The sequence below is a fragment of the Marmota monax genome, unplaced genomic scaffold (assembly GCF_021218885.2).
Source record: "Marmota monax isolate L192 unplaced genomic scaffold, Marmota_monax_Labrador192_F-V1.1 WCK01_AAM20220418_F8-fsc00060, whole genome shotgun sequence".
NCBI classification, from domain to species: Eukaryota; Metazoa; Chordata; class Mammalia; order Rodentia; family Sciuridae; genus Marmota; species Marmota monax.
Window position 1 is genome coordinate 165,102 of NW_026692826.1, and position 288,358 is coordinate 453,459.

Below are 288,358 nucleotides of genomic sequence, written 5' to 3' on the forward strand. Positions count from 1 at the left end.
AGCCCCGTGTCCAGTCTTTGGCCACTGAATACAGTCTTTCTTGCTCCCCAAAACTCATCCCTCAGACATTGTTTATTTCAGGGAATAAGTTTCTGGCCCTAGGGTGAGTAATGAGTAGAAAAGCCGGTATTTTAACTCAGGATGACTGCGAGACCTTGCCCTGGATCCCAAGACCAGATAAAGTACACATTAATGGGCTTTGTCTCACATCCAAATGATATCCTTTATTTGTCTGTCCTTAAATGAAAACATTTTATAGGATATATTATCAATTATGAAGGTGATGAATTGCTGCATTACTTTTCAAAGGGCTGTTGCAGCAAGCTGTCATGTATAAAATTTCTTCAAAAAGCACAAAGGTCACAGTTACAGTTTGTCTTGTGGCAGTCCTAACAAGGACTTTTCTTTCGGCGGTGATGCAGTTAGCTATCAGGTCTCCTCACGTGTTGTTTGCATAATTAATTTGAGACAAATATCTAGTTCCAAGGAAGTTCATGTTGTACAGGATTTGAGTTTTTTCTTATGATTTCAACCCTAATGGTTGACTTTGAGAGCTATTAATTGATGTTGATTGACAGGGAGCAAACTGCTGTGGACTAGTTATTTCTCAACCCCTTCAAACTCTTTCAGAAAGAACACTGCATTAGATAGAGGAAATATTATTAAAAAATCATCTTAATTAAAACTACGTAAGAAAGGAGAAGGTACACATGTTAAGAGGAAGTCATGAGCCTTAAGCATCTAAACATTGACTTGGACTCTCCTTATTCTTTCCTGGGATGGCTTTGTGGATGCCTCCTTTCCATTCTTCAGGGGTAACTCTGGATTCACGTTCTTGGGTAAGTTCTGTTGCCATCTTACCTACCACAGCATTCTCCTTTTCCATTATTCCCTAGCAAAACCATATTTCTTCTATTACAAAAAAAATATGATTATTCTTTTATTTTCTTTCCAAGTCACACTGAAAGAAGGCTCAAGGAGATATGTTTGAGCACTGTACTCACAGGCCTTTAAGAGTGCCTGGCATCGAGGTGGTCTTTTTCGAAAATTTAATCAGATTTTGTTTTTACTGCATATTAGTATAGATAATTTTTAAAACAGCCATGGGATACACTAAGTGCTTTGTCTGAAAGAAAAATTTCCTATGATTTCAGAAAATGGCAATTCAAAAATTAATTCTAGCCATCAATCATTATTGCTTGTGAAATTTCGTGTCTGAATACATCTTACATAATTTTCAAGCAAGATGGATTTTTTAGTATATTTATATATTCCCTCTGCATTCTTCTTGTTTTTAATATGCTCTGTTAAGCCTGAAAGATAGGCAAAAGAATAAAAAAAGCAGATTCACTTTTGTGAGCAATGAAGCTTATACCAATTCAGGGGTAGGTAACTCTAAATAAAGAAAACAGAAAATCATAAACTCAGAGTCAGTCACAATACAAATATCTATTTAGACTTGTGAAGTCCTATAACAACAGGTTAAAAGTGAACGCTATCAAATATTATAAACATCCAAAAAGAATATGTGTACTTAACAATGTAAGTTATTAATAACTCTGATATATTTTATACATCCCCCTCTAATATTTGACTCAATATTTTTGAATTTCTCCTCATTTGACAACAATTTTCTAACAGTTTTATAGAAAGAAGAAAATAGTAATTCAGTATTTTATCTAGCAGTGTATAAAAAATTTATTAGTATTTATAATTTCTTAACAGCTCGTTATTAAGGTTCAAGAATATGTAACACTTTTTTCATATTTGAGAAAAATTGCTAAGAGTATTTTTCATATGTGAGATGAAGGATTTGAGGGCACTTTGAGTGTCCTTCTGACTTACCTGATCTCAAACACTCAGTGACAAATGTCAGAAGCCAATTTGTCACTGAGGCTCTGGTTCTAGCACTGAGAAATTTCTGTTTTTCTTGTGCATATCGGTATTTATTGTCAAGAAATTTAAGTATTTTCCTGCCATGTTTATATGATTCACTCCACTTCATTAATTGGATTCTGAAACAATACAAAAGCCTATTAATTACTTGTATTCAAAATTTATCTCTTCCTTTACATGAGTTACTGCTTTGGTGTGATCTGAAATCATTTTTCATTACCATTAGCATCTGAGTGTCAGATTATTTCAATTTATTATTATTTTGTGTTGTGCTCCATTAATTTATCTACATTTTCAGTCAGGTCTTTCCTCAATAAATTTAATATTCATGTGAGCTTTCAATCCAGGAGTTGGCAGTTTCTTACTTATTTTATTGAAACTCCCCCAATTTATTTTTCCAAAATTGTTGGTTTCCCAGCCTATATTTCTTCTCATAAAACCTAGGTGCACGCCATTAAATCCCAAATAAGGAATAAGGCTAAGGAAAATCATAGTGGGAAAAAATGAGCATCTTTACTAATGTTTATTAAAGTGCAATTTTTGAAAATCCAACAAGTGTTTATGACCACGTGAACACAGCAATAGGTACCTCTAAGGACACTGAAAGTGAGGAGCTTCATTCGGCTTCACTAGTTTTGTGTCATGTGTCTTCTCTGTGAGTATATTTGATGGACAGGTGTACACTGTCAATGCTTTTCTCCAAGGAAGATAAGAAACACTCAAAATTTTAAATCTATAATTATTTTATAAATAAACCAGAGAGAAACTTCTATGTAACTCTTTGAAAGTAATTTTGTTTTCTTAAAATATGCATTAAAATCAACGTATTAAAAATGGACATGACTTCATGAACAATAAAGCCCAATGTGAGAAAAACTAAAACGTTTTATAGTAGACAATGAATGCCTTGAAGAAACCAGTTTCATTTGTTCCTCATTTTAGCACCCAGCATGCAGATGGAACTCTATAGATATTTGTGATTAAACACATGAATTGAAGGATTGAAGAAAAAAAATTGAAATAAGACTCTAGAAATCTAATATTTAATGGAAAGATATAATCAGATGACATGTACAAAAGGAAAAATATTCTCCCAATTAAGAAAAATTGAAATGGGAAATAAAATGTCTACACAGCAATGATTAACTTCAATTTAAATATCACTTTCAGATTCCAGAAGGACAATGATATAAAAGTGGTGCAGTTTCCAATCAAGAGATCCCATGCTGAGGCAGGGTGATTAGACTGAGCTTTACAGCTCATGTCATGTCAGAAGACTAATGGGTGACCAGAGCAGAGATGAAATGTTGCAATGTCATGGGTCAACTGAGGAATCTCAATGGGAAATGGCTCTATGTTTTCCCAATTTCTGTATTTCCCTCTCACCTACAGTAACCCTGTCCCCTTCAGGGTGACTTTGCCAGACTGCATAACTTTTCTGCCAAGTATATCATTGTCATTCTACCGTTCTTGTATTTAAGACATAGTCATGTTCATGTTAAAACTAGTGTCATAACTAGATCAAAAGCTTTTTCCTCTCCAAGGTGCAGACAAAAGCCACGTGCTCTCATCTGATCTCACCTGTGGTAGGGAAGGTTTTGGATCTCAGATTTCATCTCTCCCTTTCTCTTCTAGCCTCTAGTACTGAGAAAAAAAAAAGACAGGAAAAGAAAAGACGAATGGATAATTATCTTATGTGTGGGACAGGAAAATAGCTTCATTATGTTGTTATCAATACTTTTCTGGTTAATGCAATGATGGAAAGCAAGGTGGGGCCTATTAACCACGTAGGTACTTTGAGGAAAGTTACCACATGAAGTGGGAGAGTGATTCTATTATTAGCAAGATAGATTTGCCCAGCTGATCATCCATTAAGATTTGTCCCATTACACTTCAAGCCAATTAGCATGGTAGATGTTTACCTCCATCGTCAGCTTTTCAGTTGCAAGAAGAACATTATCTCTCACCAGAGATGGAGATTTACAAGGCATATTTAGAAAGCATCAGTACCACAAGGTATATTTAAAGTGTTAATGAGGATAACTGATTATGGACTTTCCATTGGGGGACACAGAGAGATATGTAAAGATTTTAGGGTGAGTTGATGCTAAAAAATCTTTTGGATTTCAATACTCACCAAAAGATTTTGCAGATCCTGATATTATGAATGGTGGTCTACAATCTTACTACTCATTATGCTGCTCAGGGCTAGCATCACCTGGATCACCTGGGTGATTTTATTAAATGTGGAATCTCAGCTGAATTTAAACAAGTTCTTTTGGTGATTCCAATGCACATTGTCTAAGAAACCCTTGTCTAGCTAGAATAGTGATTTTCAGATCTAATTGCATATGAAAATTCCTTGGGATGCTTTTAAAGCATTTCAAATTCCATTGCAGCACAAGTGAGAAACTCTTGGGACAGGGATGAGGCACTGATATACTTAAAAGCCTGAATATGACTGTGATAGTTAACAATCACTAAGGAGTCATCAAGCAACAAAAAGGCTATCTACATAGAACATCCTCATGGATTTTGAAGTTACCAAGTTAACACCGTCTACTCAGTTCCAGCCAGTTATTTTCATGTGGGAAGACAGGTTGTCAGGTCAATTTTTCAAAAGAAGCAATAAATCCAGATTTCATCAGAGATACCTAGATATTTACATCTTAGTTAAAATTTAAAAAAAAACTCAGCAGGAATTTTAATCAAAATAGGCTGGATTCAGACCTTAGGTTTGCAGTTTGGAAATAATGGTGTTAAGCCCTCAAGCCTTGTGCACTCAAAAATATCCAATTTTGTTAACCCATCCAAGCCACCTCTTTTTTCCAGCTATTGAGTCACATTAATGTTTTCAGAATTATTTAAAAAGCAGCAATGAGTAAAATTTCTGCGGCTCTCACAGGGATCGAAACAGTCACATTGGCCTTATCATCTTCTTACCTGTAAGCAGAGCCTCATGGGAAACTGCCTACAGGGAATCAGGGGTCATTAGGGAAATGCCACAGAAACAGTTAAATTAGAGCAATCCAGAGAAAAATCTTGTGCTTATATCTCCATTAAATGGTAAACTATTCTCTGTGGTACAAAAACATTTAAAAGTATTTATGCTATAACTTCCTACCCCGAGTGTGTGCTAGTCACAGCCATGATTCTCTACATTTGTTTCTTTTTTCCGTATTCCCTGGATAAACTCTCCCTTGACGTGAGACTCACGGATTTTGATTTACTTTAAATTAATTAAATTAATGCTAAGCACTATAAATGTTATAATCACAGTGTCTGTTTCAATCCTTTATTCTGTATCAAAATCCTCTTTCTTAAAATGGTTTCTGTTTTCAATATTATGTAAAAATCTTAACCATTTGGAATTTTAGCTGAAAGTTGACCTCTGAATAGCCACAACAGTGACAATGAGAAGAGGTCCCTGAAGTCCCCTCTATTACCCACACCCAGGGCCCCGCCAGGCTTTCCCAGTTCAGGTCCTGACTGGCCCTGGGGGAGCCTCCCTCCCTTCCATCCCCACATGCACACACCCCACCGTGCTCCAATACCCAGCCCTTCCCAGACTCGGAAGATATCCTAGGTATTTCAGTAGTGCTGCCCAAAGTCTGCAGACTGGGTCCAGACCCCATGGAAGCCAACTGTTGGACACTGGTTAGAATAAAATGACATACGTTTGGGGCTTCCACTCAGATGAAAGCTGAAGGTGGCAATGAGCTGATCAGAGGATCTGGGACCATTGTTCTAGGAACCTCACTCAATGGCCAGTGTCCTGATCCAATAACCCAACACTCCCCAGGCAACCCCGCTCCCACCAACCCAATCTGCTTCATAGCTCCTAACATAGAACATTTTATTCTAGTACACAAAAGCAAGAGAAAAAAGTTGATCTTCCCTTATTTTGCAATAGACCCTGAAGGGCTACAGATCAAAATCATGCGCCTAAAAACCTGGATACTCTTTTCTTGAGAACACAGAGGGCTTTGCCTTCAAAAACTATTTATAAACAAGGATAAACAATTCACTTACCTTTGTGGATGGAGGAGTCACCGACCTTTGGAGAAGGCCAATTCTTTCAAATATGAAAGAAAAGAAGAGAAAGAAAGAGTCCTTTCTATATGGAATAAGTTTGAATATTCTTGTACAAGTACATATTTTATATGTTAAACAAATAATGTTAAATAGAGTTAAATATATTGCTATTTAACTAGAGTTAAATAGAAAACAAATCTTCCTTTCCAGTGTTAAACAGGCCAAGGGAGACATGATTCTAAAAAGGGGAATAACAGAAAGGAATAATCAACAACATCAAATTCCACAAAAATGTCAAAAAAGGGGGGGATTAAAATTATATTAAAAGTTCCAGATTAGAAGGTAAAGGGATTTTCCTGAAGTTATAGTGACTAAAGCCATTTTGCTTTGGCTAGAGGATTAGGTGAGAATCCGGTTACAGGAATTTTAGATTGCACCTCAAGAAGCAGGACACTGTAAGGAAAGAAGATTTCCTCTAACAGTGGGATGGAGAGACAATTGGCACTTGAAGTTGACTTAATTTTCCTAAGTTTATAGTGACAGAGTCAATAGGGGAAGATAAATTAAGGATAGCAAAAAAATAAAAATAAAAATATAGAGAATAAATATTGATAAGCAAGAAGTGAACTGGATCCAGAAAAATAGCGAAGGAATTAACCTAAAATAGGAGATGGGTTAGCTCCTTCTCTGATAATAGGTGAAAGGTGAGTCTGGGCAGGAATCATCTGCCGGAGGGCTGTGTGTCTAGGAGAGGACCCCTGTGCTCTCATCTCTAGGCCACTGCCATCTCTACCTGCAGTGTGACAGCTGGGTCACACCAATAGGCTTAATTTTACCTCATCTCTTTTCACTCTTTTCTCCATGTATGTTTAGAAGGATGTTACTCTTCTGCCTGACTGCGTCACCACTTGAACAAAGCCCCATAAATAGGTGAAGCTAGAACACACATATTGTCCCCTCTTATCAGCCTGCATTCTACACATACACAACCCCTCACTCCCAAATTCTCTAACCCATATGCTTCTGCCTCTCTGTCTGTCTAAGTGAGCCAAAGTAGCCTGGCTTGTGGCTCCTGGGCATAGTCCAGGGTTTTTTAGGGCTCTGGACTTCGTGCTCTCTCAATTTGGAGGGCTCTTTCCTAAAATGTGCTGCACCTTTTCTTCTTTTCTCCTTCAATGCCACAACTCAGTAGGACATTTTCAAACTATTTTCTTTAAAAATTCCTCAGTGTCACTCTTGACATTTCCTATGTACATTCCCTGAATCGCATTTTCAATGTAGACAAGCTACTTGAATCTTTTAACATGCTATATTTTTTATGTGACTCAAGTCATTGGTTTGGTCGACACCCAGTGCACATTGTTTAAACACGTCATGATAGGTAATAGAGGGTTGGAGTCTGCTAGGGAGAAATTAAGAAATTAATTATTGTTGAAATGGTGATACTCATTTTAGGCTGGAAATGGGCATATTAGGTTAGAAATACGCATATTTGTATGATTTCTCCCACCAAGTTCAACACTTAGGAGTTGACAAGAAAGGACACGTTCAAAAAAGGTTGACATGTGTAAATCAACACTGCCTAGCAAACATACAATGTAGACCACAAATGCTAGCCACACAGGCAATTGTAAGCATTTTAGTAATAATATGAAAATAACTAGAAAGGAAAAGGAGAGATTAACTTTAAAAGGATATTCTACTTAACTCATTTATCCAAAATAGTTTCATTTCAATAAGCAATCAATATGAAATGGTAGTGTTAGTGAGAATTTATATTTCCTCATACTAGCAATAGAACTCTGGTGTATATTTCATACATACAGCATATTTCAATTCATATTGGTTGCATTTTGTGTGCTCAGCAGACCATGTGGCTAGTGGCTAGTATCTCAGACAGTATAGCTCTAGATAAATATAGAGTTTGAAATGGTTGGCTTTCAAATAAAAAAATATGATCTGGAGGAAATTGAGTGTGATAATAAGACAATTGCTGAAATGATATAACATGAAGCCAGTTGCATCAGAGGGGGAAAGGACAGGGACGTGCACCGTGAATGAAGTTCTAAGCTGTATCAATGGACACATCCAGTGAGATTAAGGGAGACAACATTTTGATGAATAGAAAGTTGTGAAAGCATGAGATGGTGATGAAAGTCATTATAGGCGAACACTCTATTAAGTAGCGACAACAGTCTTGGAAAATGACAGCCTTTGAGTGAACCATAAGACTGTTGCCAGAGCCCTCAGAGAAGGTGAGGCACTCTTTGAGCAAGAGGTGACAGCAGTAGAGTCCAGAGGGTGCTGGAGGAATCCTTGCAACCCCAAATAGAAGGCTTTAGCACCAGGATGAAAAAAATCCCTTAACACTGTTAATGTGGGTTCTAGCGATTATTAAGGAAATTCACTAATATGATGGAGCGAGTGAGCAGCAAGAGGATAAGAAATGGGAAACCACAGAAAGCAGGCAACTGGGGCAGCCAGGACATGTCCCTGTCTCCCATTCTGGGAGAATAAGACTTGCCTGTCAGGATCTAGTTAAATCAGAATACATGACTCTTTCATTGTGCATCAATACAGAGGTACCAAAAATGTACCCTAATCTCCTGACATCAAGGTGAAGGGAATCCTGGCTAACAGCTCTCAGGAGGCCAATATGATCGGCTGGAGGCTGAGAAGCTCCATCAAGGCAACTGCTTCTGATATTCACCTTTCATAGTTGACTTCAGAAGCTTCTTTTATAGGCACAGAGGAGGTCAAGGAGGCTCTAGCTGAGTTCTGAGTCAGCTGAGAGTTTCGAAAATAATCTTGATTTTTAAAAAATTCTAAAACAAGAAGGGACAGAGACAGTATTTGTGGAAAACATTTTATTTTTACTAATACAGACTGAACTAGTTGCACAGTCTTAAATATTTCAATGAAATTGGCCATTGTGCAGTACTGATGCCACAAACATTTAGGGAATTTTGGCTATTGGCCAGGCATGCTAGAATGTTTGAAAATAGAGATGGGAAAGATTTTTAAAACTTTCTAATACATTCAAATTAAAGCAGGAGTTTGATAATTAACTGGGGATTTGTTACAGGTGCTCCTGACTTGCAGATGGAACAGCATCTCAGCCAATAGACAGCCATCCCCCAAGTAACTGACACTACGTATACTGAGTCTGAGAGCAAAAAAAAAAAAAAAAAACAAGACAAATCAATACAGCCAAACTGCCTGGTGTTCTCTGAACTCTCCCCTTTCTCACGTACATCCACCCTCAAAATCCAAGAGTTTCCGTTCCTCTCTATGAGATAGTAATCTACAATCTAAAAGAAATAGTTTTCTAAATTGGTTACACATAAGAATCAGGGAACTTTTGAAAAAACCCTTTGCCCAGGTCACACTCCAGATCAATAAAGCCAGAATCTCCGGGTAGTATCCAGACATCAGTATTTTTTATAACTCTCTTGTTCTAACATGCATACAAAGTTGACTATCACTGCCTCCAAGCACTCAGGAAAATGAAACATAGTCTTAATTCCAAGTATGACTTCTTGTCACTCCAGCATGATCTCCATCAAAAGCTTGAATTCATGGCTCCTCCCAGGCCATCCACAATAAATTTGTAGACATTCTGCATGCAAACAAGTAAGAAAGAGAATCTTACATGTTTGAGACTGGGAAGGACCAGAGATGCTCCTGTTTTTTTCTGATTTAGACAGGTGGTAGAGGATGTAGTCTTCATTTAGAAAGGAATTCAGGGAGGGAATTAAATTTAGGAGCAATAGAGAAAGTTGGCATGCATTTTTAGATTTCTGTCCTCTACATCTGACTGCAGCTAATTGCATATCATCTATAATAAGTTTGTTTTAAGTAAAGGTCTTTGAAGTTTTCACATGAGTGAGGCCACATATTTTAAGCAACCTAGCATTTTAAATTAGTTGAAATTAATTATATTATTTTTGAAATGAAAGCAGAGTACACATGATGTTATAAATAAAAAAATATTTATGACACAGACTGTTTTTCAAAGAGGACTGTTGCAATAGGTATAGGAAACACAGCAGCAGAGATTTGCATTGAGAGGAGTGAGACGGGTCTCAACTCTAACAAGGACAAAAGAGAATTGAAAATCAAGGCACAGGATGAAGGTCAGTGAATGGAAAATTATAAAAAGCATCAAGAATAAGAGGTTAAAGTTTGTATGAGGAGCCCCTCAAAGCTCTAGAGTCAATTCAGGAATATTCAGAAGTGAAATTTTTAGATTATGAGAGCTTTAATGTAATTAGTAGATTTATCCATTTCGTGGGTTAAAAATTTGAATGGATTAACTGAGTGGTAACTATAGGCAAGTGGTGTATGGCTGGAAGAATTGGATCACTGGGGGCATGCCCTCAGGTATTGAGTCTTGACCTCTGGGGCTCCTACTCTATTTTTCTCTTTCTTTCTCTCCAATCCCCACCCCTTATCTACTGCCATGTTCTGCTATAATGTTCTCCCTTACCTTAGGCCCAGAGCCATGGACCCAACTGACCATGGGCTTGAACCTGTGAAGCTATGAACCCCAATAAACTTCTCCTCCTCTTAGTTTTTCTTACCAAGTATTTTGGACATAGAGATGAAAAGCTGACCAAAATAATAGATTAACTGACTTACTGGGATTATTGTTGATGCAGAGCAGGGTGATATGTTACTGATAGTTACCAGATACTATGAGTGGGGGATTTTCAATAAATTAAGCAGGGAAATTGCTCCAATAGGATTCTACAAGCTTAGAGAAGAAAACCCAGGTCAGTTCTAGTCAAGTGGAAAATTCAGAGGACCCTCACAGAAGCTTTGTTCAAAGGAGGGAATCTTTGACCATGCCAAAAGAAAAAGACCAACTCTAATGAGGGCCAATATTTCTAAATGATGATATTCAGATTAAGAGAATTTAAAGATCTCTTCATTTTGGAAAGATTAACTTTAGATCATAGAATGGTCAAATCATTTTTTTAAACAATCTGAAAATTTGTTCCCAAGCATACCTGTATGGGAACTTCAAAAAGAAAAAAAAAAGCAAAATAAAAGTAATTATTTTTTTGTAATTGAAGAGGTTCAAATGAGTACAGTCTTTCAATCACAGTTTTGCTGGTGTTCAATAACATAGAACACTTTTCTTAAATTTCCACACACTATAATTTTATGTACTTTTCTTTATAATTCTCTTGGATGTCTTAGAATTTCCCCCATTTTACATGCCCTTTATGCAGTTCTTACCAGTAAAGTTGTAAAATAAAGGCACCCTTAAGCTTTTCTCCCACCCAGAGCATAAATATAGTGCTATGAGTTTGGTTTTAACAAACAGTGCACGTGTCATAACTTATAATTATTCTTTGTCTTTGGTTAGACATTAAAATATGAGAAATGGCACACTTAGAACTCGTTCGCCTTTGATACCAGGCATACAGCATTCTCCAGAAAGACAAATGACTGGATTACATTTTGGTTATTAAAGTGAGGTTTATTATGCTGTTCAACAAAAGTGCATTTAATAGCACTTTCATTATATTCAAATCATATCCAGAGTTACACACTTAAAAAGTAAATGAAGTGTAGTCCTATAGAGAATTACTCCTGTGTGAATTCAGGCAAAGTAAGAATAGTATATTATTCTTAATAGAAAATCCCAAATACATATTTAAGCTATAAATACATGTAAAGATGAATGATCTGTTTTCCAAGGGTATTTTACTGTGAAGTTAAAGATAGTTAAGGCAAAAAAGTCATAAGAACTTTAAAATTTTCTTATGGAAAATGAGTGACATGCTGTTCAGTTTTTATAGCTTGACTTGTCTGTCCTGGATGGTTGTTCCATTTGTTCCACAGAACACCTGATTTTTGTGGTCTTGACATTCATGAATAACTGAAGATGTTTCTCCTTCTACCTTTGGGAGCAATGGAGTCCTTCCACTATCAAGAATGGTAAGAAGTCTATTTTTTCTTCTTCTACTTCCCCTTAGTCTTTGGGCTTAGCGGAAGTACTCCACCTAATGTTACTCTAACAAGCCTGGTGATGAGGTAAGGTAAAGAATAGAAGATAATGAGAAAGAAACCTTATGATATGTGTTTTACCATCTCTATAATGTAAGCTATGTCATGTATACAAAAAAATAATGATTTTGAAAGGTAAGATTAGTGTTGTATACTTAAATATAGGAATGTAAAAAAAATTAACCTAAAATTGACTGATAACATACTTTATCAACTTAAAAATAATTAAATGACTAACAGTAAATTTCATTTTATTACTTAGTACTCACTGAAAGACCATGTTTCTCTGTAGTATTCTATTGATTCATTATAGTTTTGTTTACAACAGCAGTACATCTGTATGTGATTTTAAATTGGTAAGTTATTTAAGAATAACTTTTATTTAAGAATAACCTTTTTTTTTCTAACTGCAGAGATTTATAATCAGAAAGAAATTAGATAAAGCAAAACAGAAATTAAGCTGTTGATCAGAAAACAAAAAACATTTGATAACATGACCTAATACTGTTGTGTGTATCAGCAAATGGCCTCCACCATTGGCCATTTATAACTGGAGTTCGTAAGAGTACTTTCTGTGTTTTCAGAAGCTGAGTTGCTTGAGAAATCTCATTGCATTCCTTTATTTTGCAAGACTATATTAAAGTCTTGAGCTCTGTTTACATAGTGGTAATCACACTTATTCAGAGCAAAATAGTGTATCTACTTGAGAAAATTCAGTATTTAAAAAAACCTTTGGAAGGAAGTTATAGTTAAAGCTTGTCACCCCCTCAAAAAAATAAAAAATACATTATGTAACACAATTTCAGGTTTATGTTTTATTTTTAAACAATTTGAAGTATTCAGTTTAGTACATATATAAATATTATATTTGAGTCATGAATTTCAAGTTATTATAATATAGAGCTATTTAAAAATAATCTACCTTAAAATTTTTAATATTATATTACCCTTAATTTATTCTTGCAGGTTTTTATATAAAATTTGGGTATATATAATTTGTACAGATATAAACAGTTATAGTCTCAAATTAACAATTCTTTTAGGCTAATGAAAAAATAATGGATTAATCTCTGCTTCATTAACAATAAATTTTAGTTTTATTGTGAAAAATATCACAATAGTTTTGAGAAATCAATTTTTTTGATTAGTTATTAATATTTAGTTTTGAGATTAGTTATCTATTTCTAAGGAGACTGATACTAGCAACTTTGAAGAATTCTTCAGGTTTAAAAATTTTTAAACATGAATATTTCATCACTATTGACGTTGTTATAAATTTATAAATTTTGTTTTCGGGTTGCTTAGAAACTACAAAGGTTAACCTTTTGAGTCTAGTAATAATGACTTTATTAAGTATACCCTGAGAATTACCTTTATAGAAAAACCATACTAAGATGCAGTCACTGAATCTCTTTTAGTTGTATGACACTAAAATTTCATTCTCTATCAAATAAAGTTATATAAAATGTCTATTGCATATTTAGCAGTTGCTAAAAGGAAACACATTAATATATGTGAACAATATTTCACCCAAAGATCTTGCAAAATTTTAAAAGGTATACTATTTAAAAGATGTTGCACCATGTTTACATAAAGTGAATACAATTACCAAAGTGGTTTGCGTGCAACTGTATGTACATTTGGGTCTTAAAAGCATATAAATGCTTCTGGTTGTCTCTTTATCCAAAGAAGCTCTTTACATTTCTAATTCTCCTAGTGCCTTTTTTGTTCTAGTGCAACAAATGTGGCATTTTAAAAAGCACACCAACACATCTACTCCACCAGGGATGAGTATATCATTTGTCCAATGCAGGCATATTTCCCAGTGACAAGAAAAAAGTTAATGCTCTTTAAAAATTGCCTTAAACTTATAGGAAAGAACTAGTTGGCTTGGAAAATCGAGTTGAGTAAGATTTTGGTTATCACATTATATTGATCTATGCTTGGGCTCATGTGTGTATTTGAGTTTGTGTGAATGTGTGTCCATGTATGTTAAAGCCTCTGTGTTTATGCTTGTGTTTCTATGTGTTTTTGTATTTTGTGTGTGTTTGGTATGCTATTCAGGTACATGTATACATCTGTGTATATGTGTTTTTTGTATATTTACTTCTGTGCTTTTGTGTGCACATATGTGTTCCTGTGTTTCTGAGTTTATATATTATATGTGTATGTTTCTGTGTTTGTTTCTGTGTGTGTTTGTGTGCTTGTGTGCAAATTTTTAGTGTGTATTTCCATGTTTGTTTATGTGTGTACATTTGTATGCTTCTGTGTGTGCATGTGTAAGGGTATGTTTTGGGGTATGTGTTTTAACGTTGTGTAATGGTTTAGGTGTATATATATTTGTGTTTCCATCTGTTTGTGTTTTAATTTGTGTTTTTGTGTAGGGATGTCTGTGTGTTTGGATTTTTGTAGTTGTGTATAGATTGGTGGGTGTTAGTGTTTAGGTGTATATACGTGTTCTTGTGTTTCTGTAGGTTTGAAAGAGTACATGTGTTTGTGTGTACAGGTGTATATGAATGTGTGTGCATGTACAAGTGTGTATTTGTGTGAACATTTATGTGTCAGTATGTGTATTTTTGTGTTTATGTACATATATGTTTGTGTGTATGAGTGTGTTTTTTGTGTCTGTGTGTACACCATTGTTTGCATGTGTGTGTATGTGTATATGCATGTAATTCTGTGTTTATGTGTTCAAGAGTGTGTATGTCTATTTTCTGTGTATCTGTTTGTGTGTGTTTGCATTTGAATATGGGCACATTTGTTTGTTTGTATGAGTGTGTTTGTGTGTTTCTGTGTATGTGGGTGTTTTCCTCTGTATATGCATCTTTATATTTCTGTCTTTGAATACACACATGTGTTTATAGGTTTCTGTGCATGCATGTGCACTTGTGGGTTAGTGTATCTCTACATATGCATCCGTGTGTGAAGTGTTTGTGTAAATATGTGTACATGTGTGTGCTTGAATTTATATGTGCACACATGGGTATTTTGTGTGTTCATATGTGTGTTGGGGTTCCTGTATTACTGTGCATGTGTATTCATATACACACTCATACACACAAACATATATACAAAAACACAAAAATACACATACTGACACATAAATATTCACAAAAATACACACTTGTACATGCACACACATTCAACTGCCCTTGTTTAGCTCCTTACTCTTACTGCTGCCTGAAGCAAACTTCTTGCCATTAAGTAGTTTTCCGCCCTTCCACCCTGCACCATAAGTTGTTCAGGGGCTGCTCCACCCATCCTAAAGTTTCTCCTGTTTGCAAAAACAATAAGGAAAATTCAAAGGTGCTCTAAGTCTTTCTTCCAGCATCTGTCAATGTACCAACAGTCATTTGTTAATAGAACACATGAGAACTATGAATGGGGAATGGATACATGGACAGATTATTAGTTAGACATTTGTTGCTGGGATTGTTATATATTTGTTATTCTGAAAGGACATTAATGTTCTGCAACCAAAAATAACTCTATTCACCTGTCATAATGGATGCTAATTGGTGCCAGAAATGAAATGTGGTTTTCAAGTTATAACTGGTAAACATTCTCAGTGGGTCCCTGCCCACCCCAGTATTTCCCCAGTTCCTAAGTTCCTTAAATCCTCTCTTAGCAAAGAAAGAGTATTCCCACCAGCATCAGCACTCTTATTACTACCACCAAGGCTTCCAGTGATTCAGAGGTTGTCACATTTCTTACATTTCCATTTAACTGCTAATTTTTGTAAGTGCAAAAGATGGAAGTATTGTAAACTGGTGGATTTTCTATGCTTAATTAACTGGTGACTCCAAGTGAAGCAAATGCTCTCGAAGTGGTCTGTTTTTACTAGCAAATAAAATATCCCTTGACATCTGATGTGCAGCCAGTGATCTGATGAATTTTATTTTTGTCTTCTTTCTTAGAAAATCAAAAATATTAGAAGTTTTCTAAGATCTACACATAGCCAGTCTAGCAGCTCACCACCAAAGTGCTACTATCTCAGTTCACCTCAGTCTGTGACTGATCAATTTAGCCAAAGGGACTTCATTTATTTTCTTCATTAAAATGATTTCAAGTCAAATCATTTTGTATATGAAATCTCATTATAAGATATATAAAATAGAAAATATCAGGGACATAGATAGAATATATTAAAAAACATCAGAAACATAAAGGATAGGTTTGAATTCCATGACAATATAGGACCCACTTATAATGTCCTCCGAAGAAGCAATTTATTAAAGTATGGGACATATCTGGGTATTTTTTTCACATCTTAAGGAAAGAATTCTACCTACCGCTTTCAAAGTTATCCATCTTTTGTTGAACTTTTTTAGGATTATTGGGAGAGAAATAGATCCTAAAATAAATATTCTTTTGCATTTATTTTGTAGTGCAAAGCACTGTTTCAAATATACCCTAAACAAGGGTTGGAAGCATCTCCCAGCTCATTCAAATAAGAATTAACAGCTCTATTATCCCCACCCAACCCTCGCCTATCAGCAATCCCTCACTGTTGGTTACTCTGTGTCTCGGTGGAAAAGATATTATGTGGAACTTTAGTTTGTTGCCTTTATCTCAGCCAGAATGCTTGCACTCAGAGTTTAGAGCAAAGCCATAGCTTCCTTGCCAAGAACTTTTCTAATTTTGAGGACATTGCTTGCTTTTCTCTTGGGGCTCCAAAACAATTAAACGCCAATGCTTGGAACTCCAGGTATCTTTCCTCCAAATCTGCTCAACATCAATTGCTTGTCATTTGACCCAGTTAGTTACAGATTTGGGTGTGCATGGCAAGCCTGTATGGTCTTTGAAAATGATCTCTACAGCATAAATTACAAGTAATTCCTAAAGCTAAACAAGATAGAACTCCCTACTTGTTTCCTTCTGCCTCTAAGAGATTTCCCTGGGACCTGTGTACTAGAAAACATGTGAACCTAGTTTATAGATGGCTTCATCTCATGGAATGCACCAGTTTCAGTACAACAGTAGTGAGAGATGATCAGTCTTGTGTAGTCCATCTACTTATTTACTGTGCCTAGAAAGAGAGATGGCCTGAGCAAGGAATGGACAATGTTGAACGATTTGGGTTGTAAAGTCAGGGACTTGTAATGCAATTAGGTTACTGGTAACAAGCAACTTTAGGAAACAGTGTGTTAACATACTCACAAACATGATATTGTAGGTATCTTGTCTGAGTGCTCTTTCAAAGTCCCCATTCATGGAGGAAGTGCTTGATACTGAGTCAAATTTATTATCTGACTTAGGGTAACCAACTTCCTCCTCAGTTTTTCGAGTTGTTTTATTTTTACATCACTTTTATTTTCCACCATATGGTAAATATATGTTCAAACCTGAAACCTGACAGAGATGCTGTTTGGGTCAGCTTTTTCATTGTTATAACCAAGAGAACTGAAAAGAAACATTCTAGAGGAGGAAAAGTTTTTTTTGGTACTCACGGTTTCAGAGGTCTAAGTCCAGAGACGGCTGACTGTGTTGCTCTGGGTCCAAGGTAAGGCAGAACATCATGATGGAAGAGTGTGGATGAGGAAAGCATGTGAGGGCATGGCAATCCAGGAAGGAGAGAGAGAGAGAGAAAGAGAGAGAGAGAGAGAGAAAGAGAGAGAGAGAGAGAGAGAGAGAGAGAGAGAGAGAGAGAGAGAGACGAGGGCACACTCCTCTCAACAAGAGCAAAACATTATCCTCAAAACACACCCCTATGACCTGCCTCCTCCAGCCACACATGACCTGCCTACAGTTACCTATTAACCTATTTGAGTGGATCAATGCACTGATTATGTTAAGGCTCTCATAACACAATCATTTCACCTCTAGACTTGCTTGCTTTGTCTCACACATGAACGTTTGGGGGACCCCTCCTATGTAATCCATAACAGATGGACTGTAGTTTTAGCTTCTCAAGGAAATGTGGTTTATTTTACTCACTTTGGTCACTGACCCACAATTTTCTCAAGAAAGAATTCTTTTCCCAGGTAGACGAATGTGCTGGATTTGTCTTCATTGGATATAGAGTCCTCCCAAGGTTCCGTGTTTGGGGAAAGATTTCAGTTCTAACTTCCTGCCCTGCAACCTGGAATGCTTGTCTTTTTTCTTCTCTCTGGAATGTGTTTTAAAGCCCAGTTATCACTTTCACTTGTCCTGCCCCTTCCCACCCACGGAGGACCACCTGCCTGCTCCTCCGCTGGAGAAACTACCATGGTGCCTACTCATTTCTGTTACCTGGTGAAATTTCCTTGCCTCTGGCAAGCATAACTCTACATAGAACTATATTTTGTGACCTTTGTATAATATTAAGTTGGCATTCTGAAGGAAATCCCCAGAATAGTTTGTTAAACTGGTAGGCTGTGAGATGACTCTGTTTAATATAGCAAAACTTGTTAATGTTCATCTATATTTTAGGAGAATGATTAAGGTTTCCCTAATATATATATATAATATATATATATAATATATATATATATGGCTTCATAGTGATTATGTATCTAGAGTTAAAGTACAATACATGCTGCCAGAGAAATTTTAATACAAAATTTAATGTGATTGAATGATAGAAGTAAAATAAATAAAATTGTAAATCTAAACATATTGGCAACTAATAAAGCAACGTTGTTGATGTTATGATTATTCCCAAGCAAAACAAGACATGATTACTCTAGTCATAACATATTCTCTTAAAAATAAAAATGCCGATTCAAATGCTTGTGTGGAATTTGAGACATATCAATCTGAACATCTACTCTACAAAACCATAGTTACTCCAACATATGATTATTATAAATTACTTTGTGTAATTTACAGAAATAGAATTGCATCTATGTAGAACATAAATAATGGGTGTGTAAAATCTGTAGTACTCCAGTGAAGAAGTTAGATGTAAACAAACGCATATTAGAAAGACTTAAATGAACATCACTTCGAATTTATTTTCTTCAAAAATGTTTCCTAGAGCTGTCTTGAAAACAACATCTTTACACATTTACCATGATCACTTTTTTAAGGAAGCACTAATAGTAAAGGGCAAATAAAGTGCCTTATCTCTTCTAACGAAATATGAAGTTAGCTGAAGGACTGCATTGCTTGAGCTGCAGCATGTATTATAGAACACAGAGCTAATTGCTCCAGTGATTCAGCCCTCCAAGCACTGCAGATGTTATGCAAATGCTTTAGTGCTCATTTTCAGAAAGCAAACAATTGCGGTAAATTTTGCAAGAGTATTTTCTTTCTTTTCTTTTTCCTTTTCTTTCTTTCTTTTCTTTTTTTTTTTTTTTTTTGAATTAGCTATAAACTTTCTAAAATTGTTGCTAGCTACAATGGCAGTACTCAGATATACTGAATATTTTTTTAACAAAAATCTATGATATTACAAAGGCTAATGGATTTTTTTCTAGTTGCAACGTTTCATTGCATTAAAAAATAACATGGAGGTAAACAGAAAAATTAGTATTAAGTTAGCTCCATAATTTGATGAAACATTAGTGCTATCCAGAGACAATTCATCAGGTGTTCTGCAGTAGCTATTAAGTGAAGATAGGTTGCTTTCTTCACATGAAGTTTGTCCTTAGTAAGCATTTAAAACGTTTTATAGTTCTGCGCTTATTTTGTATCAGAAACAAATATGAATTATGAAAATATACTATTAATAATAATTAGCAGTAATGATATTATTAATTTGTAATCATTTTTAAATGATTTGTCACTAATTTGTATTCAGTCACTAATGTTTAATCATTTTAAACAAATTATCATCCCTGTAGCTTATACATATGAATCTTAATAATTAATAAGAACTCTTTCTATAGGAAGGTAGGATATAGATATTTCTTGAGTATGTGGCTTTGTGAAACGATGCGTATTTTTTTCTGTTGCTGCAGGTAACAAATTACCACAAATGTAGAGGACTATAATCACACCAATGTGTTAGTTTACACTCAGGCAGGTCAAGGGTCCTAAAATCAAAATGTCATAAGAATATGTTCCATCAGTTTCCTTGTTTGCCAGCTTCTAAAGATGCTCCTTCCAGGTTCAAAGCCAGCAGTGTGGCAGGCTCTAGTTTCTCCTGCACCCTCTCCTCTCCTCCCTCCTATCATTTGCTTCCACTTTCACACCTTCTTTTCTGACCCCTGGGTTTTACCCACTCATAAAACTCATAAAATCTGGGTCAATCTCACCCACTGCAAGAGCCTTAATTTACTGAAATTTGCAATGTCCCTTTTTGCCATGACTTGTTATTAACCCCCGAAGGATGGAGAATTATTTGAAATAATGGTCTTTGAAGATGAAGTTAAAGGTCGCAGGATGAGATTAATGTACTTCAGGGTGGACCCTAAATCTAATGAGCAACGTTCATAAGAGACAAAAAGTGTTAGACACTGACGCACAGAGAGCGCTGGGGATGGATTCTCCATTAGAGACTTCTTCCCAGTCCTTCAGTATATATATTTTTAGTTATAAATCTAAATGGCATGAAGGATCATTCACTAACACTTATGTCATTATTTGTTCTCTTCTTTGTTTTCCAAAATTTAATAATTGCATCCACATGAACCTAAATATTATTTGATAGTAAAAGTTTCCAAATGACCCTATAATGTTATATTTTCTTATTCAAAATTACACCTTACCAGTGGATCTATAATAACTATAAATTCCTGTTAAATTTCCCAATGAAACATTTCTATTCTAAAGATAATAAATTATAGTGAATAAAATAGATTTGAATGAATTTGCCATCAATAGCAAGCATATTTTTTTAAAAGTGTTGAATTTTAATAACTTCAAATCAACAAATTTAAAAAATAAAACCATATCCTACTTGAGAAATGCTAAAACACAATTTAACCAGTTTATCCATTAGGTAGCCACAGGTGTTTCCAATTTAATCAGCTATCTTTTCACAGCACAAATTACATCGTCTGTGGTGGCTTAAGTAATAACTGGAAGCTGGCCACACCTGTAGTTATTCATGTTCCCATGCATCTCAAGCATCAAACATGAAGACAAAGAAAAGTCTTCTTTCTTGCTGTTTGATATCAGATAATGCAGTTAGTTCAAACAGACAAATATTTTAGCACACATATGTAAAAAATTCAGGGAAAGAATTATGCATCTAATGTAGGCATCTATATTTTCTTGCTTCCTTCAATTACTTTTCAGAAAAGACACAGATTATATAACGTTTTCTTTAGGTTTCATTTTTGGTTACCTGTTTGAAGAACATATGGATCATTATGACTAATCGAACTCAATCACATTGCAATTGGCTCAGCATTGCTCAGTAATGGTCCTATGTTTCCATCAAGCATTAATATGGAATAAGCAAGGACACATTACAACTACCCTGGAAATACGATGCAAGTAGGATATGGATTTTTTTTAATTGTTGATTTGAAATTATTCAAATTCAACACATTTTTAAAAAATCACAAATAATATGTGATTTTTTTTTTCAAGAAGGATTCCCCTTCAAGAGTTTGAAGAGCAAAATTATAGAAGAATAAACACATAGAATCTGTAGCATTACTTTGTAAATTCCTATCATAGGCAACTTTTAAGTTGTTAATTATTATTTTCTCTATAATTTAGGACAGAAATTCGCTGGAAATACAGAGTGTCTTCTTGTACTTTATACTACCAATGAACAGTGCAATACGTCCCTTTAAAATCACATGAATCAAATACAGTACAGTGAAAATTGCTAGAACTTTCTAACCACCTGTGAGTGTCTTCACAAGTTCATAAAATAGTGAACTTCTAGGTACCCAGAAAATAAAGTAATACCTAATAATTGATGTTAAATATGTACCTGAATCTGCATTGTTATTCTAATACATGAAGACATAATTTTCCTTGATTGAAATAAAGTGTTTCTAATTACATACCAATTTCTTAAAAACACATTTAGAAGTATGCGTCTTTTAAGCTAATGAGAGTAATCACTAAGAATGCTTATCCATATTAACTAATGTAATCATTACTAAGTTCAAAGTAGGTATGAATAATATGCCAATTTTCTTTTCTGAAACACAGAGTAGGAAATGTGCATTTATACAAAATTTTGTGTCTTATAGGCTTGTTGTTTTTTCAGGCATTTTCTTTTGGTTATTATAAATTCAGAAAATTGATTTTACAAAAGAGGTCTGGATGTGAGAACTTCATAAGGAAGAGGAAGGGGGAAGTAAAAAAGACAGAAAGTGAGGAAAGGGAAAGCTGGAGTGATTAACAAGAAACATTAAGAAGGAAATAAAAACTTCTAAACTTGTAGTGAGTAGAGACCATTATAGCTTGTTGCTGTATATACCATTATACTAAGAAATAAAACATTCTCACCCACTTCACCTTCCATTCTTTTTTTTAAGGGGGGAGGGTACCAGGAATTGAACTCAGGGGCACAGGACCACTGAACCACATTCCCATCTTTATTTTGTATTTTATTTAGACACAGGGTCTCACTTAGTTGCTTAGTGCTTCATTTTTGCTCAGGCTGGCTTTGAACTCATGATCCTCTGGCCTCAGCCTCCAGAGCTCCTGGAATTACAGGAGTACACCACTGCACCTCACTCAGCCATCCCATTTCTGTAACCCAGAATTTTCTAAGTGCTGTCTGGGACCAGTAGCAACTGCATGACCTGGTTCATGTTAGAACTGCAGAGTCTTAGGACATACAAAGAACTCAAAAAATTGAACACCAACCCCTCCCCCCTCAAAACCCCAGTTATATATGGGCAAAAGAACTAAACAGGCACTTCACAGAAGAAATGAAAATGGCCAAAAAATATATGAACAAAATGTTCAACAACTCTAGCAATTAGAGAAATGCACATTAAAACTACACTGAAATTCCAACTTAACTCCAGTCAGAATGGTAATTATCAAGAATAGAAGTAACTATAACAGTTGGTGAGGATGTGGGGGAAAATGTTCACTTACACATGGCTGGTGGGACTGCAATTAGTGCAATACTATGGAAAGCAGTACGGAGATTCCTCAGGAAACTTGGAGTGGAACCACCATTTGACCCAGCTACCCGACTCCTAGGTTTTTACCCAAAGGAATTTGAAACAGCATACTATAGTATCACAGCCACATCAATGTTGACGGCAGTTCAACTCACAATAGCTAAACTAGGAGCTAAACTAGATGTCTTTCAACAGATGAATGGATTAAGAAAATACAGTATATATATATATATATATATATATTATATATTATTATATATATACTATATATATTATACATATACTATATATATACTGTATTTTCTTAATCCATTCATCTGTTGAAAGACATCTAGTTTATAACTCAATTATAAAGAAGAATAAAATTATGGCATTTGCCAGTAAATGGATGGAAATGGAGACTATCATGCTAAGTGAAATAAATCAATCCCACAAAACCGAAGTTTGAATATTCTCTCTGACATGCAGATGCTGACACACAATGGGGTGAGGGTAGAATAGAAGTTCATTGGATTAGGCAAAGGAGAATGAAGAGAAGAGGGGATGGGTATAGGAAAGATAGTAGAATAAATTGGATAGAACTTCCCTATGTTGGTACATGAATACAGGATCAGTGAAAGTTCCCCATCTCGTACAACCACAAGAATGGGATTCCAATTGGAATGAGTTATGCTCCAGGTGTGCAAGATATGTCAAAGTACACACTACTGTCATTAATATCTAATATCTAAAAATAAAAAGAAATAAAAAATCACGGACACCAATTCAGAGGCTTTACCTCACTGAGCTGCTGAACCATTATTGCTTGCTGATTTATAAACCACTATACTAAGAAATTGCATTTCAATTTGATTCTTTAGAAAGAACCAGTTCTCACCCACTGCACCCTCCATTCTTAATTCCATTTCTCTAATCCAGGATTCCTAAGGATTCCTAAGGGAACTCCATACTACTTTCCTTAGTGTTTGCACCAATTTTCAATCCCACCAGCTAGTCATCATTCACTTCCAGACTTAACCTTCCTCAGCAAAATAAATCCCCATTTGTTTAACCAAAAAAAAAAAAAGAAAGAAAGAAAAGGAGGAGGAGAGGGAGGAGGAGGAGGAGGAGGAGGAAGAGAAGGAGGAGGAGGAGGAGGAGGAGGAGGAGGAGGAGGAGGAGGAGAGGAAAAGAAAAAACCTCCGGGTCTCCAGATTCCCACCTCAGGCCACCTGAATGAGTAGCTCTAGCTAAGCAGTGAGTGACAGAGTAACCCCCCACTTTGGTTGTTGTTTTAATTTATTGATTTATTTTTTCTTAGCATGTCTTTCAGAAGACAACAATGCACACTAAAAGCACTACTCATATCCAAACGATCTTTATGTCTTCATCAATCTCTTTGTGTTTATCTGTTTCCATCCAAGGAATTCAAGCTCCATACAAAGTTAAACAGGGCTGTGGAATGTAATGTGTTTTTCTTTCTTTCTCCCGCCCTAGCTAGACAAAGCCCATATATTAAGGAACACATGGCAAACTGAGGTTCATTCATATATTTGACATTCAGCACATTTTTTAAAAAGGATAGTGAGTAAACTTTATAAATAAAAAATATTCCATTTCATACATTCTATACTTCCAAAGATGAGAATCCAGGAACCTATCTGCAATCTGTATCCCCTTCATTACAGCTCTGCCCAAAGTGCCAGTGGAATTATGTTCCTTAATACTAGATTTAGTGAATTCAATCAACATTGTTGAGGTGTTCCTGCTGCCTTCAAAATTAAGTGTAAGTAGTTTGGCACATTTCTAATCCCCTGGCTTATCTACCTTCTCCATCTTCTCCAACCTTACCTCTGCTCTGTGCTTTCCAACTCAATACTCCCTCACACATCTGCACTGTGTGCCCATAATCACATTCTTGCTTTCTCTGCAACCAAAACATCGTTATATTCTCATATGAGCCAAAAAAAAAATGCTATTCATTTTAAGTTCAATTTCAATATCTCGTTTTCCCTAATAAAATGCCATTATTTAAGTCCCTATATTTTTTATTCTCTGTCTTACTTGGTCTTCTTTTTCCTATTTGATAATCTGCTCCTTATCAATGTCTTCCAACTTAACTCCAGAGATAATTTTTGCCACACTCTTTTTCCTTTATGTTTTAGACATGAGCCCTTTCACTTAGATTTCTGCCATTCGTACATCAATGTAAAATTGTTTTAATTATTCAAAATTGCTTTACCTTCTTTATTAGCTGTCTATGATTGTCATAACAGAGTATAAAAATATAGGTGACCTAAACCTAGAAATCTGGTTCTGGATGCTGAAAAGCCAACAGCAAGTGATGGAAGAATTTGCTCCTTCTCAGAGTCCTGAGGGTATGTCTGCTCTGCAGTCCTCTCCATGGTGTCTAGACATCGACCTGCTTCCTGATTATCCACATGGTCTTTCTCTGTATGTGTCTGCTCCTGAATTTCCTTTCTTTATAGGGATGCTGCTCATATTGGATTAGGGCTCATCCTAATGAATTCATTTAATGAACTCTTGAAAGATTTCTTTTCTAAATAAGCTAATATTTTGAGATACTGGGGGGTAGGAATCTTGAAAAGGACAAATTTTAGCCAATATAATTTTTCTTAAATCAAGTAGAATGGGATAATTCATAAGGAATATGAAATGGAAAATAAACTAATTATTCGGCTAGTGTAAGGGTAAAAAGTTTCACTGGTTAATTCAAGATCATAATATTTAACTTACAAGGTTGAAAATCTTATGTAGTATTTCTTTAAAATCATTTCCCTCTCTCCCAGTTTTCCTATTGGCATAGTTTAAAGCCATAGAAAACATACAGAATAACATCAAGTTTACACATTTATTGTTAAATAAAATGCCTTCTTAAGAGCCACAGTAGACCTTTAGCAAATTATTTCTGAGCTGTTGCACTGTAAGCATTGAGAAAAATTCAATCAATTTCTGCTATATTCAATTGTAAAGAACGAAAATACCATTCCTGAATAGGCGCACTCAAAAAGAATTCCATCATATTTAATGGTGTTATTGTTTGGTATTATTTTCTACAGAGAATTGGTTTGGATAGAATAATCCAATTGTGAAGATTTTTCAATGATATTTATCATCAGTTATCAAATGACCAGCAGTATGCCATGTGGTTTATAAAGCACTTAAAAAATACCTAATTCTTTTAAATAATTGTCTTCCCTCTGAATAGAACACAAAATAACAGTGTTCTTTAACTACCAAAACTGAATCACTTTAACAGATTTATGTAGAACATTTCTAGTAAATGTAAGATGAAAATAAAATAGCAGTTTGCTTTTGTCATTGAGAAATAAGACAAATGCTTAAACTTGGTATCCATTTATGGCTTTCCACATTCCATAATACCAAGAATCCTTCTAGTCAAGCTTTTTAAAAATCATTAAAAAAAATTATTCAAAAATTTTTTTAGAATCAGAATTTTAGCTATATGGAGACTTTAGCAAGTATAGCCTAAGCAACACATTTATTTTATTAATGAAATAAACAAGTATTATAGCTGTTTAACTACCAGTTGAATATCAAGTTGGTGCTATGAGAAATACAAAGGTGAATTTTAATAATAATTTAAATAATAACTTTCAGGAGTTCATAATCTATTCAAAATAAAGGATATAATTAGGTGAAAAAAATAAATAGGACAGATCTACAACTCAGCACCATGGTGCATGCCTTTAATTCCAGCAGTTTAAGAGGCTGAGGCAGGAGCCTTGTGAGCTCAAAGCCATCCACAGCAACTTAGTGAAATCCTCCCTCAAAATAAAACTTAACAAGGGCTGGGTATGTGGATCATCAGTTAAGTGCCCCTGGGTTCTATCCCTGGAAGAAGAAGAAGAAAGAAGAAGAAGAAAAAAGAAGAAGAAGAAGAAGAAGGAGGAGGAGGAGGAGGAGGAGGAGGAGGAGGAGGAGGAGGAGGAGGAGGAGAAGGAGAGGGGGAGGGGGAGGGGGAGAAGAAGAAGAGGAGGAGGAGGAGGAGGAAGGGCAGCATAAACAACGTGAGGAGAGAGCCTACAGATTGGGAGAAAATTTTTACCACATGCACCTTTGATAAAGCATTAATGTCTAAGATATATAAAGAACTCAAAAAACTTGACACCAAAAAAACCGAATAACCCAATCAATAAATGTACTAAGGAACTGAACAGACCCTTCACAGAAGAAGAAATACCATTGATCAATAAGTATGTGAAAAAGTATTCAACATCTCTAGAAGTTAGAGAAATGCAAATCAGAACTATGCTTAATATTTCATCTCACTCCTGTCAGAATGACAATCATCAAGAATACAGGCAACAATAAATGTTGGCAAGGATGCGGTAAAAAAAAAAAAAAAAAGGTACACTCATACATTGCTGGTGGGACTGCAAATTGGTGGAACCACTATAGAAAGCAGTATGGAGATTCCTCAGAAAACTGGGAATGGAACCACCATTTGACCTAGCTATCCCACTCCTTGGTTTACACCCAAAGAACTTAAAATCAGCATACTACAGTAACACAGCTACATCAATGTTCATAGCAGCTCAATTCACAATAGCTAAACTATGGGAACAACCTAGGTGTCCCTCAGTAGATGAATGGATAAAGAACATATGGTATGTATACTCGATGGAATATTACTCAGCTTTAACAAAAAGTGAAATAATGGTATTCCATTGGAGTTGGAGAAATCATGTTAAGTGAATTAAGCCAATCCCACAAAACCAAAGACTGAATGCTTTCTCTAATATCCAGATGCTAATTCACAATAAAGCAGGGGGCACAAGGAAAGAAGAGCATTACCTTAGATTAGGTAGAGGGAAGTGATGGGAGGGTAGTGGAGGGGATGTGGCAATAGTAAACATAGTAGAATGAAACAGATATTATTACTATATGTATATATGTGACTACATGACCAATATGTTTCTGCAACATGTACACTCAGAAAAATGAAATTATATCCCATCTATGTATATCAAAGTACATAAATGCATTCTACTGTCATGTATAACTAATTAAAACAAATAAAAAATATTAAAAAGAACAGATATAATCATGGCAAAATGAGTAAGTACCATAAACAAAGCATTTTAAGTAATATACGTTCTATGTACAGAAACATGAGTGGCAGATGTGGCAAAATTCTTCCACAACGATCTTGCATTTGATTTTTGAGAAGTTAGGACATAGAGATTCTTATGTGAAGGAATATTTTATGGAGGTCTTGGTTACTAAAAAAATAAGAACTGAAAAAAACATCAGAGATTTTATAATGTGATCCATTCTTACATTTTAAAATTACCAGACTCCATGGCTTCCCAGAAGGGGAAAAACGAGTGTATTGAAAGTACCAGGTTTGGAAGAAAACATGCAGGTTATCGAGTCACTCCCCATCCTGTTGCTGGAAGCTTTTTCAGGGCTGAACTGAGAGTGGACCATTTGACTTCTGAGTGCTTTTGTTTTGTTTTTCTGACGTGTTATGGATTTAAAATAGTTGCTTGAATTTTGGGAGGATTCAGATTTTCTTCTTCCAAAATGTTTTTTTGTCTTGATTTCAAAAATTGCTTAGAAACCCTTAAAATTAAATGGGTAGGAGCTTATCACAACTTTAACTCTCCCTGCCAAGTTGCCATAACTTTTGAAACTTGCCCCAAACCAATGAATTGGCATGTTCATGCGAGTGTAAACTATGCAAAGGTGTGAGTCCAAGTGAGCGAGTCTGCGTTCACCACAGCCATGTCGAGGCTTCGCTCATAACAAGATTGCGTTTTGTATTTGTGATTGTTCATTAAAATCATACAAAGCCTAGAGCCCTGAGAAAAAAATAGGTGATCCCACGAAGTTCCCCAAAAGTCTTTACTTGGTAAAGAGACACATCAGTCACATATATATATATATATTTGTCAAAAACCATCCACTTAGTTACAGGCCCATTTTATGTCAGTTTTATAGGGCACGTTGGTCTTATCAGAATGTTTGAGCAATGTGTAATATTTTTGAAATACTAGATAAACACCTTTATAGATGATTGAAAATCCATAGTCTGCATGGATAAAATTGAGAATCTTGTTGATTTAGCAGAAGGCATTGGAGAAAAATAAATGATAGAGCAAAGAGATGCTTTGGAGGACTGATTTCCAAAGCATACTCAAGATGGTTTGGGAGATTTAAGAATCATTCATGACGATATAATTTGAAGATAGTAGGTGATGTCATTTGCTTAAAAAGTGAGGCTGCACCCTGCTGTCCTGGAAACAGAGTCTGGCTGCAGTTTCTGGAGTAACAGAAGCTTAATGCTTCTGGCATAGAAAGGACTGCAAAGAAAATGTTCTAATGTGACACAAAACAGTGCTTTTTGGAAATAAATCACATTTCTTTCTGGTCATATATCTCTATAGATATAGATATAGATATAGATATAGATAAACTTAAGTGTCTCAAGATAGAAAGATAGACTCACCCTGTTCTGGAGTGCAAATTAAAAAGGAAACACAAGGTACATATAATCTCCAATGTCTTTAAAAAATTGGGGAGTACACTGCCTATTATCTAGTATGATACATCCCAACTGGTAAATGAAACTATTTAACTTTGGGGAAATTTACAAGAAGAAATTTTTACAAATAGCAAGCACTCTTCTATAATAGACAACACTTCAAAAATTTATTTACTTTTTAATTTCGTGATTTATTGAGAAGTTATTGATTTATGGAGATGATATAGAAGTGGACTTTTCCTTTCCCTTTCTCTCATGGTATCATTGCAACTATTTCTGTCAAATTGCCTTTACAATCCTCACAGCACATCCTAAGCAATATCTGATTGAGTGCTGATGAAGATGTTACTGACTCAAGGAAGGGTTGACAAAAGTGTTTGGATCCAGGAGGCAGTCAGGCTTGAAAGAAAAAAATATCACAACTGAGATCAGAGAAAGGGGAAAGTGGCTTGCAATTTCTTTTTACTCTTTTTTTTCCCCTTTGGCTGATTTCCAAGGTGTTAAGGAATTGTCTGATCACCTCAGTCTCACATAATTAAACAGACCTTAGATCTCCCGGACAGATTCGGTGCTGATGCAGATCTAAACCTACGGTATTCATTCAGATGCTCATGGTTGTTCAGAGGCAAAGCAATGGTCAGTAGCCATGAATACAGCATGACAAAATTTTAGTTGAAATTAGTGAACATAATTAGTGAACATAATTTTGACAAGAGCATATGCTCTTAATTTTAAGAAAATGCTATTAATATTTCAGCCTTCTAGTACCAACTTGGTTTTTTGTTTGTTTCCTTCTTCTTTTTCCCAGGTCATGTACATCTCTGGACCATTTTTGTGTGTGTGTGTGTGTACCAGAGATTGAACCCAGGGCCACTCCAACACTGAGACATGTCCCCAATCATATTTTGTGTTTTATTTAGAGACAGGGTCTCACTAAATTGCTTACAACCACGCTTTTTGATGAGGCTGGCTTTGAAATCATGACCCTCCTGCCTCAGTCTCATGTGTTGCTGGGATTAGAGGCCTGTGTCACCACACCTGATTCTCTGGGCTATTTATCTGTTTGTTTGTTTATTTATTTACTTGTTTCTATGTTTATTTATTTACTTGTTTGTTTGTTTATTTAAATTGGTTCTTTTAGTTATAAATGACAGCAGAATCTGTTTTAATCTATCTATAAAAGCAAAGTTCATGAAGAAATTCAGGGGTTTTGTACAGAGTTGATAAGTATCATTTCACTACTCACAGAATTAATAGCATATCTGAAAAATCATTGAATAATGAATTTTCAGGTACTGATTAGATAATGATAAATAAGGAGTACTTGAACTATCATTTGATCAGAAAGAAAATGACAGATGTAGAAAGCAATGTTACTCATTCTTTCTCACATATTGCAATAAAGCATTATTAAATTTGCTTTAGTCAAATAAATAAAGTCCATTAGGACTAGGAAATCTAGTCCTTCTTGACCAATATCTCTGTCTCAGTCAACAAACAGAAGTTAAATTGCTGGTCAACAACCTTAAATGAAGGTGAGGGATGAATTGTGTTTCTATGGACTTGAATTAGGCAGAAGTTTGTCCTTATCTGATTTACAGGACCTGATATTTTCTCTTTTAATTATAAAACTAGCAAGGCCATATTTATTAATGGTTTTGGAAAGAAAAAAAATGTTTTTTTTTTCTTTTTAAGTCAAGAAAGACTAACAGAAAAAAACATGTCTGACAGAAAAAAACAGAATTGTTATAAAAAATAAGATTCTATTGAGATTAGTATTATTAAATGACTATCATGTGCTGACACTGCTTTCATTTAAGTGCACAAAAAAAATGAATAGACCTCTTCTGCTGAGATTCAGCTGGGCTTTTATTTGATCGTCTTGTTGCCTGTAATAAACTAGGACTTATTCAAATGAGGGAGCCAACTCTTCTCTTTTTAAAGCTGAATTAGGCAGCATTTTAACAGTGGGTGAAATCACAGGGATTTCTGATAGGCTGCACTGCCTCCATCGGTGGAGAAAAACTGATGCCAACTGAGGACATAGATGAGGATGAGCTGGCGGACTTTGGCAAATTAGAAGTGGTTTTTCTTTTTTTAAAAGAATCAGGATTAGCATTTGTATTATAAAAATATTCCTATTTGAAATTAGCTCAAATTTCACATGAATGCTGATTTTTTCAAATTTCATAATAATTTTGCTGAGAATATAATGCAGAAGTGTTCTCTTCACGCAGAGAAAAATTCAGGTTTTGGCTTTTTAGGATTCACCTTGAGGAATTAAATAAGAGAAAGAGAGGGAGAGAGAGAGTATACTGAACAGTTAATAGTTACATTGTCTTTGACTCCAAGGAATCAAATACACACACACACACACACACACATACATATGTGTACATAAATATAATTATTTTATATATGTGTATTATATATATGAAACAGTGAAACAGCACTGATGCATCCATTGTGACAGGGCTAATTCTGGCAAGAATTTATATATATATATATATATATATATATATATATATATATATATATATATTATATATATAATATATATATAAATTATATATAAAACTTGTCAGTGAAGACTTAACTTTATTTCCTCTCATAAACTACAGCTAATGTTTGTTCAAGAAAGCTTGGGGAGGAGAAGTAGATATAGAAAAACGTGTCTTATTAATTCACACTTATAAATGCAAGTTGATATAGAGAGATTTATAAAAAGAAAACAAATATTGATCTATTTTACTTTGTAAAATACTAATTTAAATAATAATAGTATTTGTAGATTTCTGATTAAGATAATTATATATATATATTTATATTTACTTCATTATTCTTTTTGACTTCAATAAAAACAATAAAAATAACTGAATATAGAAAATAATTCTTCAATACATAAGAATACAATAATATCACCATAACTCTGAACATACGTTATGATATGAAACTTCTATATACCATAACATCTGGAACAAAAGGAACAAAGAACATTGAGAAACAGTACAGATCACTCCCAAACCTACAGAAAATAGACATCATTCCAAAAACAAATGTACCAGCATGAAAGGAAAGTTCAACTAGACATTCATGGAAGAAGTAAACTATGAAACTCTAAAGAGGTCCTGAGGGTTTCTTTCCTTCTGCAGAAATTCACTTAGACTTTGAAAACTTCAATGCATTAATGCTGAAGGTAGGATTATTGTATAAATTAAGTAGGTGAGTAATTTCATAGTACTATATGCACAACTTCTAGTTATGGTAGGAAATACCAGATTCAAAACAGCATTTTTTTAAATAACTGAAGTTATAGTTGACTAATAAATTGTATATATTTACAGTGTGCAAGATAATTATTGATATAAAATCACGGATTGCATACAGTTATTTTGGTCAATTATATACTGCATATGCAATTGTGGTATAAACTAAAAACTTCTTTTCACCAAGTGATGTTGTGGCCCCTATTATATTATAGTGTAACACATAGCTCAGAAACTGATGGTGTTGCTGGTGTATATAAACTTGCTGTGCTGCCATTAGGGGCTGGGATTATAGCTCAGTGGTAGAGCACTTGCTTCTCATGTGTGAGGCACTGGGTTTGATCCTCAGCACCACATAAGATGAATAAATAAAATAAAGTATTGTTTCCATTTACAAGTAAAAAAAATTAAAGTATAGTACATATGATATGTATACAACATAATGCTTGATATAATAAGCAACTATGTTGCTGATTTACATACTTACTGTACTATAGTTTTTAATCATTGTTTTAGATTGACATCTTTTTATAAAAGTGTTTACTGTGAAATGGCCTCACTACACTAGCAGCAGCCTCATACATCTCATGTTCACAATGTTTCTTGGTTGTGTCAAGAGTCCCCGTGAACCTCTTTGTTTGTGTATGTATATACTACAAAGTTTGCATAATGACAAATCACTTAATAATATATTTCTAAGAATGTATTCCTATCTTTACTTCATGCAATTGTGTGTGTGTGTTTGTATGTATGTGAGGATATGTATGTATGTGTGTATATATATATATATATATATATATATATATATATACACACAAGAAAATATATACAGATATAGACATCAATATATACACATATAAATATGTGTGTGTGTGTATATATATATATATATATATATATATATATATATATATATAATCAGATGATTATCACAATCAAGCTAATGAGCATGCCTATCACTACACCTAACTTATTTTTCCGTGTGTACGCATGCTTATAATATACACTGAAAAGTCTATGGACTTCTCATTGCTACCATGTTCATGGGCCTTTGAACTGGCAAAGAGATAGCCAATAACAAAGATGTTTGATTTCAACTCAGCCATTCTTTACAAATCTTGTGTTGTGTGTGATCCATGTCATATATTTTCTGATGGCTTTATTTCCAATTCCAATAGTTCCATCCATATGACTTTTATACAGTCCTCTTTATCTCCAGTTTTATAATCTTTCTCATTCTAAATGATTAATCAACCAGATAATTTTTTCTTACATAAATTAATATTTACTCTACTATCTATTCTCTTTCACAAATAATGTGATAGAATATGATGAACTCCACCCAGAGTTTTTTCAACCAGGATTTTTTTTTTTTCTAATTCTAACTGGAGTTCAGTAACTGTCTACCTTCATCTTGCAATGCACTAAGCCAAGGCTAGTGTTTTACATTGGGTTTTCCTCTTCACTGCCAGGTGGGTGACCTCAAGCTGTGGTTCCAGCAGTGACTAGAGGGACAGGGACTGGTATAATAATGATGGAGGGCATGAAGAATAGAGCTACTCAGTTGTGCTATTTACTGCACTGACTAGTCCTGCTCCTGCTTATCTAAAACTTTCTCTTCTATATTTTTAGGGTTGTTGTTAGCCTTCCAACCCCATTAACATAGTGGGTCTCAGAAATTATAGCTCAGGCGATCAGCTTTAGAAGTGTGATTATCTGATGCCTCGTCATCACAGAACCCATTTAGACTAGATTTAGTATTATGCCATGTGCTGCTGTTTTTAGAATGATATATATTTATTTCTTGTAGATGATATAACCTTGCTCCAGAGATTTTAAAATCTGCAGGATTATTCTCCTACTAAATAGTAAAAATAAATGACATGTAGATTCTTTTCCCACAGTAGCACCACAATGTCTGCCAGGTTGATGGTCCTGTGGCCTGGACATTTTTAAGCATTCTCTCCTTTCCTACGGGCCCATTCAAAATGGGAAGGCTGTTGTGTAATTATTATTGCTTGAAGCAGATTTCAAACTATATGCACAGAACCTGGTGCCTTCTGGACCCAAAAAGTCCTACCAAGCATTTGTTTTATTCTTAGCATTAGAAATTGCAAGTTGAATTCATCAGACCACTGGGCTCCTAAAAACTTCCCTGGAGTGTTAGGTCCTTAAATTTCTGTAGCATTTTTCTCAAATTTCTTGGGGTGCAAGTATAGTCCCCACCATATGCTCATTGATTTGAATGACATGATATAACTTTTATGGTGAACTGATATTTTTAAAAATATCCAGAGCCCAAAGAGTAGCAAGTTTACGTACCACTGAGGAAAGACTGCAATTGGGGATCTTTGACTGTTACTCATAAATGCAAACTGCTTTCATCCTTATGTCTGAGGGAAAGGAAAGAATTAATTCATCAGATCAAAAGCTGACATATGCTAGAGGCTGTGATGTATCGAAGATACCACATTTGGCACAGCAAGTACAATTGGGGCTACTTTTGCTTAGATTTGTGACAGTTGCTACTATCTGCTTTATCCATATGTTTTATGTAGAGGCCAAGTTTGAAAATTAAGGGGCATGACTAGGACTACCAGAACTGAGTTTTGAATTTATTGAGTGTCCTTTAATTTCTGATATTCTTGTGATGCAGTATTGTTTTTAATTTACTGCTTTGATCAGGGATACTTACCCCTGACCTTTTCCACTGCAATAGCTGAGAATAACCTATCCTCAACTGTGAAAGAATAAATTTCTGTTGTTTTAAGCCATTGAGCTTGTGGTGATTTTATGGCGATCCTAAGAGTCTAGTATAATATGTTTTTATTAATTTTGGGTAAGTGCCTAGGAGTGAAATGAATAGATATGGTTAGGTATAATTTTAAGCATTTAAGAAACTTCCAAACTAATTTTACAAAGTTGTACTATGTTCTATTTTCCTTAGCCTTGTGGAGAGATGAAGTTGGTCCTTGGCCTTTCCATAATAGGCTTTCCATTATACAACCTCACCTTCTGTCCCATGAGACTCAGGAATCTCATTCTAGTCCTGTGCATTTCCTCCCAGCTCCTGCAGGAAGATTACCCAAACCGGAAGCTTCTTTTGGCGCATATTATTTCCTTTTATTTTGTAGGTCCAGCCCATCTCCAATGTGACTTTATTGAAATTTAATCCTTTTTTTAATTTTCATTTCCAGGAGTGGATCTGATTGGATCCTGTGGGCAATGCACCACCTTGTCAAGGTACCTGCTCCTTGGCTTCTCCCATGATCTCTGGCACAGTGGAGGCCATATTGTTTACATTATTAGTGCATTATAATTATACATAATAATGGGTATCTTTCTTACTACTTATTTGCCCAGACACACAAATAACAATATAATCTGATCAGTTTCATTCCCCAGTGCCTATCTTTTCCTTCTTCTCCCTCCACTTGGTACTGTCCTACACTCTATGAGTCTCCCTCCTACATACATGAAGTATCTCTCCTTTGTCTTTTTCCTTTTCTCTAACTTTCCACATATCACAGCCACTTCTGAAGTCCCAGGGAAATCAGGGAAATTTATGAATGGAAGTTTCTCAATGACATCTGCCTAGATATTTTCTTCACAAAATTTAAGGTCCAACTTTCTCCCTACCCCAGAGACTTGCAGGAGATGATGACTCAGCCATTTCTGAAGCGCTCTCTCTCTCTCTCTCTCTCTCTCTCTCTGTATGTGTGTGTGTGTGTGTGTATACCGGGGATTAAACCCAGGGTCAGTCTGCCACTAAGCAACAAATTCAGCCCTTTTTATTTTATTTTATTTTGAGAGAGAGTTACCCATCCTGGCCTTGAGTTTGCCATCCTTTTGCCTCAGCCTCCAGATTAGCTGTGATTACAGGCATGCACCATGGGGCCCAGAGAAGCTCTTCTACTCTTTTGATGAATTCAGAAACTGGACTCCTCCTTGGTTTACTTTGAGGCTGTAGATTACATTTTCTTACATGCTATAGTGGAGGCCTCTAGCTCTCACAGTTTGTTCTGAATTCATGATTAATCACCCTCATTGTAACAGTCACTCTTTCAATGAATAGCAGAGATCCAGTTCTACATTCTTGGTCATTTTTCTTCAGACCTTTAAAGTTTCATTGGTATTGAATCTTCTAGAACACCTTCTTTCATCAGAATTCCATTCCAGTACATCCCTGGTGAACATTTTAGCAATCACACCAATATAAAATGTAATAGATGCAATAGAGTCTTCATTTCTACCTTGCAGTCGTGATAGTGTCTGCATTGCAGCTGCCTAGCTAGTGATTCATCCTTTGCATCCCATTTTAGAAGTTGTTTGCTAAGCCTGTTCCTGGTACCAACTGTCCTAGATTGGAATGCCCTTGAAGATACAATTTAAGACACGAAACTATACACAGAACATTTACTGAAAATAATAATAATAATAATAACTCTTATAAGATGTATTATAAGAATAGGTGCAGGGCCAGGCAAAGTAAGCCGACTCACTGAGCACATGCACTTCACATTCACTCAGGTCTTCTCTGACGTGCAAAGCTTGGCAGCTTGTACAGATCTGTCCCCAAATGGCCCTTTGCATCCTTGAATCAAGCGGTCATTGAATATAGTAACAGTCATTGAATATAGTAACAGCTACCCCCTCCCTTCCCAGGAAGGAAACAAAATCTTTGTGAGTTCCTCTTCAGTGGAGGGCAAGTTCCATTGAGGAACAAGGCTGTGAGTTGTCACCAATGGTGGGTGCATGAATCCTGAGGAGGGACCTGGATGTTAAACTAAAAATGATAACTTTTTAAACCTATTTTGATTTTGTGTTTATAAATAGCTTCTTACCCTGAAACAAGTTCCTAGAGAAATTGATGACTTATTTGCTTTATCTAGAAGTACCTCTCATCTGGCTGTCTACCTACCAATATGTCAATGCATCCCACTTCTTCCTTAGGATGTATCCTACTATAGAAACACGGTTCAATTAATGCTTTAAAATATACATGAAGTATTGTTTCTCTTTGTGGTCAGGTAATCAACTTAATTTGAAGCCACTTTTGCCACCTAGCCAGATTTATCCTCTTTGGGTGGTAATTTTTGTTTCCATTAACTTTTGGTGTGTTGAAAATATTTATTGGTTGAAAACAGAAGCACATATTTTCCCCCATGATTCTCTGTGTCTTCTGAGTCTTTCCGTAATTTAGGCAGGGGCTGGGTGATTTAGGACATCCTTACTTACCTCTGTCAAATGTGGCAGATGCTTTGGTCTAGGTACAGCTCAACTCTGTTTCATGTCATCTGTCATATGGATTACTTCAAACAACTGTCTCAGGGTTCCAATAAACAATAGAGGGGAAGGCCTAATGTGCCAGCATTCTTACATATTTTCTGAGGTTTGCTAAGGCTCCATTTGCCATATCAAGTCACATGGCCTTATTTAAAATTAAATAATTTCAACTTCTTCATGGAAGGATCTGTAAAATTACATTTTATACCAAATTGAGAAAAATTAAGGACTGTTTTTATAAGTGAACACTTTAGTACAATAAAATGAAATAAGATACAGGAAAACTATGAGCACCCACTTTTTACTATTTGATTCACCAATACAACATTATTCTGTCAAATTGCTATCAATAGGTTATAGGTATTTTTGAGTTCTATATTATCATATACCAATAAAAATTGTCCATGGAACAGCACCATTACTGCTGCAGAGTAGGCACAGTAGGAATTTTTGTTACTACATCCTTTTGGTATAATATAACATGTTCTCCCCACATGACCCCTGATGGAAAGATCAAACCAGGTTTTCTCTGTCTCAAGTATGATATTTTGTAAAAACAAATTAACAGATGAGTTTTTTCTTTCATCATGACACACAAAATAATTGGTCATTATTTTTGTGACATAGTAGCCATCGATGCTTTCTCTCTAGAGCTCTCAATTTATATAGTTGTATAATGGCTCTATCTACCTCAAAAACTCCTTATAATTTATTAGAAATAAGACTTGGTATATTGCTTCTTAGTTACCCAGTGTTTTATTTTCCACAATAATGGCCCAATACGTGTTTGATTCATTTTTTTATTTGTAAGTTTTCAAAATAAATGAATTGATAATCCACAGTTGATCAATTAGCTTATTTGTATGTTATGATGAAATAGTGGATTCAAATATATTAAAATGATCTATTCAGTAGCATTTAATTCTTATTGAAAACATATGTTCCATTTTTGGTCAGAAGGAGTTTTCTCAAATTTGTTTTTGAATGATTATGATGTGAATTTAGCCATCTAGTATGACAAGATGTTCAAATCTAACCTTATTCTCTTCTTGACCCATATTTGAATTTAGCCTTTAGTTCAGGAAGTTTAAATTCTTTGATGGTAAATGGTATTTCAAGACCAAAGCCTAAACAATACCAGTGCTTAATTCCTTAATTCTCTCTGAAAACTTAATTCTTTCTTCCTTCTATAACTAAAATACTCACAGCTTTTAAAATATGGAGAATTTTATGGACCATTATTCTGCATTTTATGATGTTCCCATGTGTTGTAATCATGTGCAGTTAGTTGGTTTCTCCTGTTCATGGGTCGGATCCACGAAGTGAAATTCAAAGTAAAATTAGGCCAACAGTGGATGCATCTGCACTGAAGATGTACAGATATTTTTCATGTCATTGTTTCCTAAACTATAGAACATAACAACAATTCTCACAGAATTTATATTGTATTTTGTATTATAAACAATATAGAGATGGTTAAAATTATATGAGAGGATATGTGTTACATGCAAATACTATGACATTTTGTATAAGAGAAATAATCACCTGTGAATATTGGTGTCCATGGAAGAAATGGAGCCAATTTTCCATGAGTATTAAGGGCTGACTGTATCTTTCCAGGAAGACATAGTTATAGGTTTAATAATCTGACATGAAAACCATAGATTCTTCTAGAGATTGACAAAGTTTTACTTGAAACGTGTTTTTTCATAATTTCATTGTAAATATTTTTTTTCTTCAGAATAAGAAATGATTCGGTTTCATTAATATTTTTCACAAGAATTTCTTTTTATATCTTCATTGTTTTGCCATGCAATTCTGCTGTATTAACCAAACTTATGTCTTAATTATCCTGAAAATAATATTTAATGGACCATATACAACAAATGTAGCCTATTTATAGAAATGTTTACTTTTATTTTTTTTATTTAGATTTTATAATTTATATATGTATATAAAATAATTTATGTGTATTCTTTTCTCATCCTTTTTCATAATTTCAATTTTTTCTTTCATTTTATCATTGATTTGTTTTATGTCATAGCTCAGCATTTTACAGGCCTTGCCAAAGAAGATGAAAACAATACTTTCTATCAATAATAGCACTGTTTTCTCAGTTATATAATGATTCTCTCTCTTTCATGCGTAGGTTCTAGAAAAACATCCAAAAGCTATTCTCACTTGGGAAGAAGCCATTTCAACAGGGTGTAAGCAATGTAATAATATGACTAGATTTTTTTTTTCAGAATCAGCTATGCAGAAAGAATTATGAGGTTGTACCTGCACACTCAGATGCCTGCAAACTCATTATTACAGTAGTCTAGCTGAAAATTGAGAAAGTCCCAGAAATAGAAGTGAAGTAAACCAGATTAAATTGTGTTTTAGAGATGATTTCCTGGCTAATTGGGTTCTTGGGAAGAAAGGAGTCAAAGGTGGCTCTGAGGTTAGCGTTTGTTTCAATAATGGTGGCATCTCAAAATAAGATCAGAGAAAGAACAGGCTTTGGGGATTAGATAAATTCAATGTGGGACATATTTGGACTGTGATGCTTATGAGAAACCCAAGGTGAGAAGTAGAGTTGAGAATCGTTGTAAATTATATCCATCAAGCAATTGAAATTATTCAGGAGAACAAGGAGAGGAAAAAGATAAATAAGGACAGAAAATCCAGGAACATTAATATTGAAATTATAGACAGCAAAAAAAAAAAGTCCAAAAACTAGGTTGCAAAAGATGAGATCTTTTATTTTATTAAATATTTAAGATAGGCCAAGTAATTTGAAAGCTGACATGAGACTATAATCCACAGCTCAGGAGTATTTGATTTTGTAGTCAAACAAAATGGAGTTGAAAATTTAAGCTTACCTGTCCAAGATCACACAGCCAATAAATTGGGAAATATAATTTTTGCCAAGTTTATTTGATTCCTTAATCTTGAACATTGCATTTATGAGATAAAAAATCTACATGAACAAAAATAAGGTAAAGGAGTTACAAATAGTTATTGATTTGGGGGGTTGAGAAAATTTTCCAAATTTGAAAGCATTAGAAGGAAACTAAATTGAGAAAAACATTTTTTTTTCAGAAAAATTGATAGCATCCATGTATAAGAATAACCAAAGGAGTCTTAAAGAAAATGTAACATTTAATTTAAATATTTATACTAGTATATTTTAGTTTCCAATATATTAAGCTTCTACTACTTTTTTTTTAAAAAAAAACACCTAAGATGATTCAGATACACCAAATCTCACAAGAACACTGAAAGCTTTAATATATATAATAACCTGAAAAGAAGTACAAGACCTCTGGGGCTGAGTTGAGAATTACAATTGGCAGCTGACATGAGCTATGCCAATTGGAGCAGATGGTGTATATATGCTTTGGTTCTGTGCCACCACCTCCCCCTGGTGAAAGACCAGAATCCGTGCCAAGAGAAAAGTTGGAAGCTGCCCTCCTACTGCACAGATATGAGATTTTTTAGGGGCTCATAGTCTGGCTTCTTTTCTGTTGTTACTCTGCTGTTAAGAATCTCTCATAATAGATAATGTAAGATTCTAAAAGATGGAATGATGATGGTACACTGTGTGCTGCAAGATGTTGCCCAAACATGTTAGATTTTGTAGACAAGGTCATCCAGAGGAATATCACTAGTCACATCTGCTGAAGATTATGGTTTCTTCAAAATTCTCTTAGCATGGTGTCACAAGAAGATGACATTTTTTTTTTTTTTTTTTTTTTTTACTTTTTGAGACCACCATACCTGAGTCAAGTAGCATTTCTTAATCTAAATATGCCCAAGGCCAGGAAATGGGTCTAGGAACTCTAGGATCAACTTCACATACACAAATTAAGAAGGTGAAGTTGGCATGCTTCTTTCTTCTCCACTAAACAGGCTGGTGTTTGGATTTTGTGTTTAGAAAGCAAACATATATTGTAAAGTGGCTTGTATTGAAATGGTTCTTCATATTCCATTGACTTGAACCATAACAAACTCTGCCAAAGTGCTGCCTGAATATGAAAAAAATAAGGCTTTACTCCAGCAAAATCTTATTTTGAATGCTGAGACACAAACTCTATGACAATGAGGAAACACTGGGCACTATATAACACCTTTTTTTTCCCCAGAAACAACAAATGTGCTAGACAACTCTTCATTCCAAAATAAATAAACAATTAAATATAGTCTTAGTGCGAAAATAGTGATTTTCTAAAAGAAATTCTACGTCAGAGGAAATGTGATTTATCTGAAATCATGTGTAATTCAAGTTTAGCAACAAAATAGATCTTAATAATGAAAAGTTGAGAGCAATCTAAATGCTCATTTAAAATTATGAAGCATTTATGATTGTTGTACTCAAAATTATTTAATAAATTTGAATAAGTAAAATATAAATTCCAGTAACTTTTTTTTTGTAAAGAAATATTTGGATATAAAAGGCAGTAATCAAATACTTCTAAGCAAACTTTCGAAATTTAGGGCTTGGAATGTAGTTCAGGGAAAGCGCACCTGAGTAGGATGTAAAAGCCCAAAAAGATATAAAATATAATACATACATGAGAATATAGCTATAATTTTACTCTCTTATTTTAAATGACTTTGTTAAATTGTAAATTTTATTTATAATTTAAATTCAACTATTTTATTTAACTTCATATTACCGTGGTTTATTTTAATCTGATTATTAAATTTTATTATTACATTTTACTTCTTAAACTCAGTATGTAAGAACCAGCATTTGTGAGAAAAATGCTCATGAACACACTGTTGATGTTTTTATTATGAGATTATTCCTATTAAAGTTTTTTTAAAAAAATAAATGGATATGTACTCATAAATGTGCATACCTATATGTTTGCCAATTGGAGAAAAGCCTGCATATGCTATAAATTCTGCATTTTTGAAGATTGAACTTTGGTTTAGAATTTGTGTTAATTAATGGTGTGTGTGCTGAGTGGAGACATGAGGAGTGGGAACAATGCTCCCAGCTTTGAAGTCTGAAAAGTCAGAAGTGGGAGTCCCATCTGCTCTGGCGAAGATTGTTTTTTACCCATCAGTTAAATGTTTGTAAGCATTGTAAAAACTTCTCAAAAGATGTCTGTGCTACTTAAAGTGAATGTCATTCACAAAACCAAATATAAATATTCACAAATGGAATGTGTGGGTACACAACATGCTGAAATTTTTTGTGAACAAGATCTCGATCAAAGTGGAGCATTATTGAAAAAAATAACAAAATTCAAAATGACAAAAAAAGTTCAATTGTCTGTTATATAATACACTGCAAGGGGGTCACCAATATGAGTAATATCTTTTTTTTTAATTGATGCAGGATATTTTTTGTAAGAAAACAAAGCTAAGAACTCCTGAGAATCAGAGATATAGGTAATTTTTTCATTGCCTACTAATTGGAAGCCAAGATCCTTTTTTAAAAATGTGGAATTAAGTGGCAGGTTTATTTATAGCTGAAATTAAATTAATAATTTTATTCATTCAACTCAACGTTATTTTATTTTAGAATAAAAATTAACTTTATTCACTTTGAGTATGTTAATCCTATACAAATCATCTAAAGAACATCCTATTTCTCAATTAAATGACTGAAAATCTAGTGGTTTGGAAATTTATAGAGTAGCTATGAGCACAGTACCTTAAGTTGTTACACTTTTTTGCTTAAATATTTTACTCTTACCTAAAGCTTGTCTAAATTGGTGAATAATTTGAATGATATTGTGCTGTGAATATTATCTACAAATTTGAGTTTAAATTTCTTCCAAGTATTTATATTTTTCCAAAGTATTTCATTATAACCTTATTTTATTCTGTATATACTCACAATGAACATATATATATTATAATAAATGAATATAATTATTTTATTGTTAAAATATATTTGGTTATTTATTTGATTTACATTATTAATTAGTTCAGTTAGCAAGCACACTTATTTTGATAAAATCTTTTTAGAATAAGAGAATAATTAATGGCTTATGGTCATATCATTTTACAAATCATGTAGCTTCCAAGTGGAGATAAGCTTTCAAAGTATTTGAGGGGGTATCTGGAGGAATGGTATATTTCAGACTGAACAGAGACAGAGACTTAGTTGAATGAGTCCACAGTGTCCGTATTAACACAGAGGAATCTGGGACTTGGAGTATGTTTACAATAACATACTATTTGGGAGGAAACTTAGACAACAGTTAATTCACACCCTTTGTCTGACTTTTCAATCTTTTATATTCACTGAATTAACTCCTATTTTAGATATCATTGTAGAATTAGCTCTAAGCCAACTAAACCCACAAAGATAGAATTTTTAATATGTAAATTTCAGATACTGATGAAGACATGTTCAGAATATTTTTAAGAAGTTTTCTAATTAATTTCAAATATATATACATACACACACACACACATACCATTCCTGTTGTCATTTTAGAGGATTTTAATAATTACTAATTATTATTTTATAAAATAAATGAATATATATTTTTGGAAATAACTGGACTGTATATTACATTTTCTGCAGTTACTATGTATGACTTTAAATATAAGATAATACTGATATAATAATATTTTAAAATGAATGTCTATATTAATTATTAAAGTATGACACTCCTTAGGATGAGCATAAGTTGGTTTCAAATTAGAATAGCGTTTTGGAATTGGTTTACTATAAAATGATGAGTTTTTATACACTATTGCTATAATAAGGGTTATTACAATGTAATAAAAAAATCTAAATATTAAAAGCTCCAACTAAAGGTTCTCGGTTTACTTCACAGGAAATCTCTCTCTTTGATTCATTTAATAGAGCATCCACAGAATTCAACTTTTCCACACATACAAAAGAAGAAATACTTTAAAGGAAAATAATGATTTAAAGGGTTGAAGAGCTTTATGAATGGATGCTAAGAAAGAGAAGTTAACTTCAAAAATAGATAAAATAGCATGTGAAAGAACATGATATTGCAATCAATTGTATTATTGGCTTGCTTAATTCCAAGGAATAGAACAAAGTTACTACTTGTTTTAGAGTTTTTCATATACTCCCAAACTGGCTAAATAAAGACAAGAAAGTCAATAATTCACTAACTTGGCACTACTTCATTACAAAATATAGGAAACTTAATAATTTAATAAATTGCATGGTAATCTACCACTTTGTACACAGCCATTGTGTCAAACCTAATTAATTATGAAACAAAATGCTGGCCCAAAGTAGTGGGATTAGAGGAATCTGTTTTAAATATATGTACTATTTGAAACAGTAGTTATTATTTTTTTAAAGAGAGTTTAAAAAGCTTAGATAGCAAATTCCAACCACACCTTATCTAATATCTATCATGTAGTAGAAATTAGATGTGTGTGGGAGGGTATGTGTGGGTGTATGAACACTGCAGTATTGGGGATTGGATGAAGGCTCATTGCACCACTGAGTTATACCCCCAAACCTTTTGATTTTTTTTTTTTTTTGGGGGGGGGGTCTTGCTAAGTTGCCCAGGCTGGCCTTGAACTTGCCATCCTCCTGCCTCAGCTGCCTAAGGAGCTGGGATCACAGACATGTACCAGAACATACATCTTGTTGAACCTCAATAATCTTGAATACAATTCTAAACAGTCAAACAGATATTAATTTCTATGAAGGTTTTTTTTTTAATGGTTATTCCCAACAGCTTTGTGGTTTCTGCAACCAGTATTAGTGTCTCCTTTCTTTGACCAGCACTTGGCAATTGAAAAGAAAGAGAGAGGGAGGGAGAGAGAGAGAGAGAGAGAGAGAGAGAGAGAGAGAGAGAGAGAGAGAGAGAGAGAGAGAGAGAGAGGATTTAATCATTAGAAACACAGGCAGAATGGAGCAAGTGGTAGGGGTCTGAATATGAAAGTTTCCTTCCATAATATTTATTAATGGTCTTACTAATAATATTAATACTGTTAAAAATGCTGAAGATTTTAAAGATTATATTTGCATGTACAAAAAGTTCAAGGTTTATTTTTTTAATTTTAGAAGGCTAACAATGTTTTTACAGTTAACTTCATTGTGAGGATATGTATCTCCCAAACAATAAAACATGTGAAAGTCTAATATAATTAGATGCCTAATATTGTTGCCACTAAACTGTAGTATTAACTAGTAATAGCACAACTTGGTTGTTCAAGCAAAATCTTTTTATGCACCTGTAACCAACTTTAAATAATTAATACTAATTAACCAATAAAGATCAACAGAAGATAGCCCCTACCCCCCAAAAAACTCACCAAATTAGTTACATGGTCTTTTATCAGAAGGCTTTCCATGAGTGGTTACATGTTTATTAGCAAATTTAAAGAAATAACTATAAGATTGGAAATAAGGTACTTGTGGGGGAAGATGCTAACTGATAAAGATGATGCCTGAGAGCAAACTGCTGTTCATGTTTATAAAACTCATGGAAACCACCATTGCCTTGGTCTCAAAACCACTTAAAGCTGCTTTTGGTGTTTAAAACCAAAAACAAAAGGTTTATATATTTTTAAAAATGATACGAGAGGCTGGGGTTGTGGCTCAGGGGTGGAAAGCTTGCCTAGCACAAGTGAGGCACTGGATTCACTCCTCATCACCACATAAAAATAAACAAAATAAAAGTATTGTGTCCATCTACAATTAAAAAAAAATTAAATGTTGACTCAACTTTTTAGTGTATAAATACAGTTTAATATGATTATAGTACAGAAATAATGCTTGAGTATTATTATATTATGAACTATATTTCAAAAGACTCATAATAGAAAGATGATCTTAGCATAGACATGATGTCAACTTCCCTTTTAGACAACAATTATAATTTGAATTTTATTATTAATTTGAATCTAGAGAGACCAGTCATAAAACACTTCAGCATTTGAAAACTCAGTTATAGAGTTGTCATTGTGACCTAGTACAACTCTTCTTATTTCAACATTGCATGTATTTAACAATCTGTGAAAATAAATTCAAACTTTTTTTGTAGGCTGAGCACAGTGGTGTACTCCTGAATCCCAGCAACTTGAGAGGCTGAGGAAGGAGAATCACAGGAACTTAGTGAGGCCATAAACAATTTATTGGGACCCTGTCTCAAAATAAATAATAAAAAAATATCTGAGGATGTGGTTCAGAGGTTAAGTACCCCTGGGTTAAATCCACAGTGCCCCCGAAAATGTTTTTTAAATAGAAAACTATTATTTGCTGATATTTCAATTTTTATTATGTCTGACAATGGAATTCACTCTCTGTATATAATAAAGGGATGTTGGAAATAGACATGAGATTATATTTAATAGCCAATAAGCTGTGAAATGCAAACTTCATGATCAGTTCAGGTTTATAACTTGATTTTATGAAAAATGACAAAAGCTTTACAGATTTAGTTCACAGTAAACTCCTTGTTATGGTTTGGAAGTGAGGTATCCCCTAAAGGGATACCTTTCATTGTGAGTCAATGAAAGAAGGTTTGGAGGAGAAATGAGAGGCTTATGAAAGCCTCAACCCAATCAGTGAATTCATCTCCCACTGAGATTAACAGAGTAGTTACTGAAGGCAGGAGATTGTGGCTGGAGGAGGTTAGGCATTGGGAAAATGGCTTTGGGGTATATATTTGTATCTGGCAAGTGCAGTCTCTTTATCTCTGCTGCTGATCATCACGTGAACTGCTTCCCTCTACATACTTTTCTGCCATGTTGTTCTTCCTCATCTCAAGCCCCAAGGAATGGAGCCAGCTGTCTATGGACTGAGACCTCTAGAACCATGAGCCCTCTAATAAATTAGTCCTTCTCTACATTTGATCTGGTTGAGTCCTTCAGTCACAGCAGTGAAAAAAACTGACTAAAACACTCCTGAATGCCTGACTTTCCTCAATTTCTAAAGCATTTTAATAAAAACTAGATTATGGGAAATCACAGGACACCACACTCCCAATAGAAGTAAGAAAAAATATTCTTTAAATGCCTTCGCAACTTAGAAGACAAGTACAAAAAAAGTGTAAATATATGTGATTAGGTACAAATGTATAAAGATAAAATTTGTCACAGCAAAGACATAAGTTTGGAACTGTAAAAGTGTGTGAACTTTGTATGCCATTGATGTTATCAATTTGAATTAGGTTGTTAAAAATTTAATGTGTTAAATGTAATTCCCATGGTAACCAAAAATAAGAATTTTCAAAATGTACATAGAAGTGAGAAGAAAATAAAAATAATTTACAAATAACATTAATAAATACAAAAGAAGACAATAACAGGGAACGTGAAGAATAAAAGAAACCCTTACAAGTCAAACAAAAACAAACAATATCATAGTAAATTCTTTGTTATCAACCATTGCTTTAAGTAGAAATGGGTTAAATTCTCTGTTACAGTTTGGATGTGAGGTGTCCCCTAAAAGCTCACATGTGAGACAATGCAAGAAGGTTCAAAGAAGAAATCATTGGGTTTTGAGAACTTAAACCAATCAGTGAATCAGTCACCTCCTGGGATTAATTGATTGGTAACTGAAGGTAGGTGGGGTGTGGCTAAAGGAGGAGAATCATTGGGGGCCTGCCTTTGGGGTATATATCTTGAATCTGGTGAGTGGAGTCTCTCTCTCAGCTTCTGATCATCATGTAACCTGCTTCTCTGCCACACTCTTCTAACATGACATCCTGCTTCACCTTGAGCATCAAAGAATAGAAATTTCTGAAATTATGAGCCCTTAAATAAACTTTTCTTTCCCCCAGATTGTGCCGGTCAGATATTTTAGTCACAGCAGTGAAAAAGCTGACAAAAACGCTCTCTGGTTAAAAAAAAAAAAAAAAAAAACAGATTAATACACTGGATAAAAAGAAAGAAAACATGATCCCCTACATGCTGTCCATAACAGACTCATTACACTTCCAAAGATGATAGTGGATTGGTAGAAAAAGAATAGGAAAAAACGTCATATACAGATAGTAACCAAAGATGGGTTAATATAGTTTTATTAATATCAGACAAAATATACTTTAAGGGAAAAGGGTTCCAACAGTTAAGAAGAACCGTATATATTGATAAAAGTTTCAATTCTTCAAACATAAAACTCTCCCAAAATGAAACTCAGAGCGTGGAGAAAGAGGAAATAGATGACTCCAAGGTCCCTATGAATCAGCAGACCTAACAGACACATGGAAAACACTCCAGTGGGCAACTGCAGCATGCATATCATGTCTAAGTGCAAAGGCGACATTCTCTAGAGCATATCCATGTCAAGCCACCAAACAAGCTGCAATAAATTAAAAATGCTGAAAGCAAACAATTTCTCTTTTTTAACCACAATTCGATGAAACTAAATATCAATAACAGAGAAAATAGAAAATTCATAGTTCATAGAAATTAAACAACATGTTTATAAAGTTGGTGGGTCAAAGATGAAATGATGAGAAGAATTAAATATTTACATATTTAAAGACAAATAAATATGAAAATGAAAACATAGCATATCTTATATAGGTTTATACAAAATTAAGATCACACACACACACACATTACCACTAATGAACAATTGCAGAAAAGTCACAGGATAGAAAATCAACCCTCAAAAACTGAGTGCATATTTTTAGGCTGAAAATTACCAAATCTAAAAGGAAATTCACCATAGCATTCAAAATAGTAAAATATTTAATATATCTAAGCCAGGAGGTGAAAGACTTGTATATTGAAAACTATACAAAAATATTGATATTAAAGACCTTTTATTTAGAAAAGGAAATCCATCCTTTGTTAATCAATAGGAAGACTCAATATTATTAAGATGTCAATAATATCTAAAGTAATTTATAGATGCAATGCAAAATCTGTCACTACTGAAGTCTCATTTAATCTATGGGAGATGAATTCCAAGATTCACAGTGGATACACAACAACAGATATTACTGAAAACCATGTATTCATTTTTTTTCTCTCTCTCTCATATATATATATATATATATATATATATATATATATATATATATACACACACACACACATATATAGTATAAAATAGGCATAGTAAGATATTAACAATAATAACTAATGATGAAATAGGACAATTGTTGTGGTTTAGATGTGCTGTCCATCAAAAGCTCATGTGTAAGACAAGGCAAGAAGGTTCAGGCAGCGCAGTGAAGTGTGCCTGTAATCTCAGCCGATCCTGAGTCCAAAGCCAGCCTCAGTAAGGTGAGATGCTAAGCAGCTCATTGAGACCTTCTCTCTAAATAAAATACAAATTAGGCTGGGGATGTGGCTCAGTGGTACAGTGCTCCTGAGTTTAATCCCGGTACCAAAAAAAAAAAAAAAGAAGGTTTAAAGTAGAAATGATTGGGTTGTAAGAGTCTTTAACCAATCAGTGGATTAATCTCCTGATGGGGATTAGCTGAGTGGTAACTGAAGTGGTAGGTGTGGCTAGAGCGGTGGTATTGGGCTTGACTTGGGGTATATATTTGTATCTAGCCAGTGGAGTCTCCCCTTCTCTCTGCTTTCTGATTACCACTGGGTTGTTTCTCTTTGCTATATTCTTCCACCATGATGTTCTACCTCACCTTGCTCCCTGAGGAATGGAGCCTGCTGTCTATGGATTGAGACTCCTGAAACCATAAGCCTCCAAATAAACTTTTCCTCCTATACAATTGTTTTGATTGTGTCCTATAGTCACAGCAGCAAAGAAACCTGACTAAAACAATAATTATAGCCACACATTGTAATAAAATTTAGGTTGATATGCCTCTGTTTTAAAATATGTCTTATTATTCTCAATTCACCCTTCTTGTTAATATGAAATAATACTTAAAGCATAGGTTTTGTGGCTGCTGATTTGCTAACATCACTAATCTTGTGCTTTGGTAGTCTTATTTAAAAAAAAAGGTGGCTTGAACACAAGCACTGATAGACTATTGTAGTTAATCTCATAACCAGGAAAACTGCTAAAAGGCTAATGGGTGAGGCATGTGCAGAGAGTTACTGGGGCAGGATGACTCCTTTGTCTGACAGAGTAGATCGGCACGGATGTGATCATCCTGCTCACTGTGGTGCACAATTTAAAGCTTATGATTATTAATTTCTGTAATTTTTTATTAAATATTTTCTGACTATGATTTACTGTGGGTAACAAAAACCACAGAAAATGAAAATATGGATTAAAGAACTACTATCTTCCACAATCTTTTTTTTTGTATAAAATGAAGAGCTGATATTCAAGTTCATATGGCATTTTAAGGGAAATTAAATAGCAAAAACAATATTGAAAAAGAAAGAACAAATTTATAGAACTCACGTTTTATAATTTTAAAAGTTATTGCAAGCTCTAGCTATCAAAAAAAAAAAAAAATATATATATATATATATATATATATATTACTTTGGCATAGGATAGACATAATCCAATGGGATAGATTTGAGAGTAAAAAAATAAGACTTTTTAGTTATGCCAATTTATTATCTACAAAGTACTTCTGTTCATTTAATAAGGAAAAAATATACTCTTTAAAAATAGGATGGCATAATTAATTTCTACATAAAAGATAATAAGTTGAATAGCTATATAATACCAAGTATGAAACTAACTCAAAATGAATCACTAAATACAATATAAGAAATAAAGCCATAACTCTTAGGAGAAAACACAGGGGTAAATCTTCATGACTTTGAATTTGACAATGAAATCTTAGCTATGACACCAAATACATGACAGAAAGGAAAGGAAATAGATACATTTAACTTCATTGAAATGAAAAGCATTTAATCAAAGCACATTATCAAGAAACTAAAAAGAAAAGCTACAAAATCAGAGAAAATATTTCCTTATCATTTATTCAAAAAAGATTTATATCCAGAATATAAATAGAACTCCAAAAACTCAACTACAAAAGAAACAATTACACAAAGTTTTTAATAGTACAGATTTGTGTCTGAAGAGCATACACCCAAATAGCCAATAAGCACATGCAAAGATACTCAGTATTATCAGTTATGATGGATGCCAATCAAAAGCATAAGAGGCACTTCACACCAATACCAGGATTGCTCTAATACCAACAGCAACTGCAGCAAAGGGGAAAGACATATATCAGCCATGATTTAGAAAAGTTGAAACTCATGGACATTGTTGGTAGGAATGAAAAATGGAGCAAATGCTATTGAGAAGAGTTTGATAGCTCCTCAAAAAACTAAAGAGAATTACCAATGACCTAGCAATCCCAGTCTTAGGCGTACTACCAAAAAATTAGATACAGAAACTCAATTACTTGTACAATAATGTTTTTTTTTTTTTTTGGCAGGAGTATTCACAAGAGCCAAATTGTGGAAACCACCAAAGTCCCCAAAATCAAATAAGCAGCTGAAAAAAATTGCAAATACATATAAAGTGTAGTATTCATTCTTAAAAATGAATGAAAATCTGATAATGGCTACACTATGGACAAACCTTGAAAACATCATGCTAAGAGAAATAATCCAGAGACACAAAGAAAAATATTATAAAATTCCATTTATATGAAAAAATTAGGTGAATTCATACAGCAAGAAAGTAAATTAGAGGTTACCCAGTGCCGAGGAGAGAGAAATCACTGGATAAAGTTCACAGAGACTGTGTGTGTGTTGTTTAAACAGAGTTTTGGAAATACCGGTGATGTTTGCTTAATATTGTCAATGCTAGAATGCGATGGCATCTTCTGCTTAAAATGACAAATTTTGTTATGTACAAAATATTTTAAAAACTTCTCTGTCCACCAAAATATGAAATAAGCAAACAAAAAGAATAGAAACAGCGGACATGCAATCCCCAAATTAGGTGCAACATTAGAAATCTTTGATTTATAGAAATGTCCCTATAACACTTGTTCAACAAATTCTTTCATGTAATGTAATATTCCAAATGAAACAGAAGCAATATTCTCTTCCATTAAATTCTGTGGGTTTTAGTTGTAACTTTTTTAAAAAATATTTTTTCTTTAGTTGTAGATGAACACAATGACTTTATTCTATTTATTTATTTTTATGTGGTTCTGACGATTGAATCCAGTGCCTCACACGTATGAGGCAGGCACTGAGCTATAGCCCCAGCCCATAGTTGTAACTTTTAAAAGCATTAATAGAACAAAGTTATAAGTGATTAAAATAATTTACATTGAACAGTGAACTCTTGGGACAGGAACCGTTTTGTATTTTTAGAAGTAGCTGAGGACATAAGTACTTTATGTAAAACAATATTATTGAGGCAAAATATTTGGTAATATGTGTCATTGCTTCACATATTTTCAAATCTAATGCCACATTGATTAAAGAATGGCATTCTCATGCTTGATTCAGCATTCAGCTTAATATATTTCACTTTGGTTGAAGAACAGAAAAAAATACATCCTCACAGATGCATATTCAGAAGGGATGGTCTAGCAGACCCCTGGAAACCTCTCAGAGACCCCAAGAGACTTTAAGTCACACTCATGAAACATGGATTTGTCGGTAAACCTAACTACCAAAAAGACATGATTTATATAATGCAGACTGGAGCTGTTTTCCAGAAATAAATGAAAGACACATTTCTTTTCTCTTTCTTTCTTTTTGTAAAAAATCAGATATACCTATTTGGAGACAGGTTCTTCTTTTGTGCTTTCCCACAAAACTGTGGCTTGTCTCTGCTGTGACCATATCACACTGGCTTTACACGGCTCTTGTTTCTGAGGACCCTGTCACAAGTCAGGAGCAGGATGAACCACTCTTGAAAGGCTGCTGGATAGTTAGTTGGATGACGGGTGAGGTCAATGTTTAAAATACCATTTAAAAAGGATTCTACATCTCATATGTGAGACTTGGACATAACAGAAGCACCGTAGTTGTCATAGGACTTGAAAATGAGAGGTGGGAAAGCCACATCCCTTCATGCTGGCCCTGAGCCCCTGGAGGAGAGAGATTACCTTTTCCCAGTTATTTTATTATATATACATTTGTGAACTCTGGGGACAGGAACCATTTTGAATTTTTAGAAACAGCTGAGGACATAAGTACTTTATGTAAAACAATATTATTGAGGCAAAATATTTGGTAATATGTGATAATATGCCAGTTGTATGTTGGGTATAGGCAAAGACAAAGACTACCCATGTTTTCAGGAAAGAGAAGCAAAGGTTAATTTAATAGACCACATTCAAAGGGTAGCACAGGGTGATTACTTGTGGCTTTGTTAACTTTGTCATTGTATTAATTTATCTCCTTCCTCTTCTCCTCACAGTTCTTCCTTCTTACCTTCCATTTATGCCTCCACTTCTTTTTGATGTTTGGTTGACTGTGGATCTTCCTGCCTGGTGAGCACTTAGTGGTATCCCCGAAGGTGCCGATACTCTTGTTGTTTTGCCTGCCCACTAGCTCAGTGCAGATGGCAGAATGATTGCTAGAAACCATAACCTCAATGTACAACACAAAACACAGGGACAGCTTTTGCCCTTGTGTTACCAGTGGCAAACCCAACTAGGGAATGAATTCTGTCAGGGACCGGTGGCTTTTGAAGAAGCAGCCTCTGGGTGGGGTGAAAGTGCACACTTTGCAGTAACACAGAACCAACCGAGAAGCATTAATGAAGGTTCATTCAAAGTGTTTCCCAAGTTCATTGTTGAAAACAAAGTTGAAGACTCCAGTATAATTCTAAGTAAGTTCCGAGTTTTCATACTAGTATCTCTCTTTTATAATTTTAATAATCGCATATGTCTTTATATGCATTTAAGGGAATCTCCTTAGCATCTCTCTCTCTCTCTCTCTCTCAATCTTTCACACACACACACACACACACACGCACACACACACACAGAGTCTAGGTCTGAACACAATCATTAATTTGTACAAAAGAAAGCAAAATACCACATTATCCTCATTTATAATAAAATTTCCTCTCTAACAGAGCTCATCGGCTGTGCATTTTTGTATTTCTGAGTATGTATGTTATAATTTTGCTTCAGTGTGGCAATTTTAAAAAATGATAGTTTATCTCATTTTTCTCCTTAGTTCTATTGCTCTGTGATTGTTGTAGTTACATTCATCAAACACCACATTCATATGCAGCAACGTAATTGTAGTCGTTTAGGGTCCATAATCACTTACAGAGAATGAGTGGGAATTAGCCCTTCTTGGAGTGTTTAAAGAGGGAAGAGCGAGCTTTAGTGTTTAAAAACAGATGAGCCATTTTCTACCTTCAAGTTTCTTGCAGAATTTGTGCCTAGTCTGATTTTCTTTAGATTGGGAAAATCGCTTGTATGTATGAAGAATTTAAATAAGCACATTATACAGATGTTAGAGAATATGCAATTATTTCGCAATGTTTAGGGGACCCAGTGGCTGAAATTTCAGTGTGTAAATTCCATCCCTTTGGACATCTATGGGTGATGTGAAAATGTTGACTTTATGGAATCATCTCACAGGAGACTGCTGCCCCCTGGGCCTTTGTTGCAAGAGTGGAGATAACAACAGAAAGGGACACTGCCGGGAACACACCAACATTAAATTGAAATTAACGCAGCTAGTGATGTTTGTAGATTTTTTTATTGTGTGTTTTCCTCTTTGTCAGAGAGGCAAAATTCTCACTGTCTTTACATGTGGAGAGAATGGTGCAGGGTTGTTGGCGTAACCAATTTAGAAAACAGAAAAGAACTCAATGTTGAGTGATACTTTTACTTTTCAATTTTCCTTCTGTTTTGTTTATTGCCAAGAAATGTCCTTCCCATTTGTTTATCGTCAGTTCTAAGATGAAGCATTTTAGAAGAAAGTCCCTTAATTTCCGTTTTATGGTATAGAGATTTGTCCATAACGATATACAGTAAGGACGCGATACATTCAGCTTTGCTGCGTACAATCTCATTTTGTTTAAGTGTGTTATAAAAGCTCTGGGTAATAGCTGAAATTTTCATACCACAATAAAATGTGAGATAGTCAATGTTTCTACTATTCGATTGTGACCAAATGGATAAGGCAACACTTAACATTAACATTCCTCTGCCACATTTGTGACCACTGATTAATCTTAGCTGATGACTCAATAACAATTCTGTGGATAAAGTTGATGAAACTTTAAAATATGAACAAAATACCCCATTCACATATGTCATGGAAATAGCAGGGGTATGAAGGTATGGAATAGGTAAACCAGAGAATAGATAGGCCTTGGAGAAATAACAATACTAGACAACAATGGTGATAATAATAACTATTAATCATAATAGTACAAATCCAATTCACTGGACTGTATGCCAAGTCCTCTAAGAGATAAGTCCAATCCCTATGGTTTAGCAATAAAGAACTTATTTCATATAGCAGAGATGGAAGCAGTCTAGTGGGGAGATGCAGGTTGCCCAAGGTTAACCAGAAGAGGAGTGACTGAGAGAGGGGGGTTCCAAGATGCACTATTACGACAATAAATTGAAGGTGAGGAAACGTGGTTTACACTTGTTTAAAGTTCACAGAGGGTTTTGGCTCCTGGGTTAATTCCTCTGTGATGCTAGGAGATACGGATTCCTGCTTGCCCTGGAGTATGGACACATGAATGGATACATAGCAAGAGTCATGTGCCTAATAAAGCACAGGAGTAAGGTGGAAAAGGAGCTCTGGGCTCTATCAAGTCACACCAGCTGGCTCGAGGACTGATTGAAAGTAAAGAATACAGATATATAGGAAAGATATACATCCTGGAGGCCAATTCAGATGAGGATTTATGGCTTTTTATATTTATCCTTGTTTTACTGGTTACTAAAAGAATGTGCCTGGTGGGGAATCATGGAAGAAAAACGACTTGAGGAAATAAAGATGGCTTACAAAGGCCTCCTGTGCCTGCAGAGATCTGGAGGAGCTGAATCTCCCAGCAGGGAAGGAAGGCAGTGACTTATGAGACCAGCTCTGGGCCTGACGGCAGCTGGCATGGGTTTGAGGCCAGGCTTTGACTTTAACAAGCCCAAAGGTCTCAGAGTCACCTCACCCATTGGGAGCTTATTTTCCCCACTAGTAAAGAGAGAGGACTGGATTCTATGATGTCCACCGAACTCACCAACTCTAAAAAGTTATGGCCATAGAGGCTGATTATACTGCAAGCCTAATTAGGAAGCCAACATTGATAAAGGAACAACAAAGGACTCTCCAAGGAAGGAAGAAGTCCCAGGCCACCCAACTGCTTTCTTAGCATCTGCACCTAATGCTCAACATCAAAACGGGCAGCAGTGGGCGCCTGCTGTGTTTCCCCTACCTGTCTTCCTTGAATTATTAACTCAGGCGGAAATATCAAGAGATCAAAGAAAAAAAAAGTAGGAAACAAAGATTCTTTTTGATTTTCTAACCCCCCTAGAAGAGGGTTATCTGCTGGACTCGTTGGCACTAAACTACAGATTTGAAGAAATAAACTGTAAAGGGCATGTTTGCATGGGATCAGGTTGATTCCAGAGGCCTAGAGCTCTCCCTGCTTGTCGGTGCCCTCCCTCCAGACCTCCACTCTCCACTCCAGTCCTGATCAGCTCCTTCTCTGCTCTTGCCTGTGACAGCACAGAGAGGCCACTCAGCCTTGGAAACTACCCACTTTGTTTCTTCTGAATGCCTCAGAGCACCAGGGATAGGTTTTCTAGGCCCCCAAAAGATAATGCCACTGCTTTTCCAAAATGCATCCAACTCAAGGAATTTTAGGTGTTTTGGACATTGGTTAAGGAAGTTTGCTGCCCCACTTCCCCACGAGCATTTATATATGGAGACACATCTTGTTGTACTATATATTTCTTCCTTTTTAATCTCTTACTTATGTTCCTGTTGGGACATGCCATTAACAATTTTTGTTATTTTGAGTATATAGGTGGGTTTAAAAATTCCATTTTAGGATGCAAAATGACCACAACACAATACTTATTTTGAAAGAAATCATTGGATCAGATAGAGGTCTTTCTCAATGGTTAAAAAATTAGTCCCAATATTAATTACTTGCTTCCTTTCCTATTGGATAAGTGACAATGTTTCCCTTAACTTCATTGTTTCTTTAATATTCATGATTAACCAATCCTAAATGTCCAGTATTAGACCACCATCAATATTTTATTTATTCCCATAAGGTTTAGAAGCACATGGGAAATAAATAAATAAAAATATAGAACTAGCGTTGCTACCTTTGCAACTCTTATGACCATCTGCTTGGCTAGTATACACACACACACACACACACACACACACACACACTCACACACACACACAGTATGGAGATTCTTTGGAAAACTGGGATTGGAACCACCATTTGACCCAGCTGTCCCTCTCCTCGATCTATACCCAAATGACTTATAAACAGCATATTACACAGTCACATCAATATTTATAGCAGCACAATTCACAATAGCTAAGCTGAGGAACCAATCTAGATGGCCTTCAGTAGAGGAATGGATAAAAAAAAATGTGGCATATATACACAGTGGAATATTACCCAGCAATAAAAGAGAATAAAATCATGGCATTTGCGGGTAATTGGATGGAGTTGTAGAAGATAATGCTAAGTGAAATTAGCCAATGCCAAGAAAACAAACGCTGAATGTTTTCTCTGATATAAGGAGGCTGACTCATAGTGGGGTAGGGAGGGGGAGCATGGGAGGAATAGACAAACTTTAGATAGGGCAGAGGGGTGGGAGGGGAAGAGAAGGGACATGAGGTTAGTAATGATATTGGAATGTAATGGACATCATTATCCAAAGTACATGTATGAAGACATAAATTGGTGTGAACATACTTTATATACAGAGATATGAAAAATTGTGCTCTATATGTGTAATAAGAATTGTAATGCATTCCGCTGTCATGTATTTAAAAAATAAAATCAATTTAAAAAATAAAATAAAAAAGGTGCAATGGCAGTCAAAAAAAAATTTTTTTTGTAGTTGTTGATAGACCTTTATTTTATTTATTTATATGTGGTACTAAGAATCAAACCCAGTGCCTCACACATGCCAGGCAAGTGCGCTAGTCCTGAGTCATAGCCACAGCCCGAGGTTGTGCTTATTAACGGCAGGGTAGGAAGAGACAACCAAATGTAAAGCATAGAGGCATGGATTTGTATTAGAAATGATCAATATGCTGTAGAGCTGCAAAAAGAGAAGCAATTCTTATGAGGGTGATCAGAATATGTTTTATGAAAGAAATAACATCGGAACAGAGGCTTAAAGGTCAAAGAGGGCTTTGATATAGTAGGAGAAGAAACAGTATAAGCAAAGTTAATTGGTATAAAAATCGTTCTGTGTTCAGGGAATAATAAGCCATGGATATGAGCATAAGATGCTCCCCCAGATGGAAGGGAAAGGCTGCATGTGGCCACACCTTGGGCTGTCTTGCAAGGCCACCTACGACATTCTGATGTGCTCCTTAGACAACAAGGGGGGGCTGCAGGCTTTGAGATATTGACTTGATTCACAGTAGTTTAAGAAAATGTCTGTCTGCAGTATGTAGAATAAACAATGAGTGCCAACAAAAAGAAGAGTGTTCAAGCAGGGAGACTAACTAGGAGTTCCTTCAGAGTCCAGCCAGCTGATGACCACACAAGACTGAAGGCTCTCCAGCTGGCAGGTGGAAAGGAGGCAGACAGGGAGGAGAGGAAAGGGAGTTTGTGTCAGTCCTCAGTAAGAAGTGCAGAATGTGGGGACAGGAAAGGCAACTCCAGGGTTCCTCACATGGGTGACATAGTGACTGAAGGGGGGAGCTTCACACCCACAGACTAGGCATTGAGGGAGAGGACAATGAATGCGCCTGGTATCCCAGCAGTATCTTTTCTCTCACTAAAGGTAATACCAACACTAAATGCAGATCAACTGCTAAAAACCAGTACTAACTTGTGAATATCAGCTATCTCCCTGGTGTAACAGAGGCTGGCTTATTAACACAGCCATTCCAAACATAAAAGAGGTCCCATCAGGTTTCTCTTTTAAAAAGTAATTGCAGCACAAAGGCATCAATATGGTAGGCAAGCTTCATCAGCAGACACAAAGAGTAAGTTCTCAAATGAACAGTACAATTTTTCAAAAATGTATTGTGTGCATCCCCTGCCAATAACACACAGCTGTTTATACTACTTAATTTGACTTAGGATGTGACTTGATAGGATGTTCTGCAGAGGAGCCAGTTGAAACTTGAGCAGGCATTTATATGCACGCACATTCCCCAAAACAATTCTAAGAAGTCACTTGCTCTTGTAGACTCTGAGGATACCAATCTTTCATAAGGTCTTTCAGCAAATGCTAATACTTTCTCCTTTCTCTCTCTCTTTTTTTAATTTTTTTTGGCAGGGGGGTATTTATTTGTTTTTGCTGTTATTTCACAAAAGCATATCACAGGCTCTTCACTCAGAAACAAAAGCTGTTTCTATGTGACAGCCTAATTCGAATGCACTATGAAAATACATTGCGATAATCCATAGGCTTTTATATAAACCATGATCCACTATCTCTCATTCTCACAACTACTGGGAGATGTTTCTGCTGGGGATTCTTGCACTACTATGCATGTATGAGTGTGGAAGAGGTGTCAGTAGAGAAAGAAAGATTTCATAACTGGACAGAGCCCCTTATGTCTCTGGAGGAACTGATTAGAAATCCAGTGAATTGAAGGAAACAGCTCATGATAAGACAGAGCTTGGGGGGGGGGGCTGATTAACATATCTAGAGAAGTAAAGTAATAATAAGAAAGAGATATCAGTAAGATATGGAAACACCCTCCTAAATAATAAGCCATTTGGCAAGATATGCAAGAGCCTATTTTAGCCTGACACCTTTGCACTTTTAAATCACATCACTAACAATCCTCATTGTGATTTCAGGCTCACCAAGTAGAAGGCTGATTATAGTGTGTCTTCCCATGTGGCATGCCAGCAGATGGAATGCCTAGTTGCCTCTCCAATTAGAGTGCTTGTTATAAATTGACATACTGGGGTAGATCATTCTTTTTGAGCTGGGTTAAGGTGAGACCACTCCTTTTTCCTGTATGTTGAAAAATCAGCTTTCTAAGCATCATACATTTAGAGCCAACCCTTGAGCCATGATGAATTTGAGGGTGCCGCCCTATGAAGTTGATTGAGAGATGAATAGAATGTCTTTCCTTCAGCCTTCCAACAATTCATTGATTGCAGCTTGTATGTATTGCATTGTAGCAATTGCCAGTATTGGCAGAGTGGATGTCAGGATGAGATAAAATACAAGGCAGCATGGTGACCCTGTACTGTCCTACTGCCAAAGTGAGTGGAAAATCCAGAGTTCAATGCCAGATCATATTTATGAGTGAAATGTTGCACTGATCTTTTCTGGGGACAGGAGATGTAAACAAGGATTGTCCCAATGACAGCCAAGGCAGACAGTCACCCTCCTTAAACTCAGGTTGCTGGACCAGTATTGAGGAATAACTAGGTATTTCCCTCATGATTCTTTTGTGAACTAATGTGAGTCCCTAGTTCTGCAAGACAGTTTCTCCTCTGTTAGGTGGGTACAGACTCTTCTCAGAACTGCATGGCACAGCTCTCTGGGGCTCCTATACTTGAGATGCTGTAGCACACACTCTGCTCTGTCGGATGAAATCCAGGCCTGGTGGTCCCAGCTGTGCTCGACTTTGCTAGTATTTGCTGTGCCTTATCTAAGGAAATATTTATTGTTTCTTGTACTATTTGATTTTTCATGTATTCATTGGCTTTTTATGGGTATTCTTTTTTTAAAGTCACTTTACCCTTGTCTAACTTCTTGCTAACTTGTGTGGTCATATGAAGAAGACACTCTTGATTAACCATCATCTGAGCAGAGTAGAGATATCAGAATTTTGAGCTCTATAAAGGGCTTACACACTAGTAAAGAAAAAAATATGTAACACCATAATATTTTTTCTGTGTGTGTGTGTTATCAGGGTCATTGCTTCCTAGAGGGTTATTCCTCTATGTATTCCCTTTCTCTCCTGATTATACTTTGTTGAAGTTTATTTGAAAACAGTCAGTCTGAAGTCCCCATGGTATGCCAACTGAGATGTCTGAGTGTAGAATTCATTTGCTGAAAACAGTTCCTCTGAGCAAACTTTACAGAAGGAGGCAGGTGCAATAAATCTTGTAAAATTAAATGTTTTATTTCAAATTTCTTAAAACTAAAGCATAACAAGTGTGTGAATAAACATAGAAAAACAATTCTAAACTCAATAGCAAATTCTTTAGCTTAAAACAATCTCCATGTTTGAGGTTGTTGTCAGTTATAATGCTGATGGTTGTATAAAGATATTGTTAAGATCTATTCCAAAGAGAGACTCTCAAGTATAAGTGATTCCAACAAGGATAGATCCATGTGGACCATAGCAATTATATCCAAGAAATGAAACATTACACACATGCCATCTTGACTTGATATGGAGATACTACATTTTCTCCATAAACTAAAATTTAAAAAGATGGGCGTCGTCCAATCTCTAGGATAATCCTAAACCTACATAGTTTCATGAGATTTAGGGCATGATGGTCAAGTAGTAACAAATAAGAAAGGGAAGAACTTTTAAAAATAAAACAAATTGAGGAGGAAACAAAGACATTTGTTTTGTAGTGTGATTACCATTTGGCACATGATGCTTTTAATATAACACATTTGGGAAACTTAGACAAGCCTAGAAGACATTGAGATGAAGGACACAAGAAATGATTAACCTTCAAATGGATGATTGAAAGAATCCAATGTTCATGCACATGGGATTCTTTCTCAGTGAAACCAAATGGAAAATGTAACCAATTTCTCATAGAATGAAAATCTAGCAACATATCCATAGGACCACATTCATTTAAATGTCTTCAGACTAATAATGAAGTATTAAGCACTTCAAAGGAAATTTTCATAAGGGAGAATATTTTTGTGTATATAAAGATATTAATTGCAGATTGTGACAGCAAAATATTTGGATACTAATATTTAATTGGCAACTCAAATTTATTGAGTGCTTTCAAAACAGTAGGGATTCTTTTAAAAATTAAACATACCTTATCCTATGTAATATTCTTGTTGTACTGACCATGTAGATATTGTGATAATTTCAATATACAGATAAGAAGAGGCTCAGGAACTCAAAGTCATGAGTCAGTAGTACAACCAGAATTCTAACTCAAGAAATCTTTTTTCAGAATCCTCACCTTTTAAAATAAGGCTAAATATAACATATAAAATGAGAAGAACTGCCACATAATTATGGTGTATCAGCCTTAATGTACATCATTAAACAATATTCATGAGTATTGGAAAGATGCAAAAATGTTTCATGTGTTTAAATTTAAATTTTTATGTATGTGAAACATTTTTATTAGATTATAATAATATTTACACCTACTCTATACTTTTGTTGTTTAGAGATTTTAAATTTCTGTAAAAGAGAATTAATACATATAAAAGTGAAAATTATTGATGGATTAAGATAGACACACTATCATTATAGAGACAACCCCAAAGACAACGGATCAAAAAGATAAAATGTTATTTGTCTCCCTGATAATATTTTGGAGATGAAATGAGTAGTCCCTGAGCACGAAACTATTCAGTGGCTGAGGCTGACAGAGTCTCTGCCATATGTAGCAGGTAGCATCTAAGATTGCTGTGGACCTGAGCTTTTCAGACACTGGGAAGGGGGTAGAACAGAGGGTGGAGGTGTGGAATTTCTCATAGCCACGTGAGTAGAGGTTGCACAGATCCCTGCACTCACATTCCATTAGGAGACACAGATTCTTCTCTTGTTCAACTGAAAGGAGACTGAAAAATGTCATTTGCAAAAAAGAGAAATATCTGTATTGATGGATAAATGCCAGTCTTGGCCACCTTACACGTTATGGATATTTTTCCTTCCATATCGTTATTACTATTTCAATTTATTCAGTAAAGTCCAATGAAAATTCAGTTAGAATTGAAAATTATTTCCAAATAATTTCCCATTTCTTTCCTTGGAAGTTCAATGAAAGTTTAAAATTCTTTAAGGACGAAAGGGTTAGATATGACATACAGTAAGAATCATACAAAAGATGTTGGTATAACTGATTTTGTGAGAAATAATAGTGACAGAGGGTAGATCTCGATTGGTGGCTGTGCCAGATGTTTCACTAAGAGGAATAAACCTCCCATAATACACTTAATTTCACAATAGTGTACCATAGGGGAGAATATCTTCCTGACCCATCTGGTGAGCAGCTTCTGCCCTGAAGCATGAAGATTTATAGCTGGAGCAATCCGTTCCAGCTAGTGTACTGTAACTGCAGATGCTAGTCTTCCTCATACGAATGTTGAATTATCTTTAGGATCATTTTCTCTCCTTCACATCCTGTTGCTTAGAGTTACATGGGTTAAAACTCTTTTTAATCCTGGAATGTTATTCTAAAAACTACTTGTGGATATTTAATGCATTTTGTTTTATTAGCTACAGGTCAATTTATTTTGACAATCTGTTCCCTTTTTACTTTATATTCCACTCCCGCCCCCAGTAGTCTGAAAGTGCATTGAAAAACTGATTTTTTTTTCTCAATATTTATCACTGGCTGCATTTTCCCTATGTCAAATAGCTTTGTCTATTTTCCGTGACGATTTTAGACATGAACTAACTTCCTTGCTACTAGTTTCACTACAGGTTTCATTGTGCTGCCATACGCCTTCTTAACTCTATCTTAACAGATCAATACCCTGAATTTATATCTGGTTTGGAGCTCTTAGCAATAGTATCAGTAGGGTAATTAACTTCCTAAACAGAGATACCATGTTTCACTATTAATTGTGTATATATCTTGAAGAGCTACTTCTACTTGTATCTAACACACATCCAAAGGACCTGTGGATAAATTCCAAGGTATCTGTAAATTCCAGAATTTAGGGACATGATTTCAAAGCATAAAATAATTTTAAGATATATAAAACAGCAAATTAAAGAACATTTTAATTGTCAGTCATTGAAAGGGCTATGAATTGGAGAAAAAAAAAACATCTAAAGGAGGAATGGAAGAAAGATCTCAATTTTAAATACTATGGAGATTTTAGATCATCATCCTTTCAGAAAGAGCAGAGCCAATTCCTATGTAAATGACCATGCACTTCAGTTAAAGGTCTGCTTTCACTCAGTAAAACAAAGGCCAGTGGTTCCCATTGCCAGAGCAGTTTTCCCCTTGTATTTTTCAAGGTGACAAACTTGATAAAAACATGTGCTAAGTGTTTAATGACAGTGGGGAAATGTGCAGTATCTTTCATATATCTGCACGTGTTGCTATTACATACCCATGATCACTTCTATCATTACTCAAACATAATTCATGTATTGACTGAATATATATAGTATGGAAGACTCTCTATGCAGCTGTATCAACATGGACAAGAGATGCTATAACCTGCAGTTCCACTGGGGATAAAAAGACAAAGATTCTGAAGCAAAAGCTCTGTATATAAACATCTCATTGCTGACCATAAATGGAAGATTTGGAATTGTACAGGTTTCATGGAATAATTATCCTGGACTTTAAATAAATATTGGGTACTGAAAAATGCAACATCAATGCTATAAATCCACGAAATATAATGTCATCAAAGAAGAAAATGGATCTCATGTATTCATTGATAATATTTTCTAAATATTCTTATCTCAAGTAATAGAATATGGACATTGTATTTTATTGATTTTAAAAGTAAATGGGAGATCTTTTTTAAAATATTATTATTAGTTATTGATGACCTTTAAAACTTTTATTGATTTATTTGTATGTGGTGCTGAGAATCGAACCCAGTGCTTCACACATGCTAGGTAAGCACTCTACCCCTGAGCCACAATCCCTGCCCCAAATATGAGACCTTTGAATTGAAGCACATACATTTAATTTTTTTTTGTCTAATCATTTCAAAAACCCTGAATCAAAACAATAGTGTTATGTTAATCAACTTATGCTCCTCTTCATTTAATTGGTTTCTCTCACTATTTAGACGTATTCTCTTTTACTGTTTTTTTCTAGTATAAATCTAGCTTATTAGTTTTAAACTGATCGATGCTTAAATCAGAAAACAATCTATCAAGCTTTGCCTAACCCTCACTTAGCTTAAACTCACCTCTTGCTTTCCTGATGGTTTTCCTCTATAAATGTCTTCAGCTGACCCTTCCCTGTGTGCCACATCTGGAGTTATGTGTCTCAGCGCCCCTGAGAATTCCTCAGGTGCTATGACGACACACACACACAGCCTATAGGGCATTTGATAATTAGGTGTAACTTAATAAAGACCCAATCACTATTTTTCCCATTGTCTTTCATATAACCATCTTGTAGTCCCTTATGCCATTATGGTCTGCTTTTCAAAATGACCATGTCTTAATATCAAGTGTATCCAATCTAATCCTACGGTTTATTGTAGGTAACCCCAATCACTCTGCTCTAAGCTTTTTCCTTCCTTCCCAGTGAATGGAAGTTATACTTATGCCCTGCTGGTGGCTTGAATCACCTCAATTTGTTCTGGCAATCAGAGGCAGCTGCTTCATGTGAAAAGTGTGAGGACCACTGAACATCACATTACGATTGACCTCAAGCTGAATGTAAAAGGCTCAGCCCTTTCTGCCAGGCCGGCAGAGCATGTGCAAACAGATTTGCTGAAGTGTAAAACGGTCCAATGATTTAAAGCAAGGCTTGGTCTCTTCTCCCTCCCTCTCTCTCTCTTTCTTCTTTTAAAAATGAAAGGGGATAGTGGACAGGCTTGTATAATCTTAGCAGCATCTGTTGCCTTTCACAAGGGTCTTGGCTAAGGACAATACCTTTTCAAAAGGGGCAAAATAAATGATCTCAAGTGAGGGAAGCATGGTCCTGGAGCCCAGCACACAGTGGAGTTCTTTTGTGTGTTCTCTCAGGATGGGTGAAAAGAAAGTGTTTTCTTTAAAGAAATTGCCAGAAAAAGATGTTTTCCCAATTAATGACTAATGAACTCAATAATTGTAGAAGAGTTACATTTCACTCCTCCTTGCTATTATTCTTAATAGGTAGATCTTAGACTCGGTTAATCAGAAGTGTGAAGGAATTTAAGCTTCACTTTCATTATTCAGTTATTCAGTTATACTATAGCCAGAAATGTTAAAAGCAATTGTTAGTTTCTTTTGTTTAGATTCTTTTATTTTTTTTTCTTCACATTATTTTCCTTCTTTCCATCCTTTATTATTTCTTTCTTTTTTTTTTTTTTGTAAAATGAACATTTCACATTGATTAATTTTTCCATGAATTTTTGTCTGTTTCTCTTACCCTACTTATATGTAAGATGAGATACAAAATACTTAGATACTTATATAGGACTAATTACTTTTTTTTTCAAGAAGTGTTTTGTGAGCAGTTTTGTTCCCTCCAACCATGACATTATTTGCATGAATGACAGATGATGCATCTTTGTGTGTGTGTGCCTGTGCATGTGCCTGCATTTCATGTTGGCGTTTGGAGACAAACAAAACAGACAAACAAAAGTCCACTGCAATATCCATATTTCTATTGGCGTTTTACTTTTATGTAGTTTCATAATTCTTCATGTAATATAGAAATAAATGTAGAGAGGGATGGGGTTGTGTGGCTCAGTAGTAGAGCACTTGCCTCACATGCATGAGGCACTGGGTTCGATTCTCAGCACTACATATAAATAAATGTTCCATCAACAAATAATTTTTTTTTAAAATTTATATTTAAAGATGTGTAGAGAGAAAATCTGAGGGTATACGTTTATATATCAGGAGCCTGACAGGTTTGTATAGATTTTTAATACTCATGGCCCTCATCCTGTTATAAAAAAGACATATAAAAGCTCTGAAAATATTTTAAGTTTATACAATTTTCTTAAAAAAGCATAAATGGATCTACCCACATTGTATATTAACACATGTTCAAGAATTAGTTTCGATTCCCTTTACATTTATTAAAGTGCATAAAATGAATTTTATTCCAAAATTCAAATCACAATGCCTTAAAGTATAAAAATATTTCTTTTACTTTAACTGCATTATTACATCTCCAGTGCTAATTAAATATATGCAATTAAAAATATAAAATTTCAATATTATATATATATTCATTCCTGTGGTTCTCATTAGTGATTTTCAAGCTTTCAAGTATTTAAACTAGAAGTAGCAATATCAAACCATCTCAGTTATAAGAAGTGGAGAAATACAACAAGATCTTGTATGGTAAACATGGAAGAATATTCTGAGCCTAATTGAAAAAGAATTGTATTCTTTAAAGAAATAAATCCTTCCAAACTGGTATTGATTAGCCTCTAGATCATCCTATTAGGACTTGGGAGGCTAGAATTAAGAGTTTCACAACTAGTTTTTGTAAAATGAGGCGATTCTTGTTTTTGTTTTTCTTGCTTCTAATAAATTTATGAAATGTCGAGACACTTTGCAAATCCATAGAAATGCCAATCCTGGAAGACTTTGATGGCAAAAGTAAAATGGGTAAATGATCTCATTTTAAACTCACCTATAATAAAGTAGATGTGTCCCCCTGAATGGGATTAAGAGCTCCAGGTATGGAGAGATGCACAAGGGCCAGTGCTAGGGCTCTAGTCACTTCAGATATATGGTGCAGACACCACTGTGCACAAGAATGATGAGATTAATTATTTCTGATAGTTAAGTAAAAATAAACAAATCTTTAGTCTTTGGAATCTGCCTACTTGAATGTCTTACCTTCAATATTACAGATTCTAAACTCACATGACTACAGTAACCTGATAGGTAAATTAAAAAGGAAGGTGACTGCAGTGAGCAGGAGCTTATCTGGCCCATCTCCAGGGAATAAACAATCTGCAAGTTTAGTCTTTGTGTACACTAGGAAAATGAAGCCTCTGTGTGGTCCCATATTCACCACACTTTACAGATGTTACAAAGAGAAACTTGTCTGCATCATCTTTAATAATAAATAATGGAAGCCACTTAAAACATTAAAAAAATAAAAGCAAACAATCAAGTGCCTCAAGACACCTTGTGGGCTAAATTTATCTGCAGGTTGGGAATAACCAAAGAAGGTATTGGCACCTCTTGATTAAATCAGACTAAAACCCACACAGACCTTATTTGCCATATTCCTTTTAGTATTCACTCAAGCCAAAGATCTAAGCACATAAAATCAGTTAATGAGCTGGCTTTGAGCAATTACAAAAGATATAATTTAATGCTCCTAATCTATCGGGAAATAACAAGGTGTTGAAGGGAACCAAAATTTTTCTAGCGATAATACAGCAATTTTTCAGTGCTATGTTTTAATAAACACAGTTTTATTAAGTATTTAACTTCTGGATAGAAACTAGATATTTCATACTAGAAATGAACTGAATTGTGAATCAATATGGATTCTAGTACCAGCTGACGTTCTTGTTCTTGTTGTGTATTCTTTAGATTTTATAGTACTCCAATGTTTATAATGTTTACTCCATAGAAGATGATTCATACAATTCTTATTTCCCCAATAGTATAAATTATGATCTATTTTGGTATTTCAATAAAAATTTTAGGTGTGATGGAAAGCCATGTTTACAGAATTATTTATAAAAATATGTTCAATTGTTACATTTATGAATTCATTATAGAACAAGCTATAAGGTATATCAAATTAAAGATCAGAAAGACCTTAATCAGATTCATATTCTAATTCCTAGAGAAGTTAGGAAATGTAAACAAAAGTCTTTCTGTATTTGAAATGCAAAATAATTATATCTGAATATCTAGATCTGTTGGAATCCTGCTTTGAATTTTGCAGTGTGGACACACCTGGCTTTTATAGCTGGGTTTTGGTTCTTACTTGCATACATGAAGTTTGTCATGAGATTAAGAACCAATCCCTTTACCTTTTTCTGAACCTCAGTTTTATCACTGATAAAATGAGGGAACACGCTTAAGTATCTTCAAAGATGTCTTATTTAGGTCAATTCATGCATAAGGCATTGAGCCCAATTATCCTCAGTGACTGTGGCTTCCTGCAAATTTAGTTTCTTAATGAAGCTCATTAACCCTTTTAGACCATTATTTGTACTCACAATTAGGTTTTGAAAGAAATCTTTACACTACACATTATAACTTGTTTCTGACATTGTTAAATGTCCAAACCGAATAAACATGGCATGAGGATTATTCATTTCTACCAAAACTTATTCTCACACAAATACATTAAGAAATATTATGCTTTATTTTGTTAATGAGGCCTATTTGTTTATGATGTCCCTTATACAGCATCAGTCTGAATTGTGTTCATTTTTATTTAGCCTTTTATAAGGAGGAGACCTCCACACACACACACACACACACACACACACACACACACGACTATAGGATTCGAATGATTGTTTTCTGGATGGGAATGGCATGAAGGAGATATGCTTGTTACATTCCTTTACAATCTTTCATATTTCAATGTGGAAACTGGAGACACTTATACTTCACAAGGATAATGACTGCTTCAGAATTCACCTTTGTGCATGAAGTAGTTCAAGTTCATAAAAAGAGGACTGCTCTTCTTCACCATAAGTATCTTCCAGGACAGTGAGAGTTCAATATTTTATTAAGCTTGCTTATCTTTCTAAAAAATTCACCTTCGAAGAAACTTGCTCATTTCATCTAAGCTTTCTTCCAAAGGTACACAGTTTCCTCTCACATTTTCTCCTTCTGGAATTTCTGTTTGAATATGAGTTTAGCCCCAAAGTTGCATACACCAGGGAGCTGTACTCTTGGCTCCATGCATCTGCTGGAAGTAGGGTCATTCCTACATGCACATTTTATGTGTGTTAGGAGACCACTAAATATAGTTGAGTGGCACTGGCTATAAAACCTGCAGAACCCAGGGCCAGCCAGCTCTCTAGATCTACATGCAGGGAGCAATCAGGTTAGTGCTGCTGAGAGCAATGCAGTGGGGGTGGGGGAAGGGGAAAGTATGTCCCAAATACAAACTGAAGTGGAGTAAGTGAGCACAAGCTTAGGGAGCCCTCTTTCTGTTTAGGTGAGTAGAGAATTATATGAGAATCTCCCTTTGCTTTTAAATTTTTATTAAATAGTTATTTCTTCTTGGAAATTAAAGTTATCCAAATATTTTCCTGATTTTCTGCTGCCTCCTCCTATCTACATCCTATTCATGTCCCAAGGTGCACAATAAATGTCCTGTTGGTTGATGCTTTTAGGACTCTCCAATAGTAAATCCTGAACCTCCCTGCCTGCTATTCTCTTACTGATTGTAACTTGATTGCTCTCTTTTACATAGTTACAGATGCACAAATACTTCCCTGAGGTCTTAACCTTGCTTTCCTTTGAAGCTCCTTCAATGTGTGGCATTAAACCTGCCATAGAGCACGCACTCAATATGTTTGGAGATAAGTTGCATTATTGTAAAATTCCACTTTTTTTTTCCAAAAGATTCTATGACTTATCACAAAATGATAGATAGAGCAATGTGTAGCAGAAATTTGCATTATTGCTTTTCTCTTTGAAGGTTTTAGAAGGCTTTTATAGAACAACTATAATTCAATAGACAGCATCAGCCTAGCTGTATTATTTCTGACAATTTTGATTTGAGTTGCTTTTTAAAAAGTAACTTGTGTTCCAACTATTCTGGATTCAGAGATACAATTGCACATCAGTAGTATCATATGCTATTTAAATAAGTAAGTGTTCTCTTGCTTTGGCATTTAATACCAAATCCAAATCAAATGTTTATCTGTTTGAGTTTGTTCTTCAGAAAGAAAATGTTAAGGAATTTGATGTGTCGCAGAAGAAAATTAAATTTCTATTTTAAAATGTTAACCAATGACCCTCAACATCTGAGAATATTCAAGCCCAGGGAAGAGCCCTGAATGTATGGAGGAGATTGGAATATTAGGAGCAGCCTCATTTGCTGGGCAGAGCTAAAATGGATTCTTTACCTCTGATTCCCATCCCTACCCTGTACTATTTCATTTCTTTGGTATTTTTATAAGTGGTTCAGGGAAGAATATGTTACTTGCAAACTCAGAGCTGAAACAGCATCTTTGACAACACAGACCAAAAACCTCTGAGAGATCTTCCCTGAGGGTTTTCACTTACCTTTCTTCATGAGTGTGTCCAGTTCTCTTAAGCACTGGGACTCCTTAAAAGGCCTGTTGGTCCCTTATTTATGATACAAGGCATGAACTGGCCTCATAGAGCTGAGGCAGCCACATCTGTCCTTTCTCGCCAGTTCTTGCCATCATGCCAGGAGGATTTCAGACATGTTGCCAGTGTAACAATGTGAGGATATTAGAAGAGATAGAAAAGGGGGAAAGGGCACTCAAAGGAGAGAGTCTCAGGAGAAGGATGGCACACCCTCCTGCCTACCAGTTTTGTTGGGGGTCCCAGGGATGTTCCCAAAGGGTCCTGGCAAAGTCAACCACTTGACCTCTGACTGACAGCAGGAGGATACCAGACTTTCAAGTCTGCACTATGTATAACAAGTCCTGGTCACTTCGACCCATGCTGGCTGATTCTAACTGGATCCTGTTCTTAGAGATTTTATAGTTAGGATGGATTATCCTTACTTCCCTGAGTTCCAGGACCTTATCTATATAAGGGTCAGAAAAGCAACCCCCCTCCTTGAGGATAACTTATGTTCTTTATAAGGGCTTTTCAGGTCTGCATCTCTTCTGCAGGTAATGTAACATATCCTATTGACGAAAGCCAGGCAGAGTTGCAGGTAATCACTTTTTAAAAATGAAAATATGTGGGGGTTAGTACAGTGAGCCCAGTTTAGAGAATTATCCCGTTAACCCCATGTTCTGACCACTCATATGTGGGCATTACCTATTACTTACCCAGAGGAACTTTTAAGGAAAATATTTTTTAAATTTTATTAAGTATCCTGCATCTTAAAAATACTTACATTTGTTTAATCTGTTCCTTTATTTTGTGTATATTTTTCTTTAAGTGTTATCCTCTCCAAGTAATTATTCATTTTTGTACAAAGTTTGGATTTTTAGATAATAAAAGAGGAGTCCTTAATTACATCTAAGAAGCAAAGCTGTGTTAGTTTAGATGTTGGATTCTTCTAATTAAGAATTCTAGGTAGGACCATGGTGACCAGTGAAATCCTATTGAAAGTAGATTCCATGATGCTACATTGGTAACTCTCATCAAGAAATCTTTGAACCTGATTATTTTTTCTAATTATACACAAGGGATTTTCATATACTGTCAATGCCACAAATAGAGTCAAAGCCAAGAATTTTTTAACCCTGATTTCTGAAATATTCTTAACATTTCCCTCACCAAGCCAGACTTAATGGAGCATCTAGGGAGTTCTTATTCTAATGGAAACATGATCGTTTTCTTGATAAAACTCCCCATAGGAGCATTACACATGTGCCTTCAAGACCTTTTATCATGTGTTCCCTATTTGTGCTCCCACACTTGACATTGTGTAGGTGAGGCAATGACAGGTGTGTGGAGATGTACCAGAGACTTCTGTGTTTTCAAGATAGATTAGGAGGTTCCAGAAGAACTTCATGGTATCCATACCTTCTTTTTTCAAGATCATATAGCAAGGGGGCAGGAAAGATTTATCAAGTTAATGAATAGCTGTGTTCAGTGAGAATCTCAATCTTTTTGAGAGTTTTTTTTTTTTTTTTCTGCCACATCTAAGTTTTCCTGCCTATGGCCCCCAGAAGTTTGTTGAATACTAATCTCTTTTCTGTTCATAGCTATCAAATACTTGATTGGTATCTTTGGTATTAAAGGAAGATTGGGATATAGTGAATATGATTTTAATCTAATAAATAATCCCATCAGAAACTTCTAACTTGCATCAATCTTCTTTGGAAGATAAATTATCTATGGAAATGTTTTCTACACTCAGAAAAGCATGAGAGAATAGTATCTACAAGCTTATAGATGGCAGATGGCACAGAAAAAATAGTCTTCAACTGACCACCATATATATATATATATATATATATATATATATATATATATATATATATATATATTAAAATTAATTTTATAAGGAAACATGGATTTTATAAATATCCATTTGCAATAATGGTTTACATTTACATTTTTTTATTGGATTCCCAAACAATGTGAAGCATCTTTGAAATTTTCTGTTAACTGTAATACTTTTTTTTTTGTTTTTCTCATAAAATCAGTTTTTTCGAATCAACTAAAATCATGGGGAAAGCAGAACAGAGATAACCTAATAAAGCTCATCTTCATCCTCACCTGACCACACCTTAAACCTATGGAGCTCTTCCTTTATTTGTTGTTGTTAATGTGTGGCTTCCTGCTAAGAATAAAATATGAATGTCTCCCAGGTGCTAGAAGGCCCTGCAAGATCGGGCTTATGGCAATCACCACAGTAGTGTGCATTTCTGTTTTTCTCACTTTGTGTGCTACTTATGCTTTCCACACATAGCTTACCCTTTCCTTTTGCAAACCTGTACCTTGCTCACTCTTCATCAACCATTGTTCCTTCAGATCTGCACAAAGTTTACTCATCCTCATTAATGCTATTTCAGTGAAAGTGCCATCCTCTCATATAGGGACAATTCTTGGCCAACCCATAGAAAGGGTGTCTCTCAGGAACTGCCTGTATTATTCCCTGTCCCTACCATGACCCTATAAGTTGCATCTTTTTGCCAAGAGAAACCCAGAACTTCCTCAATCTTGGACAATTGGATGACAGCTGGTCAGTGTGAGAACCAGAATCAGCATTTTGTTTAATGAGCTTTCCTCATGCCTTTTAGAAACTGTAGAAAGTATTGTTTAAGGAAACTGTTTAAAACAGAGGAATGGAGATGCATGGTTCAGGATGAAATTCTGAATTGGAGTTGAACTGTTACATAGAATCATTAAATTAAAGAAAGGAAAACTTGAGGAAAGGCACCACTGAAATACCTTTTAATGGTATCCAAATATTTTCCTTAAAATAAGCTTGTAAACAAAGATGGTATGAGATTATCATCACATTATTATCTTCTCCAGCGGGAGTGGCCCAGTCAATGAGCAGTTTACAAATACCCTGCCCCGAGGGTAATGCTGGCTGGAATGCCAGCTTTCGCTTCTTTATTCAAAAACATTTACTATGGGCCAAACACGTTGTGTCTTGGTCATCCTGAATACTTTATGCTCCTGAGATTTTTAGTACAGAACAATCATAAAAACAGTTCTCATTCCAGAGACCAGCCCATCAGGCAAAAACAGAAAAATGTATTTAATTTTTTTTTTTTTAAATGACATGCTATGATCTAGTGTGGCTGAGGATTTTCACACAAATACCTCAAAGAACTCAGGAATAAAGCCAAAATTTAATACTTGGGTATCTGGAGAAAGATAGTGCCCCTGGCAGAGAAGTACATACTTGGAAAAACCAAGCCATTGTTGGCTGTAAGCATCCTGATACTGGGTGATCCCTGAGAGTTGGATGGGAGAAGACCATGCAGGCAGGCCAGAATCAAGGGAAGTTTGGAGTTGGAAATGTAAATTTTTAAATGAAGCATTAATGTTAAGTAAGTAGATTAGGATGATAGCTGGAATTTACATGGAGTTTAAAATGTCTGGTGTTGGAATTATTAGCATGGAATTCAATACTGAGTAGGTGGGCGTAGGGTAGAGAATGCAATTAAATGACCAGGAGAAGCTGGATTGGGTGAAGAGCAAATGTGTTTGAGTGCACAAGAAATCTGAGATGCTGACGCAAACAAGCCTGTGTCCTTATAACCAGTATCCAAGGAATCACCATTAAGGGAAGAGGAGGGCAAGTTCCACTGCCAGTAAGCGAAAAAATGAAAACGAACATACTTGGAAATGATCTATTCACCTTTCCAGCCCCTGTGACAGAACACCTAGTCGTGGGGTTAAACCAAGTGCCAGAGCAGAGGAAAACAAAGCCTGGTCTACTCAACTAGCCGCGGCGCATTGTAAATAAAATATCAGACACTCTTCTTTCTTTCCCGGCTTCACGCGGGTCCTCTGTCCCACCCTGGGTGTAAATCATACATCTTGCAAGTTTAGCATTAGAGAGCCCAGCAGGGAAGGACATTTTCCGCAAGTAAAGAAAGTAGAACTAGGGCAGTCCGAAGAGATTGAAAGGGCAAAACTATCAAGCAAGAAAACTGTAAGTTCTGATTAGTTTTATGACTTTGCCTTCATGCCTCGGGAGCTCAATTGATCAAGGGCTTCCACGACAGGCAAAGCGGAGTGGGAGGGATGAAGCTTGAAAAAAATTCTCAAAACTCTCTCCAGCTTCGTGTTTTCAGATGCAAATAATTCGCGGAGAGATGGATGGGCTTCAGCCCCTCCTACTTTCATCCCTCTTCTTGATTTTCCTGCGAAGGAATCCATCTGTACGGATCTGTCGGGAGGGAGGTGGAGGAGGGTGCCCGTGTGTGCGCGCGTGTGTGTGTGAGTGTGTGTGTGCGCGCGCGTGCCGGCTGAGCGGCTGGCTTCCTCTTCGCCTTCTTTGCCAACAGCCCTCACTGGGTCTCCAGGAGGTACTGAAGTCTCAGTGGCTCCCCGAGCCGGCCTCGGACTGTTCTGACAGCCGGCGCCCGACTGGATCAGCATCACCCTCTTGCGCTCCCCTCCCGGCCCGGGTCCCGCGCGCTCTCTCCTCTCCCGCGCTGCCCTCTCGCCCTCTCCAGGGACGCGCGCTCCCGTGTCGGCTCCGGACCTGGAGTCTGAGCCGCCTGGGCTAACAACCCGCGGGGCCGCTCGCAACCGGCTGAGGCAGACGCACCCGGGAACCCGAGGCCCGGGCAGGGTCCCCGCGCCCTGCGGAGTGGCCTGTGATTGGAGGAAGAGCCTGTGCCGGTGCGGCCCGTGCAGGTGCCAAACGGGTGGCTCCGGTCTGCCCCGCGCGCCGAGCTGCGCGCACTGGGTCCCGAAGCGCCCGCGGGCGCCGGGCCACCAAGCGCGTGTCCTTTCGGATGCAAACGCCCAGGTTCTTGGCGCCTGACGCCGCCGGGAGGTCAGAGAGGCCCCAGGTGAGTGTGCTTGCTGTCAGGGGCTGGGAGAGGAGCCTCTGGGCATATATGCGCCTTTGCTGTGAGCGTTTAGAAGCGGGACTAATCAGTGAGCAGAAAGCCGGCGGGGGCATCCATATGGAGTTTTCCCTGGCGTTCCCAAGTTACTGCGTGTTGCCGTGAGACGCTGTTCTGCAAGGCAGGACAGGCGTGTGGACAGAGCTGGGGGCGCTCGGCCTTGAAAGCGGTGTTGACAGACACCAGGTGCGACGCGAGAAGTAGTTCAGGGTAATAGCAAATCCCGTCATTCTCCGGACGCAGAGGCAAACGCAGGCAGTCTGGACCGCTGTCCTCAAAGAGGAACCCAAACGGGCCTCTCCCTTGACCTCGGACTGATGGGGGCACAACTCCGCGCTGCTTATGCCGCCAGATTCTGCAGAGGTCTGAGGCTGGAAGGGGGTGTGTGCCTTTGATTTCAGGAGTCCTTTGAACCATCTGCGCTAGACACCTTCTGCTTTTTGTGAAGGTGGAACTCACCTAAGGTTGCTTTGCTTTTTCCTGTAATTAGTATTCTGCTGATATGGTGCATCTGCAGGTTTTGCCTTGGCTTCGCATCCGGCTTCCCTTATGCCTGGCTGTGCGTTAGGTGTGAGCTGGGAAAAGGGTGCCCTGCTTCTCTGAATGCATGGTGGATTTCTTCGTGGGTGCACACGGTTCAGGGCTAGTTGTTGGTATTCAACCTTCCAGTGTGGATTAATGCAAAAGGACCTTTGTTCTGTATTTCTTCATGCCTTAGATCGTTAACCCCTACGGATTTCTTAGATGTCATAGTTCAGGTGAGTAAAGACGAGTAATGAGTTCACCCAGTACTGGGAGAATGAGGAACTGTTGAGAAACCATCAAGGATTGAGTGTCTCAAGATTTTGGAGATATGCATTCTGAAACATGGATATTCTTAAAAGCTGTTTTATTTTCCAAGAAATATTTTGTCTTTATTAGTTCATTTATTAAGGGTAGTATCTATAAGGAAGATTCTGCCTTTCATTATTTCTGTAACCAGACAGGTGTCCAGATCATTTTCATACAGAAGTAGATGAACACAACTTTATATTAAAGGAAAAAAGAAAAAGAAAATGTATCATCAATATATGGCCCCTGCTAAGTGACACTATGCATTATATGCATTTTAAAACATATTAACAGATAAACAGCAGTATATATCTATACCTATATCAAGAGTTTAGGATCAGTGGCAACCTTTTTTTTTTTAAAGGAAAGTTTTCATAGATATACTGCCAGCAGTATCAAAATAATTTTAAGCATATCTTTGTAAATACAGGTTGTTAAGGGGTAAAAAAGAGTTAAGGAAAAAAATAGTTGCTTTCAGTAACTCATCAAAATCATTTCTTTCTGAAAGAACTAGTTTGACTTGTGTTGACCAAAGCTCTTGTTTCTCTATGTAAAGGAGAAATTCACTAAGATTCATTTTCTTTATTTCTAGTTCTATTTGGAAAAGTCTGAATTAAACTGGGAAGGCATGAAGGCAGGTAGTCAAGCTGGCAACTTTATAGAAGTCTTGCTTATATGTTACTATTTAATATGGACTGGTTGCTGGAGGCAATTAGGTGGCATTCACTGTTAATAGTTTTATCTGGTAGAGCTAGCTGAAAGTCTGCCTGTGGAAAGAAAAATAAAGAAAACAATCAGTAGTACAGCCCATCACCCTGCTAAAAGCCATTAAGGTTTGCAGCTTTAATAAAAAGGCATTGTGCATTTACAATGTGAGATATTATTGTAATTAAGGACTGCAATGGGTCATTAGAATTGTGTTAACAATCAGTTGACAGACTCACAACTCTTCTTAAGTCTACTTTTATTGATTTAATAGCACAGAGCGTTTCCCTTTCTTATAAAAAGGTTCTTGTAAAGCATCTATGTTACTGCAATTTACCCTTGAATTGACTCTAGATTTCAGTATCCAATGAGGATCAGAGGGTTGGGAGCATGCTGACTTGGCCACTGTTCAGCCTTCCTTGGTTAAAAAATCAAACCACTGTCTCTTCTTAGGCATGATTTCTTTGCCAGTCTCCCCATTATTCAGCATTTTAGGCTTTTAATGTCAAATCTGCTATAAACTTCTCAGAATGCATTCAGATATAAAGAAGTGAATACATCTTTGTGTTGAGTTAAAGACTTTATCAAACCTTTTGGAAATTCTTTATAAAGTACTAAGCCCATATATTGTTAAGTGTTGTGAATATTTATTGCTGAATGATTTCTATCTTCCTGAATTTTGCAATGTTCTATACTTCTTGCTTTAACAGCTTATATCACATCATAGTTCTCTTATCAGAAAAAAAAATGTTTTTACTTGATTTGAAGGCTTCAAAGGCTTAGCTTAATTTGGGAGTTTCAGAAACTTCTAAATGACTAGCTTGCACTAGTTAATCGCAGAGGGACTGTGGTGAAAGCTTTTCTTTGTTGGATGAAGGAATCAGATCTCTCTTCATGGGATGATAAAGGGGAGTTAAGGACAAGGAAAGAAGACATGTGACCAGATAGTCCTGTGTGTGACCATCTCCCAGCCTCTGACAAGCAAAGCAGATTTAGCTATAACCAGCAATACACGAGTGCCTCCTCTGGGAATTTGCTGGTTCTGCAGAAAGATACCCCTGCAAACACTTCCCCTCATCATTCTGCAAACCTCCTCTCTGATAAAATTACCAGTGCAAATGAATATGCAGACATCTGTCCATACATTCATTTCAGATAGTAGTATAGATTTTCATTCTGATAGAATTTATTTTCTGCTATTTTGCATAGTGTTTATTGAAACATGATGCCTTTTATTGACTCACATAAATCACACCTGACACAAGGTAAATATAAGGGCAAATTAAAATTTAAAATGGATACAGCTAAGATTTCTTGAAAGAAGAGCAAAGTATACAGAAAAAGCCCTTTAAATACAATTTTGCCATTTTGCTGTTATATGAATAATTTAGTATTGCTCTTTGTCACTTTGTTTACTTCACAATTTACATTTAATGGTAAAACAATGTTCCCTTCCTCTTTTGTTTTTTCTCTACTCTCTTCACTCATGGCAGAGGTTGTTTGTGCTTGGTTGATATTGATCTGTGATCCAGGTAGAGAAGTTTTCTTTCCATGTTTGTAACCAGATGCACACAACAGGCTATGTGGTTCATTTCCAGGGCCCCTGCCTGCATGTTTAGGCCAGTTAACTATGGGAGGTTGTGGTCTGTGGTTGTAATGTTATCTGGCCCAGGGAGCTAATATTTTGATCACAGTTTCTTTACATGAGAAGTCACGCATCACAAAGAGTCCCAAGTCTCACTAATTAAAATGTAAAAAATTAAACATTTTAAGTACAAAGGAGAGGGCTTTTCATCAGCATTAAAATTATTAAATGTTTGCCCAGCATGTGTTAGGCCTTGGGTTCTATCCTCAGTGCCACAAAAAGAACAAAAACAATAAAAACAACTGAAGTGATGAAATCTTTAAATGTTATGCAGATGCCATAGACTAAATAGTAGTATATTGCTATGCTAGAAACTGAAGGTGGCAAAATTAAATCTAGAACAATTATAATGACAATATTAGGTAGAGGCAATCATCTCAAAAGTTAGGATTTATAGTACCAACCCAAATAGCACAAATGGTATGATAGTTACTATTTTGTTGAACAAAATGGCCCTAGAAATCCACTGTATATTCTCAGATATTTTCTTTAGTTGACCTATTTCTGAAACATTCACTGGGATATTATTTAATTTTCAGTGGAAATAGTTAACTTCTTGGGGTCATATGTAGTTGCAAGTTATTTTTTTAATTGACAGTGTAAATCAGAACGGAGTAGGCAATTTTAAATTTGGATACTGCTCATTCTCCAATTTTTGTAATAAAAGGAAAAATAAGTCCCCAGATAGTAGATCTTTCCACTCTTTATTTCTACTCTGAACCCCTTGTCCTCTTGAGTGGAATCATGATGAGCTCCTACTTTGAAAATTAAAACTCATGGTCTTCTAAAAATTCAAATATCACATCTACTTTTCTTGGTTTGGGGAAAAGATGATACAATCTAAACCTCACACATTGAAAAGAGATCCATTACCAGAATAAGTAACTTTTAACACTTCACTTATTGCATCCAACTATTGATCAACTGCATCAGTAACTCACTGTGTGACCTTGGACAAATCATTAGAATTCTGCAGATTTCTTTTTTTTTTTTCTTTTAAAGAAGGAAGGGAACAGATTTGGTTTTTAATAAAGTCTTTCTCCACTTAAATTTTTTATTCATCTTTTGTTTCACTTCAGAAATGTTCAAACATAGCAGCAGAAGTGAGCAGTTCTTTGTGTGTTTTCTCTAACATGAACATTTATGGGAACCAAACTATTTCCTTCTTTAGAGTTCTCTTTACCTATTTCATAGACAATATCTTTAATAGCTTGGCTTGTAATGTCATAGTTGGAAATAAAGTGTGGGTACAGTTCTTAAAAGTCTCCTTGTTCTGGTCCAGTCTTCTCCAGAATTGAAATATGACATATCCTGTCATGCATAGAAGGAGATTAGAATATATCATTTTGGTGTTTCCAAAATTTTAAGTAGTTCTACTTAAAGAGTATGTGAAAGCAAGATCAATTGAGGGACATCAATTCTTCAAAGCACCCTACTCTGCTTTTTCGAGAGATTATTCACAGTGAGGACCTCAGTGGTCACAGGTTGCTGCTGCCCAGGGGAAACAAAGGCAAAAGAAGTTCTTTAAAGAAGACATTAGATGAACTAGGAGACAATCTCTTTGCTGAATTTAGGTAGAGGCACTGAATACCCAAGGAATATTGAAAAAGGTAAAGACTTTTCTTAGACCATACCAAGAACTAGTGAGAAGGTTGCTCTCAGGTAATGACAACGTTTTGCAAAGTGCCCTCTAAACTCTGCTGAGGAATAGGTCACTTCCATCTTTACCCAAATGTGTTGTTCACCCTTCACACAGATTTGTTAATACCATGCTGCTTGTTGAAATGTTGTTCAACCTTAACGCAGTCTTGGAAATGACAGTTTCTTCCCAATAGGCCAACAATGAGATTTTTTCCCCCATTTTGTGGTTATTTTTATGACCATGGTTTCTTGTACTATTGTATCTCATAACTGAGCCAACAAAATATCTCTGAGAGTATCAGTTAGGTTCTGCAAGTGTTCAGCAGTCAGCTACTATGGATTTTTCTGATTCTCATGGCTTCTTCTATTAAATACACTGACAGCCCGCAAATGTCATTCCTGTAATTGTTTTCCTACAAAATGCAGATTGTTAAATTTGTTTTTGGACATTCCAACTAATCGTGAACTGTAAGCACTTTTAAAAGGAAGATATAACTTCTTTAAATCAATATTACCAATGGAAAATAAGCTATGTGTTAGTGTGGTATACTCTAAGTGTATCTTAAGCAGTTTTATATCTACATCTGATGCAATATTCAGGCAGCTTCTTGTCTAGAATTTAGAGAAACTTTGAGGGTATAAGGTTTTCAATTGTGATAAGGCATTACATATTTAGAGTGAATTGAAATAAAAATATCCCAACTATTAGTGTCACAAAATCAAAAATAGTAATATACCCCCCTTTTAACATAATTAGTAGTTATATATTACAACGCAGATTATGTCTATATAGCATATACCACTGTGTGCCTTTTTAAAAAGCAATCTAGCATATGAAAATTAATTGTCAATTAGGCATGTTTTAAAAACTACTCCTTTAGCTATGTGTTAATATGTAGTGGCTGAATGTGATACATTTATACTATTGTCATTTTTTATCATGCTGACTTTAATTTAGATAGAACAGGTTCTGGAAGATTTGCACTTCAGCTGACTAACAGTTGATATGCTGATGCATAAAAATTTCTTTTTGTAACTAAGAAACTTTCAGTCATTCCTTTTAAATTTAAAAAAGCACTCAATTAAGAGAATGATGATGACTTGATATGATTTTTAAAAGAGGTTTCATAGACATGTTTAGGGAACTAGAAAATTCAGAAAAACTCTCTAAAACTGATTTTATTTTGATAATAATATTACCTATTAAGGTTAAATGAATAATAAATAATCTAAAATTACTCTTTGCTACTTTGTTGAACAAAAATGATTGAAACAAAGTGGTAGTATGATAAGTGATTTTATCTCAGATAAATGATGTTGATTTAGCAAATAATGCCTAATTCTTACTACTTTCTGGTTTCCTTTTTACTTCAATTCACTTAAAATCTCCTGTTTAAGGTTCTGTTTTGTATGCTGCTAGATTAAGGTGTGTTTTGCTGTTCACAGGATTACTTGCACTGATTTTCATTTAATTTTAATTTGGAAAAAATCTGGAAGATATTATAAATTTAAAAAGTACAAGTCTTAGCCTTATAATGTCACAGCAAAAAAAAAAATCATTTTAAATCTTCCTTTGATCATTTTTTATGTTAGGTTAGTCTTTAGTCCAGTAGCCCTCCCCAGTACTCTTGCAAACATCTTTGGTTGACCCCTATTCAGTTCTCTGTTCAGATATAACCAATTCTTCTTCTCTGTCTTCCCAGGGTTCTAATGCTCACCATTTGTAACTGTCCAGAGGTTGACAGAGATCAGGGGGAGTTACCTCAGCTGTATACCAACACATACTTTTGCAAATTTTTTCTGAATTAGCCATGGTGAGGAGGTTAGCATCCATGTCTCCTGCAGGTCATTCCGCTAAGCCTTCCAACAGTGATGGCAAACACAACACAGCACAGCACAGGGGTCTCTGCCATTTCTGATGTGTCTCCTATTATTAACTCCTCTATGTGAAGCTCAGGCACAGAAGAAAGAGAGGAGATGAGCTCCTGTTGAAGTCCAAGGCCAGATGCAGGGCTTTGTCTTTACAATATGGATTTGTGAGGGAATATTTAACCCATTGTGCAATACTGCTGATTGTGACTGGCTCTGTGGCCACATTTCATTTACAAGTAAAACAATGTTTTTATGGTCTCTTATGTATGTTGGCATCTGTAAAGGGATAGGAAACCTGTTTGGAGAGGTTATGCCACACATGAGGAAAATTCAAGTTCAAGTTTTAGCTACTTCTGGTTAACAACCACACACAAAGAATGTGAAGGTTTTAATAATTCTTCAGGGCTTTCCTTATATGATAACCCAACTCAGGGAAGGATGAGTTGGGTTTACCTGTTCTACTGGCCTTTACCTTGAGAATCAGAGGTTATTTAAAAGGAATCAGGGGTTTGAGGAAGAGTGAAGAAAGAGGACAGCTCTCCTGAGGCCAGACAATTGTTACCATACTGAGTGGGGTGTACATTCCAGGCAGAGTTGGTAACTACCACAAATATTGGTGAACATGTTATCAGACGCACTCACTGCATATCACAATTGTATAGACACGTTTTCTAGTTCCCCAAAGCAAAGGGTATCACAGAGGCATTTATCTGCCTCATGACAGAAGTGTTTTTTTTTTTTGTTTGTTTGTTTTTTGGTTTGTTTGTTTTTTAATCATGTACACAGAGTTATTTAAAATTCCCTGATTCAATCTTGTAGACCTTGAAGCAAAATGAAGAAACTTTGGCTCATAAACCTGGCAAATACTTCCTTCAAATGCTACAGAGAAGTTCAATAGGACTATTTTCAAATTATTTGTGAGTCATAATCGTGGTAGAGTTTCAAAGGAATTAATACATTGATTTATGATGTGGCTAATTTTCCATTTAAGTGTAGTAGATCATAATGAATACCAATATGTTTCAAATATTTCCTAAATGTCAATTAAGAGCCTACCTTTTTTCTAGGTGCTATAGATACAAAGGTAGAGTTGGTGCATCTGTTCATGGAGGTTTATGTTCATCCTAGTTGAAGGATTTAAATGGCATAATACAGGATTCTCAGTTATCTCCCCTTCAAAATTATCATCTCAAAAGATGTCACCCATGGCACATTCTGCAACTCCTTTCATTTTATACATCCTAATTAATTTGACGTATCTACAGTCCTGTTATATGGAAGAGAAATAATCTTCATGAGGCAAGAAAAGTAAATTAAACATCTCTTAATAAAGAGTATGCTACATTTCACAGGCAGGCCAAACTCCTCTTTTACATTCCTATCGCATTCTTGAACTTCTCCACCCTTAATTATTAGCAATATGCACTTCATCACAGCTTTAAGAGAGCCAACAAAGTCCGTTTTATATAATTGTAAAAATCCCAGAAGTATGACATGGAAAAAATCCAGAATTCATAAGATGATTTATTACAGCTCTGTAGTTTTGTAAATGTGGAAAATGAAATCCCAGAGGGTTCCAAGGTCATGGTTAGCTAGTGATCGAGGTTATAGGATAAAGACCCCTATGGTCTTATCCCCTGCCCCAGGTTTTTCTTTGGTTTCCCATCAGTAGATGCGATAAGGGAACTCAAACAAACTTTTCCAATTCAGATACTTTGTGTACCAAAAATAAATTACACAGGACATGCCTCTAAGGAAGAGTCATACTGTTTTTAAAAATATCTTGGTGCCCCTCTGTGTATCCATGTGGGTCTTTAAATTCATAAGCATTATAATTCTCTGGCATCAAATAGATCTATCTTTCAAGAATGTTTTCATTTACACTAAGAATTTTCTAAAATATTTTATTGATAACATTAGCACAAAGCCCAACTTCACTTAACAAACCAACTTTAATTTTATCCTAACCAGATAGAAGTTCAGAAATATGATGAGAGTAATAATCTCAAGAACTCTGTTCAACTGCCTTGGGATGTGCCAAGCCCTGTGGGTGTTCCAGGCATTCTTGTTTAATCCTGTGAGGTAGACGTCATCATTTTATTTCCAAGGGGACAGGCTTGAGGTTTCATCCTGGAATTTCACTTCTTGGAACTTTTCTTATCCAAGATTGTAGCACAGTTGAGACATTACAGACTCAGAAATTAAATCTCCACCTGGTGCAAATAAAAAGTCTGTATCAATACATGATTATACAACCTTCCCCAATTTTGAATTCCAAAAGCTTATTTGCTGTTTAGTTGTTTTATTAGATACATGTACACAATGAGAAATGGTACGAAGTCTATTGATCCATACAGTAGCCTAGGTCATATAGTTTGGCATATTGCATTTTTACAAATCTTAAGAACCAAAGCATTTATGTCATTATTTTTAACCGAAATGAAAGTGGTAAAACTGGAACTATATGTGGCTGTCATTTTTTTTGAGCTCATCCCAGTCCTCTAATCACAATTCTGAACAACCCGTCCTCATCCCCAAGAGCCTGGCTTGCCACATGGTGAATGAGCTACATAAACTTACCCTACCCATGCTGACAGCCACACCACCTCATGGCATGAGACACTCCTCAGGACTCCTTTCCCATCACTGGACTAATCCATATGCTAGTGTACAGGTTCCTAGCTTAATTGCCTGCTTGTCTTCTGTAATAGGCCCAGCCTATTTCTCAGACTTCCTCATTATTAGCTTCCAACTTAATTAAGGGCCTGTGAAGCACCCTTAAGGCATGACCCCAAGTTACTTGTTCTTTATAATTCTAATTCTAGAACAACCAGCACTTTTAGAATCATTTCTATAAAGAACAACTTCTTTTTATTCTCTCTTAAAATTTTTTTACCTGATGCATAATAACTGTACATATTCATGAAGTACAGCCAGATATTTGCATGCATGTATACATTGTGTAATGATGGAATTACCATGATTAACATATTATCACCTTAAACTTTTATCATTCCTTTGTATTTAGAATATTCAAAACCTTCTCTTCCAGCTATTTTGCAGTATACAATAAATTATTAAGTAGAGTCATTCTACTGTGGTTGGGTGCCAGAATATAATCTTCCCTGACTGCATTTTGTACCTATTATTCAATCCTCTCTGTCCGCTTCTCCCCTTCACTTTACATACCTGTAAATATATGTGTTCATTTTCATGGAGTGCAAAGCCAGTGCAGTCTGTTTCTTCCACTGTGTGGACTATTTAACATATTTAATAAATGTGTATATATATATTTTTTTTCTTTCACATTTCTTCTATATGCAGGATTTTATTAATCAGACTACCAGAATTATTTGTTCACTGAGTAACAGTGAAGTTACAAGGAAGTGAGGTTGAGATGTGGAAAACTTACAATGTTAGGGTAGACTGTTTTCTGCTGTAAGAGGAAGATACCTTTTGGCTTCATATTCTTTTTTTTTTTTTAAATGGGGAAGAAGGGCTACTGGGGATTGAACCCAATGGCGGTTTACCATTGAGCTACATCTCCAACCCTTTTGATTGTTTTAAGACAGTGTCTCACTAATCTGATGAGAGCCTTGCTAAGTTACTGAGGCTGGCCTCGAATTTGCAATCCTCTTGCCTCAGCCTTCCTATTTTATGGGATTGTAGGCATGTGCCACTGCACCCTGTTGGCTTCATTTTCTTAAGACTGTATTTTCTCTCTCAAACCATGCATGCCTATGTGTGTGCGCATGCACACACACACACATACACACACACACACACGTGATATTCCTTTGCTTTAATCACCTCACTGTGGACTTATTTTTAGAAAGTAAAATGAGTTCACAAACCAAGGTGTAACATAATGATTTAATTTGTGTAATGACGGAATTATCATGATTAACATAGTACCAACTTAAACTTTTATCATTCCTTTGTATTTAGAATATTCAAAACCCTCTCTTCCAGTTATTTTGCAGTATACAATAAATAAATAAAGTGTGTTGTATTTTGAGGGAATGTATGGAAGTTTATAAGTGATTTTGTGTCCCTTACATAATCAGAATTCTGTGACTGTAATTCATACACATCAGAATAAACAGACTTTTCCAGGCCCACTGTGGAACCTTCTGGGTGCAAGGCAGTGATGGATGGGTCTCACAGTACAGTTGGGTTTTCTAAAACATCCATTGATGAATATGATGAGATCCATAAATGATCATGGAGAAGGCCCTACTGTGCACATAGCATGCTGCCCAATGTTCAATAAATATGTGTATAATTGCAAATGATTACAGCCAGGCCGCCTCACTTCATATGCTCTGCAGCATACATGACAATGGGTCTGAGGGTGGAAAATGGAAACTGCTGAGTTTTTCAGCTGATCACAATCAAATCAGAACACATCAAAACAGCTGGTGTTCTGTGACTCAGAATCAATCAACCAGTTTCGAATCACCTCATCTTCCTTTATTTCTCTTTACAGTTTCACTGAGAGGTTTAAACCAGCATATGTCCTTCCCATTTGGTTAGATCCCTGCTCTGAGCCTCTTTGCTTTCACATTCTAATACTGAAACTGACTGCAGTATTAGAAAAAAAGAAGAAGAAGAAAAGGCTAATATTAAAATGATTTCTAAAATGCTGCTGCTACTACATTTGTGTAAATTAAACCATATGCTCAAGCAAAATGCCCTAGAATAAACATGAAATTTTAAGGTCGTGTTTTGGAATGAAGATAATTCTGCATCAGCAATATTTATGTGACAGATATGGCAAGAGTTATAATAATTTTCTAAGCATCCAGTTAATATTTTAATATTCTACACATGATAATATCATGGGACTTCAATATTGAGTTAGTGAATGAAAGTTCAATGTTGTGTGTTTCTTGGTTCTGACACAGACTCTTCTTTTTGTTCCGATAGGTACCTATTACACCATTCCTTGGCAAAGACTTTTCAGCAGTGGTGACCTCTTCCAATCCAACACTCTACAAATTATTATCTCTGGACTCCCAGCTGACACCCTGCCGGAGGCAAGAGCTCCTAAGCCAACTGGAACTGTGCCTCTTCTCTTGTCAAGGTTTTTTTCTTACACAGGAAAAAGAAAGAAAAAAAAAAAGATGAAGTTGGGTAAAGTGGAGTTCTGCCATTTCCTGCAACTCATAGCTCTTTTCCTGTGTTTTTCTGGGATGAGTCAAGCAGAACTCTCAAGGTCAAGATCCAAACCCTACTTCCAATCAGGGCGCTCCAGGACCAAGCGCAGCTGGGTGTGGAATCAGTTCTTTGTGCTGGAAGAGTATATGGGTTCGGACCCTCTCTATGTAGGAAAGGTAGGGTATCTAACTTTCAAAATTGTAAATGATTATTGTCAATGTCTATGGTTTGAGTGATAACTGCTAGTTTTTTGATTTGGGAAAGGTCAACACAAATCATTACTTCTATGAGACAGTTTATGAAGTTTTGTTATTAGCAACTATGAGGTGTAATCAGGGTGATCAAGTTCAGTGAAGCCATAATTTAAGGATTGATGCTCTGTTCCTAAATACAGATGAGGAGTGCCAGAGGCCTGATTTACCATGATGCTAAACTCATTGCCAATGTCAGAACAAGAACGTTCAGTATTCAATGAAGAGCACTGTGTTCTTTTGCCAAGTGATTTTCTAGCTGCTTCTTTTGGGATACTGTGTAAATATTGCTCATACTTGCATTAATGCTTCTATCGAATTCCTGGTACCTGCAGTTCAGAAACTGAAAAGTACAATTATCAAACCTGGTTACTCCAAATTATGTGCAACTCAAGGCCATTTTCATTAACAATCTTGTTTTCATGGTTCTAGGATTTTTTTCCCCACAGCTTCCTTCCATCTTAATTTTAGGTAGGAGACTTTTCTTTGGGGACCTACTGAACTGGAAAGCACTTCAAGAGAGCATGACCTTTCCCTAATCATCCTCAGATCATAGTTTCCAGTCTTTTTAAGTTTGTCAAGATTTCTGAATTTGATGTTTAGCACTGATGAAAGGCTTCTAAGTAGGGCATATCAGCAAGAAATCTATACCTCTATGTTTCTACTCTTCACTTTGTCAGTTATGATTCTGTTCCTCATAAAAGGAAGCACAGATGATGGATGAACTTTTCTATAAATCAATTTCTCAACTTTAAAAGATTGAGGAGGAATCTTGGTTATTTATTTTGTGGGTTATTTTCCATTTGTGTATACCTTAAGAAAGGGTTAAAATATTTTTATTGATGGCCATTCACAAAATTAAAGGTATTCCTTATCTTATGCGCGCTCACACACACACACACACACACCCCAAAATTTTTCTTGCAATGCCTTTGTATTACCAATACTGACTGGTACACATTGTAAGCAGAAGGATTTAAATAGATTAATGGTTTCTAGGTTTATGGATTACGATTATTTAGGATCAGCAGTAACGTTTTCCTATGCTATGAAAGCATGTGTAAATGCACTTAACTTTTTTTTGTATCCATTCTCCTTTATCAATGGCACTGTCATCTATATTGTATATGTGCTAAGTTTCCTCACTCTATTATCTTTTAACTCGTTTTATAATTTAAAATGAGAGATAAGTTATAATGCCATGTGACTGACAAAGAACCCAAATCTGAATGTCATTCACTTTAATGGAATTTAACCAATTCATCAAGCTTTCGTCAATGGATAGATCTGAAATATTTAGCTAATTTATAAAGTGTCAGTAGCTATTAGGTGAATGAAGCCATGTTTGGTGACAATGTAAAAATTTTAAAACAGCAAAAGTATGTCCATTAATTTGGTTTAAATGGAGTTGGGCTAGGCCAACATTTAAAAATCAACACAATTTTTAAAATTTTAAAGTGTCTTTTTAAATTTTGCATTTATGCATAATAATTCAGAGTGTTTATATCCAAATAATATCTAGAAGCCAATTTTATAAACATCCTGGTTTAAGTTCCAAATGTACATGAAGTTATGGAACAATTCATTTGTTATTTTTTAAAAAGAAATTGTATGATTCTTTAGTTAGGTAATCAGAGAAGATGCCTTAATAGATTTTTTTTTTGTTGTTTGTTTGAGAGAGGAGAGAGAGAGAGAGAGAGAGAGAGAGAGAGAGAGAGAGAATGAGAGAATTTTTTTAATATTTATTTTTTCAGTTTTTGGTGCACACAACGTCTTTATTTTATTTTATGTGGTGCTGAGGATCGAACCCAGCACCCCACGCATGCCAGGCGAGCGTGTTACCGCTTGAGACACATCCCCAGACCAACCTTAACAGATTTTATCTGACAGAAAATTAAGATTGTGTTTATGCTTTCTATGGGGAGTTCAGTACCGCCATTCACAGTGAAATGTTTAGGATGGAAATGGGCAAATTAAAAACAACTTTCTTCATTGACTAAAATGCAGAAAAAGGGAAACAGAATAATTGGGGATGGAGAGAGGTTTTATAGACCAGTGAGACGAATACAGGGCCTTACAGTGACAGTTTCTATTTTCTTATAAAATGGTAACATAGAACTTGAGTACTTTAGAAGCATTAATGCAAGTATGAGCAATACTTACACAGTATCCCAAAAGAAGCAGATAAGAAAATAAAGGAATTCTTTTTAGGTTGGTGGTCTGAATCATCAGAGGGACAGCTCTGATCACTTGTTTATATAAAATGGGTATGTTTCTGTTGTTTGTTTGGCTGAGGGAGGTGATGGCTATGACCACAAGTGTTTATAGGACAGAAAACTAAGTATTGTAGATCAAGATGTGGAGCAGGAGCCAGGCAGAGCATCATGAAAACTAAATAAGAAATCTAAGTGGTACTTTCCACCGATGTACATTTAACCTAAGCTAATTAGATGGCCGCCCATTTGGTCATCGAGACAAGATCTATTTAGTTGCTTTGGATGATGTTAGTACTAACTTTAATAAGACATATCAACTATATGTCTTATAGTTCAATTTGATGACATTACATATATGTACAATGTATATTGAATCGATAAAGTGTTATTGCTGGCTCTGCCACTTCCTACTATTGTATAACTTTACCTAAGTTGCCTAATGTTACTGAATTTTAATTTCCTCAGTTCTAAAATGGGAATGTTCATATCTACTATTCAATTGTTACTTAATAACTGAAGTAAAATATTTGAAATATGCATCCAATTAATCTAGATATTATTTTTCTACTTTACTAAATATTGATTATAAATTAACAGTTATGGATAATTCAGTCTGTCATGTGTCAGTTGTTAAATGTGTGATCCCTTCAGTGAATGCAGGCATGATTTGAGGTATTAAGACTTATTCCAGCTAATTAGAAGAATGGTCTGTTTTGGTTGTGCTAAGGAATGTAGTAATCAAGTGTTTATATATTTATTTATGTATTTGTAGATCTTCAAATTTGGAGACAATATTAATAGCTGTGGCAAACAAGATCAGTTAAATGACTGTACAGTTAATAAAGCTGGGTCATTAAGGTATTGAGGTCAATGAGATCACAATATGTATTTTGAGTTTATTATTTTATCTAATGTGCTGGGTTTGCATGACACGTGATAACCCAAGCCCAAAGCAGAACAATCCATTGAATGGGGCCAGAAATACAAAGTGAGAACCAGCCTTGGCAGAGACTTATGGACTGAGTTAGACTCTATGATGTGACCTTTCCTTTAGCCTTCCACCCTTTCTTTCGCTATAGACTGGTAAACTGTTGACCCTAAATGTACAGACTAAAGGAAAGAGTTTTACATGTTCCCTTGATTGAGTTCTGTTTGAATGATTAGTAGAGCCCCATTTGATCAATTCTTAATGACTGTCTTGCTTGTTCTCCTGTCTTTACGTGGGGATAGGGAACCAAGGTGCCTCTTATCTGGCTGGGAGTGTGTCCATTGTCTCTGATCTGCTATTTGCAGTACAAGAGGCCACAGTTTCCACCCACGTCATTGCATGACTGTGCCCTTTCCCATCCCGGTCTTTCCCTCATTGGCATTTCTCACTTAACGTCTCCTAACCATCTGACACAACTGTCTATCTCCAAAACCACCCAGCCTCTGTTCCAGGTATGGAGTAGTTTTTTGTCTTTGTTCACCATAATGGGCTGCCAGCCCATGGCTGCGCCCGAGGCCATTACTTTCACTGAGATGTGTGCTCTGTGCGTCTTCAGCAGTCTGCTTGCCTCGCCATTAATATCATTCTTGCTTTTTTTTTGCTATTTCCCTTTCTTTTCTACTCATTCAAGGAGAATTTATATCTATTACTACAGCAGAAATCAAATACATAGAAATGCAATGTTCAGGGTTTACTTTCTTTTAAATCGAAGCTTGCCTGAAAACGTTGGTGAGCGTTTTCAATGCATTTCATTACAAGCCAGCAGTATCTCTCACCAAGAGGTTCTCTATCTCCTGATATCTGAAGCTGTGTTCAGTGTTCCGGAAAAGAAATCTTCATCATGAAAATAGGCTGTGTTAAAAAAATTGAATTACAGATTAGAATCCTTAGCTGGAAAATGTTATATTAGATGCACAAAAAGAAAATAATAAATCTCAAGTATTAATTACTTAGGGAAAAACAAATTTGTCATAATAAAATCTACATTTTATTCATTCTGGTGGAAAACAAACAAACAAAATGAAACAAGTGTCCTGCAAATATGTGTATTGCCTACAGTCAGATCAGATCTGAAGAGGAGACAAAGCCAGGCTGTGTGTGCATGTGTGTTTAAGGAAAGTCTAGAAAATCCACACCCATAATATCTTTATAATTTGAGTTAATTTGCCAAGATCCTTGTTCTTACCTTCTTGTTAGCTTGCTGATAGAAGTGTGGAACTCCTGGTGGCTTCAAAAGGAATTTGGACATGGATCAGCTCTGTGGGATGCAAATAAGTTCAGCTTTTTAGACATACTTTCTGGCAGTTATTTTTAGCTCTTAGAATAGTCCAGTGTAACTGTAAGGTATTAAATGCATTTTCTCCAGCAAATAATTCAAGATTTTTGTTTTGTTTCCGTTTTTTCCATATAGAAGATAGAATATGTCATATACTACCTCTAAAATGAAAGAACCCACACTTATTTCAAGTTTAATATAGCTAAATACATTCTGTGTTATCTTAAATTACAAATAAAAATTATAATTCCCAAAGACTTGATCAGGCTGAGCCACATAGCGAAGTTGGAGGAAGTGGGGAACTTGGAGTTACATGCCTAATTGTAGCCAAGCTAGATAGTTTAGATTAGGCTCTAAATTTCCAGTTGCATTTGTCTTGATAAAAGCCACTTAAAAACTACCCTTTTTCATGTCGATGCTAATATATATGCTCCAAAAATAGAGAATAAATTCCAGTATGTACCAACTATATTTCTACATTATATTGATGTTAAATGTTTAGCAATAAAACCAAGACATAAACTGTACTGATGACTTAGGATTTGCCCTAGGAAGTGAAGTAGAATTGCTTTGACAAGTTTTATGTGCAGGGCCCAATGATACAGAGCCTGAGAACCTGGTGCAGTCCCTGTGACTCCCCAAGGAAAATGACAGAATTAGATACAGCTGGACAGTTGCCCAGTCTTTGCTGGCTTAAGCACATGTAGGCAAGAAATATATTGAGAGAGAATTTTTGTCTTCATCACTTTGCATGATTTATATTATTTATGCATCTTAGGATCATTACCAGGGAGAAATACTAGTTTGCATAAATATGCTTAACATTTCATCAAAAAAAAAAAAATCTTGGCATGCTGTTAAACCTGCCTTTGTGTTTTCTTTCTTCTACTTTCCCTCATTCCTTTCTTCTTCAAATAATTGTGAAATACCTACTTTATGGGTATTTTGTGCTAGACGGAAAAGTTAGAAATAAAGATACTTTTTATAGAATTTGTAGTCCAGTTGATAAGTCAAGCAGGCAACCAGAGGGCAAAGAGGAGCAGTAAATTTTGATGCTAAACTACAGCTGTGAGGTGGGTAAAAACAGAGGGATCCACTCATGGGTCTGTGAGCAAATGTGAGCCTGAGGGTATCTTCCTCTGTGATTCCTTTTTATCTCTTATATACAGTCTTTGAATAAAAGCAAAGGAAAAGTGGGGAGGGAGAGGAAGAGAGGGGAAGGGAGGGAGATTATCTTCTTAGAAAAGTAGGGCAGAGTCTTCTAGAACTTCTCTCAGGAAAGCTTCATATTGCAGGGTGGTCAGTTAACAGAAACCCTTCGATTACAGTTATAGTTTTCTCATTATTTTGAGCAGAGCTCTGGGAGGGTGAGTCTTGATTTTCTTATCTGTCAAATGAAGATCCAATAGGTAAAACTCTAAAACATTTCATTTTAGTGATTTCAGACTTACAAAAAGGAAAGTACTATTCCTAAATTTATGTTCCCCAAATGTTGACAATCATATGTGACAATGGCAATAATTGAAACTAGAAAATTGACATTAGTATAATGCTATTTACTTCTCAGTAGGTTGTATTCAAATTTTCCAGTTGTCCCAGTACTATACTTTTCCTGCTGGGAGCCAGACCAACATCACAGCTTTTCATTGTCTTTTCTCCTTAGTCTTTTCGAAATTAGAAGAGTTCTTTTGTCATTTCCTGTAGTTCTTGGTGAGTAATTTGTTAGAATATCTCACAGTATGGGTCTGTCTTATGTCTCCTTAATGAACACATTTTACCTGTATTCCTGGTAAGAATATTGCAGAAGTGCTGCTCTTCCCTTCTCACCCTGCGGTTTGGAGAGGTACTGGATGTTGACAGTACTCACTTGTAACAATGTTGACTTGGATCACTTGGATAAGGTGATGTCTGCTAACTTTCTCCACTGAAAAAAGCATAATCTAAAGGTTTTGAAATATTGAAAAGGGTATAAAATCACCCAAGTTGTCCTTACAGATGGGAATAAACACTACCATTTAACCTGATGGAAGTACAGGATGGTTCAAAACTGTCTCTTGTCCAGGTTTAGGATGGGAAATGGGTTAATCTGAAACATGGGCCAAATTTAAATCTGTAATGTTGTTAGGAATGTCCATGACTTTCTGTATAAATTGATACTGTTTCTCTAAAGCACATCAATGTAGGATTTCTCAGGGAAATTGATTTGGTTTTTGATTTTTTCTGAACTATACAGTAATATTCTTTACAGTCCAGGATTCCAAGAACATTTTCTACTGATCTAGAGTTTAAAAGAAGAGCTTTCCTCCAATTATTTATAACATATAAAAACTATAATGCATTGCAATGTTGGGTCCCAAATACGTAACCATTATAATTATAAATAAAGCATTATTAAATAATAGGTATTTTATTTATTTAATTTATTTTTTTACTTTATTTATTTTATTAAATAATAGGCATTTAGGATTCTATAAATTAGAGGAAGTAACAGAAGAAAATACAACCTAATGTCTCAAACTTAGTATATTCACAGAGTTGAATCTGAACAGCAAATACAATTACATTTCATGTTGAAAAGATTTAGTAATGACAGTTTCTTCTAATGATTCTTCTTCAGAGTCTATGATATTTCTGTTTCATTGTCAATATTAAATAGATCTTCAGAAAGCTTTATGAGTTAGGGGAAAAAAGGTGTTTTTATTAGAGATGAAGTAATAGATACTTTTTAAATAAAATAAATAGGTAATAGATACATGTGGAATTAAATGAGTAGGAACGATCATTAAAACTATCATTGAGAAGAGCTAGTGAGCCCATCAGGATGTTTATACCAAATAATTCCCTTATCTTCAAATACTATAATTTTCTAACAATTCAAATTAAAATTAACTCTAATTTGTCTAAAAACCAACCATATTTTGAAGAAAGCTGAAAGAATTTCGGTGCTACATTGGTTTCTTCAGCCTGTTGTGACAAAATGGCATAAATCACAGTGATTCATTTCTTCCATTTCTGGATGCTGGGGAGGCCAAGGGCAGGTGCCAGAAGGGTCAGACTCTGGGGAGAGCTCTTTGCCTGGCTTGCAGGCAGCCCCCTTTCTCCACGTATCCTCACATGGCATGGGAGAGGTCTCTTCCTCTTCCAAAAAGGCTGCCAGAGCTATGGGATTAGGGCCTCGATGTTAGGACCTCCTTCAAGCTTGATCACCTCCTGGAGTCCCTGTTCACAGATTGAGTGACTTTAGCAGTTTGGCCTTCAGCATGTGAATAGTGAGGAAAGTCACAAGTTTGTCCAAGTTATACAAACTTATTTCATTTCACAAAAAAATAGAGAAATGAAGAGAAAGTCCCATTTGACAATAGTTAATTTATTTGGCCCTCTGTATCTGTGGGTTGGGCATCTGCAGAGTTAACCAACCACAAATCAAAGCTATTAACTACATCTGTACTGAACAAATACAGACCTTTTTGACACCATTATTCCCTAAGCAATATAGTCTAACCCTGTCTTATATAACATTTCCATGTTATTAGGTATTATAAGTAATATAGAGATGATTTAAAGTATTTGGAGGTTTGTTTATATGTAAAAACCTTGTCACTTTTTATAAGGAATTTGAGGATCCACTGATTTTGGTGTCTATAGGATTCGTATGATCAAATTTCCCTTGAATACAATTTAACCAGAATACTATTATTTTACATATTACAGGGATAACTACCTATTCCATAGTTCAGTTGTAGTAAATAGATGTTCACACCACATTTTCAAAATAGATGTTGGAAAACGTCTTCACTGGGGGGTTTGAAAATTTTATTCAAGTTTGCTTCACCCAGTTGTAGGTGTCAGGCCAAGAGCCAGAGAATTATCTTCTGCCCTGTCACCACATGAAGGAAAGGGAGAGCCAAGCATATGGAGGATTAAAACACACAAGTGCTGAGGCCATTTATGTTGCCAGTTAGGTTGGAATCCTTGCCTTCTGTGAGATAAATGCACAAGGGTAATTTCTCAAGATGGGGCTGCATTATGGGAATGGTAATTATAGCACCAAAACCGAAATGATGAGAATCATTGCAGCAAGTTGTGTGTGTAAACAGTGCACAATTATCTGATAAGAATGCTTCCCTTAGAATGTTTACTTATCTCCTTAGTTAAAATGCTGACATGTTTTAAGGTATTTAGCTGAAAACACACAAACAAAATTTGGCCAACACATACATAATGTTCAACAGATGTGAGTTTGAAAGATTTGTGATGATCACTAGTGAAATTAGTCAAACCATGCTTAAATTAGATTTTTTCTGATTTGTGAGTCATTTAAGGGTCCACATTGGAGCCGAATATGTATGGAAAGGGAAAGATTACACATTCTGCACTTGGTTCTTTGGAATGAAGAAGAAATAAGATAAAAACTGGCATTTTCTTTCCCATAACATATCTAAGAAACTCTGTTCTGTATCTCACATCTACTCTATTACCAACATAGTTTACATAATTTTGTCGACTGAATCATAACAGAGCTGATTTTAGGTATTTAACTCCTATATCTTACTTGTTCAGGAGAAGCAGATACTGGTGAGCTCTAGTCTTTGGGATTCAATTTATGGAATTCACTTTCATATACCTAAGAAAGTGAAGCCCATAAAAATTTGCAATTTGTATCAGTCAATTAAAAATGATTATTAAAGAAATGAGAATTATCACATTGCTACAGCAGGCAGCATGAGCTTATTTGTACAGAGTGAGTCTTGCAAAGAGTCTTTAAAGAAATAGAGAGCCATGTCTTCAATAAAAAGTAAGACTCCATTGCAGGCCACATGTACAATGCGGGGGAAGTAGTTTTATGAGGTTGGTATCGGAAGGATGGAATACAGTTTCAGCTTGACAATGAAATTAAAAACAAACTTTATTAGAGAGGAGAAGTGATCTCTCTCATCATGATAACTCCGGAAAACAGACTTTTACCTGTGGCAGAGCAGCTCTGTTCAATGACTGTGGTACAACAGTTGTGGGATGTAATGACCTGAAACAAGACTGTTTTCCCCATTGATTAGATCATCTGTGTGAAACCTGAGCACAATTTATGATGAAAAATAGTCACGAGTGAGTCGGATTGTAGGCCAGGGTCAGAGGAGGGAGTGCATTCCATTCTGTTTCAGATCGAATGTAAATGTCCCTGTGGATAGTTATGATGAAAACAAATATTTGAATGATTACTGTGTTGTTGTTGTTGTTGTTGTTGTGTGTGTGTGTGTGTGTATGTGTGTCTACATATATATAAATTATATATTATATATTTTCTGAGTGCTGCTTTCTTCACACTCTCTTTGGATTTTGATTGAAGTTGAACTTTGGTTTCCTTGTAAACTCTGAGCACATTAATAGCATCAGTACTTCTAAGAAGAAGGAGTAACTTTTAAGGAGTCAAGCATCTTAACTTCTTCAAAGACTTCAATCACTGTTCAGTTCCTTTTCATATTATTTTTCCAAGCAATGTGCTGTCTTAGAATTTAGCAGAAGACACAATGCCTATCATATTATTTTTTTTCATAAAATGCTCATAAATAACATAATGATTTTATAAAAATTATAGAAGTACCTCTAATATTGAATCTGCGTGTTATACTATTATCAAGTTGAAGATAATGTAATCTCATTATTTTATTTTTATATTAGAACCTCTTTGGCTTTAAATCTAATTTGCTCTAGTTTCTTGAAATCAATAATATTTTGCACAATATTCTGGGTGGGTGATAAGGCAGCCTCAGGTCCAGGTCTTAGTAGGGCATGACACATAACTCACAGTTACATGATCTAGGTTTCCATGTTGATTCCACCACTTACAAATGATGGGATTTCAATAAATAGCTAACTTTCCAATTTTATCCACCTATAAAATAGGAACAACAACATAAGCTCACAAGGTTGGTGTAAACACAAAGGAAAGAATGAATGAGCATGAAAACCTAAAATGAAGTGTAAAGGGGTGGGAATGTATTTCTGAAAGGCAGGGGGCCCCATGTGGACAGGAGTGATGTTCACTCAAGTGCCTGTGTGGACTCTGGTGGGGACTAAATGCACCAGGAGCTCACAGAGCTTTGAGCACCACGAATGGTCTTGTGAGGGCATATGAAGCTTTAGGATAACTCCCTCCCATTTTGAGGAATTTGAGTTATACATATTTGTAAAAATGCTGGAAGGCAGCAATTTTGCACCCCTACAATTTTAAATGATTTCTTGTAAAGTGGAAGCAATTCATGATCTCAAGCATTTTATATAGGATATGATTTCCAGAACTGTCCACATATGCTTGTTTCTCAATGTCCTAAAATATGACAATCAGGATTAAATTTCCACAATTGTAATCTATAGAAGTTAAAAAATAAAAGTAAAAATCAAGTATTTTTTTTGTTTCTCTTGATATTTGATGTAAATTCAATATTCCTATTCATACCACAAGACATGATTGCATAACTAAAATTATTATCATGTCTAAAGAAAAACAACACAACCAATGAAAAATTAGGGTGTGAGGCTAATTATACAGAATCATAAGTAAAAGGAAGCTATAGTGAAATTAAGTATTAATTATGAAAGTCAAAATCAATTTCTCCAAAAATTATTTTCTCCAGAAAAATATTAAACATAGAGTCTACAATGTCTTCTTTCATAGCACACTTTGAAAACTCCTCTGTACTAGTTACTGTTTGCATTTGTTGACTTTCTCCTCAGGTCTTTGAGCCTTCTCCCTTTTGTTTTGCAAGTTAAAAAATGTATGAATAAAAAAAAAAAAAACATTGAAAATGGTAAAAATAAAGGTCCATATAAAAGATTTAAAAAACAATATCTTTTTTTTCATGAATGGTCTGCTCTCCCCTCCAGGCAGAGAGGGCCCATTGTACTACTGACACCTTGGACCTCTGTAGGGCCAGGAAGGACATTTCCCATGTTACTGCATCTCACCTGAGCCTGATGGGTCAGGACTGTCACTAGGGTTCCAGAAGCTGTTCCATGTCTCCAGTCATGTTGGGTCTGTAGGTCCAGGACAGTCCAGTCTAATTGAAAGATGTAAGTTCAAGAGCCAGAGAGGTCTTGACTAAAGGGTGACACCACCCAGACAATGCAGGGAAACAAAATTTAGCTTCCTGATAATTCCTGTGATGTTTCTGGCCATGTTTAAAAGTCATCCCTATGAAAGCAGAGGGAAATAAAAGGAAAAGAGATGGGGAAAAGATTAGTGGGTTCTGTTGTACTTCATGGGAAAGTCAATGTATTAATCACCCACTTCCCTCAAAGCAAAAGATAGCGAGAAGACTTCAGCTGGCTGGTTGATAAATATCAAAGTTACAACGAAATAGAGGTTGGCCCTAAGGAAGTAAGAGCTTTAGAAAAGTAAAATGAAAGCTTTGTTTTGTTTTATCATAGGGAATTGGAAACAATGTGGCAATTTCCATGTCACTTGACAGACTTTGGATGGTTACCTAATTCAGAGGCTATAGATAGCAATGAGTTAATAGGTTATGCAGTGAATTAAGAAGAATTTTAGCTTCATTGTTAACTTCCAAGTCAGGGAGACCATTGTGAATCTCAGCATGATCACTTACTTCGAAATGACTTAAGTTTTAGTTTAATCTCTGTAAAATGGGTTGAAAAACAAGTCTTATACAACAGAGTTCTTATTAGGATAAATATGATAGTATGTGTAAAGCCTCTCATGTTTGATTGATAGAAAGCATATATTAAAAATTTACTGTTATCATTAATAATAGTGGTCTATGTTTTTGCACTGTCTTCATGGCCAGTTTCCATAACTGAACTGATTTAGGTGTTTTCTTTTTAAAGCATATTTTAAAAACAACCTAAAGTCTAAGGAGAACCCAAGCAAGATTCATCACATTAGCACACTTCCTGAGCACAGACAAGTTCTTTACCTTACCTTTCCTTGTTCACTCATCTATCACAAAGGGGCAAAATACCACATCTCTCTCATCCACAAAGTTAGAGTCAAACCAGAATCAGATAATATTTGCTGAAGTGCTTTGCAGTGTATAAGTGTTAAATAGGTTGTTATTCATGGGAAGATCAGATAATAGTTATATTTGTAAAATATTAGGCTAGAAAGAGATTTTGGCATATATAATTCTTTTTGTAATTATTGATGAAGAATACTTGTACAATATACTTTGGTAATTATTGATGAGTAACATGTATGTATATATATCACAACTGATATATATTTGCATGTACATCAGAAACATTTCCAGGATTTACCTGCCATGTATCAGCTTATATATTCAGATTTATCAGATTTAAAATCACCCAGGACAGTTTTTCAAACCACAACATTTGAAGAAAGGACCACACACACACATACAAATAAAACAAACAAACAAAAAACAACATACAGGACTGTTCCATTTTCACATTTTCAGATACTTTTCAAATCTGAAAAGATAGTGAAATATTTGAGAGTTCCCCAGGAGGCAACAGATGCCTGTGCCATTAGGAATCCACTGAAGAAATGTGATGCTGAATGAAACTAGATAAATAGGCTTTCTTTATAATCTCTCAGTTTCTCAGGTAATTTTCTTTTTTTCTTTTTTTTTAAGACTATGCCTTAGGTCATAACTTATTTAGTGTGAAGTTTGACTCAAATGTATTGGTATGGTTGGCTGATCCTGTACTTCATTAAATTCTGAACTCAGAACTGAGTTTGACCTATTCATATTTGAGTTTTACAAATGATAGGTAGCATTTAAACCTCTTCAGCTTAAGTATTCAAAATCAATACTGATAGCATTTTAGAATAATGAAATTCAGACTTTTTGAGGGGAAGAAGGTACAACATATCTTGATAAAATTTAAGTATTTGAAAAAGTAGGACTTGTTTTCCATGTTTTCAAAAAGTTAAATAGAAACCAAATATTTTAAAACTTCAGTAGCCACATCAACATATTGAAGGAGAGGCCTGGGGTCTTCAAAAGGGGAAATATTGTCAGGTTTCTAAGAGTTGCCATTGCAAAGGCCAGTTTGGGTGAGCAGGTTTTCTACAATATAATCAGCAACAAACAGGGAGAATGAAAATCAGAAGTAATTTTTCTCATTTTCTCAAAATTTAAGTAAAATGAAAGACATGACACTGAAATTAATTATCTGGATATGGAGTGGGTGAGGACTCCTTGAAATGCAATTCTACAGGATTAAAAATGAAGGTAATTCTGAGTATTTGTTGTTTTATATATATAACAACATATATATATATATATATATATATATATATATCACAACATATGTATATATATATAACACAACGTATATATATATATATATAAAATATATATATTAACATATATATTCCCACATTACTATATATATATATACATATATATATATGTTGTAGATGGATTCTATACCTTTATTTTATTTTTATGTGGGGCTGAGGATCAAACTCAGTGCCTTGCACATGCAAGACAAGTATTCTACCACTGTGCTACAAGCCCAGGCCCTTTGTTTATGTAGAAAAATAATCATGTTAACGGATTGTATCCATATGGAAACCTCATGAGTTTAGAGCAAGTTCTTTATATTTTTTTTTTATGAAAATCTTCAAGGTTGTTTGAAGAAAGGAATGTTGGTCCCACTCAAAGTTTAGTAAACTTGTTATATGATCTCTGTAGTAGGGCCATCCTACAAGAACCAAGCAGAGTTCTTTGTCTTTGCAGCCATTATTGCCATCCAAATGATGCATTGTGTTTTAGCATCTAAATAGAAACATTGGGTTGAATGGAGAAAATGTGTATTCCCACATTACAAGACATTCACCACCCACTCACGTGATTCCCTTTTCCCGTACACTCTGCTGTCTCCAGAGTGAGAATGCTAGTGAGTGTGTGGTTCTCTCCTGCATCACTAGTATTTACCAAAGTGTAACTAAAGCATATATTACAATATAGTCATTGCAACTGTCACCTTGGCTGGCCTTTGTGACAAAGTCTACTTAGAGAAGCTGCATTCTGGCCTCACACTTGTCTCAGCCCTGATTATTCCTTACTGAGTGGCATAATGAGCCAGTGAGTAACGCTAATGTGTATTTTTCAAGAACTAAATGGGTTTTGCTTTGTTTTACTTTATTCTAATCTACAACAAAATGACAATTGTACCTAAGTGTCTTTTTCATAATTTTTCATCAAGAACTAGGACCACAATATTTCTCAAAAGCATATGACCCTGAGTTGACAGAATTATATGAAATGATGGGCTAACTTACAAAACCAAAACATGAAAAACTGCAAAGATGAAACTGAATTTATTATTTCCTCAGGGATAAACACAATTGTTTTTTTTTTTTTTCCATCAAAACTGGTATGAGTCTGAGAATGAGAACCTGAAGTTTTATACCCTAGGAAGCCCATTCTTAAGAAGCTCTCTCTTTCAGGGAGGCACAAGCACAGGACTGACACTGAGTTATGAAGTTTCTCCTCATATTCTGCCCCCTAAACTGCCTTATTTGCCCCACTCTCACCCTGGCTTTTTGGCAGAGGAGCGGTAAGAGGATTTTCCTCCCCAGCCCCTGACTCAGATTCCCTTTAAATTTTATATTTTAAAGAGCACAAATATAGGGGCTGTAGCTCAGCGGCAGAGTGCTTGCCTAGCATGTGTGAGGTGATGGATTCGATCCTCAGCAACACATAAAAATAAACAGATAAAATAAAGGTATACTGGCCATCTACAACTAAAAAAAATTAAAAAGAGCACAAATATAATGTGACCACATAACACAGATGCATTATATACAAATATGTGAAAATGTATAAAACTCTTTTTATTATGAACATTTTATGTACTTAAATGTGGCTTTTTAGTGCGAACTGGGGGCCATTTTACCTGAGGAAAGAAATGATGTTGTGCTTATAAGTCAACATTTTAGACAATTTTAAAAGATGATGTTATCAGAAAGCAAGAAACAAAACAGAATATATCCAATTCAAACTCATTTTCAATTGCCCTTCCACACTTCCTTTTTCTTTCATCTATCTTTTTTTTTTTTTTTTCCTGGCTGTTCTTTCATCACACCTAAGTAGTTGTCTAATAAATAGTGCAAATGGGTTTGCTGTCTTTTACCCTGTGGGTTGATTTTTTACTTTTAGCAGAGGGGAACAGGGGTAACACTAGTGTTAAATTTGATCTGAATTTTCTGTTGGGTGAGGGAGTGGTAATGTGGTGTTGACTCCCATTGTATATGGAATTATTCTGTGAAGACACTGTGCACCCTGAAGTGGGTCACATTAAATCTGAAATTCCAGGAAAGTACAGGGTTAGATTCCCATGAGCCTCCAGTCCAAAGGTTTCAGTGAACTCACCAACCCTTAGCCTCTTCTATTCTCATTGCTGCTTAAGGACGGCTGATTTAGTATAGATTGCTCCTTTGTCAATATTGAAGTCACAAAGCTGATTTAGCACTGTGTTTTCTCCCCAAGGTGTATCACAGCCTTTTTGTGCTGAAGTGCAATCGACAGAATTTTGGGGTACACCTGGGGGCCATTTAACACAGCAAAACCAAGAACAAAAAGCAAATAAAAAGAAAAATGTGTCACTGAGACTTCAAAAAGGATAATTGTTTATGGTGAGAGAGCTGAAAGAAGAGCCTTGCTCACCTTACCTGGGAATGTGTGAAGCAGGATGCTCATTTCCTACTCCGTGGAAGTTCTCAAATGGCCATGGACAAATGCATTTTATTGAACAGGTGATTCCTCAAATAGAGAATCCAAGAGTAATGAAGATTAACTGTATCTGTCTAGCAAACAGAGTAGTGGTGAGTCACATTTGGACCATGAGCACTTTAACATCCAGGTATTAGGAAATCAATCCCCCAAATTAAAAATAAAAGATAAAACAAACAAGATAAAAGAAAACTCAAATTGATGAAAATGAATTATCAGGAAGATAGTTTTGAGCCAATTATATTGATAGCTGAAAATTCTGCAGAATTCTAAAATATCACTGATAATCCAGCACATTTACTAAAAACAAATCAAGGTTTTCAACTCATTGCAGGTACAATATGAAGCACAGTTGCGTGGGAACCATGTTTCTTGTAGAAATTGAGTTAGGTTTTGTCATTGGTCATTATGTCCTAAGTTAAGCTGATGAATACCAAATTCAGTCAGGTACTTGCAGTAACAAATCCCCAAGTGCCACCAATCTTTTCTGTGGAAAAGTCAGTGATGTAAGAATGTCTTTAGAAATTGTGAGGACCTTGATGGGACTGGAGAAGCACTTTGAGGAGCACTGAGTTTGCAGTGTTCACAAGTGCCTGATGCCATATATTGACAGTCTGGCTTTGCTGATGGACACCCTGACTAGGGCCAGTTAAGGATCAGCCATCATAGTTGAAACCAATGATGAATAGGGACTCCAAGGATGCAAAGAATTTGACATTTAGTGGGAGACACTGGTGAAAACAAATAAAAATCAAGGGAGTAATAAATACTTGTATATCGTGTAATTAACAGTTCGCAAAAGCCTGGTAAGCTCACTTCAAATGGTATTTTTAAAAAGTCTAGAGGGAGGTGCAGACCTGAAGAGAGTTGGCACAGGGAAATGGGAATTCTAGGCAGAGGAAATGGAGACTCTAAGGCAGGAATTGCCTATTATGTTTGAGGAAATCAAAGATCAATGAGTCTGGTTTGAAGTGAGGAGTGGTCCAGAGTTGGGAGGCAAAGATCAATAAGCGGGTGAATTTTATGACCCATTATAATTCCCATTAATGAAGTGCCATTCAAATATGCTAAAGTGCTATCAAAATATGCTATAAGAAAATGAAGTATATAAATACATTTATGTGTGTGCTGTAGAGATGTTACCAATAGCCTCATCAATTCCATTCCACAGTATTATTTTATGAGTTTGTTGGTAAAAGTGATTAGGCAATTGATTTCAGGAATTATTGTCCTAAATCTTAACGGTTAGTCTTTATATCTTCAAAATTCTGTCATTATTCTTGTTTTTAATCAGAATGCTTAGAACTTAATGTATTGTACAACATCAACAACATGTGTAAAGAAGTCCGGTGTAGCATCTTTTGACTTCTTATTACTAAATTCTGTCTGTATTTGCTTTTCTAATGTGCCCTCGCTGTACTGTCTTGTTTTGAATAATATCCTTATAAGCCATCATTACTCCCCTCTGGAAAAAAGTGCTCAGTAGATAGGGGAAAATTGTGCAACAACTGCAAGTTTGATCAGTGGTTTTGGATTGATCATCAGTTAACTAGATCTTGGTTAATTTATTGTAACAGCCCACTTGGAAAGCAATACATTTAATTAAGATTTGGTTGAATCCAGTATGTGGCTTCCAATGTAATTTTTATGAAACTGATTGTTAGAGAACCATGCTGTATATGAAGCAAGCATATGTAACGTGGCATGTAAAATATGCATTTTATGATTAACTTCTCACATAAATAAATATAGTCTTCTATAAAAGAAAGAATGAAACCTAGGTCATCTCCTTAGATTATACTGATAATATGATGGAGAAGATAATGTTTTGTGTAAAAGTATGTCTTTTTTAAATGGAAGCATGGAATTAATTGGGCCATAGTTGAGGCAAAATGTTTTCATTCAACAATCATATTCTCTAACTCAGATCATTCATTGGTAGAGGTATATTAGGGATGAATTCTCAGCCAGCCATATAAAACAACTTTATGCAAGATAGCAGACAATTCAAAATTCTTGGGGAGAAAAAGAACCGAAATGACAAAGTCAATGGAAAAAACTATCTAATGATGTTTAGGAACCAACATTAGATACTTTTTTTCCAAACTATTATGTGTTATTTTTCTAGTGGCATTAAAATTTTATACCTCATTGAATACATTGTGTTGGAAGTACATATTAACTATATTTTGGTTGTTAGAGTCTGTAAACAAGTCAGGATGGCGCCTAGCAAATGTTAGAGTCTATAAACAAGTCTGGAGGGCGCCTGGCATTTTGACAGAGGGAGTGATTTATGAAGTAACGCCAGCAAGCCATTAAGTGTAGAAATTCCTTATTGGTTGACTGCTGTATCTATTTTATGTTAATTAAGATAAGCTGTGTGGAATATATAAATACCTCTGTTGTCCTACAATAAATGGCTCCCATTCCTGCTGTATCAATCTACACAAGTTCCTTGTCACCCCCCAGTTATTTTGCCCAGCCAGCTGGGCTGAGGCATCTGGTTTTGATGTTGTTTAAGAAAAAAGTGTGAACATTTTGTAAAATACTTTCATTTAGAAGGAGTTTCTTTCTATACAAGAGAATAAAACAAAATTACTACAAAATTAAACTTTTCAATACAGGAAATAAAGTTTGTAATCATAAGTATAGTGACACAATTTTTAAGAAATATGTTATCCTAATAGATTAAATCTTAAATTATATTAAGTATATTATATTAAGTATATTATAAACACCTGTAGTGTTCACTGCACCATTGTGTTTCTTGTATGTTGATTGGTATGTAGAGTCCCTGCCATGGCCCTGAGATGTCACTTGAGTAGGAGTCATGGTGGCAGTTCAGCAGAGTTAAAGCTGTCCATTAGTGTAGGTATAACACAAATTGGTAATGTGCAGTTTCCACTGTAACATTTAACACATATTCAGCTACTGTTTCTACAGTGAATTGCCTGATTTTTTTTAATGGAAAATAAGGAAATACTTTAAGCCAGTCTGTATGACATATGAAATCAGAAGCATACCTAACATATAAAGTGATAATCAGAGACAGAGATGCGTTTGTGAGGCCTCTGACTGATGTAAAATGTGTGGTTTCTATAGCTTTGAATATATGAAAATTCTTTTGAATATTTTATAAAATCATGATTATACTGCTTAAGCCTACCACCTCCCCCTTAGTTTCTGGGTCTTAGAAATGACCCATTAAAGTATGAGGCTCTACACCATAAACTGCATTAGCTTCAGAATAAATCCATCTCTGCCTAGAAAGTAATAAATCTACCCTGAAAATGTTTAATTGAATATATTAATATAATGTCCGTGATGGGATTGGGTTCTTGTTCAAATGATCTTGTAAAATGAGAGTTTTAAGGGTGATAACTCTCTGGGTCAGATGATTTCTTTGGTTTCATGACCATCGATGAAAACTCATTATTTCTGACAAAGATTGTCACATTTTTATGGTGTTTGAACCAAAACAAATTAAGGGTCATAATAATTAGCAACATTTACTGACACATGCAGGCTGAAAGTCAGGCATAAAGCACTTGCAAAATATAAAAATTGTGTATTTTAAAAATTTTAGTAGAGATTTTACATATGTATAAAGAGCTTTTTTCTGGTAAAATATTTTATCTAATGTCTTAAATTTATTTAATTATACAACATGCATTTAGAAATTCATAGGTGTAAGAAGGATTATTAAACTGTGATGGAAGCAGGTTATCAGCTGCTTTAAATTGTTGCTTCTATTGCTCCTATAGCTGCTGCTGGGGGCCATACAGGCGACTAGGGCATCAGTTCAATGGAGAAAACAGGAAGAAGGAGGTTTGTGTGGAAGGAAGGGGAAAGGAGGAGAGAAGGGGAATGGAGGAAAGAAGGAAAGCCTAACTGTCAGGTTATGTGTAATGTTCGTGATGGTAGCTGAAGCAGGCTGGGTAGTGTGAGCAGGTATGTTTTGGGTAACATTTGCAGCTTAGAGGTTGTGGGGACCATCTGCTGCTTTATTTCAACTAATAAACAAAGCTCCAGTCAGTGGTTACTCTAGCTTTCTGAAGACACCATGTCAAGAACCAGATAGACCTTTTGGCCACTGCCCAGACAATCCAGAGCATAGCATCCTGAATGCTACTTCTCTGTGTCCTCGATGGGCAGAAAGGGGAGTGGAGATGTCCCTATGTTCACAAGTGGAAGCCCCCATATATTTTTAGCCAGTTAGTGAGAGTCCAAGTTCTCACTAATGATATGTGCTGAATAGTTCTTCCCTATTCTATTGTTTAGATTTGACCTGTACCTAACTCAGTTTGCCTGGTTGAATCAAACATAGGATAAAGGAAGTACAAGAAAGACACCAATTAGTATCTGTAGTGGTATGAAAGTATGGTATTATGATGCCATAATTTATGATGACATATCATGAATTCTATGCAAAGAGATGTTCTTGTTCTTCCAAAACAATGAGAAAACAAAAATAATCCTCACATTGCCTGATAGTGGGTTTTATAAATGTGCAGTATGTGATTAAGAAAAGAGCATCAAGCCGGGTTTGGGGACACGAGGGGATACTTTAAAGAAAAGATAATATTTCAGTGATCCTTGAAGGATGAACAAGTGTCCCCTCAACACATAGGACAGGAGGTAGGAGTATTCTTATGCCAGAAAGAAGCTCATGTAAAGCCATGGAGACATAGAAATATAATTTGTTTAGTGGTCTGTAAGGATTCAGGTAACAAAGAATATACAAAAGAGGATCAGAAGGAGCCATGAGGCAAGGGCCTGCCTGTCATGAGAGTTCAGGGTGCTTGCCAGGTTTCTCGTGCCTTCTGTTATTGAAGGGGTATGACTAGGTGCTGAAACCCAATTCTCCATGAAATACGGTAATGGGATGAGGATAAAAGGATAAGAAGAATTAAAATTATTTGAAAAATGGAGTAGTTGTGAGATGTTTAACAATTAAATGTGGATGTGAGTATGTTGGGAGAGCTTGTGGAGGGGGAAGGAGGTTGTCTCTTGTTACTTGTTGTGATCACAGGCTCAGCCAAGGTAGCCTCCACACAGCCAATGATAAAGCCAATGTTTGTGGCTCTGGGTAGGAGACATTGTTTGACTGGCAATTTGATCCTGTTGAATTTGAAGTGTCCTGAGGGATATCCATACAGAGATGTGCATCCATGGACTATTCAAACCTCTAAATATGGGAGGAGGTGGGAAAACAAGTAATCGAACCTGGCTGGTGGTGAGCATGTAATATTTGACGCCTCTCCATGGAGAACTGGCATCTTAGGTGTGGGAGTGAAAAATAAGAGCAAATTACCTACCATATACTGGTTTGTATGTTCTCTCTCTCTTCTTTCTTCTCTTTTCCTGTCCACTCAAGCAGTCAGAAATGCCATTTTAGAAACTTGCATTAAATAGTCTTAGGAGTGTGTAGGAAACTTGTTGCTATGGGCTGTTTCTGAAAGGGCATCAGTGAGTTGAACAGGCACCAATGAGGTATGGAGTATGGACTGTCAGTCACTGTGCATGTAATAGTATATTATTTAGACATACAGACATAAGAAATTCCAATTATTTGACTAAAGGACTTTCATTTATGGTCTCATGAAATGACTTTTCTATACATTTTTAATATTTTAAAAAGGATTTAATCTGAATACTATGAATGACACTTGTACATATTTGAAACATGAAACGTTTAAGTGTGCATGCCTGGGTGTTTGTATATGTGTCTGTATATATGTACATATGCATATTTGTATATATATTTCAATATTATGAATCTAAAGAGCTACATCTTTTCATGTATTTCTATGTTCAAATTAGTAAAATAGTTTGATCTGGAAGCATTCCTTTTTATATGATGTTCTTCAACTAACAGAACCAACATTATGAAAATCACCTCTTATTTACTATTATGTGGTTTGCAAGCCATGTTCTCTTAGAGTCTCTTAATCTTTGAAGTTGAAGGGACCTTATTCTCATGAGTTTGCTCTACATATGAAAAAGTAAGCTGAGAGAAAGCTTAGCTAACTACCAGGAGCACCCCACCTTAGCCCCTGAGCACCCTGGCTCCAGACCACGTTCTCCACTCCCTGGGCCACTCTCTGTTCAGTCTGGTGACAAACATCCTGTGCCTCTCACTGCTTGAATCACCCCGGTAACATGGCAGTGCAGTAGGGCTATGTCAAGAACTGCTTTCTGTTCTTCACAGATGTGGAAAATGTCTTAAAGAATTCTTAACAGCCATGTTACATGATAAGATGTATATAGTAGTTTGATGTTTGTTCTGGAATCTGCTCAATAAATCACATCTCTAGTTTCCTAATGTATTTGTAATATGACGGAATGATTAGAGAATCATCGCAACTAGTTCAGTTCCCTTCCACCCTTGTGGTTATATTCTCCAATCCTCCTAGTCCTTCATCTATTTCTCTTCGAGTTTTTGTTTTAAAATGTTGCTCTGCCTTTTAATCACATGACATTTGACTGAATAAGTTTATCCTTCCAAGCACGCTAATTTGTTTATACTCCATTTAGATATTAAACTTTAAAAACTATTCCACCTGCATCACAACTCACTCCCTGGATTTCCATAAGAAAATCCGATCACATCAAGCATTTTGCAATATTTTAAAAAGCATTATTAAATATAAGGACAGCATCCGAGAATGCAATATACTGTTTCCCTTAGCAAAAGCCTATTTTGTCCTTGGCCATTCCACCTCTGATATGCTACCTTGAAGATTTAAAGGTTGCTTTTCCTTTACCTTTATTCTAGAGCACCCGTTTCATGTCTGTCTTGTCTGTCTCTCTCTCTCTCTCTCACTGGTATGGGCTCATTGGCTGTAATGTGCACCATATTATTATATACTACAGTGAAAGAAAGAACACAGCCCTTTACTTGTGCTGAAGGATTTTTTTAACAATTTTTTAACTTTATTATTTATTTATTTTTATGATTTGTATGTGATGCTGAGGATCGAACCCAAGGCCTTGCGCATGCGAGGTGAGCACTCTACCGCTGAACCACAACCCCAGCCCCTGCTGAAGGATTTAACAATCATCTTCTATGAGCTGAGTATTCGTTTGACATGTGTGGGTGTCTCACTCTCCATTCCACAAACATTTCTTCTACAGAAATAGGCCTATAAAGAATACCAAGGAATACACTTACTTACATTTCATTAAAAACAGAAATATTTCTCATTGCACAAAAAGACTGTAAACTACACTGTTGCAACCCAGGCTATAAGTAGCCAAGGTTTTTTGTTTCTGTTCACGGTGATAATGATAAATGGCGTACAACTCATCACATTATACTTATCACCAAAGTAGTTAAGACTCAGTGTGATTGCAATGGAGATAAGATTTTGTAAAGAAAATAAGAAGAACATAATCTGAAAAGATGTTCTGAAGAAAACACATGCAGTCATGGTGCTAAACAAAATGCTAGTATTTATTGAAACAATTGTCATGTTTCTTTGAGCAACGTGTAATATTTATTGCTCTGTATATTCTTTACACTTTTATTTCTTCTTCATTTTTATTTTAGATAAATATGAAGCATGAATAATTACAGTAAGGAATCTGTTAGATGTGATTGTAGGGAAGCCCTGGGCATTGTGTTGTCACTTTGCCATACCTGTTGAATTCTTGGGGCAAAAGTGGGAATGTGGAAGAGTAGGGAAGTACTAGGGACAGAAATAGGAGATAAGAACCAAAAAAAAAAAAAAATAGCACATTCTATCAGTTATGCATTGCATCTTTTACCACACTTTACCCTAAGTAAGCAGAATAGCTGTTTGAATGACATTTCAAATTATAATACACAGGACTCTGTTCTTTCTTTCACTGCCATATATAATAATATGGTGCACATTACAGCCAATGAGCTCATACCATTGGGTGCATGAAATACCAAGCTGCTCTTTAGTATGGAATATAGTAAGGAACAGTCCATGATTTAGAGCTTGAGAGGGATAGAATTATTGTGGTTGTGAAAGAGAAGTGTATGAAAAGCTTGTGACACTGTGTGTTACAGATGTTCCTGATGGAACACCCGTTAAAGACCTCCAAGTTTCTTGTGAAGCACACATTGCTATGCTGCCAATCTATGTCTGAAATAAATAAACGATGATTCAGGTCAGTGATAGGTGAAGGGGAGACAGAGAGGCATGGAGTTGGTGGACAGTGAAACATTGAGAATTGGCAAATGATTGCGTGGAGGTCAAAGAAGCATCAGACGCAAAATCCTACAAATGTAGTAGCTCAGTTCATGCTTTGCTTTACTAACTGTTGAGTATTTTCATATGTAGGAGCAAGAATGCAAGATATTCCAGGTTATCTCTTAGGAGACATGGTGGGAGAAGGAATGGGAGTACCCAGGTTAATATGGTGAAAAATACAGCCTTGTTGGCAAGACCTAAATTGAGGTCTTAGAAGTTATTAAGAGATTGGGGAAAAACCCAATTCCTCTTAAATCCTATTTTTTCCATGTACAATATAAGGACAGTCATGCCTACCTTAGAAGTTGATTAAAAGAATAAGAAGCCTCTTCATCACAGTGCCTGACATGTATTTATAGTCAATAATTATTAGATGTTACTATTAACCAGTCACATAAAAGTGATATGAACATTAGATAAGCATTGTCAATATACAGAAAAAGAACTATGAAGTTAAAGAAAGCAATAGAGGAACTCCATTTTTTAAGCAGTAGGGGTCATATTTCAATTCAGACTTGATCAAGTAGGCAGGGAAATTTTCTGTGATAATTTCATACAGTATTATCCAGGGTTAAACAGCTATAATGATTATTACATTGCAGCAGTCTGTCTGGGCACAAAATAACCGAGCCACCACAAAGCCTTGTAGATTGAAACAGCAACTCTTTATTCCCAAACTCTCACCCGCACTCTACACGCACGTTCTGGGAAAAAAAATACACTCCCTCCACCGGGCTCTGGTACCAATTCTCTCAGAACCCCAGAACCCTGGGAGAACTCAACTGGGAACTCAAGGAGCAGGCGCCTGAGGCAGCAGGATACGCCCTATTCCCAGCAGGATCCACCCTAAACCTGGAGCCACCCTAATCCCTGAGCAGGGTCACCTTTCAACCAAAAATGCCATGCGTCATTCCTACTTGGCTATGGCTCTCAGCATTACATTGTATATGTGACATATTATAACACATGCCCATTCAGTAACAGTTTTTTATAATCATAAGCAATGTAAAAAATAGGTGAATCAGTTGACACCTTTTTTGTACACAGCAAATGATGTTTTACTTAATGGAAGCAACACTTATAACAGCAGTGGAAGCACCTGCCCTTACTCATGCCCTCCAGGAAAATTTCTCTGTATTAATAGCCCTCTATGGCAGGACTCTACCAGGAAACCATTATCATCCCTACACTACCAAAAAGGAGTTTGGGGTAGTTCAAGTTGAAATAGAATAGTATATCTAAACCACCTATCCATAAAGCGATAGGATGAAGTAGAGAGAAAATGTATGTTATTGTAAATTTCAGAGAAAGAATATGGGTTTTCTTAGTGTGTACTTTTGTAAGTGGTCCTAATTAGATTTCCGTGTAAGATATGAGCTAAATTATAAGTAAGTACCTTTCATAATATGGCCTTTTCAGTAGGTGTACTTGTCCTGACTCTTGTGTGTTTAGGTAACATATTATATTGACATGCCCTTTAAAGATATTTTGTTCTTGACCTAGATTTTTAAATCAGAAGCTAATTTCTTCTGTTGAATTATGTTAACCAAATTGCCAACACAGATCCTCATTTCCAAAGGCCCAGAAATAAATGCCTTTCTTTCCCAAGTCCTTATGAAGCTGACATTTTGAAATCAAGAAAGGAATCTTACAACATGCATCTTTAGGATTTCCTGAGGATAGAATATTCTGAACATTTTCTAAGACACTCATGATTTTCCCAAGCTGTCATGACTATGCAAATCCTGTACTATAATTTTAGAAGTTATTTTATACTAAATCAATACCATAAACTGGAACTTAGCACCCCACCCACGGCCTGTGTCCTATGCAGTTCCTATAACTCACAGTATGTGTGAGGATCTGAGCATGTGTTTATCAACTGAGTGGATAATACCATTCACCTGTGTTTGTGGGTGACAGCCTCAGGCTGTACATCACTGGATAGCATGGGGCATAAGACCCTAGTTGTTTGATTCTCATGGTGTGTCACATTATATAATATAGACATGATGCTTTCATGATTATTCTGTCTCCTAAGTGACTGTGATTATGTTTGTTTTACTCACCTTGAATCCCAGTATTGTGGATTAAAGGAAAGCAGATTAGAACTCGAATGTTTGGTACTCATTTGGAAAGAAGGGGTAAGGGCCTTACAATTAAATAAATATGTCTATGAAGAAAATAATAAAATCTATTACATTTTCAGACTCTGACAGAATTTTATCAGTTGAAAAGTTAAATGCAATTTTGCAAAACTTAATCTTAATCAACAACAATGTTTTTCATTCTCCCTCAACTTGTTCCTCTGTACTGTGATGTAGCCACTTCTCTAGTGGGTACTAGTGGACTTCTGTTAATGTCCAGAAGTATGTATGCAAAGGCAGGAAACCCATAGCCAGTTTCTCCCAGGAAACCCAATGGTATCGTCCCATGTCTATTATAACAATTTTATTTTTACAATATCCATGCTTGCATTGACTTAATTGTTGACTTTGTTCCATGGTGGTTGTTGCCTAACCATTCCACCCCACTATCTTTCTCCTTTTTTCTTCCTGTTGCTTTAGTACATTTATTACATTGGTTTATAGAAAATTCTATCCTTAGGGAATGAAAGACCGCTATCAAAATTGTTAATGTGCAAAAAAGCAGGAAATTGAGGTCAGTGTAGTTGCAGAAATTTGGGGCTAAAAGGGTTCAGGAAAGACTGTTGCCATTTATTCTTATAATTTGTTTAGAGGAAAAGTGCCTCTCAGGTCTTCCTAGGTCACCTTGGATGACCTAGGAAATATGGTCTTACTACACCTGCCATCTTTTAGATGAGACCCCCACCAAGGGTCCCTGGCATGTGAACCAGGTTTACATTTCATTTAGGAAGCTTTGATGTTCATTGAAATTATGCCAGAGATTTTCTGAAATATGCTTTTAAAATTTGCACCTTCTCAGCACATTGTTGCCAGAAGTCAGAAGACCGAGTTAATAAACCTACTTCTCTGTTTTTCAAAATGATCTTAGCAGTACAGTGGAGGAACATTTTCTGAGATACCCTGTGTTTTTGTTTTCTTCTTTTAGGCCAGAAGTTCTTATCTTGAGTATATCATGGTTTGACCCAGGGAACTTTTACATATTAAAAATATTCAGAATACATTATTTCCAAAGGCCCAGAAATAATATGAGCATCATGCCCCGTGACATAAAATGCTCAGCCTGGGGGTGCAGACCTGAGGGGTAATTCATGAAGGTGGATCCCTGGGTTCACTGAGCTAAGGCAATTTTGCTTTTTCCTATTTCTGAATGATAAGCACCACAGAGAATCCTCCCCCACTCTTGGGATTGGTTCCTTTACAGGGTGAAGTTTCTCTATAAGAAAACATTTGGGAACATGTGTAAAATTGCAATATATCAGGTGTCTACTGAAAGGAATATCAGCAGTCTGCCTGGGGTAGTGACTGTTATGAGTTTTGCCACCCTGCGGTGCCTATGTTAGCTGCTGCTGCTCTGATCCACACACCTCTAACCAAATTATATAAATGTTGCTCTCAGTCACCATCCTCTGAAAGAGAGAGTTTGGTGTGGGTGTGCCCAGAGAGACTCTGAACTAATCAGTCACTCAGTGTGTGCACATTGCTGGGCAATTTCCACAGGAAACTGACTCCAAGGCAAGGAATTGCCTTTGGGAATTTATTGGGATGCATTCTGGAACAAGCACTTGTGAGGGAGAAGAGGAGGAGGTAAGCATGGGCAGGTGAGGAAGTCCAGCAGGCAGCAGAGGGCATGGCTGATCTTCTGTGGAGCTGTAGAGTTGAGAAGGCTCTTCAGGCCCTTTGCCCACATGTTGGCATCAATTAGGTCAGATTGGACCAGTTTATCCTTATGGTAGAATTGAAAGTTCCTTGAGAGAATTCTTTCTTTAGATTACACAAGTGTTTAAGTTTTCTTCCCAAAATGCAGATTCCAAAATTATGTTTCCATTGCACTATTACCATTTCTATTTTCTAACGCACAAGAAAATGTGATGTAAAAGACAGGAAATATACGGCAAGCACATTGTTCCACTGCTCTCTGCAAGATGTGAGTGTCTGTCTTCTCCACAGGGTCAGGTAGGAGACCTCTGTGAAGGTCTTACAGATGCCCTCTGCAGACTATCTTCTGCTTCCTGTGTCAAGCGTCTTCTAGTTTATTTCTGATGCTATGACAGGAAAAGAGTATTAGAGGATTATTGCCTAGAAGCATTCAAATTAATTTTCAGATAAGGTTTATGTAGTGGCCCAATGCTGCTCATTGATTTTTGAGAAAGGGTCAAATTTTCTGTTGTTGGTAGATTTTTATTTTTTTTTTCATGTTTACATTTTTTTTGAGAATACAGAGGACACTTCATTGTGACCTTCTAATAATGTAAAATGCAATGAAAATGAATTGCTAAGATAAAAAAAATCAATCCCTGTGATTTTCATTATTGGTTTGGGGTTTAGCAGACCTTGAGTTCTTTGAAATTGCTTAACAGGTGCTAAGCTACTCCCTTCAATTTCTGATCATTTCCACTTGGGCAAATGATGCTGTCCTCAGACAGCACTTTCAGTGGTGCTGCGTAGCCTTTCAATGAAGGTTTTCTGCTCCACCTGCCCATTTTCAAAGATAAAATTAACAGTTATTCCCTTGGGCGGGGGCGGGGAGGTGACTTAGATGTTCCAGGGACTTGATTTGGGTGCATTTCTTGGAATTTATCACTAAGGTCAGGTGCTGCCCAGGAGCTCTGAAGTAGCAAGGTAGAGTTTCCCAATCACATGGTGTGAGCAGGAGGCCTAGGCTCTATTTTGTCCTTTGGGATTTGACTCCAGGCAGACTTTTGAGGCCAGGTGGACATGCTGCATATGGCTTGTAGACAGGAGGCAGAGATCGGGTGAGATCAGTGCTATAGAGTTTCCTTCAGGGAGGTAAATGCTTTTCTGAGTTTCTGTCTCTTGGTCTGAATGTTCCGCCCTGAGCAAGCCTGCCAGGGGCACAGATGTGCAACCTTTTCAGACAAAAGCAAGATCGTTTTCTGTAAGGAATCCAGATAAATCTATTGTACCACTATGTGTAAGCTTATAAATATGGATAGAAGGTTTCATTTCACAAAGGTACTTCCAAAGGCATTATTTCATTTTATTCTCACTTCAGTATCCAAGCTCAAGTGTACATTTACAGATATGGATCTATAACAGGTGAATAAATTGGGCTTTGAGGATGATCAAGACAGCACAGGAAGGAGCAGAGTGTAGTGTCAAGTTATACCTGCCGCTCCTTGGTAAGTGACCTTGAAGTTGTACTGTTCTGCTACATGAATGACTGCTACCCTAGTCTGAATACCTACCACAACTGAATTACTATGAACTTTTTTCTGAGAATGAGAACAATTTGAATAGTTCTTCCTTTTTATTTATTGTTGGTTTTGAAAAAAAGAAGGGGGAAATGAAATTTTCTTGACAATTTTTTATTACCAATGCATTTCCTCAATCATACTTCTGTTCATTTTTATGCTGTATAATAATTAATATCTAAGCTTCTGAAACCATACATCTTCATCAAAGATGCTTCACAAGTAAATGGTGTTCCATTATCCTGGACCACAATGATGATTATAAATTAGGAACACTTCAGCCGGAAACAAATGCTTCCTACACTTGTTTTCATCTGCATTATTTCCTCAGCAGCTTGATAATTACAAGGCATCCAGTGGCATGTGGAAAATATTTATTAAAGGCATAATGAGAAAAGAAAACTGGTATGTAATGTGTATATTTGAGCAATTTCATTTCTGCCAATTACTCCTTATATCCACCTTCTTTGCTTGTGATGATAATCTTGTAAAAGTTTGAAAAAAGTAAGTTAAACAGGTTTTAACATGTGGAATACACTTTTAAACTTTAAGGATCAATAACCTGTAATCAGTGAAAGTATGGCAGAACTTTCAATTTAGATGCCTTGGCTGATATGTTTAATATAAACCTTTCTCAGACTGATCAAGTTATTGCTCAGTGGACTAATTTTTGTTCTGATATTATTACTCAATTTTTGTCCACAAATACACCAGAAGCGCAAAGCTTTATTTATATAGTGTGTATTTTTCTTATTCCAATGCTCACTTAAAGAAAAAATGAATGCAAAACTAATTATTGCCACCCTTGTCATCCATAGGTCATAGAGGAGAATGACAGAGCCTACACTCTAATGTAGTTTTATTTTTAGAGTCAAAAATTTTTTAAGTGTGATCCTTTTCCAATACTTTCATCTTACCACCAGGATTGTTCTTTGTGACATGAAAATTGAGAATGTTTTCAAAAGGCAAAAAATATTTTAAAAATTTTAAAATTTCAATATTATAATAATTTATTTTTTATGAATTACATTCTGTCATACTATCTTAAGTAGTAATCACAATTGTTTAGTGGAAGTCCAACGGTAAATGTATTTACCTCTTTCTTTGAAGAGAAGGAGACTAAGAGTAAAGACTCAAATAATTGCTGGAAACCTTGGTGCACACGTGGAATCCCAGTAACTTAGGAGCCTAAAGCAGGAGGATGGCAGTTTTGAGGCTAGATTTTGCAAGTTCCAAGTGAGTCTGGGCAAGTTAGCAAGACGCTGTATTAATTTATTCAATTGATGGTTTACCTCAGTCTGGTAGACTGAGGAAGATTTCCCATTTTCAGATTTTCTTTAGCAAATGGACTAAAAAGTGCTACGCCAGGTCATTTATATCAGCCTATATTTGATTAAAGAGATATAAGAAAATAATGAGAGCAGCAGTGTAGTGCTGTATTTTTTGGTGTTGGTTTTAAAATCAAAAATTCCAAAATAAACGTTGGGTAAAATGAAGGGCATGGAGAGTCTGGCATCCAAGGACATGCATGTATCTTTCAATGTCTTTGTATGTAGGGTGTGTGTGTGTGTGTGTGTGTGTGTGTGTGTGTGTGTGGGTTGTATAAGAGCTGGAAAAACAGAGGAATGAGAACACAAGTCTTTCTCCATGAGGGCTCTGCCTCCTGGGGAATGTAGCCTTGTCAATGTGAAACACAGCACGCAAGTGTGACTATGAGAATACAGCACCAGGTCTCTGAGCTCCATCTAGGCAGTTTAGAGGATTAAGGGGAACCATTTAGAGATATAGGATGTTTTGATTTTATTTATTTATTTATTTATTTATTTTTGCTTTGTTTTACCTAGCAGTATTAAAACACTAAGTGTTAGAAATTGAAATAAATCAACAATTACCATCTTACAAAGTGGATTATAGACTTACCAGATTTAATACCAGCACACTGTTTATGGAGAAGGTGGAATGTGATGATAAAAAGGATAATTCTTAAGGAGTTTATAAATTATGGAAGGAATTTGCTATGAAAACAACTAAAGTTAAGACTTGCTATACGAAGCATAATTAAATGAATTCTGTCACAGAAATTCAAACGAGGTGCTATAAAAAGATTGGATTGTAAAGCTTCAGTGAGAAGGAACTTGTATTTGGCTGAATTGGATATCAGCGAGTGGGCCAGACAACGAGGGGTATGTGTTGGAAAGGATGCACATGGTTGATATGCTCAGGCCGTGGGGACTAGTCCAAGAGGCTTGGAGCAAAGAATGCACTGGGAGATGTGGTGGACAAGCCGGGCTAGAGAGATGGTGTCCAGGAGGTTGGGTTCCATGCTTAGAAACCCATTGACCACAGGAGCAGTTAAGCATATTTGATGAGTATGCTCAAAATCCAAAAGAATGAAGATCAAGAGATCAAATGGTCCAGTTACTTTGTAATAACCCCCAAACAACTAGTTTCTCAGCAAATATTTGCTTCCCACAAGTTCTAAAATGATCCTAAACACTGCAACAGATGCTCCCTGAAATGGGCAGACCCAAGGGGCAGGACCCCTGTGCAGCCCCCCTGTCAGGCCCATGTTCTGGTCCACCCCCAAAAGTCCTCTTGAGCCAACCTCAGGAGCAACTGTGAGTTGCTGTCATACCTCAGTATCATGTTTTGTTACTCATCAATGAAGATACTATTGATATTTTTAAAAAGCATATTCGATGAAGGACATTATAGAATATCGTTATATTTAAGGAAAATATTTTCTTACAAGTGTTATGACAGCCTAGACAATGTGAGTCATTAAGAGTAGAGGATAATTGATAACTTTTCTAATAGGCCAATTGTCAGTTTTCAAAGTATTGAACTAGGACCTTAGCTCAGAGAGAATGAATAAAGGACCAAATATAGTGGAGAAAACGGGGAGGAGTTCTCTGTCAAGTAGGAGGAGATGTAACCTTTGTGGATTATTAGGAAAGACATTTGAAGCCACATATAAAGGTTCCTCTGCATTCCTTCCTGTATAGATTGTGAGAGTCCAACCCGGTTTGATATTCCTGCATTTCACTGTTCACAGTGCTTACAGTGACATGTCAGAGTCACACACCAGTTGTGTCTCCACCTCCGCTTGTCTGCTGCCTTATCATGAGGTCGACTCAACTGAGTGGTTCTGTGGTCCTCAATTGTTGATTCATTTTGGAAAAAAAATGTTACTATATTATAAAAATATTTATTTTGGAGTCACAACAAATATTTTTCAGAGAATTTAGGAAAGCTGAGTTTTGTCTGATGATTAATGAGTAGAGGAGTGGAGTTTTTTGTTTTTTTTGTTTGCTTGTTTGTTTGGTTTTTGGTTTTTGGTTATTTTGTAGACTAAGTTCAGGATAACATTTACAAAACTATCTGCATGTGAAAAACGTATAATATTGTGGGTCTCACTCTGCTCCAAATAGAGTCCAAATATTTGTTTGGGGTTGTGCTTTTCATTAGTTTATTCATTCATTTACGTATTATGGGACTATAGATTTTTGTTTTCCTGTTCATAAGTTTTTACCTTGTGGAGTTACACGTTTCAGTTTTGTTTGTAATAGCTGATATTGACAAAGATGTGTAAGGTGTGTGGTGTTTGTGTGTGTGTGTATGTATGTGTGTGCCTCTATGGGAACACCTGAGTTAGCTTAAAAATCTCATTGCTATTTCTGAGTTACTACACTTTTCTTCTTTGGTAAGCATTCTTCTTCATCAAGGGGAGAGAGCAGCTTTTCACTAGCAACATGGATTGATTCCACCTATTAAGAGTAGTCGGATGGTCATAGTCCCACAGATGAACTGTCTGAGTATATCCGGTAACCATGCATCCATTTTAACATTCCAAAGTTGGTCATCACTTGTAACCACAGATGCTTGCATTCACCTTGCAAGGACAGAATTTAGACTCCAAGCAATTTTCTGCTTGTGAATTTTGGCAGTGATTACTAGCCTAGTGATTGAACCAGCTGGGAAAAAATTGTCAGTGATGGGGAAAAGGTAAAGTTGAGGGCACCTGGAAAAGGATTTGTGGTGTGTGTGTGTGTGTGTGTGTGTGTGTGTGTGTGTGTGTTAGAGCAGGGTAAGTAATAGAAAAGTTATGTGATCCTTGAATGAGAGGTGAAATAAGCAGTATGAAGCTTCTACTTCTTCTGTGTCAGTAGTGGAGATCAACCAATACCACCATCATCCAAAAATGCCACCTGAGAGTCTGGGGTGAAGCTCATATACAGTATTAAGGTGTGCTTTATATTTAAAATAATTTCTGGGGGGTGTCCCATACCTGGAAAACCACAGGGGCATTATATCACCCTGCTATGAAGACAGCAATCGTTTGACAGGAATTATTTAATGAATCCTAAAGACTGGTTCTATGAGTGGGATTCCTGAACGTGATATAGAGATGTAGAGAAACTTTGATTGAAGATGTATTACTAATATTCCTACAGTCATCTGGATGTCCCCTGAGGTTTCACACTGCCATTATCAATAGCCACTGGAGAGTCACCAGCGATGCAGGAGCCGAGATGGGGGCAGTGTTAGGAGAATGGTGTTGAGACTGAGTTGTGGAACACGTTCATATCAACTTAAAAATAATTTGTCTGTCTTCCACACTTGTCTGAGGACTCACTTATGCTGCTGTGGGTTGTTGCATTTACTGTTGTTTACCTAGTGCAAGAAAGGACTCCTCTGGTAAGTCAAAAAGTGTGTTGATGGAAACCAGTATGAGAGTGATCAGGTGAGCTGGCTGCAGGATCCCTGTCCTTAAGTTCCTCTTTGCAGAGAGTCTTGATGTCCTTGCCACGCAGGGCAACAGTCTACCTCTCAGACAGAAGTTCATTGTAGCGAGTGGTGACTTGGACCTTGTATGAGCCTGCCCATTTTCATAATCCCGGTGCTGGGAGAAAGCTGGCTAGATGAGCCCAGGCAATGTCCTTAGCTTTTCCAAATCTATAAGTAGCATCGTGTGGGTAGTTTTGAATATTAAATGAAATGCTGTGCTGTCCACAGCAGCTCTTGGGCTGGCTGTGGGATATGTTGCTGAGAGATCGAAGACAGTACCCCGAGATGGCATGGGGAACACAGAGTTTATTGACACCTAACAGGCTACCAGCTACGGCCACCTGTAACCACCAGCTACATGGGTAGTGCTCTGACTCCTGTCACTACTACGGAGGGAGGACCTTTACAGTCTAATGTATGTATGAATTGATGACATGGTTAATTTTGTTTATTTGACCAGCATTCCAAGGAGCAATTGCCTTTAGGATAACTTTAGAAAAAAACACTTCTCACAGATGATATCTGCTTCCAGATTCCCAGTGCACATTCCTTAGTATCCCTTAGATAATACTAATAGGACATTCCATCCTGGGTCCACATTCACTGTCCTCTTGACTTGATTAGAGTTTTGGGAATGGAATAGGGCATGTCAGGGACATGGTATTTGTTCTATGAGCTTTTTTACTGCTATGACTAAAAGACCTGGCCAGAATAATTGTAGAAGAGGAAAAGCTTATTTGAGGGCTTATAGTTTCAGAGTTTTCAGTCCATAGACAGCTCGCTGCATTTCTCAGGGCTCAAGATGAGGCAGAACATCATGGCAGAAGAGTGTAGAGAAGGGAAGGAGCTCACATGATGATCAGAAAGCACAGAGAGACTCCACTTGCCAGATACAAAATATATACCCCAAGGGCACATCCTTAAGGACCTACCTCCTTCAGCCACATCCTACCCAGTGACTACTCAGTTAATCCCACAGGGGATTAATTCACTGATTGAGTTAAGGCTCTCATAGCCCAATCATTTTTCCTCTAAACCTTCTTACATTGTCTCATGCATGAGCTTTGGGGGGACATCTATCTCACATCCAAACCATAACAGAATTTGATGTCCCTCTCTTTTCCATGTTATACTATACAAAGAATAGTAAGGATCATGTTATACTATACAAAGAATAGTAAGAACAGAGACTGACACCTAGTTAAGTTCTCATGACCCAATCTATAACAATTCTCATGTTTCTTTCTTCTTAAATTGGAGAAAGACACATATATAATAGTAATCCTGAGAAAGACTTAAGGAAGTTAATTCACAGCACTTCAAGAATATGCCTACCCTCTATGTCAGGCAGATACTTTGCACGGCAATTCACCAGATGACTTCACCCTGAGAAGTTATAACTCTTGACAGAAACTTATTATTTTATTATTTAGTTCTGACTCAAAATCACAGAAACCAAGGGATAAATCGGGTATTTAAGTATCCTGAAGCAGAGTATAAATACAACAGTTACTGTGGAGTGGGAAAGTCACAGAGATCCATGGTGCCAAAATCTGTGTCTTGCATGGATACCAGGGAAGAAAATGTGCCCACACTTGCCTAAGTGGTTTTCCATATTTTATATTTTTAGAACCTCATCTTTTGAAAAATGCAAATGTAGTCTGTAGGGCACTGAAAAGCCTTGTTATTTGGTAAATCGGGTTTTTACATTCATATTAACAAAAGTCCTGGATGATGGCAGTTAGGAGATGAAAGATTGTTGAAATGACAGATTGAGTAGTGTGTTTCTCAGGTTATGGAGTTCAGGAAAATGTGTAATTATTTCTGAGTTTCCTAAGGTTCCTCTGTTGAACATAATGTTCCGACATACAGCAGGGACAGTTTCAGATAGAAAATGCAAATCAGTAGGTGCTGCCCCTGCTGCCAAGGCCGGGGTTAATCATGCAAATCTAATGCAGTTCTTGGTATTTCAAGAAAGGTTTTAGTTGAAGTCCCATGCACGTATTGATTTAAAATTCCTACTTTAGAGAGCAGTGTAATTTTTTTTTAAGCTTCAAATTCTAAAATACAGAACAGGATTTGGAGACAGATTTAGTAACTGGACATCCATCCACGTTGGTTAATCATGGAAAGGGGTGTGTGTGGGTGTGGGGTTAGGAAGGGAGACAGGAACCCATAAAGAATGTGGGGTTTTCTAAAAAGCATATTAAATGATGCATTAGAATTGAATTGACCAATGTTCTCTAGAAAAATCTCTTTGCTTGGAATAGGGATCAACCAGTTATACATGTTTACTGAATGTCTGCTGTGTTCAAAGAAGATGGCTAAAACTGGCAAGGACAGATCAAATAAAAAATAACACTACAACAAGTTCTGTGGGAATGCTATAAAATACCTTTGGAAATGAGACTGTTTACAGGAAGAAATGAAATTGTCTTGCTCTCAAGTGCAAGATGACACATTCTAATAGCCTTTCTGCTGTGCACAATAAGCGTTCAGCTTATCTTTCCAAGAACAATAAAATTTCATGTACAGCTGCCTGACATAAGAATTATTTTTACATATCTCCATATCGCTGACTCTCTTGTAAGTTAATCTCATCTCACATGAATTTTTCACCAGCTTCACTCTGATGTTGATAAAGGAGATGGTTCCATCAAATACATCTTGTCAGGCGAAGGGGCAAGTTCCATTTTCATTATTGATGAGAACACTGGGGACATTCATGCTACCAAGAGACTGGATCGCGAGGAGCAGGCCTACTACACTCTCCGAGCTCAAGCGCTGGACAGGCTCACCAACAAACCCGTGGAGCCCGAATCAGAGTTTGTCATCAAAATCCAGGATATCAATGATAATGAACCCAAGTTTTTGGATGGGCCTTACACAGCAGGAGTTCCCGAAATGTCTCCTGTAGGTAAGTGAAGACTATATTGTTTTGCTGTGTGGTGTTAGGAAGTTTGTCTTTAAAACTAAGTTGTTATTAGGTGCAGAGAAAAAAGCACATTAGTGTATGTAGGACAATCATCAGTTGCAATGAAGGGAAAAATTGAGTCATGCTAGTAACCAGAAATTCATCATTCTATACATTATTTTATTTGTATGGAATATTAGGAAGTACTGTTTATACTTTTGAATTTTACATATTTCATTTTACATAGCCATCTCTGTGTCTTTAAGAAATATTTAGGGATTATAGTTCCTTTTTCATTTAATGTTAATTTATTTTAAAAATGCAATTACAATTATGCTTAAGAAGTTAAAAGCAAAATCCTTGCCGACACAGCACCATAACACTTGTATGGTGATAGGACAGGGTTCACTGACCAGACTGTGACTCCCTCAGGGGCTGCCCAGGCTCACACTTGGATCAGCTGTCTGTGGTGCCTGTGTGTGGTGCCTGTGGTTGGACCCTCATATACCGTCGTGTGATACCACTAACTCTTCTTAGTTTCTCCAAGTGAAAATTGAATAGTGAGTATATAATAATGATAAAATGATCTTCAGCTAGAGATACATAGAAGAACAATGAAGGCTGTGGCAAAGGCCTTTTGGAAGTTCTTCCTTACTGGAAAAATAGCAAGTAAAGTGCTTCCAGCATGTACTCTATAGCAAATAGTATAAATTCTGGTTTAAATTTCCATTATTCAGCTACTTGTGGAATTGGTTTCAGCAAGGTGTCATTTAAGTGTGGACAATCTTACAAATAAAAAAGAAATGAAAGTGGACTAAAGGCCAGTAGAGTTGTATCTGTCCTCTTGTTTTGGGTATTTAAGGAGGATGTTTATTTAATATGTTACAGGAGCTTGTAACACATTTTAGCCAATGTGATCTGTTTCCTTCTTTAAAGAGGTCATTTCATTCACTCACATATTCAGAGGACACATCAACTATACAGTGGGGATAGAGATTGCAAAGATGTTCTGTGTTTTCTCTGAGTGTCCTGATTTAGTGACTCTAAATTTCTATTCTTGTCAGAAAGGGAAGATTTTTTGAGGTACCCCAGCTCCAGCTACTAGAGGAATGAGAAAGAAGAATCGTCCTAAGAAATTCTGAACCACAGAGGCAGAATCTCACCATAGCTAGCACATGTAGAAGCATTTCAGTGCCCAAACCACACTTTAAAGTGATTCCTGCCCACTGTTTCTTTACAGCAGCAGCAGCAGCAGGAGTGGCAGTAGGATTCCAGGGGTTTTGGAGTAAAGAGAACCACATTTTCTCAGATTAGTAATGTCTAGGAAGACAGAAAAGTTTGAGAGTTTGAGGGATATGACTCAGCTTAGCAGTTCTAATTCTTTGGGGGCATTTTTGGTGTTAGTGGCTTACTGAGATTTTCTTCTCCTTATAGAACATAGCTGTGCACATTTCGGGTATGTGAACTTCTGTTCTAGAAGCTGCCTTCTGGTTTTGATTATGATGGCCTATTTTAATATCAAATGGCATGCTTATTACACACAGAGACAAGTTATTTTATTTACTTGATTGAGTAAAAGAAGCTCCACCCTTTGTAGAAGATTATTTTCAAACATCTTTAGAATTCACTTGAAAACCAATTTAAATTACTGGATTAATATGAAAATTCAAACACAGAATAATGGATACCAACATTAAATATGTTTTATAAATGTATAATAAGTCATAGTTTAATGCAGTTTCTAATTTTCACTAAGCATTTATAACAGCCACTAAGTGGTATGGTTTGTACAATACAAACTTTTAGAGCTTAATCAGAAATATATTAATTAGATATTAACTAATTATATATTTTTTAAAAAAACACTAATAAGCCCCTAGCACAGTTCAGTCTTTTCCAGAAGAGCTTATATAAACATGGAAAGTATATTTGTTTGCAAATATTTGTGAATGTGTATGTTTGCTGTGTTTATTAAATATAATCTATCATGTATTATGTATCAAATTAATTAAAATTTCAGAAATAAATGTATTATTAGTCTAAGCACAGTTTACTGAAGTTCAGGTTTTCATTATTTTGTTTAAAATTGTTTGTTGAATTTTTAAAAATGCTGCCATACACATAACCAAATAGATTCTACACAATTTGAAACAAAATAGATAAGGTAAATTATAATATGAAAAAATGGAGTGTATTTATAAAAATGAGCATTAATGACTTTTATAAAGCATTTTAAAAGACAACTGTGAGAAACACATTTAAAGAAGATGATACATTTAAATTATGTATTTTAGAAATTATCAGCAACAAAACCCTTAAAGAATACATAAAGGAACTTTTCCTTCTCTGTCATGTATAGATTATATAACAATCTATACATAAAGATATAAACTAAGTAAGTGTGTGTCTCTCTAAAATTTTGAAAGTTGCTTTCCAAGTGGAAAAAAAGGAACAGTTCAGAATAAATGCTCTTCATATTACATTAGTTACAGCATGAAAAAATGAAGAAACTTGACATGCAATATGGAAAAACAACTCGTAATGCCACTTTCAAGTTACCATGCATTTCCTTCTTTGGAAGAGTTCTGGTAATTTTTAAGTTGAATGTTTTGTTTTAAAATCTCTTAGTAAAAACAATTTAAAATAAAATAATCATCAAAGAGATAAGGTAGCCATATAATATCCAATTAAATCTATCAAACATTCTTTGTGTAATTAATGAAAGTGTGGTTTCTGCTGACTCTACCCACTTACATCGTTAAGGTATCCACAAAGATTCCAGCATCTTTCAACATCTCAGACTGCCTTTTGGACAGTAATTGGAACTAGTAGAGTTTGTTCTGGATGGAAACTTGCTACCTGCCCTTAATGGATAAGATGCGTACAATTACAGCCCCATTTGTTCTTGCTATCCCATGGTAACATGCATCCTCAATGGTATTTTCATGCCAGACTATTTTCATATCCCTTCATGATTTCAAAGTTTTTATTAGAATTTATTATCTCTCTAGGTTTATATTAATTTAAAAAATCAATGTTTCACATGACTTGAAAGAGGATGAATTAAAAATTACAAATAAATCTCTACACCATTTGACCCAGCAATCCCTCTCCTGGGTCTATACCCAAAAGACTTAAAAACAGCATACTACAGGGACACAGCCACATCATTGTTTATAGCAGCACAATTCACAATAGCTAAACTGTGGAGCCAACTTAGATGCCCTTCAATAGATGAATGGGATTTAAAAAATGTGGTATATATACACAATGGAATATACTTAGCAATAAAAGACAATAAAATCATGGCATTTGCAGGTCAGTGGATGGGGTTAGAGAAGATAATGCTAAGTGAAGTTAGCCAATCCCCAAAAAACAAATGCTGAATGTTTTCTTTGGTATAAAGAGGCTGGTTCATAGTGGGTTAGGGACAGGGAGCATGGGAGGAATAGACGAACTCTAGATAGGGCAGAGAGGTGGGAGGGGAAGGGGACAGGAATTATAAATGATGGTGGAATGTGAGGATCATTATTATCCAAAGTACCAGTATGAAGACACAAATTGGTGTTAATATACAGTGTATACAACCAGAGATATGAGAAATTGTGCTCTATAGGTATAATAAGAAGTGTAATGCATTCTGCTGTCAAAAATAAATAAAAATTTTTTAAAAAAGAAAAAAAATACAAATAAACTTAATGTAGAATCTGCAATATTTTGTGAGTTTTTCTGTGTTGCTGCATATGACAGTTTTTAATTTGAAGGTTTCTGGATTATCACTTAGGGACTTCAGTGGTACAAGTGACAGCAACCGATGCTGACGACCCTACATATGGGAACAGTGCCCGAGTGGTCTACAGTATTCTGCAAGGGCAGCCGTACTTTTCCGTTGAGCCCAAGACAGGTAAAAAGTGAAACTTAGCAGTATTTTTGGTTATCATTTATATCATGGCTTAGAATTAATATAAGCTATTTTTATTCAATAGAGTTGATTATAGACACTATATTATGTTTTTCTAAATATATTGACTTTGATTTAAAAAGTAGAATATTATTCATAAAGGAGTTACAGCCTTTTCAAGAATAGTTTGTGACATTTATCTGAATTCCCTGAAAAATAAAACAAATGCTATATATTCAAAAGTATTTCAACTGCTATCTGCTGTCTTTAAGAAAATTTTGATTATTTAAATTTAAGTGTATTCTTGTTTGTTTCCTTTGGTTAATTCACATTGGGTTATTATATGTAGTAAAATTAAAAACTTAAGCAGAAAGATCTCTGCCCAGCAATTGAACAGATAGTAAGTAAGTTCAGTTTCTCATTCTAGAGGCTGTTTTTCTCCGGGAAATTAGTTGAAACAATTAGTTGATCTGATAAATCAAATGAAATTAATTTTTCTTTTTAGCTTTAGAGAAACTTTTTTGATGAGGTGCAAAATTGCATGACTAGAACATTTATGTGACTGGTTTATTATGTTTTGCTTTAAGCTGAAATAGTTTTTTTATTAAATAAGACTATAACAAGAGGGGTTGTTATCTCAGTTATGAAATTATTATTTAGTGTGTTAGGATATCTGATTCTATGGGTAGATAGCTGTCCATATTGTTGGTGTGTGCCATTAATTATTTTTCTAACCATGAAAATGTGGAAATTCTCTACTTTCAGAAAAAAAATTGTAGTTGTGGATGGGCAGAATGACTTTATTTTATCTGTTTATTTTTATGTGGTGCTGAGGATGGAACCCAGTGCCTCACGCATGTTAGGCAAGCACTCTACCACTGAGCTACAGCCCCATCCCTAGGAATTCACTCTTATAAACAATTCTGCCTTTACAATGGAGTAGAATTCTTTACATATCTAAATTTATGGTAATAAATATTAATAGTACCTATGATCCTAAATGAATATTTTAATGGAACTGATCCTGACTTGCATATTTACAAAAATAGCTATATCAATTCATTCTCAAATCTCTACATGGGGAAATAATTTAAACATCTTTTGGAAACAACATGAACAGAGAGGTAAATTTATTTCTGGCCTATTCATTGGAGCTTTTATAAAGACTACAATGCATATTTTATACCAGTATAATGGCATAGTTTGGGAACCGCCCGGAAAATCTAAGAGGGGAGAAACATTTATAGTTAAGCAAGTATTCTAGGAAAAGTAATGAAAGTACTGAATTCATGATAGGAATTCGGTGAATGTAGAAAGTGTGCTGATGTTTGACTCAATGATGGATCTTAGAAACCTCAATTTGAACACCTACCCCTTCCCTTATATATCTGCTTTTTTTCCAATCTAGAAAGACATTGACAAGTTTCTGACAATTTTCTCACAAATTATACACTCTTTCATTATGTAACCTTCCCCAAAATAGCATGTACTAATCCCAAGGGTTAAATATTTTCCTGCTACTAATGAATGGCTTGGGATTTTTAGTTCTGCTGCCAGATGACAGAATTTTCCGGTAGTCCTATGAGATAAATACCTCACCAATTAATCAACAGAACAATATTATATGCCATGATATCAGTCCTTAAATAAGTAAACTCAATTTTAATTTCAGAATCTAAAGAAATCCCATTTACAGAAGAAGAAGAAAGTCTATTTTTAATGTAGCAACCATGGTAATCATTGGGATTTCTCTTTTTACGGTCATTAATACAAAGATATTGTGAGCATTTTTGCCCTCTCGGCTAATTCATGCTACACAGAAGGCACTTTTAGGGGGGAAAAAAAGTTGAATCTTTTTTATGACAAAAATGGAAATTTTTCAGTCCTTTAGGGCATGGAGAGCTGTAAATCAAATTTTAGTTAGCCTTCCGTATGGGGTGTCAATCTGCTTCTTATCTATGTGAGAAATAACATTATTTTCCACTTCTCAAAACCTAAGGGTTTTGGAAAAGAAAGTTAATTTTTGACAGGAAAAATGTTGAATATATGCTAAATAAAGATTGTCAAAAATAGGCCCAGGCAATACCTTCCCATAAGTTTGTTTAACTGTTAAGAAGAAAGTAGCAAGTACTTAAGACCTCAGTGCATTATTCCACCTGAAGCTGTGCTCACTGGCCCTGTGACTAGGAGTCAATTGTATTTTTCACTTTATTTTTTTCCTTCGCAAAACCAGAATTTGAGTAGCTGCAAAATTATTAACAGTGTTGACAATTTACTTTTATAAGCCAATAAAATGGTACCAGAAACAAGATACTGCATACTACAAAGATCACGATTCTTATCCCTGTCTGCATGATGTTCACAAAGTGATTAGGAGACAGGACTGTTGCAAGGTCCATTTATTCTGCGACCTGTGAAACAATAGATCCCACATGTGGTTCTGTTTGATCATGTGGCGGGACTGGTGAAATAATCTTCAGCCAACAATGAAAAGCAGACACCTTGCTTTAAAAATTTTAAGGATTGAAATGTCATCAGCAGAACTTTAAACCAAGCTTGGGGTGAGACTGACAGATCAGGCCCTAGAGTCATGAATCCAGCTCTGGAAGAAGGATGGAGTGTTGAACATCACTTATTTTTTAGAAGTTCTTTCTTAAACATGTGATTGGGGACTGTGTGGTTCCCCAGTTATCCCTTGCATATCACTTGCTTTATCATAGTTTTATGTGAGTATAAAATCATCACCAAAAATCACCCCCCTTTCCAAATATGCCATTTACTCACATCCCATGCTGTGGGGTATCTTGATATGGATGGGCCTCAGCTTGTATCAAAGTTTGCCGAAGTTACCCCTCATGATTGTGAGAGAAAGCCCTCCTCGGTGACCCGTCATTTGGTTCTAGTTCTGCAATTCTGTTGACGGTTCTCTTGTCTTTTTATGACTTTGTTCTATGCTATACTAACTTATGTGCAAAACAGATAATACAAAGGGTAATACAAAAATTTAGAAAGAAATCAAAACTTTTTAGGAAGAGATTCATCATCAATCAAGTTTCAGATGATATATAATCAACACAGGTGAACATACACATTTACAAATATTTGCAAATAAATGTACTTTTCACATTTATATTTGTTCTTCTGGCAAAGATTAAACTGTCCTAGGGGCTTATTAGTGTTTTTTAAAACATATGATTAGTTAATATCTAATTTAAATATTTCTGAATATTATGCACTGAAAGTTTGTATTGTACAAACCATACTATATCATAGCTGGGGTTGTGTATTACACTTCATATTTGATGAAGTCTAGGGATAACTATCAGTCATAGAAGTAGCATACTTATTTTACTGCCTAATTTAGTAAATTCATTTATAATTAGTGCTCTACTATTTACAATTTTTCATCGAAGGAGTATTTTTAAAAACAGAAAGCAGATCTTAAACATCTAGATTCATTCTACTTTCTAAGTTCCTGTGAAAATTAATTTTCAAGATTCTTGAATGTTTATTTTTTTTTCAAAAGTTGACATTGCTTTGTCCAGGATCTATTTTATCATGCCTCAGTTTATACATTTGTAAGAAAAAATGTTGCTTGACCCCAGTCCATATTCATTTTTGTAAATCTACATATATGTAACAAGTTATTCTGAAGGTATTATTATGAGCATACATGTATTTATATATCTATATATAGATAACATACACACACACACACACACACACATATATATATATATATATATATATATGTAGGTATATTTATTTTTCCAATGCAAATGAAGTGTAAAAGATCTACCAAACAAGAATATTTGTCCTTCACATTCTCTAGATATCCTTTCTACTCTAAGGTTTTAGCTTTTATAATTTTTAAACATTCAGTGCTTATCAATAGGTCATATCACAGAATGAGTTGTTGGGTTTACTATGCTTAATGAAGTGTTCAAACAGGTGCTTTCCTCATGAAAGAAAGTGGCATATAGGACTCTGAATGGATTTTTTTTAAATGACTGTTGTTACCCAATCAGAATGTGCTTCTCACCTATAATATAACAACTGATCGTTTTGTATTAAGATTTGTAGATGTGTCCTTAATAGCAAATTGTTGTATTGCAGTACTTTCCTGGATATGTGCTATGTTTGTTAATATCATGTAACATAACACTTATTGACATAACATAAGGCCAAAGAAGCTAATGCTTGTAATAACCATCACTGGGCTATTTTAAAACCTCAATAATGAATGCTGAAAGAAATTGCTTATAGTTAATAGATATACCTTCACCTTAATACCAGTTACATCTATTATCATTCACAGGTGCTCAGTCACACAAAAACTATCATCTTAAAAGTAGTTACCAAGAAAACTGACATGATATCCAATAATTTCTGTTAAAAGCAAACAGTCAAACAGCAAGTGATGTGGATTTTTCACAATCTTTTTTTTTTTTTCCTTTGGTACCGGGAATTGAACTCAGGGTCACTCAACCACTGAGTCATATCCCAGCCTGATTTTGTATTTTATATAGAGACAGGGTCTCATGAGTTGCTTAGTACCTCAGAGGTTGGCTTTGAACTCTGGGTACTCCTGTCTCCGACTCCCTAGCCAATGGAATTACAGGCGTGCACCACCACTCCTGGCAGTTTTTCACAATTTGATGTTTGTGCATGGCCTCTTGTCCGTCTTGGTGGTGCTCTTGCAGGGGTTGACTCTTCACTTCTGACCAAGGCTGCACCAAATGGCTTCAGTTCATTCCTAGTGCTGACCTCTTGACATTCAACACCTACAGGACAGAAGCATGAGGAAGCTGATGCCTCTGTTAATGCTACAGTTCTAGAACTCTTGGCATAAGTATAGAGAATGAAGGTTATATTGAAGAGAGTGGGGAACACAGATGGTTTTGGGAGTTGTGAGTGCAGATAGCCTAGGTTCTAGTTATCATAAGGAAGTCTTCCTTGGTTAATTAGATCCCTGAGAAAGCTGAGTTTTCAATCCTAAGATTCTCTTTGGAATATTAATTCACTCAGGGTGGTATCCAAAAATGATGAGTTAGCTCTAGTGAGGAAATTCCAATGGTTGAATCCCTACAGTTTGAGAACCCCTAGTCTTTGTTTGCTAGGCTCATTAGAAATCTGAGGCTAATGTCCTTGCCTGTGTAGGCAGCATCTGGGCTCTGATGAGTGTTTCTCTAAACTGTGGCAGATTGCAGAAGTGGCTCTTGTCTATGTCTCACTGTACACACACTGAAAATTTCAGAAGATGCCATGGTAACAGAATAGGCCTTGAAAACCCATGAATGACTTATAGAACATTAGAGAACAATCAGAAATTTTCCTAGACTAAGAGAAAAAAAAATCCAGACAATTGTCAAACACTGTAAGTCTGTTTATGTTTTATATGCATGAACCTGGATCACAAGTAAGTGGAAATTTCCAAATTACTGAGTCAGATGATAAATCTATAGAAAACTATTATTCAGAAAGCCTAAAATCGGAGCCAGTCTCTCCAGAAGAGCTAATGGATAGTTTTTTTTCTCATTAAAAAGAGCTTAAATTTACTGAAAATATCATTATGTGATTATTTATGTGATTTTTAATGTAATATTTATTAATGACACATTACAATATTTTTAACTTTTTTGACAATCTCACAGATTATAGACATCCAGTTAGTCAAAACTCACCTTTACCAGTTCAGAGACATTGTAATAATAATTTGCTCTGTGTATATGTATGTCTGTGTGTGTGTGTGTGTGTGTATTCATGTAATATATTACAAATGAAAATGAAATCTAATGTATAATTGTTTTCTGAATGTAGAAAGCTTGCACTTAATAGTAAAAGCCAGCAAAATTCATGTAACTAGAAATATAGAATTATTAAATGCCTTTATTTAAATTTGTTTTTCCCCATTATTTTATTATTGTTCAAACTATGTTTAGTAGTCAAGGCATTTGGAAATTGCCTTTGCCACATGAATTAATCTGAAAATTTTAAGGTGATTTTAGCTTTTGAAAATGTTATTTTTAGGGTCTCTTATAAAGGGAAAATTAAAGGTGTGAAAAATAAGAAAATAACTTGGACTACCAGACTTCTATCCTAATGATGCTTTTTTTCTTTTAAAAAAATAGTGCCACCAAGCAAAACTACAAGAGGCTGAGTCTGTAGTGTTTGCTTTGCTAGTTAGTTGAGATGCATAGATTTCTCTTCATCCTAAGAAATTTTCAAAATAACAATTCACTGGCACATAATAGTATTGAAAGGAAAAATTGGGCATGTAGAGAAATTTAAAAAAAAACAAAACACTAAAATGTTTAGTAGTACATGTTCAAAAAGAATTCATCTTAGTATTTTTTTTTCACAAAGATGTGATAAGTACATTTATTGGTCAAGTGATGAAGATAATCAGTGTTTAATAGAAAACATTGTCTACACAAAGAACATGATTAACAGCATTAATTAATTAATTAATTAAAAGAAGATAAAAGGTAAAAATAGAGCTATGTAAGTTCTAGAATTACAGAATTTCTAGGTAAAGACTGTGTGTGTGTTTGGAGACATTGAGGTCAACAGTTGTTTACCATAGAGTTAGAAATATTGAAGAAGGAACAGGAAATATTCCTAGGATTATTAGGATACAGATAAGAATATTTATGAACTAAAAACTTATCCCTGAGACTTAGAGAATATATATCTATGTTGTTTTCATTTTAATTGTGATATTTCGAAGGTTAATTGTAAGTAGTGTATAGAGTGTCACAAGATTCAAAGGAGGTAGCTAAAGTCATTGCTGTGTTTGCAGCAACAGACCCAAAGTATACTTGTGTATTAGAGTAAGTAACTGTTCAAAAACTTCAACTTGCTCAAATAAGTGTAACTTAAATGCTTAAAATATCAACGTGTTGCTGGTGTGTGTGCGTGTGTTTGAGAGTGCTCAGACCTAAATAAGATATGGTTGCTTAAGATAAAAACGTTATTTAACTTGGAATCTTGGTAATTGATAATGAATTTTTTGTAAATTACTCTAAGTTTTCACAAGGGATGAAAGAGGATAAGTTCACTGCTATGTACTTGAATAGATAACTTCTCATTATTCTACATAGGGACCCATTTTGTATATTTTAATTGTTATTTTCTTAACTATTTTCATGAAAATTAGATAATTCTCTGCATCTGATATTGAAAAGACTGCACTGCATCATTTTTTCTTTTTTATATTGTATATATTTGAAATATTTCTTTGGTATTTAGTGTATATTAAAATGGTTAAAGTAAACAGAATGGAAAAGGAACAGCCGAAGAATGACTAGCTCCTTGTGTCATTGCTCGTTGTTAGTATACGTGTGGTACAATTCATCATGCATTTTACTGGGATTTGAAATCTTACAGGAGTCATCAAGACTGCCCTTCCAAACATGGATAGAGAGGCTAAAGACCAGTATTTGCTTGTCATTCAGGCAAAGGATATGGTTGGTCAAAATGGTGGACTGTCAGGAACTACATCAGTCACTGTGACCCTGACTGATGTGAACGATAATCCACCTCGCTTTCCTCGAAGTAAGCCACTGTTTTTTAACTAAATTTCCTTGTAAGTTGCTCTCGCTCTCTCGCACTCTGTCTTTTTCTCTATCTCTTTATTGCATTCTCCTCACATTTTATTTTACCAGGAACACAATTTTAACCCAGTTAGATGGAAAATAATTTTAACCCAGTAAGAGTCCAGAAGACAAATCATGTCTTTGTATCAATGCTATCATAAATACAAGTTTTCTTTCACTCACATTTGAAATACCAGACAAATGTTGTGTCTTAGTCTTTTTTTCTAAAACTATTCTTTTGAAACATTTTGTAAGTTATAGGATTGTTGCCAATTGGTAATATACTTCATCAATTCTACACATAAAAATACTGCTTTATTTCTAAGATCAAGAAAAGGCAATAAGAAATTTTATTTTTTCATTTCTTAGTTTTAAGCAGTTCATGCATACTAAACACTCCTTTGGCGGTTCTACCATAAACATTCAGTGTTTCAGAATAAATCAGTCAAAAGGAATAGAACCACATGCTCTCAATTCAGCTTCTTTGACCAATGCAGCTTTTGACTTATCCAGTAGAAAATGGGGAGGGGGGGGAGAATATTCTCCAGGTAGAAGTGTTGTGTATGTGAAAAGCATTTCATCTTCACTCTTTTTAGTTTCCTATTTTTATTGTTCACATGTGGGATTTCTTTAGAATGATAAAGAAAAAAAAGATATACAGGCTACAACATCTATGCAGTATCTCTAAAATGCAGAAGTAGATTCCCAACCAACAGTGGAAGCAAATAATATTAAACAAGGAAGCTTTAGGAGCAACTATGAAAACCAGTTTTTTTTTTTTCTTTAAATAACACTTCTTTAGCTATTACAATTTCAGTGTTCATATTTTAATGTTTATATTATTGTGCAAGAAACATTGTAATACCTCCTGGTAATTTAAAAAGTGATCCCAAATTTATATATTTTTTAAATGAGCCTGTCTTTAATTGTGGTCTTGACAGCTTATCATGGGGGAGAAGGAAGGAGTTTTAGAAAATGAAAGTGATAATGTGGTTATCTTGGGCTCAAAATAAAATTAACTGCTATTCTTTCCTTTAAACCTGGGATGAGGAGCATTGATACTTGGACTTTTAGTAGCATTAGTTGTCATGCTTTGCCAAGAGCAAGCACAGGGTCTCCAGCTTATTAGATGCTCTGCTACTTATTAAAGTCAGGAAAGCCCAGGATATGCCAGTGAGATTTTCATTTTTGCTGGGATCTTTTCTACAGTTTAATTACTATTCTAACCTTGAAATTCTTGAATTTTACTAAGGACATTGCTAGATGTGTGAAATAAGTCACTCTCAAAAATCATAAGCATATATTGCAGTTACTTAAAAAAAAATGATAACTGTCACTATCTTTTGAAAACTCCAAACAAGTCTCAGCCAGAAACAGAATGTAGTCTCTTCATGTGGACACGTCTTCCTTCCTAAAGTCCTCTCCAAGGGAATTTGTTCTCTTCTCTTCATTTAAGTACAAATGCACAACGATGTAACAACCCCAAGGGGATGGAACAAGGGGCCGGAGGCAAGAGAAGTCAATGCCTACAGAGAAATGGTGAAGAAACATCTGGTTCTGAGCAGTTTCCTTTCTTCCTCTATTATTTATTTAGTTAGTTAGTTAGTTGTAGGATGTTTAAAAGAATTTATTTTAAACACTAAAAACTTTTTAAGTTATTCTTTCTTTTTTAAACTTCTTATAACTGTATGAATAATATTGCTTTTTCTCTTGTACTATTAATCCCCAAATCAGTTGCACATAAAACCCACAAAAATAATTCTTATCCTCAGTAAATTTATAAGCTACAAGAAAATGATCACTCTTTTACACATTTTCTTGTCCAGTTTTCTAAAAAAAAAAAATTCAGGAAAAGATATTAAATAAATTCCAGTCTTCAGGTGGTAGAAATAATGAGGCTTGTATTTGCCTATTAGGAACCCAAGCTAAATAAATAAAATTTATTTTTTATTTATTAATGTTTATATTAGTTATGATAATTATACTCAATTACTTAAATTTAACAGTTATGCATGAATCATGTTCTAATTATTTGAAATTTATTTTTATTAACAATAACATATTTCTCCTGCCTTTCCTTAGACCATCTGTGTCTGTTCTCACATGGTTGTCTTGATCGACTCATGACTATAAGTTTTTGAGGCTATATGAAAACTCATTTATTTCATATTGTCTTAACATATATATTGAAAAGCAAAAACAAATTAAGTAAAGTTTATGCAAAAAAATAGGTGTTATTATTATTTTGGTCAGCTTTGTGTTAGGTTTTATTCATTTCTTGTTTTGACTTTCACAGGATCTTATCAATACAATGTCCCAGAATCATTGCCTGTAGCCTCAGTTGTGGCCAGAATCAAAGCTGCTGATGCAGACATAGGCGCTAATGCAGAAATGGAGTACAAAATTGTGGATGGTGATGGACTGGGGATTTTCAAGATATCTGTTGACAAAGATACACAGGAAGGCATCATTACAATACAGAAGGTAATGTTTTCTTTATTTTTATTTTCTATGAGGGAAATGTCACACAGACAACTGAGAGGTCATGTCTGACTTCCTGCAAGGATGCAGTAGACAAACTGTATAGCCATGTGGAAGTAATGCCATTTTCATTTATCCTAAGAAAAGTTATGCACTTACTTACAGATGGCAGAATCTTCAGGAAACTTGAATGGCATTTGTAATAATGCCTGTCAATTCTGTTGTCTGGGTAAAACCATAGTACTTTGTATAGCACTGCTGACAATTAATCACAATGACAAATGTGCTGTATGTTTCTTTGACTATTCCACTAAAAATCCCCAACCTTAACATGAAGCCTTTTATGTAAACTAGATAAAGGCTATTTTCTGTACACGTGAAAATATTATAGAAAAAAATGGAAGTAGACAACAAAATAATAAAGACTTGCTATATTCGCAATTATTCCTTTTTAAAATTTACAGCAATTATTCCTTTTAAAATTTTAGAATAATTGCTATATTCCTTTTTTAAAGATACAGTAATTTTATCTAATTATCTATCTATCTATTTATTTATTTGGTACAGGAATTGAACCCAGGGTGCTTAACCACTGAGCCACATTCCCAGCCCTTTTTCACATTTTTTATTTTGAGACAGGGTCTTGCTAAGTTTCTTAGGGGCTTGCTAAGTTGCTGAGGCTGTCTTTGAACTTGTAAACCTCCTACTTCAGCCTCCCAAGTCATTTGGATTTACACACATGCATAGTGTTCTTGGAAAATTTATAATAATTTAAAAATTTACATAACTTGAGCAATTTGTATTAGAAGAGCATGGTTAGCTCTGGAACCTCTTATAATCCTTTAAATAAAGACAAGGGAAACAAAAACATGAACTCTTTAGCTCATCTTCAATACATGTGCACAATCTTTGACAAATATTCAATTAAGAAAAAAAGGCCAAAAGATATTATGTGAGAATATGGGCTTTTTATATTAAATATTAGAAAAAAATTTAAAAACATAAAATCAGATCTTTTCCCAAACTGAGATGTTTTGCCAGCCTGACAATCCAGGTGCATAACTCTGTAATTAACAATCTTCAATAACTATCACATCAGTAAAGAAAGTTAAATTTTAGTTTTGTAGTAAGACATATGTTTGATTTTAGGCCAATGGGCAAAATATTTCTGCAATTATTTCCAGTGGACAGCTGCTGTTTTAGCTCAGCTGGTAACAATCTTTGTACAAGTTTTAATAAGTAGAACAGGCCAACTGTTGGTAAAAAACAAATGTTTTGTTTTGTTGTCTAAAATAAAAGGAATGCAATCAGGTACACTGTTGCTCAAAGATTTCAAAGATGCATGTGAAATCAATCTGCTCATGTTTAAGGATTTTTAGTACATATTGTAATTATTTTTATTGCATGCACACATATTTTATATATTTTGATGACGATGTTATGAATCATTGAAAAGTATATATTTGGTATGAGATATTCAGTAATAGAAAAATAAAAATATATTCTCATTCCTTATTATAATTTAATTTAGAAAACTGTTAAAAAGCAAACCAGAAAAAAGAAGATAAAAAATCATTAAATCTTAAAGCATAAAATCCGTGAAAAATTATAAGATGAAATTTGATTCTAACTTATAATAACATCAAATAACACAAGTAATTATTATTATAAGTGATGATTAATATCAGGCAGATATATGAATTATTTAAATGCCTTATCATATGTAATTTTTATCATCTCAGAGAGGTATTGGGAGTACAGTAAAAATATGGACTTGTAAAATATCTGACATAAAATAAATTGTTACATGACTTATGATATTAAGGTATTTTTGCACTTCACCAAAGTGATATGATGTTGTTAACATATTAAGTCAATGGGAAATGTTTATATAAATCACGTAAAAAGAGCAGATTCAAAATTTTACAAACTTATGTTTCAATTTTTTAAAAATGTTATTCCTTCAGAATAAAGGATCATAAGATAAACATTAAAATGTTAATACTATGATTTCTGGAACTTAGCTTTATTATTTCTCAATAACATATAATATGCATTACCTTTTGTTATGATGAAAATTTATTAAGTATATAAAATGTTTCCAAATGGCCAAACCTAAATATATAACATTAGTAGTTTATCTACTTTGACTATCATTGAGCATAGAACTTCTTTGCAAATGCACAAATTAGGGGTAGAGATGTTGATCAGTGTCTTCACCTTGGTGTATACTGGGAATTCTCTTGAGTATTGAAAAGGACATCTTCCTGTGTCTCAAAAGCACTCCACATTCTATAAACATTTATGTTAATAAAATTCTTATACTTGATACTAGAGATTCCCCACTCATATATACCAATCAAATGGTGCTTTACAAAATAATACTGAATAATTGTTTATTGAAGACACATTGCCATTATTTGTTTTAATAATTTATTTTTCTGAATACAATAATAAGATTCTTCATAATTAAAAATAACTTGTTTTCTCCAGTGTTTCCTAACAGATGAATTACATCTAATTGTTCTTTGTTTGCTTATATAATGTCAATGATTTTTTGGAATAATTAAATACACCAGTGTATAGAATCTTAAGTAGCTATGAATGCCTAACATGTGTGAGACCCTAGGACTTGTCCCCAGCACAAAGAAAAGAAAAGAAGATAAGGAAGAAAGGAAGAAAGGAAGGAGGAAAGAAAAAAGGAAGGATGGAAGGAAGAAAGAAAGAAAATTTTCATAATTTTACTATTGTAGCATATATAGCCAAAAAATATTAATTCTTAATAAAAAAGAACAGTAACTTAGACTAAGAAATTATCAGTGATTAATTTCTGTCAAATACAGTTCCTCAAACTTGTTTTAATTTTGCTCTGGTGAAAGATTGATCTGGTTTCTGTTTTATCTTAAGACTAGAGATACATTTACTATATTGGGGCAAAACCTTTAGATTCTGAAAGTAAAGCCATCTGCTGCTACGGATAGCATGAGCCTGAGACTTGCAGCCTGCCAGGTTTGATGATCATCATCTTCTGAGTGCAGAGTGCAGCATATTGAGCCAGGTGCCGGAATCTTTACTGTTAGAAATGGGGGAAACCTACCACCAGCATGACAGAGACCCGCACGGTCCATTGGAAGTGCAGATTATTTCTGCATGGGAACGAATGGGAACAGAATCTCAGGGATGTTATTTTTTGCATGCTAAAACTCTTTGGTCTTAGCATTGTTAACTTTACACATTCCTTCTTCCCTTCACATTTTTATGTGTTTTTGAGTAAATAACAGTATTGGGGCTATTGCTTGGCATACATCAGCCTGACTCACTCTGACTCAAAACTCATTTATAAAAAATTATAATTTTTCATTTTCTGCTAATGTCTGTGTCTTGTAATACCTAAACTAAACTATCTAACTCATAACTCTCACCTATACTGAAATACACATTAGAAGTTCCTATATAAGAGAGGTTTAAAATAGTAGAAATCACAAATATACTTTTGCTATGGTTAGCAATTTTTTACTTGGAAAAAAATCATTCATGCTAAATTTATGTACTATGTCTAGCACTGTACTTAGTCCACAATAATCCAGGTTCATCCTGTTTATAAACCTGAAGCAAGATTCATATTCCAACTCCTTACCTGGACTTCGCAGATCCACTTGACTCCTAGGAAAATTCAGAATGGTATTTACCAGGTGTATATCCCACTGTTCTCCCATTACATTCAAATACCTAGAGTGGTGAACACTAAACTATTTAGATTCCTGGAAGTAATAGTGATGTTTTTCGATCTCTTCAGACATTTGCTTTTCCCATACACGTGTGCCCCTTCCATGATGGGAATTGCTCTAATAACGTGATGTTAATATCCCAGTTCTACAGATACCATGGTTTATTTTTTTTATAGATTTAGCTGTGACTGCAGGGATTTGGGTCAATGTCCAGGGCTTTGTAGAAGTATCCAAGAGAGCTCAGGCTCCAGGTGCCAGTCAACGGGTCAGTCCCACTGAGGCTCTAGGAATATGGAGATGTCCTGGAGATGGGGTTGACAAGGGGATGTCATCAGCAGGGTTCCTCAGCATTGCTCCCAGAGGTAGTCACAGTGCAGATTCACCATATGAGTTAGCATGCAGCATACTGAGAACCAGAACCAGGACATTGTAACTGGAGAAAATGTGAAAGGAAACGTGGACTCCAGGTGAGGCAGGGCAAGCTACCAGGCTCCTCATGCCTCTGTCTCAAGGCTGCTGCTAGCAAACAGGGAGGGGCAGGCACCATTCTCTGCAAGACGGCTGCTAATAAAGATGATAAGGAACTTTAGGAGTAGCGTCCATATATTACATGATGAGTAGAAGATTACTGCATTTGCTAATTTCTCTTCACCTTTATTCTTGGAACTGTTTGTGATAACCCTAATTCATTTCAAATATTTCACTTCATTTCAAAGGACTGTATTATAATAAGCATCAATGTTTCTGTAAAATGTCACTTGCCTGGTCCCAGACAAATAGCATACTCCTTCTTTCTCCTCCTGCCTTGTTCTCTCTTGCATTTCTCTCACATTGAAAACCTAAGTCATTTTTGTTTCTGTTTTTGCCCTTCCTGATCCATAGCATCTGATACTCATATGTTTTCTTTCTCTCTGACATTATCCTAAGCTTGGTTATCATTGCTCCACTTCTAAATAACTTCCACAGATCCTTAGCTCACGACCTGCTTCCAGCTTCTCAAGCCGTAAATCCCTCCTTTGATGGGGGTGGGGGTGGAGGGGTTGTTCAAAACTCAACATTATTTATTTTTATGATTTCATCTAGTTGTAAAAGAATCTACTTACACTGTAGAAATAAAAGTGATACAACCAAGAGGCAGGAAGATAGTTATTATAGAAAATGAGATCATACTTTCAAGATTCTAGGATAATTTATTAAAATGTGTTCAAATTAAAGAGAGTTTTCATTAATAACAGCAATAAAGTAAGTTAAAATCAATTTCTTCACTGTACTCACTTTATGACACCAGGAGCTGTGTAAAGAACACCCCTCCCTGTTTCACATCCCTAAACCCTGGATCCTAAAGAAAGGTGGCCTGCATCTGTAACCAAGGCGAGCTTCCCCCTTCAACACAGGGCACGGACCCAATGGCGTATCTATTCTCTGCTTAAAATGTTGTCATTAAGCTTTCTTTGGAGTGATCTTTTTAGAATTAGAGAAGTCTGTCCTTGAGATCTTCTGTCTGAAGTAACAACTCTTTGTGGCTCTAAAACGTCAGGATTTTAATTTTCAATTCTTTTCATCAAGATTTTGATAAACTTTGGATCTACAATACACCCTAGATAAACATTTCAGAGACTCCCACAGGTACCTGAGTGTGCAAAACAGGGCAGGAGTTACCTGAGTCCAGTACTTTCCCCGTACCATGAAATAGTGGAATCATCTGTGAAATTTGGAATGGATTTTTGAATTGAAGTTACAAGAGCGTCTTGTCTAAAACTAAGAAATTCTGAAATTAGACAAATACCATTACTTTCCCTCATTTCCAGAATATGTTTACGTTGTTGCCGACATGAGCAGTAGGATAGTGTGGGCGGCCCACCAGGATGAACCCTTTCTGTGTAGGTCTTCCAGTCCCTTCGGGATGTAGGCAGACGTTTATGACTAGGCTGAGAAGATGTTGACAAGATTTTTGTAAAAGACTCTCATTTGTTTGTTCGGATGGTTCTGACAGTGTAAGGATTACTTCACATTTATATTAGAGAGTTTCAATGTCCATTTGGATACAGTAAATTTTAATGGGATTGTGTTTTTACCTGTGGTACAAGCTTGATAACCACTTGGACTTATTTTTCTACATAGTATAATAAAAATCTTTAGTCCAAATTTTTCATTAGCAATATATCACCATAGGTATAATGAAATCATTCTAGTTTGAGCAAATTATTATCATATTTTGAAACATTTATGCATACTACCTTTAAATATAGGATGAACTCAGGAGTAGGGAAGAGCCACAGAGAAGCAATATTTATTTATTTTTTTAAAGATGTTCAAACAAACAAACAAACAAAAATAGATTGTGAATGATTACCTTTAAATATGCTTTACTATGTTTTCTGGAAAAGCTTTCCTATGATCAAATGTGCAGAAATCACAAAGATAAATATTTGTACACATAGTCCTATAGATAAGTTTTTCATAATCTAATCACCACACTATTCATTAAGAATAAATGACTATGTAGTATAAATGTGAAAAATGATAATTAAACTGCAGTATTCAACACTATTGTTATAACTTGGCAATTTATGAATGTGTCTATGATAAAATTTACAACCAGTAACATAGGGATTCAAAATTCACAAAGTGTAAACATAAGTATTATCCCTCCTGAGTGAAAACTATGTTTTCCATTCCACCTAGAATTCTTTCATTTTACGTTTCTGTGTCATAATTTACAACTTAGGAACTTTAGTCTTTCATGTTTTTCCTTTGAGATGCAGCAATTCTTCCTTTAATGTACTTCAGTTTTCAATATAAAACCTCAGTTGGGATTAAATATGGAATTATTCTCCTACAAAATGCATTACTATAGAGCTAGGGTACAGTAAAAAATGAGCATTTTCAAAATGTATTTCCAGTGAAGGATAACCACTAACCAGTCTTTAGCTCATGATAGCCTGGTTTGAGCCTTGTATAGTGACACTATCAAGATAACATGCTTAAGTTTCCTTTAGACAATTCTTCTCTGCTGTCTTTGTAATCTCTTCACATCCATACCCTAAAGAGGAATGAATGGAGTCAAAATAAGGAAACACTCTTATTGACATATTGATAATGCTAGCGACTCCCACTGCTGTGGGTGAAGAAAAGTCTTGAATTGCAATGTCCCTTCACCCTCAGCTGAGCTGCAGGGATCTCTAATACTTGGGGTTGACTCGCCCGTATTGAAATTTGTCTTTTTCATGCTACTTGCAATAATAAGGGGCTGCTTTTCAAAGTCAGGTGTATGTTTCACTATTTTCAAAACTGCTTCTGATGTGTGGTGGAGGAAAATCAAACCACTGACATTTCCAGTGTACTTTTCTTCCCCTCATTAAATTTTTTCTTTCAAAGCTTTTATTCAATTAATTCAGCTGCTGAAGATGCATATTTCTCAAAGCGGATCAAAATATTTCTCCCTTCTGACAGCGGAAAAAGCATAAATTTCGGATTATTTAAAGGCTGAAATATAAGATTAGTACACTTATTTTAATTTGGTGGACTGCTGAATTTTTGACTGTGTTTTCCATCTTTTGCAGATCACTTTTACTATATAGATGTAGGTACAACCCCCACATCCACATCATCATTATGCACGTATGCTCATGTGCGCAGGCTTATAATCTGCTTATTACAATGTAAACTTAACTATGCTAGAATATTCAAGTTTAGAGATACAATTCAGCTTTTGTAAAAAAAATAAAAGAATGAACATTCTTTGAAGTAAGTTGACATTAATCTAAATTTCAACACTTGATAGACATGATCAAAAGACACAAAGACTTTGCTCACTTAGAAGTATTTTCTACTTTCTTCGATTTTGACAGTTATCATAGCAATGTTCTCACAGTATGCGTGTGTAAAAGACGTTTCCAGTGAGCCCATTATGAAATTTATTTGACTTAATGCAAGCCACAGATAACATAAAATTGTCCTTACTTCTGTCTCTTGCCATGGCATATTGATTCCTAGATCAGTTTCGGTGGGTTAGAATCCCAAGAAAGAGATATTTAAGAAACAGATCTGAAAGGATTAGTGACAATGTAAGCAAGGTCAAAGGGAGAATTTAATGGCAAAACCAATGTTCGAGTTTAAGTAACTAGACCAATGTTTTTTCCCTTAAATATGAAAATCATCAGCATGGCTCGCAACATGCTACCTTTGACATACCTTCCATATGTAGGAGGTCATGAAGAAATGTGAGAAGCTCAAGGATGAGTCCAAAGTACAACTCATGGCTAGGAGTCACTTGCACATGCAAGGCATCAACACTGCAGGAACAACCTAGAATATCAGCAGAACAAATGCATACACTGAGGAAAAGAAGGCTATAGAGATTTCTTGGTCAAAGTTAAAAATTTAAGTTGCAGAGCAGAAAAAGCCTCAAAGAAGGCAATTTTGTTTTTCATTCTTCCAGGATTAAAGTTTTTTTAAGAGAAGTTAAATATAACTGATCAACAAAGCTAACAAATAATAAAGCTGAGAAATAACTTTTAAGGAAAAACATTTAGAAGAATTCAGTGATTCAAGCTCTTGGTAAATTCAAAGCCATGTGCAGATCCGACCTCTCCTCTACTGTTTAACTTGGCCATTTCAAGAATATTTAGTGCATTGCCTTTGGGTATATTATCATCCATGCCAAATGCAGAAGTTACCAATACTCCATATCAATTATGTACTGCTCCTTAATAAATTATGCCGAAAACCAGTGTGTTAACGTGACAACCTGTCTTTAGTTCATGATTTTGTGAGTCAACAATTTGCCTGGCTCAGTAGAGTGATTTTTCTGTTGGTCTTGGGTGGGCTCCCCAACTACTGGTCAGCTTGTTGGCTCTGCCTCTGTATAGGTGGTGGTCTACCTGGCAGAGCATCAAGGGGTGCTGGACATTTTTCTCTCATCAGACAGTGGCTAACCTGGGCTTGTTCCATGAATGGCAAGAACAGAAGGCACATGGTGTCTTGAACCTGATATCCAAAATCCATACATCATTATTTCTGCCACTTTACCTCATTCAAAGCTAGAAAAGGGACATCCCAGATTCAAAGAGGGTACTAGATGCAAAAGAAGAAGCTACAAACTATATGGACACAGGAATACTAGTTAAAGAAAATAAATGGGTTTCATTGTGGCATCTTCATGCATATGTATGACATATTTGATCAAATTAATTCCCCCTTACCTCCCATTGTCTTCTCTGCCCTCCTCCCCTGATCCTCTGCCTCTATACTAGAAGTTTCATTTCAGAAAAAACAAAACAAAACAAAACAAAACATTTTGAGTCTCAGCTATGCTCCAGAGAGATGAAATGACATTCATGTTACACTTACATGGAATGGCAAAGGGAAGGCTGCATTTCAGGCCTGCAAATTTCCACAATTGTCCCTCCTCCTCTGTCATCCTAACTTAAAGGGTAATTGGTTAGATCAAGATCAATTAGTATCTGCCACTGTTGATGAAAATTCCCAGGAAAGCATATGGTAAGCTTTAGGTCATAATCTGAATTCAGCTTCCCTGAAGTGAGCCCTTGTGTGTAAGTCACTGGGCACAGTCAATAGGGCATGCTGGGAAATTCAGACCTCAGCTTAATAAGGAAGTGCCAATCAGGTTTTCAATTGGGGGTGGAAATATATGGTGATTTTCAAGGCTTGCTTTCTATTTTGTGTTACAAAATCAAAACAGACTAGCTAAATTCACTTTAGGAGTTTAAGGTAAATAAAATACTGACCTCCCTAGAACACACAGGGAACCTGCGAATATTTCACTTCACAGGCAAAAGGAAATCTTTAGGTGTGACTAAGTTAAGGATCTCCAGATACGGATATTATTCTGGATCATGTGATTTGCCTCAATATTTAATCACAAAGGTCCTCATAAGGGATGCAGGATGGATCTGAGTCAGAAAAAGAAGGCATGGTACCAGAACCAGGGGCTGAAGTGCTGAACTTTAAGATGCGGGTAGGGGCCATGAGTCAAAAATCCTTGCTGCCTCTGGATGTTGGAGGATTCTCCCCGATTATAGAGGAAAACAGCCCTGCCAGTGCTTTCATCTTCAATTTCCACTCTCCAAAACTTTAAAACGACATATTTATCATTGTTGAGCCACTAAGTTTGTGGCAATTTGTCATCATAGCCATAAGAACTTGGTACAGAAGACAAACTGGGACATTTCCGTCGGGGTGGAAGCTTATCCAGACAACAGGACATAAAAGAGATTGAAAGATGTCCATTTCACTAAATATGGGAAAGAATCTGGACAGGCTGAGCCCACCATTCACTATTTTAAAATAGTGTATTATGACAGGAGACACCTTGGTGATCACAGCCCAGCGTTTCCCTCTTGGGCTCACCGTTCGCAAGAGCTGGCTTGTTTCTACCTCGGGTCTACAGCGCTGTTTCCACCTTGTTCCTCTGTTGTCCTCCTGTATACCCTTCTGCTCGACGGACCTTAGATGACCTGCTTCACACTCCCCATTTGTTCTGATTACTCTTACTGATCTGGGGAAACACACCTGCTGAAGCTCACTGCCAAGGTTACTGGCTGCCTGACTATGAGTAGGAAATTCAAACTCCCCCTGACTCTGTTGCCAGATCTGTCCAAAAGATCTGTCCAAACCCGTATCAATATATAGGATTTTATAACTTGTCATGAGTCAGTGAGTCGTGAGTAGTTAATGGGCTAATACTGTAAAAACCCCTACAACAAAGTCTACAAATGGTAAGAACTATGAAAATATGTGTGATTAATAAAAAATATATTTAGCAGTTTGGATGCAACCTCTTTGAAATAAGTCCAAATAAAAATATGAAACATGCTTAGCATTTAAGTTGGTATATATAGACTTGGGAAAAAAATACATTGGCAAATGGGATATCATGTTTTGATATCAACTTGAATGCTTTTAAAAATATTTGGGGCTCAAATATCTAGGTTAAAATGCTAATTCGAATACTCACGGAATATTTGTGATGGATACTAGCTCTAGGTAATGAAAAGAATAATTACTAGTATTTATACACTTGTTTTATTTGTAAAACCTTGAGATAATTTAATGCTTTGGAATAAAAAGAAAAAAAAAACTTTGCAGTTGTTCAAAATGCTTTTGTACCAATTTGCTAATAGCACCAGGCACTCTTTAAGTACTAGCAGTAGTTTGTTTGCAAAATGTGTGTGTTTGTTTATATATTGTCCTGATAATCAGTTGTGTTAAAATATAGTTTTTAAAAATGTTAAAATAATGATTTTCTTACAAATGTAAAATAGACATGGAGACACCAGTAACATATTTTGCTCAGTATAAATTTTCTTATATTTTATTTTAATTTTTTTTCTAGATAATTATTTTGGCCTCAGACTTTTTGGTTGTTGTATTGAGCAATCTGTGTATCTATTTATATTCAAGACAATTTTCACCTACTATAGATATGTGAGAATAATAATTTTGGGGTCCTGTCTTAAGAATCTGTCCAATGAGATTGGGACAGATATGAAAGTATCAGTCCCCCCTGAAATGGACAACACAGAGCTGGCCAGACCTCCAAAATAGTGTTGTAGGATTTCTTCTTTAGATACTATCTTTCCCGTCTCTATAAAAACAATTCTCATATTCATCTGGATGTAAGTCTTATGATATACAAAAATTGCAGGACAAACCCTCTAGTTATTAAAATCACTTCAAGATGTCAAAGCATAGCACAAACTGGATAAAATTACACAGACAAGGAAGACTTCATTCAAGGCTATGGCAATGGAGAGACAGACAGACTCAGTCCAAATTCAACTCTGCAAGACAAAGAACTGGAGTTTTGAAGAGTTGGAATTGGAAAGGAGGATCAAAGGACATTTGTGTTTTGGGCTTCACCCAAATTGAAAGAAAATTTTGCATCTTTACACAAGAAGTAATTTTATAAGATAACAGGAACCCTGTTTTTAGGCACCCACCCTTCCATGGAAACGGGGTACCAGGGCTCTGCTTTCCTTGATGATTATATTTGAAGGTGATTGCTTCTGGGTCCCTGAAAGCTACGCTCCTGGGTTATGAAAATGGCAAGTCAATTCTTTTAAAATTTACAGAGAAAGAATTTAGAGTGACAGGTTTTCTTAAGTAAATTCTCTATAAAAAGGGGGGTCAGAAGAAGCCTGTTTAAACTTACCAAACTAGGGGAACATAAGGCATTCTCTGTCATAGAGGGAAGGAAGAACACAAGAGCAGTAGTGCAGTTGTGCATAATAAAGAGGGTGTGCTTTGCTTTTGGAATGTCCTTGGGGATAAATGTGGAGCTGTTATCTTAGTATGTAAATGTACAGAATTATCCTTGCTGAGATATCTTATCCAAGGTTGTAGATCACTTTTAGGATCCTGAAGAGTCAATATATTTAGACCAAAATTATCATAAAATGAGTTATAATACAAGGTCATTTTTTTCTATAGGTATGGTCTCATTTATGACCATTTACCTAGGAAAAAAACAATATTTATATTTATAATCATTTTATCTAGAAGTAAGGAGGATATTGAAAGCTACAGAATGTGCTTAATCTAAAAGATGGCTGAAATCTCCAGTGGGGAAAATAATACTTCTAAAGATGATAGACATTGAGTCTTTGTACGAATTTGGCAACAAACTTAAGGCATGTAGATACGTGCATGCACACTAACCAGCCCTGATGGTACCAATCTAGGGGTTAGAGAGAACAAAATGAAAAATTTCCATGGGGTTTAATTTGGGCCAATTCCTAAAATATCAACAGCAGCATCGCCCAAAGGTTCCAGATCTAAAAGGAGGTCATATAGTTTAATGGGAGTTTATTTGGCTATAGACCAGAAGCCAAGCTATATGAAAAAAGAAAATGCATTACAATGATTTTATTCAACAATTTCAAGTTTATGTAGGATTGCAAAAGCTAAAAATGGCAAGGGGAACTTTGGGGACTCCGCAATTTCTGGGAGGGTTTTTTTTTCCCCCCACCAATTAATATTATAAACTGACTTTGCTAAACATAGATCTGGGTTATTAGAAAGGAAATAAAGATGAAAAACATAGAGTATTTTATTTTTAAAAAACTTTTTTGTTTTCTAGCTTTTAAAATTTTTTCTATTGCTGTGGTTTCACAGGATACTGCATAGGAAAAGGGGGAACCTTCTTCATCTGAGAATTTGTCTTTATTTTCTATTTACCCAAATTCAGCAGAAATTATAATAATAATAATTATAACACCATAATAAATATGTAACAGCAGATATGTATGCAGTGATCACTCTATCTGCCACTGTGCTAGCTGTTATACATTTCTAAACAATTTGCAGACCTCTGAGGCTAGTGAGCTAGTCAAGTACATAGACATGATGAGGTATAGTCTGAGGCCCTAATTGCTCTCGGAGATTCAAGAATGCCTGCTTGATGGAGCAGGAAGGAAATGGGTGCTGCATGTACATGGCCATGAGTTCATTTAGTCCCTAAACATGGACTTTTTGAGGTTCCTCTAGAACTGTTGGCTGTCTTATTTTCATATCAATTGAAATCACCATATTAGTCCATTCAAACTGCTATAACAAAAACACCATAGACTAGACATTTAAAGAATAGAACTGATTCTCATAGCTCTGGAAGCTGGGAAGTCCAAAATCAAGTTAGAATGAGGGTCTTGTGAGATCTTCCTGGTTCATAGGTGGCTGTCTACTTTATTTTTTTATTTTAATTTTTTAATTTGTTCTTTTTAGTTATACATGACAGTAGGAAGTACTTTGGCATACTATACATATATGGAGTATAATTCCACATTCTTCTAGTTATACAAGATGTGGAATTACATGGATCCTGTGTTCATATATGCATACAGGAAATTAATGTCTGATTCATTCTTGTATCTTTCCTATTTCCATTTCCCCTCCCTACCCTTCATTCCTCTTTGTCTTATCCAAAGTACTGCTATTCTTACCTAGCCTCATTCCCTTATTGTGAGTTAGCATTCACATATCAGAGAGAATATTTGGCCTTTGGTTTTTGGGGATTGACTTATTTCACTTAGCATGGTATTCTCCAGTTCCATCATTGACAGGCAAATACCATAATTTCATTCTTCTTTATGGCTGAGTAATATCCCATTGTGAATATGCATCACATATTCTTTATCCATTCATCTGCTGAAGAGCACCTACGCTAATTCTATAGTTTAGCTATTGTGAATTGAGCTGCTATAAACATTGATTATGCTGAGTCACTGTACTATACAGATTTTAAGTCCTTTGGGTATAAACCAAGCAATGGAATAACTGGGTCAAATGGTGATTCTATTCTAAGTTTTCTGAGGAGTCTCCACACTGCTTTCCAGAATGGTTGCATCAATTCATAGTCCCACCAGCAATGTGTAAGTCTTCCTTTTTCCTCACATCCTTGCTAACATTTATTGTTACTTGTATTCTAGATGGCCATCACCTTCTTAACCACATCCTTCCATGGTAGAAAGAGTCAGAATTCTCTGTGGTCTAACTTATTAGGATAATGTTACCTTTTGTGAGCTCTCCATCCTCAAAACCTAATCACATCTCTACCATCCCCTTAGGGGCTAATGTTTCAGCATAAGAATTTGGGAGAGACATAAATATTAAACAATCCCAAAGTACTAATTTGCATTTCTGAAATTCATGTTAAACAGTTGTGCAAAGTGACTTGTTCATAGGTAGCTCTTATTACAGTGTTCTGCTATTACTGAGATAAGTACATGATGGACATATTCATAAAGAAGGTGATATTCTCTAAAAGAGTCCACTAAGAGGAATGGGAAAGTTATATGAGAAAGAGGGAACAATGTGTATAATATGCAGAAACAGACAACGTGCACTTTTTATAGTGAATAGATCATTCCAATTACATCATAAAGCATAGAAGGAAGAGGTGGCCAATCAAGGAGGCCTTGAATGGCAGCCTCACTCAGGTGGTCTCCTTCAACCAGGGGTTGGCAGAATTATGCCTGCCTGCTTCTGTTTGAACCATTAGCTAAGGGTGGTTTTCTATTTTTAAATAACTGAAAAAAAAAAAAATCTAAGGATGAATGTCTTGGGACTATGTGAAAGTCATGGAGAATTTAGGTGTCAGGGTTTATACGTGAAGTATCACTGTCAACCACTGGACTCATTCCTTTGCGTGTGACTGACAGCATATGGCCTGCACGGCCCAATGTGTATAATCCGGCCCTCTACAGAAAATGTTGCAGACCCTAGCCTTAGATATAATCTTATTTTAATACTAAATTTCATCATCTTTGGCGACTACAAGTTCAGAGAATGCAATTTTTTAGTTTGGGTTAACAATATGGCGGACATACTGCTTCTTATCTTCATGTCTCTGACATTGATTTCCTGACAGATGAGAAAGGGACACCCATAGGTCCCACAGTAACTCTGTGTGGCTTCACTGTCTGGACCTTTGGGACTCATGTTTGATTTCCAGGATTATTAATCCTAGTTATTGTTTGCTCTTGTGGACTGCAAAGCAATGAACTTTGGTTGAGTTTCCAAATACATATGTAGTCTCCAACTCCATGTAGTTTGAAGCATTAAAGAGATCTGTTGAGACCTCACCTTTCTTTCCCCTTCCTCTTTCTCCTCAAGTGTCTTTTCTTCTTGATGTTGATGTTGTTTTTGCATAAGCCTGATAATTAAATCTGATAGTTGTAGAATGTATTACTCACATGGAAATCAATAATGATAAATATACACAAATTAAAATTTTATTACTAAAAATATTTTCTTCAATTTGTTTAACAATCCTATCCATCACAGTACTCCCCTTTCTGAAAACTCCATCTCTGTTTTATTCTGATATGCTTTGAAAATACTTTTATGTAGCAATTCCTTTTGTCTGCAATCTTGATTCATAGCCTTTCATATGAATTCTTTTATTGCTCTATTTTCATAATAGCTTTTAGGCAACCAATCATTGTGCAAAACATTGTGTTTCTACATGAGCTTGTGGCATCCAGATGTCTATGCCTCATATTGCTGCCTTTCAGACAGGTTTAAAAAAAAATAGTTGCTATAAAATAATTGCATTCTCTTCTGTAGTAAATTTTAAATTATTCTTTCATAAATGAGACAAACTTTTGCTTAAGTATAGAAAGACTTGTTGTCCTTTTTTAAACTGCTGAAAACCTGAAAGAATGTCTTCAAGGTTGTTCTGCATTTCATATTGATTTAAGAGATGGCAAATGGGATTTTTTAGAGACTTCTTATTATATATATATACACATAATGTTTGAATATGAAATTTTTCTTCAATTAGTCATTTTATAAGGAATAATAAAAGAACAAACTGAGGTTGTTATACAAACTACCAACAAGAATGTTTAGATTTCTCAGTAAATTCTTCCAAGTGAGAATGCTTTACTTTAGCGCTGTGGATGTAGCTCAGTGGTAGCACAAGGCCCTGGGTTCAATCCCTAGTACTAGGAGTGCTTTGCTTTCTCCACAGTAATTTCCAAAATAAATGTAGAATTTATGTATAGGCCCCAGAAAATTTCACTGACCGGGTTCAGTTTATCAAAAGAAGATTTGCCTCAGAATTATCTGATGAATGTTATAATGCATACTTGTGACTCATCCTAGTTCTGGAATAAAACCCTCTTGGAAGGGGCTAGGCATGTTAGGAATAAAAGTCCTCTGGATAGAACCAGGTTCAGACAATAAACAAACAAACAAAGGGTGTTTCATGAAGATCATGGCATTTGCTTTATGACCCTACCATGTGCCCTAGCATTTCTACATGAAACCTCAGATGAGACTTTAAACATTTTTATTTTTGTCTTTGTTTTCATTCTGGAGAAAGTCTATAAATTTTTTTTTTTGGGGGGGGGTTCAAGAATTAAAATACATTTGATTTTGTTTCATCTCCCATCTCCCACTTGACTATTAGGTTCTCTGGGCAAAAGGTATAGTTCAATTTTAATGCTTTTGTGGGCTGAATGCTGCATTCTGTTCTCACCCCCCCCCCGACCCCCTGGCAATTCAACAAGAATTTATTGAGCCTTCTCTGTTCACCAAAGCATATCAGGTGCTTGGGGTAATAGGGATGAACAAAACCAGCCAGGTTGACAATCTAGTGAAAAGAGATAAATACACATTTCAGCCCGTGCTCTCTGGTCTGTATATTGTAAACATTTTGTGTATCGATTTATGTGTTTTCCCCTTATATTAATGAGAGATGAGTCATGGAATCTCTTTATATAATATTTGTGATATCATTTGTATGCCCATGTATAATGTGTATTGATACATAAATGCATCACTATAAGTAAAAGAAGTATATAGTTTATATACTATAGTATCTCTTATATACATAATATAATTTATATATCCCATTTTTATTTCGTTAGGTACATTTTAAAATATATTTTGCTTGAGATCATATGTTTCAGGGCTAAGTTGGAATATGCATGCCCACCTATGTGCCCACACATGGTGGGTAAATTTGGATTACGAATCTCAGCATTGCACATTGGCTCATTTTTTTCAATGATTTCTGTCCAGTGACTATAATTAAATATCATTTAACTGTATTTCTTTCAATTTCTTTATTATTATTAATTATTTTTGTTTTACCTCATCAAATATATTTTGGAACAGTCTTTCAGTGGTGAGATTGAGAATGTCATAAAACGATGCTGTTTTCTGGGTTCTTTGGAGAAAGACAAGGTTATTGTCACGTATTATATATAGAATTATTATTTTAGTCACAGATGATGCTTCACTTACTAGTCCTTGCCGTCCTTTTAAGCTCCTAATGTTCTGTCCCGTTCACCATCTTTAGGAAACATTTTAGCATGCTAATCCTCTTATAAATTTAAATACAGAGTGAAGATTCTGGAATGTAACTGTCAATCATCTAAAAAAAAATAAAACGAGAGTGTTTGTTAATCGAGAAATAATGAAGGTAGACATGACAGGTGATTCCTGGAGAAGAATCAAATCAGCAGTGTTTGCAACCTGGTCAGGCTCACTAAATCCCACCTGCTGCAGAGGCTGCTTACTTGGTCCAGCCTAGCTCAGGATCCTAATATAGTCACCCTGAGTCACTGACCTTATGAACAATGAGAAATTGAAAGGAAAGCTGTTTTTTTCTTCCTTTTTAACACGTACCTTGAGTTGTACCGATGAATTACACGGTCGAAGAACATATTTGTATTGATGTCATATTGGAAAATAGTTTAGAATCTGGTGGGCTATCTTACAAATAACGTTCTGAAGTTGTGAATCTGTCCCTGAGACGCACGGCAGCAGAGTGATTAAGTTAGCTCAAAAGCACTTACCATTGTCTGGGAGCCAGGAGAGCACAAGGACTGATTGGCATTATGACTTATTATTTGTGAATGCTGATGGTGCATATTCATGGCAGAGTCCTTTGGATGCTTATTGACATTCATAAATGAAAAGGCTCTGCTTTGCTGACTCTCTAATTGGTAATTTAATTTCTCTAATACCTTTCTTTACAGGAACTGGATTTTGAAGCCAAAACAAGTTACACACTACGAATAGAAGCTGCAAATAAAGATGCCGACCCCCGGTTTCTAAGCTTGGGGCCATTCAGTGACACAACCACCGTGAAGATAATTGTAGAAGACGTGGATGAGCCTCCCGTGTTTTCTTCGCCCTTGTACCCCATGGAGGTCTCAGAAGCTACCCAAGTTGGCAATATCATTGGCACTGTAGCCGCTCATGACCCAGATTCTTCCAACAGCCCTGTGAGGTAAAAGCTCATGTTCTACCATTTTCCATCAATGTCCCTGTATTCATGACACATGTTCTCATGTTATGATTCTTTTTTCTTCACAGTAAATAAAAACTAAGTATTTAAATGTAGGGATCTGTTCTGATCCTGGTTCAGTTCCATAGCAGCAGAACTGAACCAGGATCAGAACAATCCAATATTTTACCAATTCAAAATGTCACCTGACTACCCAGGGCCATTGTTCAGCAGCAGTATTTTTAGGCACCCATTGTTACCCACAAACCATAGCCAGTGTTTTTACTCAATTATCCTGAACCTCTTTCAAAACAAACTGTGTGTGGCTGTGACAAGCATGTCCTAGTTGTAAGGTGGATATGAAAAGATACAGGGGAAACTATTTAAATTAGGGACTGAGTTTTGAACAAGTCTTTTTCATATTGGTCTATTTGAATATTATTTTATTGTTTATATTTATAAAATAAGATGATACCCTTTCTATGCATAAAGACTATTTTAAATACCCTTCCAATTCTCTTTTATATAGAATAGGCACATGGTTACAATCCAATAATCTCTTCAGGCATTTCAAAATATCTTAACATTCCTTTTTGCCTTTTTTAAGTACGGGTAAATTTACAATCTAAGTCTGTCTGTGTGTTTGTGTGTGTGCATGTATGTGATAAGTGATTATTATTTTGGGGGGTGGTGAATATTATAAATAACACAGGAAAAAGGAGACAGATACTTTGTTAATTACCTTGGGTTTGTAAGACACTTAACTTTTAAATATGAAAATGTAATTTTTCAAGACAAAAACTAAATTTAGATTTCATTGGTATTCAACAATGGTTAGTGCTTTAGAGCTAAATCTGGACATTACTAAAAGTCAGCATGATATATATAATTTATATCATTCTCATCTCCCTTGTGAGATCATTTTATGTATGTCACAGATTAGTTTGCTCCTTTTCTTCTCTTTCCTTCACATTAATAGAGCCAAGTACAGAATGCAGTCAGAGTGTCCCTATCTGTACTGTAAATTGGAGGCAAAGGGATGCCAGTGCTCTTTCATGTGGTGATTTTTAACCACATCTAAGAATGTAGTCTGTCCCTGATACAACTGTGAGTCACAAATGCACCACACAGAGTAATCCCCATAACAGTTCAGCTTTCATTGTCAGCCCATACACCAAGGCATGCTGATTTGGACAAGCTTGAATTTAGGTTCCTTATACCACTCCTTGTCTTGGGATTGCACTTAAGTGTCTGGACCTGTAAACCCTCAACAACAGCAACATTACAGGTACTGGTCAGCTCCAGAGGATTGTGTGACTTCTGCTCAAATTACTTAACATAATGGAGAGAAAGACAGATATGCTTTTTTAAAGTTTTTTGAGAGTCTGATAAAAGAGGCACACTAATGTATGGATTGATTACACTGATATTTCTCATCTTGTTTCTTGATTTTTCTTTACTCACTCACTTGTGTAGGAGCTCCCTGTCGTATCTCTTCCAAGAAATTCTTCTTTTATTATATTTTGTTTGGGAAAAATTCATAGTAATATTGCACATTAAATTGAGGAAAATAAGGAAGAATAGGCCCAACTGTATAGTTACTTATGTTTGAGATGAAGTGAGCTCCAGGACTGTTCTTTGTAGCACAGAAAAAGCCAGACTGTTGGTTTTGGAGGCCAAGATCTTCATGCCTTTTATCAGTGAAAGAGTATCTGATTGGCCCTATCTTTTATCTTGTTTTTATTGAATTTTTTTTAAGTAATAAAAGTGACATGAAATTTCAGGTTAGTACTAGCTTACAGCATTATCTCCCAGATAGAGTGATAGACTTTTTTCTCATATGAATTAGAATTGGGGGTGTAGGGGGGGTTTAGTAGGGGGTTGTATATTTCCTTGTTTTTTTGTGGAATTAATTTCTAAACATATATGTTTAATACCAATATACTTGAAGTACTTGTTTATTTTACCCTACTTCCCATAAGGTCAGCATAGCAGGCATTCATAGCTAATATTTCTTGTTTCGGATTTGTATCTCAAGTATTTCTCCTCCCTTATCCCATTATGAACACTTTAAGAAGCCCATCCCATCATTTTATAGTTTATGAAGATATGCTTAACACTTGTGCAGTCTCTGAAAACTGGTTATCTACACTGGTATTTTTTGAGTGGCCAAGAAATATCATTTAGTTTCCCCAGTTTCTCTATAAGCCAGCAAAAAGGCAAAGTAACTTTGATGTGTGCTTAATCCCGGGTTTTTGAGATAATCAAATAATAAAGAGGAAGTTAATGATGCTTCTAAATTGTGAATCATGACAAACATTAGCAAGTATTATAATTTTACATCACTAGTATTATACTGTGTTTTCATGCCATTTTACTTTAAGGTCAGTAAAGTCGATGAAAGGAGACATATTTCATATGGAACTGTGTTGGGCATTTATATTGAAGATTGTTTGTATTCACATATATTCCAGTATGCAGACAATATTGCATAGTTTGATGGGTGTAATCATGTACAGCACAATCTTCTGAGGTGCAAGAAAAGCTATTTACAGATTGAGATGGAACATGAGTCTTAGCAATTGTGCACTCTGTGCTCCCTACACCTGCAGAATTAGTGTAGTACTTTGACAAATGGAAAGCAATGTTTGTTTTACTGTAATTAATTAAAATTAACCTAATAGTGTTTGAAGTATAAAACAGTCTAGGTTGTTGGATGATTAGTTTTGAAATTATTGGCATTCTTTGTAGAATAACACAGATTCAGCTTATGTCACTTAAGTCTGGAATATGTACTGTTTCATGAGGCAAAAGACTTGAATTGCAGGTAGAAACATATTTACTTGCCTCCATCAAGGCAAAATTGAGATACTCTTCATAAATGATCCCTGCTTGCACAGAATTTAAAAATCTATTTGCTTTACTAGGAATCAGCCAAAAGCTTTATGTGACTCTTCCATCTGCACCTCTTGTTTCTGAGAAAGAACCCTACGCCAGTTATACCATAACCTTGTCACACTTTACCACTGTCACCTTGTCATTTTGACTGTTCGCAAGTACAATAGTCATAGGTGGAAAGATTAAATAAACCTGGAGCCTGCTGTTGGCCAGAACATAACACTACTGAAAAATATGATACCTTCATTTTTATAAATATAGCTTTTTCTCCATTTACATAGCTTTTCTAGACCCCTATTTCATGTACACTTTGCTTTCCCTTTTTCCCAAATGGCAACTAAAACTAAGTCAAATCCAAAGGTGAAAATTATATGAAATTTGAAATTACTTTATTAAAAGCAAAAGTAGATATTTAAGTTGTGACTCTGCACCATGTACTGCCAGGAGAATAAGAAATTTGCTCCATTTGTGCAAAATGTATCAAAAAGCATTCCACTGTCTTTTAAAACTAATTAGAGCAAATTTTTAAAAATTTATATATATATATATATATATATATATATGTATATATATATATATATATATATATATATATATATGTGTGTGTGTATATACATGTGTGTGTGTGTGTGTGTATATATATATCCTATATACTGAAAAAAAAAGTTGATATTTGAGGGCAAGCATGTTTCTGGCTTAGTTTTTAAGTAGTTGTCTACCAGTTCAGGTAAATTTTGGCCCTGAATACTAAAATTAAGCTATACCTATCCAGCTTGCAGACAGATTGTGGTCTGTTTATTCTGATCTTTTTGAATGATAGAAACTTTACTCCTATTTCTCATCTAACATGGTAGGAACTCTAAGAGCAGCCTGGAGACCAGAGGACTCTAGACTCATTCTTTATGTCTACACTGGCCAACTGATCAATGGCTTGGCATATATTCATTAATAACAGCTGTGTAAGTCACTTGGGAAAAGCTGATAGGAAAAAAATAAATAAATTAAACATTCCCTCCAACCTCTACGAACTTACAATCTGGATGAAGTAACAAGATCCCACAAAAGTTGAACAATCTTAGGAGGAAAAAAAATACCAGTGCTATAGCATAGCAAATTGTGAGATGAATCCTGATTACCTGGTTTGTGTTCACTGGACACAAACCTTGGTTTGAAGGAGCAATATCATGAGCAAGGCATTATGGGATGGCAGGGTTTGGACAAGCTTAGAGGAAAGTATGTTTATGTTTTATTTAGCTATATCCTAAGAGCCCAGTGCTCAATTATGAAACCAGCAGAATAATTTCAATAGGCTACAGAGAAAACCCAGAGAACCGATGATAAAAATACCCAAGAATTTGAAATTCATATTACAAATCAAACCAGATGCAAAAAAGGGCAAGTGAAAAGTAACAGTCATCATTTCAGCATTTCTAACAATTTAAATATCCAAAACATAGTTAGGTAATATTTACCAATAGGTGCCTACTGTCTGTCCTCAGATAAAGTCATAAAATTGCACCAGAAAAGACAACATGAAGTACGGATAGTATGAACACATTTGGGGCATTGAATAATTCAGTGTGTATTTTTTAAGTAGCCTGTATGAATGCACATGTTCATTATTCTAAATAATTTATGAATATTTAGCTTTCTATAAGATATACAGAGAGTTAGTAATATATAGAAAATAGGGTTAACAAAAAATAGCTAGTTTAAAAAATAGCAGAAATCAATTCTGTGAAATAATATAAGTTGTGCTCTACTTCAAAATGTTCCTCATTTTAACACAATTACCACTCACTACAAATGTAAAATGAGAGTATATGTTCAGGCATAGTGAAAACAAAAAAAAATGTGCTTTTGTTAGATGAGTGCACTTATTATGCAGAGATAATTTTCAAAATGTGTTAAGTAGGAAATGTTTAATTTATTTGGGCCATTTTTCTTTTTTTTCATTATTTTGTTCAGAATCAAAATAGTGCTCTCAGCAAAGACTTTGGAGTAAACTTTTGGGAAGACTCCACATGAATGAATTTATTGAAAATTGGGTGTTTCCTGATTAGTCCTATAAGGTATTTTCAGTTCTAAAATACCTCTTGAAACATCAGGTTAGTAAAAGGACAGAGAAATCCATAATTGTTTTCATGTAAATCAAGAATTATATATGAGGTTGAAAGAAGGGTGCTCCTACTTATTTATTTTCTATTGTTCTGTTAGCATTGTTTAATTGCAATCAACAAAAATTGTTCATGATGAACTTTAAAAAAATTGGAATATATTGAAATAATGGGGTAAAAATCATAAAATCAAAGGACAAGGTCCATGTTTGGAGAATTGAGTAGAAAGGTTGCTCTATAAATATAAGTAGCAAGAATGAGCAGCATCTGGGTGCAAGGTGCAATAACTGGAGGAATTACCCTAATCTTTTTTCTGGTGGCCCTGTGTTTGAGAGTCACAATTCTTGAATAAGGGCTTTTTGGCCTATCAGGATATATGTGCCCAACTTTAACACAGAATCTTCTGGGTACCTTGATTGTTCTATCAAGACTGTATGAGATTGAGGTTTATATCCTCAAGGGAAAATTGGGTTGCTGTGGTCAAATGAAGGGGCGAGAATGCCAACAGGATATCTGCTATTATTATGTACAGACATTCAGTTTATTTTGAAGTAATTTGCTTCTCATTAAATCACTTTAAGGCAAACATTATTATTTTTTCACTACAAATAAACATGCTTGTGGTCACAGTTAACAAACATGGTTCCAGTACTTTAGTGAGACCTATACGAAACCTGGACAGAACTTATTGTATTACACCCAAATGCATGCCCACACACACCAGCCTCAAAATAGATTAAGGTTTTCATTTAAATGAATCAGCTGTTTCTCATGTTCATAATTGGCCACACTTATTATATTTTTCTTTCCCATTTTTGGTGTACGGAGGAGGCATTTGTGCTAACATAGCCCACTCACCAAATTAATAGCTGGTGATTAGAGTGTTACTTGTGAATATAAAGAAGACCATTTTAATTGATTTGATGACTTATCAAATAGCTTCAACAATAGTAGAAGGCATTTACCTAAAATTCATTTTGTAACAGATGTGCGGAACACTTAAGGTACACGGAGTTATAAGGTACTTTCCTGGCCCTTCTGATATTTAGCTGTAGAAGAGACCTTGTATGAAAACTCATAAACTACACAATTTTAAATCTGGAAATATGAAATGATTGCCACCCTTCCTCATTTTACAGATGAAGAATCCCAAACTACAAATAGTGAATAAAAATCTCCAAAAGGTAGAATAGTTTCCTGGTATGGGTGAAGATACTGACCTTGAATTCCAGGAGGTGTAGCTTAGAAGTATTTGGTAAAGCCCATGGATCTCTCATTCTGCAGGGTTCCTGAAAAAAACATGGCTTCCAGTGTCATAGGAAGGCTGTTCTATAATGCTAGTGGCTGGTCATCAAGCAATAATACTGTGAAAATAATTGGGAGGAAGGAAACCCAGTACAGGATGTCAACATGAGGAAAGGCACAGGCCTTGGGATATGCACATTTTCATTCATGGATCATCACAATTTCGGTTCATTAGTAATTTAGATAGCAGAACAGAGTGGAGAAAGAAATGATTGTAGGTGGGAGGGATTAAAGGCTCATTTCCTGGGAATGGATACTGGAAACATGGCCCAGATAGACATGTCTCTGAATCTTAGCTCTGCCAGCTACCCCTGGAGAGACACCAGAGTCCCATACTGAAGTACGACAATAAGAGTACCAGCTTGTGTTAGTTAGAAACTGTGTTTGGTAAGGAGCGATGAAGCTTAATACTAATGGCATACTGAGAAGTCTGGAGCTATGCTCTCCAGGACTGAAAATTGGCCAGAAAATGTCAATAGGGGCCTTGGCTTCTTTTATCAAACACTTTTTGTTTTGTTTTATTGTTTACCTTGGACTTACCAGATGGCTTCCAGATCTCATGCCACTATATTTATGTCTGAGATGAGAGAAATGGGAATGGACAAAATTCAAATACCATGAAAACTATTAACTGTCTTCCATTCTTATCTTTCATTGAGGTTCTACCCAACAACTTATTTTACATTTTATTTTATAAAATCTTAGGGAGAAGACACCACATCTACAAGGGAGGTTAGTAATGTAGCTTTTTGGCTAGTCACATGACTGACTCCAACAGAGGTGTGTTCTTTTAACAAGAGTTAAGGAAGATAAGGTATTAGGCATACACATAGATCTCTCTCCACTCATGACTATATATATATATATATATATATATATATATATATATATATATATATATATATAAACAAGGAAAATGGTGAACTATGTTCTACATACTCAATACATGCAGCAAATGTGAACTCTTAGAAGGTAGACTAGTTTAGGGGAAAGACTGATGAATCTGCTTTGACATATATTGAGCATGCACATGATAAGGTGCGGGCTTATAGAGCAGTTTACAAAGTTTTAGGAACAGATTTGAGGGTAGTTATCGAGATACAGAGCTGCCTAATAATGAGTTGATAGGACAGCTTAACTGCTGTTGCTGCAAAATTAGGACAGTGTTCTCTCTAATTGGCCATTCCAATGCACACTAAAGGGGGCTGAGTATTTCAGGATGTTAATCTGTAGAAGCTAGAGGCATCATTGTGAGTCCACACACCATTATAACACCAGAATTTGCATTGAAGTTAGGTTTCTGACTAGGAAAGCACCTGTCTTCCCACATCCAGCTCAGCCTCCAATTAACTAGGCAACAGCATTTCTCAGTGTCCAGGCCAGTGGTTGCAGAATTGCAAATGGTGTGCTCCTACAAATTTTTTGAGGGCCTGTCTTCTGGTTTGGTTCAGCCTGTTCTTCCAGATTCTACGGCAAAGATAAATTTCTTGTTCTGAAAAGGGCCCATGATTTTTCTTAACAAAGGGATTGTTTTCTCAGGCATCTTCCTATGTTAGATATAATGCCTCATCCCTCAGTTGTAATTTTTTACATCTATAGATGGATTGGTAGAAATACCTAGCCCTGTTGTTGCCTAAGGAGCACCAGGACTGTTCTGGAGTCTTTCCAAAGTCTCCCATCTCTTCTCAAGTCAGTACCTCATTCTTTCCCTCACACCTGCCCTTATTCCTTCCATTATACTTTACCACAGCAACTCCATGGAAGCCTCCAAAATAGGTATCACTTAGTTACTATTTTAAAAAATTACTTGTTTGTGCAGTGATTTCTTGAAATAGTGTCATTGCAGGTGCTTTAAAAAAATGACTAAATATATGAATGAATGAAAGGAAGACATAAAAATTATAATGTCACAAATTGCCAAATATATACACATACATGTAAATCACACACACACACACACAAACACACACACACACACAGCTAACTGTTTTATTCAGTGAGCTGTAAATGAGGATTAGAGCTATTAACAGCTAATATAATTTATAACTAGAAGTTTCAGGGTTTATAATTCGAAAATGATAATGATAAACATTTGGATGATAGAAACTTTGGTTTCCCATACTTTTAAAAATATATAGAGGTCTGGGTTATTTCTATATCCCTAAATGAATAGTGATTTTTCTGTGAGTTGAATAGTGATTTGAGTCTTTTAAGATATTAAATGAATTTTCAACTTAAATGTCTGCTATTCTAATGTGGGAATTTTGGAGATGATGGATAATTGAGGCTTTATTAATGGCTTTGGTCCTATGAAGAATCACAGGAACTCATTTAAATACGCATATGTCAAATTCAAAGTCTTCTGCCTTTAAGAATAAAAAAGCTCACTTTTATTTATTTATTTACTTATTTTTGCCATGCACAGTGGCACATACCTGTAATCCCATCAGCTTTAGCTTGAAAGGTTCAGGCAGGAGGATTGCAAGTTCAAAGCCAGCCTCAGCAATAGTGAGGTGCTAAGCAACTCAGTGAGACCCTGTCTCCAAACAAAATACAAAATAGGGCTGGGGATATGTCTCAGTGGTCAAATGCCCTTCAGTTCAATCCCAAGTACCAAAAAAAAAAAAAGGTCTTATTTTTTTCATGAAGATACAAGTACTAGTGATCAATGTCATAATTTAACAGAATCCACAACTGAAAATTTTAGTATTGGCTCAATCAATGCATAATTTCATGGGTATGAAGTTAGACTCCTCTTATCAAACATCAATATCAATCCTACTGTTATTGCTGGACAAAATGTATATGAAAGCATATATTTATACATGTGTATATTGGTTGCACATTTATCTATATGTAGTACATGTTGTGTATTTGTGTGTGTGTGTGTGTGTGTGTATATATATATATATATATATATATATATATATATATATATATTTGTACACACACAAATAATCCTACTCTAGGTATTATCAGGGATGAAATGATTAGATTATGAGACTTGTAACATAATCACTGGATTGATAATGTGAGTGGACTACATCGGTGGTAACTGTAGGCAGATGAATTGTGGCTAGAGGGAGGGGTCACTGCTTGCATGCCTTAAGAATTATATGTCTTGCCCCCTTCTCTCATTCTTCTTGCCTACCACCATGAGCTGATTAGCTTTCCTCCACCTGAACCCTTATGCCATGATGTTCCACCTCACCTGGGCTCAGAGTCATGGAAGTGGCCAAATCATGGACAAAAATAAACTTTTGCCCCTCTAAGCTCTTCTTGCAGGGTATTGTAGTTATAGCAACAGAAAGCTGACTAACAAAAATGATATTATTACACACCCTGAAAACATAAAAAGAGGATATGAGAACACTATGAGCAACTTCACTCCCATAAATCTTAACAATGTAGAGAAAATATGACAGTTCAGTTTAAATCAACCGATTTATCAAATAGGGTAAATTTTCAAAATCCACCCAACTTGAAATAGCATTTGTATTTAAACACTTTCTTAAAAAAAAATCCAACCCAGCTGGTTTCACTGTCAAATTCTACTAAGCATTTAATGAATAATTAATATCTAGTCTACACAATGTTTTCTACAAAATAGAAGAGGAGAGGCATCCCAATTTTTTCATGAGTCCAGCATTATGTTCAATAATCATATGATCATATCATTTGATGCCAAAAATATTTAGTGAAATTCAAAAATCATTTCTGGTTAAAAACAATGTTAGTAGTCATGCAGGGTTGCACACGCCTGTAATCCCAGCAGCTCAGGAGGCTGAGGCAGAAGGATTGTGAGTTTAAAGCCAGCCTCAGCAAAAGCCAGGCACTAAGTAACTCAGTGAGACCCTGTCTCAAAATAAAATACAAAATAGGGCTGGGGATGTGGCTCAGTGGTCAAGTGCCCTTGAGTTTAATCCCCATTAACCCCCTCATTTCCCCCCAAAATATGTTAATTACTAGGAATATAATACAGTCTTTATCACAATAAATACCATCTAAAATAAATTATGCCTAATATTAGAATCAATTCTTAACAAAGCAATATTTCCCCCACAATTAAAACAAGAATGCCCACTCAGCCTTATAGTCATCATATGGGAAGTGCTTTCCTGCACAATAAGGCAAGAACACGAATTAAATGTCATAACAACTGAAGGAAGAAGTAAAACTACCTTTATTCACAAAGATATCATCGTTTTCTACAAAAAACAATCCGAAGAAAAATTTTAAAAATCTCCTGATACAGGAAGGGATTTACTGACATTACAGGATGCAAAGTTGACATGAAAAATTAATTATATTTGATATATTCAAATTGTACTATTAGAAATGAATGACATAAAGATACCTAGAATTTACAACTGCAAAAATAAAATACACAGGTACAAATTTAACATAACCTATTTAGGATCTGTATCATGAAAAACAGACAAAGGAAAGCCTAGCAGACAGACACATGCTCTTCATGGTTTGGAAGACTCAATACAAGAAAATTGTCAGTTATTCCAAAATTAATTCATAGAATAAAGTAAATGTTGATCAAAATTCCAGAAGTTATTGATATAACTGTAGACAAACTGAACCTAAAGTTCACAGAAAATTCAAAGAATCTGGAATATTCAGATAATTCTAGAAATCAAGCATAATGGCAGGAAAATCAGTGTATCAGATTTCAAGATTCATTCTAGCTCCAATAACCAAAAAACTGTGGTATCTGCAAATTGAGGTGGTGCACATATCAATCAACGGGACAAAATAGATACTCTAGAAAGTAACGCACATAAATATGATCAGTTGGATTTTTGACAAATGTGCAGAGAAATTTAGGGGAAGATGATGGAGTTTTGAGGATATGACATGACAACTGGATAAGCGTATGTGCATATGGCCTAACTTTACATCTTACACAAAATTTAACTCACAATGGGTTGTATTTCTAATGTAAAATGAAAAATAATTAAAGTATTGAAAGAAAAAAATATATTCATTACACAGGGGTAGACATAAAGCTCTTAAACATGGCAACCAGAGCACCATCCTTGGAAGGAAGAGGAATAAGAAAAGGGAAAAGGGGAATGACAAGGAAAAGGGATATACACATAATACCTGTCATAATGTGTGTAATATGCATATTATATGATCATACATATAGATATATATGTAATATATAATAAATATCAATACACATTATATAAATAAATTAATATTTATGAATTTATCAGGATTAAAGTATTTCAAAGAAAATGAAAAGCAATTTATTGGGGAAAGTATATCACATTGCTAGCAAAGGTCTTGTATTAATTAAGTATGCATACAGAGCTCTCAAAACTTTGTACAATAGAAAAAAATAACCCAGTTAATAATGGGCAACCTATTTGAACATATATTTCCCAAAAGAGGGCCTGCATATGGCAGATAATCACAAGAAAATGTGGTCAGGGTAATTTATCATTAAGGAAATGTAAATTAGAAAGCACCATGTGGTGAGATGAATAACTAGTACTCTCATCTGTTTCTGATGGGAATGCAGATTGGAGAGGTATGTTTGAAAACATTTTGGCAGTTACCTATCAACATAGGACCCAGTGATCCTATGCCCTAGGGAAAAGATAATGTGTTGAAACAAAACTTGCACATGAATGTTTACAGTAGCTGTGTTTGCACATTGATACCAACCCAAATATATTTCAGTATATGAATGGGTAAACATGCTGGCATGCATTCATTTGATGGACTACTGCCCAACATTAAAAATGCATGGACATTTTAATTAAATAAATAACACAAACCATGGGCACAGCGTTCGTGAACCTCAGTCTTTACACTGAGTTAGAGAAGTCAGTCCTAAAAGATTGCTTTCTATGATTGCATTATACAATATTCTCAAAAGCATGAGATTATAGTGATGGGTGTTCTCCATGGACTACCAATGGGATGGTATGTACCTACAAAGAGACAGCACAAGGGAGCCTTGAGGTGATGGACACCACACTGTGGTGGTGATGCATGATAAGTGGTGCCTGCATGATCTATGCATGTGGTAAAATTCTCAGAACTGTACACCCCTCCCAAATTTTTTTCTTGTTACTTTAATATTAATGATAAAGTCATAATGTAGCTTGTGCTATTCGTTTTCCAAATTGTTTGAAGTGATGTAGGAATCTATAACTCCAGGTATCCTAGCTTCAAAAAAGCATGAATCAGTAATGAACATTGGAAAGATTCCTCAGTGCATGTGTCGTCCATGCCATTCACATTGCATCCAGGTGAATGAAACACTATGGAGATGAATCTTCCAGGCCTAGTCAGGCATTGGAGGGCTGCAGCCCCGCCAGCATTTGACTGCAACCTCCTGAGAAACCAAGAGCTAAAAGTGGCCCTACCAACACACTCCCAAATTCCTGACTCAACAAAAAAGAAAAAAACAAAAGATGTTAAATAGTCTTTCCTGTTTCAATCCAGCAATTTTGACTGCAGGAAGTACATATACATACATGGGAGCGATAGTAATCAGGACCAGGGATATATGACCTAGTGAGAAAGAAGTGAGGGATTGAAGGAAATGTGCTGGTATTAAAAATATGTCGTCTTCATCAGGATGCCGGAGGCAGGGTGCTGGAGTGGCAGGAGCAGGAATAGGGAGTCACATGCTTGAGTTTCGGCTTCAGTAGTACTGCATGGTAAAAGCTCTCGAGCTATGGGTGTGCTCTTAAGAATCTATGCCTGAATTGTGGTAGAGGAACATGTCATAGGAGTCAAGGAGACCCAGACAATGACAGCTCAGGGTGTAGTTGAATCAGTTGTTAATCATCATGCCTACACTATGTGTGTTTTTCTGTTTTGTTTTTTTTTCCTTAGTTTGTTTATTTAATTAATTGTCTTGAAATGAGAACTTTTGTCTTTCCCAACTAGAAAGACTGTTGGGGGACTGTGAAAATGATTATTATATTTTTAAAATTTTTTATTTGTTTTAATTAGTTGTACATGACAGTAGAATGCATTTATGCATTTGATATACATAGATGAGATATAATTTCTCATTTTTCTGAGTGTACATGTTGCAAATCGTATTGATCATACATACATACAGCAATATGTCTGTTCATTCTACTATCCTTCCTATCCCTACATCACCTCCCATCCCCTCCCTTCACTTCCCTCTACCTAATCTAAGGTAACACTACTATTCTCTAGTGCTCCCTGCCTTATTGTGAATTAGCATCCAGATATTAGAGAAAACATTTGGCCTTTGTTTTTTTTTTTTGGAATTGGCTTATTTCACTTAGCATGATGTTCTCTAACTCCATCCATTTATGGGCAAATGCCATAATTTCATTCTTCTTTAAAGCTGAGTAATATTCCATTGAATGAATACATATATATATATATATATATATATATATATATATATATATCACGTTTTATTTATCCATTCATCTATTGAAGGACACGTAGGTTGGTTCCATAGTCTAGCTATTGTGAACTGAGCTGCTATAAATATTGATGTGGCTGTGTCACTGCAGTATGCTGATTTTAAGTCCTTTGGATATAAACCAAGGAGTGGGATAGCTGAGTCAAATGGTGGTTCCATTCCAAGTTTTCTGAGGGTTCTCCCTACTGCTTTCCATAGTGGTTGTACCAATTTGCAGTCCCACTGGCAATGTATGAGTGTGCCTTTTCCTCCACATCCTCACCAACGTTTATCGTTGCCTGTATTTTTGATAATTGTCATTCTGAAAGGCGTGAGATGAAAGCTTACTGGTGTTTTGACTTGCATTTCTCTAATTGCTGGAGATGGTGAACACTTTTTCATATACTTGTTGATTGATTATATTTCTTCTTCTGTGAAGTGTCTGTTCATTTCCTTAGCCCATTTATTGATAGGGTTATTTGGTTTTTTTGGTTTTAAATTGTTTGAGTTCTTTATATATCTTAGAGATTAATGCATTATTGGAGGTGCACATGGTAAAAATTTTCTCCCAGTCAGTAGGCTCTTTTCTCACATTACTGATTGCTTCCTTTGCTGAGAAGAAGCTTTTTAATTTGAATTCATCACATTTCTTGATTTTACTTCTTGCGCATTAGGAGTCTTGTTAAGGAAGTCAGATCCTAGGTCGACATGGTAAAGATTTGGGCCTACTTTTACTTCTATTAGGCCCAGGGTCTTTGTTCTAGTGCCTAAGTCTTTGATCCATTTGGAGGTGATTTTTGTGCAGGGTGAGAGAGAGAGGTTTAATTTCATTTTGCTACATATAGATTTCTAGTTTTGCCAGCATCATTTGTTGAACAGGCTACGTTTTCTCCAGTGAATGTTTTTGGCACCTTTGTCTAGTATGACATAACCATATTTATGTGGGTTTGTCTCTGTGTCCTCTATTCTGTACTGTTGGTCTACAAGTCTATTTTGATGCCAATACCATGGTGTTTTTCTTACTATACCTCTGTAGTTTAAGATCTGCTATTGTGATGCCTTCTCCTTCACTTTTCTTGCTACAGATTGCTTTGGCTATTCTGGGTTTCTTCTTTTTAAAAAATATATTTTATGATTGCTTTTTCTATTTCTATGAAGAATGTCTTAAATATCTTAATAGGAATTGCACTAAATCTGTAAAACACTTTTGGTAGTATGGCTATTTTGAAAATATTAATTCCGCTTATCCAGGAACATGGGAGATCTTTCCATCTTCTGAGGTTTTCTTCAATTTCTTTCTTTAGTGTTCTGTAGTTTTCATTGCAGAGGTCTTCCACCTCTTTTATTAGATTGATTCCCAGATATTATATTTATATTTTTTGAGGCTCTTGTGAATGGGGTAGTTTCCCTAATTTCTCTTTCAGTGGATTCATCACTGCTGTATAGGAATGCATTTAACTTATAGGTGTTGATTTTATATCCTACTACTTTGCTGAATTTGTTTATTGATTCTAGAAGTTTTCTGGTGGAATTTTTTGGATCCTCTAGATATAGAATCATGTCATCAGCAAATTGAGATAGTTTGAGTTCTTCTTTATCTATTTGTATCCCTTTAATTTCTTTCTTCTAATTGCTCTGGCTAGATTATCAAGAATGATGTTGAATAGAGACAACCATTATTTTTTAGGGAAAAAGTAACATGGGATAAGAATACAAGTGAAACAGTAGGTTTTCACTAATATTTAGGTTGCAGATGCAATTTTAGGGGTTCTACTTGGAAATGCCTTTGGCACCCTGATCAAGACGATGAGATATAAAATGGTGAGAGATAAAATAAATAATGATCAGGTTGTTGTTATAAAAAAAAAGAAGTTAATAAATATATGCAAATGGCGAGTTGTCTATATATGTTGTATTCCAGAGGGACCTAGAGCCATGGCCAGTGCCACTATCTCTTTTCAATATTTTTCAAGAGCATAATAATAGAAATAATGAATTCGAAGTTATAACCATATACCCAAAGCCACTGTAAAAATAATTATATTGTGGTATGTATTTTTTTTCATTTTTTGTATTTATTCTTTTTAGATATACATGACAGTAGAGTGTATTTTGACATATTATACATACTTGGAGTATGAATTATTCTAATTAGGATCCCAATCTTGTGATTGTACATGAAGTTGTGGTGTGTGGTTTAAACTCTTTGCTAGAAAAGCAAAAATATTACAGACACACAAGACATGAGCCAAGGGCTATGTGAGAGAATTTTTAAAGACGACATAGATTTATGTTACTAACATGAAGTAACATGATCATGGAGTCAGCAGGATTTAGTGATTAGTTATGAAATTAATGAAATAATTTTAGCAAAGCATCATCAAACATAAATGTTATTTAATTACTTATTTGCTTTTAATTTCCAATTAGGTATTCAATTGACAGAAACACAGATTTGGAGAGATACTTTAATATTGATGCCAACAGTGGAGTTATTACTACTGCCAAATCTTTGGATCGAGAGACAAATGCAATTCATAACATCACAGTTCTTGCAATGGAGAGCCGTAAGTTGTTACGTCTAAAATTAACTGAGGATAGAGGAGAATGAGGGTGGAGGACAGGTTGCTGAAGACTACATCACAAACTTGAATCATCATAGTTATTTAATCAAGTTGACCAAAAATGAAAAAATTCAAAACTTTCAAGCTGTAAAACATTTGTGTTCACTAGAGATATTTGCTAATACTTACAAATATGTAAAATATTAATGACATATATTTTCTAATATTTAAAAATTTAGTGAAAAGACAGCACTATAAGATAATGGGCCTGAATGAACTTTAAAAGTCCTCTTGCTTTGGGGTCACAGTTCATACATTTCATTCATGCTGGTAGGGAATTGGAGAAGTAACTTACCATAATTAGTAAATTGATCTGTACACCAAGAAACCTACTTTTGAATATTTTGACAACCAATTGTAGTTCCTGATCAGAAAAAAAATGTAAAAACTATATCCATATTATATATATTAGCTAATGCATATGCACATTTTGTACTGTGTATGTAATATAAATTTATAGTCAATTAAAGATAATCTCTAGGTTCAAATAAAATCAAATTTCATGGTTTGCTGTTCATTCTTCTTTCAATATTTTCCTTTTTGGTGACTACACACACACACACACAAGCACATATATACACGCCATATAAATATACACTGTGTACATACATAGATTACCACATACATATATGCACACACCCATTTGCATGTATTCATATATGCATATATGCCTGAAGGTGTGTATATATATATATACACATAAATTAACACATACATATTTGGATCAGATTATCTGTGGCTCCCTTTAAAGAATGTAGAATTAGAAGTATAAATTTCATTTAAGTCGTATGCTTCAGAGATGCAAATATTTTTGCCTTATTTTTAATGTTAAGTGTTTTTGCTAGTTTTCTGTGGACATTCCCTGAGAAAATTAGCAGAATAGCAGCTTTTCTTTCAGAGTAAATGGTGACACATTTTTCTCATTTATTAGAGAATCCATCCCAGGTAGGAAGAGGCTACGTGGCCATCACTATACTAGACATTAATGACAACGCCCCCGAATTCGCCATGGACTACGAAACCACCGTCTGTGAAAATGCCCAGCCAGGGCAGGTAAGAGGCTTGAAGACCTTGCTTCTTGTTTGTGGTTTCTTTAGGAACACCCAGCAGCAGTGCCTTTGAAATCTCCCAGCTTTAAGATAACATATCATCCGCATGTTTCAGCAAAACTAATGCTTTGATGTGCAGCATAAACTAATATGAAAGGAACATTCAAATTCTGGTTTAATTGGGTGACCACAGTTCCTCAGGAAGAAAAGGTAAACTTTATAAAAGCCCCGCTCAATGGTTATGGGTTTCAGCTCCTTTAAGGAGAAATATAGCATATTAAGCTGGATTGGGCTGTTCCCCACATTATACGGCAGAGTTTAAGAACCTTGAAGTTCTGAGAATGGAGTGCAGTTCAGTCACAGTCAATGTTCTGTGTTCACATCGTTGTGATGTTTACTGGGATGTCTAATCAATTGGTGCGGCTCATTGCTGAGGTTTAGGAAAAGAAGTTCAAACACACACTTTGAAAAGGCTGTGGTCTGTTTTTCAGGGCCCTTTATAGATTGGGTTCACACAGGTATATCTGCTGGTTCCCCCAGCTCATTCGGGAAGATGACATTTATTATGATCTGTAACACTGCTCTGTCCTGCCTCAACAAATGTAGCAGAGCACACCAGTGTGCTTCCCTGCCTTCCGTTTTCTATTTCTAGGTTATCCAGAAGATCAGTGCAGTTGACAAAGATGAGCCATCCAATGGACACCAGTTTTACTTCAGCTTAACAACGGATGCCACAAATAACCACAACTTTTCGTTGAAGGATAACAAAGGTAAGGTGTTATTGTCGCTAGCAGAGGTAGTGGCAGACTCACTAAGCAAGTGATTTTTTCTCCTGCAGGAATGCAGCTCATGGATTCTTTTTTTTTTTTTTTAACAGCAAGGACATTAATTAAAGGGCAATGAGCTCCTCGAGTAATTTTTATCTATAGATCTGCTGCCACAAGGGAGAAGCTGCTATTTAAATCATTTTAGTCCTAAAGCCAAAGGGGAAAAGTGAAATCTATTTTTCTTTCTTTTCTTGTAGACATGTGCTTCCTTATTTGTATACCATGCTTTTATCCAAATGATCTGATATACTGAGGGCCAGCTAACTGCCTTAACAAGGACTATGCAGCATAGATACAAATTGAGTCAGGGGAAAATAACCAGACCTTGCACATTTCCACCTAGATCAACTTTGGTTTAATGCTTTCTTCAATAACATCTGTTATTCTTTTGTTTTTACATAAATATAAAGATGTTCCATGAAGATAATAATAATATGTTCATCATGCTAGTCACATAAAGCATAAAAAAATTAAAGAACTTACCATGACAAATCATGCTTCCTTGCTTCAGAGGTAACCACTCTTAGCCATTTCATAAGTGTTATTTTTAAAATATTTTACAAAACCTGACTTCGCTTAATAATATATTTTGACAACTATAGGAACTTTTAAAGGAAGCATGTGATTATGCTTATCTGGTATCTAATTACAGATTTATATCTTGGGTTTCTGAGGGAAAAAATAAGAAGCAGGTTTTCTAGTCAAGTACAGGCTTAACTGGAAGGACTTGCTTTCAAAAGATGGATATTATGAGAACTTTTGCTGCAAGCCACAACCTTTTCTGCAGAAAATCCAAACTTAGCCTCAAAAATTCAATCTGAAAATAATAATTTTCCAGATACCAATCTCAATTTCATGAGAACACTCCATTTCCCTTTAGTCATAAATGAAAGAGCATTCTCTGTCTGTAATCCCAAACTCTCTGACTTAATCATCATTGGAAAGCCTCATTCTCGGGTTTGGAGGCTTCCAGTACAAAGGCAGATGGGGAAAAACACGGCCTTCACAAGGAGAATGTGAACACATCCCCCACGTGTCACCATCCAATGCCACCACGATTCTGTGGAGCTCAAGCACAAACATAACTGGATTTATGGGACATCATGCCACACAGTTGAAAGTGTCCCTACATTAACTACATCAAGCCCAGAATCCCCCAGCCTGTATCACAAAGAAAGACATCCAAGTGGAGAGAAAATCAGCCCTTACGTTCTTTTCCATCTTGGGGAGCATGCTGACCATAGGGTTCTCTTTTCCCATGGTAGAAATTTCAGCTTGTGCTTCTTAATCAATTGTGTATGTGTGTGCATGTGTGCGTCTGCATGTGTGCATGTGTGCTTTTGATGTGTCAGATTACAAATCGACAACTTTATAAAACTTTTCTGTATCAAATGCTAAACACAAATACTATCTGAGTCAAATTTATAATAAGACCTGTGTATTAATATATTAAGTGTATAAGGACATGTACAATATAAATCCCTCAACTTTTCAGGGAGTACCATATCAAATTTTTTCTTGTTTGTTTGTTTGTTTGTTTCCTAATACTGGAGATTTAACACCCAGAGACAAGCTATACCCACAGCACTTTTAATTTTTGTTTCTATTTTGAGACATATTCATTTAAAAAAAATATGGTCTCAAAATTATGGCCATATCTTTTAAAATAATAGATTTGTTTATATAAAAAACCACCAGAGGGAATATGATAATCAAATACTTTTATTTCTTTATCATCTATAATTGTAGTAAATATCTTTTATGAAATGTAAGGTGAGCCTATTGTTTTGTGCTGTTTGAGATAGAAAGGACATCAGTTTGCTGTTTCACTTGAGTATTATTAATGTGTGTGTGTGTGTGTGTGTGTGTGTTTGCACCTACTCATGCAGTACTAAGGGTTCATCCCAGGCACTTTACCACTGAGTTGCAACCCTAAGTCCTTTTTATTTATTTATATGTGTGTGCATTTTTGATTCAGGGTCTTGCTAAGTTATACAGGCTAGCCTCAAGCTTGCAATCCTCCTTTATTAGCCTCTTAAGTAGCTGGGATTAGAGATGACTGCCACTTTACCTAACCCAACTATTGCTAATTGGTTTCTGTTAGCATTGGATAAGCATATATTTAACTTTTTGGAAGAATATATATATAGACACTCAGATAAACACATAACACTGTATATGTACATCCTTTTACATGTTTCTCTATATATTCTTTATATACATAGTCTATATACTTTCATACATATGTGAATATATATTTATGTGTGTGTGTATATATGTGTATATATACACACACACACACACACACACACACATATACACACTGGATAAAACTATGGTCCTGATTTCCCTTCTTTTGCTTTAAATTTTTATTAGTTACTATAAATTCTGAGAACCCCATAAATTCTATAATTAGTTAATTAAGACAATTTATCTGGAGAAATTGCTAACAAATTAAAAAATCCATTTCTGATATAGAAATCACAGCATGTCATATAAACATATTGATGACTTTTTAAATATTTATAATTACTATAATGTTTAGATGAAATAGAATACCGAATATAAATTAAACAAAAATGACTTAAGTTATCACTGACAACATATTTTATTACATGCAGTTTAAGGAGGTAGACGTATCTATGAATATTTTAAAAAGAAAACAGTACAATAATTTCCCTACTGAATACCCACACATAGTCCTGTGCTATGTGCTGACACTTCAGTTGGTGGTGGGCCATATCCATGATGGCTATGTGACAGTGGTCCCATCATATAATATCTCCTAGTGATGTTGCAGCTTTCTCAGTTTGGGTGAGCATGCCATGATGCTCCCCTAAGGATAAAATGACCTGATGTATTTCCCAGAATACATTCTGTGTTAAGCAAATAACTATTCTATATTGAATTTTAATAAAGCCACAGTAGCTTATTTTACTTTTTTCTATATTGAGCTTGGAACTTGTGAAGAAAGGATGGATTGGAAATTTCAGTCATGCCTCATGGTGCTGCTGCAAAAAATACTTAACCTGTTAGGTTTCCACCTTCACTCTAAAAATACATGGTTTGAGATGTTGCACAATTGTAGGTAGACTTTTATTGTGTAGAATAGCAGATTATGTGTGGGATAACATAAATGTCTTAAAGGTGTTATACTGGAAGGATGTCTCTCTATCCAAACGAATTCAGAGAGTTTTTGAGCAATGGTCTGAAATCAGGAGCTTGCTCTACTTGAGGACTGACACAGACAGAGGGACCCAAGGTTAGGCAAGAAGGAGTCCACCGGGAGCCTCTGTCTCACCTGCAACCTGACCACTATCTGACCTTCTTTACCCTAGACAACACGGCCTCCATACTCACCAGAAGGAACGGCTTCCGGAGACAAGAGCAGTCGGTGTACTACCTGCCCATCTTCATCGTGGACAGTGGGTCCCCGTCTCTCAGCAGCACCAACACGCTCACCATCCGCGTCTGTGACTGCGACGCCGACGGCGTAGCCCAGACCTGCAACGCCGAGGCCTACGTCCTGCCTGCTGGTCTCAGCACGGGAGCCCTGGTGGCCATCCTGGCCTGCGTCCTGACCTTGCTGGGTGGGTACTCTGCGCGGTGCCTGCTCCACAACAGCAGTGACACGGCGCCAGGGCTTTGCTCTGCTGCTTTCTGTCCCTTCAGAGTGTCCGCTTAAGCACATATTCAAACACTTTACCAGATGGGGTTTCACTCACTCAATGAAACTCCCTAGCTGGCCGCACTGGACACCATGTATTTAAAGCATAATGCAAGGAAAAAAATCAATTGCATTTTCAAAACAACAGTGGAGATCTATGCCTCATGCTTGAAATGGATACTTTTCAAGATTTTTATTTTAAATTCACCTTATCCCACTTACATGCTTTAAAATATTCACAGAAGAAACACGCTAGACCAAAAGGAACATTTCTGTATTGTTTTTATAATATGCTTATTTTAGAAATTATGTCCTTATAGGCAACTTTTTAAAAGATATTTCAAGAGGCTTTCTTAAATTGTTTGTAAATTTTAAAAAGATTGATATTTCAGCAATTCAAATATTATAAGAATTATTAGAATATTTAATTGTACTTTTTCATGAATATTTTATTATTGGGTTTAATTAGATTTATAACTCACATTAAAATTTCAGTTGCATAAAAGATTGTGCAGCATCCTTTTAAAAATTGGGAGACTTCCAACATGGCCATTGTATAATGGGTTCATTCCAACACAGCTCTTCTTTACAACATCACTTCCTACAACAAAGACAACAAACATTTAATATTGCACCCGAAATTGTGCTTTGTATTTTCTTGAGGTTTAATACAATTACTGAATCCATTTATAGCATGTTTTTTTCAAAAGCGTCATTTATAATGGAAGTCAGCATTGTGTAATGCCAAAAAAAAAAAACTATATTTGTGGAGTTAGGCAAAACCAGTTTCTATTTTTTCCTCCATCATATGGGATTTCTCCATGTTAGTTCGCTGTAGCAAGGTTCCTATTCAAAAAGCAGGACATAATAGAACTAGTCTCACAAGGTTGTTGTGGAAACTAAATGAGATGATTCATATAAAGAATAGAATGTCTACAGCACAGTGAATATTCAATCTATTTTAAGTATTATTGATGAAGCAAACATCCTCACTCTATTAACCGAACTAAGACCTAGTTACTAATACATTGCAAACAGTCTCATAAAAATGGCAGTTATTATCTTTAATAAACTTCAGCTAAACAAATAAATCTGGAAGAAAATAATTAAGCTAGTTTTTTTTTTTTTCACAAAGTTTCACACAGGTGGCAAAAACTTTCAGAAATTCATTAGAAATGGCAAGTAATTCCCAGTTAAAGTTGATTATAGAATATAAGTCACTGAAGTAAATTTGAAAACAACAGCAAAATAAGAAGCCATTGCAAACTATTTTTATTGCTCTACTGGGTTCTAAAATGTAATAATAAAGATGTAAATTGCATATTTACTTATAGTAGCTGAATAAATGCATAAAATATTTTTTAAATCCCTGTCATAGTTAAAATGACAATGTCTTTAGCTTGAAGTACAGTCAGGAAAAAAAAAAAAGAGCATAGTACATGGTGCATGGAGTGCTGTTTAAACTGAACCAGTTTGTTAGAAACATCATACGATACACTGCACTTAAAAGGAATAAGATAAAGCTGCACGTGCCCCCCAAATTAATTTTCACCAGTAGAGAATTGACTTTTGATTTTTTTCCTTTTAGTTATAAATGGATACAATACCTTTATTTTATTTGTTTACTTTTATGTAGTGCCAAGGATCAAACCCAGTGCCTCATGCATGCTAACCCAGTGCTCTGCTACTGAGCCACAACCCCAGCCCAACTTTTGATTTTTTAAAAGGCTGTCTCTCTGATGAAGCTTGCTGCACTTTCAGTAAAGATTTTCACACAAGACTTTGTGGTTTCTTGCAATTGAGGTTGCTTGAAAATTCTAGTTAGCTGAGAATCATCGAGCTATTACTAAAAATATCTAAAATAGAATTTTATTATATTTTAGTCCTAGATATATTGTATATGTGTTAGTGTCTATAGGCATACACATAGGATTGGGAGATTTCTTCAAAATGTAGGCAAGTGTGACTCAGCTTTCTGTTAAATTTGAGCATATTACTTAAGTGTTAGGCAATTAGAAACCCCACTTCTACTTTTAAGGATCAAACTTTAAACTTTGGCTTTTTTTTTCATTTCTACAAGTCTATGAAATGTAAGTTAAAGCAGAGCCTTATTGTGCTGAAAAGCAGTTTTGAAATAGGGGCTTCCATTTCTGTAGTAATGCAGTACAATGAGCAGTCTCTTCAAATGCCAGCTCAGAATCATAATCACTTTATACTCATAACTTGGTGGGAACAAATAATCATGGCTTGTGCACTCTTTTGGCTCTGTCTTCACTATTATGGTCTGGATTTTGATATAACAGGCTCTGAAGCCAGTGAAATTGTGTATCCTCAGGGGGGTATAGATAGAGTACACAGCCTGGCAGCCACTTGATTTCTAGGGTACAAATGGCTCATTCTTTACAACACTTCAAAAGGTGGTGTGAATCTTATTTCTAGACACTAGGTATCAGGATTGGTAACTCAATTTTCTGAACAAATGTTCCAAGAAAAAAATGAAGGGGAGGAATTGGGAATGGTGAGAAATAATTAGATCATCAAGTTCAGTTAAGGATGAAAGTATAAAAGCCATTTTTGGAGACTTTAAAAAACACGCTTTACTACATGTCAGGTTTGGATTCAGTTATGTGACAAATTAACGTGACTGTAGCCTGACACAGGGTGATATACTGAATGTTAGCACTAGAAAGAATCCTTGAAATTGATTCCAGCCCAAACTTCTGCATTTTACATAGGGGGCAATTGAGGGATAATGAGGAAGAGAATTTGCAAGATTTCATATAACAAGGTCAGGGCTATGATGGGATAAGATGCTAGGTCTCCTTATTCTCAATCACTGCTTTTGGATTAAACCACCAAGGAGATAAACCCTGAAAATACAAAAATTGTTACTCAAATATAGACTTTTCTTTCTTGAGATTTGAAATGCATGTTATTTGAAGTTAGACTTGTCAGTCTTCATGTCCATCTCTATTTTTCTAACTTTGTGGCTGAATTTTTCTCTGACTTCCCTTCCTTCCTTCCTTCCTTCCTTCCTTCCTTCCTTCCTTCCTTCCTTTCTTATTTATTTATTTATTTATTTGTTGGGCAGTAGGTTTATTTAAGCTTCAGCAGTCCCAGGACTCTAACACAGAAAACTCTCTGGAACTTGGGTCTGGAAATTCTTTGAGATTTATACTCAGTGTGTGATTATAACAGTTACTTTTTGTCCACATACTGAGGTTGGACAGAGTTTACACCAAGAAAATAAAGATAGTATCTTTCTTTACAGCAAGCTTTCTAATTAGGTATATATGACAGCAGAATGCATATAAATTAATTGTACACAAACGGAGCACAACTTCTCATTTCTCTGGTTGTGCACAGTGTAGAGTTACACCATATGCACAGTTATATATGTATCTAGGGTAATGATGTCCATCTCATTCCGCCATCTTTCCTGCCCCAATACTCCATTACTCTGACCTCTCTCTAATTTATTTGCTCTTCAGTTCTCCAAATGAAAGAGATGATTAAAAAAAATAGAATGTGGGTTTCCTTTGTCTATAGTGAGTACAACTTGAATGTGGGACAAAATCACCAGATTCAAATTTCATGATGAAGTCATCAAATGTTCTTAATGCAAAAAATTATCATCAATATCTGACAAGATGCTCTGATATTCTAAAGCTTGAGTAAAAAGCATGTCACATGAGTAACAACAATACCAATTTATTTATGCATTTTTATCATAGTTAAATTTTTATTTGTTGACATATACAATTATTTTTCCTCTAGGCTAAAAGTGCTTTAAAGAAAAATTTTCTATGAATGACTGACAAATAAAATTATTAACTTGGTAACTTTTTAAGAAATTAAGAGAAAGAATTTCAACTGCTTCAGATTAAAACAGGTTTCAGTGTTAAATATCACACATCTATTTGGAGAATATTACAGCTAGTTTCTTACTTTGCACAAAGAAGCCTCTTTGTGCCACTGAATTTACTAAATGAAGTTTGGGATTTTTCCCTATTTGGAGCTTAAGTTCCAGGTAATTGAAGTCTTGGAGCATTTCTTGAAGCTCTTTGCTCATCAGACGCTTTGGGATTAGTTAAACCAGCCTGGCTTCATAAACTCAGGCTTAATGAGGAGTTTGTAAAAATCACAGTTCGCTGGATGGAGTTCAAGCTCTTCCAGTGTGTCTTCTGTGGATATCTTTACATTTAGCTTTCAAGCCTCTTGTCAGTTTTCTTCCCTCACCCACTGAATGCTAAACTATATTTGGCCTCTTGTTATTGCTTTTGTTTGTGATTTTGTTCAACAGTGAAGTATTTTCCTAATTTTGTCAGTGGTCAACATTACTAATATAAAATTATATTACTGAGAAAAACAGTGGCAGCTCTATGCAAAATATTGATCTACATCATAATCTATAATGAGAGAATATAATGCACATGGTAATTCTTGAGATAATAATGGGCACCGAATGTGTTCCTCATTCCAACAAACGTGAGAGAGAATGAATGAAAAATGAAAGACATTTCATAAGCTTAATGCTGTGAGCTGGGCATTAACCTAAGTACTTTATAAGCAGTATCTAATTTAATTCTCATAAAATGTTACTAGGCAATGATTATTATTATACACAGTTTTTCAATGGGAAATGTATAGCTTAGAGGAAATGTATACAAAGTTACAGGGTCAATGAGTGTCAGAGTCAGAACCCAAAACCAGGCAAGACTACCTTCTAAATGTTCTTGATTAGGGACTTTTTTTGTATGTTTTCATATATGAAAGATCTGTGTATCTCTGGAAGATACTTAGAGGTCTCCAGGTATCACAAGCCTGGACACTGCCAAATTAGAGGCAATAATATCTTTGATATGTTTCACATAGGGATCACTGGTTAATTCTGGGTACCTAATTTATAGTATCTTCCAATGACTTCTGGCCTTGAGAAAACACTCTTAGAAATGTCCATGTAAAAACTGAGGTTATATTTTAACACAACCTAAATGCAACATGCATCACCTTGTGCATAAAATAGTCCTCATCCTTAGAACATTTTTATCTCTCTTAACTTAAGCTCAAATGAACTCATTCTCTCACATTTAAAGAAGAAAAATTTTGTGATACTTGTTTATGGGAAATAAAATATTATTTCAGTTTAATTAATCGTTACCCTGTCTTGAGACACAGGCAGAATGGACTCCTTTACACAGATCTTTTTGCAATGGCTCTACCTATGTATGGGCTTGTTCTTTGGGGTAGCTGAAAATAGAAATCTCAATAGAAATATCAAATCCTGAATAATCTCCCTACATTCCTGCTGCTTTTCCCTAGTTGGTACCTATTTTTGTGTTTTTCTGAGTGGACTCTGTCTGCATTCCCTCTTCTCTCTGCCCCATCTCCGTAGTTAATCAGTCCTCGGTTTTACTTTGTTAGTTTTTGAGTCAGTTCATTTCTTTCCTCTGATGATGCACCTGATTTTGTCTAGGTTCCATCTTTTCCCTCCTGAATTATAGTGACCTCCCCACCCTCGGCCAGATGCAGTCCATCAGAACTGAAGACAAAGCTTCCTAAAAGCAAATGTGACTGTGACACATCCCAGCTTTAAGAGAATACTTCCATGACTCCTCATCATCTAAGTGCTGAAATCACAGACCCTTGAAAAGCAAACTGCTCCCTCTCAGCTCAAACTTATTTCTCTCCACTCCCAGTGTACTTTAGACAAACTGAATGTACATCGCGTTTTCTCAAACTCACTCTGCTTTCTTCCATGCCCCAGTCTGCTGTGCTCCTTCTGTTTCTCCTGCCTGTCTCCAGCATCCATACAGAATCCATAGTGGGTTTTTTTTTTTTCTTTGTATTCCAACTCACTTTCTTGGCTTCTGAGTTCAGGTTGGGTGCCTCTCTGGAGAGCCCCATTGCACTGGGGTTTGGCCATCTTTGAGAATCCACCAGAGCCAAGCGGCATCCATCAAGCCATGATTTAACTGCTTTATTGGCTTGTCACCTCTTCTGTCCTCTCCACTGGGCTCCTGCTTTTGAAGGCAAGGGTTGAGCATTATTTTATCATTACACATGGCATTTCATAAATTGCAGATCTGACATATGCAAGGTATTCCACACATGCTTGCTGGATAAACCATAAGTGATTTGAAGGTACTCAGTAATGGGAAAGAACATTTGATTTCATTTTCATCACTATTCATAGGGACATTTCCAATGGATCTGGATTTTCTTTTTTTCCTAATATTCTACATATTTATGAAATTTTCCCGAGATTCAGTCTATCTCTTTAACATTTTTGGAAAATAGCTATTTTATAGGTTAAGTGTATTTAAATTATATTTTCAGCTAATAGCCAGGGGAATATATGTATGCTTGAGAAAAAAAATCAGAAACTTATAACTAAAAATAGTGGAAATATTTCAGTGGAGATATCAAGGATTCTTTCTTATTAGTTTAAAATTCTATAGTTGATATTTAATTTGCCTCAATCACTCATTTATACTATTCTAGTTACACATTTTTATTTATTCTTTGTGAATGGAAGTGGTAGTATGGGTTCAAAAGTGCAAGTTAAAATGTTGGCCACTTGTTCTTGAGATTCTGCATGAATCTCTGATTCTACAGTGTATAGATGGACTACTCCTCCTTCAGAACTTGCTTTAGATGTCACTTCTGATGATATATTTTCCTTATAATAACCAGTGCCATATCATTTCACTTTTTGGGGGATGTGGGTGGAAGTACCAGAGATTGAACTCAGGGACACTTGACCACTGAGCCACATCCTCAGCCATATTTTGTATTTTATTTACAGACAGAGTCTCATTGAGTTGCTTAGCACCCCATGTTTGTTGAGGCTGGCTTTGAATTCTAGGTCCTCCTGCCTCAGCCTCCTGAGCTACTGGGATTATAGGCATGCACCATCACACCTGGCTCATTTCACTTTTTAAAACAAACTGGTTTATTTCTTTGCCTGAAACACTTCCAAATCACCAAGTATGCTCAAATACAACCCCACTGTTTCTCATGGTCCACAAAGCAGGGCATGATCTACTACCTGCTTGCTACTCTGAGCATCAGACTCTCTGGTCATTTTACTTGCTCAGTAAGAAGAGCTGCACAGCCTTTATTTCCATTATTTTCAAACAAAACATCCTTTTCCTGAAACTTTCTTCCTGCATCCCTTCATCCATAAGCCCCTGCATCACTGTGTTCTGCAGAGTAATGTCCTCACCACCATGATTAAATTAGGCAATCTTCACACTCACAGTTCTCTGTCCTAACACCTGTTTCTTTTGTGGTACTTATCACAGTTTGTAAATATATGTGTTTACAAATTAAAATGCACCTTGGGAGTAGTGATTCCCACCCGGCTTCCCCTTTCTCTCAACAGTATATTCTCCAAGCAGAAGCATAGGGCACTTAGGAGGCAAAATAGCTTTTAATGAGCCCATGGGTATCACTTATCATAATTGTTATTTTACAGCCTCTGATTTACATGTTAAGACCCTCAAGAGAAGACCCAGTATCTCTATTATTCATTATTCTACTACCTAGTAGATAGAACAGAGTAATATCTGATTAAGTAGGGTCATTGCAGTTATATGTAAGTTGATAGTACAGTCTGTGTTTATTTCTGTGCACCCATTTACAAGGCCCACATGAACAGAAACTATATTGTACAAGTTCGCATTATATGAATAATTATTTACTTAATAAAAAAATAGTACTTACCATATGTTTAAACACTATAAATACAACACACAATCAATGGAATATCAGGAATTGAAAGCACTTAAGTGGTAGGCAAGGGCAGTGGCTTAGAGAAGGGATTCCAGTCATATTTCATGGGCCACAATATGTAAGCACTGGAGACTGGAGTATGAAATGAGCACGTGTTGAAAATAAGGAGGAAATGAAGAAGTTAAGGATGAATTGGAAATTTCTGTTTTGTTATTCCCTTGTTTGATAAAAGAATACAAGATATGAAGCAAATTAGAGGTAGATTAATGAGTTTCAACCTAGAAGCTTTGAAAAATGTGAGAGCAATTTGGGCAGAAAATTTCATTAATTAAAGAAGTGATAGTAACAAATAATAAACAAAATACTAATCACAATATTTTAAAATTTATTACATTTTGTAAGTTCCTATATATTCACTATAAATAAAAATTGTGAGTAGTTGATTTTAAATATGGCTATCCAGAAAGATGGGAGTGAGACATCAGAGACATGAGCACTGGTAGGATCTTAGGTTTCATTGGGCTCATAGAGGAAGAAAGCAAGTATAGAATTTGAGGATATTCCTCCAATTCAACTGTGGTTGAGGAGGAGAGAATAAAATCTCTCTTTGTTTTTCTTTTATACAGTGTGTAAGGAGCCCTCTTATATTCTATTGAATGAGTCCAAGTTGGGTGACACCCTTTGGACTTGGTAAAATCAGAAATGCAGGGATCACCAGAATCTCCAGGAAAAAGCAAGGAAAACCCAAATTGTTCTGGCTTAAGAGCAATCAGGATAGAAGAAAGTAGGGCTATGGAAGAAGCTAACATTGAAACTAATAAAAATGAATACAACTGAGTATAGAGGAAATACAATTATTGGTTTGAATATCTCGGGAAAATTGTCACCAGTCGATGGTCTCTGTTTTCGTTGAGGATGCAGAGTACAAGTGGGGAGAATAGAGAAGATTTGAATTGATCAAGAAGAGAGTGGCAGTGTGTCCTTTCTTCCTCATGGTGGTTTCTGATCTGCTGCCAATAAAATTCACTTCATAAAGAGGTTAATCAAATTATTAAAATTTAATTAATGCCCAATGACAACAGTATGACAGATTTTTAGTAAGTTGTATATAAATTAACAGAATCAAAGGAGAATGGAGAATTAAAAAGGAATAGAGGCTAGGCACGGTGGCACACGCCTGTAATTCCAGCAGCCTGGGAGGTGGAGGCAGGAGGGTCTTAAGTTCAAAGCCAGTCTCAGCAATTTAGCAAGGCACTAAGCAACTCAGTGAGACCCTGTCTCTAATAAAATACAAAATAGGACTTGGGATGTGGCTCAGTGGTGGAGTGCCCCTGAGTTCAATTCCTGGTACCCAAAAAAGAAAAAGAATAGAAAGTTATTGAAAGGCTAAACTCTCCTTGCACATTGATGTGGATGATTTTTTACAATAAATTATTGAACTTGTTCACAAACTATGCAGATTTTTCATTTAAATTAGGTTAATTTTTCAAGTATATGTTTTAGGTGAAGTAATAACTACAGTGATAATAGTCATTTTCCTGAATTTTTAAAATTTTCAATTGGCAACAAAAATTTAGAGAATACCTTAGGACCATAAGCAATTAATATTTTTCCAGTATTTCTGAATCATTTTGTTTAGATTAGCCATCTAAATTAAATTTATTGTGAGTCATCAATATGAACAACATGTCTAATTTTAAATTTTCAAATAAGTTCTTTAGTAAAAGTAAAAGGAAACAGTTGAAATAAATGCTGTCAATATATATTTTTAAAAATTTATTTATTTACTTTAATTAGGTATGTATGACAGCAGAATGCATTTTGATTCATTGTACACAATTGCAGCACAACTTTACATTTCTATTAGCATCACACCATATGTGCAGTCATACATGTACCTAGGGTAATGATGTCCATCTCATTCCACCATCATCCCCCACCCCCATGCACTCTCCCAACCCTCCCTCCCTTTTGCCCAATCAAAATTCCTCCATTTGTCCCATGCCTCCCTGCTCCCTATTATGGATCAACATCCACTTATCAGAGAGAACATTCAGACTTTGGTGGTTTTTTTTTTTTTTTTTTTTAATATAGTGTCTCCCAACTACTGTCACTTAACATAAATCCATGAAAATTATCAATATTTTACTTTGTAAAAAACTCAAGTCTTCAACCAGCATGTATATTTTATACCTAGCAAACATCTCACATCAGAACAGTCACACCTCAAGTGCTAACTAGCCACATGTTATTGGTGACTACCATGTCCACCAGTGATCATTTAGACAACTCTTTTATGGCTAATAAGAAAGTATGATTGTTACTGAGACCAAAGGGAAAAAAGTACATATAGTTCCAGTGCCATTCCTTCCATGAGACTTTTTCTGAGCATCCTGGACAGAAATAACCACTTTCTTATACATGTCATCCTAGTATATTTTATATTGCCATATAAATTAAAGTATTATTTTTTAAGATTACTATTTATTTATTTATTTATTTATTTATTTATTTATTTATTTATACCAGGGATTGAACTCAGGGGTACTTAACCTCAGACTTTTTTTTTTTTAATTTTATATTTTGAGTCAGGGTTATTTAAGGTCTTGCTATGCTGCTGAGGCTGTCTTTGAACTTGGGATCCTCCTTCCTCAGCCTCTTGAGATGCTGTTATTATAGGCATGCATTACCACACCTGGGTTAAAATATATTTTTTAGCACATAAAATATTCAACTTAATGTCAGGAGCCTTCTGTATATCTGTAAAAACAGTGCCTTGTTTGTATTTTATTTATTTATTTATTCATTTACTATAAGATCATATTTTCTTGTTTTCAAATAATTATCACAGTTCTAAAGTTTATTCCTATTATTTGATTACTGTTTAACCAATTGAACTGTAAAGGTCACTAGGAGATGTATTACATCTGATTTTGCATGCAACATTATGTCATTATTTTTAGTGATTATTATAAATGGTTTAATACAGTTCATTTAAATGGAAGTATCAATTCATGAACATCCAACACAATATGTTTCACATGGCTAGATTTAAGCTAGACTTAAATCTTTTCTTCTGTCTCCACTCAGAAATGTGGTCCATAACATAAAAAAAAAAAAGATTACTGATAAAACTCTTAACATGCATAATCTTGTGCTTACATAGGCAGAAAATATTCTTCTTAATACAGGGATTATCTCCATAGTCCCTGAAAAGCAGTTAATACTTGTTCTTTACAAAAGTTAAATTTTATTTTTGTATGTGCTCAAGTAGTTAGAAATTAATATTCTCCAAAGTCATTGACATGTTTAATTATCTAACCTTCCAAAACAGTTCACATTTGTTCTTAGCTTCCAGTAAGGTGGGGAATAAGGAAAATGTTGAAAGTATTAACATTTTGGGGCATCCTGCACAATGGCTGATGCCCCCATGGCTGATCTTGGGCTTCTCTCCAGCTACAGTCTTGAGTAGCAGTGGGCAAGTTTATTAGTATAGCACAAGACGTGAATAAGCGATGCATACATATGATGACAAGAGTCACTGTAACGATATTAAAGGACAGAGAATTTTGGAATTTCTGCCTATTTGGATGTGGATCTACATTTGAAGAGCGTCCCTGGTCACAGGACTCTTACCCTCTCTGTGCCCTCCCTCGGGCTTAGGCTCAGCCACTCTTTCACCCTTTAGCTACCACATTCACCCACAGTTTTGCTGTCTGGTGGTGCAGCAGGGTTCTTGTTCTCACCTGCCTCCCCTCTCCACTCAGCTCTGCTCCTGCTTACACCCCCTCTCGCTTCCCTACTTCACTCTGGTTTCTCACTAGAAATTCTCACAGAGTCTTACTTTCTTTCGATTGTAATTACATTTATTCTGAGGGGACCATGTGAAAAGTTTCAGAAACTAAAGTGGCATATAAATCTCAAACAATAATTTTGCTCATGCATTGGTGTTAACACTTACTGACCTGTTTTTCTTTGAGTGACAATTTCCATTTGTGCTCTGGTTGTGGTCGTTGGGGGCTTTGTCTGTCAGTTATCATCTATGAAATTACTAACACTTTCTATAGTGTTATAGGAATTACAGACCAACATGACTACAGACAGGTTGTTTCCTGTGTCTAAGAAAACAAGCAAGTGGGAAAATACCCCAGGGAATTGTAGCAAGGACAAATGGCATGTCCTGCATGCCTACCTTCCTTTCCCACCTCACCAGCTTTTCTGTCTCCCACTGGCCTTTAGTACACATGCCAACCCACAGGATTGTTACATCTCCTACTTTGCCTATTATCTAAGCTTGTTCTTTGTTTTTCCTTCAATGAAAACACAGTATTTCCACCTGCCATTTTCCTGGACGTTTAAATTAATGCTCTTGACAGTCCAGATGATGAGAATGAGAACTGTCGTGTTGCACACTTGGAAAGTATCTGGAACTCTGCTTCCTCTGCTAATATTATTTCAAAGTCTTCTTCTCTCCCTCATCCACCCCATGAAAATTGAAGTCAGCCAGGACAGATAGCTAAGATCAGTTAGTCTTAGTTACTTGCCCCATCTGACACGTGCAAAGCTCTGCTTTTACCGGAGGCCTGCTTGACACCAAGGCCAAAGCTCCTTGTGCTCCAGGATTCTGGCACAGACCTTGAAAACCACAGGGCCCTGGAGTGGTAAAAATGCTAATTCTCAGTAGACAAAAAGGGCCAATGCACACAGTAGGAATGTAGGTGAGAGCCAGACATCTTTTGGGAACAGTAAGATAATCAAGCAGTAGCTTTTGAACTGTATATCTACCCTTTTGTGAAGCCGGCTGAGAGGCTTCAAATGTGGTAAATAGAGCCCAGAAGAGAACAAACACACATGTGTCATAAGAGGCGGGCCATAAAAGCTCGGAAATGCTTTTCAATTGCTGAATTGTATGCTGCTGTCTACAAAGTGAAAAATTTATGAACAGTAGTCCAAGGTCAAATGAGAAAGGAAAGGAAAGTGGTACCTGAAAAAATAGTAGTTGTTTAGAAGTATTTCCAAAGAACTCCAATAAAAACTTCATCAGTCACATTGCTGTTGATGGAAAAGCAAGTAGCAAATAAACACTTAGGAAAATACGTGATTTTAGTTGATGTGAATGAGTTCATTTTACTGAAAATTTAGAAAGTACTTAGCTTTTTCACTTGTGCATGTAGACTGTGCTAGAGGATGAGGTGGGGGCTAAAGTGTGCTTCCTACCTGGTTACAGTATATAGCTTTACCGGATTGCATGCATGTCTTTCTTGGTTTTATATTTTTATTTTCAAATGCATTTTTAATGCTAAAGTGTAAATTTTATAAATTACTTTAAGCACAAATGTTCCAAGCCCCCTTTTTATTAGTTTTTATATTTAGAACTTTTGGGAATTGAACCCAGAGCCTTGCACATGCGAGAGGCAAGTTCTATGCCATTGAGCCACACCCCCAGATCTTCAAGCCCCTTTTAAAAATGTGCTCCAAATAATTATCTACTTAGTACAAATTTTGGGCTTTCTAGACCTTGCAAATAATACTTAGACTGATACAACAAAAATTGTTATAAAATATTTTATTTTTAGATAATTAAATATAATTCAATACTTTTTTTAAGTAATTTTTGAATTCAAAAGTTCAAGAACATGTTTTTCTACCTAATTCTAAGTTAATTCAAAGAGGCATGAAACCTAACATATTCTTAGTTCAGGAAGCATTTAATCAATTGTAGCCAGAGAATGCTTCACATGATTATTTTATGCCCATGAAAAATATGGTCCATATTCAGTTTATTTAAGGTAAAAGAAAAAATCTAGTGGAGTTACTTTCTTTGCTTTCCAGCACAACCACATGCTTCATGATTTAATATAATATGAATTTTTACACAAGAACAAAACTGTTCAACATTGAAGGGACAATTTATTTCCTAAACCTGTATTTGGCTGATGCTGAAAATCTACAACCTCTATTCTGTCTCTAGATATAATGCACAAAGTAAGTCCAACTTCAGAATTTCATACATGAAAGTGGAATTCAATTTATTATAGGGAAGCTTTTAATCTTTGTATATGGCCTGACATGCTGGATTTTATTTAATAGCTGAATTTCATAGACAAGGACTAGGCATGTCTTCAAAGAACCTGACCAAATACTATAATCCATTTCCTCCTGAAATTACAGTTGTTAAATTAGACACAAAACATTTATGAATGTCACTGTGCCTTTCCAGCAATTAACAAGTTCAAAAAAAAATCCCTTCATGCTGCATGGCTTTGAAATTATTGTATTTATCCTGAGCTGGCCCTTCAATTTGTTCTATCAAACACTTTAGAGGCCGGAGCAAGACATCAATCCTGAACAGGTGTGCAAAAGGGCTTCTTGATGTCTGAAAGTGTTCTATTTTAAAGCCATTTTAGCAATTTTAGCACATCAGCCACTGTGAATTCCCAGGTAAGTAAGAGGCCAATTCATTTCCCCGTGAAGGCAAGCAATCTGAGTCACCATCATGGGCCAGATGTCACCTTGATGAGGGACAGTCGTGCAGTTGGCTGAAATTCTCACTTTGCTGTCTCCTTCTTGCAGTGCTGATCCTTCTTATTATAACCATGAGAAGGCGGAAAAAAGAGCCCCTGATTTTTGACGAAGAGAGAGATATTAGAGAAAACATCGTCAGGTACGATGACGAGGGTGGAGGAGAGGAAGACACAGAGGCTTTTGACATGGCTGCACTGAGGAACCTCAACGTCATCCGTGACACCAAGACCCGTAGGGATGTAACTCCAGAAATTCAGTTCTTGAGTCGACCGACTTTTAAGAGCATCCCAGATAACGTTATTTTTCGGGAATTTATTTGGGAGAGACTGAAAGAAGCTGATGTTGACCCGGGGGCTCCCCCCTATGACTCTCTGCAGACATATGCCTTTGAAGGGAATGGCTCAGTCGCTGAGTCACTCAGCTCTTTGGATTCCATCAGCTCAAACTCTGATCAGAATTATGACTACCTAAGTGACTGGGGACCTCGCTTTAAACGCCTCGCGGACATGTATGGAACTGGCCAAGAGAGTTTGTACTCATAGCCTTGGAACCTTTACTTGAAATGTACTGAAGAAAAAGAGCAAAACCACTACATACAGAAAGCAAGAACTCCACTAGCTGGAGAAAAATGGTTGTAAATATTTCTCCATTTTTAACTGCTTAGGTTTCCGCCTTGGTGAAGCATATCTTCCTTAGACTTATCCAAGGGACTGCACTGACCACAGACTCTGAGCATTTGAAGGTTTTCTTTTTTTTTTTTTTTTTTTGATAAAAAGAAATGCTCAGTGGTTTGTGAAATAGATAGCAACTCTCATATACCTGCAGAGGCACCTAACCTCTATGAGTAAGTGGTGGCCCGTGTTGTCAGTGAACCAGCAATGTCCTGCGTGTACCTTCATGGTACTGCCAGTGAGAGGAGTAGAACATGATGTGCCATTGAGAAATCCTGGAACTCCTTGTGTATCAAAACCTGGGACAAATTTAATTCACAGCGATGCTTTCTAGCTTGCTATAAGATAGAATTCAAGAGAATTTTATTGCTGTTGGTAGCAAAAAAATATTTTATTTAGCAATATACAAATTCTCAGAATATCCTTATCAAATGAAAACCCTCAAATAATAGCCACTAAAATTTGATATAAGGCAACATAAACCATGGTTGAGTCAATAAATTGTGAAGTGTTTCAGATAAGAATAAGGTAGATAATTCTTCAAGTTTGCAATAGTTTCGAGATGCTTATGTAGGTATGATTTTAAAAAAAGTTGCTGTCTATTCGTTGATTTTTATTATCTCTTCTGATTTGTACAGGAGAATACCTTTTGTTTTTTTATTTGATACATGGTGTTATGTTTATTTTGGAGCACCAATCTCCACTAAATTCAGGTTCATCTTTAATGCCTCGTAGTATTAAACTCATCAGAACATACTGGTTTTTCTCCAGTCTGAGCTACAAGAGATGAAGCATAGAAATGGAGAATTAATAGTATAGCAATTGAGCCCTGTTCCAGTTCACATCTCAAAGAGGAGCACAGCAAAAGGACATACAAATTTTTCTTCTGAGCCATTAGAATGTACAAAACAAAACACATATTGTATTTTAGACTTCAGAGAGAATGAAGATTTTCTTTGATGCAAGATTTATTTTCCAAGGTCATGAGTTCTATATGCTCCAAAGACTTTCAAGAATCAGTTTCTCAACCTGTGTTGCTGTAACATTTTGAGTAAAAGACTGAATTTTTAAATATATTTTAAACAATATAGTGTTATCAATTTCAAGTCCATCTTTAAATTATGATGCAAATGTGTCCCTTAAGAACTAAATGATATATCATTTCTCTGGTGGTTTAGATGTGCCAAAGTGAAGAGGGCAATTGCAAGTAACCACATGTGTTTAAGTTTGAGATAAATGTCTCAAAATAAGAAGAATTTTTTAACCAAAATAATATTTCTACTTATTTTTCCTAGATTAATACTAGTTTAATGTGCATATAACCAAGTGAAAATGGATTTATTTTTTTCTTACATTCTCATTTGAAAAATAATCCATTGTCCACTTCCTAATAAATCTACAGGGAGTGAACACTGTGTAAGAAATTGTGTTCTAAAAGTGCTTCTTTCTGAAAAGCAGACACTGGAACCCTGAATATTACTATGTTGATTACACGAAAAGAAACTATCTAGGATTCTGTAAACTTGCAGTCCACATTTAGAAATGACGTATGTGAAAGTGGCCTTCAGCTTCATAAAAATAAATTATTCAATAAATTTGATTATATGTAAACAGTCCTTTAATTTGAGTAAAGGTTTTTAGATACTGTTTATTCACTAGATAGATAAGCTTCTTGCTGTATTAATATGCATATATATAAAACAGATCCATAACAGAGTTAAAGACACTGCTAATAACCTTTATTTACATGTGTGAAGTTTTCAAATAAAAAAATGGTACATTTATCCAATCCAATAAAATCAGAGTGTGGTTCAGGAATTATGCATATGTTAAATCAGCAAAGTGCTGAGAAAAGAGTTTTGTAACAATCCCCTTGTTGTTTGCAAGAAGAAAAAATAGTTTATTGTACATTTGGATTATGATGTCAAAACTGCTGCTTGTTCCACTTATCACTAAATGAAGGTTTGTATGTATATATTTTAGAAGAGGAATATAACATCATGCACATTGCCTTCTCTCCTTTTAAAATATACATATTTTACCTTATTTTTTTTTTTGCATTTACCAGTTACAGATTGGGAAAAGTTCAAATGGAAATGATGGTTGAAAACTATTACACATATGCAAGTATTATATATATATATTATCAATACAGTATTGAAGTTAGTTTAATATTATTTTTAGGAATTGCTCTTGAGGTAGCTGAAAGAAAAGTCCTTCATATAGGTAAATTTATATGAAGAACTCTAAGGTTAATTGGAATGGTGTGGTGCATTTGTTTAGCTTTCTTTTTTCTTCTGAAATATAATACTACATATGATTATCTAACCTAATATTTGAAAGACAAGCTTTGTGTTAAAAACAAAGACTGGATCACTTGATTGATGACATCAATCATAAAAGTAATTAAGAGATTTTCCAATAATCTTTTCAGTAAACATCCATTATTTAGTCATTTAAATTCAACATTGTACTGGAAATAGTGAGAATCAACTCCCAAGACAGAATTATGTGCATCTCTCTCCAAGTCCACTTCCAGTGGTACTATTTTGGTAGGCTGATGTCAGCCATGGTGGGAATGTTTAGACAACTGTGGCAAGGAGCAAGCCATTTCTCTTTTTCTGGATCTCCAATTGTTAAATATTTACCAAGCTACTTATTAAATTATTTCATATGAAGAAACATCATGAATATAGATACAGTGTGAATGAACAGAACATGAAATCATGACATGAAAAGAATTTATGCTACAGCCTATTACTAAATATAGATGCAAGAAGTGATTTCCTCATATCAAAACCTTGGGAAGCAATGGCTTAATAACATCAAATTCAGACAATAGTGCAGGGAGTAAAAATAATAATAATAATGATAATAATAATAATAATAATAATAATAATAATAATGTTTTCCAATTAGCCATACCATGGCACCAAAAAAAAGAAGAAGAAGAAGAAATTCATAGTGTGTAATGTAATATGTAATGTGCATTTTGAACAATTTAACTTCCTTAAAAATTAATCACATTATATTTTTTACTGTCCATTTCAAGAAAATACACCAAGGTGCCTATTCTAAATTATTTTTTTTGCATAATTTTAAAGTATGGAAATTAAATCTTATTAAAAAGCAGAGTTGCACAGGTCAAGCCTAAATTATGATACTGATTCACAGTTCAGTTTCTCCTTTAAAGCACTATTCCAAGATCAGTTAACCCTAACTATAGACCAAAATCAGGGAGTGAACGTTAAGGAATAAAAATAGGCTTGTGGAGGCAGTGAGCAGATCATTATATCAGCAATTGCTAGATGGACCTGGCAATCTTTCTTCTTTGCCATGAAGCAGCCGCAATGAAGTTGAGGTCAGATGAATATAAATTACAGGAAGAAATGACATTCAAGTGATGACCCCTGTCTTCTCACTTTGCCCTCTGAAAATGTTTTAAATTATTTAAGTTCATGCACAATTACATTTACTATATGGGACATGAGCAGGCCAAGGTAATTATTCTCATGGAAAAAGGATACTTATACAAGAGATGAGCAGTATTTGTGATATGACCTATAAGCTCCCAGAAATGCAAATGTTGATGGGATATTAGCATTTATATTCAAATACAAAATATAAAGGACATTAAAAGGAGCTAAATTAAATAATTTTCAAGAGGCCAAACAATTTCAAAATTTAAAAAAAAATTTAACTATTATTTATAAATATTAACCTTCAAATTTTCAATGTTAAGTTCATATCTATTGACTTACAAACTGTTTTAATTACCCTAATTGTTTTTTAACACAACTTGAAGGTTTATTTACAATCAATCTAATTTAATTAAAGTTGATTAAAGCCTCCACTGACTTTTAATTATTTCTAGTCAGAGATGGCTGGAAACAGGTTGAATTTTTATGATAATTAATATATGAGCCAATTTACTTTATTAGTCTGTGTTTATTTGATCTTACATATACCGCCAGTTTTTTTTTAAGTTATTAGCACTACATATTGTCTATATATGTGATGATGTATACAAAATTAGCAAAGAAAGCGAATACAAAAATGTTAGCCAACTTGATATAATAAAGGGTAAGAAAGGATTAATAGCATTTGTAATTTGAATATAATTGATTTTTTTTCACATAAGTGGCCTAAGCTCTTGAGAAAAATGTGAGGGATCTAAGGCTGAGGTTGGGCAAGCATAGTAAAGCCAAATCAGGGAAGGGTTTTTAAGGCAAAGGACAGGACTCAATGTGGGTGACATTCTAATGATTTGTCATAGTTATGCTATCTTCTATGCTCAGAATTTATGTTAAAAAAAGCAGTGCCACTGTGTGTGTGTGTGTGTGTGTGTGTGCTTGTGAGAGAGAGACAGATAGACATTCAGAGACATTGAGAAGTACAAAGTGACTCTAAACAAATGAGTCTAACATCACCCGCCTAATGCTGTTATGTTATTGTCATTTGACAAATGACTGTTAAGCAATAAGACAAGAAAATCTATACTGACAAAAAAACTAATTTTTTAAACAATCTAATTTGATTTATAGTAAAAGAAAGATTTTTGCGGCTAGGGGAAGAACATTTAGCTAATCCATCTGTATAATTGCCACATTTTATTTCTTTTGTATAGCTGTGACTTCACTGTTAACACAGAATGTAGAATGTAAATTATTTATTGTGAAATGTCACTGGCCTTCAGCTTCTGGGGTATCAGTGTGGCATGTAAGGAATTACCCCTGGTATGTGGTTGTAACATCAGTCAGAGGTTCAATTGGAGCTTGATTTTACTGAGTCCTAGATTCCATTCTAACTCTCTACATTTTATGTTCATGATTGCAATTGAGTTAATGATAATCTTGTGTACTTTAGGTGCTTTGAGATGATTAACAAAACATACTGTATAATCTGTGAATTACTGAAAAAATGTAAAGTTTTAATATGGGGAATTATGGAAATTATGTGAAAAGGTTGATTATATTTATTGTTATATGCTGAACACAGATAATTTCTGTTTGTTGAAATGTGCACTAAAGGAAAAATACATGAAATAAGAACCCTAAATTGCAAAAATATTTTTAAAAAGAAAGTAATAATTAAGTTGTAATTTTAATAGTCTCGAAAAGCTGTTACAAGTCTTTAAGATTAGTGACTAAATCAAACTAATTCAATGATTTATAAGAATTAGGATGTCAGTAGAGACAAGCAGTGATAAAGAGAAATCTTTCCCAGGCATGGTGACCACTAATGGGAGTGAAAGGGATTCAGAGGAGCCCAGCCTTGTGGCAGAACACTAACACATCCACATAGAGAAGATCTTCAAAAGGCAATCATGCACAGAATATAGGAGCCTTCCAGACGTCTGAGGTAGATAAAGTGAGATTCTAGAGTGCTCATCATTTTTCCCAGTTATAGTGGTATATGTATAATTAATTTAGACACTTCTAAGTACTAAATTACAGTAGTATTGACTTCACATAAAAAAAAAAAACACACTAAATGCAGCAATCTCTTGTTTTGACCACTCAGAGAATCACTTTCAATATCTTGCAAGATCTAATACATCTTAGCCTTTTATAATGAAGAAACTCTGGGAAACAAAATAATAATATTTACTAGAGATTACTGTTTGTCAGTGATATTCTGCTCACTAGTATATTATTAGCTAATAAACTCTCTTCTCAACTACTAGTTATTGGCTATTTGTTGTTCAGATGATCAGACATAAACACATTGATAACTATATCACTAATGAGAAAATTGAGAAAGACTACATACACTCATTCAAATCCATTGATTGCTGAATTTTAATTTCATCAATTAATGTAATTATGCTAAAGGCCTATGTATATTTTTATAAGCAGCAAAATTATATGATTCACAATCCTACTGCTTCATGCTGTATTTTTGTGAGTATAACCATAGTTTTTATATGTCAAGATGAGGAATATACTATAAGTGGTATATTACCAGTATTTTAAAAGTTATCAAGATTTTTAAAAAACATATATAAGAACCCTAAATTATATAAATTATAATTATATATATATGTGTGTGTGTGTGTGTGTGTGTGTCTTAAACTGTGTATGTAAACACACATATGTCTATATCTGAGTGTGTACACATACACATATATACAAACACATATGTGTGTGTATATATATGTGTGTGTGTGTGTATCTATATACACACACGGAGAGAGAGAGAAAGAGAGCACATGCATATATAGATGCAAATAATTTGAGGCTAAATGTTTAGTTGTAAATTAAATTATTTTTAACATTTTAACTTTATTTATTTATTTATTTGTTTGTTTAGTTTTCAAGGTAATTATGGCTTTCATATCCAATCACTACAATGAGATTACCCGGATTCATTGGATTCATTGGGAAAAATATGGCATATTAGCAAAGCTTCTCTTAACTCAGACTTCAGAATTTCTTTTTCAGTATGTAAAGAAATCTACAATTCATACAGGTAAAACATTCAGGATAGCTTTCAGTGAAATTATTATTGCATATTTATGAGAATGCACAGTAATTATATTAAAAAAGAATTTAACCCATGTTTTTCAATGATTCTGCTTGCTTAAGAGGCTCTTAAATAAATTGACACAAAAGAGCCTCAAAATGCTAATTTAATGACTACTGAATGGATCCTGAAAATCTAGTTCTACTTAGCATTGGAAATGAGACAGGAATTTCTAGGCTAAGTTGGAATGTATGTCAGAATATAAAGAGATCATTGTTGTTCAGGTCAAGCATTATGTTCCAATCAAATAAAAATTTGAAATTTTTGAAGCAGCCACAGGAAATAAAGTGCAGGTTCAAAACCTGTAGAGGTGTGTACACGGTGAACATCAACCAGGATGTGTGTTTTATTGAATTTTTTTAATTGAGAAAAACATTGTCTTAGTTCAAGATTTTATAGAAGAAAATAATTTCCCAAGTTTCTGATAACTCCAGACATGGGGAGAGCAGTGTTGACCTCTGTTGTAGCCATTCTCAATTCTGAGGTGATGCCTACCTGACTTCCCATTTAAACATCTTGACAACGTCAAGCAGAAAATGAGAATTATTGTAATGAAAGTTTTGTGTTTTATTCTAAGTACTTTGTTTTTATAAAAATTAATGTAATAAAATTTTCCATATACATGCAATTTGAAGTTCCAGGAATTCCTGTTGTAATATGTGATATCAATTTTCTTATGGACTTGTGAATTGCACCAATTAGTCACTGTATCTGCAAAAGTGGCACCGTTTTTTTTTTTTTTTTTTAGTGGAGAAAAATTGAAACCTAGAGTGGTGGTGACTAATCCAAGGAAATTTGTGATGTAAATGGTAGAAATGAAAAAAGAAAATATATTTAGACATTTTCCTGCTATATTTCTGTTATCATAGGCCTTGAGGAAATGGTGTTCTGGTTTGGGTAGATAAGAAAGGAGATGAAACCCATTACAAAAGTATATTCATCAATTTAATGAGGATTTAGTTTCTTTATAAAGACTGTTTTCCTGTTCTTCATTTAAAAAATCCCAATCGGGAAAATAACATTAAATTTTTTGTTTCAAAATAATAACCTGGCATTTTATCCATATGTTCCATTTCCTGTTGTCTATTTGAGGTGGTGCATTATCCTAAGAATGGACAATATGGCAGCAATGTGGCAGGCCAGATTTCTGAGAGTCACACATTGGGCACGTTCATAGACTTCACCTAAATTCTTGACTTAAAAGAATGTAAAAAATTAAAAGGAAGAACCAAAAATCAATTTCAGAATGTAAAAAAGGAAAAAAGAATTAAATAGAGGAACATAAAACAATAGAAAAATCTGAAGCCTATAAATGAAGCTGAGCTGTCAATAAAGAAAGCCACCGACATCAGCCACAGACACAGCCATCACATCCCATGACTGGGTCTGTGGAGGGTATAAGGTACATGGTTTGAGTCATTTAAGGTAGCTTCACCCCTAGCGCCCACAGATAATTTAAAATAAAATAGAGATGATTGATCCAACAGCAACAAACACCAAAGGTAAACCATCATGAAGGAGGCAGTCTACAGAATCACCAAGAACAAAAAACATGGTAATTATCAGAACTATAAAGCCATATATAGAATGTTCAAAGAAATAAAAAATAAATTAAAATATGAGTAATGATAAGAAGATTATCAATGATAAAACATTTTGAAAAACAACCAAACTGTATATTTAGTAAAAAATTTTTGAAGCTAAAAATCTAATAGAAAGAACATACATATATTACATTACACATAGTACAAGAAAGTCTTGGTGGGCTGAAAGACAGATTGGTTGAAATTATATATGATGCCACATAGAGAGAAAACATACATAATTTACATGAACACAGAGAACAAGGAGGAGTGTGACAGCCCCACACTGTAGCCCTGTGCAGTGCCTTGTTTGACCACCATCTCTAAAGGATGGGTTCCCTTGACTGCAGGCCTACTATGATCCTCCTTTACATCAAGCTATACCCACTGTGCCCCACACAGTTTGATTATTAAGTTTAGTGATCCATCTGACAAATATTGTTAAAAGTGCATTATTTTAATTCCAGCAAAAATAAACTATGTACATTCATCAAAACTTGTAGCATTATTAAAAGTGGACAGGATGTCCTAGCAATTTAGATTAAAGCAAGATAGCTAAAAACAGGCTCTGTGTTATATTATTTCTTGTAAGTATGTTTTGACTGATTTCGTCTTTGGATATTGAAGATCAAAGTGAATCTCTGTTTTGTCTTTTCTCTTACAAAAGAGAGGTTAATTTAGATTGGGCAGAAGGAATAAAATAAAAGATGGACATTATGTAGCATAAATCATAATAGTTTTTTTTTCTCTTCCAAGTAATCTCTTCCCACATCCCGAGCCCCTTAATATTATTTTGTAGATATGTTCTGTAGCCAGAAAGTATAGTCAGCTTAGAATCAAGTCAATCAGCTTTCAGGTGACCTATCAGTCACCAGAGAGGACCTAAAAGCATTTGGAGGTGATCTGAGATGTCCTGTTTTATAAATTTCATAAAGGTGGATGAGCTGTGTTTGCCATCTCATAGTTTGGTAGTAGAGGGATTCTCTCATTTCTTGTTCAAAGTAAAGATTATTGTACTTCTTCTTAAGCATCAAAATAGGGTTTCTGTTGAGTGTGGGTCCTTCTAACTTTTCTTAAATGTTGTTAACATGGCCAGCATTTTATGACGGGCACACATCCTTTCCACCTAAAGACATTCCCTAATTCTATGTAATAAACAGATAAATAGGACACAGTCTCCTAGTTTGTGGTGGCACAGTAAAGTGTGCTCCTGCCTATGAGCATGTTCAAGGGGTCAAAGAAAAAGTATGCTCATATAAGCCTGAAAACTGTATATACTACTTTCCTTAGTCTGAAAACTTAGACACATATCTAGCCAACAAAATGAAGATAATTAGTGAAATAGTGTGCACACTTTTTAAATGATAGGATTTCTTATTCTGAAAATGCAAGATGCTTTGTTACTTTTGTTATATTTAATTAGGTCACAAAAGGCTTAAATTTCATAATCACTCCTTAACTGAAATATAAGAAACCTAATTATATGAAACATATTTCACTGTTATTACAAATATTTTCTAATATTTTCAGTATTTCATCCAAGAGGAGACTGAAACTCAAAGAGGTTTGATGTACTGGTCACTGGTCCACAAGCACTAAGTGACAGACAGGATCTTGAATCTGGCAAAGTCCATTTTTCTAAATATTATTATGAGCACTCATAATTTGAAGCCTACTGTCATGATACTATAATTTTACCTACTAATGAGCATGAATTGGACATCGTATATGTAGGCTGCATAAGGAATTAAGACTCATTGTTTTTCCCAATGTCAATATGTGGTGAGTGAAGAAAATATCCTTAAAAAGATGGTCCTTCCAGCCTTAGTGTGTCCAGATGAGAAAATTTGTGAAGTGCACTTAATGTCACATTTCTTTTCTTTTTTAAAAGTCTTATTTCATTGCTAATTAACTCATATGAATTTTACAAATTTATTTGCATACTTTGAATAGTTAGTATTTTGAGCTATTCACCACAAAGTAAGGATAAATATTTGAAGTGATGAACACACAAATCACCCTGACTCAATCATTGCACAGTGTGTACATGCATAGAAACATATTGTACGACTATGGTCATGTTTATGTATGAAAACATTTGTTAACTTCTAAGTATAAGTTCACCATTATAACAGAACAAATATTTGTACTATATTTATAACATACTATATAGTTGTATATAAAAATCTGACAAGAACTTCTGATACAAAATTTGGCCAATTATAAAGCTTAAGAATGGAAGAATGAAGTGATTTGATGAGTACTAGAATTAGAAGGTATGATTTTAAATAAACACTCAGTGTTGAACACAGTGACTTAAAAACCAATACACCTCCCATTAAGAGATAGTTTCCTTATGATAATTGTTATATCTTGAGGTTGCAATTGAACATGCAATTGAAATGTCCTGAGCTACTTCCTTCCACCACATCTTTCTACCATGATTTTCTGCATTATCTCGGGCCCCGAGCTATGGAGTCTGTCCATGGACTGAACCTCTGAAACCATGAGCCAGAATAAACTTTGCCCCCTCTAAGTTGTTCTTGCCAGATATCCTGGTCATGCAAACTGTGTTAGGCAGACATTCTTACTCCACACCTGCTCGACATGCTTCTTTATACATGGTTCCTGTATCACCAAACCACAATAGTCCCTGTAATGACATTATTGTTAAGAAAGCTTATTCCCACAGACGTCATTCTTTAAGCTGTATTAGAATGTCCTGGAGTGGGAGACCCTGTATTTTATGGGATATTTTATGAGATTTCCTTCCTCCTGATCACCAGCAGTTTCCTTAGCTGATATGCCAGCAGGTGCCTCTGTCCAATTTTTCTAACATGGAGATGAACAAGTGAAATCCTTCATACATTAATACTAAATCTATCCAGGGATACAACCTGTCACAGCACTCCATAAGGAAAATCATTTATTTATTAGAAATTCTGAAATACTTGAAGTTGTCTTCTGCAATTTGACTCCCCAAATAAGTATGAATAGTATGAATTATAAAATATTAAGTGAAAAGATCCCTGTCTACCCCATTATAAATGAATGAAAAACTAAAAGAATGGATTCATAAAAATACTACCTTTTATTAGTATGCCAGTGTGCCATCCCGTAAATACTAAGGGGACAGTGAAGCTGAGAAGACATAAAGGGATATTAAAAAATGTGTGCAGTGTTTGGTGATGAACAAATTATTTACATACATTCAAGATTTCTTTCCACAAGCAATTTTTTGGCAGGGGATACTAGCCACTGAGCTACATCCTCAGACCTTTTAGATTTGGGGAAAAAGTCTGAGTTGCCCAGGCTGGCTGGAACTTGCAATCCTCCTGTCTCAATCTCCCAAGTAGCTGGGGTTATAGGTTTGCATCATTGGTTCTCAAAAGATATTTATTAATTACAAAGAAAAAATTATCTTTACAGTGGAGAAATCTCAAAGTCACTATATTGATCAATTAATGAGCCAGTCTCTAAGATCAGAGAAATCTATTGCCAAATGGCCCCTAATAAGATGGACTGAGAAACATACCACATCACATTTGTGCTATGCCTGACAAGTTAGGGTGGCCTGTTTATCATCAGGGGGATACATAGGATAAACCCAAACTGAGGAATGTTACACAGAACAATGAGCCTGCATTTGAAAAAAAAAAATGTCAAGATGAAGAAATAGAAGGAAAAGCTAAGAAATGTTCCAGATACAAAGAAACTAAAATGAGAAATAAATCCAGTGAACCTATTGTGCATATAGAAGGCAGTTCTAAAAAAAATGTTTTTATGAAATTTCAACCTGAAGGCCAACATAGTTTTTGCTGAGAAGAAATCCCTTTTTCTTGTATTTAATGATTCACTAATGGAATCTTTAATTACAGTGGAAATAGAATATTAGAGTCAGTATTATCTTAGTTCCCAAGATAAATCAAAATAGGTAATTAAATAAAACCCAGTAAAAGACTTGCACATGGCAGAGAGATGCATACAATGCAGACTTGGAAGCAGTTTCTATGGTGATTTCCAAAGAGCTGTTAATCACTATTTCTTTTTTCCATAAGACAGTGGACTTTTTGTTATAAAATTCTAAGACTTTATTTTTTAGGTATAGACAAATTCACTGATGAAATATGAATTGACAATAATCAATTTTCTTATAAGCCAAGTAGTTTTCAAAATAAAGCTTAGTAAAGAACATAATAAATATTAGTACTTTTTTCTTTGATGTGAGTGACAGAATATTTAATTGATTTGGTAACACATTCACTTAGTAAAAATTCATATATTGCTTTAAAATGAAAAATTTTCTTTAGATACTATTAACTGTGGCGCTATGGCTGCTATATCAGTCATCATAAAGTATTCTTAAGTGGTCTATTTATTTTTCATGTACTCATTAAGAAAACAATATGAGCCTTAATGGTTTAAGTCATTGATAAGTAAGCATTCAGTTATTTGCTGTCTAAACTCTTATAATAGAGTCAATTAGAGAAGAATTTTTATATTAAAACATTTTAAAGAAATTTAAATCATTATATATAAGCAAAAGTTCAAAATGATCAAGTGGGCTTTTAACAATAAAATGAGAGAGGGGCTTATTTTATCTGTTTCAAAGGCTGGCAAAAGATAAGATGTAATTACAATTTTGTATGTAATTAATGCTGTTAATATCTTTACATATCATTCACTGGAAAAGCTTACATTATCTCTTAACACTTATTTAAATGATCAATGCATATAATGTACTCAGTGGCTTTATCTTCCTGTCATTCTGCCTTATAGAAAAGATTTAAGATATTCAATGAGCAAATTATCCTCACTTCCTGACAGCATCTAATTCAAATCAAAACCCTGCTCTCTTGAATCTTTCCCCAAGTCACTAACACAAGTTTCAATAATATCAGTCTTTCTAATACCATTTTACTAAGACAGCAGAAGCATTCTGCTTTGTGTGTCCTCCTTTGCTGGAATAAGCAAGTAACCCCAGCCTTGTTGAAATACAGGTATATTATTGTGCCTTCTGACTAAATATGTTGACAGTATTTGTATTGCATAGGATGATGTTCAGATGAGGAAGCTTCTGGAAGAGAATATAGGGCCAAGGAAGGGTAATTCAAAGATGAGAGAGAATTTTAGTTCCAGTTAATTATTTTAAAAAAATCAGTTATGAACACTGAATTTGGCTAATTCGAGGATGAAAATGCAGTCTTCTATAATTTTTTTTTCTTATTTTTATTTTGTTTATCAGAGAAAGAGATCCAAAGACAACATTTTCTGATAACCTGCTATACTACTACTGATCCTCCAAAGCCCCTTTAAAAACAGAGCATCTTATTCTGAATGTATCCTTTTAACTGATTTGACCCTAAGGATTTTTGTGAGGTATCCAGACAGCCTCATTAGTAAAGCTTATATTGATACTCATCATTATTCGACTGTTCCAGGCTTAATAGTACATTTTAAGTTCTGGTATATTTATGCAATGCCTTTTATGCTTAAATGCTTGTTTTTATATATTTGAATATTCGCAAACCCTCTATGTTCAGAGATTCTATGAAAATTTGTAAACAACAGGTCTATTAAATTAAAATTCTTTCTCAAATCTACAGAAGTCAATATGTGACACTTCTAAGAAAAATATGGTTTCTCAGGAATTTCAGTGACTGACATTCTAAATATCCATAATTTCTTGAGAGAAGTAAAGCATTTCGTGACAACTATGTTAATAAAGTAAGTTTTGGAGGAGAGTGATACTCTAAAGTCATCAGAGCCCACCTGTTGCATAGGCAGAGCATTGAGACAAAGGACAGGAAACTGCCTACAAGCTTCAAAAGAGGAGCCCAGATCCACCCAGGAGAAATACATTTCTACTAAAATAACAGGGCATTTCACTGCACTGATCCTCGACTCTCTTTGGAGATGCGTTTGACGGGAAATATTCTTGATGGAGTCCTTTTCACTTTAAAAAATGCTGTACACAGCTTTCCCCTTCCTTCTCAAAGAATTTTGTCTTGATTTACAGACAATACCCACAGAGAAACTGAAGTTACATTGTCTGATGTTACATTACACTTTACATTCAAGGACATGGTAAGAATTTGTGAATTATATAAGAAGTAAAACTTTCTCTTTTTTAATCTTCTAAGCATAAACATAAGCTTGATGCCTGTTAAGGTTTCTCGTACATATTTCCTGCCAAGGCTAGGGATGATGATAAAGGGATTAAAAAGATATTATTTTAAACTTCTAGTACTTATACATTTATTTGCTTTTATATTGTAAACTATAGATTCATTAGATAAGTAAATTGAAATATGGAAATAAAATATTGAATAGCTTGAAACCATTTGAGAATATGTGAGGTGAGGATATTGTCTATAATAAAAAAATATTTTGTAAACTACAGAAAATACCTTTCTGAAAGACAATAATTATATTAAAATAAGAAATGATACGTGCACAAAGAAATAGAAATTAACCTAAAATATTTTTAGTATTTAGTATTAAGAATCAGTTTTATTTCTGCAGCCTGTGGATACTGAATGTCAATGAATTATTTTACATGTTCTAATAAAGTTATCCACTAAGATTTATAAAATTTCTTAACATATTAAAGATCACCAGAATTACCAATAAATGAAAAGAAGTTGGATGTCAAATACCATCTCATTTAAGTGCATGAGTGAATGTAGCTACCAGCATATCACACCTGTGTGCATAAGTATGACTGCATTTTGCCATGACACTGAAGGTGAATGGCAAGAGTCAGTCAGTCCTGACTCAAGTAGGTTGTGCTGTATTTGTTAAGACACTGAAGAAGTACAGAACATCCATGGGAAATTCACTTCTCATTTCTATCTCACTGACAAAATATAGCCATGGATACTTGTGGATGGGTTTTCTCCAGAATGTAATCAAACTTAAATAGCAAGTAATGAAATATTTTGCAAATGAGGGATTTTTACCTTTTTGAAGTTTGTAGGTAATTTATTTTCTTGTAGTTCAGGAAAAAATAAACACCCTTTTGTACTGAAACTGGTCACTGAGGATCAATGTCTTTATGTACATAGTGCTTTTTTGAAAGATCCCTAAAGAGAACACCATTTTTAGTCCTAGAAAAGATCTTAAATCTAGTGGAATATATGAAATTTACTTGATTTTATTAAGTATTTTTGATAACTATACAGATAAAGCTTTGCATTATGTTGGAAAGACCTTACACAAACATGTTTCTCTGGGTGCTTCGTAACTTGAATATGAAATCTCCCTATTTTTATTTGTCAAGCTTGCTTTAAAACTGTATTTCTCACTTTTTAAGATCCCTGCTCTTTATAAAGTACATGCTGTTTTGTGTAGTATACCAATTACTTTCATGTGGAACAACAGCATATAATGCAGGCATTCATATAACAGAGCTATATAAGACTTATTCATATATTTCTTTTGAGTATTTTGGCAGGTATCCTTAATATTGAACTTTCAATTTCAAAATGTTTTTTGTGTTTTGCAAACTTTTATACTTAAAGCTAAAGAAAAATGATTTCATTCTTTGGTTGGACATCATTTAGAAACAAAAGAAGCACATTCTGAGTAACATAGCCACTGGGTCATGATTCTACAGTATGTGCTGCAACCTCTGAGTATCTCAGAAAAGTGTTGTGTTGACAGTTGTCTGCATTCAACTGAGAGCTGCTAACTTAGATTTGTTGAATTTAATGCCTGATGGAAAATGTAAAGTTAAACAAAGGAAACTAAAATATGCATTGTATTCAGTAAGCAAATAAATCTAGCTCTTTTGAACTCTAAAATAAGCATAACACACAAACGTTTTTAGAAAAACAACTTAGAGGGCAATACTTAGCAGTTCCTGAGCATTTTACAAGGCTGCCTGCCCCTTTAGCAACATGGGATATAAGAATCTTTGCGTGTCTAATGATATTTTTGCTTTCTGTGTTATTTGACATTTTATATGGGATTTTCTTCTTTTGACCTCAGTGATGAGCTAAGATCATCTGAAAGAAGTTGTAGTTAAACATTGTATTAGAGAAGAACTGGGTTTGATGCATCCTGTAAATCATATCCTGCAACTACACTTGCAATATTATGGTGTAATGGTATACGGAAATCCAGGAGTAGGAGAAACCATGTTAACCTGAACCTAATGAACATGGTGAAATGAACAATTCAGAAAAACCCAGACAGTTCACTCTTTAAGGAAGAACTGAGATTTTTACATTACAGCTGTATATTTCAACTCTGGATGAAGTATTTTACATTTTATTTGTCCATGTAAATGCTTTAACTTTCTGAAAATAAGCATGGAATAACATTTGACTATCCATGTGTGGTGCAAAAGATCTATACATTGTAAATGTACAGAGAACTTTTCTTATTTTTTAATCAAGACTAATCTGCCAGACAATAATCACTAACTACATGTAACAGAGAAACACAGAATGATACTCTGTGTCACAGTCTACAAAAACACACCAATGTGTATATATCAATATATATATTTATATATATGATAAAGAAAAGGAGAAGCAGCAGGCATAACAGTGTGAACCTCTTATTCCGTGATTTTTGGGGGTATTGTAAGAATTCCTGTGGAAGAGTTGACATCCCTATTTCAACTTAAAAAGAATATTGATTGATTGATTGATTGATTGATGATTGATTTGTACCAGGGATTAAACCCAGAGATGCTTAATCACTGAGTCACATCCCCAGATATTTTAATTTTTTATATTGAGGTAGAGTCATACTAAGTTGCTTAGGGCCTAAATAAGTTACTGAAGCTGGCCTTGAATTCATGATCCTCCTGCCTCAGTCTCCAAGGTCACTGGAATTACAAGCTTGTGTCACCACACCCAACTCAGCTTCTAAAGAATTTCTAGGTATATATTTTACTAGAATTCTTGGGAAATGTAAAATTAAGCAAATTAAGTTGAATAAATGTAATGTTAAGCAATTTCCAATAAATTGTTTTATCAAAACTCTAACTGATGAGTGCTTATGAAAAGTTCCAGCTTTAAAAACCTAATTTAGGATAAGAGAATATAGAATATTGCATTCAAAATACAAATTATCCCCCTTCCTAAACTTTATCACCAATAAATTTGTATTCTCATTATACACTTTACTGAAAGGTTAAAAAAATCTGAATTTAGTTTAACATGTTAGTGGTATTCACTTACACAAGGAACTTCTTGAGAGAACAGAAAATGTCTTCTCTTAATATGCCTTCCACACAAAAAATATGAAGACTTGCTTCTGACTTGCATCTAGCATAGACCTGAAATACAGGTTTTTGAACAATAAAGCCGAAAGAAAAAGAGGTGAAATCCTGAAAATAATTTGAATACACATTCTGAGCAATTGATAATGATCCTTTCAATTCTAAGCATTGAAGCAGTGAAACCTAAATCCAGCATAAACATCATGATGTTGAAAATTAAACAAACGAATCTCTGCAAATTATTCTTAATATCAGGCTATAGATATTTGATACCATTGTGTTATTTATTCCAAAGTTTCTAACCCATGGTATCTATGTACAAAATGAAATGAAGAATTCCATTTCTTGTAAAAGTGAAGTAGACTATATCAGAAAAAAAAAATTGCTGCAGATAATGATTCATGTTAGAGAATGCATCAAATGTCATTTAAATCATTCAAAAGCACTATGAGTTGAAAGCAGTCATGGTTCCACTCTTAAAAGGAACACCATGAATAATGTGGGAAATGAAAATCATCTAGGGCCATGTGTAAACTGTGAAGTAATTAAATTTTGAAATTGTGTAATCTGATAAGTTAATGTTGAATATAATTGAACTTGCACAAACTTTGACAGTGATATAGGTAGATGTGACCAAAAATACCAAAGAAGAAAGAAATGAAATTTTAAAAATCCAACTAAAGCATTGGAAAGTAGAAATTGAGCAACAGAAGGAAAAAAAAAGATCAATAGATAAAAAATACAAGAATAATTGATGTAAACTGAATTATATCATAATTTCAATAAAGAGAAAAATATTTTTTTTAAAAAAGATTTTTCAGCCTTGCTTTTGAAAAAGCAAGAATCAACTACATGCTTTGTATAAAAGATACATACTAAGAATAAAAACAGATATAGATATAATTTAACAATATGGAAAAAGATCTGCAAATGTTCTGCTTTCAAAGCCTGTATAGTCATATTAATATCAAGCAGTGCGGACTTTGAAGGAATACAACTTATCAGAGGTAAAATTATGTTTTATGAAGATAAAAGCATTTGTTCATAAATAAAACTTAAAAATGCATATTGGTCAGAATTTTAGAATATATGCTATAAACCCCAAAGGTCTGCATTTAGAAAAAGAGAAATTCATAACAATAGGTAGACATTTTAATAATTAAAAAACCAATAAAGTCCAAAACAACATAAAAGAGATACATAAAAGATTAGACAAAACAACTGAAAAATACATATGTATTTTTTCAAGTTCACATATGATAGAGGATATTTGGTCATAAAATAAAGCCCAATGTAATGAGAACATAGAGTGTATCTTCTGACCACAATACTATTAAATTAAGGAATGAAGGGAAGATATTCAGAAAAGATCCCCATCATTACAAATACTACTAAATAAATTATGTATTAAAGAAAACCATAATAGACATTAGAAGTTATTTTAAGATGAATGATAATGAAACAACAGGATTTCATAATTTATAGGGCAGCTAGAACAGCACCCAGGTAGAAATTAATTGCATTAGTGTTCATCTTAACGGAATCCCTCCCTCTTGTCCCCTGTTCATGTCCCCTTCAGAAAGCTACAGAGTTATATAATAGTTTGCATTCTAGAATTTTGTGTAAGTGAAATTATATTGTGCATGATCTTTTTTTTTCTTATCTGTTTTTTTTTGGGGGGGGACAGTACCAGGAATTGAACTCAGGGGCACCCAACCACTGAGCCACATCCCCACCCCTATTTTGTATTTTATTTAGAGACAGGGTCTCACTAAGTTTCTTAGTGCCTCTCTGCTAAGAGCCAAGTATATGATGCTTGGCATTTTTGGTCCAAAGGTGACGCCAGCTAGCCATTGAGATGATATGATTATGTTAAGATTTGCATTCATATGGATATTGGACTCCTGCTGTTCACCTAGGCCGGATACGGGACTCCTGGAGAGTTCCCATTTGTTGGGGAAGTACAGTAGGAGGGAGTTCCAGGGGAGGGGCGCTCTCTGCGGGTCCGGGAGGAGGCCGCGTGGGTGGATCGAAAATCTTCCCGGGCCCGTACCGGACATTGGTAGCAGTTTCAAAAAATAATAAAGTTTGTTCCTGCTTGGGTGGCTCGTGATTTTGTGCCCAGCCAGGCTGCGGCACCTCTCTTTTGATGAGGCTGGCTTTGAACTTGCAATCCTCCTGCCTCAGCCTCCTGAGCCACTGGGATTACAGGTGTGCACCACTGTGCCTGCCTAGTCTGTTTTCTTTTAATCAGCACAATAGTTTTGAGAGTTATCAATGCTGTTGAGTTAGTAGTCATTCTTTTTATGGCTGACTGTGTACATAAATATTCTTTTTGTTCATATATTCACTTCTCAAGGGACATTGAGATCATTTCCAGTTTGAATTGCTACCTAAGAAATTACCATAGCCATGTGTGTACAAGAATGTGGATTAACCTCTGGGCTTAGATCTTCTGAGAGGAAATGACCTTTTCTGAATAGTGCAAAATTCACATCCTTTGATCCAATGGAACAAATTCAGGGCCACCTGATTCCTATCTGAGTAATTATAATGGTCATTGTTCTCTGACTTGAAAGCTGAAATGCGTACTTCTTGAAATGACCCATATCCCATCACTTCCTTTTTCATAATCCCTTCCAGCATAGTTTTGACAGTTCTCATTCTAAAGTTCACATGTGATTATGCATTCTGAACTAATCACAACTATGAAAAGATTATCTCCATGAATTTAAATTTAATCAGATTAAAGAACTATCCTAACTCTCAGATAATGTCCTCCCTAATTTAGGACTTTAAAATGCTCTTCCCTTTATGAAGCAAATGGTATAACACTTGTAGTTAGTTGTTTTACAATGTTCTTCCTTGAAAAAAAAAAAAAGCTTGTAACACTATGTTGATCTATTCCCTTTAAAATTCCTGGCATGCAAAAAGGAAAGCCCTGGAGAAAATATTCCCCAAACACTTCACAATATGCTCTCAGCTGCTTCTCCAGAGCTGAGATCTGGTTTCCTTAAGGGTACTGTTGCTGAAGCAGCTCAATGACTCACGCTCCAGGGAAGTTATATGAGTTAATATGTGCAAGAAGCTTAACATCTCCAGGAATAAAAGGGTAAAGACTCACAGAGACATAGTTCCCTTTGTGTTCTTGGTAAACCAAAAAATATTTAAAATCAGTTATTAAAAAAAAAAAAAAACTTTTCCTACCCAATTGCAAGCCACGTGGAAGATGAATTTTAGAGCATGCATAGAGAAGTAATATTGAAAATACAGCTTATATGCAAATTTGTTATTATGAAACACTCTTACAAAGCAAAATTGCATCAGACAGTTAAACAGGCAGGATAGTCTATTCAAGGCTATTGGCAGTAGGGGAGAGAGACCAGAACTCAGCCTGAGCTCAACACCATTGAAATGAAGGGCAATAGAATTGGAACATTTTTAAGAGTGGGGTGGGAGGATCTAGATTTTCTGCCGCAGTCCTGCTGGCTGCAGCAAAATAACGGGGGTGGGGGGTGGGTGACGAATAACTTGTGTACGTTGATACAGCAGGAGTAGGAGCCATTTATTGCAGGACAGGAGCAGTATTTATACATTCCACACAGCTTATCTAATTAGCATAAACTAGATACATCAGTCAACCACTAAGGAATCTCCACACTTAATGGCTCGCTGGTGTTACTTCACAAACCACTCCCTCTTGCATTTTGCCAGGCGCCATCCAGACTTGTTTAAAGACCCTAACATTTCTCTGGCAAAATGCCAGGCGCCATCCTGACTTGTTTACAGACTCTAACAATTTTCGGATTAGCTATACAAGAAATTGAAACTCTCTTCTATCTTCATGAGAAGTAGTAACTTTTACAATGTGAGGCAAAGTTCCAGAGAAGTTGGGCTCCTGCCTTTCTGCTGCAGAGACTAGGGCAGAGACGCCCCATTTTCCATGGGTTCTATTTCAAGGGGATAGCTCCCAGGTGTTTGGGGAGGATCTCTGGGTTATAAAACCGGCAAGATCCCTTTAAAAATGTACATCTCAAAGTCAAAGGGGCAGAAAGATGATTAACCAATACAGATTTTGTATAGTCAATGTTCTAAGGGAAGAGAGGTCACAGGTCTACAGTCAGGCAGATGCCTGTCTAAAGTGCACATGAGGAGGAGCCTGAAGGACTTCTGGCAACTGGCTGAATCCAAACAGGACCTTCCAAACAACACTTCCTGAGCACAGGGAGAGGTGTGTGAAAGGGATACAAAAGGGCTCCTCAAGGGAGTCATAGGATTGCATCCAAAAATGGTATTCAAAATCGGTAGTGAATGAAACTTATGAAATAGAAACGTAAAGTTAACCTCAATTCTGCTGTTCCTGGGTGACTTCTTTATAATACTGAGTTTTCTTTGTATGATATCATATTTTTGGAGTATGATAGATATTATACTGAGTCTTTATACAGTACTGGATTGATGACATTACTGAAAAAGAAACATTACTCAGCTTCACACATAAACACATACACACACACACACACACACACACACCCTACCACCAACACCAACAACAAAAACAACAGCAAAGACATATTAATGATTTAAATGCTAAGGTTAAATAATTTTAAAAAAATAGAAGAAAACCTGGGAGAATACTTTAATGTTCTTTAGATTGCAAAATTTTCTTGATTAGAATACAGAAAGTACTAACCATGATGGGAAAAATAATGGATACATTCAAGTTAACAATTGGTCACACAACCAAAGTCACAACCAAGTCAAACTGTAAGCCACAATGTGGGAGGAGGTATTTTAGAAACAATCAATAAAGAATTTAATGAACAATATTTGACTCTTTAAAATCTGGCAGAAAAAAGTTGAATAGCATAATTTAAAAATGATCATAAAACCTTTGCATAGGCACTTCACAAAAAGATGGTCCACTTTCCGGCTGTTGGTACAATGCAAATTAAAATCACCATGCAGTCAGCATATTACAGTGTGCAGCCACATCAATCTGTACAGTGGCTATACAATAACCAAGGTATAGAACATATATATATATATATATATATATATATATATATATATATATGGTAAATCTATCTAGATTATGGTGAGAATTCTTTTTTTCAAGAATAGGATATATATTGCCATTAACTGCTGTCACTGTGTTGTACCATGGATTTCTTGAACCTATTTCTCCTAACTATGTCCTTTGAATAACATCTCCCTCTCTCTGCTCTCCCCTAGTCACCCCAGATTTATGTATGTGGCTCCTTTTTCTTAAATAATGTCCTCCAGTTTATCTATGTTGACACAAATGACAGGATTTTGTTCTTTTTTAAGGCCAAATAAGATCGCATTGCATGCATAGACCACATTTTTTATCCGTTCATTCACTGATGAATATATAAGTTTTTCATGAAGGATACTTGGCTGGTGTGACGAGAGCTTCCATAAACATGGGGCTCCAGATGACTCTTCAACATATAGATTTAATTTCATTTGGATATAGACCAAATAGTGGGACTTCCTGGGTCATGTGGTAGTTCTATTTTAATATTTCAGGGAACCTCCAAACTGAAAGAACGAAGCTGGAAGCATCGCACTACCTAACTTCAAAATGCACTACAAAGCTACAGCAACCAAAATGGCAGGGTACTGTGAAACAGACATACAGAACAATGGAACAGAACAGAAACCCAGAAATACGTGCATGCATTTCCAGCCAGCTGATTGTGAGCAAAGGGGCCAAGTACACACAATGGGAAAAGAAGAGTCTCTTAAATGGCGTTGAGAGAACTGCATATTGACAAGAGGGCTAAAATCAGATACCCATCTGTTATGACATACACAATTTATCAAAAAAAAATGGACTGAAGACTTAAACACAATGCCAGAAAATACTAAAAGAAAACATTGATCTGAGAAATAATTCTTGGGAAGAAAATATTTGCAAACAATACATCTGTTAAGGGGCTAAACTCCTAATTATATAAGGAACTCAACTCAATAGCAAGTAAAAACATGGCCTAATGTAAAAATACACAAAATACCTGAATGTGGATATTTCTCAAAAGAGAGGCCATACAAGTGACCAAAAATTATATGAAAAACAAACAAACAAACAAGAAAAAAACAAATGCTCAATGCTGCCACTCATCAGGGAAATACAAATTAAAATGACAATGAGATTATCAACTTTTCCTACTTGAATAGCTGCCATGAAAAAAGTAAAAGGTAACATAGTTAAAGAAGATGTGGAAAAAAGGGAACAGTGGCACATGGTTGGTGCAAATGTAGGTTAGTACACCCATCATGGAAAACAGTGGTGGAATTCCTCAGCTGGTTTACTTTTCTTTATGCATTTATTCAGGGAAATGTTTACTTAAAAAGTAAAAGGCAAAAGCTCTGAAAGTTGATGTGTGTGCTATAGTACACAGCTGAGTGTTGTAGGCTGGGATTTTGGGAAGCTGAGTTTGAGTGAAGATGAGCATTTAGGACATTCACTGTGGAGGTGTGTTCTGGATCAACGCCCTCAAGCTCAGCAGAGGGGCAGGAAGCAGGATGGTCTGACTAAGAAGCCAAGCTGATAGGCAGTTCATTGAGGGATCCAGATGACCTGTGGACAATTTAGGATTCTCTACAGAGTGGTGAGCCGTCTGGCCTTCATCCCCTTGTGGAAACTCATTGTTGGACTGGCCTGATTCTGGTAGAAGATGCAGTCTCTGTCAAGCTGTTTCATTCAGCAGAGGCAACCCAATGCATATGGCAGCCAAGATCAGTTCCCCAATACTGCCAGAAAACAGAGGAATATGTTCTCTGTTCCTACAGATACACCTTGGTGGCATGCCATCATCCTGCACAGAGGATTCCATTTGGGGTCTTGAATAAAACAATATGTAATGATAAGGGAAATGGAACAGGTATGGATATCAAAATTAGGAGCAGGTATCTCCCATTTGACCATCCTCAATTGTCAGGGAAATTCTTCCCAGTAATTAACTTCTCCTCTCACGGAGCACTTTTAAAACCACCTGAATTTGGCACCAATAAGTAAAACAGCTTCCAAATAAAAGAAAAATTTACTACTCCCCTTTCAAAAGCTAGCCCGTCATTCTACAAACTGACACAAAAGATTTTAAATTGTTGACCTTAATATTTCTGAATACAAAGGCTCCCACAGTCCCTCTTATAAAATCCTTTGAAGAGATTCAACCATGTAGCATCCTTCTCTCATTTGTCAGATCTCTCATAATAAGAAATGAGACAGATTAGAAAATAGAAAAATCACTCTCTTCAACTATATGGCAACGGTTAGACTCAATATTTTGTGGAAGCTCTAAAGCAAATACTTGGACATTTTTGTTGCAATGTATCATTTAGCAATAGTCAAGTCATGGACAAGACTGATTAAAAGGCTATTATAGCTCATTTCCTTAAGCTTGATTGAGATAGCAAGAATGCCTCAAATATTTACTTTATCCTATGTATGCATATTAATTGCTTTGCTTCTTATCATCATAAATCATTCTTTCCACTAATGACATATTCTTCACAGTAATAAGTGAAAATTACAAAAGCAAACAAACTAATCTATAGCGGGTAGGCACTGGATGATTTAGTAAATTACATGAAGCTGAATCCTACATGTCTTTCTAGCAACTCTCCCCTTGTACTACAAATCCCACATGTTAGGTGCAAAGTGTTAGGCCCCAAAAGAGTTCTGTTATGCATACACACACAGGGTATGTGTGTGTGTGTGTGTATTTTATATATATATATATATATATATATATATATATATATATATATATATATATTTGTATATTATATATGCAATGAATAAATGGTGATATAAAAATACTGTGTGTGTGTATCTGCATATGTATGGTCACTATCTCTCATAGTAGGCTGGAATGTGGAGTCAGCAAATTAAATCTAAGGCAGAGTCTTGGTAAATGAAAACATGACTCCCTCTTTAGAATGTGATGTGGCTTGTGTCACACATTTACATTTAATGTCAGTGGCATGAAATTCACTGTAATCAACTCTTTGCCAGACCCTCAGGTTTTACATTTGTTAACCCATTACAACCCCCTAGAAATTCAGTTATCCTAGGAATTGAGTCCTCAGAATCAATCTCATTTTACATAAGATCCACCAGCAGGGAAGTGTTTATCCCAAGTCTCCATTGTCACCAATTAGATCCCCTCTGTTTGAAACTGCATATTCTGATTCCATTATTCAGACTGGATTCTGACTGGTTACATGCAGAAAATCACCCATTTAGAGCTTTGTAGAGCTTTGACTTTATCACTACCAACTGATTTTAGAAACTTTCCATGATCTTCAACAAAGAATGTCCCAAGTCCAATTGCAATCATGCCACCTTCTCATATGAAGTCCAAGCAACAACTAATTTACCTTCTTTTTCTATGATTCACATTGTTAGGGACATTTCATATAAACAGAATTAGACAATATATGGTCTTTTTTTGAGTAGTTTCTTTTATTTATCATGGTAGCTTACCATGTGTCAATATTTCATTGTTTTTAAAATTTCTTTATGTGTGTGTATGATTCAAGGGATTGAGTCCAAGGCATTCTACCACTGAGCCACCATCCCCAGCCTTTTTTTTTGGGGGGGTGCGGTACTGGAGATTGACTCAGGGACACTCACCACTGAGCCACATCCCCAGCCCTATTTTGTATTTTTATTTTGAGACAGGGTCTCACTGAGTTGCTTAGCCCCTTGCTTTTTCTGAGGCTGGCTTTGAACTCATGCTTCTCCTGCCTCAGCCTTCCAAGCCACTGGGATTACAGGTGTGCACCACCACTATGCCTGGCCCATTATTGTTTTTTTATTTATTTTTTTCTTTTGAGTTATGGTCTTATTAAATTTCCCAGGCTAGGCTTGAACTTGGGATCATCCTGCTTTAGCCTCCAGATTGCTGGGATTACAGGCATGTACCACTACACCTCAACTCATGTTTTATTATAAAAAATTCTATTTTTGTACATACTATATTTTGTTTATTGATTCACCAATTGATGGACATTTTCTCCCAGTTTGTGGACATTATGGATTGTGCTGCTCTGAATACTCACAAACAAATCTTTGTAGGGACACATGTTCTCATTTCTTTTGGATATGTGCCTAGGAGTGGAAATTTTGGAACATATGTTAACTCTATGTTAACATTTTAAGACTCTCCCAAACTATTTCTCAAAGTGGCTGCACCATTTTACATTCCCACCAACACTGTACAAGGATTTAATTCTTCTACAATCTTACCAACATGTGCTATTTCCTGTCTTTTTTAAGTAATTCTTATGAGTATATTGTTGTCCCTATTGGGACTTTGATTTGCATCTTTCCCTGTGCTTATTTGGTTATTTGTAGAACTTCTGTGATGAATATATTCAAACAGTGTGCTAAATTTTTAGAGCTTATTTGTATTATTTTTGAATTCTGATGGATCCCTTGTCAGATACATAATTTTCAAATATTTTTTTTTCCCAGCCTCTGACTTACTACTTCACTTTGCTAACGGTGCCTTCAAAATAAAAAATTTAAAAGTTGACAAAATCGTTATGTCTTTCTTCTCTGCTTGTGATTTTGGTGTTGTATCTAAGAAATCTATCTATACCTGACCTGTTTGTTTTTCTCCAAGATATTTTTATGGGTTTAACTCTGTCATTTGTTTATAATTAATTTCTACTTGACATCTTCGGTCAGATAGTGAATAGAATTTCACACTCACTATTTCAAAGTAAAGGTACTAAGAAATTTTTCACAAGTTTTGAAATTTTCTCTCCCGGGATTTTTTCCCCAACAAAATTGTGCATATTTCTATATTGAATAAATGTCAAACCTTGAATCATCTTGAGTCCTATCTCTTCCCCGCTGTTTCTCATTCACTTTTAGGATCTCCAATCTGTGCAACTGGGTATTTCCTCTGGCATTTTCCTAAGCTCAGACATCTTCCTAATTTCCCTCGCTCACCATTTCCTCCCTTTTGGTTTGCAATCTACACTCCACATAGAAACAAAATCAGTTTACAAACTCTTATATCCGCTGGTGACTCCACTGTTTGAAACAAAGCAGAGGCTCATAGTGCATCTGACTTGTTTATCTCATGCTGTAAATGGCCTGGTGAAGCCTCTGAGACCCTTCTCAAAATAAAACTTTTAAGTACATAAAATATTTCTATTACAAAGAAAACTGTTAAAGTATGTCTTCCAAACTATGTTGTTTTTTTTTTTTTTAGCCTAACTTGGGGCCTGGGGAGGTAGCTCAGTGATAGAATATTTGCCTAGCATGTACAAGGCCCTGGATTTAATCCCCAGCACTGCATAAATAAATAAATGTGCTGACTTGTGAGATAATAAACAATTATTTTAACACCTTAAACAAAAACCAGTAGCATGTTGAATAAAAATCACATGTATGAGGTGGTGAAAAGCATAAATTTAATGTTGAGAGATGTTTGTGACAACTACAAAGTGATATAAAAATGTAAGTGATTTATTTTCATGACAAAGTTCCAAGGTTTTCAAATACAACAATGATCTTCTAAATTTTCTTCTCAGGTTAGTGGAAATAAAGACACAGCCTTTATTTATTCAACTTAAGGACATCTGGAATTCAATTCATACACCTACAAGGACAAACTTCAGGTAACAATCCCTTTGAGTGGCTTCAATTATGTTCAGAGCAAATCCCTTACAGTGGCTGGTATCATTGTGATAAATACCTGGGCAAAACAAGTCAGAGGAGGAAAGGTGTACTTTAACGCACAGTTCCAAGGATTTCCATCTATGATTGGTTTGGTTCAATTGCTTTGGGTGGGTCTTAGGAGAAGCAGAGCATCATGGTGGAGGTTCATGGTGGAGAAGAGATGGTCAGCTCAAGGCAGCCAGGAAGCAGAGAGGAAGAGGCAGGGGACAAGGTATATCCTCGAGGGCATGTCCTCAATGATCTACTTCCTCCAACAATGCCTCTCTTGCCTGCAGTTTCCACCTCTTCACAGTGGTTCATTAAAATGATTAATCCACCAAATGGGTCATCACTGATGAGTTAGAGCCCTTGTCATTTATCACTTCCTCAAAGGCTCACCTTTGGACATGGCTTCACTGCCTTTAATACAAGAGCTTTGTGGGTTATTCCAGATCCAAACCATAACATTGGTTTAAAATCCCCGTGTCACTTGCCATCTGCCTGCTTTATACCCCAGTGCCTGCCCTTTGGTCTCAGTGGAGTCTTAACTTCATTGTTAGAGTATACCCAGGAACTTTGACTAGGGGCGCAGCACATGCCTCCTGTGTCTGGAACACTCCTGAGACCCATAGCAGCTCTTTTCACCTGTCTGTGCATGTTTCCTTTTTACAGATGCCTTCTGGACCAATCTCAAGGAACAGAGTTTCTTAGTTAATCCTTACAGTGAACTCCTTATGTTTCCTTAATAAAATGAATCACACATCTTTTTTAATTCTCACAATGGTTGGACTTGCTTTGTTACTTTTCCTTCTCACTAAAATGTAAGTCTATAATGTTATAAAACATACCTAACATGCCCTTCATTCTATTCCAGCCTCTGATACGATGAAAATGTGCAATTATAGGTACACATTATTGAGAATGTTGAGTACTTGTTTGTTTGTTTGTTTGTTTTAAATACATGAGCCTGTAAGCCTCCTGAGCGTATCTCCAAGATATCATTATTTTCAACTGGACTGTTGCAATAATTGTAGCCCTGGCTTGCTTCTTCCTAACATCATTCCTAATGGTATAAGCCGAGGTGTTTTCATTTCATTTTTATTTGTGTGTGTATGTGTGTGTGTGTGTGTGTGTGTATTACTGAGGATCAAAGCTTGGCCTTCCCATGTAACCGGCACACACTCTACCACTGAGCTACCTCCCCAGCCCCACAGAGTTGTCATTATAAAATGAACATCCCATCACATTACCCCCTAGTGTGACATTACATGATGAGTTACCTGAACACGATCTGTGGTTCTCACTTTGCCTACAAGGACATGGTGCGCTTTTTGCTTTACATCTACCATTTCAATTTTTTCAACTTACATTGAGCTTCTTTGTGTCATCAAGTTTATGATTGATGGCTGTCCTTTCCTGGTATTATTTCTTCTTATGGGTGAAAGTTTCCTGTATCTTTACTCTTCATTCTTAATTTCCCATCTGAAATGTCACCTCTTCAGAGAGAATATCGCTGAATATGCTAATCAATTATTTTTTTCCCTGTTTTCCATAACTCCCCAATGTCCCAGCCACTGTCACTTGCAGTAGACCTGAGACAGTGAGGTAGAGGCAGATTTACCACAAAACTAGAAAAATTTGCACTTCAGATCCCCCCTCGTTTGCATGATGCTTGAAATTTTATAAGTGTACCAAAATGATGAAAAGTATGTTTTGCAAATAGTTAACTTGCAAAGAGATTTGGACCACTTTCTCCACTTTCTCTCTTTTATTTATTTGTCACCAAGTCACTAACATTTCTAAGTCATTGTAATGGCCCTGGATATTTGTAAGCTTTCTAATTTAAAAAAAAAAATGCCTTAAGGAGATCCCATAAAACTTATTGCTACCCTGCATGACAAAAACTGCCAGGGTTCATACTTTAAAGAAAACAGAGGTATAGTTCCACAGGAAAGAGTCACATAAAGTGAAGTGTAGCCCATACTAGTGAACTGAAGGGATTTGGGAATCATAAGGGCCTATGTCAGAGAAGATGAGTTTCATCACTTTAATCAATCCATCAGGAAAGTACAGAGATATTATCATCAACTAATTTCAAGATAATTTATCATAGATTCAAAGCACAGCTTCATTAGAAATCAAAGCAATGAAATTGAAATAAGAAAGTACAATTTCACTTACCAAATTGGAAAATTGAAGGTTATTTTTAATTGCTGGAGAAATAATCATACTGTTCTCAGAGTTTGAGTGTGTGTATAAAGAACTTCCAGAAGCTTCATAAACTCCTGCTTAATAATATCACTTCTAGAATTCTGCTAAGAAGAAGAGACACATTTATGTATAGGGGAAGATTATTATTTTTACTTTTTTTGTGATACTGGGGATGAGACAAATTGCTAGGCAAACACATGACCACTGAACTACACCCCATTCCACAAGACTGAATATTTAAAGTTGTTATATATGGTAATAGCACATCTTTGCTCATGGTGAACTGAATCATAGATGGTTAAGTAAATTGTGCTACAACTATATGATAGTCATTACAAATTCTAACTTGTAAGACTCATGAAAGAAAAGAAAAACTATGCAGTATATATTGTTGAACAAAAGAAAAGGGAAAATCCATGTACATACAATACATTCTTATTTGTGTATAACTACTAGAGACAAATAATCCAAAATGTTAGTACGCAGTTATTTCTGGGTAAAAGGTAACACATACCTTTTAAATTTTTCACTTTTAATTTTCCATGTTTCAGTTTTTTTATAATGACCATGTATTATTAATAGAAGGTGATGACAATAGCTATTATGACACACAAGCCACTTAAGTCCTTTTACTGAAGAGAGCAGACCTAGGCAACAACAGCACCGGTCCCTGGCACAAATGGAGACTGCCTCCTCTCCTGCAGCTGTTTTGAAGAGAGACAAGATTCACCTTGATGTGTAAACGCTGCCTCTATCAGAGGTTCCCTTCTTTGATATCTGTGTGGTGTTAACTCATTAGTATGATGCTGAAAGATGCTGATAGAAGATGTTTAAAACAAATTTTTTTTGAATTATTAACAGAACTACAAGGGCAGAATCAAATGATTCCGTGGAACCCAGGATCTTAGAGAAGACCAATAATGAATACTAAATTTTAATGAAGTCCACAGTAACACCGAAATGCACCATTTCATTTGTCATTAACCTTTCTGGTATGCTACTTGGAGGTCTTTACATTCTTAAGATGGAGTACCATTTAGTGACAAGGACAGGTGACTTTCACTTAAATGAGCACACTTAACTGAAACATGGCAGGCAAAGGAAATCAGGGAGAGATATATGTGAAGAGATACAGAAGATTTATGGCAAATGTTTGAAAGCAAAGGAAGGAAGTGAAGAAGAGTTTTCGGAGAAGTTAGCCAACTAGTGACATCCCTATGTGTGCTTCCGACATAGCCGACATAGCACTTTTTTAATTGTAAAATTAATAAAATATTTGAATGAATAAATTTCTTACATTTATCTTATAAGAAACATCATAATCTAATTTCATAAAGATTAATTCAAGTATTTACTCAAAGGAAAACCAAATCACTTAAAATATCAAGAGGAGCCCTGCTAAGGGAGCAACTGGGAGTGAGATCTGAGTTGGAAGGAAAATTGTCAGAAACTGGCAGCATTAAAAAATATATAATTTTTCAACATCTCCTCTAACATATTTCATGGCAACAGAAAATTGTGAATATCAAAGTTGCACTTCACAGCCCAGGTTCAGGCTGAGCCAGGTGGCAGAGGAGTATGATAGATGAATCAAAAACACAGGGCACTTTTCCATACTGAATTAAGAGTTTTGAATTGGTTTTATTTTTAGCTTTGCAGTTGCTGCAGTGTCACGGGGAATTCAGAAGCAATGCATCCAGTTGAAAAAGGAAAATAATTGCAATAATATTTCTCTGCTTTCCTCTGCAATTCCTAGTCACCCTCACAGCTGGGCACCTGATCCTGCTACTGTCTAGGTGCTGTAGGGAACCCAGTCTTATTACAACAATGGTGATTCTTAAATGCCTGCCAACCTGGAGGCTCCAACACAGCATATTTACCACCTCATTGCTTCTGAGGGTTATAATTCTGCAGGACTTGGGTGGGGTCTGTGTTTAGGGTCTCACAAGCCCGAATCAAATTGTTGGACCCTTACTGCAGGTTCTCTGGGAAAGTCCATTTCTCAGATCATTCAGGTGGCTGGTTGGGTTCAGTCTCCTGGGAGGCAGACCTGAGGTCCTCATCATCCATCATCGCTGGCTACCACTTGGATGCCTGTCTTCATTGATGGCACAGTCCCCTCTTTTCTAACTCTTTCCTTGTGGTCCCTGTGAGCAGCAGGTAGTGGGGTCTGCTTAGGCTTCAAATCTCTGATTTCTCCTTCCACTGGACTCCAGCCAGAGAAAAGCTCTCTGCTCTTAAGTACCTTTGGGAGGAAGTAGATAATATAGGAAAACTTCCCATTAAATTAGTAACCAGGGATCAAAACTTAAACATCTTCAGTGGGTCACTGTACCAAGAATACAAAGAAAATACTTAATAGGTGTCCTAAAATTTGTTATTGACCATGCTTGCAATTAATTTAAAAAAAAATTAGAATGAATTGATGAAATTTAATCATTTTGTAGTGTTTAATTTTTTTTCAGGGCAGCTTTAATTATTTGGTCATTTAGAATTTATCAGAGTTGAAACGCTTATTGCGCTCATATGACTAATATATATTATATACTTGTATTTAATTACTATAGTGTACCTCAACATATATACAAATACTGTGTCTCTTTAAAAGTTTTAACTTAATTTAAGTGAATATATACATATATGTGTGTGTGTGTGTGTGTGTGTGTGTGTGTATATATATATATATATATATATATAAATTCAACAAATCATCATAGCCACAGGATTTCATGAAAACAGTTGTTTCCATTTCACTTGTTAGAATTTTGACATAATCAACAAGCAAAACATCTGACAGGAATTATTAAATCCTTAGTAGCTACTATCTGTCATTGTATTCAAGAAATTAAGCCAAAGGTGATTCACGGTATCTTATTAATTTCTCTATAACCAAAGCACAAAACCTTTAAACTAGCATTTAAAATTGTCTAGCTCAGATTCTTCCCTTACATTTGAGACAACCTTCATCTATCAATGCACTTTCTAAATACAACTTTATGTCTATCATGAAATTTGTGAATAAACATTTTTCTAAAAAAAATAAAAGGATATTTATTTCACATTATCTGAAATGATTTAGCCACCCTCTGGAGACTTTCCTTCTTCTAATTCAGGTAAAGTTCTTTTCATGTCATTATTTTCCATCAATAATGAATCATCAGCTCTTATAATGATCCTCTTAGTACATGCTTAGAGCTATTTTACCTCTTATTCTATCAGATAATGCAAAAAAGATAATTCAGAACACAGACCACCCTTTCTCATTGTTTAGTAGAGTAAATCATTTAGTGTTGCTGATGGTTTTACACTGTAGATTTGGAGTAGCATGTTTCAGTTTGCAATAACCTTAGAAATACAGGTACATAAATCCATATTTTAATATCTATTCACATATGCATTAAAATCTAATAATTGATCATCTTTATAAATAAAACTGTGTCATTTGTCAAACACATCTCCATCTGATGATTTCATAAATGCATATATATATCAAAAGATCCCTTTTTATGATTTATTTACAATTTTTTATTTTTAAAGTATTCTCAATTTTTTTTCAAAAAAATTAAATTAATAATTATATATAAAATAAAACGGTTCATACAAGTTTAAGCCTAAAACACTAATGGTGTACATGAGTTAATAACCATGGAATAATAAACTAAAGACCATTAAGATACCAAAAATTTAATGCTTACATTTAACTAATTGTAACTTGCAATTTGAAAAGCAAAAACAAAATTATTTTAAGGAGTATACTGAAATTATGTTTACAGCATACTGATAGAAAATCCTTAAAAATCTCAGGAACTCCAAACATACACACACACACCAGGAGCATTAAAACCTTGCTAATTATTGTATGACAACAAGAATTCAAAGAATAGTGCATTAAAATTCTTAGTAAACTTGTAGTACATCAGTTTAAAATTATAAATAATTACATATCCTTTTAAAATACTTGGTTTTAGATTTAGTAACATGCTAAATGTTGTAAGAATATTTTGTGGATATATTCAAAAGAATAGAGAAATAATTTATCTTTGGCTACTTAATGGCCTGCAACCAGGACAGTCATTGCCAGTGGCATGAGGATTAAGTGGCCTTCTGGTAAGTAGGCCCTGGTTCACCACATTGACCTATGCTCACAGAGTGAACACTTCCACAGAGCCAGTTTCAAGCTTTCCACATGCTAACAGTGGACAGATTTCTGGGAAGACATGCCATAGGCAGCTCTCCTCGAAGATTGGAGCCAGCCTGCAGCCAGAGAGACTCTGAGAAACACTGTTCTAGGGTTAGTAAATGTCCATCACTAGCAACTTCTATGGTCTGGCAGACTTGGGCCAATAACCCATATCTTTTCTATGACATCAATATAACAACTTCTTAATTCAGTCATCTTTAATATTGAGGGAAGAGAAAATTCTTCTCTTCCAGTCATTTTGTCATGAAGGTTCATGTTGCCATCTGAGGCATAATACCCATGGAATACATTTATGAGTTTTGTTTTCACTGTTATAAATCTATTCTACAAAATCTTAGATTTTGCTACCTCAGATATTCCCTATTAAAGATAATATCTGCAAAGTATGAGTTTACTAAAACCATAGCATGTTATACCAAATGCTCCTATAGTTTCAGGAAGAGTAGTGTTCCATTAGCTGTGCTACTTGGGAGGCTGATACAGAGGAATCACAAGTTGGAGGCCAGCCAAGGCAACTTAGGAGACCCTGTCTCAAAATTAATTAAAAAGAACTGGCAAATAGTTCAGCAGAATAGGGAGATGTGGGAGAAGAAGAAGAGAGAGACAGAGACACACACACACCAGTGTTCATGAACAAGTACAAACACACACATACACACACACACGCACACACACACACACACACAGTCCAGCATCTTCATATAACATTGTAAAAATGCCTTGAATTAACTAATGTTAGCACTCAGACCATAAAAAGAAATGATAAATATAAGAGTGTCATTATCTAAGAACCTCTCTCAAATTTCACACTTCAAATAATTGCTGCAAAATATATGGAAGTGTTATTTAACAAAAAGTGTTTGGATTGAACCATTCATAATTGTTTTCTATAATCTACTCAAAGGGAAAAAAGTGAAGTATTATGAAAAACCTTTTACACATGAACACAATGAAAAAATACACTGTACAGAGTTTGAAAAGAGTGCTCAGATTTTGATTTCAGCTTTATGAAGTTGTATAACTTCTTTGCTTGAGAACAAATGGCACTTTCTCATATAGATGTATTAATGTGACATTTATGATCTAGTTTGTTCTCAAATGATTCCAGTTACCTAATGTGGATTCTATTCTGTGATTATAATCTAGCAAATTAAAACAAAGTAAGTGTAAGAGAAGCACTACAAACAAGTTTTTATTTGTGTGTGGGGGAAGACTGGCAATCTATATTCTATTTTTCTGAAATCTCATTATGTAGGTCTAGATTAATTTATTCTTCCAAAATTTTACATACATGCTTTGTAAAGTTTATTGTATTCAAGAAGGACTAGGTGTGTTATTCATCAGTTGAAAAAGCCTAATATCAAGACTTTATTTGTTTTGTAATATTCTCAACTATAATCAAGCACTGTAATTGTGCATAAATTTTACTACCATTATCCATATCAATTCCATTTCAATGTTCTGACAATAATTTCAGATAGTTTTCTTAAATTATAAAGAATATTATTTCAATATCTCCATTTGATTCCTAAAATTCAGATAGCAAGTAGTAAGAGCTTAGGATATCAAGCAATTTGGGTTAAAATTGATTTGGTTGTACAGGGTGTGAAACTTCACTGTTGGTTTATTCATATATAAACATAGGAAAGTTAATGTTCAATTCATTCTGCTGTCTGTCCTATATCATGTGCAACCACAAGAATGGAATCCTAATTAAGTTATATTCCATGTATATATAATATGTCAAAATACACTCTACTGTCATGCATATCTAAAAAGAACAAATTAAAGAATTTTATTTGGTCCCTGAATTTGAATAATGACCTCTAGAAATACAAATGAAAATAATAAAAATATCAATAACAATAATAGACTTTACTGAGCGCTTCCCATAAACACTATATTAAAGAATTTGTGTCATTTAATTCTAACTAAATCCTGTAATTTAAGTGACTACCACTAATATTACCAATGCTGTGTTATAGATGTAAAAACTACGATTTGGTGATGTGAATAATTTATTCCTTCATAATTCAGATACCAGGTGTTGTGCAATTTCAAGATTGTTGTATAACCACAATCATCTCAAGTTTCATTACTGAGTCTCTTTGTAGATGTTTCCATCAAGGATCATGAAAACATAAAGCACTTTAGAGATTTTGGGTAAACCGTTGTTCAATAGGGAAAATAAGATACTTAATAAAAGTTTTAGAAGGAATGTCAAAGCTTTCAATGGGGCCAGGTAAGATTTTAGTGATTTTAGGAAACCAGGATGTTATAATATTTGCATAAAAAACATGACCAATGATTTCAGGTGATTGGAGCACTAAAGCAGAGATCCCTAAGAGATATTATAGTCACTAATCAATCCATGTCCATTGTCTGTTGAATGCCAGACATCTGCAAGGGACACTGACACTTTCTCTTTGTATTCTATTGTCTTTCCTAAATGTAAATCAATGCATACACTGACACTCTCTAAACTGGAACATTCCTGGAGTTGAGAAATGTAGATTCTAGAACCTGAGGTATCCGGTTTGGCTTACAAGTGTAGGGATGATTCTCAGGAACAATGCAGCCTCCAGCCTGGAGATCAAAGTGTGCCTGTGGGCAGTGGTGGAGGAAGAGGCAGAGGAGCATCTACTCCTGTGTTTAGGGAGAAGTTTCATTTTTTCATGGGGCTTATGAAAATCCTTTGAAGAATTTTATGCAGAAAAAGGTCATGGCCAGATCTACATTTTAGAAAATCATTATAGAAACAGATTTTAAGCTGAATTGATTGGGCTGGGGTTTGGGAAAGAGAACAGATGGGAAGTAGGAGTACTAGTGAAGATTGTTATAACAATTTAATAGGTAAAAAGCTAAATTTAGGTAGTGTTTGTGGTCCTAGAGAAAAAAAGTAGACATATTCCAGATCTTATTGAGGAAGAATCTGCAGACCTGGGCATTAGTGAGTAAAAAGAATTCATGGCAGCTCTGGTTTTAGGTTGTGGGGAGATATATATATATATATATATATATATATATATATATATATATATCCATTTTTACCTAATATATATAGGCACTCCTATTTAATGGAAGTCACTGCAAAATCACAGGACTAAGTATGAATGTATAATTCTATTACTAGGAGAAAAATGAGAAAGTAGGAAAATAAATTGGTGAACTGCCAGCACACCAACGTTCTCCTTAAAATGCCTATATCATTCCACCTAAGCACCAGAGAGCCCAGAATGCTTACTTTCCCCTCATCTGTATCAGTACTTGGCATGTCAGTCTTTGCTACAAACAACTTGAAAGGTAATAATTGGAGTTAATGAATTACTAATTATTTGTTGATAGAAAAGTTACTTGGAATGACCTTCATATTCTCTTCAATCATTTGAATTTGGTCCGTTTATCATTTGAGCTCCACCTCTTGTTAATTAATAGGAGTTGGTTTTGTATTTTAGATATTAGATATTTTAAATTGCATGTACATATCCACTTTTGAAAGAGTCACTGGCATTTCCTTTCTATACTGTCCTGTTGTAGAGAAGACTTTACTTTTGATACAATCAAGCACAGTCTGCCTTCCATATTCATGAATTCTGCATACTCAGATTCAACCAGTAACAGATGGAAAATATTTCAAAAAATCATGTCTAAAATGAACTCAGACATTTTCTTTTTTTTTCTTTCCATTTTCCTCTAAACAATACAATATAGTAACTTTTTATGTAGCATTTTATTGTATTAGGTATAAGAAATCCAGATATAATTTAAAGTATAGGGAGGGCGTGCATAGGCCATGTGCCAAACTACACCTTTGTATAAGAGAGTGGAGGTATCCTAGAAAAAAAAATTCTCCATGGATATTGAGGGATGATTGTACACTGACTTTTATCATTATAATTTGGGTGTTTAATAGTTTGTTTTTGAAACTGGTTTAGTAAGCCCTTCATGATATAAAACACCATGGTATTATTCTACAAGGAATAGTAATACTTTTCACAATTAGATTTTTAATCCATCTGGTGTCAAAAGCAAGGTATAAGCTCAATTTTTTTTCCTTTTGATGAATTAGTTTTTATCAACTTATTTAATAATACATTCTTCTCTTTTGCTTTTGGCACGACTATGACATAAACTAAGTGCTTACAACATTATATTTCCAAATTACATTGCCACTCTTCTGATTAGACAACCCAATGCTCATATAGAGTTTCAATTGCAAGATTTTTGACATGGAATTTGTTCCTTTATTTATTCCTATAATATATATTGAGGTTAGACTACATGTCAGAACTATGTCAGAATTAAGTTTCTATGCCTTCATGAATCTTCATTTCCGTTACTTGTACACTGCCACTGAACAAGAAATTACAAATTCCTGGAGGTACAAAATGAGGAAGAAGAGCGTGTTAGTGGAGTATGCTCATGTGCTGGTGAAGCCGGGCGGTCAGAACAGATCTCAGCATGCGAAATGGCAAGTAGGAAACTGACACTTGAGAGTCAGGAGACTCACAAGATGGATTTCAAGCAGAAGAGACAATATTCCCAAGGCCCCAGGGTGCATGGGGGTAAAATTCAGAAGGACCTTGTAAGCATCCAAAGACCTCCACTACCTGTCCCCATATACTACCGCGACATTTTCTTTACTTAGCATTCTTCCTATTCTCAAAATATACCATGTTTTTTCACATTTTCTTATCTCTTTCTGACTCTTTGGTTTATATTTCCCTCAGACTTCTCCCCATATTAAGCAAGGTCTAATTGTATTTATCTTTATTAATTAACCCTTTATTTTACTCCTTAAACTTAGGATATTCTTTGCTTCTAAATGGTATCATAGGAGAACACATACCTGTTGCCCTCATTAATAAGAGCTTTGCAAATTTAGATCTGTCTCTTACTCATATTCTCCCCAAATACTATGCTCTATATAAATACACATTCTCATCTTCCTGAAATAATTATCTAACCCGTGGAAGGTTGTAGGGAGTGAATGAGGTTAGTGAGGTGAAGCACTCAGCATGATGCCTGGTACTTAACACACCTTAATGAATTTCAGAATCCCCTTACAATGCCTCCCTGCCCCGTACAGCCCCATCTTCATGCCCCTGTCCTTCACAAGAGGCCTCCTCCAGTCCTTCACACCCTAGAAGGTACTGAACATTCCCCAAACCATTATTATCCGCGTGCATTTTTCTTTTCTATGGTCTAAAAACTTTTTTTTTTCCATTCTTCTCTGGATTGAAGAACAAGAACACAGGGATGAATCCAGGGTTTGTGGCAAGGTTGAAAGAGAATTTGGTCTGGCTGCTGGCAGTGAGGAAAGGTAAGACCATGATCAGACCATGCTTCTCTCTTCCCTTTATCCAACCTTTTCATGCACTTCAATATTCCCTAAATAGCTAAAATCACAAGATAAAAAATTCATAGCATTTGTTTGGTTTATTTATATCTTAGAGTCCTTCTTGTAGATATCTGTGTATTCACAAAACTGAAGGGTGTCTTCTTCCCTTAATGTCCTTTGTTACAGTAATTGAGTTGTGCTTTAAGCTGTGAGCACTCTGGTTCACAAAGGGCCAGGCAGTCCATCTCTGTACAAATGTTCACAGTAATTGGGGTCACATAATATGAACATATTGTGAGTGTTAATATATTCTCACAACGTGTATACTTGTCCCCTTGTTTTCATGGTGGATCAGTTCCAGAACACCCACCCTGCTCAGTGACTACAAGATCCATAGATACTCAAGTTTTACTTATATAAAATGCTCTAGGATTTGAATGAAACATATGGATATCCTCCCAGATGCTTTAAATCATCTCTTAATTACTTATAATACCTAATATGATGCAACTGCTATATTAATAGATGTTACATTCTAGTGTTTAGAGAATAATTACAAGAAAAATTTTTTCCATGTTAAGCATACATGCCATTTATAAAACATGTTCTCCACCCACAGTTGGTTGAATTCAATAATGCAGAACCTGAGGCTACAAAGTACTACCTATATCCAGCTATACATGCCTTGCTTAGGCAAATCCATATTTGTTTTGACATTTGGTTTAGAGAACAACTATAAATGTTAGCATTAAGTACTAAATTTTAGGAATGTATGGGATCACAAAAATAAATTTATGAAAAGCATGTTCTAATTTTGAATCACTTCTAAAAAGGGTTAAACATGATGGTTATGATTTCTATATGAGGTGTTCCCTCAAAACTCCTGTATTAATGCAGCAATGTTCAGAGGTAAAGTGATTAGATTAAGAGAGTATAACATCACCAGTGTACTAATACATTTGATGATGTATAATTAGAATAGTAACAGGGTGGTAACTTTGGCAAATGGGGCACTGTTGAAGGTCGTAAGTCAATGGGGGCATGTATTTTCAGTTTATATTTTGATCCCATGGGCTGAATGGTATTTGATAACCAGCTATCAGTCATTGCTGGTTATAAATTATTGTTTAGTTTGATACACTATGTACTTATAGCTTATTTTCTAAAAAGAAGCAACAAAGATAACAAGCCATATGCATTCCTACAACACACTCTTCGCTTCCCTCCATTTTTGTTTTCTCTGCTCAGTGCTAAATTGATTGTTGCTCAGTTCAGACATGATACTGAACACCAAGAGAATATGCCTACAAAGTGATGTTAGAAGGTCAGCATGAATCATAGCAGCTAACTTGGACCTCTATACATGGATAAGATAAAAGAAACCAACTGTCCATGATTTTCATATATACTAGAGTAGAGAACTAACAAATCTTGACAAGCATTTGATGTTTTGCCAAACATTTATTTTTTCCAATCCATGAGAGTTCACATGAGCATAAGTTATCTTTTTATGTTGCTATGGCAGTATGTAGGCAGCTGCACATGAAATGTGCTGCCAACCCATACATAGAATTGAACTTGTATCTTTAGAGGAAAAGGAGACAGGAAATGTGGCCCTTGGCCAAAATCAAGTGTATATGAGATTAATTATAAAAATACAAATTTGGAATATTAGAGATTTATGCATAAAATCAAATTTAGACAAAATTAATTCATCACTTAAAAGATTAAAAGAAGAATTCAATCTACTGACATTATATAGATGTCATACTTGATACAATATGTATGCTTTAGTAGTTTCAAGAATATTTGAGTCAAAATCCAATGTGAAAACCAAGGGGCATGAACTGGCGATGGGGTAAGTGCTCAGAGAATGGGAATATTTTTCTTTTAGAATGGGAGCAGTCACCCTGCAAAGTAAATGACTAAAAGAAGCAATTAGCATAAAGGGTTTTCAAATGTTGTTAAATGATCATGTAATTAGAAAGAGTCATAAAGGTTCCATCATTATAAGGACTATATACAGCACTTACATATTTTCAATGCACTTTATGATCATTGACTAGTAATTAGCATAAAAACTTTTTCACTCCAGGGAAATAAATGAAAATATATTCTTTGCCCTCCTTACCATATAATATCTCCTATACAACTTTACTTGGGTTGTAGTGGATTTAATTCCTTGTTTTTCTCAGTATCTAGCAGAGGTCTAAACCTCTATGATTTGTATCAGTATATTTACAGAATGATTTAAAACCTCCTTAAGCAGTTGGTATTCAAACATCATTAAATATTTAATACTGAAGGGATGTTAAAAGTTAGCTTCTATTCTATGAGAATAACATTAAAGAATACAACAAAGACTTATTAAAACTGAAGAATTGCAGGAATAGCAAAGTCAGAGAATCAGAAATAAATACAATTGTCTTGAGGAAACAATGTCTAAAGAAAATGTACATCATTGCCTTGCAACTAAACTGCTTTTATTGACAACCAGGTCAAATTGCCACAGGAGGTATTGAGTGTTATTGGAAAGAAGAAAATGAACATAAACAATAAATCTCACAACAGCCATTTAAAGTAGGCATTATTCTGTTACTTTACAGATGAAGAAACTGAGACTAAGAGAGGTTAAGTTAATGCTCCTAAACACAGAATGAGTGTAACTTTTACCAAGTTTGTCTGATTTGAAAAAGCATCTGCATGAGATGTTTTCAGTGCCTCATCTACAACACTTCACCTCACCTGAACACTGTCTAAAGCTGGGTCCTGTTCTCCAGATTCTGTCCACTATGGAATATGACATAAATCTAAGTACCTGTTATGTAAGCATCCACAGTAATATTTTCCAAAATTGGTGAGGTAATGGGATAAAGAAGAAAATAAAGTACTACTGTTTTTGAAATGCTTCTTTGGGCCACTATGAGTGATTTTCTGAGTGGGCCTTGTGCTGTCTATGTAGCAGATCACAGGGGCACATTGAAAGAAAACTCAGATATTGTGCAATTCTTTGAAAACGACTAGGCAGCTGCCATGAGTAATTTACAGTGATAAATTCTTAAAGTTGGGCTGGGGATGTGGCTCAAGTGGTAGCGCGCTCGCCTGGCATGCATGCAGCCCTGGTTCGATCCTCAGCACCCCATACAAACATAGATGTTGTGTCCGCTGAGAGCTAAAAAATAAATATTAAAATTCTCTCTCTCTCTCTCTCTCTCTCTCTCTCTCTCTTTAAAAAGAAATTCTTAAAGTCCCTCAAATATAATTTAGTTCTTCTTGTCTTTGTAGATAGAGTCCTGTTCATGCCACACACCAAGAGAGATGAATTGTACTGAGTTCCAGTATGTATAGCTATTACTTCTCAGCTTATGAAATGCAACTGATACTGTAATCAACTGTACTCATTTCATCATAGCAAAATAAATAAGATTCTTTGAGAATCTTGTTCTACAAACAGTGAAAGAAGTATGAATTATGCCTTGCAGATAGATAGGTAGAGAAAAGGTGAACAGCTTGTTCAAGTGACTTTGGTGTAAGCTATTATCATAAAATTAAAAAAAAAAATAGAACAGTTAAGATAGGCCACCATCACTGAATAAACTTTTTAATGTATTTTCATCACTTAGAACATATATAGCATATGTTCTATTTTGAATGCAACAATTTTCACTATTATACTTGTTTCTACATCAATTTTTAAATTGCTTTGATCCTTAAATTGTTTTGATACAAGTTTTGAATATGGCATCAGTTGCACAGATTCATGAGACTAGTATTTGAATAGAAGTGGTTACTAAGTAATATTTTTCCAAGTAGTTCATTTTTTAGCAGTCTCAGAGTACTAACGTATTTAAAGTAATAATGTGTGATTATTTATAGCAGGGGTTCCCAAACTTCTGTTCAGAATCACTTGGAGAATTTTTTTAAAGATATCTGAGCCCCATACAAGAGGTTCTGATATAGTAGATTTGGGAGCAAGATTCAAAGTAAGAGGGTCAGGAGTGATACTTGCATCTCTAACAAGTTCCCAGGTAATGAAGAGGCTTCTACTGACTGGCCATTCTTTGAGAATCACTGCTATAGAGACAGACAAATATAGCTACTGAATGTGTTCAGCCCCCAGAGTACGGGTACTTTCAGAAAATATCACCAGATATTTGGTGACAGAATTGAGCACAAGGTAATTTTTATCTCATACTTAAAAATATGTTTAATTTTGCCAACTCTTTCACAATATAATTATTTTATACTCTTCACATGTGGGCAATGACATTTTATAATACGATCCCACCATCCTTTCTTTGGGCTGAACATTTTGATTCCAGCTTCTCAAGCAGATAGTCTTTTCAGGTCATGAGTTGATTCTCTGGTATAAGCTAGATGTAATTCACTTAAACAAAAAGAACCACATACATTTTTTCCAATGTACCACCATGTCTAAAACATCAGAATGCATGAAACTCATAAACCAAAGTGGTATTCTATTGGTATTTTGTTTTTTTTTATTTGTTCTTTTTAGATATATATGACAGTAGAGTATATTTTGACGTATTTATACAAACACGGAATATATCTTATTCTAGTTGGGATTCCAGTCTTGTGGTTGCATATGATGGGAAGATTCATTGTGGTGTATTCATAGGAAAGTTGTGTCAGATTTTTTCTATGGTCTTTCCTATTCCTGTCCCCAGTCCCTTTCGGTCATTCTCCTTTGACTAAACCATTGAACTTCTATTCTCCTCCACCACATTGTGTGTTAGCATCCACATATCAGAGAGAACATTCAAACTATTCTTCTGAATATTTATCCATTATGGGGATAAAATTAATAAACAAGAAAAACAAACAATTATTATTATAGTTGAATCATTTCTGATCTTTTTAAGTTTACTACCTGATAGATTATAATCCTCTGTAACCTCTTGTATGAGTCCTTTTGGGAGACAGAAAATAGCAAAATATAGAATATAGACCAGATAAAGTTGTTCAGTAAGCCATATCCATATTTACATATTTCACCTTCACTACCATAGAGTGACCTGATAAAATAGGACTTTCTTGGTTTATCTTTGTTCCAACATAAGCTGGTGGTACATTGGAACAAATGTATGTGATTCTTTAAAGAAAGTGTTACAAGTTTACTGTTTTAAAGTGAATGTGTGTCATTTTTGTTTGTAAATTCTGGGGTAGTAAGATTATGATAAAAACCAAATCTGTGATTCAACAGAAACATGAATGAAAAATGAAAATTTTATTTTATCTAATGATAGGTAAATTATTAGTTACCCAGGAACCAGACTCAAAACAGAAATGCTTAGGTGAAGGCATACTACATATGTAGGATTATGGAGAATATGACTTAAAACCCTGGGCCATTTGTGATTGGAAAGCTTGCAGTAGTTTGTCTATTTGTTTGTTTGTTTTCTACCATTTTTAGCTCTATTTCTTCTATCTGTGATAGTTTATGTAGTCTGAGTCTAAAGCTATGAGTTAAGGGTATTATTTCAAGGGTATTACACAGCAACCTCTTCATACATTCCTGAAGTTTAAAACATGATTTACAATGATATATGGTGATAATGGAAATGTGAAAATTCATAACACAACTGTCTTCCTTTGTTGGGAAGCATATGAGGAGATGGCCATAGGTGGCAATTACTAACACTAATCACTTGGTTGGTCCATATTGGAGTACATTCAACTATGGAAAGCATCAGTCTGTTTCACTGCAGCAATTAAGGAAGATAATCAACAGCTTGAAACAGATGCTAATGATAGTTCAGTTTTGAAAACCAAAGCTGGTATCTTGATAAATTGTGAAGATGCAGTGAAAAACAAACAAACAAACAACAAAATAAACAAAAAAACCCCACTATAATATACATAGCAATATAAGAAATGAAAGCCCATGACTCTTCTAGTGACAGAACAATAAGTCTAATAAATCACTCAAAATACACGTAGAAAGCCCAGATGAAATCACTTATTGGTACTTTAAGTGTGGGAAAATTATCTAATATAAAAATAGAATATAATATATAGAAGGGCATAAGGAGGGAGAAAAACAACATTGAAATGCCTAGGTCTAAATGACTTCTAAGTGGGCAAAATATACATGCATTCATTAAAGACAAAACTAAATATTTAATTGTGTGTATACAAATTTATTTTCTGGCTGGGAGGTACTAAAAAAACTGGATTTATTCTCTCTTTGATACAACTACAAATCCAGGAAAAATATATGAAATAGCACAGACATCAGGCAATGAGGGACAATTTCTGAGAGAGAAAAACAAAGAAGGTGAAGCATATAATTGACCCAGACAAAATGCGAATAGCAAAAATGCACATGAAAAGTTCTTCAGATCATCAGCACTTAGATAAGTGCAAATTAAAAGCACTGGATACCACTACATACCAACTTAAATTTCTAAAACTGAAAAAAACTGACAATATGAATAGTTACTGAGGATATGAAGCACCTGGAATGCTCTTATGATAACGGAGGTTGTCTTAGTCTACTCTGTGCATCTATAACAAGATATCACAGACCAGCTGATTTATAATGAACAGAAATTTGTTTGATCATGGTTCTGGAATCTGGAAAGTCCAAGATTAAGGCATCAGCATCTAGCCATAACTTTCTTGATGCCTCAAACTGTGACAGAAGATCAAAATGAGAATGGAAAAGAGAGGAAGAGAATGAATTCTCCTCCCCTGTGAAAACTACTCCTATGATAAAGGTGTGAATCCATTCCTGAGTGTGGACCTCTTGTAGCCTAAGTACCTCTTACAGTCCACTTCTTAACATCCTTGCATCAGTGATTCACTTTTGGTACATGAACTTTGTGGAACATATTAAACAAGCAGCATTAATATAAAATTGCAGATTCTCAAAAACTTAAATGTATATTTTGAACATATGCTCTATATTATAGTTGATTCATATCTTAAAGCTGTTAAAACATGAAAAAAATAAGTTTGTATATTAGACATTTGAGCATTTTATATCCATAGTGGTAAAAGTCAACTACGGTGTAGTGGTTGAGGGGAAGAAGATTATGCAGAGCATCACAGCCATGGCATAGAATATAAGAACCTGTCAATCTTTTGGTTCTACAGTGCTCCAAAGTGAGGTATGCCCAAAGAACTACACTTTAGAATTCTTTTTAAAATCTTGTCTTTATTATTCAGAATGCAGAAACAAATTTTTAAAAATAAATCATATTACACAATAAGAAGACTTTTCAGAAAAAAAGAGCTATAGTAGGAAAACCAAAAGTGATAATTCGATTGGAATTATCCTTCAATTCTTTAGCATATTGTACAATTCAGCTATGTGACCAAGAATGAAATATGCTTGTGCACTTGCATATATCCAATTGTAAAATGCACACATATCTACTACCTTTGGTTATTTCAAGCTATTGTATTCAATGCATAATTGCTGAAATTGTCAGCACCACTCATTATCACCATTTAGTCAGTGAGTTTGGCTTCTCTAATTATCTTGGGCATTGAGAAACCTGTACCTTGAATGATTTTTAACAGAATCTGTTAATGTTTTTAGAAACAGTTTGTGGTATATTGCACAGAGTGTGGAATATAGAAAACATTTCTGACATTAGATGGTTCCATTATCATCTACAACTACTTGAAAGTTGTGAGGATCACAGCCTATAAAGCTAATTAATAACATATATTGATTTGTTGAAATGCACAGATGCTCTTCAAGAGTTTTTAGTATCTGCATTGACATATTAGGGGTGTGACAATCATTTGGATCCCAAAAAGCTGAATTAAATTGGAATGTACAGAGTGTATAAATTAACCTACTTTGGATCCAATTAAATGATGCAATCCAAATTTATCACAATACAGAAAACATACAGTTAGAATCTATCCAACTCTTAGACAAATATATCAAGTTTATAGCACTTGTAAAGAAACAAATGAGGGCTGGGGATGTGGCTTAAGCGGTAGCGTGCTCGCCTGGCATGCGTGCGGCCAGGGTTTGATCCTCAGCACCACATACAAACAAAGATGTTGTGTCCACCGAAAAATAAAAAAAAAAAATAAGTATTAAAATTCTTTCTCTCTCTCTCTCACTCTCTTTTAAAAAACAAACAAACAAACAAACAAAAAATGAGATAAAAGTAATATGTGCTTCCTTTCCTTACTTTTTGACACTTTTTGTCTCTCTTTCTGTGCCCATTCTGTAGGCTACCTAAAAGTTATTCTGATCTGTGTTTGAGTTGTTTTATTCAACTCGGTAATTTTACATGTTACCACATTATAATTGTGATCTAATATTTTCCTGAGTCACTTTATTCAACTGAATATTTTACTCAGTTTTTGTATTCCAAAGCATATAAGTTTTTGAAAAAAAAAATTAAATTTATCTTCTTAGTTTGGGATTTCCAGTGCTTTCAGGTCTTAATTAGCAGGTTTCTCTATATTTCTATCCACTTTTTGGCTTATAACCGGACAAAAATTTGCCAAACTTGAATCTTTTGTTTAATATCTTTATAAAGGCAATCAGCAAAGTCAACATGTCATGCTAAATTCAGTTGTGTCATATCTTCCCCTGGAGTTTCAGGCTGAGTAGTTGTGTGGTCTGCCACCCATGTTGCTACAAAGGAGAGTTTCAGCTGAACATTTTGCAACAGCATGACATGGATTTCCTATCAGATTGTCTGGTCTCCTGTACAGAGTGAGAATGCTTGCTACATCCCTTGCTTAGCAATCTAGAGTCTTAGCTCTTGTTTGTCTAAGATTATAGAATTCAATGAAATCCCCCTTTTTTAAAAAAAAAAAACTTTTTAAGCTGTGTCTATCTCCCACAACTCAATAACTTCATCTGCAAAAGAAAATATACACACACCTGCATGAGAAATGAGTTTTCAGTGAGGACTCTGGCTCTGTGCACTTGCAATCTCAGTAAGGAAACATCACTCAACATAAGGGAGCAAGGAGCTTTGTAGCATCACTTAATCTAAAGCCTACAGCCTACATTGCTAATAACACCAGTTCTCTGTTTTCCAAATTGGTTATATATTCTGATTCTTTGACAAAAAGAACCAAAATCTTTTGAGTCTTTTTATAGTTTGGATCTGGAATGTCCTCTCTGAAAGATTGTGGGTTGAAATCTCGGTCCCCAATAAAGCAATATTCAGAAAGGGGAATTTTGTGAAATGATTGGGTCATAAGGGCTTTTATCAGAGAGCAATCCATTGAATCCATGGTAGATAGTGGACTACTGGGAAGTGTGGAAACTGTAGGTGGGGCGTGGTTGGAGGAATTAGGTCACATGCCCTTCAAGACTGTAATCTATCCCTTGCCCTTCCCCCACCCCCCTTTTCCCATCCTCCACAAGTTGAGTGGCTTTCCTCTCAACTTATCACCTGATAAGTTGTTCTGCCTCATCTCAGGCCCAATGCAATGGAGTCTGGAACTGGAATAGACTACAACCTCTCTGTCTATGAGTCAAAATAAATCTTTCCTTCTGTTAAGTTGTTTTTCTCATGTATTTGTCACATTGATGAATAAATGACTAACACAAGCCTATTCACACTTGAACCAAAGTTTCCCTAATCAGAAATAAGAATGGAGTTATAGAATATAAAAGGAACCCTCCCCACTTCTTCCACAAGCAGAAAGGTTATTTCCACAGTTTTCAACATAAAAATTGTGTTTCACCCCTAGGCACATAGTGAAGAATCAATCAATTCTAGCTGATTTTTCTTTTTTAAAGACAGATTCATTGCTTATTTAAAGCCCATGTATAAAACTAAGCCATCTGTACAGTTTTATTGCTCCCTGCAGTGAGAGAACTATCAGAAATTGCTAAAGAGATGTTTGTTTAAATATAAATACTGGAGTCCATTGTATCTAAATATTTGAGTGTGTTTTCATGTAAACTGATTAATGCATATTTAATTTATGCTCAATAGCAAATTAGAACTACCACCAAGACACACTTCACTGATCTGACAATCAAGACAAAATCTGTAATATTCATTTTTGTAGACCAACTTCTCTTTAAAATGTTTAAATGGATAGTTGTATATTCAAAATGTAAATTTTTGTGAAACTAAAAAAACTTCAACCAGAACCACTTAAATACTCATTGAGAAATCTGTTCAAGTTACTGATTTCTTTTCTAACAGTTCACTTTATCAGCAACCAAAATACTAATGTCATCAATAAATTTTAATAAACATATCATCCTTGAACTCCAAAATGTAGATTACTTTTTAACACAAGATATTTCATATTTATTTATGAATCTTTTAGTGAGCAAAACATAAAGTTTTTCTTTTCAGAACATTTGTATAAGTTTTCAGTTTGGTACTTATATGTAGTTGATGTGACTGATTATCTGAAAAGAAAAATAGCACTTACAAAAGAAAAAAAAAAAAGAAGAAGCAGAAGAAGAGAAAAAAAGAAAAGAACCAAAATAAACTTTCATTCTATTTGAGATCAATGAACAAAATTAAACAATGTAGTACCTGAACTTCAATCAGATGGAGCCCTTACACATACCATAGAACAATGGGGAATTTCCATTGCCTTTGAGAAACAAGAGCAATCTGCATACATGACATGAATATATAACGATGTCAATTTTACAGAATATTGGCTTAGTTTTCCCCTAATGATGTTAATGTGCAAAGAAATGCCAACATGTCCACATTATATATATATATATATATATATATATATATATATATATATATATATGTACTTTACCACTGAGTTAATGTATCACATAGAATCTTGGTTATAGCCATTGTGCCAGAGGGTTTATCTATATTTAATGAGTATACACCAAAATATCACAGAATCAGTAAAGAAAAAAAAAATATATATATATATATATATATATATATGGAATAATTTAGTCAAAATCTTTTCTTTTAAAGAGATAATTAGACTTTTGTTCCATAAATGAATTTACCAAAACCTCGTGATTAGTGGTAGAACCGAAACAGGCTTAAGTCTCAACAGTGCTCCAAAAGCTACATAGTTAGGGGCTTGGAGCGCCTGTCTTCTGTTCTGCCTCAGAACTGCCTGGTTGTCACATAGAAGAGATGTGACTAGAATATGTAATAATAATTCCCCATGAAGATAAGCTGACAATGATCAACACAATATGTTAAGCAACAAAGAGTCAAGATACTTGGAGGTAAGAGGAATTGAGTCCTGAAAGCATGATGCAGCCACCCATTCTTTTTGTTTAAAAAGTCCCATGTTGACATATTGACCTTTCAAGCATCAATTTTCTGATATATTAAATGGATAAATAGGAAACTCATTTACATGATTCAGTGAGTTAAATCTGTCAACCAAAGAGATCTCTTGTAATGCAAAACACACTTCAGTGACTCTTTTAGGTCTCTGGCTCTGCTTGAGATTGACTCCATTAAGCTAAAAACTAAACATAATTGACGACAACTCTAATAAAATGTTAGGATAGGCATTCAATTTGGAATGTGCTTTATGTGAGCAATTTTATGAACATGTTTTTTTAAAGCATGTTTCTTTGGCTATTACTATTTATAAGAATTAATCTAAATGGAACTGGAAATTGAAAAATTCAAATATTTCGCAAACTAAAAAATTAATGTTTTATTTTAACCAAAAAAAATAATAATGATTTCTAAAAAATTTCAATTTATGTAGATTTTGATTGAGGAATTACCTACAAATAACCACTTTTACCCTGCTAGAAAGGAATTAACACATAACTGAAAGAGTGGCATAAACACTAAGTATGTAACAAATATGAAAGAGGAAAAAAACCCCAGCAATATAAAATATTAGAGTCAGGCAAATGGGAATGTTTTAGTATATAGTCATAGCATATAATTATTAATGTAAAATAGCTAATGATAACATTTTAAAATGGGTTATTTTAATAAGCTAAACAAACAGAATGGAATAAATGATTTTACTGAATTTAAGACCTTGTAAGGGGTCAATAAAAATAATAAATTATAACATTTATTGAGTTATTACTGTGTGACAGGCTTTTTGCTTATTCTTTTAAAAAATGTTTCCATGTTGTATTCTCATTTATGTCATAGAATCTTGATAAGAATGTCAGTATCCTACTTAGGCTACCATAGGAAGCCCCTTGCTCTAGATCAGACCAACAGAATGAGAGGCCAGATTTGATGGTGATAAAGAGAGTATTGCATTTGTGATTAAAACAAAAAAAAACAAAACCTGTCCCCCAAACAAAAAAACACCTGGGACTATGAGTTGAAGAACTAGTTGGAACATTCTGTTACTTCATTCACTAAATGTGTTATCCTTTACAGATTGTTTAACTTGTCTAAGCCTGGTATAATTATAATAACAAAATTAAAATAATAGGGCCCACCTTTAAAGTTTGCTTTAAAATTTCAGTAAATAACAATTATTATTATTATTCTGGCAACAGTTTCAACAGAAGAGATTCACAGAATACCTGGAGTTTAACAGCATCATCTCCCCTCACACTAATTTTTTTTTCCTGAAACTTGAATAACTTCTCTAAATTCAAAGGTAGTCAATTTAGAATAATCCAGTGTGGTTCCACTGCATGAAGACCAGTTCCAGTGTAATAAATCCTTAACTTGCCCTGCTCTGCCTTCAAGTCTTGCCTAACCCTCCATCTGCATAGATCTCACCTTCTTTACTGCTCAGGCAAATTCATCTCCCTTTAATACCTGGTCTGTCTAGGAGCCACATGTCAATGTACACTCTGTTCATTGACTCATAAAAATTCATCATTTTGTGCATTTTGTCATAGTCTAGCTCAAAGATCATTGATCTCAGAAGTCTTTCTTAACCTGAGCAACTGATTAAATTCCCCAGTTATGCCCTATCTTATTCTATGAATTCATGCTGTGTCAAAACATCAAAAACAAAGTAATTTATAAAGAATAGAATTTTATTTCTCTTATTGACCAAAAGCATGGCGCTGGCATCTGCTAGGTCCTGGGGAGGGCCTTATGATGACGTACAACAGAGCAAGTTTGCTAGCTTGGGATCCCTCTTCTTGTAAAACCACTAATCCCATCTTAAAGGACCTACCCACATGTCCTCCTAATTATGACCAAATTTACCCATTAAAATTTAAAATTTAGAGTATCACACAGAATTATAAAAAAGCAAAAAATTCAGAAAAATTAAATAGACTCTAATTCTGTATCCTTATTAAAAAATAGATTTTAACTCTCTACCCTGAAGCAAATAGTTCCCATCATCAAATACCAGCAATTTATGCACTGGGGGTTCTATTTCAAGAAGTGAATTTGTGGAGAACACTTTTAAACCCACACTTTAATTGCTTCATGATGTCCACTTTTTACTATCATTAAACTTGGGATTTAACATTAACATGAGTCATTTATGTTTCCCTGAATATCAGTTTTCTCCTTCATTAGCCCATAAATAGAAAAGGGTAAAACTGTCTATTTTGCTTACCATCAAATCACCAAAAAGGTACTCAATTCTGAGAGGTTCATGAAAGATCCAAAAAAGTCAGTAATGTGGAGTGTCATTTTTGCCACAGTAAAGATGGCATCTGGATGATTAGGGATCATATAGTGAGTCAAGATGACTTATTTTTATTTTTCTTAATTTTTTATCTCTCTCTTTTACTAAAAATTTAGGCTAATCCATGGCTTCTTGAGTTCTCTTCCTCCCTTATGGCAGAAAAAAAAAAGTTGTAAGTATGATTAGTTAAAGAGAAAAAACTAAAATCAAAAGAATTTGTTTACTGAAGGAAAAGGATTGGAGAAGGGTGATAATCAACACCAACACTAGTCATCCTCTCCATGTACCATGAAAGAGTGGAGAGCCCCGTACTAAGACTGATTGTAATGTGCATAGTCTGATCTAGAAAATGACCAAATTTACCCATTAAAATTTAAAATTTAGATTATCACATAGAATTATAAAAAAGCAAAAAATTCAGAAAAAATTAAATAGACTCTAATTCTGTATCCTCATTAAAAAATAGACTTTAACTCTCCACCCTGAAGCATTGTCTAGAAACGATTTGTCTCATTTGTAGATAGTCCATTGTTCATTAGAGTGAGAATGTTTTATTTCTGTGACTGAAATAATGTTAATACTAACAATAATCAAAATGTATTAAAAAACAGCAACTTTTTAATACTAATATTTTTAGCAGATAGTTCAGCATCAGGATATCACAAGAGGTTCAAAATGAATCTGTGTTGATAAAATAAACATTGTTAGAGTAACATATCAAGAGATAAGTTTAAAGAGTTGAAAAAATATTGGCTTATGTAGTATAAAGTTAGAATTTAAATATGTTGTCATGGTATCACTAAAAATTAAAGCATCAAGGCATAACATGAAAACAAATATTTTCAGTTCCTTATTTGGAAATATGGCTTATATTTTTTATTATGTGCCTACTCTGATAAAATTCAAATGTTTATGGAGTTTCATTGAATATTTTTAACAATTACAAATCTTTTCCAGAGCTAATTTCTGCAGATATATGTATTTTTTATTTAGATATAAATATGTTTTTAGCTCATTAAAAACTTATTAAACAATTTATACAAATCAAACTATTGAAGTATTCTCTTAGTAAAGGAAAAAATCATGGAAATAGAGGTGTTGACATTGCTTCATGTAAGTCTATGAACATATTTATGATAATGTCTCTGTAATAGCAAGAAAAGTCTAGGAAACTCTAGGAATATTTTAGTTTGGAGCCATTTTTCTAGATGCATAATCACCTAATATTTAAAATATATAAGGACACTTGAATGTCAAGAAAACAAAAGCCCAATTAAAAAGGGGACAAGTGGTGACCTGAATGGAAATTTTGGAAAAGAAGACATACAAAGGGCCAAGAGATAAAAATCAAATTGTTCAACATTACCAATCATTAAGGAAGTGCTAATTAAAAACATCATGAGAGAGCATCTCATACCTGTCAAAATGGCTTTTAAATAAAAGATCATAGCCAATGTCATAAAGGATGTAGAGAGAAGAAAACCCTCCTAAACAGTTGGTGAGAATGTAAGTTAATATGGCCGTTATGGAAAAATTAATGGTGATTTCTCAAAAAACTAAAAATAGAATTAACTTATGGTCTCTTGATCCCACTTCTGGGTATTTATCCAAAAGCTTTGAAATCATGTGCTGAGGCTGGTGGTCAGTAGCAGAGTGCTTACCTAGCATGCGGGAAGCCCTGGGTTCCATCCATAACAGCACAAAAAAGAAAGTTAGCTTGGAAATTCAGGTGTTGAAAAGGTATGTGTCACCAATGTTCATCGCATTCTTACTCACAGTAGCCTAAACATGGAATCAGCCTGTTTTCATCAACATATTAGTGGATAAAGATGATATAGTACATCTGCACAGTAGACTATCACTTAGCTTTAACTTTTATTTCTTAGCCAGCCCATTCTACAGAGGGGAACTTCATTCCCACTACCTGGGGGTGATGTGGGTGGGAGCTGAGGCTAGTGGTGGGGGAATGTGGAGATGTTGGTCAAGAGCACAAAATCTGAGACAAGAGGAAATTTGCTGCAGTTTTATTGCACAGTATGGTGTATTTATTTAATAATAGAGTATTGAACATCTCAAAAGTACTAAGACCAAATTTCAAAGGTTCTCTCTGCAAACAAATAAAATATTAAATTTTTGAGTTGATTCAGATGTTAACCAGATTCAACTCATTATTCCACATTAATTGATAAATTTAATATCATACTTTATATCACTAATTTGGACTATTATAAATTGTCAATTTACAACTTAAAAAAATAGAAATTTGCAGCATATGATCACTACACAAGTATGTGCGCACATGTGTGTGGCTCATGCTCCTATTAAAAAATAATAGTGAATTACAAGTTGAAAGAACAATGAAATACTACCATGCAACATTCAAAATATCCAAAATCTAGTACAGTCAGAACACCAAAAGCTCATAAGGATGTGAAGCAATGGGAACTACTTCATTGATGGTTAAAGTTCTAAATGGCATGGCCACTTTGAAAAATAAATTTGACAATTCTTTTGAAACTAACAAGACTGACACACTTCACTTCCTAGATTACCCAGAACCTGTGCTCCTTTGTAATCATCAGAAAATACTGAAAAATTATATCAATACAAAAACATATGCATGGACTCTTACAGAAATTTTATCCATAATTTACCAAAGTTGGAAGCAACAGAGATGTCTTTCATTAGGTGAATGAACAAGTAAATGAAAATGCATCTAGAAAATGGAATATCCATAGTTGAAAAGAACTATCATGTCATGAAAAGACATGGGAAAAAATTTAAAGCATATTAGTAAGTAAAGGATGCCTATGTGCAAAAGCTTCATGCTATATGAACCAAACAATGATCTGTAAAAAGTGAGATTAAGTGATAATAAACAGATCAGTGTTTTCAGGGATTAGAGGGGAGGGAAGGATGCACAGGCAGAATATAGATGATTTTAGGGCAGTGAAGATATTCTTTGTGTGGTAGTATAATGTTGGATTTCATCATGACATTGCAAAGCATAGAATATAAAACCTTGAGAGAAAAAGATGACATGAACTATGGACTTCGAGTGATAAATATGTGTCCGGGTTGTTTCATGGATTGTGCCACACTAATTATTCTGGTGGAGTATATTGATGATGGTGGATCAGGTGATAACTAATTCAGCTAAATATTGCTGTAACATAAAAATGTTTTTTAAAAAATCAAAATCTATTAAAATTTAAAAAGTGAAAAAAATGACACCATCATTCATATATATATATATATATATATATATATATATATATATGCAATATTTTTTTCTGACTATTGAAGGTCAATGGCCAGTTCAATGGGAAGTAGATATATGCTTGAAAATTTGAAGTTGTTATGATTCAGTTTTTATGCAGACTGGCCTTATTTTCATTGATATTGCTGAACTGAAAGGAAATGAAATGGACAAATCATTTGTAAAACAATAAGTTGCATTTTCCTTTTTTTCTGGGGTGGGGACGTGGGCACCAGGGGTTGAACATGCTGAGTGAGCCACATCCCCAGCCCTGTTTTGTATTTTATTTAGAGACAGGGTCTCAGTTAGTTGCTTAGCATCTTGCATTTTGCTGAGGCTGGCTTTGAACTCGCGATCCTCCTGCCTCACCCTCCTGAGCCACTGGGATTACAGGTTTGTGCCACTGCTCCTGGCTGCATTTTTCTTTTTAAAAAATATTTGAAATATACAACTGACATATTAGTAAGCTTCTAATATTTTTCTTTTGGCTGAGGGCTTTTCTTTTCTAAAAACAGAGACAGCCATGGAGAACAAAGCATATCGGTATACTAGGGGTGGTGTCCTAAAGTATGTGTCCAGCATGTTTGGGCTCAGATACTAGGTCAAACACTCACTGTGTGACTTTAGACAAGTTATCTATTTTTTTTCTAAAGAATTAGTTTTGATGAATAAAATTGTATATTATATACAGCATGAACTTTTGAAGTATTACAGTAGACTCTCCATGTCTATGGGTTTAACAACTGTGGGGTCAACCGCCCACACATGGAAAATATTCAGAAATAAACTGTGTATAACTAGACATGAACATTCTTCTCACTGCAATCATTATTTCCTAGACTATATAGTAAAGTGACCACTTATATAACAAGTACATTGTGTTGTGTGTTATAAGTAACCTAATTAATGTACACGGAAGGACATTTGTAGGTTATTTGAAAATACTATGCCATTTTAGGTAAGGCACTTGACCATTTTCAGAGTTTGGTATCTGCAGGGTGTCTAAAAGCAATTCCCTAGGATAATGAGGGAAAACTGTATACATTGTGGAATGACTAAATACAGGTTTTGTGTAAATTCCCTCAATATTGAAGAAAGGAGCTAGGTAAACTATATCCTAAATACTATCCTGCTTTAGTTATCGAAATGGCACCTTAATATTCAGAAACAGCTAGCGTAGCTGACTCAACTTACTGGAATCAGGGAATGTTTTAAACACTATGAGACTCGAGTATAGCATTACATTGACTGAAAATTATGAAAATAAGCTTTAATGATCCACTTCAACAAGAAATAGCACAGTTTCATTTTTAAATAAGAATAATCATTAACACCCATTATAAATGATATCCTGGCAATATAAAACTTAAAAAATTCAAACCGTTCTTTGTAACTGGAACTTGGCTATTTTAAATATGCTTCTCAAATAATTGAGGCTCTTGGCCTTGCAATTCAAATATTCAGATAACACCTCTAATGTATTTAAATGTATAAAAATGTATCTCATGGCTTTTACAGACCATCTTTTTATTTCATGAATGTAAATGGTCTCATTAGCAAGATTGCTATGGGCATAAAGCATCAACCAGGTCTAAAAGTGCATTTTAAATGCTTTAATAATTCTTGGGTACCTTTTGAGAATTTTAATGTTTTCTTTTTAACTGTTACTCATGAAATTAACAATAGAAAAAATAAAGGAAAATCTCAGCATAGGAGAAAAGAGGTAAAGCTCAGAAATTTATACCTGAAGGTAAACGTCGTTCTTCAGTATCCTAACTAGCAAAACTGTTAAAGAATTATCTGAAAATATTTTAGAGGGGAAAGAAGAGACAAGAGTTTTGAAGTAATAGCTCTAAGGAAACTCTTGAGTAAAAAAGAAAATTCAAAAATGCCTAAGGGATATAAGAAAGCTAGAAAGACAGAATTTTACTACCCACTCCCCATCTGCCATAATCTTTTGTCATAACCCATAATAAAGAGCTTTTTCTAATTGAGATTCTAATGAAAAATATGAGAGCCCAAATCCATTTTTAGAATTTAAAGAGACAAAACATAAAACATTTTTTTAACCAAAAAATAAGCCTTATTACAAAATGAGGTTATTTCTACACTCTATAATGATAAAATATTTTCGAACATCTCAGCCATATGATAATAAGATTTCATTTCACCATCCAGACAATGAATATAAACACTTCTTTATTTTTAATTATTTTCACAAAGGGTTAAATATGATCATTTCTATACCAAATCAGGACAATTGATTTCCAGACAAAAGGAGGAGATATCTCCAAGAAGTTTGTGCACTTTGTAATTGTCTGCTCTGAGATTCGAAAATCCATAGTTTCCCATTAGTAAATGCTGCTGTTAGCAGCATTTCATTCCAACCAATGTGGTCTTTGCACACACCCTTGAAGAAACTTTAAGTTTTCCTTGGAGGTGACCGTCCAGGATACAACAGTAGAGAAAGGAATTATGGGAACTCAAGCTTATTTTTTTTTGCTTTGATGTTCAGTTGAAAAATGCACTAACTTTATAATTAGACAGCAGTTAATTTGTGAACCAGGTTATTGATCCTTCAACTATTGGAGATTTCTTTAAAAATGTATTAAGCAAGGGGCTGCAGTAGTGGCTCAGTGTTAGAGCACTTATTCAGCCTGTGTGAGGCATTGGGTTCAATCCTCAGCATCACATAAAAAATAAATAAATAAAGTAAAGGTATTGTGTCCATCTACAACTAATTATTTTTTAAAATGTATAAAGCAGTGGAATCCAAAGTTGAAATGAGATCACCCATTCAATCCAGTGTAAAACACCCACTGATAATTTAGTTTCTCTCCTTACCTGCTGAATCCACTTTAATGGCAATGCTCACATTTGACAAGATAGAACAATGGCCTTCCTTTTACCATATCACTCAGCTATGTCTTCTTCTATGTGCTGCCTGCCTGTGGCTAAAATTCCATTACCAAATTAAAAGCTATAAAATGAATTCTCCTCTTTTAATCACAAACTCTATAATTCTCGGGCCAATTATATTCTTTATGTTAGTATTAGGCCTCTCTCTAGGTCACAGAAAGTCCTGACCTCCCTAGAGTCTGAGTCCCTGAAATAACTGGAAAGTTTTTTGATAAGAACATTGAGTCACCCCAGGCAAAGTACCCTACTCTGCTCATTAAGGAGGACCTGTTTTACATAGATCTCCTTTTCCACCGCATACAGTATTACAGCCTGGATTCCTGTTATTCCTTGAATCCATATGCCCAACCAGAGAATAATGGTGGACAACCTAAGGCAGTTTAGCCAGACTGCATAGCCTGGGCTATTCCCGTTTGGAGAAAAGCACACAAAACAGCAGGAACTTGGCTTGTAGGCTCTTACTCTTATGTCACATCTTCGCCTGAGGGTTTGTTTGCCTTTAGATTTTTCTTTCTCAAAACTGGAAATAAATTATTTCCCTTATGACTGCCTTCTAAGTTGCTGCAACAATGTTTTCTTTATTTATTATTTATGATACATAGAGCTTCTTTTTCGGTAAATTAAAGCAATCCAAAATGAAGCACTTTATTTATGAAAAATATTGAATGTTGAACTTTTAAAATTTACTTGTATATATAAAAAGGACAAAACAAAGTAGCCAAGTGGAATCCTGTGGTATTTCCTTTAACATGGTTGCAGGAGGCAGCAGGCTATTTGTTCAAAGGAAGTTTTGAGTGATCTCCTATCACAGAATTTCTGACACCATCGTCAACCCAAATCTATAGTGGGTTCCATCAAGCTTGCTTTGTTGAATAATTCTTTCTAGATTTTGGAGATTGGGTCTCCCCTGCCGTCAGGCATTGTGTTTTGAGAAGGAAACATCCATTTCTTCTTCTTCATTCCATCTGTCCAAGCAGAGCCAAAATCTTGTAGAGGCTAAATGGAAGGCTCAGAAGACAAGTGCATCTGGATTCCAGTTCAGGTTCTAGCAGTTGCTTATGAATAGGGAAAAATGTGTGCATGTTGATAAATCCCTGTAACTCCTTCATCTATTAAGGCAGATAAATTAAAACCTATGTCACTGTCTTAGACATGATCTTATTAAAAAGGTGTATTTAACAAGATATTAATTTGAAAATATTTTTTTCAGATTTCGCTATACAATGTTTGAGAAATTGGGATTATGAAATTGAGGAAGATATTGTCTCTTTTTTCAAAAATGTTTACAGCTTAGTTCAAGATTCACAGAAGTTTGTTAGAAATCACAATGTGGAGAGAATTAAGTAAAACATAAAGCCTCAATTAAGGGTTCCCCTGGAACACAGAGCCAGGTTTTTGGCCTTATTCTGGAGAAAAATGGTGGAGCTAGAGAAGAAAGAGAAGACTTAAGAGGAATCGCCTTCGAGGAGGATTTTTGAGAATACACTCTGTGTATGAAAGAGACTATTTTTAATCATTGGCTATTCTTTCAGTGCAGTAGCATCTGTCTTAAATTTTCAAAAAAAAAAAAAAGAGGACAATAACTGTGAGCATTCTACCTATCAATGATTTTAAAAGATTGGAAAATATATGTAGAAAATTAAGTGTATATTTTAAATTTATTTGAAGATTGGCAAGTTATCTTCCTCAGAGAAAACCATTTTCATGAAGGTATTGCTGGGTCTTATTGAGAAAGACTGCTAATGCTCACCATAAACCTTTGGGAAATTAATTGTTTAAAGCATATCATATGATTCAAGAGCATTTTTCTTTCTTTAATAAATGTATTCTTCTCTTTATGACAAGTTCATGGGTCACCTTATTTTGAAAAATCCTCCTGAGTCCAATGGAGAGGCTCACACATTGCAACATTGAACTCCTGTTGCTGGTTTACTAACCTACTTGTCCTGCAGGATTCCTAGAGCTAACTGCATTAAAGTAATGAAATCTATTCCTATTTTTTCCTTTTTCTTTTTGGAAGCTGTGTTTCTTAATACATAATTTGATTACAACAGCCTTAACAATTGTTTTCTGATTTAATTTGCAAGAGGGTTAAGCTGATCAATGTCACATCTTATTGAAAAGCATGCCACTCAGATATGAGGGATTTGCCAATAGACACAATATGACTGAACTCCCAAAGGTGCTATGTCCAAACCACTCAGACTTGTGAATGTGTTACCTTTATGTGCCCAAAGGATCTGAAGATGCCACTAAGAATACAGACCTTGAGATAGGGAGAGTATTCCAGATTACCCACCTGATTCCCATATGTAAAGAAGAGAACTTACAAGTGAAAGAAGGAGGCAGAAGAGGAAAGTGAGAAAGATGTGACCCTGAAGAATGATCTGGGATGAAATGTTGCTGGCTTTGGACACAGAAGCAGTGGACAACGGGTGGGGGGGGGAGTGGCTTTATCTGTAATGGCTACATCATTATACACTGCAGGTCCAATTTGGTACTCATCTCCCACCTCTCCTCCTCATTTATAATCATGATACCCTTGACACAACAGTGTTCTGGTCAAACTGGACTATTTATCATCCCTGCCATAGAATCTCTGCCTCTAATGTTTTTCTCTGTCTTAAATACAGTTTCCTGATTTTATACACCTTCCTATTAAAATCCAAGGATCACTTCCCAAGAAAGCCTAGCTGGTCCCATCTACTCCCTTCCAATAGAGGTAAGATCCCATCAGTTTGTGCTGTTGCAGAGCTATGTCCCCCCGCCCCCAATCAAAGCACTTATTTCATCTTGTAATTGAGCACTTACCAGAATGATGATTTGCTTGATGTCTACCTTCCACTAGACTGTAAACAATGTGAGAACTAAGAATGGATTTGTTCTGCTTAACAATGTATACACAGTCCCGTCACAGTAACTGACAAAACTTAAATAGGACCTAGATAAGTACTTTCCATATGACTGAATAAACAAATCAATGCACTGTAAAATAGAGTATTGGGAGGTTAGTAAAACTGAGCAGAGGGAATCAGTTTCATTAACCTACGCTGTAATGCTGAGTATCCACTCTACGCAGTTCTCAAATTTCTACCAAAATAGCAAGTTCATTATTATTTTCCTAAATATTTTTTTTTCTTTCTTACTGATGACAGTTTTAGGTTTTAAATATAATTATATTTACTTTGAAGATAAACTGAGGCAGAATTGTTAAATGATCCATCCAAGAAAAAAGAGAGATTTCATAAGTCAGACTAGAATTCAGATTTCCCTATTCTAGAAAGATAGTATTGAACTCTCGCCACTAGGTGTGGGTTTCTAACACAGCTTGACTCGGATTTTGACATAGAAATTTCTTCGGTACTCTGAGCTGATACCCCTTTTTCTTTCATTTCTATTTTGGGACTTAATCAAATTCCTGTCATCTTAAAATCTCAGAGCTCAATGAGTATAAAAAAATTGAACAGTTTGCTAATGTGACATAGTCCAAGGCCACTCAAAAGCTCATAACTCAGAGGACATATTAGCAAGCTGGGCAAAACCTGCTTGGTTTTGTGGCATAAGTTCAAGGCAGAGAAATTAAGGAAATGTGACAAGTTTATTTGAATGATGCCAAGATCATAAATTCAATATTTGCACAAAAGAAAAGTGTTAACATTAAGTAAAAGAAAATTACCAAGATGAATATTTTAATAACAACCTAAAAGTTAGATGTAACCTTTTGGTGAAAACTTAAGATATTATATTTTAATGAAATCCAAAAAGATAGTATTCACACTTTAGTCCTGAGAAACATTTTTCTTAGTTAAATTTTTAAAATTATTTTTGAGGTATTATTGATAAAATTCAGAATTTAGCTGCACAGCTTAATCAATTAGATACACATTTTTAAAAGTTTGGTTGTGGCCATTTAAAAGGAACATAAAACCCTTTTAAGGTACTTGAAAACTGCTTTAATGTCTGTCACTACAGTTGCAACTTTTCAAGAATTTAATATAAATGAAACTGTACAGTAAGTAATTCTTTTGTGCCTTGTTTCTATAACAACATGTAATGTTTGGAGATGCATCTATGTTTTTGCATGTATCAGTGTTGTTTTCAATTTCTATTCTTATGTTATATCTTCTAACATAGTCCTTGTCATATTTTAAACAATAATCTTATATAAAATCCTTTTAAATAAATGGTATAATTAATTTAAAATTAATTGCTTTTATTTTAGTTCCAAAAGAATAGTTCCTGGTTTTTAACACCCACATTTCTCTCCATTCATAGCTAAAGGTCACAGACCTTTCTCCTTATATAGTTATATTCCAGCACCTAAAAAGTAAAACCCAATGGCTTCTTAACCAAAACAAATGCTTTTCTTAAGTGATAGTCTCTTCTAATTGTCTATATGCTGAGGGTATAAATCTGACTTGCCTAACATCAGTCCCTAATATACCTTCCTCTTGGTCATATCTATTTTTTTCACTTGTGACCTATGGACAAGTCTGCATTTTAAATTTTATGCTACTTGCAAGCCATCAGGTTAGCTTGTCACAGTTTCATGGGTGCTGACAGAAGATATGAGATTTCTGGACCACAGACAAAGGACTTTATTACTCATGGTACAGAAGGCAACAGACACTTCATACTGTCTCCATACCCTCTACCCATCCCCAAGTTCCATATGATAATATGGAGTGGCCTGGGTAGAGGATGCACAAAGTGGGCATGTGTCACAGAGGAGGAACAGTAAACCTCAGAAACTCCAATTTCTTAGGGACCAACAAACCCACATAATCTGTATCCCACTTAGGATCAGTGCTTTTATTATTTTAGGCAGCAGAAAAATCTTTCTGCCCCAGAGTGGGTCGCTGTATCTCTGTGCTGGTGTGCACATATCCTTAAAAAATAACTGGGGAAAGCTGCTACATGGAGAGAAGAAACACAGAACCTCATAGAGAAATATTTCTCAAGACTCTCAAATCCCAAAATCCTTAAATTCAAAACTGCAGCATTTTCTTTGATCTCTTAAATTTTCTAATCCTGAATGTTGGCACTACAGGTACACACCATTGTGCCCACAGAGAGGAGCATGATTTGAGCTAAGGAGATCCACACCAGCCTGCACAACATAGCGACACCACCTATCAAAAACCAAAGACCAAAAAAAACCCCATTTGTACTACTTTTTAATTTACTTGTTTATCTCTGTTAATACTATACCCTAACCTAAAGGTATAAGACTCATACCAGACTCCATAATTTTTTCAAAGCTTAAGTGTAATTATTTGCTCATTCCTGAAAATATCAATATCTAAATATTTATTTAAATGATTCTCACCTCTGCATCCATCTTGTGCATTTAAATTTAATTCCTTATCATCACTGTTCTGAATTGTTGAAATAATCTAGAATAGTAATTCTCCCAGTGATGATATTCAAATTGGGAACATCACCATCAACAGAAAACTCATTAGAAATCTAAATTCTGGGACTCAGCCCATAGCGCCATAATTTCTGAATATGGAGCAACTGATCTGCTTTCACAAGTCCTGTAGGTGATTAATATGTGCATCAATGTCTGAAAACCAGTGTTCTCAATTACACTACATCTAGTCTTACCTCCCTGAAATATTCCTCATTGCTGTCCAAGTGAGACACCAAAACCCAACCTGATCACATTGCTTGTTTTAACTTAGGTATGTTGTTCCAGAAATCTTCCCCAGAAGCCTCAATCCATGGAAAATCCTCCTCTATTCCCTCACAGCACCTGTGCACATTTTTAATACAACACTTCAAGAGGTAGTTAAAGATCAGACTCTAAGTTCGGCAGACATGGGATTGAATTATTTCTGTGCCATGAAGTAATTGTGTATCTTGGATGAAGAGACATATTCTTTTACAACTTACTTCATCCACTACGGAGCTGGGACAATGAGGGACCATGCTTCAGAGTGCACGTGAGGATTTGACTCAGCAATACATGTAAGTGTGCATGCATCATGCTTAGTAAGCAGATCTTGTATCCCTTTATTTATATGTTATTTAATAAATTGATATTTATAAGTTTTCATTACTAAGACTAATCATTATGAATATGGTTGTTATTTTGGCAACAGAACATATGTTTCAGATAAAAATGCTCACCTTGTGAGGCTCTTGTTTAGTCAGGTGACAACAGTAACCCTGGAAAATAATAGATTTTCAATAAATGCAAACTAAATCCAGTTGATATATCACCAACCAAAAATTAGAAAGATTCCATGGGAGAAAGAAGCAAACAAAAATTAAAAATAAGATCTACATAATAGAAGCACATTTAGGTACATACCATTTAAAATACATAAGCTACTAAGGGTGAAAATAAGCCAAACTATTATAAAACCTATTTCCTTTCATATTGATTTTGCCTTTATCATGAGTTATGCTTGAAACTACATAGATTGGTACAACCCAATGTTTGCCCCAGTGAAGCTCAAGACCTACTGGCGAAAGACATACTAGTAAATAGATACATTGTAATGATGCATTTCATGGAGATAAGTGCTGTCGAAGTTGCACAAAAATACTTGCTAAGAGCACATCCTGGGTAGAAAGGAACTGGGGAAACATTGTGTTCAAACTCAAAATAAGCGCTAGATATTGGGGATATCAAAATTGTAAGCTGGCAGCAAAATGTATGATCTAGTTTCTTTAAAACTTCTTCTTTACTGCCCAATAAAGTTAGTGACAACAGCTTTCTGTTGAATAGAGAAGAAATAGTTCACTCAGGAAATACTTCTCATCCAACTGGGACCAAGGATTGGTACAACCTTGACAAACATCGTGCTGGGAGGTTTGCCAAGAGGTATTTCTAACTGAGTGGCACCTCCAAGAAGGTGGACGTGAGTTCACATCAGCGTCAGGGCAGAAGCACCCTGTCCTTCCAAAAGTAAGACTCATTAGAAGAGATAGATGATGCTGTGAGCCCAAAACGGGACCTATTTTGGTGTTTTACTAATTGTCTTAAATACGACTGAGCTTGTCAGACACTGAGCATAAAAAATTACAACCAGGAACATGCAGTAAATTGAATTATCTACAAGATGAATGAATTCAACACACCCAATAAAATTTTAGTTATTATCAGAATTTTATGAATCAGTTTTTGGGATTTCCTTAAAGCCTGAAAATTTGCTCAATAACTTGGTTTAGATCAGATACCCATTGAGAACTGAGAATAGCATTAAATATTTTCCTACAAATTATACACTATTACGCCTCTCCTTGTCAACCAGGTTAAGATGGTAAATCTTTTCCTTAGCACTTTAATTTTTATCAACTTTCAGTTTTTTAAAAATTATAGGCCATTTTTGCTTTGCATTAATTTACAAGGTAAAATATTCATCATGTATTGAGTAGGTTTTAGTCCCCCCAGAGTAACATTTTTTTTTTGTTTTTGAATGTTACACAACCTTTTAGAAAACAGGATAGGTCAATCTCCAGAATGTCTTTAATATAAAACAATATCTGCCATTTTGTGTCATTTTTAATAACACAAATTTTCTTATAAAAACAAAGTCTGAACTGTATTTTTCAAAGGTTCAATAGAAACTTAATCAAAACTTTTGAAAGACCTGCTGCAGTCAGGTGTCCAATGACCTTGAGGTAAATGAATAACCTTGGCACCACAACTATGTTATATATGGATTAGGATATGAGTCTGCTAAGGTTATGTTTTCAGGCTTCCTTGAATCCTCTTGCACATCTAAATATGCTCCTGCATTGCATTCCTGAATGTTTCTGGCCATATATTATTCTGCTGCCTTCCTATGATGATATGTTACTATGATAAATCATCAGAGTGCACTGCTGCTCTGATGAGCTGTTGCTTCAGTACCCCATTGAAGCTGTCACGGGCATGATGTATGAGAAAGGCATACAAATGATGTTTTACACAAAAGATGGTGCTGCCCAGGGAACAAAAGTTTTTAGAGAAGATTCAACATAATCACCTGATAAAAGTCAACCATACATAGCACAGAGGAAACACACCTGCAGCCAGGGAGATTCCATGGCCTTAGTGTAGGGTATTTCTGGTTTTCTGTCATAGCCTCCTTCTCTGAGCTACAGATTGATCTGTTATAAACTTTATTTTTTTTTGTAGGTGGTTACAAAAGCTTTAAGGGTGAAATGAAAATGTACCTAAAACTCAAATAGATTAACTCTGAGATTCTGCATTATTGTTCAGTTTTAGAGTAATTTGTCAAAGTAGTTAATTGGTGCCAAATGTTTTATCTTATCATTAGAAGAAAATAATCACTCCTTGTAATGACCACACAGAACTTTCTTGGGAAAATATCAGAGCCCTAGCTAAAACCTGTGATTAATTCAGGTTTACACTAATTCCTTACCACTTCACATTTAAGCATCTGAAGAACCACCTTTAATCCTAACTGCTGGGACAAAGTGCCAAACTATTAATTTCACTTAAAAATAGCAAGGCTGATCCTCGTTCATCTTGCCTAAGGAAAGGGGACATAAGAATTTAGGAAATATGCTGTTACTTCTCATTCACAGAATTGAAAGATTAACTCTTTCAGTTGCCCATACATAATCACTATTAAACAAGTATTTGTTGATTTGAGATTAACTCTCCAATAAAATTAAGTTGATAATAAACTGAATAGTTAATTGCATTTCACTTTCATTTTCTATGAAAGTTCCTCAAGCTTGGTAGAGGTTGTTCTTTAATTTTTTTTTTGTTTAATTAGTTATACATAATAGTAAACCTCATTTATGCACTTTTATATATCATATATAAATGGAATATAATTTTGCTTTTTTCTGAGTGTTCATGTTGTAGAATCACATTGATTGTGCAATCACATATATACATAAAACAATAATTTCTGTCTTGTTCTACTATTCTTCCTATCTCCACATCCCCTCCCCTCCCTTCCCTTCACTTCCCTCTACCTAATCTAGGGTGATGCTATTCTTCTCTAGTGCCCCCCTGCCCCGCCTTTTGTGAATTAGCATCCACATATTAGAGAAAACATTTGGCCTTTGTTTTGGCGGGGATTGGCTCATTTCACTAAGCATGATATTCTCTAATTCCATCCATTTACTGGCAAATGCCATAATTCCATTCTTCTTTAAAGCTGAGCAATATTTCATTGAATATATATATATATATATATATATATATATATATATATATATATACCACAGTTTATTTATCCATTCATCTATTGAAGGATACCTAGGTTGGCTCCATAGTTTAGCTATTGTGAATTGAGCTGATATAAATATTGGCATGGCTGTGTCACTGATTTTAAGTCCATTGGTTACAAACCAAGGAGTGGGATATCTGGGTAAAATGAGCATTCCATTCCAAGTTTTCTGAGGAATCTCCATACAGCTTTCCACCAGCAATGTATGTGTGTACCTTTTTCTCCACATCCTCACCAACATTTATCGTTGCCTGTATTCTTGATAATTGCCATTCTGAAAGGAGTGAGATGAAATCTTAGTGTAGTTTTGATTTGCATTTCTCTAATTGCTAGAGATGTTGAAGAGGTAGGTTTAAAGGGAATTTTCTACAGAGGACATTTGAAGTTCTCATTTGCTAAAGCTTTTAGAAAACAGGTTAATCTTAAAAGAAGTCACAAAAGGTGACTTTAGTTTTTGCTCTATTCATTTTTTTTTCATTCTGGAAAGTTCTTTAAATAGTTCCTCTCTGGAACATTGACAACACTTCTAGGTCTGAACCATATTTTTTTGTTTAAAAATCTTTTCATTTTACTTCCTGCTGTGTGGCATATACTCCACCATCCCAACATCCTACTGGTACTGCCAATGGGATGCCCACTTAGCAGAATAAACCTCTAACAATGTTGCTGCCTTATTGATAGCAGTGGATACTCAGAGGCACCTATCCACAAGGGAAACCCCAAGCCAACTCAACGTCCCACTTGGAAACTGGGGACATGTAGGCGCAAAGAAACCAAACACCTTCCATCTCTTCAATGTCGTGCATAGGTTTGATTCTTCATATTTTACATCCAAAAGAAAACTAGGAGATTTAAAAATCAATTTATTTTAAAGCAGCTGGATTAAAAAAAAAAACAGCCTCTGATGCATTTTCTTTTTTCTGATAAATTTTCTTGATTCTTCTCTTCATGTTTCAGAAGTTTTGGTAAAAGTTCAAGAAATATGAAATTGAAGACATAAATATAAGATTTGTAGGTATCAATTTCTATCCATTTGGACCTATCATTCAATAATTTGGAGAGTTTTCTGAAAGTAAAATAAAATAATATTTCATGAAGTGAAAGACTGGCAAAAGGAGCAAGACCAAACTGACACATTTTAAAAATTAACAACATGCTGGGCACAATGGCACATGCCTGTAGTCCCCAGCAACTGGGGAGCCTAAGGCAGGAGGATCACAAGTTCAAAGCCACCCTCAACAAATTAGTGAGACTCTGTCTCAAAATACAGTGCAAAAAATAATGGGGATGTGCCCCTGGAATGAATATATATATTTCATTACATATTTCATATATATTCACATATGTAAATTTAATTAATTATAAGAACAACAAAACAAACAAAACAAAACCTGGAAATGGTTTCAGAGTATCTCTTAAGTAAAAAGAAACTGAACAACCTAGCAAGCAGTCAGTTCATCCCTAGGTTATCTGAGAAGAGCAATATGTCAAATCATAATGTTTTATAACAGAACATTGTGGTAGCACAGGCCTATAACCCCAGCTACCTGGAGGGCTGAGGAAGGGAGAGGGCAAGTTCAAGGCCAGTCTGAGAGGTTTTTGGAGAGTCTGTCTCCAAATGAAATAAAAGTGGCTGGGGTACTGCTCAATGGTAGAGCACACCTGGGTTCAATCAGTTTCATTAAAAAAAGAAAGAGAAGGAAGGAAGGAAGGAAGCAAGGAAGGAGGAAAGGAAGGAAGGAGAACAAGAACGGGAGGGAGGAGTGGGGAGGAAGGGAGGGAAAAAAGGAAGAGGAAAAGACTTTCTGTCTCATGTCCCCTTTATGTAAATAGGCTGCTTTGATCATATGAGAGAGTTGAGAAACCTGTTTATTTCATTAAAATTCTGCCCAAAAACCTTACTTGTGAAGAGGATATTTCAGGAAAAGAGAAAAATAAGAAAATTTAAAAAACAATGGAGGAAAGAACCTTTTTTATAGTAATAAATTGTAGACAAATATATTTGCCCACTAAACTGTAGTTGCTTAAGATCAAATACATTTCTTACTCTTCTTAAATCCTCTTACTAAATTGAAATTAAAGATCAAATAAGTATTAGAAAGCAAAGAAATATAAAGACATATATTTTGCTCAAAATATGAAGCATAAACATCTATGCCTTCAACTTTGTTTTAGTTGAGAATTTATCTGTGCCTCTATCATCCATCATGCATCTATCTGCATCTGTTTCTTTATTATATATTATCCATCTATCATCCATGCATCTAACTGTATTTAAATAAGATAGATATATTGGTATAGGCATTGTCTGGATTATTCATTATATCTGTAAGTTCTCAGCAAAGAATAGTTCTCTTTCCTGCTGAAAACAAGAATATCTGAGGTGTGTGAGCTCAGTTAATACAACATAGAATTCTACAGCACAGAATCACTTTCATATAGATGTCTGGAGCACACTATTCAAATACAGATTACTATAATGTAACGGGAAGGACATAGGTTTTGAATTCAGAAAGACTATATGCTAAATGCCAGTTACTGTTTCAAAACTTTTTGAAGGTATGGATTTGATATATTTCTTAACTAGTTTTGAGTCTTTATCTCTGAAATAGAAATAATGACACCTATATGAAAAGATTGTTACAAGGATTCAGTGCATTTTGAAAAGTGAAAACTGATTGAAAGTAGGGTGCTTAAGGAAGGTAGCTGGCCACACCCCTATCCCAGTTAAACCAGCTCTATAGATAGATAGGCAATTATTGTGTGCTTAGTATACATCAAGGTATACTTTACCAGACTTTAGGAGGTATTATTAATATGATTGGTATTCTGTCAAAATATATTAATTACTTTATATTTATGTAGCACATGTGCTCAATTACCTAGATCTCAAGGACAATTAGAACCATAGCACCAATTACAGGAGAAGAAACAAGGATAATTCAATTAAATGGAAGTGGCAGTGAGTAAAATGGTTACAAACACTCTGTTTGAATTCAAAGCACATACACTTTCTATGATACTACTGGTGTGTGTGTGTGTGTGTGTCTGTGTGTGTGTGTGTGAGAGAGAGAGAGAGAGAGAGAGAGAGAGAGAGAGAGAGAGAGAGAGAGAGAGAGAGAGAGAGAGAGATTTTACCTGGCTTTTCTTTATGTGACAGGTTCAGCCAGCCCATCAACCTCTAGTCCAGGGTCTAAATGACTGAGCCTAACGTTTACTTAACAGTAAAACCTTTGGATATTAGCAACCCATTTATTTGTATTTAAACCCATTACACGATTTAAGTAAGAAATCCTCTGGTGAAAAGTAGATTGCACATAACTTTTAAGACTATGGCAAACGTGAAAATTCTGTTTTCATAATAAAACCTGAGCTATATCTTTGAACACCGTATAGCTTATTTTTAAAGGAGTTATCATTTTGAAAATTATTAGAGTCATTCTCATACATGTGTGGTTCAGCAATTACAAAAAATAAGAAAACATTAACAAAAATAATCCCCAACAGATTGCAGTTGAAAATAGAAATCACGCAGGGCTACAAGAATGTTATCTACCTAAGGTAGTAAATGATTAAAGTGTTTCCAGAATTATGAGAGAGAAAAAACAAAGGGCATCAACAGAAAACATCTTATTATGGTAATTACAGCTTTCACATTATGGCTCTCCATCTGTTTTTTATAGGGGTAATAGTAATAAAGAATCTCCCTTTTTAATACTAAGGAAAGAAATGACTTGATATTTACAAGCGTCATTAGTTCTGTGTTCTATAATCTCTCATCTTTCTATACATAAAGCTTGGGAAACACTTCCACCCCACCTTCATTCACCCTGTGGATCAGAAATCAGGCTGGACATTGTAGGCAGATCTGTGTAGGAGTCATGGGGCCAGAGCAAGTCTCATTGAAATGACCTGAGGTTTCAGGTGGACTTGGCCTACTAACCCCACCCCCACGTCATTCTAACCATCTGGCAAATTATTCGGTCTCCATCACCTTGTTTCTCTGACTCCAGTCTTCTTGTTTCACCTACAGAGTCTGTTTATAAATAACATGACCCAATAAAATGCAACCTAAGGTAGTAAAGCATCATTTATGTAACAAAAGTGCTCTTCCTCTTAACTCCTGAGGCACTTTGGCCATGAGGATTTGGAGTATAATAATTTAACAGTTTCCAAGCTCACAAAATGGAATGTTGGCAAAGGCAATGCTGTCTTACTTTGGCAGAAGTCTTACAGTCAGATTTATTTTATTTTCTCATTAAATAGTGGCACCTTTAATACATTTAAGCTAATGAAAATCTCAACAGCTATTTTATTGTAAATGCATACATGCCTGTGTTTTAAGGCTTGTAGAAGAAAAATGACAAAAAGGAGAAATAATTTAGCATGATCTATTCATGATCTGCTGCTGCATCATGGATTATAAATAGAACTCTAGTTAAAGTTGATTTTTTTTTTCATATGACATTTACCCTCTACACTTACCAGGAACATCTACACAAAGATTCCAAATTTTTCTACTTGAAATATACACCCATAACCGTTCCCACCTTTATCATTAAATAGACTGCTTTTATTTAGGTATTTTTTAGAACACAAAAAGTCATGAGTAAACAGCAACCATCAGGAGGCCAGCAGACTGGGGAGCATGGAAATACTCAGGACTTGATTTAAAACAAAGGCAAAAGATACAGAGAGTAAAAATCATAAAAATTCATCACGCAATGATGTTTAGAGGGAATCGTGGTCGTACAAAACAAGGTATTACATCAGAAGGCAGAAACCTTGGTGGGGGCAGTGACTCTACATTAGATATTTATGGTATTTAGTACATGAATATTATTTATTTTTATTTTCATTTGATTTATAAAATGGATATAGAGTTTATAACCTTTCATCTCTGAATTTCTACAATGCTGACATACCTTTATAAGAAAGGAAGAGAAGCAACTCATTTTTGTCTCAGTGTACAATCTCAGATATAAGAATTTGTCTGGCAGCATGTGGATTACAAGGCTCAAAGCAAAATCAGCAACTCAGCAACATGACAGTATAATCTGGACTACAGGATAAAAGCCACTCATAGGAACAACAAAGTGCAGCTATTTGACGCTCTGTGTGGAATGCTCCTACCCTGCACCCTCAGATCCTCACATGCTGGTGAGTTGATATGCTCAGGTGATAACTGAACACTGCACTCACTATTCCTCTTTCATGAAATCTGTCATGTTTCACTGCCCATTTTTGGCTCTGGCATATGATAATTGCACCTTCTCACTCCACAGTGCCTGGCACAGGGTGCTCAACAGTGAACCTGATGGAAATGCCCAATATGTATGCAACTGGCAGTAACGCATGCATACACACCATGCTAGTCAATCTTTCATCACTCAAAAAAAAAAAAAAAAGAAAAGAAAAGAAAACATGACAAGTGCAGTTTAGGGGAGGAGAAATTCACTTTGGCTCATGATTTCAGAGGATTCAGTCCATGCCGCACCTACTGCAAAGCAGAAATATGGTGGAACAACAGGGTTGGTAGGTCATAGCTTCTTAGCTTACAGCATCTGGGAAGCAGTGAAGGGCATGAGTCAGGAAGAAGATACAGTTCCCAAGTTAAGTCCCCAGTGACCTACTTCTGCCGCAGTCCGGCTACAGCAAAATAACGGGGGTGGGGGGTGGTGGGGGGGGTGATGAGCAACTTGTGTAGCTTGATACAGCAGGAATGGGAGCCGTTTATTGTAGGACAGGAGGGGTATTTATACATTCCACACAGCTTATCTAATTAACATAAACTCAATACAGCAGTCAACCAATAAGGAATCTCCACACTTAATGGCTCGCTGGCATTACTTCACAAACCACTCCCTCTGGAATTTTGCCAGGCACCATCCAGACTTGTTTATAGACTCTAACATTTGCCAGGCGCCATCCTGACTTGTTTACAGACCTTAACATACTTCCTCCAACCATGCCCCACCCGCCTACAATGTCCATCTATTCCTAGTAGTTTATGCAAATCACTAATCCATCAAATGGATTAATCCACTGATAAGCTTAGAGTCCACATGATCCAATCACTTCCCCAAAGTCCCACCTCAGGAGGTGGCTCAGTTGGGCACAAAGTGTTCAACACAAGTGGTTTTGAGGCCACTACCTGGATGTGCACACATGTGCACGTGTGCACACACACACACACAAACAATCTCTGATCAGTATTTGGCAAAGTAGGACCACTGACTCTATAGGTATGAAAGAGTAAAGGGTGGTGCTCCAACACTATCACCAAGAACATTAAAAAAAAAAAAAAGAAAAGAAAAGAAAAGGAAAACAAAAAAGGTACAAAAAGAATGTCTCTTAAGTCAGAGCTACTGAAACAAAGGTGAATAAGGAACTGAGGCCTGAAGAGAAAAGCCCCCCAGTGAAGTGTGCTGGCTTATTGAGGAATCTCTTTCCCTGGGACAAATGATGAGACTGGGCACAGAGCAAAACACTAAGCCTTTGAGGTTTGTCACACAGATGGCTGTGACCAAGGGGCAAGGAAACCTGGAAAACTTTGGGGATTATGGAGACAAAGAATTAGAATTGAAGTGTTTCAAAATAGTATCGGTTTTCTTTCTAAGAATTTCACTGAATTCTGAAATCAGACAGGATCAAAAACCAACACACTTAGCAAACAATCTTTGAGAAGCAGGGTTTAAGGCAGGCTCTTGTTGATAATGAGAAATTATTAGGAGAGAGCCATCTCTAAGAGCAGGACCCTGATAAACTCACAGCTCTGGACTAGGTGTCTATGATTGTGTCCTTAGCAAAGAACAAATAGAATCATCAAATGTAATGTCCTTAGGCTCTGCCTGCATTAAACTGATCAGACACCACTAAATATTTTTGGAAAAAGAAGTCAAACAAAAGAATGAGCTGCTTCTTAAAAAAAAATTTAAAAAGATAAAATTATCTTTAGATTCTGAAATATTTCACCAGAATTTTGGCACTTAATTGACATTATTAGTCACACCAATAAAGAAGCCCACAAAATGATAGAATGTTCCTGACTTAAATAATAACTAAGAAAAAGGAGAAAAAATATATAACAGAAACAGATTATAAGTAGATCATATATGGCAGTATACTCCACAAAAAATCCAATTAAAAACATTAAAATCCTTTAAGATTAATGTCTTCAATAAAATGAATCAAATGTTAAATTAATAGATGAAATATTTAGGATTATTTTCAAATAATTGAATTCTGTAAAGAACATGAAATCAGGAAACTAACAATAAAATATAAAATTAAGAAAATAATGGATAAGTTCTTTGTTAGATACTCTTTTTCACAGAGAACTAATATCTAGAATATATAAAGAACTGAAAAAACAGCACCAAAAAAGGAAGAGAGAAAAACAAATAACACAATTAACAAATAAGCAAATAAATTAAAGAGACTCTTTTCAAAAGAAGAAATACATATAAAAATATTCAATATCATTAGCAATACATAAATGAAAATCAAAACTCTGCTGAGATTTCATGTGACACCAGTAATAATGGCAGTGTCAAAAACACTACTAATAATAAATGCTAGAGAGGCTGTGGAGTAAAAGGAACTCTTTTATCTTGCAATCAGGGCTATTGAGCCTGAGGCTTCTGATTTGCAAAACAGCAGTTATCATCTTCATTAAGGTGAGCACTTTAGACATTGGAGGCACTGATAGTAAATTCTAATTCACTGACTAGTGGCAAGTGAGAAAGGAGTTTAAGTCCCCTGAGAACCTAGTTCAAGCATCTATTGGAGGAGGTGTCAAATGAGTTGTACCCGTAGAGTAGAGGAAGGGGACCATTAGGAGGAATAAGAGGAGAAAGGGGAGGTACCTGTGCATAAGATTGGACAAATTATGTTAAGTGTGCACACATATGTCACAACAAACCTCACTATTATGTATAATTATAATGCATCAATAAGAGCCAAGAAAAAAATTGATGCTGATTGGTCTCAGTTCTTAGGTGGCAGTGTGATTGATACTGGCTGTGCCAAAGACAGCGTGCCAAGTGCCATTATTCTGTGCAATTGATTCAGTTGCAATCCCAATGTCTGGAGGACATGAGCAATAAGAGCCACTAGAAAATTCAGAGCCCCTCTAGTTCCTCTTAGCATTTTCTACTGATCACACTGAGCTGCTTATTTGAAATATGTCATTTCTTACTGCCCTACAGAGTTGAAGCACTTAATCAAGGCAGGAATTTCCTATCTCCTTCTGAGACGCTCTTTTGTTGCTTTTGGACCATACCTGAAGGTAAGGAGAGACAGATTGATTGTGATTGTGTGTCTGATCCTCCTTTATACTATGAACCATAGTATAAAGTAGTATATTTCACAAATGAAAAAAATATGTTTGTGAATTAAAAACATGTCTATAATAAGTACTCTCATCACACAAAAAATAGATAATTCTTTTAAACATTACTTACCTCAATGTAGTAATGATTTCACATTGTACACACCTATCAAACATCATATTGTAAAATATAAACACTTATACATTTTATTTATCAACTACACGTTAAGCTGGGGTGAAAGAGGTAAACCTTTGAATATGGTAAGTGAAACTTGGAAGAAGTTAGATATAATGTTAATAGAAAAAAATCATTGTATACTGGAAACAAAGAAGAAGATCAGATATTGAAAGTAATTTCTTTTAAAGCAGCATCAAAGAAATTTACCTACCAAAGACTAAATCGGAAAATATGACAAATGTATTTGAAGGAAATTTTTGAAAATGTAAATAAAAGGAAATATATCCCTTTATTTCAGATTGAAAGACTCACTATTATAAAAAATATATCTTTTTATATCTTATAAATATATATATATATATATATATATATATATATATATATATATATATATCTTACAATAATATCAGTATTATAAAGAACTATCTTCAGGCAAGAAAGATAAAAATGGCAGAATGTAAGAGTCAATATTTATCAAATTCATTCCTACAGTTTATAAATATCTATACTTCTCTTTATAATCATAAAATTAAATATAACTACATGTGTGATGTATAAGCACTGGAAAATTTTTAGTAATTCAAAATCTGATATGTATCATAGGGGAAAATAATCTCTCAGTGACATTTGTTATGACCAACAAAGGATCAAACTGTATGCTTTGGAAACAGAGCTTGTGTCACAGAACAAACATTGTCTCCAAAGAAGGGACTGAGGAGTTTCCAGATAGAAGGAGAAACTCAATCCAGGATTAGTAGGGTCCTTGGCGTACACGCGGAAAGAATTTTAGCACATGCCAGTCAGAGGCATAAACAGACATTTATTCAAGAGCGTAGATACACATTCAAGGAAGAATCAGGCAATCTGATGTGTAAGAGACATAGTTTTGGGCTTCCTGGGGAACTTCTTTTAAAGGAAGTTTGGTAAGGGGTGGGCTATGGAACAATCAATAGGAGTGGCAACAGTCACTTGGGGATCTCAAGTCACTTGGTTGTTGTTGTTGGTCTTGTCATACTGAATACCCTTTGGCTGACATGGTCTCTATTACCTGATCAGTACATAGCACTGGAAGTTATAGGATTCTCTAAATATTTTATCTCTTTTTACTTAGTCTACATATGGTGGGGGGTAATAAACAGTGCAGGGATAGATTTACAGATTGGGTAGGACTTTGGGTGTAACAGGCCTGGGAAAGAGACTGGCTTAAGGAGTGACATGCCTAAAAATGTATGTAGAACTTCTCAATTTAAATTTTATTTCCTCATCCTTCCTTTATGTCTCCTTTCTACTTAAATCTTATTCCTTGAATCCTACCTCAATTGGAATCTATTAATCTATCGTATGCTTTTAAAAAAATAATTTGAGTTCAGATGAGTTTTTTACACAATGGGTATATATACTAAGCGGAATTTTAAATTTCTTTTCTCTTGACATTAACTGCACTACTTGGGAGAATATTGTAAAAATGGATAACTTATAGACATTGTGATGAAAGAAAATGTCATTTTGATGTATAAGTTGTGACCTGAGTATGGAAGAGCTGCAAATCAAATTGAAATTATTTGTAAGATGATGTAATTTCTATAATGGCTATATAGCATTTTGTAGCTATGGCCAGCTATTAGTTGGGTGCAACTTTTTTTTTTTTGGTCTTCTATTTAAAGCTTTTAACATAAGTATTTTAAGAACAAAAAACTTTAATAAAATAAAGTATGGATTTACATTTTCAATAAAACTAATGAATCTGAAACTATGAATTTTAAATGTTCCAGAACTCAAATGTGACTGTTATACAGTGTTACTAGGCCAGTTTTGCTCTACCATGATGTGGGCTAGGATCACACTATTACCCTTGAGAGTTGGTTCCTTTCTTCCCTCTTAGAATAAATATTTTAACTTAGAATGCTGTTCACAGTTTTCAGTTATCCCTGATAGAAAAGAACTGGAAATTACTTTTACTCTATATTTGTATTTGAATAAAGCAAAAGGAAATGCCTGGAATTGCAATCATTTTGATAATGATATAAATACTATTATTATTACTACTATTAATAATAATGATATAGTAAAAGAAATCTGGTTTGAGCCTCAATCGTATCTAAAGAAAAAAGATTCTAGACACTAAACTAACACTCAGAATGTAAGCAATTAAATTTAATTAAAAAACATTTAGTTTTTAAGTAAAATTTCACTTTCATTTCCTGGAGCAGTACTTACTAAGTACAAAGTGGGTTGTCATGCCCCAATCAGGCAAAAAGTAGTGTTTATTCTTATCGACATGTAAAAATTATTGCATTAACTTTCTCATTGTACTTCAGCTTTATTGGCACTAAGCAGGAATTTAGAAAAAGTTGTCTAGAAATCACTGCAGCCAGATTCCTTCTTGCAAATAAGCTTCAATGAATACTGCTGCTGATAGACAAGCATGTGTGCGTAGAAGATTCTAGAAGGCTTTCATTTTCCACTGGCACCAAGATGGGATTTTCATATGTAGGCTCTTTAATGTTTTGTTTTAGTCTGCCACTAGAGTTCCCCCCACCCCACTTAAGTACATTGGAAGTCAAATGTTCCCTTCTTGTTAGATATTAGTGTTACCTATGTCTTCAAAACAAAAACTGATTGGTCATGTTATTAACTATATCATTAAAATATCTGAATTCCTTCTGTGTGACATTGGCATTTAAAAAAAAAAGGAAACAAAGAAACTTATGATCAAACAAAGAATTGGTGAAGTGTGCCGAGGAAAACCAGATAGACACAAAAGTAACAATGTTATACAATTACACCTTTGATTGTGCATATATGTTCATAGATGTGTAAACATATGATTCACATGAGTATGAATGTCCATCATATTTCATGATTTTATCTCCATGTTACTCTTATTTGTCACAATCCTCAGGTAACTACTATGTGTTAGAAGATTCAATTTGGTTTGAAATAAATTAAGTGTTTTTTTTAAACACTCAGAGGTGTCAAAATTTTTATTAATATGAAAAGTGGAAGACCTTCTTGGGACATAGGGTTAAGATAGCTTGGTGTGCAAGTGGAATACCATCCTCTTTCTCTAGAATAAAAATTTAAAAGTAATAATAAGGTTAATCTTGTAGAGAATGGTTCTAATATTGAGTCAGCAGGTGACTAAGGTAAGGTTTCTCAAAACATGTTGGTCCTCAGGTAGTTTTGTGATTTTAGAGGGAGAACAGTTTGAAACAAAAATTCACAGTCATTTCATGAAATGAAACTTTTGATTTCATAACATGAAATCAAAAGTTTATTATGACTTTTCATGGAAACTCCACTGCATTTAAAATAATAATTTGTGCTTTATTATCTAAACTTGTTCCATTTGTTTTGGCTGATACTCAGGAAGGAGCAAGTAGGTAAATGGAACTTTATATCTTTTTTTTAAAGTCATAACAATTTTTATCCTTGTTAAATTTGCATGTTTCATCATTACTGTTGTATTATGTTAAATCTGTAACTCACTCATTGTATTAGTGAAATAATTGCATATTGAATTATAAATGCAGTGATTTTAGTAACATAATTACTATAACATAACATAATATTAGTAATGAAAATAATTAAGGCCTACTACCAGTACAGAATGTGAATCTGTATGTTCTTAGACAGGTGGTTCTGTAGAGGTATTCATTGACACAAACACCTTCAATAAAGAAAAAATGGGAAATAACATGAATAGCAAGAATTATATTTTTATTGCTCTGACAATCCATAGAGATCTAGCTTCCATGGAAGTCTACAAGTTATCAGTGCTTTAACATAATTTTAATAAGCTCTTCCTTTATGGAATTAATTAATTTAACATCAAAAGGGAGAAAAGTAGACAAAATTACAAAGTCCTAATTCACAGAGGCATACCTCTCAGAAAGAATGGAAACAGGAATGATTGTTGCTGAGAAACTTGCAAATCAGAGGAAATGAGCTATTGCAAGAGAATTTGTCAAAGGTTGCTATTGGATGTCACATCATATTGAAGCCATTCAACATGGAATAACAAAAGAAATCACATTTTTAAAGTAGGATATATATTTTTAACACTTGGATGAAACTTTTTATATAGATCATGGGTTCTTACTTAGTTTAAATGATGTGTTTATATAGAGAAGAGATTCATTATATTGATTCTATGACAAAAACTGAAAAGACCATCCAGGATGAATACCATCAGAGCCCCAGGAAGAGAGACCATTGGCATAGGAACAGGAAGGCCCATCCAATTGTTGGTCTGAGTTGATTTAAAAATAAATCTTAAAAGTTAATAACAAACTTCCTTATCTGAATTCAAAGTTATAAGAATTACTGAAAAAAATTAATACAAACTTGTGTTGACATTTAGAGTTCTTTGACTAAGTAAAATTCAAAGAAATCTGGGCTTAGGTAAGAGTCTTATTATGAAACTCTAATTTATGCTGAAGTTCATCTACTTGAATGGAGATATCAAATTGATTAATTGGGCAAAGATCAGAACACCCTTCTTTTTTGACAATTTTTGGATATTTAATTCATTATTTAATCAAATTAACATCACAATATCAAGCTATTTTTAATTACACCAAAGAACTTGGACTTACCTGGACATTGATTTTGTGCAATTTTAAAAATATTATACACAGAACACATAAATAGTGAGCAAAGAGCTACACTACAGATTTTTTTTAATTAAGTTTTTTTTTCAGAAATCTGTCTTAGGAATGCAAACAGAGAGGCTAGTTTGTAGTCATGCCCAATGGACTCAAAAATGTCACTGCCATTTGATGTCACAATACTCCCTCTTTTGTGTTGTCCACAAACATAACTCCAGTGGTTTCTTAGGGTACTGAGAGGCTGACTTCCTTGACGTGTTTAGAGTAACTTAAAATTATAAAGTCACACCACTATAATTTCTTGGACAAAGGATATTAATATTCTGTGAAATTATGTATGAATTATTCTCTTCCTATTTTTCAATCTTTGAAATGATTTTCTTTAATTCTACCTGTTATTTATAAATGTTGAATACTATTCTCTTTCTTTAATTCATTTCTGATATACAGTTAATGAGCTACATATACTTGTAGTAGACTTTACCTAAAGCAGATTTAAAGAGGCTACTGACAGTACTATGAAACTATTTTTAAAAATGATACCTTATCTGACATGAACCTAAAGATGGCTAAGCTTAATGGTTATAAATATGATTAAAAAGAACACTGTGAGGATATTAAGTGGATATTGTTATTGTGGAAACAAATCCTCTTATAAAATCAAATCCACTGTGGACGTTGGACAACATATTGCTAAAGAAATTACAAATCTTTATTTTTAAAAAGCCTCAGAAATGTTAGTTCTACATATCCATGAGTGCCTATGCTTCCACTGGCAAGAAATGAACCAAGAAAGAAGTATAGCTTTCCCTAAAGGCAACTGTATTTGACAATATTTAATTGTATATTTCAAAATAGATAGTGGAGAGCATTTTGAATCCAACAGAAAGAAACAATGAATGTTTTAGGATATGGATATGTCAATTACTTTTCTCTGGTCTTTATACATTTCTACATTTATTGAAACACAATTGTACCCCACATGCATATACAATTATTATGTGTCAATCAGAAATATAAAATATATTTTAAAAGGGCATATTCCCCAAATTCACTTCATGTATGGTACAAAATCATGAGAGATAAGGAATAATTTGCAGAAGGCAGAAGTAGAAGTTATAGAAATAAAAAGGCAAAATATAGAGCCAGATTATCACCAGGAGGGCCCCAACAACTGTTATAACAGGCAAAGTTATCAATGCATTATTTAAATATTACAACAATAATATGGGAAAGTAACTGCTGTTTTCTTAATTTCTTTTAATTATTGAAGTTATATCTGCACATTAAATATAGACACTGAACTTTCAGAAAAGTTTGATGACAGGGGCAGAGGAGTTCAGGAGCCACCCTACAACATGGTAACAAAATGTGCCTGATTCTCCTCCGAGCACCTGTGTTTCACCACTCCTTTCAGCTCAGCTCTATTTCTTCTCTCTGATTTATTTTCTTACATTTCCACATTGCTGTCTTCTTTTGTGTTCTCTTCCTTACACTTCCTACAATTTGACCAGAGGAAATAGAATCATTTTTAATGTTAAAGCAGATTGTCAAATATTTTGCCATTCCAATTTTACCTCTAGTTTTACACACACACACACACACACACACACACACACACATACACACGCCATTCTTAAGTCATTTCAGGTGCTAGACATGAGGTTGGTATGGTCGCTGTAGTCATAGGAAGGGAGAGGGATGGAGCACATTTTAAATAGGTCTAAAATATCCGTGAAGATTAGTTCCAGCTGATGTAATACCGAGAAAGCCAGAATTTGGTTAAAGAAATTGTATTATAAGAAAAAGTCGCCACCACCCAGCAGTAGAACTATTGAAATTTTAAGAAAATAAATGAGGTTGGGAGAAGGCAAACTATTTTCTGTTACAAGAAATATAGTCCCTGTTGATGGTGCTTACTGTCAACTGCTTAAGCTTCTCTTTCCAGAATTTATTTAGGACAGATTTTCAATTCTACTGTGGGATCTTCTTTACTAACCAGAGAGAAATTTGAAATATTGAAATTAATTGTCATTTTGAAAGGTGAAAATGTTAAATTTGTATCTAGAGGACACTGCAGCTGTTAAAAATGTTGATATAGCATCTGGCAAAGACAGCAAGCAGTGGTTTGCATTTTCAATTCAAATGCGTGGAAAGAAAATCAGAAAGAAATGTCTGTTCATAGCCCTGTGAAAGCATAGGAGCTGTGTCCTGCCTGACAGGGAGAATAATTTTAAAAGCTCCTGGAAGTGTTAACTGAACATAATGTCAAACTGTCAACAACTACTTTGAAAAAATAAATTACCTCTAATACCCTGTGTATTTCTTTACACCTTCTATTCCCCTGTAACCAATTAGTTAATACTCACTTTGACAGAGAGATGATGATTCTCAATAATCTCAGACTTCAGATGTAGTGTGAATAACTTGAATAATGCTTGTACAGGAGAAAATCTCTCAAAAAGCTTCACTATATCAAATCCTAATTTAGAGAAATGCAGCAACAAGAGGCAAAGTGCTCTCAAGCTAATGTGTAAATGTTTATTGGATTCTCATTTCTCGTCAGGTTTGTGTTTCACTTATGTATCTATCCTCTCCCAGGGACACATTTCCTGAAGGAATTTATATGGTTTTCATTGATCATGATAGAAAATTAAAGTTATCTTCAGCAAGAATAAAATATATCATCCCTGAATTGCTAAACAGTTTGTGCCATTGATACACATGAGAAACAGTTATCTAGAAATGAGGCCACAATTTAACAGATCTGAAAGAAGTATTTATATGAAGATGTTGCGGAAGTAGGCAAGGGAATAATAAAAATTATGTATTTGTCAAGTAAACAACCTAAAGAACTTTCAGACTAAATAGCAAAGCAACTATATCTCATGCATTAGGGAAGAAAAATTTAACATCCTATAAAAGTGCCAGGGTGATTCCAAGGTATTGCCCTAGAAGCAAAATAAAACAGTCACAGTTTGAGTCATCTCAGCAAAGTTCTGAGTGTATTACCCTTTCTCCCTGTGATGCCCTTCCTCCCATTTCAGCAGCCTCTCCTGTCTATACCCCAGCTTTTCAGATCTCCAGGATACTCACTGCAGTGTCCTTGTCTCTGTCTCTTGACTGTATCCCTCCCCCTTCTTTCATCTTTCAATCAAATATTTTTATCCTTTACTATTTTCAACACCTGTCATGGCAATGATGGCTTTGGCTACAAAATGAGGCTCTAAGGCTAAGGTCAGGGCTCAGTGGTAGCACTCTTGCCTAGTGCATGTTATTCTCTGGGTTTCATTCCTAGCAATAAACAAAGAAAGAAAATAAGACAAAATGAATCCCTCTTTACTTTGTGATTAATGTCTAACATTATGCCTGGCATATGTACATAAGAAATTTCTTTTAAACTCTCTCAACTCTTTGTTCCCCAGCCAGGCACGACTGGCTGAATCATATTGTCACAACATATGTCAATGTGTGTCTCTACTTTGCTCACAGTCCTCCATCAGGCTCTGTCTTATTCAGATTCACACCTACTGCCCCTGCAGTAGGACAAGGTCTGCAAGACCCTGCGTGATCCACTTCACTTCCCCTTCCACCCTGTGTTCTGCCCCTGACTTCAACCTTTCACATCAGCACCAGGAACTTGCTTCCTGGCTGGCTTCTGTGGGTGCTGGGCACCTTGGATTCAGAGCCCCCACACTTGCTCTTCCTTGTCCCCAGTCAGCTGTGTGGATGGAACACTCGCCTTCTTCAGCCTCTTTTCTACTGCTGACTTCTTAAAAGCCCTGGACTGGTCATGCTACTTATAATTGCTTACTTATAATTTAAATTTCAGTTTTTATTTGCTTATAGTTTAGGAAGTGGTAAGCCACTTTCTGACATACTATATATTCTATTCAGTTTTCTTATTTCTTCTTAACTTTTTATTTGGATTCAAACTCTTTGAGGACAAGGAGTTTAGGTTTGGTGTACTACTTCATCTCAAGCTCCTAAACAGTGCCTAAGAAATAGTTTTATACTATGCCCACTATGATAAATTAATATTGCCCATAAAAAGGGCAATAAGAATCAAACTTGTAAAAGCCTTTAGAAACTGAGGGTCGTGAAAGTTACCCAGATCCAAGAATTGAATTCATGACTTTCTGGTTTTTATAACAAACTGATTTCTTAACCAATGGGACTTTGTCATTTAATGCTGACTACCTTTGAGTCAATTTTTCACTTAACTGTTTCTGTTATCATGCCAAATTATGAAAAAATGATTTTGATCATCTTCCTCAAATCTCCCAAATAAGAGGGAACATTTTGCTTCTAATAAAACCAGAGCTCAGCTTTAGTTTTGTGATCGAGACACTAAGGATCCATCTAAAGACCCAACATGTTAACAACTAAGGAGTTTGCCTCTGTCCTTACAAGGAAAAGGCAGAAGATACAGAAAAATCAATGCCTTTTCCAGGTCTATCTGAAATATGAGGTTACAGGGAAACCCCCTCACCCTGGAGAAAGAGGTCAGTGGAGAGAATCCCAGCCACAGCCAGCTTCCCTGGAGCAGAACTCACGGGGCCGTAAACTGCGGGACACTTAAAGGATAATTTTGAAAAGTCATCGGAGGCTGAGTGTGGATTAGCATTAAGTCTAGAAAAGTCCTGGAAAACATGCTCTCAGTGTTCACAAGAGTCCCACGTGGCCTTTACCTTGAGAAGCACCACTAGAAATGACAGAAAAACAAGGAACAAGAAGAAACCCGGCCTCTGACTCATACAGCTACAGGAAATAGGAAACATAGGCCAACTTAATGATCTTAACCTAATCGTCACACTGAAAGGCCTTGCTACCTATCGTTTAATATCTGCCTTTTAACAAGAAGGTAAGCTAGAATGCAAGAGCAAATATAGCTTTAAGAGAGAAAGCCCGCATCACAACCAGGCTGACATATGGCAGAGTAGGAATTATCAGACACGGAATTTAAAATCACTATGATTAATAAGTAAGGGTTCCAGGAGATAAAGTAGAAAACATGCAGGAACAGACGGCTAATACAAGCACAGACATGGGAACTCTCAGAGTCCAGAGGAATTCTGCAAACCAAACACACTGCACCAGAAACTGAGAATGTCCTTGATGGGCTTATTGGGAACCTCAGCCAAGGAAGGGAGCAAAGAGGCTGAGGAAATGCCAGGCCAACAAACAAACAAATAATCAGCAAAAACAAAAGCAAAATGAAAAGAGAACTGGAAAAAAGAAAACAGCGCTGAATGTCCAAGAACTGTGGAATGATTTCCAAAGCTGTAAAGACACACAAGTGTAGTGACAGAAGAAGTGATGATGAACAGCAGCATTTGAAGTAATGATGGCTGACAATGTTCCAGAGTTAACGACAGACCTCAAACCATGATTCCAGGAAGTTAGAAAACATGAAGCAGATACATACATACCCAAAACTCAGCACCTGAGCACAAAGATTCCAACTGCAGAACCCCAAAAGGGCCATCTGGAAAGAAATCTGCATGAGGGAAGAGCCTTGTCTCCACAGCGTGGAGGACGGGCATCACAGAGACTTCTGCACCCTAGAAGGCACTGAAGGACCCACAGCTTTTCCTGGACCCTATAAAGACTTTTTTTTTTTTTTGAGAGAGAGAGAGAAAGAGAATTTTTAACTTTTATTTTTTAGTTTTCGGTGGACACAACATCTTTGTTTGTATGTGGTGCTGAGGATCGAACCTGGGCCGCACGCATGCCAGGCGAGCTGGCTACCGCTTGAGCCACATCCCCAGCCCCCTATAGAGACTTTTAAAAAAAATGCCTTTTTATTATTTTTCTCAACTATCCCTTACAATGTCTCCATTTCCTTACGTTTTACTCAGTCTTTGACGGGCTCCAATCTCATTCCTATAAATGTTACTTTCACCAAAGTTTTCAGTCTTCTTTTAGACACCAAAGCACAAACATTCCAGTCATTTTATGGAACACTACAGCATTATCCCCTCCAGGAGCTCATCTTTATCCTTTCCATCCTCCCCTCTTCTTCTTAATATCTATTTTTTAGTTGTAGTTGAACACATTTTATTGTATCTATTTTCACGAGGTGCTGAGGATTGAACCCAGGACCTCACATGTGCAAGGGGAGTGCTCTACCATTGAGCCTTCTTCTTTACTCTCATTTTCCTTTCTTTTATTTTCACTTATCGCTTGAAAGAATGTATGTGTATTTCTACACACTTCACCATGTTAGCTGCCTATTTTTAAAGTTTTCAACAAATTCTTCTGATGAAAGCAAGTACAGAGCCTTCCCCCTTGCCCCTTTGCCCATGTCTGCTTTGCTACTAGCTAGTTTCTCATTCTTTCTTTCTTTCTTTCTTTTTGAATGATATTTAGCCCAGTGTAGAACTATCTGTCCCTCTGAAACTTGTCAATTTACAGAAAATATTTCCAAGCCTTGCTCTATTTGCAAAACAATCTCAACTGGAAATCATCTCATGTATAACACGCCTACTCCTTCCTATGAATCCCTAGACACAGCCATCCAACAGAGGTGACTCCACTCTGAGCACCCGGGGTGGGGAGCTAGGGGTGCTTGTCCCAAAGCCCCCAATAAAATCAATCTTCTCACTTGTCTGGTGTTTGTATTTGATAGTAGGCTGTGGAACATGGATTTCTCTGTCTTTTACCAATAAAGACAATTTATACCATAAATAAATTTATGCCATTTAAGCCCCAATACACTTTTGAGTTACATATTATTATTTTTTTAACTTTCAGATTTCATCTAAGAATTTTTGAAGAAGGAGAATACGACTTATAAGTATAACCCACTATCCTATTGATGGATAATTAGTTCATGTTAACATGTTTGGCAGACAAAGTTGTAATGCATATTTGTGAATTTCTCCATGTGTACACATATAAGTTTCCCCTGGTTTTTGACAATAATAAAAATACCACCATCATTGTTTGCATGTTTTGTATTTGATTCTCCATTCTTTTTGTTTGTTTGTTTGTTTTATACTGGGGATTAAACTCAGGGGCGCTTAACCACTGACCCACATCCCCAACGCTTTTTTGTATTTTATTGAGAAATGTGGTCTTCCTGAGTTGCTTAGGACCTTGCTAAGTTTGAGGCTGGCTTTAAACTCAAGATCCTCCTGTCTTAACCTCCCCAGCCACTGGCCCAGCTTTGATTGCCCATTCTATCTCTCTAATAATTTTATGATAGAAGTCAATAAATAGAAGTCAATTTCTGTGTTATAAATGGAAACTAAGACAAAAGTTTATGTAATTTTCCCAAGAAAAAACACATAGTATTTTTAGTCAGCAGGATATTTGCATTTTCAATTTTGTTGCATAACAACAAATAGCTTTCCAAGAGTTCTGTTCTGTTACATTCCTTCTTGAGCAGTGTTTGAGAATGATCACTCCCCCACATTCTTATCAATATATGATAGTGTCAGACTTTTAATTTTTGCCAGAATGATGAGAGAGAAATGATGTTACATTTTCCCATTTTACTTAATTAGATTAATGAAGATTTATTTACCCTTCCCATTTGCTTCTCTTTGTGAATTGTTTATACTGTCCCTTGCCAAGTTTCTTTTTGGATTGTTAGTATTTTCCTTATTGATTCATAGGCATAAATTAAATATTCATAGAAATTAATGCTTTGCCCAATACATAGGTTACTCTTATAATTTTGTTTTTATTTTTTGTTTACACAGAAGTTTTAATTTTGGATATACTTGAATGAATCATGCTTTTTAATTTACATCTGTATGTCTTCCTTATGAAAGTTATCTTTGTCAAGTTCATACATATATCCTTTATTTGAGTTTGGGTATGATAATAATTTAAATAGTTTTTACTTATCTCCAGAACAATTGATAAAAAAGATATGAGGTTGGGAAACTGAGGTCAATATGAGAATCCACATAAAGCTTCTTGTATGCTTGTGTTTTTCAATTTTCTATCTTCAAGTAGCCACCAGATGGTGTTTGAGATTTGAAGCAAGCATCACTCATATTATTAAAGCTCCCATTATATGTATGGAGACAAAGAGAACAGACTTGGGTGTTAACCCAAACATTTTTTTGCCAAGTAGAGATGGGAACAAAGCAACTGAATTATACTGTTACAGTGTTATTGCTCAACAACACTTTTTTATAAGATCAATGATTTCTATTCATAATTTGCTAATATTTTTATCCAAGAATGATATCTGGATATTTAATTTTTTGATCTATTGAACACACTTGGCTTTTCCTTTATTCTGTCAATGGGACAATTTGCAGTGATTGAATTTGGAATGGTAATCCAAACCTGCTTTGCTGGAATGAACCCAGTTTGGCACTGACCTTCCAGTTCATAAATTTGTTCTTCTATTTTAACATGCTGTTAGATCCATCATTTCAGGTCCAAGTCTCGTTTATTGTATTATCAAAATTTAGACTTTCCATTTGATATTTTTTGTAGCATGGAATTCTCATATGTATTTCCTTATTATGTCTTCTAAATTGTGGCATGGAAAAACCACACACATCTTAAGGTCTGTGTTGGATTTCTGCAACCCAAACCTGCAGTGGGTATGTCATAGTGTCTGTTTCGACTCTGTCTTCAGTCACAGTCTCATTCTTGGTCAAGTATTTGAATGCAGGATGTTACGTATGAAAAAATGTCTAACTTGATTTCAATCAGAGAAGGAGATAAATGGAGTTAAGATGTTCTAAAATTCTTATATTTTCTAGAAAGTAATGGAACTAAATTATATTAGATTTTGATAAGTCATGGAGGCATATGGTAATCTGTACTATAAACACTCCAAGAACAAAAGATTTAAACTAGCAAGTTAGAATATAGATGAAAGATTAAAAAAATAACATATTTGAATGAGTCAAAGAAATCTGTCTCTGATATAATGAGGAGGAAGAACTGTTCCCCAAGTCTTGATAAGAGCTTACAAAGATTAAAGTGACTTTGTTCTGCTTCCCACATTTTAAATATAATAAATAAACATAAATTTTAAGAATCGTTTAATATTCTTATACATTCATAACCAGCAGCAAATTGAGTTTTAATTGTCTTATCCACAGTGAACGAACACTTAGTAACCAAACATGTATTCCTCCCAGATTAATAAAATCACTTTGCTCGGCTTCAGATCACAGTTACTTTTCCAAGCTTACATGTCTTGCAGAGTGAGGACTAAGCTGTGTGAAGGAAATCTCTTGTCCTGCCTGCCATGGTAAATGGAAGTGACTCCACAGGGGCGGAGAGGTTCAGGTGGGCTCTCTGGTCTGCCATTTATTCATGAGGTCTGAGGCTTGCAAGCCAAGCATGTCCAATTGTGTGGGCCTGTTGAAGCAGGAGCATATGTATCCCTTTCATCATATCAATTTTCCCCCAAATAACCCAGTGACCCCATTAAATCAGGCAGTGATGTTAACCATGTTTTCCAAATAGCAAGGTGGTGAGGATAACAAGGTGACAATTTAGATTTTAAGCTTACACAGCAAATTTCTGTACAGGTTTTAAATTCTGAATCACACTTTGAAGATTTGCTGGTGAGTCAAATGTATATTAATATAAAAATCACCAAGGAATAAGTTCATTTACAACCAAGTTTATAAAAATCATATTTAGAAGATTACACAAGGGCAGCATTGTGGAAGGGCTTTAATGTAAGCCTAGGAAATATATATTTAATTTCAGGGGAAACAATTTAGTGGCACCACTTCTTAGCATTTCAAAGCTGATACTTCACAGGACTAGCTTTATGTCTGGTTCTAGTCTAAGGACTCCACACAAATCAGTTCATTATATTCTCACATTGGGAAGGTATGATTATTACCCCATATTACACATGGGGAAACTGAGGCACGGCAACACTAATTAATTTGACCAAGTACATAATACCTAGGTGGCTATGTTGAACTTTAAACTGCTTTGGTCCGGAGTGGTGCCTGCTGTCTCCCTTTGTTTTTGATTAGTGACCAAAACTCCTGGAAATTATGAGGGTTGATAAACAAGTTTTATATGAACTTGGAGATTATAATTTCATATTAAAATAAATTAATTGAAAGATAAATTTTTGAAATAATAGAACGAGAAACAAGAAAATTTTTAGTCTATTACTTCTAGATTTTTTTCTATTACTGCTAGATTTTTTTTTCAGTAATTACATTTCAATAAGATGGCTTTAAGTAGTTTTAAAACATATAAATAAGCAGAATTATAATTATTTACTACATTATTACTAGATCTATTGCAATGTATGCATTTTATCCATTTTTCTAGTACCCATTCCTAATTTATTTTATTTTCTTCAAGTATCTAGAATAAGGGCTCCTAAATTTAAAAGAAATTCAAAATTAATTAAGAAGGTAATTATACTAACTTCTTAGAGTCTGTGTCGACTTCTCATTCATAATATATTTGTTTTGCAATTTCAACATGAGAATCAATGTGTATTCCCATTTTTATTCTAGAACCATGAAATATTTATATTTATTTTTTATTTATATTGCTAATGAATGGCCTAGTGTATTTTTTTCTCCATAGGTGGTAACAATGCCATCTATAAACTCAACATGCAGTATAAAAGATTTTAAAGAGTAATTGTAAAACTACCCTATTT

General features: G+C 35.1%; 1 protein-coding gene across 1 annotated transcript; it reads left to right on the top strand.

The window, feature by feature from the left end:
- The first annotated feature begins 76,272 nt into the window (after window positions 1-76,272).
- On the top strand, window positions 76,273-203,196 carry Cdh7 (cadherin 7). The gene is made up of 12 exons (XM_046448630.2): window positions 76,273-76,930; window positions 88,611-89,017; window positions 126,287-126,581; window positions 130,363-130,482; window positions 137,869-138,036; window positions 140,374-140,561; window positions 158,797-159,050; window positions 175,218-175,354; window positions 176,343-176,464; window positions 177,113-177,230; window positions 180,626-180,877; window positions 195,265-203,196. The coding sequence occupies exons 2-12, from the start codon at window positions 88,808-88,810 to the stop codon at window positions 195,756-195,758; spliced, it is 2,358 nt and encodes a 785-aa protein (XP_046304586.1). The 5' UTR covers window positions 76,273-76,930; window positions 88,611-88,807; the 3' UTR covers window positions 195,759-203,196.
- The last annotated feature ends 85,162 nt before the right edge of the window (window positions 203,197-288,358 follow it).

Bases quoted from the DNA above. Each gene is read 5' to 3' on its own strand.
- Cdh7 (XM_046448630.2), top strand. From the start codon at position 88,808: ATGAAGTTGGGTAAAGTGGAGTTCTGCCATTTCCTGCAACTCATAGCT. The intron at 138,037-140,373 runs GTAAGCCACTGT...TGACTTTCACAG, and splicing joins TCCACCTCGCTTTCCTCGAA to GATCTTATCAATACAATGTC. The intron at 175,355-176,342 runs GTAAGTTGTTAC...CTCATTTATTAG, and splicing joins AGTTCTTGCAATGGAGAGCC to AGAATCCATCCCAGGTAGGA.